This window comes from Eubalaena glacialis, chromosome 10, assembly GCF_028564815.1.
Source record: "Eubalaena glacialis isolate mEubGla1 chromosome 10, mEubGla1.1.hap2.+ XY, whole genome shotgun sequence".
Lineage (NCBI taxonomy): Eukaryota > Metazoa > Chordata > Mammalia > Artiodactyla > Balaenidae > Eubalaena > Eubalaena glacialis.
In genome coordinates this window covers 18,250,425-18,537,176 of record NC_083725.1, presented here as the reverse complement: position 1 = coordinate 18,537,176, position 286,752 = coordinate 18,250,425, and the positions used below count along the sequence as shown (strand labels likewise).

Below are 286,752 nucleotides of genomic sequence, written 5' to 3'. Positions count from 1 at the left end.
GTAGAATAGCTTATGATTTGGACTGCATAATACTTTATTAAGCATTTTCCTGATTGGTAGCCATTTAGATCTTTCCCAATATTTTGCTGCAATGGATACTCCTGTCCTTTTGTGCATATGTATATCTGTTTCTCTAGTATTGATACACAGCAGTATAACTGCTGTTCTATAAGTGAGGGTTTTGCTTATTTTCCTAATTCACCTTTAAAGACAGGCAGCTCTATCACGGCAAAGGTGAGGAAAGCTGACTCTTGCTCATTGCCTAAATGAGAAATTCTAACAGGAAACCTAGAAAGGTGCTTGACGGGCTGTGTGTGTGTGTGTGTGTGAGAGAGACAGACAGACAGACAGAGACAGAGACAGAGAGAGACAGAGAGAGAGAAAGACAGAGAGAGACAGAGACAAAGACAGAAACAGAAACAGAGAGAGGAGAGAGCTTCCTAATAAATGGTTCGCTGGTTCTTTGCATTTTGCTGTGTTTCCACCCAAGACTTCGTCTCCCTTGTTACAGCCCCACTGCACAGACAGGTACAGTGTGCACTATTACCTCATCGTATAGCTGAGAAAACTGAGGCTGAAGATTAAGAGCTGAGGCTTGAGCCATGCCACATGGGTGCTGCCCCACCATCACAGGCACACCCCTGGCCCAGACTCCAAAGCTGCTTGATTTCTCCTCTCTCAGTCCAGGACATCAACATCTCCCTGTGGCGCCTGCCGGAAAAGGTGAAATTGGACAGGAGCATCTTCATGAACCAGGGCGAGTGGGAGCTGCTGGGGGTGCTGACCCAGTTTCAGGAGTTCAGTATAGAAAGCAGCGACTGTTACGCAGAGATGAAGTTCTATGTGAGTCGGACAGGAAGCGGATGTGGGTAAAACAATGAATAAAGTCACACCCAGGTAGACTTCAGGAGGCATAGCCCTTTTCCCAGCTCACACTCTTCCCTCAATGAAGCAGGTGGGGAAACGCAACTGAATTGTCCTTTACTTTTCCTGAACAGCCGCAAGCCTGGATCTGGAGGCGGAATATGGGGTCTGCCCATCTCCTTCTCCGAGCAATCCAGGCTGCAAGCACCACGAAGCAGGGGGGTCTGGGATGGGGTGGTGGTTCCTGGGTGCAGGACCCGTCTGCTCCCGGCTCCCCCAGAGCTCCTCTCTTGGTCCCAGGTGGTCATCCGCCGGCGGCCCCTATTCTATGCGGTCAGCCTGCTGCTGCCCAGTATTTTCCTCATGGTCATGGACATCGTAGGCTTCTACCTGCCCCCGAACAGTGGCGAGAGGGTCTCCTTCAAGATCACGCTCCTTCTGGGCTACTCGGTCTTCCTGATCATTGTGTCTGACACGCTGCCGGCCACGGCCATCGGCACGCCCCTCATCGGTAAGGCCCGCTCCCGGGGAAGAGCTCAGTGCGGCCGAGGAACGGAGGAACTGGCCCTCTCCTACCTCCCGTGTGTGTCCCCCACTCCCGCCCCACCCCGGGGTGCACAGGTGTCTACTTCGTCGTGTGCATGGCTCTTCTGGTGATCAGCTTGGCCGAGACCATCCTCATCGTGCGGCTGGTACACAAGCAGGACCTGCAGCAGCCAGTGCCCGCCTGGCTGCGGCGCCTGGTCCTGGAGAGAGTCGCCCTGCTCCTCTGCCTAGGGGAACAGTCCACTTCCCGGAGGCCCCCAGCCACCTCCCAGGCCGCCAAGACCAATGACTGCTCAGGTGAGAGAGGGAACTTCTGGCCTGGATGCAGGGACATGGGAGGGATTCTCTGGAGGGCTAGCCGGGCCAGAGAGCCTGGGCAGGGCCTGGGAACTGGGTACCATCCGGCACAGAGAACCCACGGTGAACTTCAGCCAAAGGCATCAATCAAACCCTTTCCTAACCTTGGTATTCGCGCATCATGCCAGGTGGGGACAGAGAGGGGTTAGGAGTCCCAGAGGCTGAGCAGGTCAGGAGCTGAGACCTCTGGGCTGAGGGTGGCCTCTCCTGAGATGGATCCCGAGGTAGTGGGGGGGGTCAAATGGATGCCTCTCGGGCACTTATGGGACAGCTAGCCTCATGGGGTTCAGCACTGCACCCGGGTTCCCAACACTCTCTCATTAGAATAAGCCAAAGACCAGGTCCATCAGAATTTCAAACACCTATGAGGCAGAGAGACAGGGCACAGAGGGACACTAAATTCCTCATGCCCCTGAGGAATTTGTCATCCTTGCTGTTGGTGGTGGTGGTGGTTGGTTTGCTGGTTTATTTCTTGAGCACTTACCAGGGGGGTGCAAAGCATTGTCCGTGCATTATCACAGGTGATTCTCATGACACCTCAATAGGATCTTCACTCTAATTTTTCAAACAGCAAACAGAAGCATAGAGAAGCCAAATAGCTTGCCCTAAGTCACAGAGCCAGGACCTGGTGAAACCATAATTTGAACCCAAGTCCACCTGACTCTAAGCTGGTGTTTTAAACTCTCCACCCCACTCCCCTCCTTTGTGTCTTCCTCCTGGCTGGGGCCAGGCCTTTTACAGAAGATGTTTGGTTAATCAAAGACCATCTCATCATGAGCTCGTGCAACAGCCTAATACCTAATTCAACAGCTCACCTGGGGAAGGTAGTGATCCGAAGGTGTATTTTCTGGTCTAGAAGGATTCGAAGTCATGGAGAGGAGGGCAGTGAGGCAATATGATGTAGTGGACAGAGCAGTGGATTTAGAGTCCAGATACCTGGGCCTTGGTGGCCTCCCCTTTAAATGATGCTCCAACTGTGTCACCACGGGCTAGTCACTTAACCTCTCTGAGCTTTAGCACCTTCATATGAAGAGTGTGGTTTGTAATTACACTTACTCTGCCTCTCTATGGGGTTGCTGGGAGGCTCAAATGAAATAATGGATATCAAATTGCTGCGGAAAGCCCACGGGTTAAAAAAATGCATGGGAAGGATAAATATCAAATTCATGATCTTGGTGATGTGGGGAGGGAATGAAGGATGTGACTAAGGAGAGGTATACAGGGATCTTCAACTGTACTGGCTTTTTTTTTTTTTAATGAACCATACTTTATTTTATTTTTAAAATTTATTTATTTTTTTATTTTTGGCCGCGTTGGGTCTTCGTTGTTGCGCGCGGGCTTTCTCTAGTTGTGAGCAGGGGCTACTCTTCATTGTGGTGCGCGGGCTTCTCATTGCGGTGGCTTCTCTTGCTGTGGAGCACGGGCTGTAGGTGTGCGGGCTTCAGTAATTGTGGCACGTGGGCTCAGTAGTTGTGGTGCATGGGTTCAGTAGTTGTGGCTTGTGGGCTCTAGAGCACAGGCTCTGTAGTTGTGGCTCACGGGCTTAGTTGCTCCACGGCATGTGGGATCTTCCCACACCAGGGCTCGAACCTGTGTCCCCTGCATTGGCAGGCGGGTTCTTAACCACTGCGCCACCAGGGAAGTCCCTGTACTGGCTTTCTTTATTTGTTTAAGTTGGATGGTGGGTACACAAATACGTAAGTTATTCTCTATACTTTTTTGGTCTGAGATTATACATAAGAAAAATGTCTGAGGCCTTAGAAACATAAAGGTCAGTGTTCAAGCAAGGCTGCTGGGCCTCCCTCCTTTGCCAATGCTCTGCCCTTCTTCTAGACGTGACAAACCACTGCAACCATCTGGGGGGATCCCGGGACTTGGAGAAGACCCCGAGGGGCAGTGGCAGCCCTCCCCCACCGCCGCGGGAGGCCTCCCTGGCGGTGCGTGGGCTGCTGCAGGAGCTGACCTCCATCCGGCACTTCCTGGAAAAGCGGGAGGAGAGCCGAGAGGTGGCCCGGGACTGGCTGCGCGTGGGCTCCGTGCTGGACAAGCTGCTCTTCCGCATCTACTTGCTGGCGGTGCTGGCCTACAGCGTCACCCTGGTCATGCTCTGGTCCATCTGGCAGTATTCCTGAGTGGGTCCAGCCCAGTAGGGGGTGGGTAATGAGGCTGGTTAGGATGGGGATGGGGGAATTTCAGGGCCCAGGGGATGCCAGGGACGTTCTCAAAACACATAAACAGTTCCATGCCTGTTTCCAATGCCAAGTCTCTCAGCAATCCCCAACCAGGGCCTTAACCCTTCCCCTAAAAACTTGGTGTTTAAGGCTCTTACATCCTCCTCCACTCCCCTACAGGCCCATTATGGCTTTAAAACACACTATCTTAGATCAGAAGAAACCCACGCATGTCCTGACGTCACTCTATCTAAGCATCAAGCCTCAATTTCCCCATTGGCACTCCCCTGAATTGGCACTTTGGAATTCTGCTCACTCCCTCAGCCTTGTTTTGAGATGGAAGGTAAACCAGCTCTCTACCACACGGGCCTGATAACTCTGCATTAGGTTTATCCGACCCTAATGTCTCCCTGTTCGCTTCACCTGTGGCCACTTCCCTGAGCATCCATCCGATGCGGGGGTGGGGTAATAAAATGCTATGAGCCCTAAATTCTCTTCTTGACCATTTGTCAGCAGCTGGGTGGGTGGAAGATGAGGTCTGAAGCTGCTGGTGGAAATGAGGTTGGGGAATTATCTGTGGTTTCAGATGTATGATGCTCTCTGCCCCAAGGAATTAAGAAGGGACTAAATGGTGGCTGTTCTGAAAAAGAAACAATAGGAGGTGGGATTCAAGGTGTCAGGGTCAGGACCATGAACACTTAACAACGCGGAGGTGGGGAGGAGGATGCTCAGTCCTGTGACCTCCTGGAAAGATGCTGGAAGGGTCTGCACAGTCCTGTTATCATTCTGGGCTCACGGTCTCTTGGTGAAGCTGGAAGCCAGCTCTCTCCCTGCAAGAACATTGGCACCACAGCCAGCACCCACTGGTTTGGTGTTTGAAAGCAGACACTGCTAAGTCTTGAGTTTATGTTTCTCCTTTGGGAGCTCAGCAGCCGGCCCCTGGCACATCCACCAGAAAGCAGGACCATGATGGAGGCAGAGGCCGGGGCACGGTCTTTGATCTTGCATCTCAGATCCTGGCCCCTCTCCTACACATCAGGATTTAAGACATGCTAAGGAGCATCCCAACTCTATCACTCCATCCACCTAACAAGCATTCAGAGGAAAGGAATGCCAGAACCACCAAGAATGATGGCTTCATGTTTGCCATGTTTGCTTGAGGCTTTATCTGGTTCTCCCTTTCTCATTCCAGCTTTATGTCTTTCCCTGTCTTGGGGTGCCTGTCTCTTAGGGACTGAATTCTACCAGGCTGAAAGAAAAGGACCCCCCAAAATACCTGGGATGAGTGGTTTCAGGCTGGTGAACTACAAGGGACTCAGTATGGATCACCTGAACCTATACTTTCCCTGATCCCAAACTCTGCAGCTTTAGTTTGTAGACCATCCGGTGAAGCTGGATGGAGGGCAGAACCTTAGGCCCTTGAGAGCTTCATATCTGGAAAAGCCTAGAGGCTGAGGAAGCAGGCTCGTCTGGTTTAGCTTCTCTGAGCTTCTTCTCACCCCAGTTTCCCCAGCATGCCGAAATAACTCATTAAATATTGTCTAACCGGCTGCTGGTTCCTAAATTGACCTGGAATGAGGTTTCATCTGCTACTTCCACCTCAGACATATGTGCTCTTGATATTAGTTAAGGATTTTTGTTTGTTTTGCTGATGGATAGGTATCAGGGTTTCCCAGCAAAAGGCAGGAGACTGTGGGGCTGGAGATTGGCTCCCATTCACAATTGTTGCCTCCTGCTAAGCGCAGATTGGGCTAAAAATGAGGATTGTTCATCCCGACTCTCTCAAGATGGTCCTGGCAGCCCATACTTGGGAGCCTGGTCTTGGGATCAAAGCTGTCCCACTCCACTCTCCACTTGGCCTTGCTGGGCCAGTCATGCTGCTGGGTGATTCTCATGTCTCAGGCCAGAGAGAGAGAGAAAGCTGGACGGTCTGGAACTGTCGATGCACCACTGATCAGTAAGTGGATGGCTATTGACAAAGTGTCCAACCAGAGAGCTAGTAAGATACTAATCAACCTATTGATTCCCCATCTCCCCCTCCCCACTCTTCACCCACAATCAATGGGGTAACAGAGCCCAGCATCGAGGCAGCCAATCAACCACCTCTAGAGTGAGCCACCACATGTAACTTCTTCCGCTCCACTAGCCACAGCCAATCAGCTCATCAATGCAGCATCCAGGGCTGCGCTGTTGAGGGATGGGAAACTGAGGCCCAGGGCCAGAGGATTCCCCGGTGTACTAACTCCTGTCCGTCAGTATTGATCTTGGGCTCCTCCCGAGGACACCTTTACCCTGTCTGGGATATGAGAACACCCAGAAGCTCCCTCTCACCTGTTATCTCTCCCAGAACTTGCCTGCTTCCTTCCTCCTGCCACTTCAGCTCCTTCCCTCTCCTTGTGTCCTAGGCAGAGAGAGAAAACCAGAAACCGCCCATGTCTTTACAAGTGCTTCTGGGAAGCATCCTGGTTCTCTCTATCTCATCTCCACTCCTCTCCTGCAGCCTTCTCCATTCACCTACGAAGAGCCCCAGTTCTCACCTTCTTTCCCATCCACGCAGCTTTCCAAACCTGTCATTTCTACTCAAAAAGACTCCCTTGAAGATCTTGAAAGTGCCCAGCCTGAACCGCCCAGCCCTGTATGGTGCTCCAAGCTGTGGAGTCCACCGCCACCATCCCAGGGAGGCTGCCTCTCCTCCTAGGCAATGGCCATCTGTGCTCAGCGACCCCAGGGCCCCTCACAAGAGTGGACATTCCGCGGCTCTTGGGAGGGTCTAGGGAGAGTAGCTGAGCTCAGAGTCAGGATGTGGGCTTAGGGGAGATTTCACTGAGAGAATAGGAGGGCAAGTTGCCTGGTGGGGTAGGGGGGAGGGCGAGTCGGTGGAGAGGTATGGTTCAACATTCCCCAGCCAGATTCCCCTCCTTCCCTCCCTCACTTCCCTCCAGCCTCTGAATCAATACGTTTTGAATCTAATCTAATAACAGAGATTTAACGAGGGGATAATGCTTGTGGAGCGGTCAGGCGCTTTGTCTCTTCTTTCAAGCGGCAGCTGGGGCCCATTATCCGAGGACAATGCCCCATGCTAATCACTCCCTCTCTCCTCCGAGTGTTGGGGGACGGGTGGTGGGCAAGAGAGGGCAGCTCCTCCCCTGATTGGAGGGGAGAGGAGGGGTGGAAGAGGGGGGGGAATAAGTCGAGAATGGTCTGGCTGGGGTCCCTCTCAATTGTCTTGACCTGACACCAACTCAGTGGCCTTCTCCCCGGACCGCACTGTCCGTCCTGAGCAGTCAGGGCTGGAACCCGAACAGCACACACACACACACACACACACACACACACACACACACACACACACACACCCTATCAGCTGCAGTACCAGGGGTTGGGAGTTGGGTGGGTTTTTTTTTTTTTTCTTCTTCTTTCCTCTAACTTGGTCCTCTATAATTTAAGCTCTCCCATTAAGGCCTGTGATTGGCCAGCCCTGACTGTCACAGTTAGAGAATTAAACCCTGTTTTTAGAGACCAAGAATATCCTTCTCGGAAACAGCAGCCTGCTTCGCATCCTCTCTCTCTCCTATCTGGGACCTTATATCTGGGCTTGACCTGCAGGAGGAGGGGTGGAGGTTAGACTGCAGGAAGAACTTCCTGAGAGCCATATTCCTGACATGAATAAGACTAGGAGTCTGAAAGGGAAGGAATGGAACCTCATTTCCTAGAAGCCTTTAAAGAGAGACTTTTATCTAGGTTGAGAAGCAGCAGAGCAGGGAGAAGATCTGCCTCAATTTCCACTGTCAAAGCTCGAGTTGGGAGGGAGCCAGAGCTAGGACACCAGAAGCATGGCCACTCCCATTCCTTCTGCAATACATTTATTGGGTACAATATGAGAGTGCCATGTGGAGTGGGCCACCCCAGATTTGAATTTTGGTCCCATCACATGCTAGCTGTGAAACCTTGGACAAGCACGTAATTCCTCTGTGCCTCAACCTTCTCATCTGAAAAATGGGCGCACATTAGTACCTGCTCATAGGTGCTGTGGGGCACCACACTCCCAGTATGGGACCAAAGCCCAGGGAAGTCATGAGGCTGGAGTAGAGGGATGTCTAGTGGCTTAGGGGCCCTTCCTTGGTCTGCTCACATCACATTCTGAATGGGTGGGAACATCTCCCTTTTCCTTGTTGTCTCCATTTTAGAGATGGGCAGGGTGAAGTGAGCTGGTCATTCACTATAAGGCCAGCAGGGGATAAAGTTCTGTCCACACCAGGCTGAATTCATATCTCTACGTCCCATACCTTCCTGCCCCTTTTTCTCCTATTACTACCCACTCGGCCTCGCCCCTGTGCATTCCCGGGCTCCTTTGTACAGAGTTCCTCCCTAAAACTACAGCTTTGAGTTCCTCCTCTGGGAAAGCATGTGAATACTGGGCACAACTTGGGGGTATCATCCTCACCCTGGCTGGGTCTCTCCTATTCAATTCTACCTCCTGTGTCCCTATCTGCAAAGAGACCTAAATTCCTGGCAGAGAAGCACATCATGAATATGACATCCAGGACCATGGGAGCCTAGGACTCACTTCCATGTGCCCGGGCGAACCCCCCACTCAAGACTCAGAAAGTAGTACCATCCCGTAAGGCCCGGAATAAGACTTCAAACTTTGGCCAAGGACAGTCACAACCCGGTCCTTCTAAATTCTGTCCACAAGGTGGCAGCAAAGTCCAGCTATTCTATCGAGGGGATTAGGCAACATTTTTTTGCCCCCTTCTCTCCCCCTTTCCCCCCCCAAATGCCCCAACCCTCCTCAGGAGCCTCTGAGTCCCCTTATCTCAAGGTCAGCCCCTTCCTTTTGGCCAGCACTAAGGATCATGTTTCAGACTGCTTGGTGCCCTGTTCTGATGCTCTGGGCGGAGGCTGTACCAATACTGATCCCTGAGCAACGGCCCCTCTTGTTTCTGTGCTCACGCCTGGACCCCACACTAAGCTGCACACTTAGTTTATTTTCCCCTTTCTGCTTATGTGATGAAGATATTGATGCCTGATGGTGAAGGAGCTGTTTTACCCAAAACCCATACACGTAAGTTCCATGGATGACTCTCCGCCTTTCTCTTCTGCCCACGTCTCTAGGGCCCCAACTCCATCCCCCCTCACACTGGCTCTGAGATGGTCCTCAATGGTCCTAGGAAAAGAAGAGTGAGAGTAAGGGGCTGCCCAGAGCAGGAGCGGGGAGGTGTGTAGGGGTGGGCGTGGGGGTCAGTAGTTAGATGAGGAAGGCGGGACCCTGGGAGACACTCGTCCAGTGGCTCTGGGGTAAGGACTGAAGAGATGATAGGTTAATGACATGATATCTTTACCCATCCCAGGGCAACACCCATAACTTTGCTGTTGCCCCATGCTAGCTGTGAGTATTAGTTTTCTGCTGCTGCTGTAACAAATTACCAATTTAAAAACACAAATTTATTATCCTGCAGTTCTGGAGGTCAGAAGTCCAGAATGGATCGGCAGGGCTCTGTTCTTTCTGGAAGCTCTAGGGGAGAGTCTGTTTCCTTGCCTTTCCTAGATTCTAGAGGTTGCCTGTATTCCTTGGCTCATGGCCCCTTTCCCCAGCTTTGAAGCCAGGAGTGTAATATCTTTCAGATCTCTCTGCTTCATCACATCTCCTTCTCTGTCCCTTTTGCCTCCCTCTTTCCCTTATAAAGACCTTTGTGAATACAGTGGACCCACCCAGATGATCCAGAATAAGCCCCCATCTCAAGATCTTTAAATTAATCACAACTGCAAAGACCCTTTTACCTTGTAATGCAACATAATCACAGGTTCTGGCTATTAGGAAGTTGTTGTCTTTGAGGGGGGGCCATCATTCTGCCTACTACCCTGTGAGATCTTGGGCAAAGTTGCTTAGCTTCTCTGTGCCTCAGTTTCCTCAACTGTAAAATAGACACACTAACAATACCTACCTTATGGGATTCTGGGGAGGAGTAAAAGAAGCAATGCAAGTAAAGGGTCCAGCGCAAAGTAAGTGCTTGATAAATTTTAACTACAGTATTCTTATTGCTTTTATGCGTAAATCTAGAAGCTTCCTGCCCAGGCCCTTGCACAGGAAAAATGAGGTGTGGTCCATTTCAGACCTATTTAATTAACACTATATAAGAAATAATACTCTCCATCAGGCAGTGTTCATTTGTGCAATAGCTTTATGGTGATGAGTTTGAGCTATTTTATGACCTTAGGGGAAGGGGATATGAAAGCAATGAATCCAGGACCCCAGCCTGGTAGGAGATATAGGATCAGGCCAAGGCAGCACCTTCCCCAACGCCCACAACTCCCAGAGTTTTCTCATCTTCCTGGGGCTTCTTGAGGCAAGAGGTGTTAAACCCAGAATGGGGTGCAGAATCATCTCCCTCCGAAGACTTCAACAGAGACACCCACCCGCCCCTTCTCCTGATCCACCCTCTTTGAGAAAGCAGTACAGGCAGGGGGATGGATAGAATAAACTCTGGAGGACCTTCCCAGGTTAGGGTCCAGGAAATCCTGCCTTTCCATCTAGGTGACACTTCATCTTGGCCTGAGGCTCCAGCTCTGTGCTCTGTCCTTTTCTCTTTGCTGACATAGCCACCCCCTGCCCTTTTCACCCAAGGACTCATTTTTCTGGTTCTCACTAATGAAACTCAAATCTATCTGCCAGATGGGTTTGTCACTGTGCTTAAAATTCCCACGAAAGGTTCACCCCTCAAAAGTCTTGTGAAGGTGAGCTGCGAGTTTCTCCCATTGCTAACCCCCCATCCCCGCCATTTCTTCACTCTCTCAAGAAGTGTGATGCATTTCTTTATTGTCGGGTGATTTGTTTAGCATTTATCTTGGCTCCCAGCCTGTAAGTTCCCAGAGGCCGGTATTTCTCGTCCTGTTCACCACTCACACTGAACTGGCATGTAGTCCACGCTTGGCATTTAGTGGGCAAATGAGTGGATGAGCTGCGGTGGGGGGAACAGACATCTGCCGTGCAGAATGGAGCTCTGACCTGCAACCCCTTCCCTAATCTACTCTTTACCTCTCCCGCCACTGCCAGTTTGGGTGAGGTGCAGGGAGTAAGGCATAAGAGAGACCCAGGCAGCCTAAAGGGCGTGGGAAAATCTGGGCGGGAGGGTAAGCTTGCGGAGCTGGGTGGAGAATCTGGGGGGAGTGGCCTTAAGGAGGCTGGCCATTGAAGCCCCTGATGTCACTTCTTCGGTGAACCTTCTCAGATCCTTTTTTTTCTTTCTTTTTTTTAAAAAATTTATTTATTTATTTATTTTTGGCTGTGTTGGGTCTTCGTTTCTGTGCGAGGGCTTTCTCCAGTTGCAGCAAGCGGGGGCCACTCTTCATCGCGGTGCGCGGGCCTCTCACCATCGTGGCCTCTCTTGTCGCAGAGCACAGGCTCCAGACGCGCAGGCTCAGTAGTCGTGGCTCACGGGCCCAGTTGCTCCGCGGCATGTGGGATCCTCCCATACCAGGGCTCGAACACGTGTCCCCTGCATTGGCAGGCAGATTCTCAACCATGGCGCCACCGGGGAAGCCCTCAGATCCTTTAAGAGAATGAATCACTTGCCCCCAGAACTTCCACATTGTGCCATAGCTGGTTTGGCGCTGTAGCTGCCAGAATCTGTGAGCTCCCACAGCCGGGACTGCCTGCCTCTTCATCTCCAGGGCCAGACCTGTGCCAGGCTCAGGGTGGAAGCTCAATATTTGAATGAATGAAGGGGGTGGTGGTGTGGATTCTATGTGAGTCCCTTTCTGCTAGGATGATCATGTAATTATCAGCCAGACCAGAGCATTTCTGTCCTGGAGATGGAGGCGCTATTATTAATTACACATGGACTGTCCCTGGCAAGCAGGATGCATGCATGCATCTTACCTCTTTATGGATTCCCTGGGCCCCTTCCATGGCTGAGACCTGACCTGGGCTGGTCGGCTGCGAATGCTTTCACTCCTGCATGTTCCAGACTTGAGCCCTCTTGGGCTGGGGGAGGGGAGGAGAGGCACAGCGCTGCCCTTTGTCCACTCTGGGGTCATGGTTTTCCTCCTGAGGTTTGCCTCAGAGGTTGGAAGGATTTCCTGTGGGGTCACGGGTCAAATGCCGCATGTCCTCAGCAGAGCTATACGGAGTCCTAGCTCAGCCTCTGCCCTCCTGCCCCCAGGAAGAAGGATGGGCTGATTCTGGAGCAGGAAGCCGTGCTGGGCAGGCAGAGGCAGGCCAGGAGGGGCTCCAAGGGTCCCCATCCCCACCATCTGAAGGGCTGAAGGGCAGGTCCTGGGGACTCCCTCTACCCCCAAAGCAGGAGATGCTGCCCAGTGCCTGTATGTGGGGTGGGGTGCAGTGTGGAGGGAGCGCTGCTGGCAGGGGATGTGCCCCATGGGGTCGAAAGTTAGCTAAATGGGGCTGGATTGACAAGGAATCCCGGGGTGAACCACTGCCTTAAAAGTTTACTTTTCGTTAATCATCCCGTTTGTGGAGGAGGAAACCCATATGTCCTCCTGCAGAGTAAAGAAAAAGAGCAATTGTATTGCTGAAGGGGGAAACGGATTTGGGCCTCTCCCTAGCTTCCTGACAGTTCCCTGGGGGTTCCTCAGAGTTTGGGAGTAGAACAGAAATCCCCTGGGGCCAGGCCACATTTAAGCAGTAGCACCCCTAAGGGGCCTGATATAAGGGAGGCGGTGGGAAATGGGGGTGGGTTGAGAGGTCCAAAGCTGAAGGTCTACTGCGGTGCCTGCTGGGGTTTGGGACCAACTTCACCCTCCCCTGCATATACCTGGGCCCCAGCTTCATAGGGTGCCTGCGTCAGGCTGCACAGGTTGTGCACTGTATAAACCCAGGGGCACCATTTACACGGACCCCAGTGTGTACTCTTAGAGCCTCCATCACACCCACGCATACCTCTGTTCCACAGCATATTACATGGAATTGCAACGATCTTCTCCACCATTCTCAGAACCTTAGCCGCCCTCCCCGTCGCCTTCCTAACACAGTGCCTGGAATGTGGAGGTGCTGGGAGGACAGTGGCGACAGTACCGCAGCTGGAAGCACCTGCGAGGCCATCGTGCACGTTCTTCCTGGTTAAGAAGATGCTGTGGCCCAGGGCGGCGAGATGACTTGTCCACAGTCACTCTAGGTCTCTGCGGTAGTGAATGGGAATGTTGGACAGGCCCTCAGGCCCTCAGTACTGGGGACAGGACTGCCTTGCAGGGGTGACAGTGGTCTCTCCTCTGAGACCACTTGGGGACGGGGGCCCAAACCCCTTCTGGCAGGTCACTCCGTCCTGTCCTTGTCCTCTCTCCCTCCCACTTTCCAACGTTGGGTATTTTAAAGGCTATTTTGACTCTCTCCGCTGTAATAAGAAACTAGCAATTAACTATTATAAGGCTGTTTTACAATCATGTGAAAGCCCCTTTTATCCACTTTGCTTTAAATGGTTATATCTTTTATCCCTAGTTTTCAGGAATATAAAACTTTACAGCATTTGCTGCAAACCTTCATACTCGGCTTTGCAGTTTATTGCTCCCTCTGTAGATATATATTTCGCATAAATAAGACTTTCATCTGTACAGTACTGGGCTTGGGCCACTGTGGCTCTCTGCAGTTTCATCAGTGGAACTCAGCCTTGGACACACGATGATTCACACTGAGCCATTGGCCTGGTTGGCCGCCCTCCGTTCCTTGTCCTCTGATGAAGGCTGGACCGGCAGCTCTGCCACAAAGGTCATGGACCCCAGGGAGAGGGAGGATGGGGAATCCCTGAGGGGGCGTTCCCCACTCACTCTGTCCCTGATCTGAGGTTTGGGTCCCCGAAGACACCAGCCAAGAGTGTCCTGGCCTCTCCTGTGCTTGCGCAGGGAAATCTTCCCCGAAAGCAGCCAGGAAGCAGCAGCAATAAGCTTAGCCAGAGCTCCCCAAGGCATGCCTGGAGTAGAGCACAAGCCAAGTTCTTGGACAGCCCTGGCCTTCCTGGGGCGCCAACCTGAAGGGCCTCTCTGAGCAGAGGCTCCATCTAGAAAAGGCACGGTGACAGAGAGGACCACACAGGCGATTCTGTCCCCAGGTGAATTCTCCAACTATGACCTGTTTTTCTATTTTTTAATCTGGAGTGATTAGATTAAGTGCAAAAAAAAAAAAGGGCACCTCTTAGGGTGGCCATGAGAATGCCCTGCCCCTGGACTGCCAACTACGCTGAGGGTGATTGATCAAGGGCTCCAGGTGCTGCTCTGAAAGCAGTGTTGGTGCCAAGGCCACGCCTCCCAAGGGCTGCCCCTGGCCGGGGACTGAGAGTGGCAGGGATGCTAAGAGAGGCCCGTTCCTGGGAGGTGGGGATTCCTCTGATGAACAACGGGCTGGAGGACTCCCCGACAGCCTTGCCAAACCTTTCCTCCACTGCATGGCAGTCCAGGAAGACTCCTTCCCTCATTCCTTTCCTCTCTCCTTCACTCAGACCAGACTTACTTACCGAGCAGTCTGACAGCTCTCCCCGCCATCCCTGTCTCCTTCCCCAGTTCCCCTCACGGGCATTCCCCCTAGTAAAATGCTTGCACATTTAATCCCATATTGGCATCTGATTCTCAGAGGACCTGGACTAACACACCTCTCACTTACATAAGGAGAGAAAGTTGTATACATCAGCGTCGCCACTGGAGATTCTGTGCCTCCCTGTTGTTTACGCAGTAGCTGCTAGAAGGACATGTAGACAGGGAGAAAGGTGTGTGTATGTTTATATGCAATGCTAGAAACTAGTGTTTCTCCAGGTATAGACGTGTAGGTGGGTATAAGTCAATGGCTATAAATATACTTTTTTAAAAGAAGAGTTATTTTAGAGCAGTTTTAGATTCACAGCAAAATGAAGTGGAAGGTACAGAGATTTCCCCTCTACCCCTCTACCCCCCCACACATAACCTTCCCCATCATCAACATCCCCCAACAGAGTGGTACATTTGTTACAGTCGATGAACTTACATTGGCACAGCCCATACCCAGAGCCCATAGTTTGCCTCAGGCTTCACTCTTGGTGTTGTACATTCTAGGGGTTTGGACAGATGTATCCATCACTATAGTGTCCTACAAAGTAGTTTCACTACCCTAAAAATCCTCTGTGTTCTGCCTGTTCATCCCCCCCCCCACCGCCATCCCTCCACAAGCCCTGGCAGCCACTGATCTTTTAATGTGGGAGGGAGCGTGGCCCTGATGACAGCTGATTTTAGACGTCTAGCCTCCAGAACTGTAAGACAAGTTTCTGTTGTTTGAAGCCATCCAATGTGCGCGACTTTGTTATGACAGCCCTAGGAAATGAATATAGGATCCTTTTCACCTATCAACCAACCTTACAGCCCCACCTTGAGACCACTTGTTATGCATAATAACAATTTTTCTTTATCATTCCATCTAGTTGGATAGTGGTTTTTTTGTTTTGTTTTTGGCTTTGTTTTTTTTTAATTTTTTTATTTTTAAAATTTTATTTATTTTTGGCTGCGTTGGGTCTTCGTTGCTGTGCGCGGGCTTTCTCTAGTTGCGGCGAGTGGGGGTTACTCTTCATTGCGGTGTGCGGGCTTCTTATTGCGGTGGTTTCTCTTGTTGCAGAGCACAGGCTCTAGGGTGTGCGGGCTTCAGTAGTTGTGGCACATGGGCTCAGTAGTTATGGCTCACAGGCCTAGTTGCTCCACGGCGAGTAGGATCTTCCCAGACCGGGGATCGAACCCGTGTCCCCTGCACTGGCAGGTGGATTCTTAACCCCTGCGCCACCAGGGAAGTCCCTTGGTTTTGTTTTTTAATTGCAATAGCTTTCAGACTGACAACCGATAGCTCTTTACGTTCCTCAGGCTCCTGTCCTTGGCCTCTTCTCTTCTGATGACGCTCCTTCCTGGGGGTATCTCAGCCACTCTCATAGCTTCAAACATCACTCAGTGGGCCCCTAACTCTTAAGTCTGTATCCCCAAGCCACACTGCACTCCTGAACTACAGATCCAGTATCTATCTAACATCCGCCCTTGGAGCGTCCCCTCAAATTCAAGAGGTCAAATTTCAATTCCTATCAATCCCCTCCTTTAGCTGTACTTTCCATGCTCTCTGTTTCAGTGAATGTCACAACTACCGACTTAGGTGTCCAAGCAAGACACCTGAGCAAGGATGTCACTCCATCATCTTTCCTTCAAGTCTAGAACAACCACAAATTCTATTGATTCTGCTTTCTCTCCCTAATCTCTCTTCTATCCATCTTCTCTTTACCATACCCATTTTCACTGAAAGAATGTAAGTCCACATCATTTTTGCCTGGGATCTTGTACTCTAACCTTGAACAATTCTCCACATTACTGACGATTTAAAATGCATCTCTTAAAGTCTGGTAAAATCATCATCTGGGTCTATAGTTTTCTTTGTGGACAAACTTTTTTTAAATTACAGATTCAGCTTCTTTAATAGATACAGGATTTCAAAATGTTTATTTCTTTTTGTGTCAATTTTGTAAGTGTGTTGCCCTAGGAATTTGTCTATTTCATTTAAAGTTTTGAATTTATTAGAATAAAGTTGTTTGTTATAACATCTTTGTATTAGTTTCCTGGGGCTACTGTACCAAAATCTCACAATATGGGTGGCTTAAAACAAAAGAAATTTACTATCTCACAGTCTGGAGGCTAGAAGTTGGAAATCAAGATGTCACCGGGTCCATGCTGCCTCTGAAACCTGTAGGGGAGAATCCTCCCTTGCCCCTTCCTAACTTGTGGTAGTCATCACCCTTTGATGTCCCTTGGCTTGCCGCTGCATACCCCCAATCTCTGCCTCCATTGTCACATGGCCTTCCCATTCTGTGTATCTGCTTTCTCCTCTTCTTATAAGAACCCCACTCATATTGGAGTAGGACCCACCCTACATATTGGCCCACCCTACTCCAATCTGACCTTAGCTTAACCTGATTACATCTGCAAATACCCTATTTCTAAATAAGGTCACATTCTGAGGCACTGAGAGTTAGGACTTACACATATCTTTTGGGGGGCACAATTCAATCCATAACAATCTCATTATCCTTTTATTATCTTATTATATTTTAATGCACTTGTAAAAATGCTAAAAGCCAAGAAAATCTTATACGAAGAAGAACAAAATTGTAAGATTTCCGTTACTGGTTATCAAGACTTTTCACATAACTACAGTAATCAAGACAGACTGGAATAGGGGCAGCCACAGTACATATACTAATGGAACAAAATAGAAAATCCAGAAGTAAACACAAACATATATGGATACTTGATTTATGACAAAGATGGCACTGTATAGCAATGGTACAAGGATGGTCTTCTTAATATATTGGGTGTCCACATAGGAAAGAAATGAATCTTGACCCCTACTTCGCATCGATCACAAACATCCATTCCGGATGGATGTAGATTTAAATGTGAAAGGGAAAACAGGGACTTCCCTGGCGGTCCAGTGGTTAAAACTCTGTGCTTCCACTGCAGGGGGGAAGGGTTCGATCCCTGGTCAGGGAACTAAGATCCTGCATGTCCATGCTGTGCGGCAAAAAAAAAAAAAAAGTAAAACAAAAAGCTTTAAAAATACAACATAAAATAACTTAATCATCTTGTAGCAGTCAATGATTTTTTAAGCTGGACATAAAAAGCATTAACAATTGTGGTGGTCTGGTACATTGGTGGTCCTCAATGAGCCATACCTGACTGTATTCATGCCTTTGTGTAGACCCTTCCCCTTAAATGTGAGCTGGATTTGTGACTTTATTAATAATCAATAGAATGTGGTTGAAGTGATTTGATGCCCATTCCCAGCCTCAGGAGGAGCTGTCATCCAGAACTCAGCTAAGGATTCAGGACCCTGGAATGAACTATCACCCACTTTCTTCTAGGGCTCTTCACGGTAAATCCGATCACACCTCACATCCCTGCTTATTTTAGGAACCTCTAGAAGTCCAGGCTTCCTAGGTCATCCATTATCAGTGGATCACTGGTCCCCAAACTGCTGGTCGTATCTCCTAAACTAACCCATTTCGTCTCTCCTCTGGAGCTTCCAATCTAGAAGCAGCTGACTCCCTTCCATCTTCACTTCCATCCTCTGAGGACACTATCCTCTTATGTAGTTCTGGGGTGGGGCTCCCAAATTGCATATCTAACAAGTTTCTGGGTGATGTAGATGCTGCTGATCTGACAATCACACCTTGAGAACCACTGCCATGGCCCTTATTATAATTACTACTTTATATACATCCTCAACCCCCCACTCAGCTCCCTGTCTAATACATTGGGTGTCCACATGGGAAAGAAATGAATCTTCACTCACCTGGTGAAGCCACAACCCCAGCTGAGTCCAGCCAGCCACATTCTCTGCTCCCACATCTGAGTAGTTGAATATTCTTGGAGAAAATCAAACTGAGCTGACTGGATTTACTATAAATCCATGGCTTCAAACTATAACGGGCACTGAATGACTGCCCCCTCCACCCACAGCAAGCCTATATTTCTCTTTTAAGTTGGAGTTCTTACTCTCCAAGTAATTATTATATTATTCTGTTTTTTCCCACCAACCTCCCACGCCTATTCCACTCTGCTTCTTGTCGATGACCTCATTCTTTCATTCACTGAGCCATCAGAAAGGAACCCCCTCATCTTCTGACCAGCAAATCCACAGATGGACCATACCTGTACCCAAGTTCTCACAGGTTAAGATGCAGGAAAGGGGGATCATTTCAAAGGCAACCCTATCTCACATGCTCTGAGTCCTGCTCAAGAACTTTTGCTTTTGAGGTTATTTCCCCTTTCCTCTGTATCACCTAGCAACCAGGTCTGCTGGACCATCCTCATGAACAAACATATTTTAGTGTCTCCTATTATTAAGAAAGCACAAAGAAACTTCCCTTGAAACTGTTCCAAAGGGAAACTTCTCAAATAGTTTTTATATTTGCTTTCCCCAATTCCTCACCTTCAATTCTTTTTTAACTTCGTCTGGTTTCAACAGATTACCTTGAATCTGTCCTTGTAGAATTTACCAGTAGCTATATACAAATGGCCAATAAGCACATGAAATAGTCATGAGGGAAATGCAAATCGAAACCACAATGAGATACTATTTCACATCCACTAGGATGGCTAAAATAAAAGACAGACGATAACAAGTGATGGTGAGGATGTGGCAAAATTAGAGCCCTCATACATTGCTGGTGAGGATATAAAATGGAGCCGCCGCTTTGGAAAACAGTTTGGTAATTTCTCAAGATGTTAAACATAGAATGACATGGTTAACATGACCTAGCAATTCCACTCTAGGTATCTACCCAAGAGAAATGAAAATGTATGTCCATAGAAAAGTTAGTACACAATGTTCACAGCAGCATTATTCATAATAGCAAAAAAGTGGAAACAATCCAAACTGTAATCAACTGAGGCATGATCAGTAAAGGTGGTATATCCATACAAGGGAATAATATTCAGTCATAAAAGGAATGAAGTACTGACACGTGCTACAATGGAGGAAACCTGGAAACATTACGCTAAGTGAAAGAAGCCAGAGGCAAAGACCACATATTGTATGATTCCATTTATATGAAATGTCCAGAATAGGCAAATCTATAGTGACATAAAGTAGATTAGTAGCTGCCTGGAGCTGGGATTGGGTAGGGGGTGGGAAGGGGAAAGGGGAGTACTGTTAATAGGTATGATGGAAGTGTTCTAAAATTAGACCGTGGTGGCAGTTGCTCCATTCTGTGAATATACGAAAAATCTGTACCGTATACTTAAAATGGGCCAGTTTTTGTGGCATGTGAATTGTATCTCGATAAACCCGTTGTTTTAAAAAGTCATTAAAAAAACACATCAGCAGCCTTCACATTGCCAATTCCAAAGGCCTCTTCTCCCTATCCCACTCTTCCTACACTTCCCAGCAGCCTAACAGTTGCCCATTCCCTTCTCTCTCTTGCCTTTCCTGACATCACTCCAGATTCTCCCACCTCACTAGCCACACCTGCTCAGTCTCCTTTGCTGGCTCCTCCCCTTCTACCAGCCTCTAAATGCTGGAGGGCCCAAGGCTCTGTGTAGGGCCTTCTTATCACCTCTATCGATACATTATTCCTTTGGGAGTTTATCCAATCCTATCCCATGACTTTACCCTCTCACGCGCTGATGACTCCAAATAAACTAGGACCTCTCCCGATTAGTCTCAGACTTCTCTATCTAACTCTTATTTGATATCTCCCTTTAGTGATCTGAAGTTATCTCAAGCTTAATATGTTGAAATCTGAGCTTTCTAGTCTCAATCTCCCACCCTATCACCAATCCTATTTCTTCCCAGGTTTTCTGGTCCCAGTAAATGGTACCACTACTCACGCAATTGCCCAAGTCAACCTTAATTTACATATTTTCCTTCTGCCCTACACCTGATCATTCAGCATGTCCTATCTTCCCCTTCCAAAATGTACCCCAAGCCCACCCGCTCTTTTTCATCTATTCACCATACAAGCCATCATAATCTTTCAAAGGCAACAGCTTCCTAACTGTTTTCTCTATGTTAATTTATTATGTTACTTTCCCTATTAAGATCCCTCATTGACTTCCCATGACATGCCAAGCCCTGACCTGCCTCAGGGCTTTTGAACATGTTGTCCTTCTGCCTGAAACACTCAACGCTCCATATGGACTGTCCATTCTCTACCTTTCTCTCTCAGTTCATGTCACCTCCTCAGAGAAGCCTTCCCTGCAGACCTACCTGTGTTCTTCCCTCAGCTCAATTATTCTCTATTACTTCATGATGTCTTTTCCTTCAGTGCACTTACCACAACCAGTAATTATCCTCTGTATTTTACTTACACTGGTTAATTAATGCAATAAATATCTGTTGTGTCTCCTCTGTGCCAGGCACTGTAGTAGGTGCTAAGGATAAAGTCGTCATCAAATAGACAGGGTCCAGTCCCAAAGCAGCATACGATTTAGTGGAAGATACAGATATTAATCAAATAATCCTACAAATGACAAAATAACCACAAACTCTGATAAGTGCTTGAATGAAAAACTGTTAGAGGATCAAATTCCTAACATTTATTGGATGCTTATATGCCAGATACAGAACTAAATCACAACCTATCAAAGCAGGGACTTGTTATACCCAGTTGACTCGTGAGGAAACCAAGGCTGAGGGCACATAGGAAACCCAAAGTCACATAACTAGCTGGGGACTGAGCTGAGGCCAAGCGCAGGTGTGTCTCCCTCAGAGCCAGAGCTGTGCGCTGCCATGTCTCATCTTGCTACAGCCTTTTTTGCTTTTTCCCTCCTGCCTTTATGACCGCTTTGGCCACAGTCTCCACCATCATATCTACCCCCTCTGATCATTCTCAAAACTCTGGTGCTTCCTTGGTTTCTGTTCTCAACCTTCTCTTCCCCGGATGTCCCAGCTGGGCTGGAGCTGAAATGTATACATCAGACACGAAGAGTCAGGCAAATTTTGGAAAGCAATCTGGTACTACTTACTTAAATAACAACCTGGTAATTCTGCTCCTGAGATCCCAAAGTAATTCTCCCAGCAGCTCTTGAGGCTCCCTAAACGAGGAGAATCACAACAGCATGATCCATGATGGGGTGAGGCTGGGCACCTGGGTGTCCATCACCAAGTGGGCACATCCGTGTCTGTGGTTGTTGCACGACACGGAGTATTTATTACGCATTCACTAGAAGCAACAGATTCGATGTAAACATGAACAGTGATTAATGGAAAAGGTAAGAAACAGAAATAGATCTATAGCAAAGTATCATTTATATAATGATGCATGTGCATAAAACAAAAATACACATTTTATAAAAATATATAAAAACGAAATGCACTAATTAGACAAAATAGAATGGCTGTTAGAGGGACATAGAAACGGACACAGGAATAAGCAGGGACCATATGTCCTGGTTTGCCTGCAGCTGTCCTGGATTACGGCTGTGACCCCAGCATAACGATTATTAAAATGCCTCTTTTTCTTCTCAAATGTGTTCTTTCTTGTATAATAAACATACAGTCACTCTAGGTATGGAAATAAGAAGAAGAAATAAATAAGAGGGAGAACTTGCACAGATCTGGTGGCCGTAACATGGAATGAGGACTATGGTTACCTCAACCCTCCATACCTAAGATCCAAAGCAAAATCAAAGCGTGAACAACCAAAACAAAGCAAACAAACAAAAAATCTAGACCAAAAAAATACCACCCTAAGATTTGAACAATATTCATGTCCTTGAGCATCTATCTCCATGTACTGATCCATCGGGCTGAGGACCATTGGTGTGTGGGGACAGAGACTCGATCTGCATTTGGTTTCCAGGCTCACAAAGGCACGTCAGGTGCAGTGGGAGGGGTGGAGCGCGAGACTGGGGGTAGCCGGCAGAGGCCAAATCATAAGAACTTCCAGGCCTCCAGGAGAGAATTCACCACAAATGGAGACATCTGGTATGATAAGGGACATCTGCCAAAAGTGCCCAGTGGTCATAGGAGGGCAGTGATCTAGGTACCGATCTAGGTTTTGCAGGGCAGCTGGTACGGACGAACCCCCAGAACCTAGGGGATGGCAGGTATGCACCCCAGGAACAAGGGCTCCAAGGGTGAAACTAAGAATCTCATTGTGAAAGCTGTACGGTCTACGACAGCCTCATTGCCAGAGGGAAGGAGCTCCCCGCTCTGACCTCCCAGCAGGTGGCTGCACACATGTGCACAGCCTACAGCTTCTGCACACCTGGGCAGAGCTCCACGAGGCTGCTGGTGCCAATGAGAGGGGGGGCCCAGTGGATCTCTTGTTCTGCAGAGGTGGCGTCCATGACTGATGACTCAGATGGATTCATGAATGTGAGTAAGACTTTTTAAGATGCCAGGAGTTCTTTGGGAAAACTTTGCAAGGATCTGCAGGTGGGGCTTTGAGCCAATAAAACTGATATTTAACTGTTAATGTGATAGCATTTGTCCCCATAAACTGGTGAAGCTAAGGGACAACAAGATGACACTCTCCCAGTAAAAAGAACCACCTTTCACTTAGTCTCCCCAAACCAAAACCCAGGTGTTATCATGGACCCTCTCCCCCACCTTTCAAGACTGACTGGTCACCAAATCCTGTTCAACTTGTTAACAATTTTCTAATCTGTAATTTCCACTGTTTGCCACTGTTCTCATCCAAGCCACTATCATTTCTCCTTTGTGTGATGGATAATTTTATGTGTCAGTTGACTGGGCCACAGGGTGCCCACACATATGGGCAAACATTATTCTGGGTGCGTCTGTGAGGGTGTTTCTGGATGAGATTAACTTCTGAATTGTTAGACTGAGTAAAGCAGATTGCCCTCCCTGATGGGGGTGGGCCTCATCCAATCTGTTGAAGGTTTGAATAGAACAAAAGGCTGACATTTCTGTGAGTAAGGGGGAATGACTCCTGCCTGATTGCATGAGCTGGGACATTTTTTTTTCTGATCTTCAGACTCAAACTGAAGCATCAGCTATTCCTAGATCTCCAGCCTGCTGGCTTTCCAACTAGAACTACACATCGGCTCTTCTGGGTCTCCAGCTTGGCAAAAAATAAACAAATATATCAATGTCTTTATATACAGAAAAAGAGTGTAAGTCTCTGGAGAACTTGGATTACTGCAGTAGCCCCCTGAACAGTCTCCATGCCACTTTGACCTTCCACACTACTTTCAGAGTGATTTTCCCAAAACATAATCTAAGTACGCCTTTTACATATTTAGCTTTCTTCAATGACTTCCCATTGCCTCCAGGATAAAATTAAACTCTCTAGCATCTATTCAAAATCCTTCCTGATTAATCCCTTCCCTACTTCGCCATACCTTCTCTTACCTCTTTGCCCCAACACACACCCTCCAGCCTCACTGAACTCCTAGTTGACCTTCAAAAGGGCCTTGCCACCTCCTCCCTAGGTCTTTGCTCAACCCGCCCCAAATGCCCCTCCTGCCCTGCAGGCTCACTCATTCTCTAGCTGTGTGGTCTTGGCCAAGCTACTCAACCCCTTAGTGCCTCAGTTTTCCCATCTGTAAAATGGTGATAATAGCAGTACCCAAGTCATTGTTTATTGAGTCGATTAAATGCATCAGTACGTGAACAGTGGCCAGCATTTAGTATGCCGTGAATGGGTGATAGCAATAATTATCATTACTATCATTTTCTAGTGATGAGGTTTCCTCAGTCTAATATTCTCCCTGCTCAGTTGGGTTAAATTGCTCTGAGGCAGGAGCGGTTCTGGATTCCTGTTGGAGGATAGTAGGAGGGAAAGAATAGGCAAAGATGGATGGGTGTCTGGACTATGCACTGATCTCAGGGGTAATGATGCCTGCCCTCACCTTAGGGCCAGGAAGTTTCAGGAGACACAAGATCCTTGGGATTTCAGGCTAGAAATGCCCTGGAGAGATCTCTGTGGCCATCCCTCTGCCTCCAGACAGCTTTTTTGTATTTCCTCTGCTAGGACGAGGCCTCGAAGAGCCAGGTGACAGCGTGTGGCTGCCAAGAAGCTTTATGGTGCCTCATACTAGCTGTGACTTCTATTTCAGGACCCACAAAGGTCAAAGTCAGTCCCTGCCTGCAGGAATGGTGAGATGCGTGCCAGGAGCAGCTGGGTTCCCCAGCCTCATGGGTCCCACTAACCAGGAGGCACGAGCCTTGAATCCATCAAGCACAGGGGTTGACATAAACTCCAGCGCTGAGCCCCAAGGCGCTGCTTTGTACAGAATCCCCAGTGAGCCCCAAATGGAGAGAAATACAGCTTCTCACAGCTCATTCTGGGCCCTGCCTGCCTCTCCCTTCTCCCATCACTCAACCAATGAAGGAGCTGGGCTAACAATTAAATACGGTAGCAATTTAAAACCGCCCTGCGGTGGGGGCCCCTCTGCGAACCCTGCCCACCTGCCCAGGCTGCTGTTTACTCTTGGTGGGCCTGGGCTCCCCCTCCATGGCCTGATACTGGCACTGAAAACTGGCTCATAAAACACCCTGTAAAAGAAGCTCCAGGGGCCAGTGAGCCAGGATCATGACTGGGGCCACGTCCTGTCCTCAGACCTTCTCCCTTTCACGGGAGCTTGCTTTTGCTTTACCCCATTTCCCTGGGAGCCTTGTAGATTTACGGTGGCTGCAGCTGGTCTACTCGACTTCCAGGTATAGAGGTTTCAGGGCATTGATGGAGCTCCCACCCAGACACTGTGCAGAGGGCACCAGCCGAGGTGGACAGGGAAGGAGAGCCTTGGGACCAGAAGCCTTGGGTTTCAATCCCTGGCCTGCGCTTCCTAGCCGCGACCCTGGAAATCAGTGGTCCTCAAACTCTGGTCTCTGAGCAGTAGCATCAGTGTCGCTTAGGAACTTGTCGAAACGCCAGTTATCAGGCCCCACTCCAGACCCACTGAATCGGAGACTTCAGCTGGAGCCCAGACATCTGAGTTTTAACAAGCCCTCCAGGTGACGCCGGTGCTCGCTGAAGCTCCAACCACTATCATTTCCCCTGTCTGAGACTCACTTTCCTCATCTGGAAAATGGGGAGAAGACATCTGTTTTGCAGGGTTGTTGTATTTAATGAGACTGCAGTATGTGACAGAAAGCATCACCTTGTCACACAGAAGGTGCCCGGAGTGCTGCTGCTAGAGGGCTGAGACTGCAGGGTACTTACTCCTCCATGCAGGAAGTAGCCTCTCACTCGGCCGTGGCGCTGAGGGATTCTAAAGCCAGACCTCATCTCACCAACCATCAGAGAGACCGAGTAAGCTACGTGCATTGTCTTGCATACACGTTATCTGTTGTTTTTACCATAGCACTGAAGAGTGGAGCTAGCCATCTTTGTTTTTCTTAGTGAGAAAAACTAAAGCTGAGAGAGGTCACGTAACCTGCCTGAGGGCACATGGGAAGGAGCAGGTCCAGAGTTTTAACCCGGTTCTCTCTATTTCCAATGCTCTTTCCACCATATTGGCCAGATATAAAGGTTTTCCCTGTATTACCACTCATTAATTCATTCAGTTAACATATATTTTTGAGTACCTGCTTTATGTCAAGCACTGTGCCAGCAGTACAGCTGAACGGAATTCCTTCTATTTCTATATAGGCCAACTCTTGCTTATCCTTGCTATTAGGGAAAAAGATGCAAGCTGATCAACAAGTGATTATTTGGGGAGGGTTGAGTCAAATATGGGAACACGACAAATCTGAAAAACATTGTTTCAGGCCCTTAATTCTTTCTTGTTTGTTGCTCCATGCATCTCTCCACCAGGTTGAGAGAAAGATCAGAGTTATCTATGAAGAGAAGGGGGGATCATGAGAAGGTTTTCAAGGGCAAGGATGAGAGGATAATATACAGGGCACACTCCTAGTGTCTGGAGGTGTGTGAGACGTAATTTTATCTAAGTTTATCTAAATATCCCTCAATTAATGGGTGTTCCCAGTCCCTTCCCTTCCCATATCCTGGGAAAGAAAGAAAGAAAGAAAGAAAGGAAAGGAAAGGAAGGAAGGAAGGAAGGAAGGAAGGAAGGAAAGGAAGGAAGAAAGGAAGGAAGGAAGGAAGGAAGGAAGGAAGGAAGGAAGGAAGGAAGGAAAGAAAGAAAGAAAGGAAGGGAAAGGAAAGGAAGGAAGGAAGGAAGGAAAGAAAGAAAGAAAGAAAGATAGGAAGAAAGAAAGAAAGAAAGGAAAGAAAGAAAGAAAGAAAGAAAGAAGGAAAGAAAGAAAGAAAGAAAGAGAAAGAAAGAAAGAAAAAGAAAAACTAGGACTAAGAGTTCCACAAGGGCCATCTATACTGGCCTGGAATCACTGGTCCCTTGGTGGAGACACGTGACAACTTTCCCTACTGGCTGCTGCTAATCCAAGTTTTATGTTCTCTTTCCTCTGGCACAACCCCCTAGGACTGCCCTTGGCCTTCAAGGGACTCTCTTTTTTTTTTTTTTTAACATCTTTATTGGAGTATAATTGCTTTACAATGGTGTGTTAGTTTCTGCTTTATAACAAAGTGAATCAGCTATACATATACATATATCCTCATATCTGCTCCTTCTTGCGTCTCCCTCCCGCGCTCCCTATCCCACCCCTCTAGGTGGTCACAAAGCACCGAGCTGATCTCCCTGTGCTATGCGGCTTCTTCCCACTAGCTATCTACTTAAAACATCCTTTCAAGTGTTTGTTGGCAATCTGTATATCTTCTTTGGAGAAATGTCTATTTAGGTCTTCTGCCCATTTTTTGATTGGGTTGTTTTTTTTGATATTGAGCTGCATGAGCTGCTTGTAAATTTTGGAGATTAATCCTTTGTCAGTTGCTTCATTAGCAAATATTTTCTCCCATTCTGAGGGTTGTCTTTTCATCTTGTTAATGTTTTCGTTTGCTGTGCAAAAGCTTTTAAGTTTCATTAGGTCCCATTTGTTTATTTTTGTTTTTATTTCCATTTCTCTAGGAGGTGGGTCAAAAAGGATCTTGCTGTGTTGTATGTCACAGAGTGTTCTGCCTATGGTTTCCTCTAAGAGTTTTATAGTGTCTGGCCTTACATTTAGGTCTTTAATCCATTTTGAGTTTATTTTTGTGTATGGTGTTAGGGAGTGTTCTAATTTCATTCTTTTACATGTAGCTGTCCAATTTTCCCAGCACTATTTACTGAAGAGGCTGTCTTTTCTCCACTGTATATTCTTGCCTCCTTTATCAAAGATAAGGTGACCATATGTGAGTGGGTTTATCTCTGGGCTTTCTAACCTGTTCCATTGATCTATATTTCTGTTTTTGTGCCAGTACCATACTTTCTTGATTACTGTAGCTTTGTAGTATAGTTTGAAGTCAGGGAGCCTGATTCCTCCAGCTCTGTTTTCCTTTCTCAAGATTGCTTTGGCTATTCGGGGTCTTCTGTGTTTCCATACAAATTGTGAAATTTTTTGTTCTAGTTTTGTGAAAAATGCCATTGGTAGTTTGATAGGGATTGCATTGAATCTGTAGATTGCTTTGGGTAGTATAGTCATTTTTAGAATGTTGATTCTTCCAGTCCAAGAACATGGTATATCTCTCCATCTGTTTGTATCATCTTTAATTTCTTTCATCAGTGTCTTATAGTTTTCTGCATACAGGTCTTTTGTCTCCTTAGGTAGGTTTATTCCTAGATATTTTATTCTTTTTGTTGCAATGGTAAATGGGAGTGTTTCCTTAATTTCTCTTTCAGATTTTTCATCATTAGTGTATAGGAATGCAAGAGATTTCTGTGCATTAATTTTGTATCCTGCTACTTTACCAAATTCATTGATTAGCTCTAGTAGTTTTCTGGTAGCATCTTTAGGATTCTCTACGTATAGTATCATGTCATCTGCAAACAGTGACAGCTTTACTTCTTCTTTTCCTATTTGGATTCCTTTTATTTCTTTTTCTTCTCTGATTGCTGTGGCTAAAACTTCCAAAACTATGTTAAATAATAGTGGTGAGAGTGGACAACCTCTTCAAGGGACTCTTGACACTTAATCAAGAGGAGACAACATGGCAGATTTCTCCCCCATAATGCAACAAAGAACTACAGTAATGGGTCTTTTAGAGAAGACTTCAAATGTGCCATTGTTATGAAAGCAGGCTGGCTTGGCCATGGGCAATTTCACAGGCTTTTGGAGTTGGCCAGAGAAGGGGCCACTGGGAGCCCCATTTGGGTTGCCATTTCACACAGCTGCTCTCTGCTGTGGCTGGCTTCCCTCCATGCCTGAGGAAACCAGGTGGGGAGAACTAATGAACCTCCTGGTGACTGACCACCACCCATCCCTAGGCTGCCTGGCTCCTAAATGAAGAGGGTGAGTTTACTGAGGACCCCAAATGATGGGTAAAAGGATCCTTTCTTTGCTCCATGACAGTAATAAACTTCCCTCAGTCCCTAAATTATATGTTCAAAGGGAGTGGGATTGAGATCCTGGCTGCCATGACTGTGCTCCCATGGAGACACTTAAGGAGAGAGGTCAGCAGAGGGCATTAGTAGAGGAACCTCTCTCCGGAGGATGAAGCTGGGAACCTGACATTAGAAGAAGCCCTCTGCATTTGGCCCCTTAAAAATGCCTACGGTGTAAGCCACAGATCCTGGACACTGAGGAAGCTTCAAAAAGACTGAGGACTGTGGTTGGTTGTGTGGATACTTGTTGCAATGACTGGTCTGTGACTGGAGCACTTGAATCTATTCATTTATTAAGTAACCACTTATGAGGTACCAAATATACGTCCCTAAGATAGTCCATGCCTTTGAGATCTGATGGGGCCACCTTCTAAACTTTCTCCAGGAAGGGGACCTTGAGTTCTTTTGTCTAAACCCATCTCCCTCTCTGGTTCTGCGTGTTTATGCTTCTCCATCTCCAGATCTCACTAGGAAATTGGTGAAATTCCAATAAAGTCTATAGCTTAGCGATCAGTATTGTACCAATGTTAATGTCCTGGTCTTGATAGCTGTGCCATGGTTGTATAAAAGGTTAACATTAGGGGAAGCTGGGTGAGCGGTATGTGGGAAGTCTCTACTGTTTTTTCAACTTTTCTGTAAGTCTATAATTAGTTGGAAATAAGTTAAAAAAAATAAGGAAGTCTCACTAGGAGTTTCATTGACTCTTCCTGACTGCTTCTTTTGCATCTCTCTTTTGACCTCTGTCATTCTCTACCTCTTTCTATAATCCTGTTAATATCTCTTTGCCTTTCCTCTCTGTCCACTTCCCTTTCTCAATCTCTGTCTCTGTCCTTCATTTCTCCTTCCCACAAAAATCTGCTCTCCTCCCCACACGCAAACACCTAATCAGTCACTGAATTCTCTTAATTAAACTTCCTGAATATCCGTCAGCAATTCCCTCCTCTCTCGTGCTGCTTTCAAGGCTCCTGCGTTGTACCACCATCACCCACACCACACAATCACCCCGATTATGCCAGGGACCCCCTTCCTTGGACTCACCACCTCGGGGATGGGCTCCAGCTAGTTCATTGTCCACACTGGGCAGCTCTGATTCACTCTAGCCCCTGATTCACACCATCACCATATCTGCATTGCCTACTGAAAAAAACCCAAGCAAGCGTCGTCATACTCTGGTCCCTATTTCCCCACCAGTGATTTTTGCTGAGACTTTGCTTTGGGACTTTGCTGAGTCGCAAAGCAAAGTCTGACAAGTGTTTCTGCACATGACAGAAAGAACAGTGCTTCTTCCTGAAGACAGCGAAGGAGGGTTATTACATATGAAGTTGAGGTCCTTGGGCTGTGTGCAGAGAGAGGAGGGGAGGGAAGGGGGAGAAGAGAGAGGTGTCCATTTCAGTATCAGCAGAGGACCCTGAAGGAGAGAAGGGAGGCATCTCAAGCCTTCTCAGGATCGTGGTCTTGATGGGCTTGGCTGCTGCTGTGCTGAGATTCCCAGAGGTGCCAGAGCAGCCTGTGTCTTCCAGGTGGATGAAAAAATGGACTGGGGTCCAAGCAAAGACCATGGCCACATCCCTCCACACCGGTATATTGTCCCTTTCATTCACCAGCTTTCAGCAATGCCACCTCCAACCTGTCAATGGAACCAGCTCAATGCAGGTGCTTTAAATGCCCACAGATCCTGTGAATGCAGCACGTGCATATTCCTAGCTTTATAGCGACCTACTCCCTCCTCAAGATTTTATGTTTCAACAGCACCAAACATTTCACAATGTGGTAGCCACTGGGGGCAAACGAGTCAGAGGGTTCAGGGGTTTGTGTCCATCAGTCATTGGTTAAAGGCGACTCCCAGTGGGGTGGGAGTCTGCTACAAAAGGGGGGGCTGCCATATTAGATGGGGGGCCCAGGGAAGACCTCATGGAGAAGATGACATTTGAATCCAATCCTTCAGGAAGTGCAAGCAAACTACCCAGGTGGCCCCAATGTCCATCACAGCGCCTGGCAAGTAGCAGATCCTCCGTATAGTTGGTTGAATAGATGAATGAATGAATGAATGAACAATGAACGATGCTCTGTGTTCCTCTTCACCTGCGTGGGAAGGGTGCCGGGCTCCTGGTCTCTACCCCAAGGTCCAGGTCTGATGTTGCAGCATTCATTTGCAGGCCTCTTCCAGCTTCTCTCCTGCTGACTGCCCAGAGCCGGAAGAGGAATTAGCACCCCAGGCCCCAGAGCATCCTCGTGAGGAAAGCACTTCAAGTGGTGGAGAGTTGCAAACTTGCTGGGTGCGTGTGGGCTGCCTCGGGAGCAACAAATGAGCCTGTGCAGATGGCACTGAGACAAACGGCGCCATCTTTTTACTGTAGCAGTACAGTCGTAATTTTCCAGAGACATTTATTAGGCGACGTCTCCCTTCTGCGGGATTGTGCTGTGGCTGGTGCACAGAGACCGCTGCCAGCCAGGTGGAGTGAGGGACCCAGTAGTGACGGCATGATGTGCACCCGGATCGCTCCCGTTCCTTTCCTCCCATCCTCGCTTCTGACAATTTAAAGGTTAGTTTGATGCTTGAGTAGCTGTGTCTCTCTAGAAATCTGTATTGTTTGCAGGTATTCCCTGCTGTGGCATATCCTAAGAGAACTCCATCAAATAATTATCTTTCCTTTTATTTATTCTCATTTTTTTCACTGGATCTGCATCACTATAACATATTCGATGGTCTCCTCAAAGTAGAAAGCCTTCCCTGTGATTGTAAAGTGTATTTATGTACAGTATTAAATCCACACCTGGCAGCTCTTCCTCTCAGGACTTGCTGGATCTGACCGGGCTCAGGGCCCATGGTGGGTTCCTACCACCTTCTGTTTGGGAGAGGGAGAGCTGGGGTCATTGAGGCCCTGGGCTCTGCCCTCCGGCCCCGGGGGAATGGAGAAGCCAGTCAAGAGCTTATTCCAGTTGCACCCCCTGACCCTGAGGAAGCAGTTCTTCCCTCAGGTTCTGTGGACTCTTTGCCCAGGATCCCCAGGGAGCCCCCTTTGCCACTGGGAGTCTTGGTCCAACTTTCCCCACTTCTCAGAATCTGGAGAAAGTGAGGTTCACTGGGAGACCACGGCACTTGAGAGTCTGGGTCCCACCGCTAGGGCTCAGGGGCCTGCTTGCCTTGGCATTCTCCATGCCTCTCAGGTGTACATTGCTTCTCTAACTTGACTGAAAGCTCCCTGTGGGCAGACACAATATCCTTGTTTTTCCCAAAGCCTCTAGCACAGAGCTGGGTGATCAACTCACAATTAACAGTAAGCACTTATCACTTCCGAGTCCTTTTCTAGGAAGCATTCTCTGATAAGGTCCTTCCTTCCATAAACCCTACACTATCTTAACTTTAATAAACAGCTTTACGATTTTGTAAGAATCTCTCCAACTAGATGGTGAGCTCCTGCAGCATCTTACATTTTCCTCCTCTGGGAACCCTCTGTCCCCTTCATATCCAGTATATGAACACGAATCCTAGATCTTCTTTTGCTCTTGTTTTATCTTCCCAGTGCCCAGAGTACACAACTTGAAGGAAGAAAAAGCAAACTGTTCTAGAAAGAGCACACACTTAGAGTCAAGACACCTGGGTTCTAGTCAGTTTCCATACCGTCCTTCTGAGTAAGAATCACAGAACCTCTCTGGCCTTCATTTTCCTCATCTATAAATACGGAAATACCATCAAATTACAAACACCAAAGATCTGAAGGCCATTGTCATCCCTCTGCCTCCAGATGTGTATCTATCTAACTGGAAAGGCCACCAGATGTGGAAATTCAACAACCTTACCTGTGCCCTTGACCCAGGGGTTGGTTAGCCACCCTGGAGTTAAGATTGCCTTCCTTTTGCTTCTCCATCTTGCTCGCTGTTTAAGCAGAATCTCTGTGTTCTGTCAATTGCTTACCAGGGAGAGCGTATGTATTTCTCCTTCCACAGTCTGGAGCTGAGTGGGGAGGTTAGAGTGAGGGTGAGGAACCGTGCAGGGAAATAGTTTTCTATCCAGTACTGTGTCCAGAACACCTGTGTAACTTTAAACACCTACTCTTAGATCTGCTGGATTAGAGTCTTTGGGGGTGGGGCTCCCCAGTTGATTCTGAAGTTCCATCAGGGTTAGAGAGGGCCTGTGGGAGTCCTGCGACCCTTTCTCAACTCCCCACCCCCAGAGGTAGGGTCTGGGAAAGACTTTAGGGTCTCAGCGTCTATCACCAAGCTCGGGAGGCAGGATTTATAGACAAGGCAGCTGACAGCATCCACTTCAGGGCCACACCCATGGCTGAGCACCACAGACCCGAGACAAGCCAGGGCAGCAGGCAGTGTCCTGCACCAAGAGAAGCGCTGAGCGTGCACTGGTCCTACCCTCTCCAGCGGACCGTGAGGGTCTTAGACCCTGCCAGGGCTGCCTGGGGGACCTGTCACCCACCACACCGACCGCCCGGCTGGTTGGATCGATACACGTGCTTCCTCTTCTGGTCCCCTGTGGAGTTTAGTCCTCTGAGATTCAACTCGTTCAACTTCCTAAGTGTGCGCAGGCTGGCTGCCAAGGTCAGTTTTCTTGCCTTCAAGAAGCTTATTACCACCTACGGTAATGCGTCATCCTCCGTCTCACACCTGATGCCACAGCTCGTAAGGCCCGTGCCGTAAACCCTACTGCTGGGACTCCAGAGTGCACCCAACATCCCAGATGAGGCTGAATCTACCTTAGTCCACAGCAGGAAATGGGCTTTGTCCTAAGCTCCCTGGGAAGGAGCCATATGGCCATATGTGGTCACCCCATCACGGGGTCTCATACCTGAGGCCAGGCCTGCCTCTGCCTCCTACCTGGTTCTAATGACCTTCCAGATTCTTCTGTACATTTTTGGTTTTACCAGCTTCTCCAACCTGAGCTTTTTCCATTGTCTTCTTGATTTATGGGAAGATTCCTTATTTCCAATACCCACTCTCACCTCTCAACCTGCCCCACTTGCCCTCTCTGAATGCAGGAGGGCCTAGCACACAGAGCTGTGCTAGGTTTCCCCTCTCCTTCACAGTACTCTTCTGGAAAGGACATTTCTGAGCTGCTCTCCAAACCACAGCCTGGGCATTGCCATGGAACTTGGGCTGTGGATGGGGTGCCGCAGCCTCAAAGCATTCTCTCCCTCCACGCCTGGCTTGACCTGCTACGGTAGACTCTCTTTCTACGGCTGACCCTTCTCCTCCATCCGGGCCAGGGCTGGTGGGTGGGCGAGGCTATTGCAAGCTCCAAAAGGGGGTGGGATCCTCTCCTCCAGCTCCTCTCCTTGTTGCCGTGTGCCTCTCTCGCCCAGGGACCAGACACCACTGAAAGTTCAGCGGCAGCTGTTTGGCATTTACATTTTCCACAGTGCAAGGTTATTTGACTGCCACGATTTGATCTTCTCTAGTTAATAACCTTGACTTATGGAATAATAACAGCAATGGCAAAGTTCCTTTTTCTGCCAGGTTTCCTGCTGCTGGGAGTGACGGGTGAGCACAGACCCCTCTCTCCAAGACCCTCTGTCATCTTGTCCCACAGGGAAAGGGACCCTGCAGGACTAGAGAAATCCAACACACCGTGCCTGTGCCTAGGTCTCCTATCAGCATCTCTCCCACTTCCTCTCTTTGCAGACCAGGACCCCTGGCTCCGGTCCCTTTCTTCGGGTACCACCCCTTTCCTGCCTCTCACTGTCCTCCATCCAGAGCCACAGGTAGAAGGGGTTGCAATCTTGATCCCTCTCCTCCCTGTGAGTCCTTCCTGGCAAGGGTTAACTGTGTGTATAAAATTGATTGTGATTTTAGTAATTCGGTATAATCACAGTCTACCAGCAGGTTGCTGTTCCAGCAGGAGGGTTTGGAATTATTTTCTGGCGTTTGCAATATAGAACTTAAATTAAGCCTCAGAAGTCAGGGGAGCTCCGCAGCATCCTTAACGTGGTGCTAAATTCTCAGCAGCACAGTCTCTGTATTAAAGCCTTTGCTGGCAATTAGGTTCATTAACTATCACAAAACCTTATTTATTACTCGTCGTGCCATATGGTTTCCCAGCTAAAGAATTGCGCCCGTTCTCCTACAGACCATTTGGCATCATAAAAATGTTAACAAATAATATTATGGCTCTCGGGGGCACAAGGCCTCGCTGGGTTCTGGGTCTGAGCAGCGGGAGAGAATATGAAAACATTTTTCTTCTATGGTGAAATAAAACATTCCTCCAGGAGAGTATTCAAAGAATATAGCACTTGCATAACATAAATGGGAGTTTTATTTACTCCCGTAATGGTTAAGTCAATATTTGCATCAGCTAGGACTTTCACTCATCTTCCTCTCCACTCTCTTTTGGTGTTGTTTTCACTTCCGTGATCCCCCCTCTTCCTTCTCTACTTCCATGGCATGAGGCCAGCTCCAGCCGGCACCACCCAAGGAGAGGGGGTGAGCTGCCCGTGCAGTGAGGGTTGTACTCGGGATTCTCCCATGATTCACCGGCTCTCACGCTCTATCGCAGCTCAGCCACCTGGGTGCAGCTGCCTTCTCTGCTCGAACCCATCTTGGGGCTTCGCCTCCCAGTTCTATCTTCAGCGTGTGTTTTCAGCAGAAATAGGGAAGTGACGCAGGCGCCAGGGTTGGCCCATGATGCAAAGACATTCTGCTGCCCGGGCCTTGCCAGTCCTCCCACAGGGAAGGTGGGCATGGGGGTGGCCAGAGCAGGAAGTGAAACCTCAGGAGGATGGGAGAGATGTGCCTCAGAGGGCCAGTCTGAGAATGTCATCTCGAGAGGGCAAAGCATCCCGCTGTTCTTATCCTCTGGATGAGGGAGTGCCAGGCATATGCCTGGGGGCTACAAGCAAAAATTAAATAGAGGAGGAACTCCCTGCCCATACTTTAGTGTGCAAAAAGCAAGTGCTCTGGCTGTGAGGGGCTCCCGTCTTCCCGGTCACGGTCTTCCTCTGAAATGGGCAGTATCCAATCCGGGTTCCAGAGACAACTTGGAAATTTACTTTCTACCAAGTGGCTCCTTCCACCTGGACATAGACTTTCCTTGGGAAGCAATATAATTTAATGGTTAAAACTATAAACACTGGTTTATAATTTTGAATCCTAGCATTGCCACCTACCAGCTGTGTAACCTTTTATGGCTCAGTGTCTTCATCTGTAAAATGGGTGTTCTATTAGTACCTACCCCCATAGCGTTGTTCCAAAAACTAAATGAGTTGGTCTCTTGAAGGGTCTAGGACGGTAGCTGGCACTACGCAGTGCTATGCAGGGGGCAGCTGTGATTCAGAGCCACTCTCTTGGGTTATCCCTTTCCTTTACTCTGATATTTCCTTTTATCCCTTTGACGTATTTGGGGGAAGGTAACTCCATGACGACATTGCATTATCTGCAAACCTGATTCTGACTCTGAGATCAAGCTATGTGGGCAGGGGCAGTGTCAGGATGACATATGCCCCCGTTCACACACCATTTCCTCTGCTGTGATGACACACTGTCATCTGAGGCTCACAAATGCAATGACCCCCCTGCACACACTACCCAAGTTACCTACCAGCCACAGTGGGCCGTGGCTGATGAGACCTGATTAGAATCTTAGACTGAGAATGTCAGGCCGGATGGGACCTTAGAGCTGACCAGAGAAGGTAATGATGTGGCCACGGCTGTCAGCTAGAAAAGGGCGGAAGCAAGTCCCTAGTCTAAATCCCCACCCCCAGCTCCATTCAGCAGATCAGTGAGGAAGGGAACAGAGTGCAGCAGAGGAGAACTCGAAATTGAACAAATTCCATTAAGTGTCAATTACACGAAAAGCACAGAAAGGATCTGGCCCCTTGCTGGAATCCCTGGATGAAGCTTTGGGATGAGCTGACTGAAGCATGGCAGCGTCAGGAGCGCTGCCTCTCATGCTAAACAGCTGGGTCCCGGGGTCCCTAGAAAGAAACAGGCTAATCCAGGCAAGGACAGTGTCACAGGAAGCCTGCTCCTGTTCTCACGAGTCTGCTTCACAATTTGAGGTGTGGGTGGCTGACTGCCCCACCCTGTCGGCCCAGCTGGTTCCTCGGGAATTCCTCCCTCTGTCCAAAGGCACTTGGTTTCCCTTCCTGCTAGTTTTCTCCTAGTAGTTGCAGTGACTAATTTGTTTCCCCTTTACTTCTCCAAGAGGTGGCCTCCTTAGGGAAACTCTTCTAGGAGGAAGGGTGCAGGGTTTTCAGTTACACAGTGACAATGTGCAAGGACGTGTCTGTATGTGTGCATGTGTGTATATGTGTGCATGGGTGTATGTACGTGTGTATGTGTGCGCATGTATGTGTGGATGTGTGTGTGGATGTGTGAATGTATATGTTTGCATGTGAGTATGTGTGTATATATATGTATGTGTGTATATGTGTATGTATGTATGCGTTATGTGTGCATGTGTATGTATGTGTGTATGTGCGTATATGTGTGTTGTATTGTGTATGTGTGCATGCATGTGTGTATGTGTATATGTGTGTGTGTGTATGTGCATATATGTGTGTTGGGTGTGTGCATGCATGTGCATGTGTATGTGCATGTGTGTGCATATGTGTTTATGTGTATGTGTGCATATGTGTGTGTGTGCACACACACTCCCACATGCACAGAGACAAGCAAGCACTATGCCTCAGTATGGGCACCGCCCAGTGATACATTCTCCCAGGACATGTGATCAGATTTCTAGGGCTCATTTTCCACGTTCCAAGTCCCCCACTTACTGTGTGCCTTTGGGCACGTCTCCCAATACCTCTTTACCTTGTTTTCCTCATTTGTAAATGGGGATAATAAAAGGATTCACCTCAGCACATTGCTGTGATGATTAAACAATACACGTAAAAAGCTTAAAACACGGTGCTGTAATGTGCCCTCAACCAGTGCTATTTATTATGTATTTATATAGCTATTACTATAATCAACACTATGTATGATCATCTACTGGGCAGGGTTCTGTCCATTATATATCTATATGTTATATACATACGTTTTGTCTACGTATTATCTAATTCAGTCTCTTCTTTGTTTTACGGAGGACGTGACTAAGGCTCAGAGGGGAGGTGAGCTGGCGACGGCGAGCACAGCACGTGAGCCCGCATCCTCCACCCATCTGGCGCTTGTTCTAACGTGGCTATTGCCTTTCCTCTGCTGCCTGGAAGGACGGGCATGGGGCGTGCAAGGCTCCACTTCCCTGGAAACTCCATGAGGGCTGAGCCACTCGCAGAGCCTGTCCCACTCCTGAGGGTCATGCTGCCCCCGATGCTGCCCCTGCCCAGCTCCCTGGACAAGTCTGGGAAGGGTGGGTCTCACCAGGGCTGTGCCCTCCAGCCACGCCTACAGGGAGGAGGGGCAGAGCAACAGGAGTAAATTTACCAAAAGCTGAGACTATGAGGAAGAGAAAAGAGTAGAAGTAGAGGATCAGGAGATTGTTTTCAGGAACATTAAACAGAGTCCGGCGAGAAGTGGGTAATTTTAATCCCATGCAGCTGCTGGAAATTAATTTAATTGTGCTGGTGCTGGTTCTTCTCCCTTCCAACCCATTTCATCGAGGGCCTGATGGAGCGCGGAGCGCGGAGCCCGGAGAAATCGGCCCGGCGCGTCCAGGCAGCTGTGGGTACTGCAGCCCCAGGCCGACTTACCTATCCTGCAGTGCTACCAGAGCTGATGGGTAAACTGGCTTTTTTTCATTCGAGATTTATCTCTTCTTGAGAGGGAACAGAGGTGAGACAACAGGAAGAACTTCCTAAGAGCAAAGAGTGTGAACTCTGTGAACACAGAAAAGGCTGTAAACGATCGTCTCCGACTCTCAAGGACAAATTGACAGGACCCTTTGCTTCTTTTTTTTTTTTTTTAATAAATTTATTTATTTATTTTTGGCAGCGCTGGGTCTTCGTTGCTGCGTGCAGGCCTTCTCTAGTTGCGGCGAGCGGGGGCTACTCTTCGTTGGGGTGCGCGGACTTCTCATTGCGGTGGCTTCTCTTGTTGCGGAGCACGGGCTCTAGGCACGTGAGCTCAGTAGTTGTGGCATGTGGGCTCAGTAGTTGTGGCGCACGGGTTTAGTTGCTCCGCGGCATGTGGGATCTTCCCGGACCAGGGCTCGAAGCCTTGTCCCCCGCATTGGCAGGCGGATTCTTAACCACTGCGCCACCAGGGAAGCCCCCCTTTGCTTCTTGAGTCTTTTCCTAGGGTCTGAGTTCCAGCCAGGTCTCTCACCCCATGCAGCCACACGCTCACGCACAGGACCCCCAGGGGTATTTTCAAAGGTCCCAAGTGATTCTACTTTGCAAAGCAAGGGTGAGAACGCGGAGGTTCCAGACAAACCCTGGCTTTCCACTCTGGCCCAGCGTCCTGTCAGTTCCATCGCGTGACCACTAGAGGTCAGCAGGGCTTGGAGGAAGTGGCCGCGGGTGGGCGGCCAAGCCCCGCCCGGCTCTGGGATCTGGGCTCTCTGCGGCGCGGAGGTCCAGCCTTCTCGCCCCCCGCCCCCGCGGCCTGGAGCGGATGGAGGTCCGGCCCCCGGCTAAGACCGGACACCGCGAGGGGGCGGAGGCGGACTGTTGGCTGGATCAGGGCCTGTGAGCCACAGAAAATCAACTTAACTTACAAGATTTTAAAAAAAGTATCCCTGATTAAAAGCTCTCAATCCAGGCCTCCCGCAGCGAGCGCGTCTCGGCACCAGGATTTCTCCACCTGGTCGCCAGCGCGCTCTGATGCAGGTGGGTGCGCGCTGAAGGTGGGCACAACCGTGCCCTGCACACCGAGGGCCTCCGTCAATAAAAAGAGAAATAGTTTGCCTTTTTGGTAGGAGGAGCCAGCGTTTGGATTCCAGAGGTTGTTTATTTTGACTCACTGTTGTTTTTGCTGGAGAAGAGTAAAGCAGAAAGTCCCTTTACTTTGGCTAAGACGTAGTACGCAGAACCGCACAGAGCCCAAATTTCAGATGAGCAAATAGACGTAAACCCGTGGTTCACTCTCATCATGTCCAAGAAGGATAACGTCAAGGGTGGGCAGAAAGGAGGCTTCCCCACATTTCAGTTTAAGAGGAAAGAAAGCCAGGGTAATCCACCTTCTGTCGACAGCATTGGATCTCAAAAATGAAAAATGCAGAGGCGCCCCCATGCTCCGCTTCCAGCTCCCCCTTCCTGTTCCCAGTTCCAGCTCCCAGACGCCCCTTGGCACACTGCACATGCGTGCTCCTAGGCTGCCCACAAGTCGGTGGGGTGATGGCTCTTTACAAAGTCCACCCAGCCCTCGAAACAGAGAGGCAGCCTGACGGCAGAATACGTTCCTAGCACATGGTAGGTGTACGATAAACATTTGTCAAGCCAAAATGTTTGTTGCCAAACTTGTCTTCAGTCTAACTTGCATGGTATTTAAAATCAACCCACAGGGAAAATGTTCTAGATCCTTTTCTGTTCAGCCCTAAAGACCCTCAAATGTTTGGGGGAAATCTGTTAAAGAGTACAGGTTCCTGAGCCTCATGACCCTAAGAAACAATGACTGAGCAGGTTTTGGGGTGGAGTTCAGGGACACGTATTTTTTTGACAAAAACCTCAGGTTTTGAAATTGTCAGGCGGATGAGCCCTTCCCTCCTCCCATCCCCCCAGCTCCTGGCTGGGCTCTTTACCCAACCTTGACTTCAGGCTGGTCCAGGGTGGGTTTTATGCTTCCACAGGGACTTCAGTCTTCCATCCAGCCAGCAGGGGGAGCTGTGGAGTGCCCTCCTCATCAGCAGAGAGGACCTCAGATACTCTTTTTCTCTCCCACCTGGTCTGTTCACTCTCAACAGTGCAGTTTCTTCCTTTTCTCCTCCTATTTTATACGGTCCCTTTCCTTGGATTCCCTTACTAACCCCAGCAGCAGGGGAAGGACAAACATGCCAGGCCCCCATCCCAGTATGGGGTAATGGTGGGGGGTCCTGGAAAACTACACTTGGGGCCTGAACTTGGGGCCCTTGTGGATGTGGTTCTGGGTCTCAACCTGGACCTTAATGGAATGAAAGGATTTAGGGCAGTCAGAGGAGAGAGGAGTCTGAGGGCCTAGAGTTTAACCTGGTCCCGCCTGGCCACTGCCTGGACCTCTACCAAAACCCTCTTCATGACCACTCAAGAGACATGATCAGGATGAGTTCTACAGCCCATTCTCCCTTCTCACAAAAACACTGTCAGAAGGACCACCCTGCAGGGAGCCATCACCATGAGTCCAACTAGGTTAGGGGAAAAAAAGAAACTATAATAAAAACAGCTATAAAAACAGCTACAATATTAGACACTTACTACATTGGACTAGGCACCTTACTATACATTATAGTAAAACTCTTAACAACATTGGAGAGTAGCCACACATATGCAGCACTCTCTCCATGTTACAGATGACACTGAGAGTTTTAATAATTTCCAGGACGCACCTAGTAAGTGGCAGAGACAGGATCTAAACCCAGATGTGTCTGGGCCAGAGCTCCAAAGCTCCACCTCAAAAAAAAATAAAATAAAAAATAAAAAAATCAAGGTAGAGCCTCTGGTTACTCTGCACAGGCTGTTTGTACAGAGGCTTCCAGGCCAAGTGTCCAGGGCCGCCAAAGTTCAGCACCTGCGTGACACCCAAAACCCTGCACTGATGCCTAAACACAAAAGGAAAATGACAAACTTTAAATGTTTAAAAACACTTATTTAAATGACAAAATAACAGTAGGTAACCACAGCTCACATTTCAGGTAGAGTTTTACACAAATGATGTTTATGAGGGCCTATGCACATTCTGATGTCCTAAAGGAGGAGAGCCCAGGGGCTGTCTCCCACACCCCCCAAAACCTTCTCCCCGACCTGCCAGGCCCTACCCATCTCTCAGCACTGTCACCTGCCCAGGCTCCTGGGATAGAAATGGAAGGAACGCAGAGAGGACCAGAGTAGACAGCAGGAGATCCTGCTCTGGGCCATCTCCTGACAACCACTCTGATTTCCGTTTTCCTGCCTGCAGAACGGGGATATATATTTGTCCTGTGTAACTCCCCAATAGTCATCAGGCTCAAATAAAACCATCTTTTGAAAAGCATGAAGTCCCCTAGTCTATCCAAAGAGCCTGGCTTGTAAAGGATGATTTATCTCTCAAAATAGGAGATACAGGTTCACATCAGAGCAAGGAACATATAAATAATTTTCATATGTGAAAAAGAATTCCCAGTGTCTTATGTAATTCTGTTCCATCCCAGATCTATGGGGTCTCAGATTTCATAAAAATAATTACTAACACTTACCTAGCACCTCATATTCCTTAACCCGTTCAGCCATCCTAACCAGCTTATAAAGTAAGGAGGACTAGCTCTCCTTATTTCTCTGTCACAGACGCAATTTAACTGAGATGCAGAGTGGTGAAGTGACCTGTTCAGGGTCTCCCAAATAGTAAGAGCTAAAGGCTGTAGGGCCAACCTAGACACCAGCCCTCCTTACTAGCTGTTTGACCTCAGGCTATTTATGCAACTCTCTGAGCTTCTCATTTGGAAATGGGTGTAATAGTAACCATCTTTAAAATGGGTATATAGCAATCATACCTAGGAGGTTAAATGAGAAAAAGCATTAAAAAATCACTCAGCACAGTTATTATGTAGTTAGTGCTCAGCAAATGTAGGTATCACTGTTATTTATTATTACTATATTTGTTATTATCCAGCCTGCATGGATATCCTTTCTTCTCTAAGCCTCTCCCAAACCAACACATGCATTAACTTTCTTTCCAGGAAAAAATATCTCAGATCTGAGCTACTTGGGCAGACTGGGCCAAAATGTCAGCCTGACTTTGGATTGATTCTCAAGATCATGCAAAGAAGACAGAAAAGTTAGACACAGAGGAGGAAGGAAAACAAATAGATGAAAACTTAGACAATAAGTGGGGGTGGGAGGAGCCAGGCGGAAGGCTGGGCTTTGCAGTGCCCACGTATTAAAGCTGCAAACTAGTTAAACATCCCTGACCCTGGCAGCTTGGGAAGCTGGATGCCAAAGGGCAAAGTCGAAAAATAGGCCCTGGGTGAATGGGGAGGTTCCGGGGTACTTGGGAGCCTGGCTTCATTTCACTGCCAACAACTCGGATCCACATTATCACAGGAAAATATAAAGTTAGTTCAAAGGCTGGAGTCACACTGAGCGCGGCTATGAAGTTAGCACTGCCCAGGCTGAGGGCTGGAGACAGCCTTCCTGGTACAGCCCCTGTTCGAGCAGAGACTGTGGGAAGGGGTCCTGGGAGGCCCTGACCACCTGGCTTGATGGCTCTCAGCCCTCTGCTTCGCACTCACCTCCTAGATCAGGTACCCTCTGGCCACTAGTGGTGAGCTGACTTCACATCAGCTTTGCTCCAAGTCTTTTTTTCTTAAGATTTTTTAAAAAATTATTGAATTTAATTAATTTATTTGGCTGCACTGCGTGGCCTGCGGGATCCTAGTTCCCCAACCAGGGATCGAACCCGTATCCCCTGCAGTGGAAGCGCAGAGTCTTAACCACTGGACCGCCAGGGAAGTCCCTGCTCCAAGTCTTGAGCCATCTTGAATGTAAGAGACCTTGGAGTCAGACTTTGAAGGGTAAATGATGTTGGCCCAGACAGACCGAGCAGGGGTCCCCTGGGCAGAAGGCACAGCCTGTCCAAAGCTGTGGACACATGATAACATTCAGGAGGCAGAATGGTGCCAGCATATAAAGGTCTTAAAGGCCATGCCAAGTAGTTTAAGCCATAAAACAATGTAGGCACGAGAAGAGGCATTGGAGGGTTTGTAGTGGGGGAGTGACAGATCGATGCCTTAGAAAAATCATTCCAGTGGCCAACTGGAGGGGAGGTTGCCAAGTGGTGGCTAGAAGCTAGCTGGCAAAGTGAGCCGGATCCTTCCCAAAGCGCAATCTACCCTCTAGTCATTTTGATGGTATTTCTAGGCAAAGAAGTATCATATGACATGAGAGAAAAGGGCAGAAAACTTAAAGAAAACTCCAGTGAGCAGGGCCAGGACCAGATGAAGCAAGAGGTACACATGGGGTGCAAGATTTAACCAGGCATTTCTCAGAATCATGTCAGAGCCTGGTGAGTGATGCCTCCTTAAACTCTGTACCCGTTCTCCGTGCCTCACCTGCCTCCTCTGGTCCTGGCCCTGCTAAGGAGCTTATTATTACCGGCCCCATCTGTAGGTGGGTGCTCATGATCTCTCCATCGGGGGTGGGTATGGGGAGCCAGCCAGCCTGTGTTCATTTGTAGAAATTGAAATGCAGAGGCAAGAGCACCGGGTGCAGCACCGGGTGCAGACCTGGATCCAAGTCCTGACTCTAGACTTGATCTCCGTCAAGTTGTTGAGTCTTATATGAGCTTGGGTGTCCCCAGTTATGAAATGGCAAAATGGTGTGAAAGTCCTGGGGACAGTGCTGTACACATTCCAGGCGTTCCTGGAATGAATTCCACTCATCCCGCCTTCTCCTTGGCTGGCACAGCCTCAGAGAATGGGGACATCAGGATGCACGAGGAGTTTTCTTTTAGAAGCAGTATCAAAAATAACTGCTGCCCCATCAGCCTTGCTACCTCAGAGCCTGTGGAAGGACAGCGTCCTCTTACTTCCCTGGCTGTTAATGATTTGGGCCTGAATCTCTCACTCTCAAGAACATGTTGCCTGTTTGTTTAAAAAAGTCTTCCTGGGGAGAGGAAAAAAAAAAAAAGCACATTTCTTGTTTTGTTCTTTCACTCTTTGAACAAATATTTATTAGGAGCCTACTGTACCAGCATTGCCCTGGTGCTCTGGATATAGCAACCTGAAAGAGAGTCCAGCCCTCTGCCCTCAGGAAGCTTCCATTAAGTAGAAGGGAGCTCTAGGGAGGCTTGGGAGGGGAGCCAGGAAATAAACAAGCTGTGCTATAAACAAAGGAAACGATTCCGGTAGTAACAAGTGCTGTGGAAACAATAAAGCAGGGCAGAGGGCCCAGGGGCAGGAGGCAGCTCCAGATAAGGCAGTTGTAGGGAGGATTTCTTTGCAGAAGAGCTGTTTGAATTACCTTGGAAACAAGTGTATTGTGTGATGGGAGGAAGGTTTGCAGGGGGGGCGGCAGATGGTGGGGGGGTGTGTGGATGGAGGGGAGACATCAAGTGCAAAGGCCCTGAGGTGGGAACTAGCAACCTTTAGTTATGTCATCTGCTTTGAGTCAGGCGTATATGGTTTGGGCAAGATTTCTGAACAAGAGAGGAACAAATGTGTTTCTAGACCTGATTCGAAGTAGCATATCTGTATCTGTATCTAGGTCTAATTCTCCATCCCCCTCTCTGTACCAAGGACACCTTATTTGGGTCACAGTTGAACCCTCCCTTAACTACAGCTGTCCCCCTCCCCCACTCCTTCCTCTATGACCTGGCTATGGCTTCCTTCCCTTTCTAGAACCACAGACAGCCATCACCTACAGAAGCACCTTACCATTTCCTGCCCAAGCCGAAGCCCAGCTCACCCTCCTCCATTTTGCCTGCTCCTTTGTGGAGGTAGAAAACTCCCCAACACCTGGGTTCCCTCATGCTGGGAATCGAAGTTATGATTAAGAGAGACCTCTTCCCTTAAACACACCCACATCATTCCTTCTCTCAATCAGAAGTTGCTGGCACCGAATTTCTGATATCTGATCGAGTTCACAGAGTATTACCGGATTTCATAGCTCGAGCTGGCAATTTTCATGTTTTCCACAAGGAAACTGAGGCCCCAAGGAGGGGGAAGTAACTTGCTCAAAGTCAGACAATAAGTTAGGGACAGGTCTTAGGGCTCTTCTCAAAGAACTGGGCAAGCACTTTAAATGGTCAGAGACATTTTCCATATAATATCTCTATTCTTACAGAGGGAAATATTGAAGCACAGAGAGGGTAAGTGACTTGCCTAGGGTTACACAGGAAGTGTTTGGCAAAGCTGGTGTTGAATTCAGGTCTTCTGACTTGAAATCATTGTTCTTATAATTTCACCATGCTCTCTTCAATCTGCCTCACCAAAAAAACCAACAAGTAAACATTCCAGAATGTTCCAAAGAAGTATTAGGGGAAAAGAAAATTTACCATCCTTCATGATTACTTTTTTTTTTGTTACTGAGGGCACTCAATCGGCAGTAAACTCAAAAGAAGGAAAATTCTCTTTCTGGGAAGATAGGATATTAAGTCTTAGAAAAGAGTTTCCACACAGTCAAATCTTGGTGCAGTTTATTTGAGGGCTTCTCCTTGAGAGGAGCTCCTATAGAATGGGGCTTTAATAAATCAGAAAAATCCATGTCTTGCAGTAGACTCTGCAGTCAATTTATAGTCTTTCCTGCTTTTCACCAAATTTCTCTTCCTGGTAATATTTTTGGCATTTTAATTTTAGACATGGGTGAGGGATTGGGAGAGGCCTTTTTTTTTTAAACTGAAGTCTAACATATACATCACTAGAATCATATGTGAATCTTAACCTATTTGCTTCTTTCATACAGGTGTAAGAGATGGCTTTGAAAAGACAAGACTGGGCAGGGTACAGACCTCCTCTCCAATCTTACTTGTAGGGAATTGCCTTCTGCTTCCCTAAGCATGGGGTGCAGGCAGAGCGGCGTCCAGGAAAGAGGCAGTTTGGGGAATCCCATAGACCTAGGTTTACATCCCAGCTCTATCCCTTACAAATTGTGGGATCATGGCCAAACTCCTTAACTTCTTTGAAGTTACAGAGACCTTAGGTATCCTCATTATATAGATGAGGAAACCGAGACTTGAGTCAAGAAATCTGCCAAATTTTATATCGCTATGAAATGACAGATCTGGGTTTGAGACCCACATAGTCTGATTCCAAAGCCCAGATGGCGTGGCATGCTGCTTCTCCATAAGATTGTCACCATTCTCCATAAGATTGTTCTCCAAAGCACCACATTCATGGATTGTGCATATAGGAAACATGACTGTCAAATAACATTCAGTTTTAAACTGATATGTCAGAATGGATATATATGTATGTATATGTATGTACACACACACACACAGAGATATAGATAGATAACGTATCTCCAAATGTATATTATGTGCTTTTAACTGGTCACGTTGGGAAAGATGATGTATTTCTTACAACTATATGGCTATTATTGCTGGGTCATGAGCCACAGGAGAATCTCAGTCTCGCTGCCCTCCAATCTCACTAGTTCTGACCTCAAATTTTCTTCTCCAGCTTCATCAGCTTCTTGAGTGTTTTGGAAAATCAAATCTTCACTCTTATGGGCAAGTTATGCCATAACCAAAGACTCAGAAGATTACTGCTATGAATCCCCATGAGGTGGGTACTGTTGTTATTCCCATTTTACAGCTGGGAATAAATGTTATTCCCATTTTACAGCTCAGAAACTGAGAGACTTTGAAGGTAATTTCACAGAATTTCCAAGAATGATTGAATGGCTCCAATGACATTCTCATGATGGCCCCCGAAAGGGCTCTGGTCCCAAGTCCTGGCTCTAACTGACCGCATGGCTTTGGGAACATTGTTCTGCCTCTCTGCTCTGCGTCCTCTCTTGTAAAATGGTGAGATTGGACTAGATGATATTTTCAATCCCTTTCAGGTTTGAGTCTATCGGGCGTTTTGCAGAGGGCAGCCATTATTTGGTTGTCTAAGCCCTAGAACGCTCATCAAAAAGTTAACTGTCTTGCCTTCTAGTCATGCCTAATGCATATGAATGGGCAGGAGGACCTCGTGGATCCTCATTCGGAAATCAATGCAACAGGTCCACCAGACTACCCATTTTTCCTATTAGCCCACTGCCTCATTTCCTCCCTTAACCCTAGAGGACACAGAGTGCGAAAGAAAAAGATCAGGCTGTACCATCTCCTTACAAGCAGCACCTTCACAGTCCTTTAACTGCTTCCTTCAGGGACCTGGGCTCCCATCTCTTGCTTCCTGCAGTGTTACACTAGCTGCGTGAATATCGTTCCCTGAACTCTCTCACAGCTAAGGATGCTCCTTGGTAAAGCTCTTCCCCAGCGTTTCCTCTTCTGCTTCTCCAATGGTTTATGCCGGAAAATTACTCTTCCCTAATTGTTTGTAGGGAATTGTAAAGAAAGTCAGATCGCGGGGAAAGCTTGTTAACAGACCTGTAGTCTTATTCCCCAGCAAGTGGGTGAGGGTCCCTGAGAAACTGACTCCCACCCTACTTTTTTTTTTTTTTAATTATTATTTTTTATTTTTATTTTTGGCTGTGTTGGGTCTTCGTTTCTGTGCGAGGGCTTTCTCTAGTTGCGGCAAGTGGGGGCCACTCTTCATCGCGGTGCGCGGGCCTCTCACTATCGCGGCCTCTCTCATTGCGGAGCACGGCTCCAGATGCGCAGGCTCAGTAGTTGTGGCTCACAGGCTCAGTAGTTGCTCTGCGGCATGTGGGATCTTCCCAGACCAGGGCTTGAACCCGTGTCCTCTGCATTAGCAGGCAGATTCTCAACCACTGTGCCACCAGGGAAGCCCCTACCCCCCTACTTCTAATGGCCTGGTGGTTAGATTGGAAAAGCTCTGTGGTTTACAAATTTGCTCAGTCCACCTCCTTCCCTTCTGGTGATGAAAGACCAAATGACTCTGCCACCAGGAATGGAAATTAACCCAGAGAGGAGCAGTACATGGCAGTGGTTCCAAACGTGGCTTCTGGAGGCTGGGAGCTGGCTGCCTCCTCTTGTTAGCTGTGTGGCCAAAGGGAGGCTGACCTTCTCTCTCCAACTTAGTTTCTTTAGCTGTAAAATGGGAATGACAACAGTACCACCTCACGGGATAATCTGAGGGAGTAAAGGAGATGGCCTGTGTCAGGGGTCAGCGCCCTTGCTTCTTCCCTGTGGTTATTACCTTGCAAGCAGTATTTGATACAAAAATAAATTGAAGGCATGACTTAAATTTGTTTAAGCCTATCAAATACTGTAATATTCATTCTACATAAACTGCAGAGTTTATCATCCTGTTGGCAAGGCCCTCTCCAAGAGACTGGGGGAAGGGGCTTAACAAAATCACAGGAAATGGGAAGGTCAGATTTGGGCTTCATTGGTTACTCTGTTATCTTCGCTCATAAGCAGGTTTTGTGTGGTGCTTGTCTACTCAAATGCCTCCCTCACACCACCCACTTTTATTTTGGGAAAAAAAAGCACTACTACATCACCACCTGCCCCCAGCCCCTGCACCTGTCCTTTTTGAGTCCAGCCTTGCTTATTACACTGTAACCGTCTGAGGGCAGAAATATTTTTTCTTTGACTGCATACTTCACCCAGTAAGGGATCACAGATACACTTGGATTTTGAACAAAGAAGCGATGCAAACACCTCAAGTCTCCGGGGTGGCCTCCTTTCTTCTTAGAGATTTTGCAGAGACTAAATTGTTCAGAAAAGCAAAGCAAGCTGCCCACGTTCGGGGATCTGCCATCCCTGCCAATTCCTGATTAATCAACAAGGAAGAAGGTTCCTTTAAGAAAAAGAAAAGAAATATGAACTGGAAGAGAGAGAGCTTGCTTATCACTTTCCTCCAGCGCTGCCACCCTGTGTGACGCTTGGTCTCCAGGACAATTATGCTAAATAGACGTGGTCTGGGTGAACCAGCTAGCAACTGTCTCGGCAGGTAACAGCTGGATAACTTAGCGTCTAATAAATATATGGCCAAGAGAAAAAAAATCTGAATACCATGGCACCTCTAGAACAACTCTTTTCCAGATTTCCCACATCCCTTCCTATCCCCAGCCAAATGCAACAGACGACACCCTGCCATTTCACCATTTCCGCAGCACAAGAGATTACTCACCCCAGGCTGGTGGACCTGAGCCTCTTTGCAAGGCCAAAGAGAACAACGCAACCCGACTAGGCAGAGGTAGGTGGGTGGGCGTCTGCAGTTGGCACCTGCCTCATCCTGGGCTCCTCCGCAGACCCCCTGGTCTTGCGAGCGCAATCCTAAAGCTTAATAATAATCACAACAGGCAGCCCATCATTGCCTCCCTGTCTGGCTCAGAGGTTTACAACTTAAACTTATGGCAGAGGGAGAAATTGGCTCAATCACTTGGAGTAATGGTACATGGAGAGCCAGTTGGGCATGACTGCTATTTAACTCGAGGAAACTGGGCTGCTGTGCTTAGCGTACGTACACGCTAATAAACACTAATCAACACGTCATGCTCCGAGGTGAAAATTAACACCTCCCCCTGCACTCCCCACTTCGCTCTCCCTTTGCCTTCTTGCCTCATCCTAACCGAATAGATGGGACAAGACTGGGAGAACAGAGCTACAAACAGATGCCCGCAGCTACCGGTATGTCAATAATCACAGGTCATCCTTCATTCTTTTCAAGAGATTTAAAGTTTATTTCTCACAGACCTTATACCAAATATTTATAATAAGGCATTTTGTAAGGGGGAGAGTGAAAAGAAAGAGAACCTGACATCATTGCTAGTAATAGCTAACATTTTCAGAACTTCTATTGTGGCCAGGCACCTCTTGTGCATCTTCTTAGCAACTTTACTGAGGTGGGTACCATTATTGTCCCCAGTTTACAGGTGAGGACATTGCAACTCAGGGAGTTTAAATAACGAACCCCAAATCACCCAGGACCTAGGAAATGGGAGGTGGTATTTGAAAGCAGACCCATGTAAGTAAATCAGAGCCCAAGTTCTCAGCCTTTTTGCTACACTGGGTATTTATTGGACAAAGGAGAAAGTGGAGGAAGACACAATCATTGGCTTTACAGTGTTCTCAGCTAGTCCTAGTTTTATTTCTCAAATGCTTGGATAGGTCCACATTATGATGCCTTCCCATCTGCCCTTCCCCACCAGCCATGCAGCTTTTCCATCACAAATAAGAACTCAACTCTACCACTTGCCAAGTACTGCAGATACAGAGGTAAAGCCCACAATCATCTTTCTCCCCAAACTTACAGTCTAGTGGGAAAGGTAGCTAAAGAAAACTAGGTTCATAGGAAAAAGGGTGAACAAGAAGCTGTTGGGATCTTTCCTAGTTTTCCCCTTGGCCCTGTCCACACAGGATGCTCCGTTCTCAGTGGACCAGCCCTACATGTAATGTAATTGTCAAGAGGACCTGGGGTCAGCCCCTTGTCCCAGACCAGAATCCCAGTTTGGGCGCCATGGCCCTGCTGCTTCTGACAAATGAAACTAAGTGTACTAATTAAGGTAATGCTAGCTACTATAATCAACAAACTCTAAAATATATAATAGCTAAAGACTGGGGTTGCCAGATGGAGTAAAAACAAAGACATCAATTTAAATTTGAATTTCAAATAATTTTAGTATAACTACGTTCTGTGCAATATTTGGGACATACTTACATTAAAATTATTCATTATTTATCTGAAATGCAAATTTAACTGGGTGTCTTGCATTTTATTTGGCAAGCCTACACAAGACATCAAAGGTTTATTTCTTGTTTATATAAAGTCCACAATGGGAGTTCTCAGTAGACAGGTAGCCGCCCTCCAAGTTGTGGTTTAGGGATCCAGGCTCCTTCCATCTTGGCTCCACCATCTTCATCACTCAGCTTTCAAGGTTTCTATAGGCTCGTGGGGTCACGTCACAGAAAGGGAAAGGGCTTGGAGATTCCCACATGGGAATGTTTATGGGGCATTCCCAGTAGTGGCACAATGGACCTCTGATCTCAATCCATTCATTGGCCATAACTCAATCACATGGCCTAGCAGCAGGGTAAGCTGAAAAATGTAATCCGGTGTGTGCTCAGGAAGACATTTGGAGAAGAGCTAGTCAGTCTCTGCCATACTGGATAATACTTCCTGTACTGGTGCCTAATCTCCTGTGCTAGTTCTGGACTCAGTCAGCAGTCCTCCACTCACTGAGGTCCCCAGCAGGAGATCAGATGCTTCCTCTCAGCCCTGGACCGGTTGACTAACAGCCATTTGGGATTGGGAGTACAGGGCCATTGTGAGAGTAATAGGTAGTATGGACTCATATCAATTCATTTCAATTCAATGCAATTTAATAAATATTTATTAGTGCTCCTAGGATATTGAGAAAAGCTTGGTTCTAGGCCGCTGAGGGAGACATAAACTGAACTAGAACCCAGTTATACCCTCAAGGAGCTGTATACAATTAAATGCAAGAGCTATCCTCAACCCTTATCTATATCCCTTTGATTTTTCAAAGGCAGGTGAAAAACCCATAGGGACAAAGAATTCTGCCCTAAATGTTAGGGTACAGAATGGTCCCTCCTCTCCCAAATTCCTCAAACCCTTGGTGTCTATGTGCATTCATTTATTCATGCATGTATGCATTCATTCAATTAGTTCATTCATGAACATTTATTGAGACCTACTCTGCTTGACAGTGTGCTGGCTCTGAGGACTGGGAGTGGGGATACCAAGTTGAACAAGACTGAGACCAAGCCTTCCAGAAACTCAATGGAGGGGGTGGTCAGAATGCACATAACTCAGTCAGATCCATGGCAGATGGTGGTCAACACTATGATAAATGTTTAAACAGTGTGAACGGACTTATGGAGGAGGGAGACATTAATTCTGACTGGAGGGTGGGGTGGAGAAGATTACATCAAAGATCCAACAATGAACTTCCCAAAGAGATGAATGAACCTGCCCTGGCGAGGGAGCCTGAGTCAAAGTGTCTGGCTCAGAGCCCATAGCCATCTTCACCCACAGGGCATCCCCCAGTCTCCCACCCACTCAGCCCTAATGGGAAAAAGGCAGTGAGCTTTCCTCAAGGGAGAACTCCAAGGCAGTCTCTCATTTTATCTTAAAAATTCATACAAATTTTGAACTCCACTCCATAGGATACCAACGTTTGTTTTGCTGTAATAATTTTAACATAATTGGCTTAGATTACCCGTCACTGAGTAAAATCATTTCATCTTGTGGCTTGTGTACCCCCGACATACCACTTTTATTTGAAGAGTACCTTCTCCAGAAATTCCACTTCCGAGAGCGTGGGACTGGAAGTTCAGTTTTCACTTATTTTATCCCTTCTCTTTTCTCCTTGTCAGGATAAAGGAAAGATTCTGCTTTAAGGACTCTGAGACTAGCCATATGCTTTGTGAATATACAACACAGTAACCATAGATGAAGCTTATATTAGATAAACACACTAGTTTTCAGATACTTCTCTCGAGTCAGGTGAGATATATATAGAATGATGCAACTCAGACATGAGTTGTATTTCTGGATGGTGGTGCTTCTGGGGACACCTTCAAGGAGCGTGACCCTCACCCTGCAGCCCCTTCCAGGTTGTGTACATAACCATGGCTGCTTCCTGTTGTAAAACAGCTGCCCTGGATTCAAATCTGCAACATTAAACACCTCACAAGTTAAACAGTTGGCTATTTACACGGCATAAGAAAATGTTACATACTTCCCTTCTTTCTGGCCTCCCCACAAAGAAATACCAAAGTGTTAAAAAAAAAAACCAGAAAAACAAACAAAAAAACCCGTTTCTGATGAGGACTTGGGGGTTAATTTTCAGCGTGGTGCCTGGGGATTTCACTGTGGGACTCCCGTTACTTGCAATGGGAGTCACACTGCTTCATTTCATGCACACTATATGCACCCCTCGACAGCCACAAGATTTGAATTTTGAAACTGAGGCCATCTTTCTCAGAAAAAATCAGATTGCAAGAAAATGCCCAAACTACTCGGTGTTGGTCTGGGGCCTGTGTGTTTGTGCTTGTGTATATCTGAAAGGGAGAAAATGTCTTTCTCTTGAATGCAAATGCCCCTTTCACAGACAACAGCATGAAAACATTATGCCCAACAGCTGACAGCCATGGTTTCTGTGTCTCACCCCAAAGCTTTGTTAGGAACCCCATAAAACCTGGCACATGGTTTGTGACACCAAGTGAAACACTGTGCTTCTCCATAATAACCTGAGCCCTGCTGCCTGTCATTAAGGGACCTCTCTTATTAAGCATCTCTTTTTTAAATGGCTACCATCATCTGGTCCCAGTGTACATTAAATCCCATTATAATTATAAACACACTTCCCCATAACATCCATTGCAGATTTCATCCACACTGCCTACCCCCTCAGGGGATCTTTGCACTAATAACAACTCAGATTTGCTATTTGAGTTGACAACATTAGGTCCCAACACCATTTGCAATATATCGGGGAGAGAGAGAAAGAAGAAAAAGCTTTCTCTTTCTCAATCACAAAGATCTTGGGGTCACAGTGTTCCAAGGCCTCTGGGGCTAAAAGAAATAACCCCTCATCTTCTCCCTTTGAAATGTCACTCTCTGCCTTACAGAGGAGAAGGGCATACTTAGTACCTGGAAGAGATGCCCAGGTGTAAACATCACTAACCAGGTGTCCACGGGGGAAAAGGATGGCAATTACTAATCCAAGAAGCCATATTTTTATTTGGTTTTCTGGGCTTCAACTAACCAGAACCCACACATCACCTGTTTATTTCCCCTTCTGTTTTTTGGAGGCGGCATGAAAGGAAGTGACATGGAAGAATTAAGTTAAAAAAAAAGACAAACCTAAGAAAACTATCAACATATGTACTGAGGGCAAATTTGACTCTGCTTAGGTTTTTTTTTTTTTCTGGCCGAGCCTCGTGGCTTGCAGGATCTTAGTTCCCTCACCAGGGATCCAGGGATCCATTCTAGGCCCCCTGCAGCGGAAGCTTGGAGTCCTAACCACTGGACTGCCAGGGAATTCCCGACTCTGCTTAGTTTTTTACATCATCTGTATCTATCTAGAAGATATCTCAATGATGACCTTGCAACATTATAAGATACTTTGACTCCCAAAATGGACACAATAGGCTTGCTATGTCTTCTCCCCAAGTCACCAGCGGGGTAAAGATCTGAGAGTACATGTGACAACCTGGTGCATCTTCTGGTGGCAACCAGGAGTTCTCCATTGTGGAGGAGACTACTTTTTTTCCATTCAGGGGCTTCTCTGCCTGCATCCCTCCCTCAAAATGCTTCATTCTCCATCACAAGGTTTTGGAGAAATGCACAGTAGCTTCTTCTCCCCCAAAGGTAGGAGTCCTTGATTTCATTTATCATGATAGGAAAGTTTACCTTTCACTTTTAAAACTATTTTCCAACTAAGGAGCTGGAACAAAAGGATTTGGAACATTTTCCTAACCCTCAAGCAGAATACTCAAAACAGCACAGTCACCTTCTTCCTGGGCACCTACTTAATTGGAGTTTTACTGTAATTCAAAACTTCCCTCCTCAACTTTTGCCTGAGGTTTTTTTTTTTTAGGCCACACCACGCGGCTTGCAGGTTCCCCGACCAGGGAGCAAACATGCCCCCCCAACACCGCAGTGGAAGTATGGAGTCCTAACCACTGGGCCACCAGAGGATTCCCTTGCCTGAGATTTTTGAGGAGGAAAGAAAGTGCAGAGATCCGGGCATCTAAGTCTGCTTACCTGGTGGCCTGACTCAATGGAGAACTCTTTGGTTCCCAGCTTGGCTGGCTGCTACAGAGACCTTGGCCTCTGTAGAGTAAGAGGAGAAGGGAAATTAAAAGCCCTTGTTTCCTTTTCTCCATCCCACTGGAGGCTGTATAATCTAGACGTTAAGATCATGAGTTTTGCAGTTGGAATGGTCTGATTTAAAGTCTCAGCTCTGATATTTAATAGCTCTACAGTCTTGGGTAAGGCACTTAACCTCTTTGAGCCCCAGGTTTCCCACCCACAGAAATGGGGGAAAGATGTACCTGCATTATGAGAGTCGTTATGAGGATTAAATAAAACAATATAGGTAATGTGTTAAGATTCACAGTCAGTGCTCAGAACGAGGTATTATCCCCACTGTCTCTTTCCTGTAAGATCGCTTTAGACCTGACATACCCTCCTCTTCCACAACCTGAGTACTGAAGGGTTGCTTCTAGCTGGAGGTATATGAGTAAAGGAGGAGATGAGGGAATAAGAAGATTTAGCAATGGAATTCCACCCAAAGGTCAACTCATCTCTTCTTCTGTCTCCAAGATGACCTCTCTGTAAGACTGAAATCCTATTTTTAGGATCTGTCAAAGCTAATGTCCCAGCTTCTCTTACCACACCCTTCAAGAAAAAAAGTAAAAAACAGAAACAAAAAACCTACTACAAATATATAAACATGAGAGAGAGAGAGCAAAAGAGAGCATTTTTCTGTTGTAATTTTCCATCCTGCGGGTTTTTAGGTGCTGCCGTATGAAATCTCTGAACTGTGGATTCTCATCAGCCTTCCGGGGGCCCAAGGACATAGCTTTTGGTGGGGGAGCTGCAGCCGCCTTATCTGGGCCCAATAAACCTTATCAAACTGCTGTGCAGCCAGCCTTCAGCGCTAAGTGGAAATGCTTGGAGCCCTATGCTGGCATTCAGCCCATAGCCTTGCCTGCCTTCCTCCTTTTTGTTACCTTCTCCACCTCTTAAATTCGGGCATTAATCTCTCTTTAACACTTACGAACAAGGGCTGGGCTTTGTAATGGGCTGAGTTCATGAAGCAAGGGAGTTTTTCACATAGCGTGAATATGGCACGGAGGGGGCGGGGGCGGGGGGGGGCGGTCCAGGGCCATGGAGGGATGGTTCTTTCTTTCCCGTTGTTTCTAGAGAGTCTTCCTTTCTCTGATTTGAGGATTAATAGGAGATCAGCTCAGGGGTTAATTGTGTGCTTTTGCTACTGCACTCAGGAGGGGCCGGTAGGTGGATGTGGACAGCTAGGCAGCAACCTTCAACAGGTACCATCTAGGCAGAAGTGCAACAGTTTAATGATTCTTTCTTCTTTCCATTTCCCTGGTGAGGCTCTAGGACTGTCTTCTCTCCTTATACCTCTCTCCTCTTGCTCTCCTTGCAGACCAGGTCTTTCTTTCTTTTTTTAAAATCGAAGTATAGTTGATTTACAATATTTTATTAGTTTCAGGCGTACAGCGAAGTGATTCAGTTATCCATATATGTGTATTTAGATTTTTCCCATTATAGGTTATTACAAGATATTGACTATAGTCCCCCCTGCTACACAGTAAGTCCTTGCTGTTTATCAGATCAGTTCTTTCTTCTTTTTTATTTATTATTATTATTTTTTTTATTTGGCTGCGCCGCACTGCCCGTGGGATCTTAGTTCCCTGACCAGGGATCGAACCTGCATCTCCTGCATTGGAAGCGCGGAGTCTTAACCACTCAACTACCAGACCAGTTCTTTCTTAACTTTCTTTAAATTCCTTTCCTCTTACAGACTGTAGACCTTAGCTAGAAAACTAGTCCTTTCACAGTTTGTTCTTTATTGTTAATCTAATACTCAGGGACTGGGTGTTCCCAGGCACCTGTTAGACGTTGCTGTATTCTCTTCTATCAGAGGATAACTAACTCCCTTCTTTCACTTTCAAGTGGCTTCTCACGGGTCTTCCTCTCTCCCATGACTCCTGCAGGTCTGAGCACTTTCCCTGCGAGTAGGAGACAGGGGCGATGTTTGCTGGGATGGAATCGCCTGTCTTCGGGACTACCCCATTAGCAGCTCTTGTGAACCGTATCAGTTCTGATGTAAACTCCAGCCAAGTGGCCTTGTGAGGCTGGAAGTGGATTTTTGCCTCTAGTTGGCTTCTGCCACCTTCCATGACCCTTCAGTTCTTGGGACCTGACTCCTGGTCTGGGGCAGTGCCAGAGGCGCGCAGCGGGATGCGATCATACGTGAGTCTTGCGGGAAACCTCTGAACCACGCCGCGTGTCAGGGACTGACGGAGGGGACTCAGGACTCAGTGCCTGAAAACCCACCCGGGTTGCTAAGACTGTAGGACCTCCAGGGCTGACTGTCCGGAGACCCAGGGAGGGCGCTTTCCACCACCCCCCTCACCCCCACGACCCTGGCCATTAGCCGGCGGTCAAAGTTTGTGCCCAGAATAGCGTTTCCCACCTCTTGTCTCCTACCTCTGCCAAGCTCCAGGGAAAGGGCAGAGAAGGGGACTCTCCGAAGCCCGCGGAAGGGCACATTGCTTCTGCTTGCTCTACCCTGGGGTTACTGACCTCAACTCCACTCTCTTAAGTGGATTGGCCGGCTGAGAGGAGGCACTTTTGGGGGCCTGAAGCTTTTTCAAGCTTTCACGCGCCCCCTGAAGACTTTGCCCTGAACTGACTGACCGCAGTTCTCGGGAACTGTTTCCAGCCAGGTTCAGGGGAGGGGGGGGCGGTGGTGCGAAGCCCAGGAAATGCTCAAGACTGAGAGGGAGAAAAGTTTCCCTCGGGACTCGACCTTGGCCTCCAGGGGTCGTGACAGCTAAAATGGGGAGTCTCCCCTCGACCATAGATCCCCGCACACCCGCTGGCACCTGGTTCACCCTGGCCCGCGAACTCTGCACCTGGAGGCTAATCTGGATGCTCAGAAGGCCCGGAGGCACAAAAGGCCTGGGCTTGGGGCCCGGGAAAGCGACCTTCTAAAACCGATGTCGGGGTACAGAGGATGCCGCCCGGAGCCCGGAGAAAAAGTTAAAGGAGAGATGACACGCACTGAATGGGGCAAACATTGGAGCCTGAGACCAAACTCCGCGCCTGGAGCAGCAGGGGAAAAGAAAACCCGTTTCCAGTGGAAATTAAAAACCTGGGGTTGCAGGTGGGGGCTGCTCCTCGCCCCTCACCTCCACTGCCCCCACTAAAGGTTCCGAGTCCCTGGCACTCCTCTCCACGAGCTCCTTCTTTCCTCTCGGCTTGGCCGGTGAGCGGCAGCCGCCAGCGCCCCAGCAGCAGCTAGATGTCAGGCGAAGCCTGGAGCGTGGCGCGCGGGGAAGGGAGGGGAGGGAAAAGGAGGGAAGGGAAGCGGAGGGAAGGGGAGGGGAGGGGTGGGGCGGGGAGCGGGCGCGGGCTCGGCCAGTGCGGGGGGTGGGCGGGCTGAGCCCGGGGACAGCGCGGGAGGGGGGGGAGGGAGGAGGGAAGGGGGGCAGCTGTGGGCAGGGAGCCGGGCTCGGCCGCCAGCACTAAAGATGGAGAGGCGCCGGGGCCTCGCAGGGGAGGGGGCTCGGCGTTGACGTGGGACGCGGCGGAGGCGCCGCAGCCGGTGGTGATTTGCTAACCTCGCAGCACAGAGGAGTTGAGGGCGATGAGAGCGGGTACTGCGAACTGCCGGGCGATGCCGCCGCTGCCGCCGTGATACCGAGAGCAACAGTTCCCCAGCAACACCTCTCCCCGACACAGGCACACACCCCCAAGAGGCACGCACGCACACCCCACGGCGCCCGGCTCGGCAGTGGTGAGTGGGGGGCCGGGGAGGGGCGCACCGCCCAGCGATAGCCGCGCGCCGGGGCGCCCCGGGGCTGGAGAGGTCTGGGGGGCGCGCTCGCTTCGGCCACTCGGCCGCTGGGCTTGTGCCTTATTTTATTCGGCTTGTTCCCTTCCTGCTGCCGCAGCCGTCGCCAGCGGCGGTTGGGGGGTCTGCTAGACGGGGGAGCCCCGGCTGTCAGCTTGGGCGCAGCTGCCTCCCCAGCCCTTCCGCTCCAGGGCACGGTCGGGGTGAGAGGTGGGAGGCAGAGCGGTCTGCGGGGGCTGAGGGCGCAAGCGGAGGGTTGGGAATCAGGAGGCTTTGTACCACCAGGGGCCGGTGGAGGAGCCGGCAGCCGGTGGGTGCTCATATGTATGCCGACCGGTGCGCGGGCGCGAGATAGGGCTGTGGTTTATTTGTGTGTTTATTCGCCCACCGGCTGGGAAGCTAGAATCGGAGGATCCGAGGAGTGGATCTGGGTGCCGAGGGGAGCAGGACTGGGAGTCACTTGGGTTTTGTTTCTCTTTGAAAAACCTGGTGGGCTCTTTTTTCTTGATTGGACTTAATCCCCCCGGTTTTGGAGGGAGGGGCTCCGTAGCGGAGCGCTGGAGTGTCTCCAGCGCTCCGGGCCCTCCTCGGCTCTCGGCTGGACCGGCCGTGGTGCCGGAGCTCGCTGTGCGCTCCCGGCCGCGCTCGATGGGTGCTCGGCTCTGCACCTGATGCGTTCGGGATGGCTTTCCCACCCCGGCGCGCCGGCAGCTCGCTCGTACAGCCCCTGGAACACGCGCTCGAAATGCGCACTATCTCGCCGGCCCGCGGACCCACTGGAACGCACAGACGCGCTCGGCACCGACTCACTCGCTTGTTCCCCGGGACGCTAGCAACGTGCCTGGGCCGGGCGCGCCGGCTACTGGCGCCACCAGCCTGAGGCCGGGGACCTTGCCCGTCGCTCTCGGGGGTCATGGCCCAGGGTCGGAGAGGGAGGGCCCGCAGATCCCTTCTCGCTTTTCCTTCCACAACTCGCTGTCGGGCTTTTGTGCTTCCACTTCTCCGCAAGGCGGGTCCGCCTTCTCGCCGCTCTCGCCCAGGCGTCCGGCCCGCCCGGACTCTAGCCTTTCGTCCGGGTCTCTTTCGCTTTCCCTCTTCCCTAGCCCGGCTCCCTTTCTCTTTGCCGTCTGGCTTTCCCGGAAAAGTTGCTTCCCCAAGTTTGCTGAAGTCGTCTCCAAGTCTCCGTGGGGACGGCTGGGAACTGGGCACGGGGGTGGGGGGCGGGCAGTGTGAGAGCGCGATCGATCCCCGGAGCTCGAGCGGGTTAGCGCCGGCTTTCTCCCGCGCCGCGGGGCTGGGCGCTGCAGCCATTGCCAGCCGGATCGCGGGCGCCGAGCCGCGGGTGGCGGGGACGGCTGACCAGGGCACCCTGATTTCCCTCAGGACCCACGGAGCTTGTTTTTGGGGAGGAATTCGGGTAGCCCAGCTTACATTCTCCCGATTGCTCCCTCCTAGTTCTCTGAAACCCCGAAGTCTGCGGGGAAGCGCATGGTGGCAAGGCGCGGGTGAATGGTCACCAATCCCACCCCCTGCCCCACCCCCACCCCATGGCTTCAGTTCCCACCCCAGGGTGGGAGCAAAAGTGTCTTGATTAGTCGTCCTGTTAACCCTTTCCGAGTAAGCTTTGTGGCTCTGGAGCCAATAGGGTTCCTTTTGGGGGCGGAGGCCAGCAGTGTTCCAGGAGCGAGCAAGAGCCCTTGCTCTGCGTGGCTCCCACTTCATTTCACCGCAATATTGGCCACAGCTAGGCACAGACTGGGAGGGACCTGGGCCTGTGAGGTCTTTCTGACACTCTTTAGACAGGTTTGTGAGTCTCAGAGCCGTGTTACCGATCCCAAACAGCGCTTTGGGAGAGTCCTTTGTCTCCAGCCCTGTTTTCCCTTTATATTCAATGTAACTCACATCATAGATGCTGGTGCCAATATCACTTCTCGCACTTCCAAGCCATTAACAGTATCAATTACTGCTCCGGGTTACAGGACTTGCCCACTCCTGGGAGCCTTTGAGGTACACTTGGAGTTCATGTTCCCAGCATGTGCACTCCTGGCTTTAGGGGTGCATGTTTCCTAGGACCTCTCTGTAAGTCCTTCATGACCTAGCCTACGTATTACAGATCCTCCTGACTACTGGGCACTTGTGGGCAGGGAATAAGTGTGCCATATTATATAAGTGTGCACATGTGTGAACTCTCTCTCCCTCTCTGGCTGGTGCATGCACACACAGTCGAAGATTTTGGATTACATACACAATCACTCTGAGGTACCCATGGGCGGCGGGCAGAAGTGAGCCAAGCTAGTACATGGGCTACGTGTGTGTCTTTCTCTTAGTGCCAAAGGAGGCGGTCAGGGCATGGGTTCATCAGTCCTTTGCAGCTCTGAGAAGAGTGGAAGGACAGAGGTCCAGGAAGGCATTGGCTGAGGGTGAGGAGGTGGGCTGGAGAAGGAGAACTTTGCCCTTAGATTTCTGTGGGCTGCGACTCCAGGCTGCTAGCCCCAGCTAGGCTGGGTTTTGCTCCTGGGGCTACCACAGTGAGGCAGGATTTAGAAAAACTTTGTTTCCAAGATGAGGTTTGCTGCACAGGGTGTTGAGAGTGAAACTGAGTGCTTACACTGACCAGAGAAAGGGGTTAAATTCTTTTTCTTTTAAATTAAGTGCTGGGCAACTTCTCATAATCAGTGTTGGCTTTGCATGGGAGCCCCCCACCCTCAGACTTAAAGAAAGCCCAAGACTCACGAGACTCTATTGTAATTTTCATTTGCCTTCGTCTAACAGATGTCATAGAGCAGCGAGTTAGGCGTGTGCTGTAGCAGAACCCTCTCTTTACCTTCATCATCCCTGGGCCTGTAAAGGCAGACACGTAGATTTCTAGGAAGCCACTTCCCCTCCATTAAGATCTCCAAGACTGTCTTGCTGCAGGTTTGGGGGAGGTGCTATTGTTTGAATTCTTACTTTTAGGGACACTAACTAATCTTCCTTTTGTTCTTGCATCTCTTTTGCCTCTTTCTCCCTTTTTCCCTTTAGCCCTCGACATTGGCCCAGGAAACCCACCCTGCCCTGCCACGCAGAGCCAGGAAGGAAAGAGAGCCTCATGCCTAAGCCTCGGGGAGCACCATGGATCTGACAAAGATGGGCATGATCCAGCTGCAGAACCCCAGCCACCCCACGGGGCTCCTTTGCAAGGCCAACCAGATGCGGCTGGCCGGGACGCTGTGCGATGTGGTCATTATGGTGGACAGCCAGGAGTTCCACGCCCACCGGACTGTGCTGGCCTGCACCAGCAAGATGTTTGAGATCCTCTTCCACCGCAACAGCCAGCACTATACTCTGGACTTCCTCTCTCCGAAGACCTTCCAGCAGATTCTGGAGTATGCGTACACGGCCACGCTGCAAGCCAAGGCGGAGGACCTGGATGACCTGCTGTACGCAGCTGAGATCCTGGAGATCGAGTACCTGGAGGAGCAGTGCCTGAAGATCCTGGAGACCATCCAGGCCTCAGACGACAATGACACGGAGGCAACCATGGCGGATGGCGGGGCCGAGGAGGAAGAGGACCGCAAGGCTCGGTATCTCAAGAACATTTTCATCTCGAAGCATTCCAGCGAGGAGAGTGGGTATGCCCGCGTAGCTGCCCAGAGCCTCCCTGGGCCCATGGTGGACCAGAGCCCTTCCGTCTCCACCTCATTCGGCCTTTCAGCCATGAGTCCCACCAAGGCGGCGGTGGACAGTTTGATGACCATAGGACAGTCCCTCCTGCAGGGGGCTCTTCAGCTGCCTGCCGGGCCTGAGGAGCCGACTCTGGCTGGGGTTGGGCGGCACCCTGCGGTGGCCGAGGTGAAGCCGGAGATGATGCAGGTGGATGAGGTGCCCGGCCAGGACAGCCCTGGGGCAGCCGAGTCTAGCGTCCCAGCTGGGATGGGGGACAAGGTTGAGGAAAGGGGCAAGGAGGGACCCGGGACCCCAACTCGGGGCAGCGTCATCACCAGCGCTAGAGAGCTGCACTATGGACGTGAGGAGAGCGCCGAGCAGCTGCCGCCTCTCACCGAGGTTGGCCAGGGCCCCCCAGGCCGACCGGAGCCCCCCGCGCCCCCAGCTGAGAAACACCTGGGCATCTATTCCGTGCTGCCCAACCACAAGGCCGATGCCGTGTTGAGCATGCCGTCTTCGGTGACCTCGGGCCTGCATGTGCAGCCCACCCTGGCCGTCTCCATGGACTTCAGCACCTACGGGGGTCTGCTGCCCCAGGGCTTCATCCAGAGGGAGCTGTTCAGCAAGCTGGGTGAGCTGGCTGTGGGCATGAAGGCAGAGAGCCGCACTGTCGGGGAGCAGTGCAGCGTCTGCGGGGTGGAGCTTCCTGACAACGAGGCCGTGGAGCAGCACAGGTAAGCCCCTCCGTACCCACCCCCCTGACCCTGAATTTCTGGCCTTGACCCTGCCTTCATACGCAGCTATTCCCGAGTCCTGGGGCCTGGCTCCTCTGTTCTCTTTGCTATTTGCAAAAAACCACCTGTGGAGGGACACTTTTCAGGTGTGGTGAGGGGGCCTCGGGTCTTTCCTAAACACTGGGGAACTTAACGCGCCCAGTTTCTTTTTTAAAAACTACGATTTTATTTCATTTATTTGTTGTTTTGGCCACGCTGTGAGGCTTGCGGGATTTTAGTTCCCCGACCAGGGATTGAACCCCACGCCCTCAGCAGTGGAAGCGCAGAGTCCTAGCCACTGGACCGCCAGGGAATTCCCTGTGCTCAGTTTCTTACTAGGCTCTTTCCTCTCTTTTTTGCATTTGGGCTTCCATTTTGCTTTTCCTGCTGTTGGGTCTGTTCTTCTTTGCCTGGAGTGACTCATCAAGTGGAGGGAGGGAGAAGTGGGGTGCGGAGGAAGGGCCCATGGCCTGGATCTGGCCACGCAGCCAGGTTTCAGGTACCTGAGTTCCCATGTGGTGGTTCCTGCCAAGGCAGCCTGTCTGCAGCTCTGGAGGATGGGAGGGGCTGGAGGCTGCTTAGATCACAAGAGCAGCTGCAGGTTCCAAACGTCATTCCTGGTGAACATTCATCACCAGGAACATTGCTTCCTCTCCCTTCTCATTCTCTGTCCCTGTAAACACATTTCGAGGGAGTTGATTTAAATTCAAGGGGGAAGGATGGGTAGGAGAGACATTGGTTTTGCAGCGTGCGGCCTTACTTTTAATCCCTCCCTACTCACATTGAATTAAATACCACTTTGGGCTAGCATTGGCTTCCCTCTGGCTTCTGTTTCTTTCTCTGTGAAATAACTTTTATGACATGCCTGGTTCAAGTGCTTTTCATGGAGTCACGTTTTTGTTACAGCAGTTTTTCCAGGTGGATGACGTTCTTTTACATAGGAAGGTGCTAAGACCTTTTCCCAGGGTCATATAGATACTGAGGCAGAGCTGGATTCAGATTCAGGTCTTAACCCTCTTGCACTTGGAGGGTTGGAGTCATCAGTCCCGAAGAGGATCGTATCTGCAGAACAGAGGGTTTTGAAAATTGCTCATCAGAAGTGGAGTAAACACAGAGGGAACCTGTAGTGAGTTTGGTGTTCATCTGCATCGGTCGTAAGGATATGCCCATCACATCACCCTGGGTTCCTGGGTCGGGTGAATGGTGTCAAGAAGTCCAGTTTCTCTTGCCATCTGTGATAACATTTCCCTGCACACCCTCTCGCCTGCTGTTTTGCTGATCTTGGGTGGATTCTTCACTTTTGCCCTCTTCTACCCTCCCCCCATTCTTCTGTTGACCATTCAGGAGGGGGTGTGAAGGAGAGGGGGTGGGGGCATGGAGGTGGAGGCATTTGGCGGTCATCTGATTAGCCCAAGCTGAGCTGGAACCTGCTCCAACACCGCTTAATGGGGGGCTCTGAGACTTACCTTGTGGAAAGTGCTGCTGAGCTAAACACAGCCGATCCTTTTCCGGTCGGGTGCAAAAAATAACCGCCACTAAGGTGTGTCTTCGTGATGCTTGTACTGCTCAGAAATAGACCGAGGTTGTGTTTGTTTTTGCTCAAACTTTCCTAAAGAGGAAACCCTCTCTCCAAACTTGACTAGATAGATGATCATCTTCTCCGGATGTGAATTATTTCAGTTATGTGCTATGAGAAATGGGGTACAGTGGAAAGTAATTTTTAAATTTATTTATTTATTTATTTGGCTGTGCTGGGTCTTAGTTGCGGCATGCGGGATCTTTAGTTGCAGCATGCGAACTCTTAGTTGCGGCATGTGGGATCTAGTTCCCTGACCAGGGACTGAACCCAGGCCCCCTGCATTGGGAGCGTGGAGTCTTAGCCACTGGACCACCAGGGAAGTCCCAGGAAAGTAATTTTTTAAATTGAGGTATAATTGACATGTAACAGCTTCACGTATACAATGTAATGATTTGATATTTGTATATTTTATGAAATGATCACTATGATAAGTCGACTTAGTTAAAATCCATCACCATACATAGGAATGTTTTTTCCTTGAGCACTTTTTTAAGATCTACTCTCTTAGCAACTTTCATATATGTAATACAGTATTGTTAACTGTAGTCATCATGTTGTGTGTTATATCCCCAGGGCTTATTTATTTTATAACTGGAAATTTGTACCTTTTGACTACCTTCACCCATTTCTCCCAACCCCTGTTCCCTGGAAAGCGGGTTTTTTTTTCTGGCTTCTTGTTGGGTCTTGCTTCCTTCTTTTTACCTGAGAGGGCTGCAAAAGCTATTACTCTCCCAGGGGTTCCAAGTTCCCATTCTGTGGGACCCTTGTTCCTCTGGGGAGAGGTGGAGGGCTGGCTGTGGTCTACCCCCTCAGAGCATGGGTGGCAGAACTAGCCATATATAGCAGTGAGAGCTTGGCAACGTTATGTAACCTTCTTGAGCCTTGTTTTACTCTCTTTAAAATGGAGGTGGTCTGTAGGGTGGGATGCTGAATTAACGAAGTAACATCCGGAAATCCCTGGAGCTGTGACTGGCACTTAGTAACCAGGAGGGTGAGGAATGGACCCTCAGACACTTCCATGTCGCCTGGGTCTCATCTCTGCATCGCCCCACCTGGCTCTGAGTTCTAGTGTGTAGTGTCCACAGCACTGCCATCGACGGGTTGGGTTGGCTGTGAGGCGGTGCCGAGGATATCCCCGTCCTTGTGAGCTTGTGATGGCAAGCCGCCAGTCCTGGCGTCCTTGGCATCACGCTGTGGGCTGCTGACACGGAGACTGTGCTTTTGACTGAGGGTGGAAAGTAGGCTGCTGCAGCCCGAGAAGCTGGAGCCTGGGGCTGTGCCCTGGATGGAGAGCTGTGAGTTCTCAGGAAGTGTCAAGGGTGGAGAGAATGTTCCCGTGTACACTCCGCCCTCGCTCTGACGGGCAGCCCCTGGCTCCTGATCAGGTGTGCTTTGGGGAGACTTTTCCTCTCTCCCTGTCTCTCAGACCTCCAGGATTAAGGTTTGAGAGACAGGGAGAGACTTCCCTATTTCTTACTGCTCTCTGTTCCTTCCCCCACATCACAAGTCCCAGTGTAGCACACACAAAAAAGGCAAGGCAGAGCAGTCAGAGTGGGAGATCTGATGTCAGGAGGCTGTGGAATTGGCTGTGAATATGACAGTGATGAACATGATGAAATAACAGGCTACACGATTTATTTTATTTTGTTGTTAAGCCAGTAGGCTGGTAGGTAAAGGTTAGGTACTTGCTAGTTATTGTTGTCTTTCTTCTTGGTGGGGGGTAGAAGGGCACGGAGAGGAAGGAAGGGGAGAGTGTTAGGAAGGGATGCAGGAAGGAGGGTTTGATTCTACAACAAACCATCGGGAGCTTTCCTCACGACTTGGTCCCACGCTGGTGAGAGGGGAGCCTGCTGGCCCGACAGATAGTTTGAATGAAACTTTATAAAGCTGTGGTCCCTGCAGTGCATGGTGAGATGTAAAAGCAATGTCAGATGTAGCCATGGATTGATGGAAAGCCCACAGAGATGCTATCTGGGTAAATCAAACAGGGCTTACCTGCCTAAAGGATCCAGAAGGCAGTCAGAACAATCAGAAGACCTGCTAGATGAGCAGATCTATCCAGGCAGATGCAGGAGTAAGTGCTGGACCCTAAAACCTTCCCAGGGGGCCCATGTTACAGAGGGTAATGTCTGAGGGAGGGAGGGTCACATCAGGAAGATTGGACTCTCCTTCCCTAGACTCAGTCTCTGTTCTGTCTCTCTCTCCTTGAAAGGCTGGGCCTGTTCTGCATGTAGCCCTGTCTGGATCTGGTCTAGGGACCAGCTCTACCAGGGCAGGTGCACCTTCTCCTTCTTAGAGTTATATACATGGGATGAGATTACGGGGAACTGTGGTTGACTTAAGTGTCAACACCGCCCTCATGGTCCTCAGTCTCCCCAGGCTCATATAGCCTGGTCTTAATATGTTTCTGAATTTAGTGCTGCAGAATCAGAGTGGGATCTGCTTTCCCGGGAGCCTCTGGATCTTCTACAGACAAGCCCTTGGATCAGCTACAGTGTGTATCCTGCACACACACAGTAGGAACTCTTGCCTGGTTCTTGCAGGGATGCTCAGGAACCACATGGGTGGGCTCAGCCTGCTTCCCCCACTCAGGTGTGCAGCCCTTCTCAGAGGCTTCCCAGGGCCAGCTCTAGGGTGCATGAGCCACATCGCTGAGATGTCAGGGTTCTGCCTGGCCCTTTGCCTTGGCCTCTTTCAGGTGGCCAGCTGCTCGGTGTTCAGTGGTTGACCATGTAGAGGATCAGTAGCCGTTGACCTTGGCTTAGGCCACTTGGGGAATTTAGAAGCTGCCCTGAACTCTTGGTCCTCTCTCATCATTCTGCCAGCTTTAGGCACCTCTGAGGTCAAACGAGATTCTATTTGGAAAAGAGTATGCAGTGAGATAATGATAGCAACAGCAGGAATATTAATAATGCCTCTTATTGGTTGTTCGGCTTTTTCCTTTGCAAAGCGCCTCTAATGATTTTATCTCTCTTAACCTCATAGCCTCCCCTCAGGGGGTGCAGGTCCCTCATTCCATATCTGTGATGATGAAGTCTGAAAAGCTCTGAAAGCTAAAAGGCTCTGTGTAAGTTTGCAGCAAACTCATTTAGTAGCAAAACCTGATCTGAACTGATGTGAGGCTATATTTATCCTGCCTATTTTGAATATTCATATGTTTTGCTGCAAAAATATTAATGTGTTTGATTACAGAGTGCTTCCCTAGACTCCTCTGGGAGTGGTGAACATTATAGGCCCCATAGTTCCTTTCTAAAATCTGAACAGTTTGGATTTCTGAAGCAGCCAGGGGTTTTGGGTAAGGGATGGTCACCGTTATCAGCCCCAACTTACAGATGAGGAAAATGAGCTTTGAGTGAATGACATGCCCAAGGTCACATAGCTATAAATGGCTAGAGCCAGGAGCTCGGCTCACCTTCTAATTCACAGTCCTGGGTGCTCCGCGCCAGGCCATATAAGCACATGGGCATTGCTCTTCTGGGTCAGATCCATCTGACCTAGTCTTTGGGTGCCAACACCATCCCTAAGATACCACCGTTGGAGGCTACAGCTCTGTTCCTTGACGTCAATCCTAAAGGTCAGGTGGAGCCCAACTTCTCTTAATAGCTATTTATGGCTGCTCTGTCATTCACAGATTTGCCCAAATCCTTTCTGAAACCATTTCTATTTCCAGGAAGTATCCTTTTGGGGCGTGATGAATGACTTAAGTTTATAAGCTCTTGGGCTTCTGGAAAGCTAGTCTGTTGGAGAGGTCATTGGTTGTGAAGAGAGGAAGATGGCTTTGTGGTGGTGTGTCCTGCCATTTTGGAGGTGGGGCCTCTACACTCAGCTCTGTATTTTTTGTTTTTAAACTCTCTCACTATTGTCGGTCTCTTTCTCATCCTGAGCTTTAACTTCTTCATTTGTAAAACCAGGCACTTGGATGAGCTATTTCTGGATTGTTGAACTCTTAAAATAGTTCTCCTTTTGCCCCTTCTGCACTCACTTTTATCTTCATGAAGCCCTTTTGGTTAATTGGATTTTGCTCTGGTTTGGCACTCAGCCAGCTAAAATAGGGGGTCAGTTTGATTTGATTTTGTCTGCTCTGACTTCGTTTTTTAATACTTTAACCTGCTTAGGGTTACTGCGTCATCTGGGATGTAGACTGAACTCTTGGAAATTTTGAAGATGAGTTCTTTTATTTTCTTTCTCATGGAAGAAAGTTGCCTGCTCTTTCATCTCGGTGAGAAGTCCCATTTTAATTTGCTGTCACTATTGGTTAGAGCTGCTAATTGCTGGAAGGAGAGGGGAAGAAAGCTTTAGTTCAGCAATACTTTTTCCCTCCTGCTTGTTCTAGGAAAACTATTTATGAATCTTTCAAATAGTGATTATCCTAAACTGTTAAAGTCAAAACTCCATTCACAACTCTGATTTCTTGCTAATTCAGGGGAAAAACATTTCCCGTTATTTTAATTTTTAAAAATTAATGACTTTAAACCAAGTCCAACTGAAAGCCCACGTGTGAGACATAAAAGTCTTGCTAAATGAATACAGGCGTGCCTCAATTTGCCCATTGGAGGGTTCTGGAATTTTCCATGTTAAGTAAAGGTCTTCTTAGTCAAGTTCTGTTTTGGTGGTTTTAGGTGAAAACCCTGACTCGGTGGTAGTTATTTTGTTAGAAAGGAAAATTTATCATGGCATCCCCTCTCCCCCACCTCCAACCCCATGTTTTTCCCATAGTAAATGGGCGTTTTGAGCAAATTAGACTATGTGGGTCAGAATCCCGATTTCACCGCTGACCAGCGGTGTGACTATGGTTACATGACTTAATCTCTCTGTGCCTGTTTGCTCGTCTGTAAAATGGGAATAATAACAGTACCTACTCGCTGGGTTGTTACAGGAATTAATAAGTAAATATTTGTCACGTGCAAGGAAGGATGGCAGAAAGTAAATGTTTGCTATTGTATTTTTGCTGCCACTGTTGGTGTGAAGCTGGCAGTGCAGGGTAAAATTTGTGTTCGTGTTGGTTCAGGTCCTGCTTTCCCCCAGAGGTGTCAGTTTATCCAGCACCTAAGAACCGCTGCCTCTGGCTCCGTGTGTTTGGAGCTGATTCACAGTGAGCACCTGCATTTTCCCCCAAAAGCTGATCTTTTGTAGCACGGTGGCCAGGGTACTCTTTGTCCCATTGACCTGAAGCCTGATGAGTCATTCCAGCCCTCATTTAAATTTATCTAGGCAGCACTCCACCGTCATCAGTTCCAAATGCCGAGGTGGCTCACTGATGCAGTGTCCTATTGCCTGTGCACGTGGTCAGGCCAGGAAATCACTGTGGTCGGGGCAGAGACGGAGAGTACAAACACCTTCTCACCCAGAGAAGTCTGAGCTTGTGGATGCGGCGTGTTCCAGAGCCCCTTTCCTTTCCCACCCCACAGTGCGGGATGCTTCCAAGGGAGGAATCAGCAAACGTCACTTTGAGTGCTTGACACATGTCAGGTTCTGTGCTAAGTGCATTCATAATCAGAAGCTGACTCAAACCCTCCAGCTGCCCTGTAGGGTGGATATTCGTTTCCCATTCCCTGATGGGCAGAGGGAAGCCCGAGAGGTTAATGGACTGGTCCCTGGTAAGTCGGTGAAGGGTGGCACCAGGGTTTGTGCCCAGGTCTTCTGGCTTCATGTTCATGGTTCTTTCCATAATGTCCTGCTTGGATTTTCAGCCCCTGATGGAGTCAAAGGGAAGGAGGGACACAGGAAGGACCAACTCATGTTCCCTGCAGCTGCTGACCAGGAGGCTCATTGCTTGGCCAGTTCTGGCCTCCTGGCTTCCTCCGGTGGCTTGAAGGGAGGGAGGGAAAGTGCAGCTTACCTCGAAGGGTTTGTGTCTTTGGGGGCTGGGGCCACATGGGTCCATCATCTCTTACAGACATACAGAGAGACCAGCTTCCAGTGATAGAGGCCTTTTATGCTGACTCCAAAAACAGAAAAAGGGAGAGAAAAAAAAAAACCCATTTACAAAAATAAAAATTCCATGCCGTTAATTTCATGCCAGCATAATCAGAAATTCCCCTTTCTACTGTTTCCCCTTAAAAGCCCCCGTGTCCTTATTATGCTGGCTCAGTCTGGAAAAACTCTGGTTGGGTTTTGACTACATGAGGCTTATCTCTGCAGCTGCAAAGAGGGGATCCGGTACTTTATCGTCAGCACGGAAACTTCGGCTAAGAACTCGCAGAAACCTGCTTAATTCCATATTCCTAGCTCACTTTCGGTTCTTGTCCTCAAGACCTGATTTTCTTGAGCAGGAAAAGATTGTGTTCAGCTTTGCAGTAGGAAGAATCCAGGTTAGATAAGAGAAGGAACTTCCTGAAACAGTGGGGCCTTACTGGCGAAATTATTAGAAGATGCAGTCACAGAAATTGTGGTGGGAGGAGGAGTTGTGTGCCAGTTGGAAGTGGTGTTTAGAGGTCTCCCCTCTTCAGGGCCATCTAGATCCCCCCAGGTGATAAGTAAGGACATACACACCAGGCATGCTAAGAATGAGACCACACCATCACCCCTGTCTTTGCAGAGGGCAAGGTGTGTAGGGCAGGGGCACAAAGACCGATCTCAGGTAGACTTGGGTTTGAATGCTAGCGCCTGACTGTGAATTTGGGCAGATGGCATCACCTGTCCGAACCGTCAGGCTCCTCTTCAGTGAAGTGAGGTTAGCGCCTTACCTCTCAATGTGATTCAACCATGTTAAATGAGGTACCATGTCACATAAAGCACACAGCAGGGACTCACGTGTGAGGCCGCCTCCCTTGCTTCCCGCTTCTCTTGTGACCCGGCCTGACGAGGGAACCTCTCACTCCCAGCCCCAAGCCACCCTCGCCTGGCATTGGTCTCTAAGTGGATTAGCTGAGCGTTGTGATCTTAATGCCATTAGGCCTGCTGGCACAACTCTCCTTGCCATAGTGAGAAGCAGATGTGGCCGACCGTAATGGCCTTCGGTGATCCATCAGGCCCGGAGCGCTGGGGGAAACATCATGAGTGTTAATTCGGGGGAGTCTTTTATGGTAGCTGGGGGAAGAGTGGAGGGATTGTTTGAAATGTATTTATTTAGGCCGTTCAGCAGGTTAGATGCTGCCGGGGGTCTACCGTAGCTAAAGTCCCCTCCTCCCCCCGCCCTCCTCTTTAAAGAAGGCCCCTTCCCAGCCCTGAAGCCCAGGCCTGATTACTTCCAGAGTTGGAGAGACAACTTAGCAGGCTCTTGTTTCTTGCCGATGTACCTTATTAGTAGCACCTGGCATCATAACCCACTAATGGGAACCAGCGCTCTCCTCCTGCGTGGCCAGTGACAAGTAGCCCTGTCAGCCGGAGCTCGCCATGCGAGGAAGTCCCTATTAGCTTTATGGTCAGGAGAACTTGTCCTGTTCAGGAAATGAATGCTGCCGCTAAAGGTCCACGGCCCTGACCCTGGCAGCATAACCTGTGCGGGCCGGGGAGACCCCGCTCAGGATGCTTGGGATTTCAGCCCCTCTCTGGTTCTTGTCATATGTAAAGAGGGAATCATTGTGGTATGTTGCAGCCTTGAACTTTTGATTTATTCAGCAAGAGCGACTTAACCATTTCCATGCCTGGACGGCTGTGTGGTGACAGAGCTGAGGGTGTGTGCCTAGGTGTCTGGGGCGGAGGACGGAGCCCCTCATGCTGGCCGGCGTTGTCTCTGGGATTCAGGGGAGGATGCTTTGCTTGCTTTTGCCTTCCCGGAGTGTCAGGATGTTCTGGGGGAGGTTGTTGCCTGCAGAACGGTGGGAAGCTGGGCGGCGTCGCGTCTGCAGTGGAAGCTGGGTTTGAATTTATCCTCTGCCCGTTTGGAGCTCTGCCATAGATACCTACCCACCTGCTTCCTCATTGCGAGGAAGTCAATTTCATACTTGCTGCCATGATGTTGTTCATAGGACGGTGCACACGGGACACCCAGGGCCATGCACGTGGCATGGTCTCAGGGCACAGTGTTGGAAAGGATGTGCGTTTCCTTTATTCTCATCATAAAATGGTTTTTTAAATGGAAAAGAATGGCCGAGCACTTTTTTTCCTTTTCACACATCAAGACCATTTTTCCCCCTCATCACAGCCTAGAATCTTTACGGAAAGACTACTTCCTTAGGTGGCTGCTTCTTCTGTATTTTTCAGCCCGTGAGTAATGTTTCTAAATGTGATTTTCATGGAAAATAGCAGCATTTGACCTCATTCTTGAGGGGAACTTTGGCCTGACTTTTTGAGAAGAGACGTTTGTGTGTTGTCTGGCAAACGGATGCGTCACTTTTGCTGCTGTTGCTGCCGCTGCCTTTTTTAAAGGCCCCTGGTGACAAAAGAGTGAACTACACTGAGTGTCGTCAAGAAAGGGTGGGCCTGTGCGGGGAGGGCTTGGACAGGACACCTCCTTCAGGAACTTCAAAACAAAGCTGTCCCTCTGTCTCTGGCATTTATGGCATCGTTGACAGTAGTTCAAGGAGAAATAAAAATAAGTTCCTACCGACTACGGGGATGGGTGCAAAGAGTAAAGGAGAGACGTGGTCAGCGGTGGCGGCAGCTGGACCTGGAGTCTTGGGGAATGGGACCCTGGCTCATCGCTGGGCACATACACACCCTCAGGAGGTACTTCTCACCGCCTCAGCCCTCTCTGCATCCTTTCAAATAAACAGCAGCTCCTGCCCCTCTGCGAGCAGGTGAAAGCTGCTTCGAGGGCGTTCACAGAGTAGGGATTGGAAACGTTCGCTGCAAAAGTGAAATCGTGACAGTTGTCCCCTCGATGCTCTGCTAAATTAAGGATCCGCTAACATTTCTGAGTCTACCTCCCTATATACCCCACCCCCGTCCCCTTGGCAGAAGGGATAAAGACGGTACCTAAAAACAACGTGAAGCCGCTGCTAAATCGAGTGACTCTAAAAACATTTTTCTTCCTTGAAGTTGAGCGTGGAAAACCAGGGCTGGACTCACAAGCACTGCAGACCCGTTTAGGGCCCAGTGCTGGCCCCTTCCTCAATTCCTAGCACAATGGTTTTCATTGCCACCGCTCCCCCTCCTTCCCCCCTTCATAATTATCCACTATTTTACTTTTTGTGTCCTGACAGCTACAGAGTGGGTTTTGTTTTTTGAGCTGAGTAGCTGCTAAATATTCCCCAGCAGCCAGATTCAATGGCTCGAGGGGGGGATAGGCCAAACCTTGGCATCCCCTGTTGCAAAAGTGAAAAATATTTCTGTTTGCAGTTAATTTTAGTGGCAAGCAGATCATGTTAACTGGATGTAATTGCTTCCAGATATGGCGGAGGGTTTTGTGTGTTGAGATGAAGGGTCTGGTAAGTGCTTACTTCCTGTGTAAATTAGCCTATTCCATTCAGGCTTTCATTCTGGCCAGCCCTGGATTCTGTCATTCTCCCATTTTCCCCCTCCCCAGCCCGCAGCCTGGTGTGAGAAGCAGCTTGCTCCGTCCGCCCGTCCGAGTGCAATTCTTTTGTCACTTGGAGCCACTAACCTCTTGGTGCTTGATGTGAATTTGCCCTTAAAATAATGAGAAGGATTTGAAAAGATGCCACCTGGACCCACTTCTTGCTGGGCAAAGGCAGATTTGCAGAGCCCAGGGGCAGCTAGTATCTCCTGGTCACGTGGATGGTGTCTCAGAACCCAGAACTCCTGGTTTTCCTTGGATTTTTTTCCCTGCTGCCCTCTGACCCCTACTCCCACCTTGGAGAATACCTTTTTCTCCCTTTCCGAACAAAGCACATTCCAGTGGGTCTGAATCCCAGAAAAATGAAACGGCTGTTGCGAGGAGGAGAAGCTTGTGGCCATAGAGAGTTCTATTAGTCAGATACGAAGCCACCACTCTTGCAGAGCAGGTTGGACCAACACACACACCTGCCCCTTCCTGCAGAAAGGGAGAGGCAAATCCACCCAGGGAATCTTCTCCAGGTTCCTGTAGGTTTCCAGGGTTGGAACCGAGGAAAAGTGTTAAGATCCGAGTTCTCCTAAATTCCGATTTTGTCCTGTGGCCAGTCCCACATTCTTAGTGCTATTTGCATAAGAGATTGCTGTTTATCTTCCTATATCAACTCCACTGATAACCCCTGTGGTCTGTTTAACAATCTATGAGGAGTAGATGACTTGATAAATGCCAGTTTTTCCAATATGCAAAGATAAACTGTTGGGGTCAGGGTGAGGGGTGGTATTAGGAAGGAGAGACCAGGTGGGGAGCCAGGACCCTCTTTCAGATTGGGGTGGAGATGTGTGAAGGCACCTGATGGCAGAAAACAGGTATCTTGTAAAACACAGCAGCTGCATTTATCACACAGTTTATCAGCTTCCTGCCCTCCCCTACTTTTCTGCCCCTTCGTGTGGACACGCAGCCTTTGTGAACATTTCGCTGAGCGGGCTGTCAATGCCCGTGTTCATACAAGAGGGAGAAGGGTGTAGGCAATCTTTGCCTCTTCAGTTCCTGCTGTTTTCTCCCTTAATCCTCTCCCACTCCCACAAGTTGTTGGCCGATAAATAATGTGTGCTTACTAAAAATACGTAAATCTGAAATCTTAAATGGGTGGACTTTTCCCACCTGCCCTGAATTTGCTTCTTTAAGCAGAGAGCCGGGTTCCGGAAGAAGCTAGGTGAAAAGAAAACTTCTGACCCCATCACCTAGTCAATAAGCTGTCTGAGAATCAAACAAAAGAGTTTGGACTGGCTGCTAAAGCTAGGAACCCAACTGATAGCTTTGTTTTGATGTCCTTGTAATGTTTGCAGATCACGGAGGGTGCTATTTAGAGCAGGGGGTATCTACCAGGACAGACTTACTGGGAAGTTGAAACAGCGAGCACAAAGTCCGGGAGATGCTAAAGATAGTGAAATACAGCCCGGGAATTGGGGAGGGGATGACGGTTCCTCACGCAAGGGAAGAGGCTCTCTGGGACGTTACGGAGGTGGTGTTTTCTAGGGACGGTGTGCAGTGATGGAAGAGTGCAGGCTTCAGAGTGAGGCATCCTGGATGAAAAGCCAGGCCCCAGAATTTACTAACTGGATACCTTGAACAAGTTACTTGGCCTTTCTGAGCCCTCATTTCCTTGTTCTGTTAAAAAAATATGTGGCTAATACCTTTTAGGTGGTTATGTGAATAAAATATGTATAAAGAGGGAATTCCCTGGTGGTGCAGTGGTTGCCACTGGACGCTCTCACTGCTGTGGGCCCGGGGTTCGATCCCTGGTCAGGGAACTAAGATCCCACAAGCCATGCGGTGCGGCCAAAAAAAAAAAAATTATAAAGTGCGTAACACAGTGAAGGCAGTTTGTAAACGGGCACTACTGAGCTTTAGAACCTGCCCTTTTGGCCCAGGGGAGCAACTGTGAAAGGAACCAGTGAAATCTTTTGTTTTGGGCACTGCTAAACTGAGGATGGTACTGACCCTGTGCTAGCAGCCAGCAGGTGAAATAATAGGTGAATAAGTTCAGTGCATTGTGAATATAGAGGTCTCCATTTGTGAAGTGCTACTGCCCTTCTAAAGAAGCCTTCGTATCTAATGAGTGATCACTTAATCCTGTGATGCGGCCACGGCCCCAAGCACTTCAGAAATCTTTCGGAATCCTTTCCAAAGTCTGTGCTACATTCTTTTGCCTTGTCCTTTGGGAGGGTAGATTTGACTTTTGGAAATGGTCAAAATAATTCCGTGACAAATCTGGTGAATATAGTGTGCGATGACACTGGTGACGGTGGGCTGACTCCGAAGGTAGATTTTTGGAAAGAGTGTGTAGAGAGGGCTTGTCAGCTCAGCCCCCGGGGGGTGCATGTTGGCCTTACTTCTTTGGATGGGAGGTGAACAAGGCCAAGGGGCTTGTGATTTCCAACTGCTGTCCCAGAAGGAGTCGTGTCGCTGATCCCCCCACCACCTCCCAGCCCTGGGCCTGGGGCGGACTCCTCTCATTGCTGGTGTGTTCTGCACTTGTGGTTTGGCCTCCTGTGAGTTTGGGCTCCCAAGAGGTACTTCTGGTGTTAAAAAATCTAGACCACCACGAGTCAGTGTTGCTTGCAGTCAGGAAGGATGGATCGAGTTCTGACACATACCCTCCAAGGGGGTAGGCACAGGAGGCTTGGGGGCCTGAATGTGAATCCTGACTTTATCTCTTGGGGAGGCTCTGGCAGGTGAAAGGAGCTTGTGTGTTAAAATCCTGGCCTGGTACCCGGCACATCCTCAGCGTGATTAGTCCCCTTTTCTAACAACCTTACTTGTCCTGAACACCTGGAGGGTGGAGGCAGGAATATTTGTCTTTCCTCTCCGTGGGAACCACCACTGGGCTGTCAGTTGAGCTCAGATTCACCTTGGGATTGTCCAGTCTGGATCTTTGGTGACCTGGCTGAGCAGGGGCCCGGTGCTTAGGCCCTCTCTCCCTCTCTCTCCTCGCTCTCTGCATTATTTATAGTAAACCGTATTAGAACCGAGTGTTAAAGTGGAAGGATGAGTCATTCCATTGAAACCATTGATGACATAAATAAAAGCGAACTGCTTACTATGTGTTTTGCCCAGTATTCAAGGCCAGGTTGTGCTAACTTGAATGCTCCCAAACTGGATCTGTGAAAGTATACACATGTGGGAAAAAATTCAGGCCTAAGCAGAGGGAAGTTAGTTATTGAAAATCCATTTTCGGTATCTGCTTTCTCCCTTCTATTTACTTCCGATCCATATTCAAATCCTGGCTGTCATCCTTCCTAATGAGATGGACTGGCTTATTCACTCCCTGGGGTTTGTTTATTTTGGGAAGGTTGAGGAATAGTGCAAGGGGGGATTCTGCGTGCCCCCCACTTCATCCCTCTTCTCATCACCTGTTGAGGGAAAGCACTCAGAGCTCTCCATCTGCTTTGCAGCTGTGGATTCTCAAGGTGACCAAGAATCATAAACTGTTAGAGCTGGAAGAGTCCATAAAATTGTTTATTTCAACATGCTCATTTAGGGTGGAATAAGTGGAGGTCCAGAGAGGCTCTGTGATTCACCCAAGGTCACACAGCAAATTAGTAAGGACTAGAACACATATCTCTCATTCCCTGCCTACATTCCGTCACAAACCTGCCTGTGACTGCCCAGGTCTGCTCCCCGCTTCCACCAAGGAGGAGATAAGAATAGAGTCTGACTTGAGAGCAGTCTCAAATCTTTGGATATGCTGGGTGGATTTTGGCATGGTGACTGGCCTCGGGGGGTCCTCATTAACCTCTGTACTGCTCAGCTAATACTTAAAATGTATATGTGTATGTTGATACCTATGAGAGAAAGTAGAAAATGGAAAGATTATGTGAGGTATACAGAAAAAACACAAGGCAATTCAGAGATGAAATGCCTTCCACCTGGAGGGATTCATTTTTTAAAATATTTTTTTATCTATCAGTTTTATTTTTTTGGCTGCATTGGGTCTTAGCTGCGGCACTCGGGATCTTCGCTGAGGCATGTGGGATCCTTCGTTGTGGCGGGTAGGCTCCAGAGCGCGCGGGCTCTGTAGTTGCGGCACACGGGCTTACTTGCTGCACGGCGTGTGGGATCTTAGTTCCCGGACCAGGGCTCGAACCCGTGTCCCCTGCATTGGAAGGTGGATTCTTAATGACTGGACCACCAGGGAGGTCCCTCATTTTTAATTTGAAAGAATTTGTTGAACACTTATTGCGTGATGGCCATCAGGTTAGGCCCTGGGAATTCAGTGGGGAGTAAGAGAAACAGAGCCTCTGGCCTTGTGAGGCTTTCTGGATGGGGGAGAGGGAGATTTAGCTAGCGTTCCTATCGTTGCAATTGTGATAAATGCTAGGATCCTGGGTAATATAACTTCCTTTGGCTGGAATGAGGGTGATTAATGTTGGAATGGTAGGTTGGGGTCAGATGGAGATGCCAAAAAATGCCAGACCAGGGGAGGGGACAAGGCAGGGTGGAGGGGTGACGAGAACGTGGGCGGACCTGAGGGCAGATTTTCATGCCGCCACTTGCAAACTCTGATCTTGGCCACATGCCTGAAACACTGTGAACCGTGGTTTCCTCATCCCTACGGTGGGGTTATCATGTGGGATATCACGGGGGCTAGCCTGAGGATTTCAGATAATGCAGTTAACACATTCTGCACGGTGCCTGGAACAAGGTAGTTGCTCAATAAGTATAACTGTTGTTAGTTTGGAGACTTTATCCTGGGGCAGTTGGGAGCCTTCGAAGGCGTTTGAGAAGAAGAGCGACGTGGCCCGAGCTCTCCATGCTGATCGTTTTGTCCACCTGCGTCCTGACAGCCTATATCCTGCTACCCCGGCTCTGTTTCTGCCTTCAAGAATCAGTCTGAAAAAAGAGTTTGTTTAGCGGGTGATCATCAGTCCCTCCTCCTGCGTCTCGTATCCAGCGTCTACCGAGATTTGATGAAATGACAGGAGATGGACCCTTGCCGTCTCGTCTCTGTGGGCAGAGGGCCTGGGACAGGGAGGGGGACTGGGGAGAGGGGACTCCAGCCGTGGGATCAAAGGAAATGACACCACGAAGCTGGCCAGCCAGACTGTTACTGGCTCTCTAACTCTCTTTTAATAGAAACCTGAAGGAAGGTCTGAGCTCAGCCTAACCGTCCGTCGCCCCGCTTGCCTCCCTGATAGCGAGTCGAGGGCCGGTATCTCCCGTGGGCCAGTCTGGGCTGTGGTTGGAGCCCGAGGCAGTGTCTGCAGAGCAACAGCGGCTCGGGGAGATAAGGGCCGCGTTGTGTAAGAGGGGCTCGGTCTGTTGGCCCCGCGGCTCCTGGCCCCTGGTTAACTGCTAACCTCAACGGAGGAGCAGGGCCCTTGCTGGGAAAGGCCGTTCCAGGGCCCCTCGCTGGTTCCACTGATGCCTTTTTGTGGTTGGATAAAGGAAGCTCATGTAGGCCGCCCACAGTGCACACTTGGGCTTGGGCTACGGGTGTTTGGTTGTTTTGTTTTTCTCCTTTGTCTTTCTTAAAAAAGAGAAGCTGAAAGGGGGGCAGTCTCGCTCGGCACCTACCCCCTGTAACCCGAAACAACAAAAAACAAGCAGTTCCTAAACCGGGCGGGAAAGACATCCTCCTTCCCTGCCTGACATCCCCTGGTCCCCAGAGGCCAGCTTGAAGAATTTGGTTTGGGAGACTCTGGGTCTTGAGTAGAAGCCCCTGTCCTGGAACATCAATACCAGCTTTTCTAATATCCCAGTAGCTGGGTCCGGGGAGCTGTGGTAGAAAGTACATTGTGCTTTACTTACCTTCTTCCTTCTGTCTTCCCCAGCCACTTTCAGAATGGATAAGTGAGCCGTAATGCTGTGTCCCCCGCCCTTTAAGGGGCGATGGAACCCAGTACCCTGGTTTCTGGCATTGCCCTGTTGTGATGGGCAGTGGGCTGGAAGGGACTTTTGCGGCCAGCCCCCATTCTGAGGCTCTCATGTGCTCCATGCCGCCTAGCCTCCTCCCAGGAGAGGGATGTTACTGTGCCCTGAGCAGCCAGTTCTGTTTCCAGAGGTTTCTTAACACCCCACCACTACTTCTGCTCTCTGGAGTCACAGAGACTGTGGGCCACAGCCCTTGAGATACTTGTAGGGTAGCTACGTGTCTTCCTTATTTAGGCAGTGGTTTCCCATATACCATGATTTTACTCCCTTTCACCATTCTCATAACCCTCTTTTAGGTACTTCCAGATTTGTAAATTTTACATCACTCCAGACATCAGAGGGATTACATGCAGTGACATAACCAGGTGGGTTTGACCAATATGGGGAAGGACCAGACACTCACCTCCATTGTTTAAGATGTTATACTTCTGCTAATAGCTCGTCTGGTGTCTCCCTTCTGTTCTTTCCATTGGATATCCTGAGGTTATTTCCCTTGCTCTCGGCTGTCTGATTGCTCCCAGAGATTGCAGTGATTTTTTTTTTTTTTTTTTTTTGCAGGGGAGGGAAGTGGGGGGTGATTAAGAATCAGGAGATGGATGGGAGATGATCTCTCTTTGAATATTAGCCTGAATGGATGGTCATTTGCAGGCTTGGTGGTTGCTCCATGCCCACTGCAGGGGTCTGGCTCAGGGATGGTCAGGGGAGGGAAGGTGGTGATTTAAAAGATTCGAGGTGGTGGCTTATATTGATTTTTAGCTTATCTGACCCTTTAGCTAGAGGCTGCTCTTCCCTCAAAGTGTCTAACTAGCTGTGACTTAAAGCAACAGAGAAATGTATATCATCCCTTCCTTTGCATTAATTAGGGCTGGGAAATTCATTATGTAGAGGGATAAGTGCTTCTGAAGAGGGAGGCTTCTAAACCAATTTAGAGATCTGTGGCCAGACTGCATGATTCCCAGGTAGCAGGTCGGGGTGGGGGAGAGTTGATGAGACATGAGTGGTGAAAGGAGTGATGGAGGGTCAGGAAGGCGAGGCACCCAGAGCCCTGTGCAGCCAAGCCCAGATCAGATGCCCTTCTCCAAGAGGGCCCCAAGTTAGCAGTCCTGGGAGCAGGCTTACCGTGGATCTTCTAGGAATGTTGCTTTCTAGGTTTAGAATACAATGTTGAGATTAACTGCTGTTCAGGCACATGGTCTGGTTAACCAAGGGTTAAATCCTACATCCCCTTTAGTCGTAAAGCCAGTTACAAATCTGCCATGGAGCCCTGCCTTCCTGCCTTGGTAGGCCAAGTCTAGAGGACCTACCAGAATGATCGGTGAGTGAAGACCCTACCAGGGTGATTCTGTTCTGAAGCTGTAGAGGCATGGGCAAGTGAACGGAGCGTGTAGTACCCCTCACCCCCCCAGGAATTCTCCAGAGGTTATGTTTTCGATGAAACCTGTGATAACTAGCTTTTTTATTTGCTAGTTTATCCTGGAACGGAGGCCCTGTGGCCCACAATGAACAGTACATTTTTCATCCTGACCCAGGGCGCACACAAACAGAAACCAGAGGTTCAATGGAACTCTATTTATCTGTACTATATGCTGTGGACTCTGATATTTTCTCTTCCATTTTGTCTCTCCTATTTCATTTAAAAATGTTAATCAAGACCCACTAATGGATTGTCATGCATAGTTTAAAGAGCACCCCAATATAGTGAGGATTTAGCCATGGGTATTCAATTCAAAAAACATTTACTGAGCACCTACCATATGCTAGGTGGTTGCTAAATGCTGGGGGGTAGTGCACAGATATTAATAAAGCCCCTTAAGAGCTCACAGTGAAACAAATGATAGCCACACACACACACATATATATATGGCTATGTGTGTGTGTATATCAGACATATGCTCAATTATTATATTAGTGAGGTACTGGGGGAGCACAGGAGAGGAATTGAATGACTCTGAATGAAGCTCCAGGAGGGCGTCATGGAGGTGGTGGCATTTGGCTAGTCCTTGGAGGATGGCAAGGCTTTGGAGAAGTAGAGCTAGGCTCTGTCATTTCTAGTTAGGAGGTGGGAAAAGGTGTGACAGTGTATGAGTTGGGGTGGAGGGCCCGCAGACAGCTCAGTGTACTGGAGTGGGGGATGGGTGTGGGATGGATGGGAGAGCAGGCGGGAAAAATGGATTGAGGCCAGGTCACAGAGTTCTTTGAATGCCGTGCTAGCAATTGTGGACCTTTTCAAGGCTGAGTCGGTTGGAGGTTGGGTAACTGAGATTTCAGTAGAAGACAGACCTGGGAGAGGTGAGGCCACATAGCCACGCTAAGCCCCCTCCGTTGCCATCCAGCCTTCTCTGAGTGGTTGGGGGTGGAGGTGGGAGTGGTGAAGAGCTTTGCAGGCAGCCTGGATGGGATGCTGACTCTTTTTCTGACGTTCTTTCCCATCCTAACTCCTGCCCACGGTCCATGCCTCACTTTGGAGGAGAGAGCTGCCCATGGAGCCCCCTGGCCAGTGACATTGAATGGGCCCCATTGGACCAGGCTCACACCTGTCCTTTCTCACATTCAGGCTCAACCCTTGGCAAACATGACGCAGCAGCGCAAACTCAGCCCTGGGCCTCCCAGAAGTCAGGCCGTTTCCAGGAGAGCAGGGTTTGGAATGAAAGTGCTTTTGTTTTGGGCGTTTTCTACTCCCCCACCCCACCTGGATTGTCCTTCTCTCTCTCCGTGGTCTCCGAGTCGGGCCTCTTTGGGAAGCCTCGTGTCACCGTTTGGCCCTCTGGCTTGCCCCTCATTTGTCTCTGGCAGCGTTTCTAAGTGGGCACCATTTCATGATATGCTCCACTGCCTTCTTATGAGGCTGTCTGGGCTTGTGTTTTGTCTCCCCAACTATGGCACAGGCTCTGTGAGGGCGGCGATCATGGTTTATCCATCCTCTCTCCCTGCACTACCTGACACCTTGCTGAACACACGGCAGGTATCGTAGCTAAGTGAGCACCCGCTCTGGACGAAGCCCTTCCTGTGCATTAGTACGCTTCATCCTCACAGCCACCCACGGGGTGGGTGCTACTGCCAGAATACTTGGGTGCTTAGAGGTTCACTCTTCCTAGCTTTGGACTTCGGATCGTCTGCCCCAGGGTGCTCCTCGGACCATTTCAACCCAGCTTTCATCGGGGTGACTCTGTTGATGCCGTTCTTTCAAAGGTCGCCTGTGACCTCCTAGTTCTCGAAAGCAGTGTACCTTCCTGGACTCTTAACATCGATCCCCCTGCCCACCCCCCTCCATATTTCCTGAAACTCCCTCCCTAGAGGCAGTGTGATCTAGTGCATGGAGTTCTGCAGGATCTGTGCTTGCCTTTTTTTCTTTTTTAATCTTTATTGGTAAAGTTTTTTCATTAAAAATTTTTTAAAAATTGAATTATAGTTGATTTACAGTGTTGTGTTAGTTTCAGGTGTACAGAAAAGTGATTCAGTTTTGTGTGTGTACACATATATATATGTGTGTATATATATATATTCTTTTTCAGAGTCTTTTCCATTATAGGTTATTACAAGTTGTTGAATATAGTTCCCTGTGCTATAAGTATGACCTTGTTGGTTCTCTATTTTATGTATGTTTTGCCTCTTGTTGAGGGGCAAACACTTTGGCTCCCATAGTCTATTTCCTCATCTGCAAAGTGCTGCTAGTTTCTCCTCTTCACAGGAGAGGTGGGGGGCTGTCAGTGTGTGTCTGTGGTCGCTGAATGTGACCCTGTCATCCCACAATGGAGGTGTTTCCTAAGATGATGTCCTTACTGTTTCTCCTCTCTCTCCAGTCTCTTTCTTGGCCATCTCATGGTTTCCGTGATCTCCTCTCTGTGGATGACTTCCAGATCTCTGTCTCTAGTATTTTTGTCTTCCTTGTGTTGCCCACATGCCTTTCTAGCTGCCTGCTGGGTACACCAACCAGTCCTGCCAGAAACTAGAACTTGGTGTGCTTTGGGCTGAGTTCAGCACTGTCCCTCTCGGATCTTCTCCTCTCTGTCCTCAGATTCTGCCAGAGGCTCTGCCCTCTTCTCCAGACCGTGGCATCGTCTGTGGCTCCTACCTTCCCTTTGCCTTCCCCATAGCCCTTTGCCCTTCCAGCCCATCTCCTCACTCTCACTTAACCAGATGGTTATACCAGTCTCCTAACCAGCCTTCCTGCAGTGCCCCCGACTGTGGCTTATCACCACATCCTCCCGAAGCAGAGCTCTGATGGCGTTGCTGCCCTGCTCAGAAACCCACAGTGGCCATTGCCTATTCCGGAGAATCAACTAGAGAATTCTTAGCTGGGTGCTCAGAGCCATCAAGGATCCTAGATTCCACCTACGTTTCTCTGCCTCTTCCCTTTCTCAGCATGTGCCTTACACCCCTCAGGAGCAGGGACCATCTTTTTCATGTCTGTTTCATGTCTTTTAGTCCGTCATCCAGCATATGGCAGCTCAGCACAGTCTGCTGTTGCATCAAACTCTTTCTTTCCTTCACTTGCCATGACTTCTCCACTCATCACAACAGGGCCAGAGCTTTCAAGCTCAAGCACCAGTGCTGTCTCCTCACAGCCTTTCTTGGTGCATCCTCCCCTTGGCTTCCAATGGGAAATAAAATGCCCTCCTTTGAACTCCCATCCAAAGGCGTATAGATAAAACTTGATCTTTATTATTGCCACTTCTGCCGATTTCTTCCCTCAGGCACCTTAAGTTTCTGGGGGTAGGACCTCAGTGCTGTTCAGTTCCATAGCGTCCCTCTCCCACTCCTTCCTCCCCCAGAGCCCTGCGCCGTGCCCTGGACATTGTAGGTGTTCCACGAATCTTGTCGCTTAGTGAATTGGAGGTTGTCTGATGGATGGTGGCATTATTATGAAGCAGAGGTGGGCTGGGCTTTCTGAATATCTGCAATGCGGTACTAAGGGTTGGTTAACCACCAGGGTAAAGCTGGTAGGAAGGGGAATCCAGAAAGCAGGCTCAGGCTCGGGTATTATCAAAGCAGAACCATCTTTGCTTTGGAGCTTTTTCTTTTCTCTTTGCTTTTTTCTGTCCGCCTGCCCCTCCCCCCGCCCCGCTTTTTTGATCAGTGCCAAATTTGTCCTAATTGGCATCTTTATTATGGCAGGAGTAGGCCAGGCAGGAGCGAAGGGCTGGGGGAGTGTGAACGCTGTGTGAAGGGAGGTGGCTGGGGGCTGCACACACAATGCCTTACTGTGCAGGCGCAGGTATTGCCGGGTGACAACTAGCAGGTTCCCTGGGCCAAGGACCACGAGCCCCTGCCACTGGATGCTCCCTCCCCTTTCCTTGCCCTCCAGCACTCCCAGAGGGGACCCACATTCCAATGAGAAGCAGTCCTTGGGGAAAAGGCGTCATGGAGAGCTTTGCTGGGAGGGGCGGCAGGGCTCAGGGGGTGAACATTTGCTGGTTCCGCAGTCGGGGTCTCCCTGTGGGTTAAGGGAACCTTGGAGGGGTGAAGGGAAGGACTCAGAGAAGGACTTCTCATCTGCCCCTGCTCGCCTGGTGAGCGCGGTTGTACCACTGCATTGAATTCCATGCCGTCTCTTCAGTAAGACTGAGGGCTCTTTGAGGGCGGGGACTGTGGCTTGTTCTTTTCTTTACTCCAGTCCCCAACCTGGCACAAGGTGATGACCCATGATGTGTTCAGCGGGTTGAGTTGTAGAGGGCACCTTTGATCCCCAAGACCCAGGGAGGGAATCAGGCCTCTGTGGCTCCTAGAAATCTTCACCTCTCCAGACCAGGCTTGGATGGGGAGAGGCAGAGGCTGCTGAGTTAGCTGGTGAGGAAGCAGAGGGGATGACGATCTAGCTACAGCCCTAAAGTGCCCACTGGGGAATCATCCAAATTTTGCACCTGTGCTTGTCAAAGTGCTGTGTGTTCTCTGCAGGATTCGTGGACGTGGCGCAGGTATGAGCTGGATCCGGAGACGAGAGGGGCAGGGAGGCTGGGTTGCTCCTCCCCTTTTTCCTCCTTTAGACTCAGCAGGTAAATCCCAAGGTGTTTGCAGTGTAAAGGTCCAGGGGTTTTATAGGCACCCGGCTGGCAGGTGCGGGTCTATAGCTCCACTTGGGGCCTCCCTGGGGCAGCCAGCCAGGCTCAGGGCAGGAAATGGCTGATTCTGGGTCACTTGGCTGCTCTTGTTTGCTGCTGAGTTTGTTCCTGTAATCAAGATCTTAGATCTGGAAGGGACACGAGGAGATGATCTAGTTCAGCTCATGGCTTTCGGGCAAGAAAAGTGGTATTAATAGTCTCATGCCCATTTCATGGGCAGGTACCTGAAGGCCCAGAGTTGATGGAGTGGTCTTATAAGTCATTAAACATGGCTGCCTCTGATCTTCTCTCCTGGTCCCTGCCACGACATGCTGTGGACGGTTGGGGGGAGAGGTATCACCTCCCTGGTTTGGTGCATTTTCTGTGGGGTGAGGCCATCCTTGTCACTCAAGGCCTGAGAGGGCCAGGAAGAATGTCCTTGCTTTATTTCTAGGGGCCTGATGCAGAGAGGGTGGCAGGAAGACAGGGTAGCCTCTTGAGCTTTGGGGTTTCTCTGAGTTGAGGCCTTGCCTGGCTGGCCCTGGGAGGCTCTTGGTGGCTTGAGAAGCGAAGTAGGAGGCCTGGCCTAGCCCTCCTCTCCACCGGCCCGCATCACAGAAATGCCTGGACTTTCCGGCGGTGAGAAGGTAGTTTTGGAGAGCCTGTGTGCCTGAGGCCTCGTCTGGGGCTTGTCTGAGGTCTGGGTAAGAACTGTGGCTTAGAGACCCAGCCTTTTTGTCCCTCAATCCTGGGAAACTCGTTTTCAAACTTAAAAAAAGGACTTCATTTTCTTGGATGCTGTGTGGGGTGGCCCTGGCCTGTCATGGACAGAGGTCTGAGACTTCCTCCGCTTTCCTATCCAAGATAGGGGTGTATGCTCTGTGGCTGCCCTGCCCTTTCTCATGAGATAGCTTGTATCCCTACCAGACTCTGAGATTGTTTCTGCTTTCTTCTGCAGGGTTTTATCTCTGTGGGAAATTTAAGCAAAATGTATCTGACCTTGTTGTTTCTGCTTGTTTGTTTTGTCCTCTAAGTTTCAGATTTCACACCCCGCCCCCAAGGTGGAGTTACTGAAAATCACAGTGGGTGTTACAGGGCGGTTAAAGGTCCTTATATCCTCCTATCTGGCTGCGGAGAGGACAGGCAATAGACATTTAATAAAGGACCTTTCACCATATTCTCATGTCTTTCCCCGGCACCCCCTAAGCTTGGTCGAATAGCGGATAGACGTGAATTCTCAACTCCTAGCCTGTGCATGCCAACTTCCGTAAATGCAGTGCTGACTGGCTATGGTCTGAGCAGCTCCAGGGGCGTTTGGCCTCTGTTTTCTCTGTGTATGTGAGTTGGGTTGCTACTTCTGTACTTCTTGGTGCCTTTTTCCTTTTCCCCAGTCTTATCTTTCCTTCTTTCTTTGCTTTATGTTCTTTTGTAAGTATGTAGCTGTACCTAGTGTGATATGGTTCCTTTCTGCTTCTCCAGCTTGCTGAGACAGTGTCCCGTGGCTGCGATCAGGGTGGACTCCAGTCTCTCTGCCAACTCCCCTTCTCCTTGCTTTTGTCCAGTTGGCTGGACAAAGAGAACAAAACCAAATGGCCTCCCCTCCCCCTCTCCTCAACCAGTCACGCCATGGTGTTCTGAGCTGATCTTCCTGCAGCCATTTAAACACGTGCTTAAATGCCTAAAAGTCACTGCGACTGGCCAGGCCCGTGCACCCCTCCTCCCTGACACCCCCAGACCAGCCAGGGCCTCATCCTTCTGTCTTCCTGCCCCATGGTGCCCAGCGGGCGCGGGGTGGTGGGGCAGAGCGGGGCCTCTGAGGCTGTGCTGACCAGCAGCTCTGTTACAGCAGAGGAGCAGGAGGGCTGGGGCCCAGGGCGGGTCAGACAGGCCTCTTTTATTTACAGTACTCTCTTTCACGGCCCCAGTGAAACAGGAGCCCCGAGAGGCTGCAGTGAAAGGGCACTGTGTTTGTGCACTCAGGCCTTCCAGGGCTTGCTACAAAAGGTGGGGACACCCGGAGCACTGAAGGGCTTTTTGTCACCGGCAGTTTGGCCTGGGGTGGCAGAGGGCGAGAGTGCAGGGGTCGCTGCTGGGATTGTGAGCGTGTGCGCGTGTAGACAGCTCTCAGCTGCTCCTTAGAGCTGATTTTGTGGTCTGGGGTTGCGGCCGGGAGGCACTGTGTCTTGATCCTCTCGATTTGTTGTAGCAAAGCATTCCTTTCTCCCTCATGTTTCTCCTGACGGTCCACTCGTCTCACATGAGCTACGGTTCAGGGTGTAAAGCGTAGAGGGGATCCCACTCTCCTCCCCTCACTCTCCTCTCTGAAGAGCAGCTTCATGGGCAGCGATCCACTTCCGCGAGCTCTTGGATCCTTGTAGCTGCCATTTCCTGATTCCTCCTCCCCGCCCCCCCTCCGCCATGTTATCCCTCTGAGCCTTAGTTTGCCCATGTCTAAAATTGGGGCAGTGATAGCATCCACCTAATACATAGGGTTGTTGTATGGACTGCGTCCGATAACTCGTGGGATTGGCTCGCACGGGGTTCTTTCAAACGAACCAGCCACAGTCTCTTTCTGAGTCTGAGGAGCCAAATTGGGGACCCCACTTTGTAATGCCCCCAACATTCCTTCCATCCTCCTTGGCTCTTGGGGTACTTCATACTTGTCCCCCTCTGGTCTGTGTTACGTGATAAAAGGAAGAGAAGTTTTCCAGAAGAACATTCAAAGCATTAAGGTTTGAGATTGTAGAACAGATGAAAACACACATATACCACACCACACCCCAAAATTACCCTTTCAAAGGAGAGAAAAAACCACTAGGGCCTTCCCTGCATTGGTAAATTCTGGAAGCCTGACGGTGCTTTCTTCATTGACCTGCTGTGACTCCAGTGGCTGATTCCAGATGGGTGTGGAAGCCTCCAGTATTTTTGCCTTTGCCCCTTAAGTATATCTTTGAAACTGTATTTCCAGAACCAAAAAATCAGGGCCACAGATTAGCAGTGGCACAGAATGGTTAAATTCAAGCCTGTTCTAGAGCTCCTCAGGCCATTTGGAAGCCCTGGGTGGTCCGTGCGGTGGGGAAGTCGCTGTCCCCCAGCTACAGACGGGCCGTCTTCCTTTCAGCCTTTGTTTTCAGGCACCCCCTTCCTCCTCTAACTTACCACCCCAGCCGCTCCTGAGGGGGCAGCGCCCCCGTGTTCGCGCCCATCTTCCTGAGAGGCAGTTAATAAACAGCCACAAGTAGAAGCAAGAAGACACCTAGAAGGAGGTGAGCGAAAGGCCCGGATAAGCGTGGTGGAGCCTTGGCCTGAAATATAGACTTATAAAGCGCCTCAGAAAATCTCTTTACTGTGCACTCACCCCTCAGGCCATTTCTGTGTCCTGTCCAGCTGGAAGCAGAAAAAGCTTGGAAAGACACAGTGAAGGAAGTTTTCCCATTTAGCCAGCACTGATTTCTCTGCTGCCTAGTTTCTCTGAGGGACTCATCTGTAAGAAAAATGGAGAACCTTATTTCTACCGCTTAACCCATGTCCATTTTCTAGATGGCTTATAGAAAAGGCCTCACACTCGCTCTTTGAGACAGTTCGTCACACACTAGAAATGGTTCTGGATGGTTCTTGTGTTGTCAAGAGACACTTTTTCTTTCTGTCTTTGTGTGTATGGAATAGTGATGACATCATTGGCTTATACTTTGAACCCTTCGCTGGTTAAACTCTTCAATAAAGGCCCTTAAAAAAATACTTGTGGACTTTTCAGTAAAACAAACCTAATTAGTCCACTGATAGTATGAGATGCTTGCTTCATTCACACAAGCCACTCGGAAAGGTTTCCTCTCCTCGTTGGTGAGGGCACAGGGCACCCCATGGATCGCAGTGCCGTGGCTGTTTGGGCACCCGGCTTCTGGGGGTCGGTGGGGAGCTTGGGCGTGCAGACAATGGGAAGGGGCATCCAGAGAGCCATTGCTGCTCACGAAGTTGTGTGTGGGCTCAAGCATGGCTGCTAGTACTCCACATGGTACTCTTCTATGTTAGAAAAGGTCCCCCTTTTCTAATGGATGGAATGGGGTCGGATTTTGCACCTGCTTGCCCCTCATTCGGGTACACAAGGTCCCCGGCCCAAGGGGGCTTCCATGCTTGGAGTGGTCCTGAAATGAAAGCTATTCTAACGAGATGTTTTTGAGTCATCAGCCCATTGAGTGTCAGTGGGCGGGAACAAAGGTTTCCAAAGGCCAAGGCCTCCTGAGGGTTTCACTGATTCCTCAACCAGTCTGGGCGCTCCATCAGCCCAGAGCTGGCCAGGGCCCTACACCCACTGCACCAGGCTGCAGGCCGCTGCGGCTCAACTCCACAGGAGCCAGGGGCCTCTCTGCCTGTTCTGGCATCCTTAAAGCTGCCAGAAACATCAGGTGGAGTTTATGGCATCCTTATAGCATGACTGTCTTTTGTGACCGAGGCCAAGAAAAACAACAGGAAGGGGTAGGAGTGGTGACGCGCATGCACGCAGTCCGCAGTCCCTGGCACTGCCGTGTGTAGGGTTGAGCTTGGAAAAGCACAGCACCTTATGCAACCAGTTTCTTCGACATAGATATGGAGCTGAGAGAGGGAGACCCGTGAACAAGGCAGAATTCAGCCCTTTGCAAGAAGATCCGATTCCCTCACCCCTTTTCCTCATAGTTTTGCTCACCAAGGCTGGATCTTTCAAAACCCACTGCTAGGCATAGACCTGCAGGGGAGTAAACCCTAGGTCCCTTTAGCCTGAGCACCCTTGGGTGTGGTGTTGACAAGACTCTGAAGGGCCCACTGTAAGTAGACCAGGGCCTGAGAATGATTTCCATTTAACTTATTATTATTCTTCCTCCAATAGATTTGAAATCTATTTAAGTTTTCAGGGTCCCATAGCCTTTTAAATGTTTCAAGTATATTCTCTCTGGTAGGTTACCTTTTCTCTCCCTGTAGGCTATAATTAGTGTCCTTTACACAAAATTGGCTTAGAATTGGATTTAGAGAAGATAAGAATCAAATTACCAGTATTTATCTTGTAAATTCCAAAAGATCTACTTAAGACACTGTATTTAAAAAAAAGGAGTTTAAAAGAAAAGTTTATTCTATGAAAAAATAAATTCCTCATAGTCTGAGCATCCCAGGGCCACTTTAATATTAAAACTGCAACTTCCCTTGGAGGAACCTAAAATTGCCTTTTCCCTTGTCTCAGTTTTATCTCCAATTGAGCTGAAATATGTTGCCAGACTTTGGATGGTGGAGAGCTGATGTCGTCTGGGTTTTCATTAAAATTTGGAGGGTTTGGGTTATCTCTGATTCCTGATTTGTGGTAAGACATAAACCTCTAAATATGTCTATCTTAAAAGATATATATGCAATTTTTTATCTTGGCATTTTAAGTTATTAAGCTTTCGGGAGATGGGAAAACAGATCTCTGAGGTCTCCTGCATGTTTGCATGACCTTAAATGTCAGCATGCTAGTTTTCACATGTTGCCTAGTACAGTAAGTCCCTAGCAGGTTTAAATAAGGTCGTATCAAAAAAATATGCCTGGGTTTTTAACACTGTTGGCTCATGAAGGTGCCAGGCAGTAATGGCATATTCAGATCGTTCATTAAACCATTCAGCTGCATTCCCTATACCCTGCAAATCCTTCCTTTATTCAGGCGCACATCTGGTGTTGAACTCAAAACTCTCTCCCCTCAAGCGAGGAAGTGAAGGGTTTCAGCTGCAGCCCCTGGTTTGTGGCCAGGGTCATCCTTCACAGGCGCATCCTTCACAGGCACTTTTGTGACCTTGTAGGCACTCTCTGCATGACCTTCTGCTTCAGCAACATTGTTGACTGCAGTTTTCCAAATTGATTCTGCCTTTTTTTTTTGCTTCTGATGAAGGTGTTGGATGCCAAAGCACAAACAACGGATTCCTTTTAAGGGAACAAAAATGTATTTTGTGAGCAATTCCACTTCTGGGTATGGACCCAAAAGAATGGAAAGCAGGGACTTAGATAACTTGTACACCTGTGTTCATAGCAGCATTATTGACAATAACAAAAAGGTGGAAACAGCCCAAGTGTCCACTGAGAGATGAAGGGATAGATAAACACGTGGTAAATGCACACAGTGGAATATTATTCAGCCTTAAAAAGGAAGTTCTGACACAGACGCTTGCTATAGCATGGATGACCCTTGAAGATGTTATTCTAAGTGAAATAAGCCAGACATAAAAGGTAAGTCTTGTATGGTTCCATTTATGTGAAGTACCTATGCTTATAAGAAGCAAATTCATAGAGACAGCAAGTAGAATAGAGGTTACCAGGGGCTGGAGAGGGGGCGGAATAGGGAGTTAGCGTTTAATGGGGACAGAGTTTCAGTTTGGGATGATGAAAAAGTTCTGTGGATGGATGATGGTGGTGGTTGCATAACAGTGTGAATGCACTTAATGCCACTGACCTGTACACTTAAAAATGGTTAAAATAGTACATTTTTATGTTATGTCTATTTTACCGCAATAAAAAATTATATTAATTGCGATACCTGGCATTTGAGACAGAATTTCTTGGAAAACACTGAGGTTACCATACTGTTAAAAGCCCTTTGCTAAATGTTAAAGAAACAGTTACTGAGATACAGTCTTGGTTATCAGCCACCAATCTAGCACCCTTTAACCATCAGTATTGTTATTAGATGGATAAAATATTTTTATTAGATACTACGTCTCAAGTGGTATGATTATTTGTTGAGGCCCTGTGCTTTTATTACTCATATGATTCTAGAAAAGTCTCCCCTTTTTGGTTCTGAGACTTTCTCTGGTTGACCTCTTCCCAGAGAGAAAGCTGAGGAAAATCTTCCTCTCTGATTTTTTAGCGTACGTCAATAATTTTTTTTAAATGTCTGTGGTTTTACAACACAGGGAGGTTTCAGTGCGGAAGGAAATTCACTCCAGGTTTGCAAAATTTCTGAAAATTGTGGAAGAGGTGTTTTTGCTTTTCGACTTTGTACCCGTGTGGTCAGGTTTTTAGAAGCTTTTTGTTCCCCATCTGCAGTGTGCCTCGACCCCCCGCCACTGGTTGCAGAGATTTTGTGAGCTTCTGAACAGAAACTTTTCAGCTTCTCTTAGCTGGGTTTTTATTTAAATAAAAAATTTAAAACTCCTAAGGAAATTCACAGTGAAGAATCTATGCCCAAATAAGTTAGCGTCTCAAGATGAAAATATCAGTTCTGGAAATGGAAGTTTCCTCTACCCTGTGGTGGCGTTGCAGCCAGCAGCCTCGTTCTGTGCTTCTGACGGTTTAATGGCCAGCATGTGAAGGTACGGGGCTTGCCATATATATAGTACCAGGCGTGTGGGCGCCTTGGCGCTGATCTGAAAAAGCTTAACTTTGGCATTTCTAGGTTTATTTTAAACCTACAACCTTTAACGCCAGACACAGAGCTGCTTTCCCACTTAATGTAACCATACATTGATTGCTTTTAATTAGCATTGGATCTTTTTTGGTGCTTTGCAGCTTGGGATATGTAAAAAGTCTGGCTTAAATTACAAAAAAAAAAAAGCAAACTCCGACATTCTCACAAGGCATGGGAGCTTTTGAAGTCCTCACGCCCCGGGTCCTCTTTATTTTTATCTTGAGTCAGGTGGGCTGAGAAGCAAGTGAAGGGTCCAATATAAGCCATGTAATAGATGGAGGTAATTTCCTTGTACTGTTTTGCCAGAAATTAAATGTCTGTATTTAAATAACAGCGGTGGTGAGCTAGATTTTCATAGCGTAAACAGAGTTGATGAAGATCAGTGGTGCCAGAGTAATGGGTTGTTGGCTAGGACGAGAGGGGTGTGGTCAAGCCTTTTCGTTCAACAGTTTGGAAATGCTAATGATCATTGTGGCTTCCAAGCCAGAATTCTTCATATTCGCTTGCACGTCGCCACCCCTTGTGGGAAGCCTCCATGCCACCGCCGAATTCTCCAGTAAATATTCCAGGCATCCTGGGCCCTGCTCTCCTTCCCCTGCAGTAAATTACATATTAAAGTAGCCTGGTAACTGAGCACTGGTTGCTGTGAGATAAGGGCTGGGAAATCAATATGTTTGCCATGTGGCTGCTTGTTTATGACACCTGCCTCTGGAACAGTTGAGCAATGTTTTGTTTGTTAAGGCTGCATTTCAGAAGCTTGTATCTTCCTAAAACAACCGCGATCTTACTGGGTGGGGGGGGGGGGGGAGAAGTGCTACAACAGATATTGATTTTATTTTTGTAAGTATGGAATTGCCCTTCTAAACAGTGGTCTCATAGCCTGATTTTTTTTTTCCCCTTGAAGAGGGGAGGTAGATACTCTGATCCTCTGAACATGTAGATCATAAATCTATTTTAGAATGTTTATGATGTGGTCAGTTAAAAGAAGGAATGTAGCTTATAATAAGGAAGTGTAGGTGTTGTTTAGATTTATCTCTTCTCCGGGTACCTGGCCCACACCAGTTCCGTTCTCTCCAAACTCGTGATGGTCCCCGATAAATGCTTTTCCAACGACAACAACAAAATGCAACAAGAAACATATTTGTAGCCGACAGTAAATAAGCATTTCAATCTAAGTCTCCAGTGGGATTGTATTTTAACTAATGGATAATACTATTGTTTTGTGACCCAGCCTGCTGGTGAGTTAATGGTTCTTAGAGCTGTGAGTTGTCAACTCAAGTGAGTGAAAGAGTGTGTATGTGTGTGTGTGTGTGAGTGTGTATTGTAGGGTGAGGGGTCTGGGGGGGACAGCTTTGGAGAGAGTAGGGAGGCAGCCTGGATCCTGCACTTGGTCTTCCATTTTGGAAAAGAGCAGCAATGATACAGCTTCTCTCCTTGCCTTAGGGATTCAGGAGTTATAAAATATATTTCAAATACATTCGGTGGCGCAGTGGTTAAGAATCTACCTGCCAATGCAGGGGGCCCAGGTTCGATCCCTGGTCCGGGAAGATCCCACATGCCGCAGAGCAACTAAGCCCGTGCGCCACAACTACTGAGCCTGCGCTTTAGAGCCCACGAGCCACAACTACTGAAGCCTGCGCCCCTGGAGCCCGGGCTCCGCAACAAGAGAAGCCACTGCAATGAGAAGCCCGCATGCAGCAGCGAAGAGTAGCCCCCCGCTCGCTGCAACTAGAGAAAGCCCGCGCGCAGCAACGAAGACCCAGTGCAGCCAAAAATAAATAAATAAATAAATAAATAAATAAATAAATAAATAAAATAAATAAACCCACACACACTCGGATGTGAGGGTGTAAAACGTGTATTGTGTTGGTGCGGCTGGGATGCCAATGGCCCGTGCCCTCTTAGTGTTCCTGCACCTAGGAAGTATTTCACTATCTCCAGCCCAGGTAATGTTCTGTGACTTCAGATGCACTTATACGTAAACAGTCAGTCTGCTTTGTTTTGCCAAAAAGTGAGTTAAAGGTCTAAAAGGGAACACAGCTCCTTATTGAGCACCCCAGAGGCACTGCCGCTGAGCTGCCGCCCTGCACCAGGATCCTGTGCACTGGGGAGATGATCTCTTAATGACACAGAGGTATTCTGAGACCCGACTTTTGTTTGTTCGTGTGTTTTTTAACCCAGATTGTCAGGTCCTCCTTAATCAACAGTGGCAAAATGTCGCTTTCCTTTCTGTTTTCCACGTGATGGTAAGTGGCTTATCCAATCATCTCTCTCTGCTCGTGTTCAGCCCAAGGTGACACTTAAAACTGGATGGAGGGCTTCCCTGGTGGTGCAGTGGTTGAGAATCTGCCTGCCAATGCAGGGGACACGGGTTCGAGCCCTGGTCTGGGAAGATCCCACATGCCGCGGAGCAACTAGGCCCTTGAGCCACAATTACTGAGCCTGCGCGACTGGAGCCTGTGCTCCGCAACAAGAGAAGCCACGATAGTGAGAGGCCCACGCACCGCGATGAAGAGTGGCCCCCGCTTGCCGCAACTAGAGAAAGCCCTCGCACAGAAACGAAGACCCAACACAGCCATAAATAAATAAATAAATAAGTGGATACATGTATTAAAAAAAAAAAAAAAACAAAAAACCTGTTCACAGAACTGTTAAAAAAAAAAAACAAAAAAAAAACCTGGATGGAGGTGACATGGAGGAGGGCTTGGTGAGTTGAGCTGTACGAGCCCAAACCTAGGGACAGCGAAGCTGGACCTGTGCAGCTGATTGAAAGGCCAGTGACCCAGGGATTCACGTCAAAAAACTCTTTCCCCACCACCCCCATACCCTTATTGCCTAATAATATAGTTGGCACGATAGTTGACGTATTCTGAGAAGGCTAATACATATTTGAGATTTATTTAATTTTGGTAGTCCTGTCCTGGCTGGATGACAAAAGTGTTTAAACCAAAACTGATTCTAGCAAGTATTTCATCCTGCTGGTGATGGGTTATGGTCATAGAGCATGTGCGGATTTGGGGCGGGGGGGGGTTGGTGAATTTCTTCTCTTCTCTTGAATTTGCTCAGCCACTGATGGAAAAAGAAGAAACTCAATGAGGACCCTTCTAGTGATTTTAGTTTTCCAGAGATTTTTAATCACCGAGCAGTGCTGAGAACTGAAGCCACTCTGACCTTTCTGACAGACCCTTTTGTGAGATACGGCACATCTAGCTTTATGAAATTACTAACCTTTTATAAGACTGGGATAATTATAAACATAGAGTGAGGCCAGACAACGGCTGTCGGATTTTTCACTTGGAAAGATCAGGTATTTACTGCTTTCACGAAACTTAGTACTGGTTTGGGAATCCAGAAGGACCCTCGGGATGGGGAGAGACCCTAGAGTAGTTCTTAATGAGGAGATAGTCATGTGTCTAGCTTCTCGGGGGATCCAGAGGGACTCTTAAGGCCAGGAACATTGCAAGCTGGGTTGTAGGGGGTTTTGTGAGTGTTTATTTTGGACAGTTACCTCCTGGAAAGGGATTTAGAATATCCACTCTGTTATGACCCAGCCCTCCCTGTATCCTCCAGCTCAGCATTGATGTTCTTTGGGGCCATGGAGGCATGTTTTCCTAGGATCACTTAATTTGTCTACTTAACCAGATCTATTTGAGGGCTTCTACAGAACCTTGTATGACTGAAGAGAGACATGTGATATGGTAGAAAGAGCCCAAATTTTAGAGTCAAGATAGACTTAGATTGAGAGAGAGGTTGGCCACTTTTTAAATTGTGTGTCCTTAGACGCATCACTTACACGTTCCGAGGCTCCTGTAAAATGGGGATGATGTCGCCTAGCTTGTAAGGTTATGGTGAGGATCAAATGGAAAAACACATGTAGTTCTCCTTGTGATTACTGTAGTACCCAATAAATGTTAGTTCCCTTGTCCTCCTTTCTCTCCCTGAGAGCAGAGGACCTGCTTGTATTTCTTTGTTTTTTGTTTTTTTTTTTGGTGGTGTGGCACACAGTGGCGATGCATTCATGTATCTGTGGCTCTGTTTTGTATCCATCCTGGTGGTGATAAAGGAACTGGTGGCATCCCAAATGGGGAGGGAACAGGCAAGCTTTTCCCAGTGGCTTTTCATTTCCTTAGGAAATTGGGGCCTGCTTCAGGGAATAGAAGACCTGGGACAGTCACATTTTCCCTTGCCTTTGGCCTCAGCATCAGGGACCTCTTTGGTTTGGTGGTCTGTGTCCTGCTCTGTTGTGGGTCTTGTCTGGCTTGTTGGGGTTGGCACTGAACACATCACTGGCGGCTGTGTGTCCTCACTCACAGACCTCTGAGCCGTGGGCCTCAGCTGCAGACTTGCGATTTCCCTTTCCAGGAAAAAAAAAAATCCTTAAAAAATGCCTTGGGCAGGCTTTCTTGTTATGGCTGTAAGGGGCTGGTGCGTTGTTGGCAGACAAGTTTGGCTTTGGATCTCCCTGGCGTTTGAGGCTGCTTAATGGCCGTTGCTGACATGCTGTTGCCTTTCTATGCGTGGACTGTCCTTGGGATCCTTGGTGAATGTTTCACTCTGGGACTTTCAGGAGAAAGGTTGGTCATTCGTCATCTTGCTCCTTATCCATCGCAGCTGCAGTAAGAGTGGTTCAAGGGAGAGTGTGGAATCAGTTGTTCAAATTTTTCCTTCTTCTTGGTAAGTCAGGCCCCATCCCCTGTCCCTCCCCCACCCCATCTTTCTGGAAGAGAACCAGTTGGGAAACGCTTGGGCCAGTATTTCTGGGATGATCCTGGCATGTGTAGGAAGAGGGATGCTTTTTGCAGATAGCCCTGGGGTTGGTCCTGTATCCCTGAGGTGTGGTTTAGTAAGAGGTAAACAGTCACTTTAAGTACTTATTGGGTGCCTACAAAATTTTATAGGCAGGAGAGCCTAGGGCAATTCTAGAAAAAAAGGCCAATCCCAGAGCTTTTTGTGCGGCTCCCTTCTTGGGCTTGAAACCTTTGACGCTGCCTGACATTCAGCACAGCGTCCAATGCCAACCAAGTGTCAGGCGGGGACAGTAGAGTCAGCCAAAGCTCGCTGTTTTTGTGTGTCCATATGAACCGAATCTAATCAAATGTAGGTGCCCTTCCAAACTGTTACGTCTTGCCCCTCTCAGCTGCTGGGAACATTAAAAGACCTTATTTGAAGGCAAACATGACTATATCAAGGATGCTGGAACTAGAGGTCTGTAAAATAGCACTTCGTTGCATTGATGATTATTCCTGCTTTATGCCCTAATGCTTTGATTTTTGAGGTTAAAATGTAGGGGCCGAGAGAGACTTGAGGTCATCGAAAGCGGTCTCCTGCCTTTAGGCCGGGCCCTGTGCTGAAGGAGAGAGGGAGAAGTGTGGACCGTGCAGGGAGAAGAATCAGAAAATAACTGGAATTTGGGAGGCAGACCCTCTTCACCCCTCAGCCTGGGTCCAAAGGACCGTTTAACCTAGAGATGAGCGCAGAGGGCAGGGGCTGTACCAGCGCTGCGACACAGCTGATCTGCTTAAATACACTTCTTTTTTTTTTCTTCATTTGTTTTTTACTGTGTACCGTGTGCTAGGACTGAAGAGGTTTTCGTTGTTGTATTTTTGAACTTGGGGACACAGAGGTCTCTGCTTGCATTTGTGTTTTAGTAACCACATGTAACAGCCGGTGGAATCTTTCTTCTCTTTGCTTTCTCTGAACTTTCCAAAGAGTGGGCCCCTATCTCTCAGGGGATTAACTCCTCGTCGGCCATGTGTCGTTGGTGCTCCCCCACCCTGTGTCAGCATCTCAAGCTCTGTACACAGGATGTTTTCTCTAGCGCTTATCAGATGGTTAGGAGATGTGGGGTGGAGATACAGGTAACGTTTAACCCATCTTGGATTCCTTTCACAAGTTGGGGCCCAAGATGAACTCAGCCGCAGAACAGAGGGGGACTTGGCTGGAGTGAATGATGCTGAGCTTTCTATCTCAAAGGGAGGTGTGGGTGCCTGTGGTGTTAAAGCACAGAGGAGCTTCATTTCAGAGGCTTATTTAACACCCCTCCCTGACACCAGTGTGTGGGTTGGAGCCCGAGGAATCAAAGAGAAATCTGACAAACTATTCTTTCTTGTGTGTGGGCTGAATAATTGAATTTGTGGGTTATCCACACCAGTTTCCTCTCCTTTCTCATCCTCCTTCCTTCCTACTCAGACCAGCATTTTGGTCAAGGTGCCCAGTTTGAGCTCATTTGCTGAAGGGGAGCAGGGAAGGGAGCAGAAACCAAAGCAGGCACCTCTGCAACCAGGGAGGCTCTTTTCTACGTGGATGCATTTGGATTATATAGAGGTTGAGATTTTTTTTTTATCTCAGGCTGAACATGCATCGAAAACTGGCACCTAACTATGTTCTCGTTTTCAGCCCCACAAGAGTTCCTACTTTGAAGGCAGAAAGGATGGAAGCAGACTAGGGAGTGGTTTAGCATGGCTCTTTCACAACCTTGCAAGCATGTGCTAGCCTGTAAACATGGCCCGCTAGCTGGTGAAGGACACAGCTGGTGAAAGATACCAACCTTTACCTCCAGCACCTAAGATTGAAGCATTTCTCACTCTTTCTGGGCCTGGCCATCTCTGCGTTGCCTTTTCGTCCCACCTACCCCTTTTTTCCATAGCAGGAAGGGAAAAGAAAGTACCCCAGAATAGCCAGTTGTCGGCACTGTCCCTAGGATGCTCCGTATTACCAGGGCAGAGAGTGAGCGGGGACGGGAGAGTGAATTGGCGCTGTTTTGCGGTGGTTTGCATGCATTTTCCAGAATCTTTCTGGGCATGATTGTCAGATTCAGTGAAGGTGATGGACCTCCTGGAAGCCAAGAAGTAGGCGATCTTGTGGCCTGGGAATCAGGAGGCCTGGAATCTGGGAGCAGCCCATCATGGGATTCAGCCTACCCAGCCTCCAAAATAGAGAACATCCTTTTAGCTTCTGCAGCATGTTTCCACTGGAAAGCCATTCTGTTGAATGCATATTGACTCATTCATGCTTTTCTTCTTGCTGATACAAAAGAGAAAAGTAGTGCCTTTTATTATTGGGACATTCTTTTTTTTTTTTTTTAATTAATAGCTACTCTATTTATTTATTTATTTATTTATTTATAGCTGTGTTGGGTCTTCGTTTCGTGCGAGGGCTTTCTCTAGTTGCGGCAAGCAGGGGCCGCTCTTCATCGTGGTGCGGGGGCCACTCTTCATCGCGGTGCGCGGGCCTCTCACTATCGCGGCCCCTCCCATTGCGGGGCATAGGCTCCAGACGCGCAGGCTCAGCAGTTGTGGCTCACGGGCCCAGTTGCTCCGCGGCATGTGGGATCTTCCCAGACCAGGGCTCGAACCCGTGTCCCCTGCATTAGCAGGCAGATTCTCAACCACTGCGCCACCAGGGAAGCCCCTATTGGGACATTCTTGTTAGAGGCACCAGAGTCATCTCAACCACTCTGAGTAGCAGAATTGAGTTCGTTTGAGCACCAGAAGGGGGTTTACCATTCCTGCTTCCCCTGAGATCTGGGTTGGTCCCTACACTGCAACTGTACTTGCCTTTTCTTGACCCATTTTGCCAGGTAAATTAGCAGTTTTTTCTCATAGCCATCCACCCACCTGGGCAAGACACATTTTTTAAAAAATTAGACCAGTTCGTGTTTGGCACCTGAGAGATAGACATAGCAGTACACCTGATAACTCATCTTAGTTTCTCTTGTGATCTGAATATACTTCTCTGATTCTTGCAGCAAGCCTGTGAGCTGAGGCTGGCCAGACAGCTCCAAACTCTGACTTAATTCTCATGGTTGAAACACGTGGTGTGGCTCTTTTTTGGTGGAGGTGACAAAGAGAGTTGGGGTATCTATTAAGGCTTCCTTGGCGGCAGAGAGATCTGGCCTCTCTCTGGGTTCCCCTGTTTACTAGCTGTGCTTAGATGAGGGTTTTTCCCCCTCTCACTGTTCTTTCCTTCTCCTCTTACCCTAACAGTCTCGTAGGTAAACTTAGAAGGACGACAAAAAACTTCTCAAACTGGCACCGAGGGGGCCATAAAAGAGACATTTGGACAGTGGTGCTGGGGAGACCCTTGTCTTTGCTTCCTGTTAATACAAAGGGATAGGGATAGCCCAGATCACCAGGGGAAGGCGGTTTTTCTTCATTTAGCTTCTAATTGCTTTCTTTCACTTTTATGTATAAAAGATTGTCCATTTACTTAACTCAAGAATGCAATTTCAAAAACACTAATGCTTTACACATGACGGCTTTTAAAGTAAAAGTAGCATTCTAATACTGCGTAATGTTTTCCTCTCCTCTTCCTCCCTTCCCCCCACCTCCCCTCCAGTCCGTATTAACCTTTAATAGCTGAGGGTTGTTAGGAAGAAAATGCTAATCTTGGCCGTGTGTCTGCTTCCACTTCCCACAGAGCAAGTACTCTCAGCAGTGATAGGGCGGCCACCCCTTTCTGGAGCGTTCTGTCTCTTTGATGAAGAGAAGGCAGCTCATGCCTTCCGCCTGGGCTCGTTTCGTGGCTCTATTTACCCTCTTTTGAGGTCACAGGACCCTTACCTCTGTTCCTGACTTAAAAAAAAAAAATTATAGTGGATTATATAGGAAAATGAAAAAGGAAATAAAATCCTAATGCTTCGCTTTGGTTTCTTTTGGACATTTCCGTAGAAGAAGCCTGAGTAAATTGGCCTGAGGGTTAATGATTTCACCATCTTCTCTCCTCTGATTTCTCAGAGAGATCTAGCTCTTTCTCATGCCTTCTTACTCTCTTACCATGCGAATTACCCACGTCTTTCGTCTTTCTCTCTGATCACAGTTTCTCAGAGCCCAGACTTTTCCCCTTCATATCAGCCCTCACAGCCCAGTCCCCACTCGATGGCTGTTTGAAAGCACAGGTGTATCTTCACCAACTGGGCTTGGGGAGGGACAGGAGTATACACGGTGATTCACGCACATCCATACGCCCCTGAGAAAGACAGTCTTACCTGGTACAGCAAACCCAGCCTCGAGGTGGGAGGGATCCTGGTGATCCCTTTGATTTTGTTGGTGAGATAAGGGAGTGGAGCCCTGGAGGGTTCAATGACTTGTCCAAGGTCTCCCTGTCAACGAGGGTCATAGCCTGAATGCGATCTGCTTGCCTGGCTGATGGCTTAGCCTGTGTGCCTACTGCCTTCTTGGATTTTCTCTGCTGCGTTATGATCCAGGTCCTGGAAGGGACCTTTGGCATCATGTGACTCACTCACCTGCCTGGAAGCCTGCCCGGGTTCCCTCCTATTTTGGTTCTGATGATGTCCAGAGAAGAGCTCTCTAGACCTTGTAACAGCACCATAGGTAAAACACTTTGTGTTTAGATCTAATGTAACTTTCTCAGATTAGCCTTGTTTTCTCAGCTCTGGCTTCCCTGGTGATGAAAGGCTTGGTCGTTCAGAGTAAATAAATCCAGCGGTTGCCAAGTATAGCAGCACTTTGCAGAGAGATCCTCTCTCCCATGGTGTCTCTGCTCCAGAACATGATATTTGAGCCTACCAAAGTGAGGGCAGTGCTAGATTTTCCACCCTGGAAGAACAGTTGTATAGCTTTTAGAAGTGACTGGAAGATTGTCTCTTTCCCTGGGGTTGGGTATGTAGCCCTGACTCTTAGCTGTGTAATGTGGATATATACATATGCATCTTGGGAGAACTGTATACTCTTGATTCCAGAATAGGTTGGTCAAACTGACCTTGGAGGTAGATGTTTTTCAAAGAGGAACAGTATGCTGGTCTGAGAGGGCTAGAGCTTGGTGACACTGTGCAGTCCAACTTGTTTTTTTTCCTGTCTTACTTGGGAAGAGAGATTTTCTAATGAACCTGGAGCGAATAGAAGAATTTAGCAGGAGATTTGGGGCTAAGTGTTTTGTTTTTTGTTTTTTAAGTTGGCCTTCCTTGTAATGGGATCCCTTTTCTACCTCCTACCTTTATTATTATTATTATTGGTTTGTACTTAGGAAGCATTCATTGTGGAAGACACAGGGAGGGTTTGAATGCTGCTTGGGAGAGGAGAGGTTGACGGAGAACATACGGCTTTATCATTCATTAATTCTTGGGTTCATTCATTGAGCTATTTAAACCTCTGTGTGTAAGACAGCAGCCCCAGATGGTCTTTGGCTGCCAGCTTTAACTCTGAGCCCCCAGGCCCTGACAAAAGAGGGCACAAAGAACAGCTGAGTGTACAAAATATTCGCAGCCATTAGAAAGTCTGCTCCGGAGCTAGCTACAGCACCTATCATCTCTAGCATCTTAGGAATCTTTTTTTCTTAACTTTTTCCATTTTTTAAAAAAGCCCAGTGTGAATCAGTGAGCCAGCTTTTATTATTGCAGAAGTGGTCACAGTCTGTCTCTGATTTTTAGAGTGGAATTGATGTCCGTGTGTTTATTCACAGATCTCCTCTGTCATAGCTCCCTACCTTCTGTTCTGGAAGGAGTTCGCTGTAACATCATGGTGAAACTTTTTTTTTTTTTTTTAATAGATCTTTATTGGAGTATAATTGCTTCACAATACTTTGTTAGTTTCTGTTGTACACCAGAGTGAATCAGCCATATGCATACATATGTCCCCATATCCCCTCCCTCTTGAGCCTCCCTCCTGTCCTCCCTATCCTACCCCTCTAGGTCATCGCAAAGTACCGAGCTGATCCCCCTGTGCTACGCTGCTGCTTCCCACTAGCTATGTATCTTATATCTGGTAGTGTATATATGTCGATGCTACTCTCAATTCGCACCAGCTTCCCCCTCCCACCCCGTGTCCTCAAGTCCATTCTCTATGTCTACATCTTTATTCCTGCCCTGCAACTAGGTTCATCAGTACCATTTTTTTTGTTTTTTAGATTCCATATATATGCGTTAGAATACGGTATTTGTTTTTCTCTTTCTGACTTACTTTGAGCTCATCTCCCACTTTCCCTCTCCACCCACCCCCTTACCCACTCAACTCGCTACAAGACACCTCAGTGATTAGGAAATTGCCAGTAAGGGTTGAGGAGGGTAGCTGGTGGTGGTGACCGATTTCCTTAGGCATGGGAGAGGTGGCTCCCTTGGGTTGACCACCTAGGGTGCCGCGGGCTCTGAGCTCAGCGTTGGGTACACATTACCTCATTCAGTCCCCACGACAGACCTTTGGCATCCTGGTGTTACAGATGAGAAACCTCATTTGTACACAGGAGATGTTCGAAGAGGTTAGACTATTTAGTCCATGCTTTTAAGTTGGGTGGCTGAAAATCAAACCCAGGTCTGTCTAATTGCTTAGCCTGTGCTCTTAATGCCTTCTTGTATTTTCTCTGTGCACATTGGGATAGGCTGGCTTCCGGGTTGATGGTTAGGTGAGGGCACCCGGCCAGAACTGGCTTCACCAAACTGCGCTTATGCACCTCCTGTGTTTGCTTTTCTGGTGGGTCTGTCCCATTTGGGGTCTGAGGATGGGGCACATGTGTTATCCTATCCCATGACAGGCTTAATTGTGCTGCGACCTGGCACTGTGGGAGGGGAGGTTTGCGGAGGAGCCAGGCAGAGGAAGGGAAGAGTATGGGGCACGTCCCCATCCTTGAGAAACAATGTCTGTTTCTTCTTCTAGTGGAGTTGGCTTTGGCTTTTCATTAGCTCTCCATTTGAATGTGGCAGTTTTCTAAGGAACTTTGTCCCAGTACTGAACTGGCCTTCTGGAAAATGCTGTTTCCCCGGAAATGATGTTGTGGTGACTGCTATTGGTTCTTTGTGCATTGAGGTGGGACATCTTTGGCTGGGCCAGGTCTTTGCTAGACGAAAAATGTCTGCAGCTTCCCTGGCATCCCAGACCCTGAAGCCAGGCCCCACGCCCTGGTGATGCCGCTCACTCTGGGGGAGACCTGGAGGTTGATGGAGTGCCCCAAGGCTGGAGTTGGGAGCACAGAGAGGCCCAGATGTTTCGCATAGTTTTTTCCATTGCCCCCTCAGGAATGTGTTCCCTCAGGACTGGTTATGGCCTGGAAGTGAGCCTAATGTAAACATCCTTGCTGTGGCCAGTCCCCTTAATCGAATAGAATGGTTTGGGGATAAGCGGGCTTGGGGGAGGGAGGAAAGGGAAGGAGGGGAGGGGAGAGATTTAGTGACTGAATTCAGAGACGAGGCTGTCTGTTGGGGGCTGTTCTCCCAGTGGGTTCCAGGCTGATGCAGAGCAGGACCAGCCTTCCTGGAGTTGGTGCAGTGCAGACCTGGCCGCTTCTCTTGGGCAGTGGGAGATGTTGCGGGCAAGCCTGGCAACGGTGGTTTGGTTGAGCAGCTGGGCAGAGCAGTGAGGGGTACAGAGGTGCGCCAGAAGAGCCAGGACTGGGGGCAGGAGCTGGAGGGGGCCACACGAGGACTTCTGGGGAGCCTGCTAATTCAAGTCCTTTAAAAGCCTTCAACATCATATTCAAAATTGTACTCTTTGAAACGCTATGTCTTGAGGGCACTAGACTCCCAGAGAAGGAGTGTGAAAACTGTAGCAGAGTTATGTATGCATGTGTGAGCAGGAGGGTGGTACTTAGGGCTCCTGGCAGGTAGCCTCAGCGTCCCAGAGGGGCTGACCCTCTTTACTGTGCTCGCATCCCCTTTTCCGCTCCCTTTGAGGGGCTCAGGCTTTCTGGGAGATCCTGGTACCTCACCCAGACCTTAAAGCAGAAGACTGGACATAAAGCAGTCCTCTGCAGCAACGCGTTTGCAGAAACCCCCCAACAGCAATAATCTGGGGTCACCAGGGGACGTTACGTGTTAGAAATCTGACCTGGATAGTTTTCTCTTTGGTGGGGGCGTCTAGGCGCGCTCCAGGCAGCATCACAGCAACTGCTCTTGCCTGGCTAGTAAACTTTTAAGGCTTTTGCGTGAGGTTGATTTAAAACAGTTGGCAGAGATGCCAAGACTTGTGTGTTGGTTTCAGTGGTTCGGATTTTAGGAGTAAGAGTCAGGCCACCGGGGAGACCTCAGGATCTGGGAGGCGGTGGGAACCTTTCCCTTCTGACATCTTGGAAACTTGGTGCCTGAGGGTGCCAAGGAGAGGGGAGATGTAAACAAGTTAGTTTGCCTTCGGGATGCAGGATGTAATCTAAACATGATTGAGCTGATTTGATTTTATAGATTGGAATTTCTAAGTGATAGAAACTGATGAGGTTAATGTGAAATATTTACTTAATAAAAAGCCTCATTACCTGATGCTGAAGGGTAGGGGAAAAAGATTCTCGGTAATGCGTCTGATCTTTTGGAAATGAACTTGGGTTAAAGTTTTCTTGGTAAAAACTGAATTCTGTGATCTTGTTTTTACGCATGCTGTGCTTAAATATTAACACCAATTGAGCCAATTGCCTTTTAACTGCCTTTATTTGCTTTCATTAATGGTATAATTTAAAAGCGCAAGAATTTACATAGAACCCGTTGTGCGTGTTGGGGGAGAGGCTATTCATTAATTAATTAATCGTGAGAATGTTATCTTTAAGGGAGGTCATGAAACACGAGCGTGGTTTCTGAAAAGCAATGACATGTTTTTGCTGTTTCTTGGGGACTTGATGTACTTTTGGCCTAGAGATCTGTGTGTGTGTGTGTGTGTGTGTGTGTGTGTGTGTGTGTGTGTGTAATAACTTGGCTGGATCAAGAAACATTTTAATGACTGGACATGTTTGAAGTTAAGTTGAGTGAACCTAATTACACTGTAGTTTCCAGAGAGCTGAAGGCAATACTGTTGGTCTTTAAGCACTAGTTTCAAAATTGAAACCAACCTATATAATTGCCTGTGCTCCTGAAATTGTTTCTCTCCTCCCCTCTCCATCTCTGAACCAACCCCCCCGCCCATTCACTTTCACACCAACAGGGAGAGAGAGAAACTGGCTGGTGCTGCTGTCCACAACATCATTCGTTCGTCCAGTGCATACCACGAACTGCATTGTCCTTCCCTGAAATGACTCTCACTACGTGAAGTTTCCAGAATGATTTCACTGAAATCAGTTGCTTCCTTCTGTACAGATGTTCCTGTGCTTTAGAACCTCCGCCAAGGCAAACATTATGAATGAGACCGAGACCACTGTGTCTTCTGATGGGCTGAAGTTCCCGGGGCGTCACTGTGCCCAAGCTCTTCTGACACCTCTGTTTCGACAGCGCTCAGCCTCTCATTCCCCTTTTCTCTCCCTCTCCTGGTGCTGTCGGTTTGTTGTGGGTGGTTTCCCTAATTAATTTAATCTGTAGTCTAGTTTTTCTGGGTCTACAGATGTCAGAATGCTGAATTTATTTATCTCTAGTGTTTTTGTTGGCTACTGTTGAGACACAGTTTTTCTTCTTCTCTTTACCCTAACTCTCTGTTCTTTTTGGAGGCCTCTAGACCCACTTCCATAAAGAATTTCTGTCTTGTGTGTGCTTGTCAGATATGTTTTCTTCAGTGTAGGGGGAAATATATATTTAAAATATTATAATACATATATATTTAAAAGATCATGTACAAAACCCAAAATAAATAGAGTTTTACCTTTATGTACTTGACTACATCAAAAATTTTAAACATTTTGCATGTTTTTCTGTTGGGTTTTTGTCTTTTCCTTAGATATTTGTTGGTTCTCTTTCCATATAAATCAGAAATACTCATCCTTTATTTGTTGAATGCGAAGGAAATAATTTTTCCAGTTATTCATTTATCCTGTAATTCTGATTATGGTTCCTTTTATCATATACCATTTTTATAATTTATCGAATTGTAAAATGTCACAGTGATGTCTATAGTATGGAGAGTGTAAAGCCTTTAATGGCTGAGGTTTAAAATTTGGATTCGTAGAGTATTCAGATACTGAGAGAGAGAGGGAGGGAGGGAAAGAGGGAAGAAGAAAAGAGAGGATAAAGTTAAAAGGTTGATTTTTTTTTTTCCTATAAAGAAATCCATTGTGATCTGAGGACCCCTTCTCTCTAAGGGGAATACTGTTCTGTTTCCAGATTTCAGCGTGTACTTGCCTCCCAAAGGTTTCCCTATTCTGAAGAGACTCATCCTAAGAGTTGTCTATCCACAGAAGGCAGCTTCACCCCATTCTTTCTCCTAGTCTTCTTTCCTACCTAGTCTTTTTTCTTTTTTTTAATAAATTTATTTATTTTATTTATTTATTTTTGGCTGCGTTGGGTCTTCGTTGCTGCACGCGGGCTTTCTCTAGTTGCGGCGAGCGGGGTCTACTCTTCGTTGTGGTGCACAGGCTTCTCATTATGGTGGCTTCTCTTGTTGCGGAGCACGGGCTCTAGGTGCGCCTGCTTCAGTAGTTGTGGCTCACGGGCTCCAGAGTGCAGGCTCAGTAGTTGTGGCGCACGGGATTAGTTGCTCCGTGGCATGTGGGATCTTCCCGGACCAGGGCTCGAACCCTTGTCCCTTGCATTGGCAGGAGGATTCTTAACCACTGCGCCACCAGGGAAGCCCTCCTACCTAGTCTTTTAAGACCTAGTGGAAATGAAAATTCCATAAAGCCATCTCTGTTTCCATACACTTCATTTTGACCTCTCAAAGGACCTGCTGCTTCCTGGCTTACGGCAGAAATACTTCGGCATACCTAACCTTCCTTTTTAGACTTTGCTTGAGAGCAAAGACCCTCTTGTTCTGTCTTACTCATCTTTGAATTCTGCACCGTCTTCAGCAGTCACTGTACAGTAATTATTTATGAATAAGTAATTTACCGAACAGATCAACTCTCATCCATTCCTTTTTCCTACACACTCTCCTGAGACCAGTATATTCTTCAAAAGAGGCGTCTGGAGCCTCTTTTGAGGAAGTCTAACACTGCATGTATTTTGCATAAATAAGGTGGAGGTATTGACTTGGAAACTGGTTGGAGTTTTGGGAAGAAAATAAGGGAGAGAAGGAGGAATTCCAGAGCTGCTAACATTGTCCTCAGGATATTCCCAATCTAAAACCCATCTAATCATGACCTTTTATTCCCCCAGAGCACCTGACAAGTGTTTTGCTTTGAGTGAGATGATGGAGGACAAATAGAAATGTCATGATCTTTGCCCTTGTGAAGTATTCTCTAGTTTGAGATTTGTTTGGGAAAGGGGGTTACAAAAATGCAGACATTATATAAATGACCCTATGTGTTATCCCTCATTCTGTTTTCGTTTCCCATCCTCTCATTTCCTCTTCCTAAATGAAGCTGGTCGGGGCTTTTCAAAGCCGACTCTATTGAGGTTATTGGGGCAGCCATAGTTAGTTGTCCAGTGCCCAGATAGTCTTCACCTGAAACCTGGCGTTTATTCTTCTATTTGTGTATTCATTTATTCATTCAGTTAGTCGTTCAACAAAAAGTTGTTTAATCGATATCAGATTAGTCTAGTTTTAAGTACATGAAACGACTCAGCTCCCACTCTCTTTCTATTAAAAAGCTGATTTATTAATGGAAGTAGTGGATGGTAGGGATAAAACTGTTACTGAAAAACTCATCCTGGTGGCTGTCTTATAACCTCCAGGTGATTCAGTAGAAATAGTACTATTTCTGGCTCCATGACATACTTTCAGGAAATAAGTAGAAATACTATGGTTCTTCTCTTAAGAGTCTAGAGTAACCTGATATTTTAATTGGAGATGATTTCTGGAGAATGTGTTCCTGATACTTGGCACAATGTTTGTCACAAAGTAGGGGACCAAAAAATGTTTCTTGGAGGACAGATCAGTGGGTGAAGACTGGAGAAGAGAAGAAGTTACTTTGGGATATGGGGATAGGAGGGAAAATCTGATTGGGAATGGACACACAGGGGGCTTCATTGTATATGGGTGGCTTGTTATATCATTCTTTAGACCTTGGAATGTCTGGAACATTAAAAAAATTCTTTCTATTCTCTCATCTGATTGATCTGTGTCTTTGCTGCTAAGTTGCAGCCTTAATGCTATGTTAGGAGCAGGGAGATGATTTAAGCTGTAGTGTTCGTAAAAAAACGTTTGCTTCAGTTCTTATCAGAGTTCTTTCCAGAAACAGAATGTATGTTATTTTACAGAATATACGTTATTTTTCAACACATGGGCTGGAATTCAGGGTGGAAATTAAGATATTCCCTAGAATATTCCGGTCCTGAGCTGAGTTTCATAGAAGTCCTGCTGATGATTCCACATTGATGGGCTACAGGGGCACAGAAATAAAGATCTCAGGAGCACAGATCCATTCATTCATTCATTCATTCTATCCTCCCTCCCTCCCTCCCTTTCCTTCTTTTGTTAAGGGGGAGGTAGGACCAGGCTGTGTAAGGATGGAGTATCGCTGGAAACCTGTAGACCCCTTTAATTTCTGTACCTTCACCTGAGGAGATGAAGCTCTGTATTACTGTCTCTAGGAGAGACCTTCCGGAAGAAGGAACTGTTGCATTTATATGTGGATGTGACCAGAGTGCGGAGAGTGTGCGTCCCCCAGCACAGTTTAAAGTGTTTGGGGTCTGTCACCTCTCCAGAGGTCAAAGGTGAGATAGACTTTTTGTTGGTATTGTTCCCTCCCCCTCTTTTTTACTCCCTTTCCTTGTTATCTCAACTCCCAAACATCAGCTTTGATGTCTATTGTTGGGACTTCAAGAGGACTCTTAGCACATCGGCAGGTGTTGGTTTAGTGAGCAGGCGAGAGTCCCACATTCTTCTCGGGGAGAGGGGTGGGGGGGTGGGTCCCACCGGATCCCACCCATTCCTTCCCATGCCCTTTCCCCGGGGCAGCCCCAGGCCACACTCATCGGAGGTGGAGATGGGAGCAGGGGTCCCCGTTCCTGATGGGGTGGTGGGTGCACACCAGGACTTTCTCCCATTATTTTTAAAGCCTGTCTGAAGGGATCTGTCTTCCTTCAGAGCTGGTTAAGGGAGGTTGTGTAACAGCCGCGTATTAGGGTTTCATTAATCAAAGACACTTCCACTGCCCCTTTACAGAAACACAACTGCTTTGGCTGTCCTCTGCTGACAGGCCGCTAATTTATCTTTCCCGGAGGAAGGGAGGGAGAAGGACAGGGAGGCAGGCGGGGGATGGCCACGCTGCCTCCCAGGGCGCACACGTGTGGTCACATGCTGCCTTTCACATGTGTGTTCAGAGCGGTGGGCCGCAGGCTGCATCCCCTCCCCGCCCTGCCCACGCAACACAGGATCACAGCTACTGGGAATATTCTGGATTACATAGTCTTCTTTCTTTATTTGCCAGGAACATTTTTACTTCCAACTCCCAGGCGGTGTATGTGAGTGTGTGTTTGCTGAAACTGGGGGCAGAAAGACCTAGGAGAAAGAAATGAGTCTGCATGCGTGTGTTTAAGTGTGTTTAATGGACATTCTAGGTGAAGTGAGGGGTGAGAGGGCCGTTAATACCTGGGAGCCACTGACCTGCAATGTACAGTCTTCCATGTCAGCTTTGCTGAACTTCTCCTCGTTCTCAGGTTGGAATCTGACCCTCTGTAACCCACAGCTCAGAAGATGGATTTTTGGATGTTTGGAAACCTCTCAGGGCCTCCTAAGTAGGTGATTGAGCATTGTGTGTGTGTGTGTGTGTGTGTGTGTGTTTAAAGCAGATCTCCACTGGAGAGTAGCTTTGAACTCACTTTATTCAATTCATCAAATATTTACTGAATACCTACTAGATGTGTTTGGCTCTGTTGGAGAGGTAATGGTGAGGCATAAGCCTTTTCCTAGCTGTTAATTCTGGGTTACAACGAGTCCACAAATGGCTGTAATAGAAGATAGAGTAAAACACGTTCTCTAAGACAATTAGGAAATGCATTGGAAGCTCCAAGATGGGCACGGCCCCACCTGACTCATTCTTTCAACACGTATTTATTGAGTTCTGCTACATACCAGATGATGGGGATACAGGAGTCCAAAGACATGGTCCTCGTCTCCGAGAATCTGATCGGTTAGTAGGGGAGGTAAGTACATAGACACACCAATACATAGAGCATAATAAAAGTGGTGATAAAACGAAGAACAAAGTATAGAGGGAATGGAGGCTAACAGTGGTTGTGTTTTGGGAGGGGCTGCAGATAAGACTTGGCGGAGAAGGCGACGTCTGAGCAGGGTTTGGGAAGGCAAGAGGAAGATCGCTAGTTAGGCAAGAGGGAAGGGCATTCCAGGGAGAAGAAACAACACGTGCAAAGGCCCAGGGGAGGAAGGAGCAGAGAACGGCAGGTCACTGGGTCTCACTGGAGCTTGACATGTGTGATGAGGTAGGTAGAGGTGGTGGTCAGAGGTGATGTGGAGTCTGTCAGGAAGGCCTTGCTTGCTCAGCAAGAGGATGTGAACTTTACTCTGCAAGTTTGGGGCAAGGTGTTGAAAGCTTTTAATCAAGAGAGGGAAATAATAGGAAATACATATTAGCAAGAGCCCTCCGAGTGTGGCATTGAGGATGAATATGTGGGCGTTAGCTTGGAGTCAGGGGCACCTCTTGGAAGCCTGGTGAGTGGCTTTGGTGAGAGGTAATGCAGGCTGAACTGTGGCGGCAGCGGGGCAGGTGGAGAGGGAAGGGTGCATGGCCGGGCTAAGATGGATAGGTCTTGCTCATCGGGCAGGATTGTGAGGAGGGCGTTGAGAGAGACCCCTGAGTTTCAGCTTGGATAACTGGTGAATGGTGGGAATATAAAAGAAGTTCTGGGTGGAAAAATAATTAAGTTTATGTTTTGAACATGCCGTTGGAGGAGATCTTGGAAAAACCATGTAGCGGTTGTCTGTGTATTTGCAGTGGGTCTTGAAGGAAAGATATTTTGACAAGCAGAAGTTGTCTGTATATGAATTCATTTGTGTTTATTGACTTGTGATGATGCTTTAGAGTGCATAAGAATCAGAAGTATCTTAATTCCATGGCAGAAAATAGTATTTTTGGAGTCCCCTGAATAATGAGAAACGTTTTCATCAAAGACCTTTATTGGTGTGTGTGCTGACATCTGGAGAGCAGAGATAGATAGATATTTTCCTTAGGTCTGGATTCCAGAGCCATGGGTTCTTCCCTTGCTCCTAATTAATCCTTTGTAGTTAGTGACTGATGAAATCATGGCTCTATGAAATGTTAATCCTTGGCTGTATAGACACAACCAACTTTATCACAGGATCCCAGGTGTGTGTCTGAAATTAGTGGATTGAATCTATTGCATATTTGATGACTTTATAAAATCCACAGGATCTGGAGAAGACAGGCTAGAGTTTTGGGAAGATTTTATTATGATTATTTTGGTAGTCTCGAATAGTTCTCAAATGTATATCATGGAATCTTAGAACTTGGAGACCACACCGTCAACTCCTCTGAGGAATCTTAGGCCCCGAGAGATGCAGTGACCGGAACCTTGGCCTCCTGCTTCATAGTTCATTTCTTCTGTCTCACCCCAAGGAGAACCGGTCAAAGAGAATGTCTGGAGTGAGGAGTTAGGAAGAGAAGAGTGTTTCTAATAAAAGCAGCGTGGGGCGCGTGGCTGTGATGTGTGTTCCAGCTCCTGTGGTTTTACTTGTCTCGGAGTAATGGACTCCGGGTTGGAACAGCAAAAAAGAGGGGAGCACAGATCACTCAGACAGTGACTCCGAGTTCAGTGGACCTTTCATGTTGACCTTTGTGATGAAGGATTCAGGGGGTCATGTATGTGAGTGAATGACTGACAGAGTGTGTGTAAGAGAGAGAGAGAGAGTGTGTGTGTGTGTGTGTGTGTGTACACACAAGTTCACTCTCCACCGCCTTCCCCTCTGGGAAGCCTGGACTTGCCTATAGGACTTCCTAGGAAGGACTCCTCTAGAGACCCGCTAATTCAGCCTCTACCGTGTTTCTGAATGATGCACAAGTGCCTCTCCCCATGAAGCTAGAAAACGAGAACTTTAGCAGTGCTGTGTGCAGGGACGGGGGCATGGGGCCACAGAGGTTTTGCGTTGGACAGTGTGATGGAAGGCTTCTGTCTGGTCCCACCTGGGTGTCTCCAGTGATGGGGGAGTGTGGGTTTCAACAGCAGCCAGAACACCAGCTCTCCTCTCGTGAGTGCTCTGTCATGTCATTCCTTGTGTGGGTGCTTTAAAAACCAGACTTCATTTAATCCTCACAACAGTTTTGCAGTAAGTATCGTTACATCGGAGTACAGATAATAAAGTGAAGCTCAGAGTGGTTACGTGCCTGGCCTGGTGACACACAGCTAGCAGGGGTGGGGCTGGGACCTTGACTGACAGCCCAGCTTCCCCGATGCCACACCTGCTGCTAGTGAGGAAAGCCCTCATCGCCGGGGTTGCTCCCTCTGGGGTGAGAAGCAGCTCTCTTTACGGGAGGTATTTCTCCAAAGAAGGATTACAGAGTCTTCTCTCACGATGACACAAAGGGCAGAGTCCTGTGGACAGAGCTGGAGGGTCTTGTCTGGAGGCAGTGGAATGAGCTGGGTGGCTTCCTGGGGCCTTTCCAGGAGGGAAGTCGCTGAGAGGCCAGCAGAGTCCATCTCTACTTTCCCAGGGACCAGAGAGGCCGTTGGAGCCACCCCCAAGCGCCTCTGTTTCCAAGGTTCTCTCAGGACTCTGGGGGCAGAGCCAGCGCTTGCTAATGAGCAGGTACAAGGTACAGGGCCACAGGTGGGGAGCAGGTGGGGAAGAGGCTGTCCCCTCCCACCAGACTTCCTTAGGGTCCCTACAGCTTCATTCACCTTGAACTCCTTCTCCTTGTCCCCTGTGTCATACTATCTCCTTTGCATCCATCCATTCTGTATCTCATCCTTTACAACTGAATTCTCTTTGTATCTATAAGTTGCTATCCTCTGAAACAGGAGAAACTTTCCCTTCTAATTCGTCCCATTTTCTTCAATTCCTCTCCCTCTTGCTACCCACCACATAGTCACCCCTGGAAACCACTGAGTTTGCATTCCTCTACATGCTTCCTCTGCATCTCTTCGATTGATTGATTGATTGATTGATTGATTGATTTTTGGCTGTGTTGGGTCTTCGTTGCAGTGCGCGGGCTTCTCATTGCAGTGGCTTCTCTTGTTGCGGAGGACGGGCTCTAGGCGCGTGGGCTTCAGTAGTTGTGGCTCACGGGCTCCAGAGCGCAGGCTCAGTAGTTGTGGCGCACGGGCTTAGTTGCTCCTCGGCATGTGGGATCTTCCCGGACCAGGGCTCGAACCCGTGTCGCCTCCACTGGCAGGCAGATTCTTAACCACTGCGCCACCAGGGAAGTCCCTGCATCTCTTTGGATGAGTTATTTCTTCAACTCGATCACAAGCTCTAAAGGGTGGCAGTGTCATGGTAGAAACCAAGTCAGAGCCTTCTCTGGGACCTGAGAACTTCTGTCAGAGTCTGTAGATTATGGTGATGGTGAATGGTCTGGAGTTGGGGTTACGTGTGGGAATTGAACAAGGAAGAGGAAAAAGGGAAGGGCCAGCAGGGGTCCTAGGGTCCCTGTCTCCTCGCCAGCCTTCATCTCTAAATCTTCTGCCCGTCCTTCAGGTCTCTTCTTTCCTTCTCCTGGGAACCCGTGTAACCTCAGCCCCTCCAAGATGGTGCCTCCTCTGCAGGGCCTCATCAGGGAGCCAATCTACACAGTCTAACGGTTGGAGGAAAGCTAGACGGCCTCTCAGGGATGCCCAGTTGCAGTTCTTGTGTCCTGTGACATCCTGCCTGAGGAACCTTAGGATTGTACAGAATCTTAGGTACTAAATGCTTTTCAGATCCCACTTTCCTGGTGAGGAGGCTTTTCCATTGATGCACAGGAAATGTTTAACAACTAATTCTGCAAGATGAAAAATACCTGATTTGTAGCATTTGCTAATTTCTGTGGTAGGAATACTCCCACCCTGGCTGATTTCAGGCTGCCAGTGTGGAGTCACTGAAGGCAGAGTTGGGAAGAGAGACGTAGTGGTGGGAGCTGGCCCCAGAAGACCACAGCTTCTGAATGCATTGATGTACTGGCACCCCTAGTCAGCCTCCAGAATGAACTCTAATCCTTGGTTGGCTGCCAGTAAGATGGGAAAGGTAGTTCCTCACCAAATCAGAACGTGAGATTCATGGCTCTGTTCTTTGTCTTGTCTGTTCCCATGTCTGGTTCTTGATTCTGTCCAGCACCATGGATATTTAGCAAACATACTGTGTACATTACTGCTGTGAGTTGAATCCTTGTGTACGTTATCTCATTTAATCATTACAATAATCCCATGAAATAGGGACTATTATTATCTCCATCTTACAGATGAGGAAACTGAGACATGGAATGGGTAAGTATCTTGCTCAAGGCTATATAGCCTCTAAGTGGTAGAGCCTGAATTTGAAACCAAGACTGTCTGATCCCAGATCCCAAGCCTTCACCCACTATATTATATTTCTAGTTTTATAGCATTTCACAGATGTCTCCGGATTTGGGTCTACTCCCAAGGGAGGCTCCTCGAACACAACCTTAGCTCCTGTTGACAACTCTTTGCTTTGGACTGTCAAGATAGATTCTCAGAGACGTGAGGTGTCATGACCCCGTCTTTGGTCAGTTTGGTTGCAAGTTACTGGCTGTCCTCTAAGACACTTCCTGAGCACCAAGACCACAGATTTCACTGAGGACTGAGATGGCTGCATTCTTCATAGACAGTGGGTTTGCCTGTTCCAAAAATGGTGATTTCTATAGCAACCATTTATTCTAGCAGATGTGTGCCTGGTATGGTTGGCAGAGGGTGGGATCAGAAATGGAAACGGCCTTTTATTCTTCGTTTGCTGAATGCACACCCTGTATGTGAGGCACATAAGAGGGGAAAATATGGCATCCTTAGAGTCTGTATAAGATCTGTGGCTGAGCAAAGAGGCAATTGTTGTTTAGGGCTGATTTTTGTCTGGAGTGTGAGTTGGGCCATATTTGGCTTCTGGTTCTTTAAGGAGCATTTTTTGGGCAGATGTACGTGTTGGTTTCAGTTCAATGGATGTTTGTCACTTTGGTTTCTGTAGAATGTGGACATTTACTTTGGGGGTAGGGCAGTTAAATAAACACGTAGAAGACATTGCCTTGTCTCTTAAAGATCTCAATGTCTAGGTTCATGCTTATTACTTAGGGCTTTTTTTGGTTGTAGGTTAAAAAAAAAAAGATTTGTGCTGGCTTAAAATAAACAAGACTATTTGTTGTCATAATACGGGAGTGTATCATGGCGCCTAAGTATAGGGATACAGTCCACCTTTGAAAGGCAAGTGAATAGAACTGAAAAGTAGCTGTCAGAAACCCAGGCAGTGTTCTCTTTCTCTTTCTCATCCTCAGTTCAGCCTGTGCATCTAATTTCATTTTCATCTCTCTGCAGACCACAGGGTGAGTCTAAAAATGACCACTCCAAGACTCCCAGGTTTACATGTAACAAGACTTAATTGAACTTCTCCTGTCTGTGTCCCAAATTCCAGAGAGGGAATCTGTTGATGCCTCTTGCATAGGCATCTGCCCTTGGCCACTCACTCACTGAAGGCTTTGTGGTGAGTGTCCTGTCTGAGTCTGCTCGGGCCACAATAACAAACTACCACAGACTGGGGGGGGCTTCGACAACAGTTAAGTTTCTCACAGTTCTGGAGGCTAGAAAGTCCAAGATCAAGGTCCAGCCAGCATGGTCAGGTTCTGGCGAAGGCCCTCTTCCTGCCTTTCAGATGGCCCCCTCCTTGCTGTGTCCTCACGTGGCAGAGAGAGAGAGAGGGAGAGGGAGAAGGGGGGAGAGAGAGAGAGAGGGAGGGAGAGAGGAAGGGAGGGAGATGAAGAAGACGAGAGCAAGGGAGCTTTCTCTGTTGTTTCTTCTTCTTATAAGGGCACTAATCCTGTTGGATGAGGACCCCACCTGTATGACCTAATTTAACATTAATTACCTCCTTAAGGCCCTGTCTCTAAACACAGTCAAACTGGGGGCCAGAGCTTCAAATATGAGTTTGGGGGTGGAGGGTATAGTATCCAGTCATGTAGTATAACATGGCTCTCAGAATCTACCCTTGAGCCTTGTGGATTAGAAGGGGGCTTTGTCAGGCCCCTCAGAAAGAGACCACTATAGATGGGAAGGCTGAACATGATGCTAAGACGACCCCACATGCCAGATTAGAATCTGAACCTCTTGTCAATACACTGCATTTGGGGTGGATGGCTCTGTGGTGTATGTATATGCATGCATGGATGTTTGTGTGTGTATATACATATACACACATATACATCTGTATATAAAACTAGACAGGACTCTTTGGAGAAGGAATGAAGGAATGTTTGAGGACGGCCTTGCGTCCCTGTCATCTGTTAACACACTGTGATGAGCTGCTCTCCATATTGGTTTACACATGGAGTTTGAAATTAAGTATAAATTCCCATTTCTCACACTCATGGGTTCTCTGTCCCTCAGAGGGGCTGTCAAGAAAGAGCTGGATTTACAATTTGCCAGTCTATTAGCTCTGTGTTCCAGAGGAATTAAGGCTCTCTTATTGACAATGGCCTTAACATAGAGTTTTTAATAAAATAGGTGCTGTGGGAGCACGCACTCCCGTCACCTGTGGCTAAACAGATGTATGGGTGCCAGACCGGTGCAGGGCGCCTTTTGCAGCATTAGGCTCCCAAGCCAGTGGGATACATGCTTCTACAGAGACCAGATGATGAATATATTTTTAAACTTGGAACCTATGAATCACTTATTATTTCTGAATTAGGAGTCAAAACATATGAATAATCTCAACAGGGTTTCAGCAGATGTATTTTGCCTTTAAGGTCACTTAGCTTTGGGGAGATGGTTGGGGGTGATAGGGAGCAAGGTCCAGCTTGATTCTGTCTGTGACTGTTAGGAATCCATGTCATGTCTGCTCAATTTACCAGTCATGGGGAGTGTTACGCGAGGTACATCGCCACGGGGTCAGGGTAACGCAGGGAAGCAAACAGCCTTCTTTATTTTTTAATACATCAGTGTCACCAGTGCTTACAGCAGAGTTGTGAGTAGGTGGGCTCTGGTAGCCGTGTGTTCACAGCTATGATGATTGAAGAGGCAGCCGCCTGCCACAGAGTTCTCAGGTTTGCCTCAGATGCTTCTCCCACCCTCCCTTCTCTCTGGGCATCTCTCCCCCAACCTCCTACCAAACAAGGTCCGGAACTGAGGTGTTCTGGAATGCCGCCCTGGCTAAGCTCTGGGATTAGGGCCGGTCGTTTGGAAAGGGGGACGGTGGGAGAGGAAAAAATACCCAAACGTTAACCCCTTGAGCCCATAGCACTGAGAGGCCTCACCGTTTCAGCCATGGGCAAATCAGCGTCTCTTGGCCACATCCCTGAAACCTGAGAGTCAAGCACCAGAAGGAGACAGTTAAGCCAAGCCAGGCTGATGAAAATCTCTCTGTCCTTAATGACTCTGCCGGGCACACCTGCTCCAGCCTCTCACTCGCTCTCATTGTCAGATGGACCCAGGTATTGAATGACCACCCAATGCAGAGTGTGGCTCAAGGGGGCCGTGGAGGAGCGGGGTCATGAGCGAGAGGGAGGCCGTCTCTTGTCCTCAGGGAGCTTGCATGTGACTGGGGGCATGTTTAGGCTGACCGAGTGCTCAGGGAACGGCCAAGGGGGGGGAGCAGGAGTCACCAACCCTTAACTGACTATACCCTGCGCCAGGCACGTATCCTAGACCCTCTCCCTCCCCGTCTGCCTGTTTCCCCTTAAAATTTTGTTGGAGTTTAAAAAAAAGACAACGGGAACACACACGCTCATTTTAAAAAATGAAGCAATACAGAGATATATTAAGAGTTAACAACATTGCTTATCCATCCTCCTCTAAGGCAACTAATGTGTATTTTATTTTTATGAAATAATTTTTTGTTTTTTGGCTGCACCGCACGGCGTGCGGGGTCTTAGTTCCCCGACCTGGGGATCAAACCTGTGCCTCCTGCAGTGGAAGTGTGGAATCCTAACCACCAGGGAAGAAATACTTTCAAACTTACAGACAAGTTCCAAGAATAATACAGAGAACTCCCATATCACCTTTACCAATTTGGGGTTTACCAGTTTTTAACTTCTTGCCCCTGGGTTTCTTCCCTGATCTCATGGAACGACGCAGCAACCTTTGGTGGTTGAAGGTAGGTGGGATTACTCTTTTTAGACATGAGGAAGCCACGGCCCAAAGTTGTTGAGCAATGCCCCCAAGGTCGCATAGCTGTCAGATGGTGTGGCCAGGATTCCCACACCATTCCCCCATGACATCACCCGTGTTTTAATTTTGGTCCTTCCTCCTAGGACTTCTTTTTCAGTCAGGGCTGCAGAAAGTGGATCCATTTCCTTCACAAGGAGGAGATGGTAGGAAAGTAGGAGGTGAAAGCCTGCGTCCCTTTGTCCTCCCCCAGACCAGTGACCTCCCCTCCCCCATTCTGGGTTTGGGTGGTAGGAGGGGTCCAGGGCACGTGCTGCTTGCTGCAGGAGTGGCTCCTTGCTTCAGACCCTTTGGCTTCGGACAGCTAGATGAGGTCTTTCAGTGTCAAACCTGATCCGCATCAAGGAAATTCATTCCACAAATGCATTTTTTTCCCATGAAGAGGCAACAGAGAACAGAACGAACAGAGTATCCCTTTTCATGGAGCGACGAATTTGCCATTGCCTTTTGGCTGGACCTGGCTTTACGCAAACTCTTGGGACTGACCGTGTCCTCCTGTGTAAAAGGAGAAGACCGCAGTGCGCTGATGTCCCACCTCCCGTCCCTGCTCCATGTGTCCTCTTGGATGGAAAGTTTGGACAGGCTGAACCCAGAGGTTCTGCCATTTTAAGGATCTTTCTGGCTCTGAACCTTTTGCTTCTGTGAGCTCTTACTGGAATCCCTCCCTTCTGCCCAGGCATGGATGGTGCTTTTATCTAATGCCAGCTCTGCCTCAGCTGGTCTTAAAACAAGGTGAATCCGCTGCTCTGCATTGAAATATCTAGAAGGGAGTCGCAAAACAGGCACCTTGTGACCTTAGTCTCCCTAGTCCATTACCCATGCAGAGTTTTCCTGGCAGCTGCCCCTCTGGCCTCGTTCCTGCCTGTGGGGACAGGTCAGGTTATTGGGGTGGTGGTGGCCCTGGGTAGGTGTGGGCCAGCCGACTCAGTTGAGTCCTTTGGGGTTGGTCCCAGGAAATCTGCCCACGAAGGAGCTGGACAGACAAGGTGGTGAGGCCCTTCACGTCTGATTCGGGGAACTGAGTGTTATTGCTGAGAGTGGCCCTGGCTTTGTCTTTGTCAAGAGTGGGGTTGGGCCCCTGGGCTGCAGTACAGCAGGGGGATGAGAGCTGGGGCGGCAGGCAGACATTCTTGCCTCGTGAGGGAGGGTCTGAAAGCTTATTCTGTGGAGACCCTCACAGACTCGGCTGAAGCTAGAGGCCTAGGTCACATGACCTGGGAGGGAGGCCACTCCTGGCCTGAGGACCCCATGAGCCTCCTGTGCCTGTGAAGGGCCACGCTGGTCTCTCCACTTCCCAATCCACAGCAGAGTTCCTGCTTCACGAAATTATACTTATTTACTTTGCGACCAGCTATGGTGTTCCCCGATGGTTCTGGGTATGAGGGCTTCATCTCCCCCAGCGGGTCATAAGCCTCCTGAAGGCCAAGACCTTGTCCTTTGTTCTTCACCTCGGGCAGAGGCAGGGGGTGCGGGCTCCCGGACCCCACCTTGGGCCCTGCGGTTTGGACTCCCTGCCTCCTGGCTCCGGTTGCACGACGTTTTCTTGCCTGCCCCCTTCCCTGCACCCCTGCCCCTAGGAATCACACACCCTGGTGACCGCAGTGTCTTCCCAGGGTCAGGGCCTTCTCAGGACAAGGGGGATGTTGAGGTGCCCTCCTGGTGCAGCTCCTCTCGTGAGAATCCCTGCGCTGGATGGTTCTTCTCCTCCACTGCAGCCCATAGATCAAGGGGTTCTTGGAGTGCCCCGTTGACCCACCTGTGTTGGAACCCCATGGGGCACGTGTTAAAATCTCTTGGCCCACTGGGATGGGCTGGAATCAGAACCCTGGAGTGGGAGTAGAAATCTGTATTAAATAAGTTCCCCAAATCATTCGGATGTGCACTGAAGTTAGAGAACCATTGTGGTGGTCTGAAGCCCCCATGCCCCACCCCTGTAAACACACACACAGACACAGACAGACAAGCAGACAGACCCTTACACACCCTGTTAAGTGGCTGCTTCTGCTGCTGAGACACCTCTGCTTCCAGGTATGTGGCTGGGTGGGCGGCAGTGCCCCAGTACGGAGTCGGGTAGGTTCTTGATTAGGACCCACGTCAGGGGTTAGAGGAAGGAAGGGTTATAAGGGGGATCTCAGAATGGGGTTCTTTGGGGCTGCTGGGGAGCCAGAAGGGCTCAAGGGGGCGGCTGCTCCATCGCTGCGGAAGCCTGACGCTGCCACCCACGTGGCCAGCCCATGACCACACAGATCTCTGACTCTCTCATCAGGTGTGACGTGTGCCCGCTTGGCAGTCCTGAAGCAGGGTTTGGGAAGGGTTATGTGATTAATCTTGTGCCCTGGAGAATGCAGCTGAGCACGTGTCTTAGAATGGAGTTGCAGAATCCCGGTGCTGTCTCCTCTCGGACGGCTGAAGACTGGGTGCTGAAGGTGGGAAGACCTCCCTCCCTCTCCTTACCTCCCGCCAGTATCACGAGTGATGGGAGGCAAGTTAATAAAGATCCGGCTGGAAGGACGCAGGGCTGGGACTCAAGCCTGCCTGGATCTAAGCCTTTCTTGCTTAGTTTTGATAGGACTTCGGACAATTTCTTTCCCTTTTTGGGAGCTTAATCTCCTGACCCCTTGTATCCTGCCTCATCTGGCACCTTGCTTTTTTAGTTCAGTGTCCATGTCTACAACAAAGAGTGAGAAATTTCTAGAGCTGCATGGCTTCCTTAGGAAGGCTGAGGATCCCGAGGTGTTAGTGATTTGGAGGCACGATGCTCCTGGGAGCTGCAGCGTCAGCTTGCCCTCATGCCTGCCCCATGCCAGCCTGAACAGCCAGAAGCACCTCTTCGGGAGATTTCCTTCCAGGCCGAGGCAGGGCAGTCAGCAACTTAGCCTGCTCTTGCTTTATCAGTGGGCAGCCTGGATGCCCACTGGGCAGACCCCCAGCTGCTTCTGCAGAGGCCACGTGGGCGGTGGCTGAGCCATGGTTCTGGCAAAGGGGGATGCCATCCACGTGGGTGCCGTGCGAAGGGTGAAGATTTCAGCCCCCGGACTCGGGCAGTCCTGGGTTTGAATCTTGACTCTCCACGCTTTTTTAGCTGTAGAGTCTTAGACAGATTACTTAAACATCTGACCCTTAGTTTTCTCGCCTACAAAACGGGAGGCGAATACAGCAACGAGCTGCTAGGGTATGTGATGTTACGAGGATTTGGTGAGGTGGAGCCATGAAACCCTTCTTAGCACCTGGTCCGCGGTCAGCACGAAACGGGGGTGAGCAGCAGTTGTGAGCCTGGGTGTGTTCCCAAGACACTCGTGAGCTTGTAACCTGAAGCTTAGGTCCTCAGAGATAACCAGCATGTGACTTGGGGTCTGGCTGTTGGAACCCTGGGCTGGCTTAGAAGGGGCCTGAGTTGGTGCAGTTTGCCTTCCCCGGAAGTGTGCACCCACCTGTCATCTGCCCCTGATGTGCCATTTGTCCTACCCAGGCTCCCTCCACCGGGGCCCTGGAGCAGCAAGGGGAGGAATGTGGCGACAGGACCCAGGGTGCATCCAGGTGCCAAGAATCTGTCCAGCAGCCTTGACTTTTAGCCTGGAGTCTGGATGGGAGGGGGGGGCGCTGCAGCCCCAAACCCGTTCAGAGCCCCATACTGTTCACTCTGCAGCTCTGGGACCACTTACTTCTCTCTTCTTTACTTCGCTTTGAAAAGAGTCAGCAAAATCCTTGTTTCCATAAGCATTTTTCTGGCTGTAAAAAGCTGAAGCCCAAACCTGTTATTATAGCTGTTCATGCTATTTTAATCTGCTCTGTTTAGAGGTAAGAGGGTAGCAGTGACTCTGCAATTACCGAGTACATTTGATCCACGGCGCAGCTACCGGAGCCGGTGGAGAGCCCTCCGGGTGGGATGGTGCCATGTGTGGCAAATCACTTTCAAATTTACTAAAAATATGCCCCTCTGCAGCCATGCAGATATCATAATTTTCCTCCCTGAGGCTTATTGAAATTCCCGTTCGCTTCCTGCCATCCGCTCGCGCCCAGCACGTGTCCCGTGGCCCTCCTGCCTGTTCCCTTTCATTCTTTGTCTTGGCCCTCTTGGCCAGATTCTGTCTGGTCTCCCTTGCCCTCCACCCCACCCCACCTGCTTTTTCTTCCTCCTTCTTCTTTTCCTGCTCACAAATATTTTATATTCTACTGACTGGCACACTAGTGAAACCATTTGCGTTTGCCATCGTCAGAAGAAAAATACTTAGCATTCTAAATCTATCAACTATTTCAAATTTAAACAAGCCGGCCCGGCGCTGCGCCTCCTCCATACAGTAATTGTTGCATCCCCAGGCTCCCTGTTCTATCTCTGTTCCTATTTCATTCACTTTTCTATTTGCAGCTGGCGCAGCATACGGGCTTCTCCCCCTCCCTGCCTCCTGCAGCCCGCTTTGTAGCCAGTGACCTTGGCTTTCCCGAGGGCTGCACTGTAAATGAAATGTGGCATCGTCACATGCATCTTGATAAAATATATCAGTGGATGAATTGCTTTTCATATTGATTTCCTTGGACAAGCAAGGTGTGTGTAGAAATCATGTGTCTTAGTGAGAGTCCTAGAGAGAGGCAGGATGCCGAAGGAAGGGCAGGCTTTGTTTTTCTCTCACTTAGGAAAAGTTTCTGCTTGTTAGCTTGGGAGAGAGGCCTCTTGGCTCTGTAAGCTCATCCTCTTTGTAGGAGGAAAAAGCAAATGTCGCCAGGGCGTGGCCTGTCACCAGGGAGGGCCGTGCCATCCCAGTGACTGCCTGGGTCTTTGGGGCGAGCGTGCATCTGGATGACCCCAGCTACTTTGTTATTGGAGAGAGCTGAGAAACTGTCTAGCCCTACTGGGGGCCCAGCAGCGTGGAGGGTCGTGGATGGGCCGATGTATTTGTATGTGATCTTTATACCCTCCCCCTGGCCACTTTCTACTTTCACGTGTCAGGTTAGTTGAGATGTGGCACTTTTGAATCCAGGACTGATGCTGTGGCCCAAGGGAGCCATGGGGTTGTGCTTGACCAGGTGTAATCCATATGTGTCAGCATCAGTGCATGGGCGTGCATCAGTGTGTGTGCTTGCACGTACATGCACATAAAGAGCTGTGTGAGCCTTGCGTTTGGGCTGAGCGTGAATGCAGATAGACAGCAGTCTCCAGGCTTGCGGTGGCTGTTATTAGCGAGCTCTGGACAACGGAAAGGACAGTATCCAGCGAGGTGATCAAAACTTCATTTTCTCTCCTCTGCACTTGCCTTCCCAATTCCCTCTCCCAACTGCTCCTAAATAAAATAGATGTGTTCAGCCCTCTCTTCGATCCAAGAAGTGAGCTGATAGTTGAATCTTTTTATGAGGCTAAATAAGCATAGCTTAAGGTGATACTGTGTGTGCATGTGTATGCTCATGTAATAAAACGCAGTTAACTGGAATATTTGGGGATAAAGCTATGGTAATTCATTACATTTTCTGGCTAACTGAGGCTTAACTAGAAAATCCTTTTGGTTATAAGCTCTGCTGAAATGCTTTGCAAACCCAGAGCAGTACATTTTCCTTTGTAAGCACCAGGTAGTAAAGTAATTGAATCCTTCGACATTTCATGATCTTGCAGCATATGAGGGCTAGCTAGTCTTGGTTATCACTTAAGATTGTACGTGTCGTATGGAAGGTGTAGAACTGGTTTGAATTAATGTGTACCCCAAGAAGGTGGTTCTCACCCGGGGACAATTTTGTGTCCCAGGGCACATCCAGCAATGTATGGAGACATTTTTTGTTGTTACACTAAGGGAAGCTGTTACTGGTATGTAGTAGGTAGAAGCCACAGACACTTCTAAGCTCCCTACAACCATCAGGACAATCCCTTTCCCCAACCCCGCCCCACTACAAATAATTATTTGATCTAAAATGTCAATAGTGCTGAGATTGAGAAACGCCAATTTAGGATATATTTTTAAACATTTTTGTCCCCAGATTTTTACTTAATTCTTGCACACAAAATATTTTGTTTTCACGGGTCTGGCTTTTCCAAAGAATCAGGTGCTGGAAGTGTTCTGAGTTATTGAAGCCTCTAATTCATTGACATTTATTGTTCCACAGAACAAATAGGGAAGCCTGCCAGTTTGCAGATAGGCAGGCCTGTCCCCAGATGGCCTGCCAGTGAATGCCCAGATTCATTGAATCATTTAGGACCATTAAAAACCATTAGGGCCACACTAGCTTGAACTAAGCAGAATAAATAATCCCAGAAGGGGCTGTAGTTTACCCTTTTCTCTTTGTCTTTGCAACCCAAACTAAATTCCGAGACTTACCAGAACTTTCTGATGAGACACAGTTTATTCTACTTACTGCAGGTCAGGGACAATCTGGGATTGGCATACTTAAAAGTGCTTCCGGAGTACGTAGACATGTTCGTTGGTTTTGAGTGGCCCTGAGTGAGCCTCTGCAGTGTCTGTCTGGTTTGGGTTTGGTGGGTGTACCCAAGGGCAAATGGGGTGGGGATTTTGCATACTCTGCATCTTTGACTCTCTTTGAAGACATCATTGGAAGTCAGTGGAGTCATATACTAAAAAGTCTTTTAAGCAAAATCTAACTGGTTTGGGGGAGTTAGGAAAATTTTAGGGCCTCTCTTATTAGAGTAAAGGAAAAGCTTTTACTGTGAACTTAATCTCAAATGAAACTTTGGTGTCAAATGTTCTGGAACTATTACGTGTCATTTTATTAACCCATACCCTTTCTGTCTAGAACGCTCTAAGAGTCTAGTTAAATGAAGTCTGTGTGTCTGGTGAATGCGTGTGAGTGGTTGAAGAAAAGATGTTCAATGCTTGGTTTAATGTGCAAATTACCAATCCATGGTGACCTCTGGCAGGGGTTCATTATTTCATATAAACTAAAAAGGAAAAAGCTGTCCCTGCAAGACACAGGGGGCGGAGTCGTGCAGCTGAAGCATGGGGTCATCTCTCAAGTGGAATTTTAGAGATTTGCTTTACAGTGTTCATCAGAAGGGGCGGCTGCAGGGAAAGAGGTCTGGAGGTGGAGTTAGGTGTCCAAGCGTCTTGGCCTGGTAATGCTGCCTTCTGGCTGTGTGACCTTGGACAAGTTGCTTAACCTTCCTGAGGCTCATAAGGACAACAGCACCCATCCTGCCCTGTGCAGACTTATTTGGGGAATCAAGGGATGGGAAAGCACTCTGTAAATTGCAAATAGCTGAGTAAACATCAGGCACTTGGGACATTGTTTCCATCGTTAAGCAAGAGCAATGCCATTTGTAAACCAGGTTTTGAGTACATCCCGAGCATTGTTTGTGAGAGGAGTCCGGGCTTCTCTGCACGCACTCCTAAGGAGGTCGGGTACCACGGATCTCTCCATCTGCTGTTTTCTAGCTGAGATGCTAAATAGAGTCATGGGTGTACCTGGGGTCTTTCTCGTTCCAGTGTGGCCTCTGAAGGGGGCTAGATGTGTCTCCCTTCCTCTCTCTCAGATGGAATTGTATTTATAGCCTGGTATAAATACAATCAGAAGGTTCCTATAAAACTCTGTTATTACTGCAGCACAAAGTTAGACATGCTTGAGGTTTCGGCTTCTTGGCTCTTCCATGTGGCAATGAATATTTTATGGGAAAGGAAATACTTAGTGTCTGACTCTTTTTATAGTGCAGCTACTCACAGGGCTGGTAACCTTCCAGATCTCTCCAAAATCAAAAGCGTTGCCTGTCCATCTCTCTGCTCCTTTCTTCCCCAAATCCATCACTGCTCTGCTTTGCTGAAGTGTCCGTGTTCTCTCGGTGAATGGGTCGATTTACGCAATGTGTGGGGTACACTTTCCGATCCTAATTAATGCCCTAAACCAGAGGAGTTGGCCGCTCACCAGCTCTGCCCCACCCCTCCTGGCACTTCGTGGCTCTGGTCGGCCCTGGGGGAGGTGTGCTGGCGGGTTGCCCTCTGGGCTGTCAACTTGAAGGCCTCCATCTGCATTTCCTTCCATGCTGCCTTTGCCGAGTGCCCGGTAGCCACCAGAGGATGTGGCCAGCCTCTCCAAAGTCTACTCTGATCTTGGAATTCAAAAAGGAATCGGTGAGTTTGAAGTCCAGCAGAACCCAAGAGCTCTTCCCTTTCAAGGCCTGAGCTTGGGGCTGGAGGCCTTACCATGGGCAGCCATCAGGTTGATGAGATTTCCCTCTCAGGTCCTCTTACTGCAGTCCCTTCAGTGACCCCACGTGTAAGGCTGGAAAATGGGGCCTGGGCGATCTTGGCCCTGGCTTGCTAGGTCCAGGCCTTTCAGTAGAGGAAAGGGGTCTCCTGGCAGGTCAGCGTCCATGGAAATTGCTCCTCCGGCAGCCTGAGGCCATCCTGGTACAGGTGATAGCTGGATTGGCCTGATGGTCCTCAGACACGTGTCATGACTACAGCGGCACTGCAGACCAGGTTTATGGCCAGATGACAGTGCCTCAGGTAGATAGCTCATGGGGCCCTTCCCAGAGGCCCTCACAGGCTGGAAAAGTACTTAGGTCTCACGTGGGTGTGGGCAAAACAGCCTGGGTCTTTTGCCAGTGCCCAGGAGGCCCCAGCGTGAAGAGCATGGCGGGGTCAAGTGCAGCTTCTGAGACACAGGAGCAGAGCTGGCTGGGCCTCACCACTGGCTCAGAACAGTTTTTTCGTAGCAAGGGTGGGTCTGTGAAAAATGCTTCACATAATCTGCATAGGGACCCCACACTTCATTTAATGGGGCCCTGGACGTGCGACATTTCACCGTATCCGCCTTCTTCTCTGTGCCTGGTGTTTGTCTTGGCGCCAAAGTAGGTCCAGGGAGAGAGTGATTTGCACACCTCCGGCGACTTTGGTTTGTTCTCCCAACTCTGATTGTGTTACCGCCAAATAGAGCTGTATTTCCTCACTACAGCTTTGTACTGGGTTTTCCTCCGTCCTCTTTTTCCCCTTCATCTTTCCTCTTTTTTGGTCTTTAGACGTTGGTGGCACAGAGTGGGCATGGAGTAGAGGGTTTCTGGGCTTGTAGGCTCACAAGCTCAGCTGTGTCTTCAGTTGTGAAGGTGAAGAAAGGGTTATTGTGGGCTTTCCTGGTGGCGCAGTGGTTAAGAATCCGCCTGCCAATGCAGGGGACACGGGTTTGAGCCCTGGTCCGGGAAGATCCCACATGCCGCGGAGCAACTAAACCCGTGAGCCACAACTACTGAGCCTGCAGACTAGAGCCTGCGAGCCACAACTGCTGAGCCCATGTGCCACAACTACTGAAGCCCGTGCACCTATAGCCCGTGCTTCACAACAAGAGAAGCCACCGCAATGAGAAGTCTATGCACCACAATGAAGAGTAGCCCCTGCTCAACTCAACTAGAGAAAGCCTGCACACAGCAACGAAGACCTAACACAGCCAAAAATAAATAGAATAAATAATAATAAATATAAATATTTAAATATTTAAATAAAATAAAAATAAAAATAAATATTATTAATAATATTAATATTTATTATTAATAAATATTATTAATATTTATAATATTATAATATCATAAATATTATATTATAATATTATATTATTATACTATATTATATTACATTAATATAATATAATTATATTATATTATAAAATAAAATAATATATTATATTATATTAATATAATATTATAATATAATATATTATAATATTATATTATAAATATTATTTATAATATTTATATATTAATAAATATATTAATAATAAATAAATAAATAAATAATAAATAAATAAATATTTTAAAAAATGGGTTATTTCTTATTTTTAATAGTTTGGAGTGGGATCAGCAGATGGCGGTCTGGAGAAACTGAGCACAGCATTTTCCACCTGGGATCAGCTACACAGTGAGGACATTTAACACAAGTCAACATTTAGGGTTCACCAGGTTGATGGGAGGGATGGATATAGGCGAGGCTAGAAGAACTGAAATCCTCAGATGTTCTAAAGGCATCATTATTGGTCTTTACTCATATTTTAACTAGCCCTCCCCACCTGTGAAATAAACAATGAAGGTGGATAAAAGAAATGTAACCAGAGAGAGAATAAAGAGGGAAAACTTTTACTAAGTGTCTGTTGTATAACAGACACTGCCTTGTGCTTTTAAATGAATACCTTTCAGGTTAATTCCAAAGCTAAAATTCAGCAGTTCCCTGGTTCTGGGATCTGGGTAATCCATAGATGGGATCATTGGTCCTGGGATCAGATAACACACCAGTACTGAGCGTCTCATTCCATGTCTAGAGATGTGCCAGATACCATGGAAGATTCAAAGATGCCCATGCTGTAATCCCATCTCTCAGGGGTTAAGGCCACACACCACACACACACATGTATGTACACACATATGTGCATGCACAGAGGTAGACACATGTTAGAGCAGCTCTACATTCCAGTGCTCCAGAAATTCACAGGGCACTGTGTCCTGGGTATCAAGAAGGTGACATGAGGCACTCTTCCTCCTTAGCAAAGCCTTATGGGCTGCCGTGATGGAAAGTGTGGGCACCAGCAGAAGGTTAGGACAGAAAAACTCTCTCCTCAGAATGTATGTTTGGGACTTCCCAGGTGGTCCAGTGGTTAAGACTTTGCCTTCCAATGCAGGGGGTGCAGGTTTGATTCCTGGTCGGGGAGCTAAGATCCCACATGCTTGGGGGCCAAAAAACCAAAACATAAAACAGAAACGATATTGTAAGAAATTCAATAAAGACTTTAAAAATGGTCCACATCAAAAAATCTTTAAAAATCAAAAACAAAGATGTATGGTTAATGAATGTGGTAGGCAGAATAGTGCTTCCGCATCCCCCAAGATGTCCGTGTCCTAATCCCTGGAACCTGTGAAGATGTTACTGGCAGAAGGGAATTAAGATTGTTAATCAACTGACTTTGAGACAGAGAAGTATCTTGGATGATCCAGGTGGGTCCAGTGTAATCACAAAGTTCTTCAGATGTGGAAAAGGGAGATAGAAGAGTCAGTGTCGGAGTCAGAAAAGGAGATGCGAGGATGGAAGCAGAGAACCAGAGAGACGGCTGCCTGGGAGAAACTCTGCCTGGTGTTGCTGGCTTTGAAGATGGAGGAAGGGACCACGGGCCAAGGAATGAGAGCAGCCTCTAGACGCTGAAAAAGGTGAGGGCACAGATTCTTCCCTAGACCCTCCAGAAGGAACACGGGCCTGCCCACACCTTGATTTTAGCCCAATGAGACCCACTTTGAACTTCCTGCCTACAGAACTGTGAGATAATATATTTGTTTTGTTTTAAGCTGTTAACTTGGTGGTGATTTGTTATAGCAGCAAAAGGAAACTAATACAGCGAGGTTGAAGAAATTGGAATGGCTGGTCCTCAGGGGAAAGGGGACCAGTGCTCTTCCTTTTACTGTTCTCAGGAGGTCCTGCAACACGAAGTGATTTTTTTTAATCCCTCCCCAGAAAGCCAGGCAGGACTGACCCTTATCCCTCCCAGCTTCTTGTGCAGCTCCAAGCAAAACAACCCTGCCCTTCCCTGTACCTTACTTCCTTCTGTGGGATGGCTCCTCTCTTCCCTGCAGCGCTGTGAATTCACTTTGTGGGTACAGATTCTCAAAGAGGGACTCTGGCTAAAGATGGAAGAGGATTGCATGGAATTCGGTTGAAGTCTTTCTGCCTTGAGGGACAGGCTTGGACCCTGGCCAGTGTGGTGTCTGGGTTCCGATGTCATTCTCCACCTTCCTTCGCTCAGGTTCTTCTTTTAACTTGTCTTCCTTGTGTGAAAACCTGGGTGAAGTTTTTAAAATAAGTAAGTTCTCCCAGGAAGGACTAAAAATAGCATTAGTTTTCAAGTCTTGGCATTTTATGAAGGTTATTTACCGCTGTTTGGAGGGTAAGGTGCTCTGTGTAGGGCCACCCAAGAGTAGCTGTGGAAATGAGGTCTTGTCCGCATAAAGGAGAGGGCTGTGAGTTCATTGATCACAGATCTGTCCATAGGCTGTCAGAGTCAGGAGGAACATCCTCATTTTACAGATGGGAAGACTGAGGCTTAGGGAGCTTACATGGTCCATGGAAGAGCTTGCAAGTTTGTGACCGTCTGAGAGCTTTTCCCCTTACTAGCTCTGCTAGTATTGCCAGTTTGGGGGCTGTGGGTGAATTGTGGTGGTGACAGAGATCAGTTTTCCAGTGTTGCCCCCAAGAGATGAATGAAACTAATCAGATAGAATATTGCCTGCCAAAGGGTTTGGTTTGGGAGGTTTTACCCTCTATCATGGAACCTGAGAATAATGTCTATTGAGGATGACTTTATCTTGGGTGTTTCAGTTTTATTTTTAAGATTCAGGTGTAGGTTTAAGTGAAGGGCATCATCCTCCTTGAAGGTCGTATCATATCATGCTGTCTCTGGAGTTTATGACTTAGCTCTTTTCGCTGGAAAACGTGTCTGTACTTTCTCTTATTATCCTATTCTTCTGCCTCCCAGATCTCCACAATTGTCCCACGTTCTTTGTGACATTTCTTTTCTGGAAGTCTTTAAAAATATTCTAGGTTTTTTGTCTGTAATGCTTGAGTACATTTATTCCTGGATACAGAGAAGGCCCAAGGACCTCCCAGGCTCTCTAAGTCCTCTGATTCTTAGAAGGTTAAACTATTACGGAAACTGCATCTGTGTCTTCTCTTATTTCCTGCATGCAGGGGTGACCTTTGGGGGTTACATTGTTCAGATCAACCATTATCTCCCATTTGAAGTCTGCTACTCTCATCTCTCTACCAAAAGAGGAACTAAACCTCATTGTCATGGTTAAGGTCATAGCCGACAGCCAGCTAAAGAAGTCAATGCTCCCCACTCACACTGCTCCCCCACTCCCCAGCTCTCCCATCCTCTCTAAGATGCAAGTGTCTTGGGAAAGAAAGGGAGTAGAGGGTAAACAAAAAAGATGAAAAGGCTACCTGTGGTCCTTTCCATCTCTCAGCCTCACTGGAGAAGGAACTTGGCTGGGTATAGTAAAGTGGCATGATGTGGGTGTTCAGATGGCAATTAAGTATTTATTTGACCAGATCCGAGGATTTCCAAGCACCTCCAAATCCTTCCAGCCTGTTTGCAGTGAGAGGCCTGGAGGCTTCCAGCAAGACAATTAGGGCGTGAATTAGATTGTGTCTTCTGGAAGGGAGCTGAAGTTCCTTGCCCACTCTGTTATGGTTTATTTCATTAAGGTTGACCATGTCCTCTCTTTGGGCAGAGAGAATGAAGATGAGTTCCATGGAGAAGACAATGAAGCAATGGCAATGGAGAATGACTCCATCGATGGTAGGGGGCTTTCTGAGACCCTGATGGAGTCTCCCTCCTCCCCCCTAGTGAATGGTGCAGAGTTGGGGGAAGACACTACCTGGCTGTTTTGAGCGCATCACCCCCTTCTGGTGATGAGTGCGGCGAGCTCTGTGCTTTGCACATGAGTGGTGCACAGGGGACCACTCAGGTGAGCGCTGCTCTCCTGGTTGGCTCACACAGAAGGCAGCAAGCAAGGAGTGGCTTGTGGGGCCCTTGGGAGGAGCCTGTCAGGAACCAGGATGAAAGGGTGCCCAGGAACGGTTGACAGGCCCACATACGAGTCCTCTGTTCCCAAGCTGGAAAGAAAAGCAGGTAGCAGGGAGAGGAGGAGGCAATTCTTAGGGTCGGGATGGGGTTTAACCCTGGGAGCTGCCCTTTCAGAGCATGACAGCCCGTGTGACTGAAGAGTGGGTAGGGTTAGTATCCCCAGCTTGACAAACCACAGAATTTGGAGCCAGGAGAGGATGTAAGAGCCAAGGGAGGGATGCCTGGAGGTTTAGAAATGGGTGCGGTATTTCCAGATAACAATAAACCTTAGAGAAGGTGCTCTCTTCAGCTTTGTTGTTTGGAGCCTATATGCAAAACTTGTAGCACCCTTCATCTAGCCTTCAGCCTTGCATCTCCCGTGTGTTGTTAGCTTTTTACATGCTTATGTCTTGTGTTCCCTACTAAGTTTTAAGGTCCTTGAAGGTACAGCCTATGTATTACATTTCTTTGAACCTTTCCACAGGGGCTAACACCATGCCTTGCATTTAGTAGGCAATAACTATCTCAACTTTGAGTGAATGTGACTACCGCTCCCTGTTCCCTTCCTCTTAGGGGAGCTACTTACTCATATTCCCATGGTCTCACTCATCACCTGTCCCCCAGCCAGCTTTCTGTCTCAAAAAGAAGCTGATGCTAGCCTCTTCCTCCTCCAGAGGTGCATTGGTGAGGATTTATAAGATGAAAATCATGGGACGTAAATGGCAGCCTTAGAACAGAGGGGTCCCTGGAACCACACTTCTGAAACCTGATGGAGACCCTTCTCCAGGCTGTCACTGTTGATTCGTGGATTTCCCACCTCATTGGTTAAGCTGATCCTCTGTCCTGAAGGGGAAAGGGGGGCCGCCTGTAATTCCCTGGAATCTCCAGTTATTATTTTTACCGTCCTTCCTTCCTTCCTGCTCCTCGCCAAACTCCTTCATTTGCCAGCTCTGCCAGCGTGTTCAGTGTGATTGTTTCAGCTTTATTTGGAAACTGGAAGCCTCATTTTACTATATTAGTTCCTTAATGATTTTCTAAATGAAACTTGCATACTTCCTCTGCTCCCCCACTTTTCAGATATTAAACAAATATCTCCAAGAGGTTTTCTTTTCTTTTTTTTACCTTTTTTCTCAGAGACCAGCAGCTTGCTCAGCCACATGGTGAGAGATGGGGCGTGTTGTGGGGACATGCCCGCTTGTGCACGTGTGTGTAGTAGGGGATTCTTAGGGAGGGTGTGGTTTCTGCCCAGTGTTTTCTTGTCTTGCTGGCATCCAGCTAGGGAGCAAGACAGAGCACCCTGGCAAGTGACCAAAACAGAGTGTGTGGCAGGAAGGTCCCGTCGCCCTGATATTCCTGTGAGGATCCACTTGTCCATGAAGGGGAGGCTGTGCAGGAGGTCGGAGAGCAAGTGTCTGGCCAGTCTCCAAGGCCAGATGTTCTTTAGTGCCATGTGTAATGATAGGAGGGCTTCTAGGATACATCAGACCTCTGCTGTTGAACCACCATCATCTTGTGTCCCCCCGCTACCCCGTCAGGGACCCGCAATGGCGCCCTCTGTGTCTGCTTTCCAACCTCACCTTGTCCCCCATTAGCTTTCTTATCTAACTTCTCCCGTGCTACTCCATAGCACTCACTCAGCCCCAGCTCGCCTGTCTCCCAGTTGGCTGCCCTTCACTCAGGAATGATGTGATTCTTGTGTCTGCTTTGCCCTCATCTGAAATGCCTCTCCTCTTCTCTGCCTGCTACACCCTTGTTGCCTTCTGGGCGCAGCCTGGAGCCCACTCCTCAGGGGGCCCCTGAGTTTGTGATTCCCACTGACTCTGGGTGTGGTGGTTTCAGTCAGGACCTGACATCTAAGCATGGGAGTAAGAACTGGTTTATATTATTTTGTGTATTGTCTTCTCTCTTCAACTAGACGGCAAGCTTTAGGGAGGCAGGTGGTGTCCTGGGCTTTTGTTGTATCTTTCACTGTGCCAATACCTGATTGATTCTCAACCTATCTGGGCTGGTGAGAGAGAAAGGGGACTTGGATATTTTTGCCCCCCACCATACTGAGTTGGTAACCAGCTCAAGATGACTGAGAGGAAGAAGTGACACAGTGTAGTTCCTCCATTGCATGTTCTGTTTGCCATCTGCATTCTCATCAGTAGATGATGGTCTGTTTGATTGGATGGACATTGGATGGTCTTTGGAAATGTCCTCATTCTCAATACAGAATTAGGGCGCTTCTTTCTGTCCCTCTCCTTCCATGGTCCCTGCCCACACCGAACCTTCTACTCCTAGCCAGCTCTGTTGTTTGTTTCAGGGAGGGTTTTGGTGGCTGGTCAATGACTGCAGTGCTGAGATCAAAGTCAGCCTCTGTCATAGGACTCCGCACAATCCAGCCCTCACTATGACCTCTGCAACCCACTTCTTCACCTGACCCCTCTGGGTAGGCCAGCCAGACTCTCAGAGGCTGGTCCAGCATTGACTTGGCAAGTTTTGGCTCATGTGATGCTTCCATCACATGGAACTTTCTCCCTTATCTGAGGCCTTTCCATTCTTAATATTCCCTAACATGGGTAGATAGAGCTTCAGAGCTTACAAAGGCCCTGAAAGGACCAGCTCTATCTCACCATGCCCTCAAGCCATCTCTAGCCACACCACCCACCTTTTAGCTACTCCTCTTCTGCACACCTGCAACATGGATTATTTGTTGGCATTTTGGCACATAACCACATCTTCCTTTTGGGATTCTTTCTCTGTCTGTTTCTCACCAGCTACGTGATGAACCAACCAGAGGACCAGGGTCTATCTTTCTTCTTCTTCAGCCTTATACGAGCTAACACTTATTTAACACATTATATTCTCAACACCGTGCTGAGTCTTTTACATGCACAGTCTCATTTTTCTATCCTCTGGGGTCATGATGTCATTATCTCACTTGACAGATGAGATAACCGAGACTTAGAGAATCCCAACATCTTAAAGCTAGTAAGTCGTGGACCTGGAATTTACGATGAGGGCTGGTGACAGAGTCTGAGTTTTGTTTTTGTTTTTTGTTTTCTTTTGAATTTACTTTATTTATTTATTTATTTTTGGCTGCGTTGGGTCTTCATTGCCGCGCGCGGGCTTTCTCTAGTTGCGGCGAGCGGGGGCGACTCTTCGTTGCGGTGCGCGGGCTTCTCATTGCGGTGGCTTCTCTTGTTGCGGAGCACAGGCTCTAGGTGCGCGGGCTTCAGTAGTTGTGGCTCACGGGCTCTAGAGCGCAGGCTCAGTAGTTGTGGCGCACGGGCTTAGTTGCTCCATGGCATGTGGGATCTTCCCGGACCAGGGCTCGAACCCGTGTCCCCTGGATTGGCAGGCGGATTCTTAACCACTGCACCACCCGGGAAGTCCCTGAGTTTTTAAACTGTTTGCTCTGCCAACTAGAAATGTATCAGGCTCTGCCACTTACCAACTTGACCTCAGACAAGTTGTTTACTTCCTTATGCCTCAGTTTCCTCCTGGCAAAACAGAAATAAAAATAATACCTGCCCAGTAGAGCTGTTCTGAGAATTGGATGAGACAGTGCATGAAAATGCACAGAATAGTGCCGGGAACATAGTAAGTGTTCAAATATGTCTTGTACACCATTCTTCTAATTCTTCTTCATTATCAGCCTCATCTTAATATTGTTGTTTGCACCACAATATCACCTCCCAGGTCTCAGGTATCATCTTAGCACCTAAGATAAGGTTATGCACGTGGCTTGTGCTCAGAACATGCTTGATTAATGAATGAGAAGGCACTTGGGTTTCCAGAGGTGACTTGGTGGGAAGTACGCGGTATGATGCTGTCTGCGTGGCAGGTACTGATTACAAGGCTGTCTTTGCTAGCGTGCAGCCTTGGCAGGTTGTTGTGGTTGGGGGGGGGTGGGTTGGTGTGGGAGAGAGGTAAGGCATGGTGGGGTGTGATGGACACTGCAGTCGAGAACCTTCCTGTAGCCTAAAACCTTTTTTTCCTTCCCACCCCCTTCCCCAGTAGCTCTGAGCCCTGCCAAGTCTGTGCACGAGCCTTGAAATGACAAAGTACCCTTTAGTTAATTGCACAGCGGATTGCCTAGAGTTAAAAGTTCTGATTTATATGACTATAGCTCTAACTGCTCAATAACACAGGCCTGTAATCTACTTTCATTTCAAACAGAACGGTGATTTATAAGACAGCATGCCGCTTTAGCTCAGAAATGAGGTGTTCAACATATGCTCTGTTGACATAAATTTGGAATTTATCGCTGTTGTCAAAACTGCCTGTTGGACAAAGGTGGGTATTAAGGCAATAAATGGCTCAGAATAGTTCTCTGTCACATTTCCTAACCATTGTATTCAGTCTATTTGAGGGAAAATATATATACTTAAAAGCAATCAAATGTCCAAAATCCATGCATCTTGTTTTGAATGGTGAGAAGGGAGGATGCTGGGAGGATGGCAGGGTGCGGGGGCTTGTAGAGGGGCGGGGGTGGGTCAGGGGTGTTGTCGAGGAGAACAGTTTTCATGAAGTTATGGCCCATTTTTAAAAGATTCCACTTTGCTTCCTCTCCCCCATCCCCATTAGGAGGTGGACTTTCTCATTTACAGAGAAGGGGAGGAAAATGAAAGCTCATTAAATAAAAGTAGTAAAGGACATTTTTATGTGTGGGCTTAAAGGCGGCAATGTCAGGGAGGAGTTAGTGAATGGGACTGGGAGGGAGGAGAGTACAATTTTGCTTATGGGGAAATAAGGCCACCAGCTCGCGTTGGCGTCGGTTTCTCTGCCACCCCGGCGAGCACAGGCTTGCTTCCACCTTCCTTCTGTGGACTCTCAGGCTCCCGTGGGCCACGTGACCTCTTGACTGCCTGATGAGGGTTAAGAAGAGTTGGGTACCAGGCTCTGCACAATATGTTGTATGCATCCCATCCTGGTCCTGCTTATTTATTACCCACAGGATGGCCAAGACGCTTCCACCCGCTCACCCATTCCCCAGAACATGTCCTGAGCATCCATTGATCCAGGCCCTTTGCGAGGCTGCAGACTACAGAGAAGTGAGGCTGAGTCTGTCTTCGGGTAGTTTTCCATGTATTTGGAGAGTCAGGCAAGCAAGCGGATGCAGCCCCAGCGCTATTGGTGCAACAGTAGACGCACACGCAAAGGATGGGATAAAATGGAGGTCTGATCAGCTTTGGGAGTGGAGGGACCATGGAGGCTCCCTAGGGGTGAGGCTAGCTCTCCTGCCTGGTGAAATGTCCCTTTGTGACTATTAGATCCCGCAGGGAGAATACAGAAAAAAAACAAAACAAAACCCTAGTGATAGGCTTTTTAAAAAAAAGATGTGCAGTGTTGTGGTCAGGTGATCGCCAACGTGTGTCAGTATGGGTTTTCTGTGCTGTGTATTATAAAAGTGAGGCCAGGGTCCCTGTGCATCAAGGCTGCCACCTCCATTGTAATGTTCATCAGCTCCACACCGTGGACTGGTCACCGCATCTCCTGAGTGCAGGCAGGTAGCATGGAGGATTTAGCGAATGTGGTCAGAGTCAAGGTTAAGAATCTCTCTCTTTTCTCCATCCTCTGTTTTCGGATAACATAGCTTGTGGTCTGTGGTCCTAAGTGTGTGTCTCTGGGAGATGGAAAGTATGAACATATCCAGAGGGCTGGCTGTGCGGTGGCTGTCAGTTGGGTCCAGAGTCCCAGGTATTATGCATTTCCTGCACGCCTGGCTCGGCAGGCTTACAAGTTAGGAGCTGGAGGAGTGAGCAAGCCGCCTGGTACTTCTCCCTGTGAAAACAAGGCCCAGCAGGGGGAGAGGATGCATATTTGGTGCTTTTATTTTCTTTCTCCTTTTATCTCTATGCCCACACGCTTGGAGCATCTCGGCGTTGATAAATGTGTACTCTCACACACATGCACACCGTCCCCCTTTCTCTTGCCCGCGTGTGTGACACACACATGCACACTCCCCCCTCTACAGTCCTGCGCACACCCGACGTGGACACCGTTGTAAGCCTCCTCTGTGTGGCTCACCCTCCCTTTGCCACCAACCCCTGTCCTTTTCACACAAAGCTCCCCGTTGGGAAAACTCATAATTTTTACACCACACAGCCTTGACTGGCCATTGCTGGAATTACTGTCCCTTTGAAGTGCTTTCTGCTGGGGCATTTACAGGCCGTTTTAATTACCTGCAGCTTGCAAGGGGCCTTGCTCTGTCCCAGCCTTTGTTTGTTTGTTCTTTGCAAGGAGTCTGTGCAGAAAGAATACGCTGCCTTCTTTTACAGAGAAAGAAAAGGGGAGAAAAGGAAGTTTGAGGAGCTCTTCGCAAAGCTTCTTCCCCCAGCTTTGGGACACCCCGCCTCCTCGAACAAGCGCAGGAAGAGAGACCAGACTTGCTCTTGGCTCGCCTGGGCTCTCAGCTCCGTGGGTCCCTCTCCTAGGGTTTGCCTGGGATAGTTTTGTTTGTGTGTGTTGAGTTTAAGTATTATTAAGTGTATTTTCAAACTTCCCGTCATAGACAAGCAGGGCTGTCAAATAAAGCTGCTCTCCCTGCTGAACAAATCAAAGTCAGCTGCAGTTGAGCTGGGATCCTGCTCATATTTTTCCAACTAAATTTGTTTAAGGCATGTGTGTTATTAAATTATTGAGTCTGGACACGGGGGTTGAAATCATATGCGAAGGTAGAACCCACTTTGAGCTGTCTGAGGTTTTATTTTCCTTGTCTTCATTTTTTATTCGATTCTCTCTCTCTAGAATGAACTAAATATAAATAGCCTTCTTTGGGGTTTCTGTTAAACACGAGTGGGGCATGTCATGTCTGCAGATGAAGAGGCTAGCTTACCACAGGAGCCTTGGAAATGTATCCCCTTCTCTGCAGGCTTTTAGAGCAGAAGGGATCTTCATTTATTCATTTAGCCCAAAAATGTACCGAGAAATTGGAAACCTCATACATTGTTGATGGGAATGTAAAATGGTACAGCTGCCTTGGAAAAGAATCTGGCGGGTCCTCAAAAGGTTACACATAGAGGTACCAGCAATTCTACTCCTAGGTGTATACCCAGGAGAATTGAAAGCAGATGTCCCCAGATAAAACTTGTACACACATGTTCATAGCCAAAGCATAATAATACTTCAAAAGGTGGAAGCAACCAAAAGTCTATTGACTGATGAATGGATAAATTATATGTGGTATATATACATACAATGGAATAAAAAGGAATGAAGTACTGATACATGCTGCAAAGTGGATGAACCTTGAAAACATTATGCTAAGTGAAAGAAGCCAGGTACAAAAGTCTTCTTGTATGATTCCATTTCATGAATGTACAGAAGAGGCAAATGCATTGAGAAGATAGATGAATGGTTGCCAGAGACTGGGGGTTAGGAGAATGGGGAATGACTGCTAATAGGTAAGGGGTTTCTTTCTGGGGTGATGGAAATGTTCTGGAATTAGATAATGGTGATGGTTGCACAGCTCTGTGAATACACTAAAAACCATCAAAAGGTACACTCTAAAAGGGTGAATTTTACGGTATGTAGATAATCTCAATAAAGCTGTTATTTTAGAAAATGTTTTGAATGCCTACTCTATACCAGGCACTGTACCAGACTCTGAGGCTACAGCAGATGCCTTCTGCCTTCATGTAGCTTAAAGTGTAGTGGAGATAAAGAATAGTCGCAAAAACCCAATATATACCTGTCCATTGTGTTAATAAGGAAATGGGCTATAAAGGAAATCAATAGAGTATAATGATGGAGAATAATGCTGATGTAGGACCTACCCAGATGGACTGCTGCTCACGTGTAGTCTTACTTTCCCAGAACCGGGCACACAGTAGGTGCTTAACAGATACTAAACAGCAGTAGTGGGCGAGGCTGTGTGCCTTCCCTGCGGTCATCCCGGTAGGAGGTGATGAAGATCCTTTGAGACCCAGCCTGCCGTGGACTCTGGGTGCCGTCATTGGGCTCACCTGTGTTCTTAGTCGCTCCTGTGTTCCTGCTTCTTTCTGATTCGGGTCCTGCGAATCCTGGGTGTACTCTCAGTGTCTCATCTCTTGCTGGTTGTTTTCCGGTGCCTTTAGGGGGAGGCAGTGAGGGGATGTTTTGGGTGGGGTGGGTGTTCTTTCAGGTGGGCAAGTGTGAATGTGGATCTGGAGATGAGAAGTCTGGAGACTTCCGCCTTCTTCACAGGAAGGCAAGTCACTCAGCCTCATCGACAAAATGGGGACTGTACTCCCTTCCCCAGACATAAGACGGTTGAGATGATCCTCAGCAAACCCTTTCAGAGTCAGATGTGATATATCAATGCATTAGCCTTATTATTATAAAACCTTCGTGGACTAGATTTTTTTTTTTTTTTTTTTTTTGCATTTTTCTAGAAGAAAAAAAAGAACCAGCAAAGAAGTGGCTATCTGGTGGGTTTTTGCCTTTTTCCTTTAATAAAATGACAATGACTTTCACAATGTGATTGGATGTCCTTACAGGTGCATCTGTGTATTCTCCTATCTTGTGTTCATAACTGATGTTCAGAATGATGGCTCTAAAGCTCAGAATCCTCATAGAAAAGTAGTTCAATTTTCAGTGTGCTAAAGCAGAAAGAACGAGGCAATATATATTAAGAAGATTTTCAGAAGAGTTTAATTCCACAGGAGCTTTCTTCTCAGGTCCTTAATAAACCTCAGTTATTTTCAGTAGTCTCTGAGGATCCAAGGCTGGTCTGTGGGATTTGAAGGTAGCGTTTTGGCTGCCTGGCTAAAGTGAGAACATGTCAAAATGAGCCTAGATAACTAGGAGACGATGTTTCCTGCCCACACCCAGGCAAAACAGGAAGATTAAGGAGGAATCTATAGCTTTTTGAAAGGGTTTTCCCAGAAATTGGCTATCTGTGCTGGTTGAAAGCCTCATATGGGAGAGAGAGAGAAAGCAAAAATGCTGTTCCTCCGTAACCATAGTTCAATTCCCTTATAGGGCCTTTTAGGATCTGGAGAGAATATTTTGGATTTATTTTTGTTTCCCTTGGGATGACATCATCAAGCATGCATCATGGTGCCCTGTTTGGGGTTTGGAAAAAGCTCTGAGAAGCTATAAATCTTAAGGCATTTTACTCCTTTTCCTCTTCCCTTTTCTAAAAGCACAACTTTTCTGGTTTCTTTAAAAAAAAAAAAAAAAGAAGAAGAAAGAAACTACAAAAGTGTGTATTGATCCCTTTCCCTCAGATCTTAACTGCCCAGGCTGTAATACCTTGCTTACATCTGCCAGGTTTTTGTGCAGTTTTGCAACATCTCCTTAATCCAGTGAGCATAAATAGAACATTTCAATCATATTTGGCTACCAGGAACTTCGCAGATAAGCACGCTAAGACCTTGTTGAAAGAGACAGTATGAGATTGTGTGTGATAAGATCATCCTATAGCCTGGTGCACAAATGAAAAACTTTTGTTCTTGGTGAAATTTGTTGATAGAGATATTTCAAATAAGTGACTTAGGAGAACTGGGTATTTTAAAACAAAGGGCCGGTGACATAAGAGCCCGAAGCCCAGGCCTCCTGGTACTGGGCAGCCACAGAGATCCTTCTCTGAGCAGTTGCTGTGGGGAGATTAGCATGGCCCTTTGTCATTTTTGACGTTGTATTTTAACACTCTCGGGCAGCCTTATCTGAAAGCACTGTACTTGGTGTGGTTATGGGCGCGGGGAATGCCATTGTCCTTCCTCATATTTTCAAGGCTCAGGACAGCTCCTACCACCCTTCAGTCAGCTCCAGGTTGGCCTCCATCCCAGGCCAAGGCAGAATGCACCGCTTTCTTTCTAAGAACCCCAAGGAGGTCTTCTCTTTTGGACAATAGGGACAGCTGTTCTTTTTTTTTTTTTTAATTTATTTTATCGAAGTATAGTTGATTTACAATGTTGTGTTAATTTCTCCCATACAGCAAAGTGACTCAGTTATACATAAATATACATTCTTTTTCATATTCTTTTCCATTATGATGTATCACAGGCTACTGAATATAGTTCTCTGTGCTATACAGTAGGACCTTGTTGTTTATCCATGCTATATGTAATAGTTTGCATCCGCTAATCCCAAACTCCCAATCCTTACCCACCAACCCCCCTCGCCCTTGGCAACCACAAATCTGTTTTCTATGTCTCTGAATCTGTTTCTGTTTTGTAGATAAGTTCATTTGTGTCATATTTTAGATTCCACATATAAGTGATATCATGTGGTATTTGTTTTTCTCTTTCTGACTTACTTCACTTAGTATGATGATCTCTAAGTCCATCCATGTTGCTGCAAATGGCATTATTTCATTCTTTTTTATGTCTGAGTAGTATACCATTGTGTGTGTGTGTGTGTGTGTGTGTGTGTGTATATATATACACACACACACACACACCCCCCCCACATCTTCTTTATCCATTCATCTGTTGATGGACATTTAGGTTGTTTTCATATCTTGGCTATTGTGAATAGTGCTGCTATAAACATTGGGGTGCATGTATCTTTTCAAATTATGGTTTTCTCTGGATATATGCCCAGGAGTGGGATTGCTGGATCATATGGTAATTCTATTTTTAGTTTTCTGAGGAACCTGCATATTGTTCCATAATGGCTGCACCAATTTACATTCCCACTAACAGTGTAGGAGGGTTCCCTTTTCTCCACACCCTCTCCAGCATCTGTTATTTGTAGACTTTTTAATGATGGTCATTCTAACCAGTGTGAGGTGGTACCTCACTGTAGGTTTGATTTGCATTTCTCTAATAATTAGTGATGCTGAGCATCTTTCCATGTGCCTGTTGGCCATCTGTAGGGACAGCTGTTCTCGTACTGGGGGGTGTGTGTGTGGGGGGTGTGTGTGTGGTGTGTGTGTGTGGATGTGTAGAGGCAGTGGGGGAGTTTTCAGCCTCTACATTTTCTCTCCTTGAATTCCCTTTCATGTTTGTTTGTTCATTCATTCAACAAAGAGGCACTGAGTCCCTCCTGTGATCTGGGCTCAATAACAGAGGCTGAGGGGATGGATCTGGCGTGGATTCTTCACGAAGGAGGGTATAGTCTGGCTAGCACAGGCCCCTGTCAACCCCACAGCCTTTCGGTGTCATAAACGTGATTGGAAAGGACCTAGGAAATCATCTAACTCAATTCTTGCATTGTTGCAAAGCTGCAGGGTGAAATCTAGAGAGGGTAAGTGGTTTGACAAGGTCACCTGGATGATTCCTGGCAGAGCTGGGGTGAACACTGAGCTCCCCACCACTAGTCTAGTGTTTCGGTCAGTCAGTATGCCACACTTCTCATCTGCATTCTTGAGAAAACATGCCTCCTTTGGTATTCTCTCTCCTCCCTTTAAAAGGCTCTGAAACAACCAAATGGCCACCATCTTCCATGGCCCACAGGCCTGGATTCCCAGCAAAGGGACACTCGGTGCAGGCCTGCCCCCATTCAGCAGCACGGAAGGTGTTAACTAGCACTCTGTTAGTTCTTGGTTGCCTTTTTTAATCTGTTGTTTGAAATCCTTGCCTTTTATTGGTATATTTACTTTATGACATACATAAAGAGCTGTATTAAAAAATAAATTGTGTTGTAAAAGCATTCGGTAATGTTTATTAATATTGACTAGTCAGAGAGCAACGAACTCTATTGCTAGAAGGATAATTTGCGGTAATACCAGCTAAGCATTCGCAGCTTGTCAAATGACTGTCTAATCTCAACATTTAAAAAAAGTGGGTAAAAGGATAATTTCCCTTATTTATGCCTTGAGAAAATGAACGTGACCCATTTCCTAGCCAATATTAGAACTATTATTTTCTTTTTCTCCCTGGGGGTACCAGACCTTCTCTCTGAATCCAAGCAGTCTCAGGGCTGGATTTCAGTGTCAAGTATCCCTTTTTCTTGGGGTGTTTGGTGGCTGCTTCACTAGCGGTAGCCTCTCATGGGTCTGCTCTGGCTGCCTGCATCTGTGCTGAGGGATTGGGAGGTGGAAATGGAGACTTGGTTCCTGTCCTCTGGGAACTTATAGTTTTGAAGAACTTAAAAAGGGCTTAGTCCAGAATCAGGAACTTGATACTCCAAGTAAGTACATAAGGAGAATGGTACTGGGTGTGATTGTTGACCCACGGGGACTGATATATGTCACTCACCGTTGGCGGCATTAAGAGATGCTCCTTGAGAAGATACCATGTCACCCTTAGAAGGGAGGGAACATTCCCTGAGCATCCCACATGTCCTGTGGATGACCTGCTCTGGCTTAGGGTGGAGGCCTCTAGTGGAACAGGCTCGGTTCAGAGGATTCCTTCGGCCACAAAAAGGCACGTGGAGAAAGTACAGGAGGCTGGACCATGTATGGAAACACCCTGCAGTCTCCCTGGAAGTTGCTTTTGGCGATAAATCCCTGGTAACCTAATGGCTTTTCATTCATCTCTTCCTCTTAAAATTCAAGCCCAGAATGGCATTGACTATTTGGCCTTCCTCTTGTTATTCGAATTGAAGGTAAGTGGACATTGAAGGTACATTGTGAACTTAATGGTCTGGGGAAGAAGAGTGAGCCCATTGCTGAAGTACATAAGCTTTTTCCTCTGTCAGTTCCGTTTCGACTCGGAGAGGTGAGCGAGGCCAGGTGAGGTCCTCTTACCACTGGGTTTAAGGGTTATTTACTGCTTTGAAGACAGAGCATTGTCAGAGCCTGTGAAGGGACCCGCCTCATACAGTGCCCACATGGGGAGACACGGTAGCACGTCAGGGCCAGCGGACAGGTCCTGATCAAGAGTGGGGCAAGAGGTTTGCAGGGGGCTGGGTTCCCATGGTAAGTAGAGGGCCTTGGAGAGTATTGATTCCCATGGGGCAGCAGGCTTTTGAGAAAGTAGGATCATTTAAACCATCGTTGGGAGCTGACTCACAGACTCTCCTGTCTTGTCCTTGTCTGTTCTGAGTACCCCTAGAAGCACTGTATAGGTCAAGTTGACTGTCACGGGATCAGAAAGCAAGCAAAAGATCAAGCATTGGGGTGACTTCTGCATGTGGGGCAGCTCAGACCAAGTAGAGGGGGTGAGTTGGAAGGACCTTCAGAGCTGCTGGAGGTGGAGTGTCGGTGGGAGCAGGGGATAGAGTCACTTAGGGTGAGAACAAAGAACACATTATCTTATAAAGGCCCTTCCTTATAGGATGGCTTCCCCACTGCATCTTTCCTCATGCAAAAGTGGGTAGTTCCCTCCACTCACTTTCCCTCATAACAGATCCTAGTTTTCAGTGCTGGTGTGGTGTGCTCAGCAAAACTCATAGGGCAGGCACTTCCATCTCCCCAGGGGCACAGCGAAGAAGGGCAGCCCTTGGGTTATTGGAACAGAATTCCCTCTCTAGGCTTTCTTACCTATTGGTCTGTTCTCACTGCCATTTGTCTCCAGGCAGAGAACTTGGGAAGAAATGGAACATTGGTGGTGCTGGGTCTTGAACCCCTCTCTCTCAGACAAACAGCGCTGCTGGCCCTTCTAGAATTCTCCCCTTAGTCCTTGGCTGTGTGGGATACAGGAAGGCCTAGCTTCTCCTGCAAGGTGTAGTACAGAGGGCACCCCTTAGGGAATAGCTGTTGTAGTCAGCTGTCCCTGGAGGCTGAGGGTGGGGAGGATGGAGTCTGGCCTGAGTCTCTCACTGCTGCCACTTTTTCTGCTGTTGTCTTCTAGCGGGCTGGGGAGACGAAGACTCATCCCGAGGGTGAGGTTGGTCTGAAGCTCAGGCTTTATGCGGCTATGAGGTTGCCATTGGCCTTCCTTGTGTGGACTTCGGGGGCACAGGATGGGGTTGGAGGCTGCCCATGAAGCTCTTGTGCTTGGACTAGTGTTCAGATGAGAGGAGGATGCCTGGACCCCACCTCAGATCGAGGAATTTCTTTAGCAGCATTGAGCAGTCACTTCTAAACTAGGCCCTATAAATAAAAGGAAAGATAAACACGGCTTCTGCTATTATATAGTTACAGTTTGAAGCAGATGAGTTTTTATGAATTTTCAGACTCACAGCAGCACCTAAGTGGTTTGAACGAGTGTGTAGCTTGCTAGCTTGGTTTTACTAGTGGGAGTTGTGTGGTTGAGAATCAGTGAGAAGGAATGTGTCCTTCCCTCCAGTTACTTGTTAAAAGGTTCGTATTTGCTTACCTCTGATTTCCCATAATGATTCAGTTCTCTTGAGAAAATAGCTAGAAAAACCCATTAGAGCTTAATTTTTTCTTTGTCTTTTTGGACAAAATTGAAAACCCGTTACCTTCAGGATGAGTTTACCCAGTGGGCCAGGTGTGGTCGTAGTTGGGGAGCACCTGAGCCTGCTCCCCAAGAGCGGGTGGTGGGGCCCTGAAGCCTATGGGGAATGGACGTTCCTCTGAGTCCAGCATGGAGTTGCTTGGGCCATCTAGAACTGGGTTACTTTCAAAACAGTGTTCAACACTATTGCTTCTCAGAGAAGAGAGTGTGAAAACCAAGGCAGCATATGTAGAAAGGTGCAAAGATGTCCCCAGCTGTCCTCCTTTCCTGTGTTATCGTGGAGGCTGATGACCTCAGATGACCATGAGTAGTTTGACCTTGTGAAAAGGCGGGGCTGGCCTGGGAAAATACGAGTGTGTGTGGTAAGGAAGAAGGAGGCGGACGGAATTTCCATTTTCATCAGAACGCGTTGCAGCGGCATAGTGTGGCGGCAGAGGTGGTAAGGGTTGGGGTCTAGGGTGACAGACCCTGAGTTCCTGCAGTTTGTACTTTCACTCTGGAAACCAGTTGCGATTCTGTTTCCACATTGGCCATTCCGCAGCCCATGCCATAGAAAGTCTGTTGGGGGGTCCTCGAAGGCACTCAGATTCTTCTCTGCCATTTCCCTTTGCTTTGAATTAGAAGTCTCTACCTCTTCACATCCATCCCTTGGTGTCTGAACAATAATGACAGGGATGGGCGAACCGGCACGGGGCTCAGTTGAGCTCCAGGCCTGTGAGGTGTTCCCTTTTTCTCTTCTGAACTTTGTGTGCTTTGCCCTGGTCCGTCCGCCAGTGAGGCAGGACCTTTGTCCTCGAACTACATGTGGGATCACTTGGATGCCATGCTCGCCTCTGGGAACCCGTGCAGGGCACTGAGTTAGTGGGTCAGGTGCAAGGCAGTCTCCTTACCCCAAGGATTGGGCAGGAGAGGACACCCATGTCTCTGAAGGCTGGAAGATGCACGGCAGCAGAATGTTTCCAAAGAAAGGCTGGTCATGAGTTCTGGAAGTTTCTTTCACTGAAAGATTACAGGTGAGTAAAGGAGGGAACTCAGGTCATCTGGATTAGAAGGTTTTAAAATGAGTAGATATCTGAGAATGTGTGTCAGTTTTTTGCTTGGGCTGTCCTAGCCTGCCTGCCCTGGTGTCATGAGACATCACACAGTGGAACGTGGCTCAGAGAGATAATAGTGCCCCTCAGAGGGACTCCTTGGAGGCTGGGTAAAAGGACATGGGTAAGACTTTGGAATAATAAAGTTTTGACACCATGAGAAACCAGAACCTTAGATATCACCCATCACTTTACAGGTGAAAAATGCAGACAGATCGTGATAGCGTGATTTATCTAAGGTCACAAAGCAAGTTAATGGCCAAGTTAGGACAAAAATCCAGGTCTTCTGGCTGCTCAACTGGCATCCTTCCCCGAATCCTGCTCCCTCTGTAGTAGAGGGCAAGAGTGCATCACCTTACACACCACGCCAATCCAGTTGGTCAAGAAAGCCACTGACACCAGTTGCCAGGCAAATCCATTTGCACCAAACCAAACAAAACAAAACAGTAGGGTTACCCAGAAAGTGTTCATCACGGTGAGAGACTTGATCTGAAGCCGGCAGGGGGAAGAGATGGGAGTCCAAGAGCCGGGGTGAGGATGCTTGTCCTGGTGGTGACTGCTGAAACCTGAAGCCTGGCGACTCCAGTGTCCTTTGGGAAAACAAATCTGAATGGGTGTTTGTCCTCCTCTTCCTCCTGACAGCCACCCCAAAGGTGGGCACCCCTGGAAGCTAAGAAAGCATTAGTGAAGGGACTTCCCTGGTGGTCCAGTGGTTAAGACTCCACGCTCCCAATGCAGGGGCCCCAGGTTTGATCCCTGGTCAGGGAACTAGATCCTGTGTGCCGCAACTAAAAGATCCTGCATGCTGCAACAAAGATCCCACGTGCTGCAGCTAAGACCCAGCTCAGCCAAATAAATAAATAAATATTTAAAAAAAAAGCATTAGTGAAGAAAAAGATGGAGATAAATAAGACTGGAACCCACATGCTGCCATCCACCTGACCTGACCATGAACTTGTGTACGAGGGTCACCTGTGGAACCACTTGTGAATAGAGCTTTTGCTGCTCCATGGAACAGCTCTTAGGAAAGCAAACCTTTGTCACGCCCAGGCAAGTGACAGGCATACTCAGCTACAGTTGTGTGCACATGCATGCGTGCACGCACACACGAACATGCCTGGGTACATATTTTATACCATGCTTTGCCCAGAATGCTATTAGGACATGCCCCAGTGCCCAGCATTGTGAAATACGTTTAGAGTTGAGAATGTTCAGTGAAAATGTTCTGTACCGTTACTATTTCTCAATTGGGATGGATCAGCCTCGGCCGGGAATCAGATAACATGGGGGTGGGGTGCACGACAGTGTCATGGATGAGGGTGTGTGTGCACTTGTGATTGAGAAATCATTTGTTGTCTTTGGCAGAGGGGTAAAGGGAAAGCAAGCAAACACGACTGTGATTGAGAAAGAGTTCTGTGCAGGGGACTGGGCCTGATCATTGTCAGAAGCTGCACACAGTGGGCCCCGTATGCTGTCTTCAAGCCACTAGACTGGCACCCATACTCATCCCGGGGCCCACAGGGTATTGACGCACCTCTGGGTTCTTGTGGGATTTGGAAGGTGCTGGCAGTGGGTGGTGGTTTAGTTCTGTGATCTGGACAGCAGATCCGGGCACCACTGGCTTGAGTGTATAATCCTCCCCTTCCCCACCTGCATTCATCTAACATCAGTACCGGCAGCCCTCCAGCCTTTGACTGTGGTCCTAACACATCAACATCCTGACTGCAATGGGCTGTTGGCTCTAAGGGTGCCCACCTGCCGGCCCTATCGCCCTCAGCTCCTTCCTCAGGGCTGAGGCCCCTGGGGAGGCGGCAGGCAAGGCGCAGAGACAGGGTGGGGTGGATCCTGTGTCTGGCAGAGGCATGTAAAGGCCTGAGAACAGGAGTGTGGGTGGGAGGAAAGGCAGAGTTCTGGGCCAGATGGCCCCCTGGCCAGCCCGCGGCCCAGACTCTCCCAGAACTCCCCCACCAGCCGCCTGCTTCCCTGCCTCTGACCAGCTCTGTTGCTGGCTCCTGACTGAGTGGCGGGGTCTGGTGGGAAAGGCCCCAGGTTGGGAGTTGTGGTCGGAAGAGGGTTGCAGGCTGGGCCTGTGACCAGGGGTTACCAGGGCCTCTGTCTTCCTGGGGTGGTCATGGGTGCCAGGTTCACCTCACAGAATAAATGAGATAACGTACATGGAAGTTCTTTGGAAAGCCGAAACCGACGACTACCACCTTCTGTTTATAGAGTGATGTTATCTGGTTTCTTCAAACCTTTCTTTCTGCCAGGGCTCATCCTCTGGCCAGACGTAGAGGGAAAACACTTTAAAAGCTGGGCCTTTGGGGAAGGTTTTGTGTGTTGGAGAGTGACTGCAATTTTGAGAACCTCTGGATGCCCCGAGAGAGGAGCATCTTTTGTCCATGAAGGCATCAGTTCACTAATAAGCTGCGATGTGCCAGTCACCATGTGGGTGCTGGGGTATGAGAGAGAGCAGGTACGGGGCAGCCCTCCCGGGTCAGTGGTCTCTTGGGGGAGCCAGGTATATGCACAACGCAGCACAGTGAGGGCCGTGCTGTGAGTGAAGTAAGCAGAGGCACCTCTACCTCCACGTATGGTGTGTGATAGTTTGTGAGGATTATGTCTGTCTAACTGGCCTGGTGCTTCCTCTTTCCTCTCTCCACAATTGAATCTGATTTTTCTTCTTGGTCTATGTGCCAGTGGATGAAGAAGTAGGAAGTGCCCTATTCTTCTAGCCCTTGGACAAGACCGGGAATAGGTGCTTCCTTGGCAGCCTTCCATGGGAAAGGGGGCTTCCGGCTGTCATGGATCCAGGGATATGTCTCTGTCAGTGCCCACCTCCAGCTCCCCTGCCCTCCATCTCCCTTCCTCCTGCTCACCTGCCACAGGGATGGCTGCAAAGCCCCCAGGAAGGGGTGGGCCTGCTTTCTGTCCAGCCAGAGCAGCAGCAACCTGTCTTTTCCTTTCCCCTACAGGAAGCTGCACAGTGGGATGAAGACGTACGGGTGTGAGCTCTGCGGAAAGCGGTTCCTGGATAGTTTGCGACTGAGAATGCACTTACTGGCTCATTCAGGTAGGTGAGGATGCCCTGACTGGCCCGTTGGAGCACGGGCACCCACCTCCTGCCCACTTTCACCCCCACTCAGAGCATGGATATCCCCACTGCCAGCCGGGCCTCGGTCCACCTCGTCCCGTGGATGCTCCCTCCAGGCTCCTGGAGCAAAAAGTCCATCCTGACCATGTGACCGTCTGGATGAACCCATCCTCCCGCTCTCCTGGGCTTCCTGGGGCTTCGTTGGTACCCAGTGCCCTGTGTGATCCACCTTCCAAAGTAGACTGCAGTTTCATTAGTAGAACACAGTTGCGGAATTAGGTTCTCTCTGTCTAATGAATCTGACTCTTGGGTTCACTAATTATACAGGAGCCTTTAATTAAATAGATATAGAAAGGTTGGAACACAAAGCTAGTTACAGCGTGCTGTCTTTTGCAAGTTAATTTTATCCAGTTCTAGTGGGGTCGACTCGGCGACTGCTGGTATTTTTGCTCGTGTGTGAGCAAAGCTTCTCTGCCCCGTGAGGCGTGGAGAGGGGAAAAGCACTGACATGCAGCGTGCCCAGGCGTTCTCGGTGGAGGGGAGGATACAGCAGGTCCAGTGCTGCTGTTTCGAGGCCAAGCCGTCGCCTGGGTTCAGTTGGAGAGGCCACCGCACTTCCTTGCCGGGGCCAGTGCTCTTTTCCAATTCCCTTGCCTTTCAACCTTGGAGTCACGTTTTGGGGGAGAAGAGAGGGCTGTCTTCTTATTCGGTCTTGCTGTCTCCTGTCTAGTCCATGGTCAGTGTCTGCTCTTCTTTCCCATCTTGCCTCCAGCAGGTGGCCCTCCAGGCGGTTGGTGGTTCAGGTGTTTGTGAAATGAGCCTGCTTTGGGGTTGGGCAGATCTCCATCTGTGTGACCTCGGGCAGGTTTGTCTTCTGAACCCCCAGTTTCTGTATCTGCAAAGGGCAAGTGTTGCGAACTCACATCAGTTAGGTAACAGAATATATGACGAAGGTGTCTATAGTACACTCCTTACCATACAGTGGCTGCTTCTGCTGCCACCGCCCTCCCTTCCCCCAGTTCTGAAGTTGTCGTTCGGGAGCGTTCCCATCACCGTACTCCCGATGAGGACAGTCTGGCTGCGTATAGTCTGTCCTTGCTGCCTCCATCGCCTTGGTCATGGAAATGCCATTCGGTAGCTCTGTACGCTTCCGCTCGCCACTGCCTCACTGCAGAGCCCCTTTGTCTCTGCGCTGCATGGGGTGCCGTCGCTCTCCCTGGCCTTCATGGCCCTTCGTCAAGTGTCCTAACTCCTTCTCACTTCCCAGTCTTCCCTCTTCCAGATCCAAAGATTGGGCCGCACCTGGCCACTGTCTGTCTCGCTGTACCCCGTGTCTTTGTGTTCTATTTCTCCTCCCAGTGGGGCCTCCCCTCCCCGACACCTGGCCCCTCAGAGCCATCCTCATCCCCCACCTGCCCCACATTGGCCTGGAGTCCTGGGTCCAGGCGTTCCTGCACTTGGCATCTGCTTGGTACCCGTGCACTCTTTTTATTTCTATAACTTGCACCTCCAATCTTCTTGCTCCCCCTCCACCTTTGCAGGTCGTTCAGGGTTTAGTGGGGGGAGTTTCGTGAGCTGTCTGCCCACAGCTCAGCCACCCTCCCCCAGAGCAGAGTGTGGGTCTTCCATTTCATTTGCTCCCTGCTCCAGCCCCCTGTGTGGTCTCTGACTACGTGCCGTTGGACACTTCCACGCGGGTAGTACAGCCTGCGGATAAAGCTTTCTCGCCCTCTCAGTAACTCAGCATGGTAAGCACCCTTTCTCCTTACTGTTTCCTTGAGTCTAGTGCACTAGCCAGACTCGTGTGCTTGTCGGTGTGCTCTGTGTGTGGACCAGCACACTTTCCAGGCTCTGCGGCTCGCTTTCCAGGCTCTGCGGCTTTGTTCACCCCCTTCCCTCTGCGTGGAATAACCCATCCCCAGTCTTCTCAGATCTTCCAAGGTCCCTTCCATGATGCCATCCTCAACTGTTCCTCACCTCCGGCCAGAAGCAATTGAGCCTTCTCCTGGGGTCCATATTTCTTTATCCGAAGCTGTCTTTGGACCCAATCTTTCTTCTCTGTATTATCGTTATTAATGGAATTGCCTGATCTCCTCTTGCTTGGGAATCAGGGTTAGGAATTTGGGCATCTACCTCCTGACCATGTGACCTTGGGCAAGAAATGTAAACCCTCTGAGCCTCCAAACGGAAGGCTCCCATTAGACACTTCGCACTCTGCCCGACACACGATAGGCTCTCAGTAAATGTAACTTCCCTTTCCCTCTGTTCCCCTAATAGACTGGAATAAGCTACTTGGGGACAGGGTCTGTCCCCATTATGTGCAGCACATTACCTGACACATTATTGGAGTCTATAGATATTGGTTGAATGGATGACTGCAGCCTGGGAGGCCGGGCAACTCAAGGAAACTCCAGTCTCCCACCGGGTCTCTCCTGCAATAGGAAGTGTTTAGACTGTGTCCCAGGGGTTCACTGGAGGGCAGCCAGGAGCCCGCTGGCTAAGTGTGAGTTAGCCGAGGTCTCTGTCGTGAAGCCCAACACTTCAGCAGTGTTGGTAGGGCCGGTGGGGTGGCAGAGAGAGGAAGAGCTGCTTACGCACATTCAGGGCGTGCAGGGCCCCCGCTTCCGACAAGATGAGTGACTTCGCGCCACACCATGACCGAGATGCTAGTTCAAGGTCCCACAGTCTTGTATGGATACCCTGGCAGCTTTGGGAGCTGGGGCCTATTTTCTTAACTTTTCCTGTCTGTCCCTGAAGTCCGTGCAAATGATTTGTCCCTCTGAAATTCACTTGCCACTGCCCTTGTAAAAGAGGATTCGGTGATGGGGGAGGTATGATGGGTCACAGCAGGGCCTTAATTCACCCTTGCAGATAGCTCATAGCCTACTTCAACTCTGATATTTCTGTGCTCTGTTTTTTCTTTCTCTGGTCCCATATATCTCTCACCCCTGTGCCAGGATGGCTTGAAAATAAAGCAGCAGCAAGGGCTTCGTGAGGCTAGATCCCAAATTTGTTTGCCCCCCTGTTAAACAGTGAAGGCCCTGAGGCCTCTAGAGAGACCTGACCATGTCAGGGAGGTGGGGTCAGAGGGCTGGGCCGGCGGTGCGAGGTCTTCTCCAGGATTCCAGTAGCAGAAGTTGGGTTTTACCTGTTCCAGTTCCTCCCCCAGTTGCACGATAACAGACCTATGTGAGGTCTTAGAGGAGACATTTGATTAGATGACATGAGATTTTCTTGCTGCTCTGTTTTGAAGGCTCCATGCAGGGAGCCGACAGCCAGGATGGCCCCTGAGGGTCTGTAGTGCAGACCCACCTTACACAAGATCACCAGGGGTTGGAGCAGCAGTGCAGAGCATCACGGAACAAGAGTCGCTCCACAGCCCTGGAGACTGTTTTAAGAAGGGGTCAGGCCGTGGTGAAGGGAGTCTGGGCTCTGGGTCGGGGTCAGGGAGCTCCTGGCTTCCCCTAAATGTTGTCACATTTGTCAATGTTGTCAATGAGCCCAGGAGAGGCTCATTCCTGCTGTCTCTCCTTCTTCGCAGAGCTGCACGGGCTCTGCGTGCTTGCTGCCCTACCCCCTCTTGGTGAGCGTGGCCTGTGTTTGTTATTGTAGTTCTGGCGCTGGGCCAGGCCTGGCTGGGTGCCAGCCTTGTGGGTACAGTGTGTACAGTGAGTGCTGAGCCAAGTTTGTCATCATACACGATTAATTTTTTTTTCTCATCTGGTAGGGGTGGGGTGAAGGAGGAGGCAAGAAGGAGTTTCTCTGATGCTTGAGTACAGGCCTCATTGGATTCTGCGGAGATATTATTTCTCAAAGGATAAAACGCTCTGGCTCACTCTCCCCCCCAGCTTTCCTCTTTCTTGAACTGTCTTCCTCCTCTCCTCCATGTTTCCCTATCCAAGGAAATCGGCCTGTATAAGATCGACACTGTGAGGCCTTATTTTCAGTGACTGGAATACCAAATTTATACTCTTAAATCAGTTTTCATTGTGTTGAAATTGACAATTTGTTTAATTAGAAGTTTGCCCCGTAGGAGGCCCTTCTTAGAGACAATTCTTTCTCTTTCTCTCTCTCTCTTTCTTTTTTCTTTTTTAAGACCCTAAATGGTAGTAGCGAATGTTCAGCTTAATTGAAGTTTTGATTTCGATTTGAATGCGTTAACTAACCAAATGTTTATGAGATATACCTGATGATAACAATAAGTTTAAATTAACTTAACTAACTATAACAATAACCTAACTCACTTGCTAATGAGATTGATCTGGCCAGACCCTGCATTCTCAGAGGTGGTTTGGGGATCAGGAGGGTCTGAGCGTTGAGAAAGAGATTTGGGGTGAGAAAAGTGACCACTTTGCAAAGCTGCCCCTTCTTCTGGAGCATGAATCTTGGGTGGAGGATAGTGCAGGGAGGCGGGGAAGAATCCCAGCCCCTCTGCATCCCCGGATCACTCTGAAGTCTCCTGCCCATCCTTTGCTGCCCCATCCCTTGTGGGAGCATCTGTGGCCCTCTGTCTCTTTGCCACTCCTTGTTCTTACTTAAGAGAACATCCTAGCTATGGATGTCCTCGCAGAAACCACAGACTCGGGCGATGACTCGAGTTGGTCCTGCGATTTGCTCGGGTAAGGTTTCCCATTAGGTAGCGTTTCCCGCAGCTTGGCCTAATGTGCTGGTGGATTATGACTGAGCACACCCAGAACTGCTTGCCCCTATTTTTGCCTTGGCCGCATAGTGTTTAGAGGCTTGCATATTTCTGTGGCCTGCTTCTGTTCTGGGAGTGTCATTCATTTTTCGCGCCAGCAGATGCATCAGGCTCTGTGTACTTAACACTCCAGAACAGGCAGCACCCCTACCCTCCGGGCGCTTATGTCTAGTAGGAGAGATGTTTGACTGTAAAGTTATGATAAAAGAAGGTGGTGTGTGCTGAGCGCCAAGAAAGAGTTCTAGGAGGAATTCAAGGAGGAAGGGGGCTCCTGGGAGAAGGTGGTAGAATGGATTTCTGAGAGCACCTGGTCGGGGCAGCCCACGCCGCCTGGGGTGATGTGCAGTGTAGCTGGGCCTGTAGGCTGGGCGTGGGGGGAGGGGGCAGGGTTTAGAAGGGAGGAGCTGGGCAAGATTGCAAGGTCCTCCAGTAGCAAAATGATTTGCGTTTTACCTAGGGCACTCAAAAGCCGCTGAAAGATTGGATGAGGAAGGGACACTTTCATTCCTCTGGAATAGAAAGGACTGTGGGGCTTTTTGATGCACACTAGGCTGGAGTATAGGGTGCATAAGACTCTTGGGGAAATGGCGTGACTGGCAGTCAGTCCTGGGGCGTGGCTGGAGGGGGCGTGGCCTGTGCCTCTTGCAGTGGTTAGGGGCACACAGCCTGTCTTTGGGGGGGGTCCCATCCTGCATGCTCACTCCTCGTCACCCTTCTCCAGGCACTGTGAGCCATGGCTATTGAAAAACACCCCGATACCAGACTCCTCCCCACACTCAGAGCCACCAGGAAGGAACATGGTCTTTGGCTGACAGATCTTCTGATTCCAGCAGCAGCATGGTGTGGCCAGCGCATATCATCTGGGGCCAGGTCACCGTGTGGCGGGGAAAAGGGCAGGAGAGGTTGGGGTCAGAAACCAGATTGGTTCTCTCAGGCTTTCCCCTGATGGAAGAAACAAAATTTCACGAGATGTCAAAGATCTGTGGGTTGTACTAGTCCCCTTTTTTTTTTCTTTTGGGAACACTAAGCTTTGGGGTTCAGGGTCTTCTTCCCAAAGACAGAGAACTTGTGGGGGAACGAGGTAACTGGATTATGCCCTGTGACTGTGAGGCGGGGATATGAGCTGGTCCCTGTGACGATGATGGAGAGGAATCTCAGGATGCAAAGATGGCTTCTCCTGACCTTGCAGCTTCTTCCTCTCACTCCCCTCTCTCTTCCCAGATCAGGCATCTGCTAAAAGCAAGAGACTGGGGTTATCCAGGCAGCTTGGAACCCAGGGTCCATTTGCTCCCTCTCTGCTCGCTCCGTTCTTCTGGTTGGCTTTCTGCCATCAGGGTAAAACCAGGAGATAACCAAGAAGAAACTTCTCAGGACCTCAACCTCACTCAGCATGCCTGCAGAGCTGGGCACGATGGAGGGTTTGGGTTAAGATAGGATGTGAGTGGCTCAGAGCCTGCCTTCCCCTTGGTCCCCTTGGGTGATGGGGGCACAGGAAGAGGGAAGAGAAGCCACGTTCCCTGGCTCTCTCTCTAGCACGCTCCCCTCTCTCCCTCCCTCCTCTGAACCTGGCCTGCTTCCCGAACTTTTTCCCAGAGTGGTGTCGTCACCGGCCTGCCGGCAGGTCTGGATGTTCTGCCAGCATTCCAGAGAGTTTATGATCGCTTGCAGATGTGCCTCCAAGAACACACTGTACCCAAAGCAGAAATTAACGCAGCCTTGACTGCTGTCCAAGCCCGTACACGGGAGAGACGAGAAAGAAAACAAAAACTGTTTAGTGCTGTTTATAAATTATATACTGGCTGATGAAAAATACATTTCTTCCCCCTCTCCTCCCCGTTCCTCGCCGTCCCCCACCCCCGCCCCTTCTCCCTTTCTGCCTCAAGAGCCTAAACGGAGACCAGAAGAATATGGCTTTGCCTTTTAGCTCCCGTTTTGGCGGAGAACCGAAACCCCGCTGCTGATTCACAGCCAGGGTATTTTTCCCCTTTACCTGATGAAATATACTGGTGTTTCCAGCCCAGATGGGGTGTTTTTGGTTTTGTTTTCTGGGTTGGTTTTTTTTTTTTTTTTTTGGCCAGGGATGTTGTTTACAGCAAGTTACAGGTCCTGTGATGGCATTGGGTGCGATGCTGGCCCCGGGGCAGATAAAGCCCACCCATCTCCCCACCGCAATGCTGCTGGAGGTGTGTGCCTGGGTCTCCCGGCCCTGAAGATGTCACGTTGGGCCAGCTGTACAGAGAAAGTTTGGAAAGTTCATCGCAGGTCATTGTATTAAACAGTGTTTTCACCACTTCTCTCCCACCCCTTCACCTACAGCCCCTGTGTGAAAAGGGGGTTCACATAGCCCTCCCCCCAAATACATGTCTCTCCCTCCATATGGTGCCTTAGCAGGGGTTTGGGAAGCTCGTGCATCTACCCCTCTGGAGCCCAGCCTCTCCCCCTAGGCTTGAGTCCCCCCTCCCAGTTTATTCTATAAATTCGTTTCCACATTATGTCTATCCATTTACATGGCTTTTGTGTTTTTTAATACTGCTAATGTTTATCATTTGCCCAACAGGCTCGACAGATTTTGCTTCCTGTAGAGCATCGAGGCTTTAGAGCCCCCTCGTTGCTAAGTAGCAGTCTCCCTGTACTGTAATGGGCTGATTTTGTATTCCGTTCAGCGCTGTATCTTATTTTTGTATGCAAGACAAAGTGTTTTGATGGAGGACGATTGCGGCAGTGTCTGGAGGCTGTTTGGAGTTTTATGGGCTGTACAGTACACTGTGTGCTCTCCGAACAGAACACAGGCTGTTGAATTTTGGATTGGATTTGTCATTTTTCCCCCCTAAGAGAGGGGCCTGTCAGAACATTAAGGGTGGAGGGAAGAAAGTGGAAATTATGTAATAACCTTCTTTCTCCCTCTGTTTCTCTCTCTCTGATTTTTCTATCCCAAAATAGGGTGGTTTCTCCCCCCCACACTCCCTTTCGTACCATATGATTCTGTCAAGCAAGGTAATGACGTTCCTGTCAGGAAATGAATGGCCCTCGAGAGATGGATGCTGGGACATCCCGTCTGTCTATCTGTTCTCTTGTTCTCTCTTACCCTCTCCCTCGCTCCCACTGTCCTTCTGCATTCTGGGCTGCTTTGCTGGCCCTTATTTTTGTCTGAGGATGGATGGCTAACGAGGTTGCAGGGTAGGATGTTGGTGTGGGATCCACCCGAAGGTGATGACATTTTCTTATTTCCGGGATCTTTTCACCTTCCCGGATGTGCACACTGCCAGGATTCCTAGGTGGTCCTCCCTTGCCCTCTTCTCTCCTCAGCCCTCGTGCCCTTGCTCTCTACCCAGGCTGTGCCTGGGTCCCAGTGTCCAGGGCTGTGCCCGAGAGACCAGCTGCCTCCAGACCATGTAGTGACGGCTCTCTCTGCTGGCTGTTCTTCTCGGCGCTGTCTTCTGAGCTCTCTCTGGTGGCAGGTGTTTATTTTTCAGCTCTGCTTTTCTCCTCGCTTCCATTTTTTCCCCAATCTCCTTTCATCTCACTCCATCTCTTCATCCCTGTCTTTGCATCTGTGTTGGCCTGGGCCTTTTCTCAATGCTCCTGTGCATTTCGTGTCTTCCTTCTTGTGTCTTCATTAGACTTTGTCTCCCTCCGTCTTGGTTGGCCTTCTCTCTCACAGCTCAGAGTTTCTTAGCTTGGAAGTTGGGCGGTGGTTGAGGTGGGGAACAAATTGTTACTCTGTCCCAGAAGGCCTGGGGAAGACTCCAGAGTGCTCCCAGCACTCCTGTCCCTCTCCTCTCAGGGACCAGAGTGGGGCTTCTCTGGCTTGGTTCCTGCTTTTCCTAGGTCCCTGGATGTTTTCTTAAGTTGAGCTGTGCATGGGAAGTGGATGAGCAGGGTTAGGTTTTGCAAGATTCTTATTGGACTTTGCCACTAAAAAGTACACCTTGCTGGCATGGTGCTTTCAGAGGTACCATGCACCTGAGTACAGAGCCCACCAGGCACCTGGGAGAGTGTTCACCCCCACACCGCAATGGCCTGGCATGGTGCCCGGCACATAGAAGGCTTTTGATGAGTGCTTGTTGAATAAGGGAATACCCTGTTACTAAATTCTTTCTACTTCTGGGGAACATCTGGGTTTGGTGGGGCCTGAGGCTTCCACAATTTGTGGTGCCCACTCTCAGAAGAAGATTATGGGAGACTGGTTCAAGATGGTGCGGTAGAAGGACATGCGTTCATTCCCTCGTGCGAGAGCACCAGAATTACAACTAACTGCCGAACAGTCATTGACAGGAAGACACTGGAACTCACCAAAAAAGATACCCTACATCCAAAGACAAAGGAGAAGCCGCAGTGAGATGGTAGGAGGGCGGCAATCACAATAAAATCAAATCCCATAACTGCTGGGTGGGTGACTCACAAACTGGAGAACAATTATACCACAGAAGTCCACCCACTGGAGTGAAGGTTCTGAGCCTTACGTCAGGCTTCCCAACCTGGGGTTCCGGCAACAGGAGGGGGAATTCCCAGAGAATCAGACTTTGAAGGCTAGCGGGATTTGATTGCAGGACTTTGACAGGACTGGGGGAAACAGAGACTCCACTCTTGGAGGGCACACACAAAGTAGTGTGCCCATCATGACCCAGGGGGAAGGAGCAGTGACCCCATAGGAGACTGAACCAGACCTACCTGCTAGTATTGGAGGGTCTCCTGCAGAGGCGGGGGGTGGCTGTGGCTCACCACAGGGACAAGGACACGGGAAGCAGAAGTTCTGGGAAATACTCCTTGGCCTGAGCCCTCCTGGAGTCCACCATTAGCCTCACCAAAGAGCCTCTAGGCTCCAGTGCTGGGTTGCCTCAGGCCAAACAGCCAACAGGGAGGGAACTCAGCCCCACCCATCAGCAGACAAGTGGATTAAAGTTTTACTGAGCTCTGCCCACCAGAGCAACACCCAGCTCTACCTACCACCAGTCCCTCCCATCAGGAAGCTTGCACAAGCCTCTTAGATAGCCTCATCCACCAGAGGCAGACAGCAGAAGCAAGAAGAACTACAATCCTGGAGCCTGTGGAATGAAAACCACATTCACAGAAAGATAGACAAAATGAAAAGTCAGACAACTATGTACCAGATAAGGAACAAGATAAAACCCCATGAAAACAACTAAATGAATTGGAAATGGGCAACCTTCCAGAAAAAGAATTCAGAATAATGATAGTGAAGATGATCCAGGACCTTGGAAAAAGAATGGAGGCAAAGATCGAGAAGATGCAAGAAATGTTTAACAAAGACCCAGAAAAATTAAAGAACAAACAAACAGTGCTTCCCTGGTGGAGCAGTGGTTGGGAATCCCCCTGCCAATGCAGGCGACATGGGTTCGATCCCTGGCCTGGGAAGATCCCACATGCCGCGGAGCAGCTAAGCCCTCACAACTAAGTTGTGAGCCACAACTACTAAGCCTGCGTTCTAGAGCCAGTGTGCCACAACACCTGAAGCCTGCATTCCTAGAGCCCGTGGTCTGCAACAAGAGAAGCCACGACGATGAGAAGCCCGCCCACCGCTCGCTGCAACTAGAGAAAGCTCTCGCACAGAATGAAGACCCAGCACAGCCAAAAATAAAAACAAATAAATAAATAAATTTTAAAAAAAAGAACAAACGAACAGAGATGAACAATACAATAACTGAAATGAAAAATACACTAGAAGGAATCAATAGCAGAATAACTGAGGCAGAAGAACGGATAAGAGACCTGGAAGACAGAATGGTGGAATTCACTGCCGCCAAACAGAATAAAGAAAAAAGAATGAAAAGAAATGAAGACAGCTCAAGAGACCTCTGGGACAACATTAAACGCACCAACATTTGCATCATAGGGGTCCCAGAAGGAGGAGAGAGAGAAAGGTCCTGAGAAAATATTTGAAGAGATTATAGTCGAAAACATCCCTAACATGGGAAAGGAAATAGCCACCCAAGTCCAGGAATCACAGAGAGTCCCAGGCAGGATAAACCCAAGGAGAAACATACCGAGACACATAGTAATCAAATTGACAAAAATTAAAGACAAAGAAAAATTATTAAAAGCAGCAAGGGAAAAATGATGAATAACATACCAGGGAACTCCCATAAGGTTAACAGCTGATTTCTCAGCAGAAACTCTACAAGCCAGAAGGGAGTGGCACGATATATTTAAAGTGATGAAAGGGAAGAACCTACAACCAAGATTACTGTACCCAGCAAGGATCTCATTCAGATTTGACGGAGAAATCAAACCTTTACAGACAAGCAAAAGCTAAGAGAATTCAGCACCATCAAACCAGCTCTACAACAAATGCTAAAGGAACTTCTCTAGGCAGGAAACACAAGAGAAGGAAAAGACCTACAAAAACAAAGCCCAAACAATTAAGAAAATGGTAATAGGAACATACATATTGATAATTACCTTAAATGTGAATGGATTAAATGCTCCAACCAAAAGACATAGGCTTGCTGAATGGATACAAAAACAAGATCCATGTATATGCTGTCTACAAGAGACCCACTTCAGACCTAGGGACACATACAGACTGAAAGTGAGGGTATGGAAAAGGATATTCCATGCAAATGGAAATCAAAAGAAAGCTGGAGTAGCAATACTCATATCACATAAAATAGACTTTAAAATAAAGAATGTTACAAGAGACAAGGAAGGACACTACATAATGATCAAGGAATCAATCCAAGAAGAAGATATAACAATTATAAATATATATGCACCCAACATAGGAGCACCTCAATACATAAGGCAAATACTAACAGTTATGAAAGAGGAAATCGACATTAACACAATAATAGTGGGGGACTTTAACACCTCACTTACACCAAAAGACAGATCATCCAAACAGAAAATTAATAAGGAAACACAAGCTTTAAATGACACAATAGACCAGATAGATTTAATTGATATTTGTTTATTTATTATTTATTTTAAATGTAATTTTATTCATTTTTTAATAAGCAGGTTCTTATTAGTTATCCATTTTATACATATTAGTGTATATATGTCAATCCCAATCTCCCAATTCATCACACCGCCACCCCCCCACCACCACTTTCCCCACTTGGTGTCCATACGTTTGTTCTCTACATCTGTGTCTCTATTTCTTCTCGCAAACTCGTTTGTCTGTACCATTTTTCGAGGTTCCATATATATGCATTAATATACGATATTTGTTTTTCTCTTTCTGACTTACTTCACTCTGTATGACAGTCTCTAGCTCGATCCACTTCTCTACAAATGACCCAATTTTGTTCCTTTCTATGGCTGAGTAATATTCCATTGTATATATGTACCACATCTTCTTTATCCATTCGTCTGTCGATGGGCATTTAGGTTGCTTGCATGACCTGGCTATTGTAAATAGCACTGCAGTGAACATTGGAGTGCATGTGTCTTTTTGAATTATGGTTTTCTCTGGGTATATGCCCAGTAGTGGGATTGCTGGGTATTACGGTAATTCTATTTTTAGTTTTTTAAGGAACCTCCATACTGTTCTCTGTAGTGGCTGCATCAATTTACATTCCCACCAACAGTTTAAGAGGGTTCCCTTTTCTCCACACCCTCTCCAGCATTTATTGTTTGTAGATTTTTTGATGATGGCCATTCTGACAGGTGTGCGGTGATACCTCATTGTAGTTTTCATTTGCATTTCTGTAATGATTAAGGATGTTGAGCATTCTTTCACGTGTTTGTTGGCAATCTGTATGTCTTCTTTGGAGAAATGTCTATTTAGGTCTTCTGCCCATTTTTGGTTTGGGTTGTTATAGGGCATTCCATCCAAAAACAGCATATTACACTTTCTTCTCAAGTGCACACAAAACATTCTCCAGGATAGATCACATCTTGGGTCACAAATCAAGCCTCGGTAAATTTAAGAAAATTGAAATCATATCAAGCATCTTATCCGACCACAACACTATGAGATTAGAAATAAATTACAGGGGAAAAAACTGTAAAAAACACAAACACATGCAGGATAAACAATACATTACTAAATAACCAAAAGATTACTGAAGAAATCAAGGAGGAAATCAAAAAACACCTAGAGACAAATGACAATGAAGACACGACAATCCAAAACCTATGGGATGCAGCAAAAGCAGTTCTAAGAGGGAAGTTTATAGCAATACAATCCTACCTCAATAAACAAGAAAAATCTCAAATAAACAATCTAACCTTACACATAAAGGAACAGAGAAAGAAGAACAAACAAAACCCAGAGTTAGTAGAAGGAAAGAAATCATAAAGATCAGAGCAAAAATAAATGAAATAGAAACAAAACCATAGCAAAGATCAATAAAACTAAAAGCTGGTTCTTTGAGAAGATAAACAAAATTGTTAAACCTTTAGCCAAACTCATCAAGAAAAAGAGGGAGAGGACTCAAATCAATACAATTAGAAATGAAAAAGGAGAAGTTACAGCAGACACTGCAGAAATACAAAGCATCATAAGAGACTACTACAAGCAACTCTATATCAATAAAATGGACAACCTGGAAGAAATGAACAAATTCTTGGAAAGGTATAACCTTCCAAGCCTGAACCAGGAAGAAATAGAAAATATGAACAGACCAATCACAAGTAATGAAATTGAAACTGTGATTAAAAGTCTTCCAACAAACCAAAGCCCAGGACCAGATGGCTTCATAGGTGAATTCTGTCAAACATTTAGAGAAGAGATAACACCCATCCTTCTCAAACTCTTCCAAAAAATTGCAGAGGAAGGAACACTCCCAAACTCATTCTACGAGGCCACCATCACCCTGATACCAAAACCAGACAGAGATACTTCAAAAAAAGAAAATTACGGACCAATATCACTGATGAACATAGATGCAGAAGTCCTCAACAAAATACTAGCAACAGAATCCAACAACACATTAAAAGGATCATACACCATGATGAAGTGGGATTTATTCCAGGGATGCAAGGCTTCTTCAATATATGCAAATCAATCAATGTGATACACCATATTAACAAACTGAACAATAAAAATCATGTGATCATCTCAATAGATGCAGAAAAAGCTTTTGACAAAATTCCGCACCCATTTATGATAAAAACTCTCCAGAAAGTGGGCATAGAGGGAACCAACCTCAACATAATAAAGGCCATATATGACAGACCCACAGCAAACATCATTGTCAATGGTGAAAAACTGAAAGCATTTCCTCTAAGACAAGGATGTCCACTATCACCACTATTATTCAACATAGTTTTGGAAGTCCTAGCCACAGCAATCAGAGAAGAACAAGAAATAAAAGGAATCCAAATTGGAAAAGAAGAAGTAAAACTGTTACTGTTTGCAGATGATATGTTACTATACATAGATAATCCTAAAAATGCCACCAGAAAACTACTAGAGCTAATCAATGAATTTGGTAAAGTTGCAGGATACAAAATTAATGTACAGAAGTCTCTTGCATTCCTATACACTAACAACAAAAGATCAGAAAGAGGAATGAAGGAAACAATCCCATTCACCACTGCAACAAAAAGAATAAAATACCTAGGAATACACCTACCTAAGGAGGTAAAAGACCTGTACTCAGAAAACTAAAAGACACTGATGAAAGAAATCAAAGATGACACAAACAGATGGAGAGATATACCGTGGTCTTGGATTGGAAGACTCAATATTGTGAAAATGCCTATACTACCCAAAGCAATTTACAGATTCAATGCAATCCCTATCAAATTACCAATGGCATTTTTTGCAGAACTAGAACAAAAAAATCTTAAAATTTGTATGGAGACACAAAAGACCCTGAATAGCCAAAGCAAACTTGAGGGAAAAAAACGGAGCTGGAGGAATCAGACTCCCTGACTTCAGACTATGCTACAAAGCTACAGTAATCAAGACAATATGGTACTGGCACAAAAACAGAAATGTAGACCAATGAAACAGGATAGAAAGCCACGCACCTATGGTCAACTAATCTATGACAAAGGAGGCAAGGATATACAATGGAGAAAAGACAGTCTCTTCAATAAGTGGCGCTGGGAAAATTGGACAGCTACATGTAAAAGAATGAAATTAGAACACTCCCTAACACTATACACAAAAATAAACTCAAAATGGATTAAAAACCTAAATGTAAGGCCAGACACTATAAAACTCTTAGGGGAAAACATAGGCAGAACACTCTTTGACATAAATCACAGCAAGATCTTTTTTAACTCACCTCCTAGAGTAATGGAAATAAAAACAAAAATAAACAAATGGGACCTAATGAAACTTAAAAGCTTTTTCACAGCAAAGGAAACTATAAACAAGATGAAAAGACAACCCTCAGAATGGGAGAAAATATTTGCAAATGAATCAACAGACAAAGGATTAATCTCCAAAATATATAAACAGCTCACGTAGCTCAATATTAAAAAAACAAACAACCTAATCAAAAAATGGGCAGAAGACCTAAATAGACATCTCTCCAAAGAAGACATACAGATGGCCAAGAGGCACATGAAAAGCTGCTCAACATCACTAATTATTAAAGAAATGCAAATCAAAACTGCAATGAGGTATCACCTCACACTGGTTAGAATGGGCATCATCAGAAAATCTACAAACAACAAATGCTGGAGAGGATGTGGAGAAAAGGGAACCCTCTTAACACTGTTGGTGGGAATGTAAATTGATACAGCCACTATAGAGAACAGTATGGAGGTTCCTTAAAAAACTAAAAATAGAATTACCATAATACCTAGCAATCCCACTACGGGGCATAAACCCAGAGAAAACCATGATTCAAAAAGACACATGCACCCCAATGTTCATTGCAGCACTATTTACAATAGGCAGGTCATGCAAGCAACCTAAATGCCCATCGACAGATGAATGGATAAAGAAGATGTGGTACTTTTATACAATGGAATATTACTCAGCCATAGAAAGGAACAAAATTGGGTCATTTGTAGAGAAGTGGATGGAGCTAGAGACTGTCATACAGAGTGAAGTAAGTCAGAAAGAGAAAAACAAATATCGTATATTAACGCATATATGTGGAACCTAGAAAAATGGTACAGATGAACTGGTTTGCAGGGCAGAAATAGAGACACAGATGTAGAGAACAAATACATGGACACCAAGGAGGGAAAGCTGGGGGAGTGGGGGGTGGTGGTGGATGAACTGGGAGATTGGGATTGACATATATACACTAATATGCATAAAATAGATAAGTAATAAGAACCTGCTGTATAAAAAAATAAATAAAATTCAAAAACAAAAAAGAAAAAAATAAAAAGATCATGAATATCAAATGTGAGAGCCCCTCCCAGGGAATAGGCCCATGCAGTATCGGGGTGGGGTGGGTGCTGAAGCTTCTGTTCTATGAGCTTCAGGGAGAAGGGTCCTCCATAAACACCATGAAGAGCTGCCAGTTGAGGCCCCCAGAGTTGGAGCCACTGAGTGGGGAAATTCAAGACTAAGGATAAGATGGTGACATCGGCCCTGCTCTGGGGACCCTCAGAGCATGGGGCAGCTGTGTTTGCAGGCCTCAGGTTTGCATTCTACAAGGGTCAGGACAAATCCTCCCGCCTTTGGTAAATTGCCATTGGTCCCATCGGACCTGGTGGACGCCTCTGTATTTCATTCCCTCTTCTCAATGAGCCTGGCTGGGAGCCACAGACCAACCCTAAGTCCCATCTCACCCAGAGACGCCAGGTAGATGAGTACACACGGCAGCATCCTGCCTGCACCCTGGCCTTCAGGGACTCTCAATGAGACAACATGGTAGCCACCCCTTTCCTAGGTGCTCCGTCTGCCTGGGCCGTAGAGTTGTGTCTGACTGGGGCAAAGCTCTTGTCCTCTCACCGTCTGTATGTGTGCGTGTGTGTGTGCGCGTGCGCGCGTGTGTCTTGGAGAGGAACCAGGAAGGTGAGGGGTCCTGGAGGTGATGGGAAGTGCACCTAGAGGTCTAGGGGTCTGTTCTGCTGAGCTTCCAGACTCATCCATTAATTAGGGTCGGGGAGGGGGAAGTAGGATTGGACAGTTTTTTGGCAAGGACACTACTTACTCCTTGGAAGATGTGGGAAAGCTACAGTTATGTTCCCAGTAATGAGGGGCAGCTGTGTGTGTATGTGTGTGCACACGTGAAAAAAAGAGATTGAGAAGAAACGTTTACATGAAATACTCAAAATTGTTCCTTTGCTGTAATGGCTCCGCACAGACCATTACCTTGCAGATTTAAAAACTAAATGAGCTCATCATATCTAGTGACTTCCCCCGACATTCATGCCTGATTGCAAAGCCTGCGTTACCTTTGAATTTCAACTTCATTGTTTGTTATTAATTCTCAGATATGGGTGGTATGTTTCCCTCTCTTGGATTCAACCATGAACATGTTGATTTGGTGTGATGGATGGAAATGTTTCTCAACAGGACCCCACTCAAGAACCTTTTTATTTTAAAAAAATAGCCCCATGAGCTCTAGGATCGAGTCTAGAGTTTCCGAGGAATCCAGTGGGCTGAGGTGGGACATGGGGTTGACTTTGGAGGGGGCAGAAGTCTTGCATTTTTTAATGTAATAATTTGGGTTTCCTATGAATGGTTCTGCGTTCCGTGCAATACTCTGCATTTTCATAACTGTCTCTTCCACTTTGGGCAGAGGAAGGGAGGGAAGAAATAACAGCAGCAGTATTCTGTGGGCAAAGGAAGAAAACAAGAGAATGGGGCAGAGAACAGGCTAAATTTAAAATTGTAATTGGCTGACTTCCACTGGCTTGCGGGTGTTTTAATGACTCATAATAACTTCATTTAAAACCAGCTGAGCAGAAAATAGATTGGAGAGGAGCCTCGGGCCATTATGGATTTGTTTTTTTTGACAAGCTCGGTGTTCGGCAGCCAGGAAGGCTCTCAGAGAGGGCTTGGCTGTGTTCTCTCTCTCTCTCGGGGTTGGTGGTCTGCCCGGAAGAGATTGTATAGAAACCCAGGGCTGCTTTAGTTTCCACCCCCCCCATTTTTTTAACTGATTAAAAATAGACGCCTTGAGGTATTATTTTAGCATCAGTACAATTTTTTTTAACTTTTGATGTGGTAAATGGAACATAAATAAAATTGTTTTTGAAATTACCGAATTAATTAGGTAGTAAAGCCACTACGATGCATACATTTCCCTTGCCGGTTGCCCTGATCCATATTTGGGGGGGCGTTTCCCTTTTTTCTCAATCCCCTCCTCCTCTCCCCCACCAGCTCCACCTTCCCCCCCATGCGGACCCTCCCTTTGAATGGCAGGGTTCTTTTATCATCCCGGCAACAGCTAAATGATTTTTTTTAAAGATCTGTAGGATTTTGACAGTATTGGGTCTGTCCTGCTATCCAGTCAGCTCGAGGAAGCACGAGTTTTGGGAATTGCCAGAAAAGGCTCTAACCTGCCTCTAGCCATTTTAAATAGATCTTGCCTGTTTCCCGTGCTAGGAACGGTGCCAGCCGGGCGAGTGATCCTTTTTCTCTTCTCTTTTTAAAGTCAGCCGGCTCAGCCATGGGCTGCATCTGTCTGGGCAGGACAAGAGGCCACCCCCCCATCTGATTGCCCATAGCCATTTATCTATCCCCCCTTATGGTACCTGTCACCTTCTTTGTGTCATCGCTACTTATTTGCTTGTCCTTTTTCGCCTACTAGACTCTAAGCTTCTTCAGAACATGTGATTTATTTATGTCTCCCATACTACCTAGCAGAGTGACCTGCAAGGTGGTTATAACTCAGTTTTTTGAATAAACTAATGGGTGAGTGGACGAGTGTGTGGTGAGGCGCCTGGTGGGGAACAGCCCCAAAGTGCTGCCCTGCATCCTTCCAGCCCTGGGGGTCAGCCGTCTGGACGAGGAGACAGGAGAGGGGGCAGGACCTCATCGGTGGCGTGCTCGGTGGCATCCCCACAGCCTGACACATAGCAGGCTCTCAGTAAATACTGTTGAAGAAATGAATGGCTCTGGAGGCATGGCTGGGCCAGGGGGAGGAAAGAAAAATCACTACAGTATATGTATTGGATGCCTACTGTGTTCCAGGCATGGTGCTTGGCCTTCTCCATGTCTGAACTCACTTATCGTACGCTGACCTTGGAAGGTAGTTGTACTGATCCCATTTTACTGGTGAGGACGCTAAGGCTTAAAGAATTGAAGTAACTTGTGGAAGGTCGCACAGCCAGGAGTGCCGAAGCTGGATTCCTAGCCAGGGCTCGCTGCCCCTTACTTTTCCAGGATACCACACTGTGGTGCTGGCCCAAAGGCTTGCTTTCCTGTTTGTAAAGATAACCAGTGTCTCAGTGACTGGGGGGCTGAGACAGGGAGAGCCAGTAAGTCTCTGTCCCCAGGGGTCCTGCGGGTGGGATGGGGTCATTGGCTACTGCTCAGGGCCTTGCATCTGGGCCACCAGGAGCAGGTGTGAGGCTTATGAGCCTCTTCCTGCTCTGCCCGAGTCACGTGTGTTCAGTTGTAGCTGCCGTGGTGGCTGTTAGCCCTCCCCATCACCTTGCAGGGCAGTGGGTAGGGTGGTTCTGGGAGCACTGCTGGAGGGTCTGTGGGTATTTGGCCCCCCTACCCAGGTGAGAGCTTGGCTCTGTCATTTGCCCGTTCCTACACCCCACTGCCACGCCACACAGGAGGGGCAGGACCAGGGAGCCGGCACTGGTGCTCTCATCTGCATGGAGACCCAGCTGGGTGCTCTGCTCCTGGGGGGGAGGCTCTCTGCTCAGTGATGCTGAATCAGGAGTGAAAGGGGCAGCTGACCAATGCTGCATCCCCGAAATGTGGGACCTGTGATGACTCGGGGTGTCACTCGCTCCTCAGACTTCAGTTTTGGAGTGAGACGCAGCAGGAAGATCACGGCCTCCCTGATCTTTCGGATTCTGTCCAGTGGATGGAGCTGGACTACTTGGCATGAGACTCATTCCATCTGTTCTGCAGCAACCCCATCTTCACAGCCGGACCATAAACATCAACCAAATGGGAACCAGATGGTGAAGCTTGGGGCAGCAGAGAAACCTCAGTGACTATCCTGGGTCACTAGATGGGACTATCTTTGGGGGTAAAATTGTTCATGAATGAGCTCAGCAGTTAGCTGATGGCCAGTGAGGGCCAGTTGATGCAAAGCCTGGCAGGACAGACAGAGGGGCTGCAGCCAGGGTCCTTACCTTCCAGGGGCTGTCGGTCTGGCTGAGAGGATGATGTGAGCCCCCAGCAAGGCTGGGTGTGCCCCCATCACCACAAGGGGAAAGAGTGAGTGCAGCAGTTTACAGGAGGGAGAAACTCCCAAGGACCAGGGTGATGAGGAATGGCTTCAGGAAGGAGGTTCCTGGGATTTTCATGGGCTGTTTGCTGTAATGTCCACATGGAGCTTTGTGGTGGGCAGTGGATCTGCTTCTCTGGGCAAGAGGAAGCAAGAACTTCTGTGAGCAAGAGCCGGTCGGGCAGGTGTCTCTTCCCTCCCCCTCCTCCCCCTCCTCCTCTTCCTCCCCCTCCTCCCCCTCCTCCTCTTCCTCCCCCTCCTTCTCCTCCTCCTCCTCTGCCCGTAGCTGTCTTGAAGAAGCTTAAAGCCCAGTTTCTCATACTGGAGAATCCTCAGAGTTCTAAGGATGTTATGACCCTCCTTGGGCTGCAGGTTGAGAGAAACACTGCATTAAAAATGAAAAGCTGGCACTTCAGATGGTCCCTCCATTTTGAGGTGTCCACAAAACAAACACAAATGTGAAAGTGGGGTTTCAAGTTGGATGCAGATCCAGAATATACTATATTTCTCATGCAAGACTAGATGAACTCCAGACTATGTCGCGAGCGCCCAGGCTCCACGAAGCCCGGGTTGAGAACACATAGCTTAGAGGGCTGCGCCTCTGAGGTTGAGGACAGAGACTTGGTCGCCCTGGAGGGTATGGAGGAAGGGGGAGGGAATTCTTAGGCTGAGGCCGCCAGGGCCCCGCCCACCTTCTCAGACCACGTGGTGAAGCCCCTGTGTGTGCGGCGTGAAGGCGGAGGTTGGCGCTGCTTCCCTTGGGTCCTCTCCAGGATTCAACCTCACGAAGACATCTCTTCTAGACTTTTCCCTGGTAGTTAACACGCTCCCTCCTCCTCCCGACCAACCATCTTATTTTGATTGGAATTCTTTTGCTTGCCTGAGAAAAGGAAAAAAAAAAAGGAAGTTCTAAACTTTTCATTAGGTAGTTGGGATAAGAAGTCTTCTGGGGTAGTCGGATTAAAGCTCGGTGGCTCCCGCTGACTATTACAAGCTAATGGAGTACCGGGAGCTCATTGGCGGCTGCAATGAGCATTTTGCTGGAGTAATTATACAAGGCCACGGTGGTTTTCAGTAACAAGGTAACTCCAGGTAAGGAGAGAACTCCCTGAAACTTTTGATTTGCTGGAATCCTCTTCGTTTTATTTCTTCATTAAGAGGAGCCCAGGAGAGACAAAGGCCTCGAGAGCAGCTCTTCTGGGAGGCTGCTCTCAGTCGGGGATTTCTGCCTGAACAGCCCCGATTGCCTGGTCCCTTTGTTGGGGCCTGATGAGGACAATCCGGCACGCCTGGGAGAGCCCTGATGGGCCAGGTTTACATGGATTGAGATTTGGGGTCCAGAGTCAGACGCTCTGGACTATAGGATGGGGAGAGATGGGTACAGGCATCGGAAGCCTGGGGACAGCTGACCAGGTGGCAGGGAGACTCACAGGCCAGCATTTTCATGGCTGACGTGTGCGCTGAGAGCAGGCCTGACCGCAGGTAACGAGGCTGGAATCGCACCCTCTGTCTCAACTGGGGTCTGTCCATCCTGGGTGGGTGAGGTGTGGGCCTGCGTAAATACAGTCTTTTAATCCTCTTTTAAAGAGGATTCTTTATGGTGAAACTTTCTTAGACACGCTACCCTCCCTGGTAGCACACCCCCAGCCAGAGTCGTAATCGGGAGGTCGGGGCCTGAGCCTGCCACCCGCAGGTCTGGGCTAAGCGGGCCTGGGAAGGACTTTTCAGCGCCCTTGGCAAGGCCCTGGGGCCTTGCCAAGCCGACCTTGTCCTCTGGGTGGCCCTGCCGGGCCTCTGGCCGGCCGCCCACCTGCATTGAATCATGCCCCTCAGAGGACAGCATGTAACTGTGCTTCCAGATATAGCCCCCGGCCCCCCGGGGGGGCAGGGAGGGTCATTGTCACAGAGCTCTCCGTCTTTCTGACACCGCGTGCCCTGCGTGGCTTTCTTCCCTAACTTCTCAGCCTGGCACAGCCTAGAATTCTGCTCTGTGAGCAAATGTAGAGCTATTTTGTTTAAGAAGTATGTGGTCCGTTTTTTCTCTTCTCCATCTCCCGCTTCAGTTTTCAGGACTCTGCCTTGAGTCTCTGGCCTGGCCCTTCTTCTTCCTCCATCTCACAGTTATAAATTTGTCCCAGTCAGAGGCTGGCTGCATCGAGGCAGGAATGTGTTGTTTGGTTAAATTGTAAAATTAGCTGGGAAACTTAATGAGGCATTCCGCCTCTGCCTTCTGAGGAACAGGAAGTTTATGAAGGTGCCTCGAGCCCCTTGCCTAGGAAGGAAGGAAAGAAAGGGAGGGCGCGGCCCAGGAATGTGGAAGAGCCTTGGCCAGGTGAGTTTGCAGGCCTAGGACCCGACTGTGGCCTGTTTAGCTGGGAAGGGCCTGAGAAGTCATCCCTCAAAGCTTCAGCTTTGGGGCAGCCTCCATCAGCCACCGTGAACCCACAGGGGCTCCCTCCCTCGTGTCCAAGGACCCTGAGGCTGCACAGCTGGCTATGGTTAGCTGTTTTAGTGCCAGATTCCTTTTTTGTGGTTGTGCAAGGCTGAAGAGACAAAGACCAAACGCTTCGTCTTAGAGGGCGCCCACGGCAGAAGGGAGAAGGCCAAAGGCAACAGTTATAAGGGTGGCTGACATTTACTGAGGGCTGACAGGTGCCCGGGACTGTGCCAGACACTTTATTCCATGATCTCACGTGATCCCCACAAGACCCCTATGACGACCCCTATTGTTATGTCCACTTTATGGATGAGGAAACTGAGTTTACTTGCCCAGGATTGCCCAGCAAGGAAGAGGCAGAGTGGGGCTGTAAACGCAGGTCTGCCTGCCTCCAAAGCCCCTGGTCTTAACCTCGGAGGTAAAATTCCAGCTTCCAGTCCTTTCCTGGCTGCCCACTTCTCCCAGCCCCTAGATCACGCGGCACAGACTGCATGCTTGCAAAAGCTCACCCTGAAGTTTTGGAAGAGCTGCCAACAGCCTATATTCTGCACTCACCAAATTCTCAGGTCCTCCAATGACACCAAACAAACCTTGCAGTTTTCAAGCAGCAATTCGATGCCATTTTAGTTGTCAGATGTACTTTAATAAGGCTTAACATGGGAAACCTTTACCCTGCCTGGACTTTTTGCATGAGGTCAGCCAGAAAAGGCAAGGGTTTTTTTTCCTGGGGCGGGGGGCGGGGTTGATGGCTCATGTTAAGAATGGGCATGAAGTGCGACAGGCAACGTTGCTGTTTGGAAAAGTGTGGAGTCTTAAGGCTCCTGAATTTTGAGCCTGGAACTGTCAATGCCGTGGCTGTAATGTAACACCTCAATTATGGTGCAGGGGGTAAGGAAGAAAGACTCTGAAACCTGCAAGCTTCTTTAGATCCACAGCCTGAGCCACAATTAAGGTTTCAGAAACACCAAAGGCAAACCAGTGAGTGTCATTTTTAACCAGTTTGAACATTTTACTACTTCCTAACATCAGAAGCACCCGGGCTGGAGAGCCTGCTTCTTGCCCTCAATAAAGTGATTAAGCTGAATGGGTGTTGGGGGTATTATTAGGCTGAGAAGTGCTAAAAATAGAAATGCTCTGTTTTCTGAAAGCCACAGCAGGCCTGGAGAGACTGGCAGCCTCGAGGTGCCACTGAGGGGCCTGAGGAAGGGGAGGGAGGGTGGCAGTCCCCGGGGCCCCCGGTGGTCTGAGATGGGGTGTGGTGGGTGTTATGATGGGCCTCTTTCCCAGCTGTTCATCAAGAATAGAATGACAGTGGAAGCTGTGGATTGGTTGCTTCTGCCTTGGTTTTGAAGAACACCCCTCCCCCCCCAAGATGTGTGTGTGTGTGTGTGTGTGTGTGTGTGTGTGTGTTAATGAATTTAAAGTAACTGACAATGCTGGAGTCTAGGATGGACACCTTACCCTAAAATTTACACATTCAGCCCTAAACTAATTGGGTTTACCTGCTGCTCTTGGTGGGGGGGATCTAATTCGGGCAGTGAGTAAAGGGCAAATTATAGGGGCACATGCAGACAGAGCTGGGGAAGGGGAGAGACCTCAGAGCCAAGATTGAGCATCTGCTCTGTCGGGCCTGGATTAAGTAGGATGCTCAGGGAAGATGGAAGAAAGGGACTTTTTGTTTAACCAAAGGTCAACCTAGAAAACCTTGTCTATTTCATTCTTTGTAGTTTGCTGTCATTCATCAATGTGAGAGGCCATTTTTCTACTTTAAGTGAATACGGTTGATTGTTTTTTATGATAAAATATCTTGCTGGCTTAGCAGCCAAAAGGAGAATGCCCAGGAAGGGAGCCAATCATGGAAGGATATTCCCAACTGTGGTTTTATTGGAAGTCAGTCTTGAAGATCGGTGGTACCTTTTTCTTCTGTCAAGCCCTGCACATTTTCATATCTTGAACTCATTCCTCCCCCTAACAGCTTTAGGTGGCGGTGGGGGGGGGGGGGCTGGGAACAAGATGTCCATTTTACAGATGGAGAAACAGAGGCCGAGTAGTACATCAGCGTCCACAGCACAGCCAGATCAGTCCAGGCCCTGTCTGATGGACAGCGGTGGCGCATTCCTGGACCAAGAGGGGAGGGTTGTTCTTTAAAGAAGAGGGATGAACCGAGGAGGTGGCCTCAGAGATTGTGGGAAAGATCTCCTACCTTCAGGGATGAGCCAGAGTATGGAGAACAGCAGAGGCCTCGAGCACATTGCCTCTGGGACCTTTTTCTACTCCCCTTAATGTGAACTTCTTACTCTTTAACCTTTTATATAATCAAAGGCCCTGATGGTTAGGTGGGCTTCCCATGCTGTGACCCTGATTGAGTTTGTTTCTCTTTCTTTACACTTACTGGCTATGAGACCTTGGACCAGTGAACTAAGCTTTTCAAACCTGAATTTTCACCTCTATAAAATGGGGATAATCTTAGAATTGATGGCAGAGTTAAGTGGTATGTGGCACATAAAATAGTTAGTATGGTGCTTATTTATTTTGTAATAAATGTTCACTAAGTGTTAGTTATCAGTGTTCTTCTTATTACCGTCAGTGCTGCAGCAGCAGTAGCGTCGTTGTTCCTCATCGCAGGGCAGCCCTTGCGGAACCCCTAGCATCCTGGGAAGGGAAGAGTTAGGGTGCAGTTGCCAAATGCCAGTTCCCATTGTTGGGCACCTTCACGTGCATCATCTCATGTGAACTTCCTAACAAGCTTGTGGCCTCATTTCTGGCTGAGTGATGCCCCCTGCAGTTGTGCGATTTCACAGTCCCCCTTGTAGGATACAAGGGATGTATCATTACCTCTTTAGCAGGTGAGGAAACTGAGGCCCAGAGAGGTTAGACTGCTTCTCCTCTTGATGCAGCTGGTGGGCACCTGAGCTGGAATCTGTCGACATCAAAGCCAGGGATAGACTTGACAATGACTGAATCCTGCCTCTTCCCGACAGCCTGGCCGGATGTCTGTGAGGGCTGTGGCATGGCTTCCTGGTGGGGCTCTCAGGAGAAGAGAAGTTCCTGTCTGCAGGGCTCTTACAGGTCACAGCCAAGGGAATAGTCAACAGACACTTGTATGCAGATCCCTGCCCGCTGGTTGTCACACTGTGACAGCATTTGAAGCCCTCTGAAATGCTTTGTTCCTTGTCACCTGTTGAAATATGATTGCCTAGGGGTATTTTAACTTAAAAACAAAGTACACACACACACACACACACACACACACACGGTTGCAAGTGGAATTGGAGAAAGATGCCAGGCGTTGGGAGAGAGCAGGGGATTCTGAAAGGAGTGGGGATAAAGGAATTCCCTCTATACAGATCCCAAAGAGATCCCAGGGCTGTGAGAGGCCTTGCCATGCTTTTCAGTCAGTGAGAAATGAGGGAGGAAGGATCCTGCGAGGAGAAAGGGAGGGAGGGAGGGCCAGAATGCAGTTAGGGCTGAGCAAGGCTGCCCTCCCTTTTCTCTGAAAGCACCTCAAGGGAAAATTTAATTGGAGGGAGTATCAGGGCATGTTAGGGGACTGGAGTGGTGGTAGACATCAGCTTGTGATTTGTGGGTAGGCAGGGTTTTGATTCTGGCCATCACCCCTGCAGTGGCCTGGTTTTACTTTTCCCCATCATCCAGGCAGTACTCATGACCCTTAACCCTGGGAGGCGGGGGTGCGTCCCCTCCATGCCAGATTTCGGGTGAAGGCCCGTGACAGGGAGCTCTGGAGGTGCTTCAGTAGAAGGAGCAAGGTAATTGAGGTTGAGAGCAGGAGGTGCAAAAAGTGCTTTGAGGCTGCTAGATGCCAGCAGCAAGCCCTCTTTCCATTATGATCCTCTCACCTGAGAATCCCCAAGTGGGGACAAGGGAGGAAGACGATTGTTGGTGACCAAGGGTTGAGGGGATAGCCAGTAAAATCATGGCGGAAATCCCCACTGGGGTTTTTCTGGCCTTTTTACTTAGTTTCTTAACAGAAGCCAAGACTGCAGTGCTACAGGACGAAGCCATGAACACCTGAAAGCTTGGGTGTCCCTGGAACTCAGGGGTCAGCCTCTGCCTCGCTGGCTCAGGCCAGCTCTCTCTGGCTAATGATTCTCTCAGTGTCTGGACTGTCCGTCCCACTTTGCCTGCCTGATAGAGAAAGGTCTTCCCCTGGGGAGGGAACCCCTTGACTGGATCCAGCCCCAGCTTGATCCAGCCACCATCGTCCCACAACCAAGGATTGTAAGCATTTGAGCCCCTTTTTCAGCCGTGCTTAGCCTTCTTTGCCATGTGCTTCCAGCTGCTTCTCCAACAACACCCTGTCATCTTTTCTTCTCCCTTAGGTCTCAACTAAAAACTTGTCATTTATAGATGGGGAAATGAAGTGACTCACCCAAGGCCACACAGCTCAGGCACGGACAGTCAGGGCTCTGGGTCCATTTCTCTCTGTGCTGCTGCAGGAAAGCTGGGTGCCCCTGGGTGCCCCTGGCCAGCAGACCCCTCCTCGAGCCAGCTGTCCACCTGCCTCATCTGGGGGGGGGCCTCTTCTCTCGTCCCAAACAGCTGAAGCCCATGCATTCAAGAGCCCCAGAGAATGCAGTGTCTCACCTTTCTGGGCCATATAATCATTGCAGGTGGGCCATCTCCCAGGAGCTGTGGGGCTGGAGTGTTAGTGGAGTTCCTAAAGGCTCAGGCCAAAGGCTGGTCTCCTGGAGCTCATCAACTTGATGAAGTGAAATTATTCCATAATCATAATAACTATCTAGGCACTTACTGTGTGCCAGGTACTTCATACCGGTTCTTGTTCACACTATCTTAGGAGGACAGATAATCCCATTTTAAGGAGGGAAGTAAGGCCACAAAGTTGATGCCAGGCCCATACCACCAGTGAATGGCAGAACCCCAAAGCCGTGTCTAGCCACTAGCCACTGTAGGGCTTTACCTCGGGGAGATCTCTGAGTTGGCACGGTGTGTCTGGAAGAAAGTCTACTGCATCACAGCAAAGGCTGACATTCCCACGGTAAGAGGTTTTTGTGCCATGGCACTGATTCCCACCATACTTTGATTAGCCAATCATGAAAGTTGCCTGGGCAAGAAAGGGATTAAAGGCAGTGGTAAGGTGAACCCCTAAATCAGCGCTCTTAGATTTCAGGAAGATTTGTATGTTGTTTTCATTGCAACAGATTTACCATCCAACTTGTATTTTATTTAAAATAATTCACCTTAAATAGGTCTGCACTCATCTCAGTAGGAGGACGGTAATGCCCGTCAAAACTTGGCCGTGAGTGTTGGGAGCTGAGGGGAGATGGGCCATTTCCTTGATCTTCTCCCAGTGGAGGGTGATCAGGCCATGTCTTTACTTGTACATTGTTGGTTTGTACGGGGGTGTCTTGGGGGTGCACAACCATCATTGTCATTTGCCTTTCTTTATCTTCCACTCCCCAGAGAAAGTCTGCTGAAGACTTACCCAGAGTGGGAGTCTCTCCCCCTTCCTTTTTTCTCTTTGTGTTTGGTCTGGGGTGGTAAGAATATTTTAAATGTTATGATATGTTTATTGCATGCATTTGACGTCTATGTGGGTCTCAGACATTGACACTGGGGGAGGAAGCAATGGTAATAAAGATGATGTTAGGGACAAGTAGCTTTTACTGAGCAGTTGCTGGATGCCGGACGTGGTGGGAAAGACTTTACATACACTATTTAAATGAATCACCACTCAACCCTGTGAAGTAGATATTCTGTGCCCGGTTTTACAGGTGAAGTAACAGGTCCAGAGAAGATAATTAGTTTACCCAGGGTGGTAGCTAGAAATGGTAGAACCCGGGACTTGAACCTGTGTTTGTTTGTTTCCAGAACGAGGGTTCTTCTCTACTAGGCAGCTGTATATTGAGTGTGTGTGTTCCTGCTGGCCACGGACTGTTTCTAAGCCTATCGGGTTACCTGCTGGTGCTGAAAGTGGCAACAAAGGAGTTTTCTAAGCCTCTCTGGGCTGCGAACTGAGTGGCAGGGATAAGGGACAAGGTGGACCTCTGTTTTCTCTGTGAGATATGAGAGCAGGAACAGTGAAAGCCAAGGGTGCCAGGGTACCCTAGAACCTCCTGGTAGTATGATGTTTATTAGGTAGGCTAAGAAATGGTCTCCCAGACTAGAGATGCCTCAGCCCTTCCTTTTGACCCATTCCGAGATCTCATCTTCTACACAATGGACTTTTAGCCAGATGTGAGGTGTCTGGCACTTACCAGGTCATTGATGGGAGATTGACTTCCAGAGATCGGAAAGCCCGCTGCCCGAAATCCCTGGTCATTCAATGATCTCTGTCGCCCGGCCAGGGAGACTGTCCTGGTGGCTTTCTCAGTCCTACCTTTGATTGAGGCCCTGTGTCATTAGTTCATCCTCCCACCCCCATCCTGTAGTGAGGCCAGGCCCTGAGGACCTTTCTCCTCCTTTGTTGTCACGGAGAACTACCCTTGAACCATATTCTGAGCCGATCAGTAGGGCTGGTTGTTTTCCAGGCAACCCACATCTGCCCACCTGCTTTCCCTCTTCCCTCTCCCCTGAATCTGTGTATCTTACGGAGGTGCTGGTTTTGTATCAGTTTCTGTTTTGTTGATAAAGGTGAAAGAGAGAGAGAAAGAGCATGTTAGAGAGCAGGCCTTCCAGCTCTTCTGAGGGAGTACACATCTCCTTGAGTGAAAGAACACGCAGTGCTGGCCTTTGGAATTGGCAGCCAGTGTACTGTTCTCTGTCAGATAAGAGGTACTGTAAATAAAACTGTACACCATGGCCCGTTGTAAAATGCCCGGCGTCTGTACTCATTGTTCTGACAGCTTATGCTTTTTTTGGGTCTGCTGTTTTGGTACACTCTGTACTTCCTTATGTAAGCAGGCATGCATATCTCATCAGAACAGTCAAGATGTTTATTTTAAAATCTCAAGGAATTAAAAGAAAAAGGACACAGTACTCAACATCAGATGCTGGCAAACGTTAGGTGTTTTTTCAGTGGTTCCTTCCCCCCCCCACTCCCTTCTTGTTAGCACGGGGGTGGGAGAAGTTTTGGAGGGGGAGGGATTTTGCAATTTTTTTCTTCTCTCATTGGCTTCTGCCTTATTTACTTCAGAGAGACTCCAGCCCACATCTGATTGTGTTCAGTATCTTCTCGTCCCCTTCCGAGATGCTCGGGACCCCCCACCCCATTTCTGGGCAGTAAGGCCAGTAGGGAGGAAGGTTCTGTACTCTGCCAAGGGGGAGAAGCCAGAGGTAGTGGCTGAGGAGGAACACAGCTGCGGGGAGCCTGCCTGACATGCTTCCACTGGATTTCAGCTCTGTTGCTGTTGGAATGCTGGGCATTTGATAGAAAGCTTTATGGTTTTGAAAGTGCTTTTCTGGCATGTCTCTCCTTTGATTCCTGCGAGTCAGGGTGATCCTTAGCCCAGAGTGAAGTGGCTCCCACACATGGAGGCCTTACACCGGTTCCAGCCTCCATGTGGGCTATGGCGACTGCCTCCTTTCTTTTCACCCAGACTTAACCTGCTGTGAACCCTCCTCCTTCCTCTGGCCCCCGTTTAACTTTCTGGAGGCATCAGGAAGTCAGGGGGAAAGGGGAGAATTCAGAATGGTCTGGCAGCTCCTGCTTCCCCCGGTGCAGCAGCCCTGGGAGACTGGCAGGGGCGAGAACGTCTGTCTGTCTGTCTTTCCCTTAACACTGACTCTCAGATGAACCCAGTGCCTGGGCTGGGAGTGGGATCACTCAGCAGACCTCTGCCAGCCAGTGAAGGGTCCACTCGGGCTGACCGGAGCCTCCTGAATGTCCTGGAGGAGGGCTTGCTTGTTTGCTGCGGGGCTGTGAGTCCTGGGCGGCTGGGCGAGGAGCAGAGGGCCGACGAAAGGGACATCCTGCTCCAGAGGAAGCAGACAGCTCCACTTTCTAAGCTTTCCTTTCCTTCTCCCCCAAACTGCCTGAGTTCCAGCCAGAGACCATTTCCTTGAGTTTTGAAAACGGGACAGCAGAGAACCCAGGGTGTGTAGAAGGACTCTGCCACCCCCTAGGGGACAGCCTGTCAGTGCCCCCTTCCCAGGCCAGTTCTGTGCCCGGGAACCTACCCGAGGGTTTCTTTGTTTATCGGGCAATCAGTGACCACCAACTGTGTGTCAGGCACAGAGTGGAGAATTGGGAATGGAGAAGAGGACAAGACAGATGCCAGCCCTGCTCTCACGGAGCTTACAGTCTGCTGGGGAGACAGAAAAGAGGAAAGGAGCCCAGAAGGCAGCACAGGACCTGTGAATGGGGCTCCTGGGGCTTGTCAGGTTCGGATGTAAAAGCTGGGGGAGGGGGTGCCGTGGGAGGGAGGAAGAGCTGCCAATACTGACATGCTGGTCTTATGACCCATCTTCCTGCTCCTTCAACAAGACAATCACTCACGTTTAAATTAGCAGGACAAGGGGGGTGTGTGTGTGTGTGTGCGCGCGCGTGCACGCGATTATAGTGAAATATGTCTTTACAAATGTGAGACTCACTTTACACAAGATAAATGGCCTCCAAATAGCTGTACACTGAATTTCAGTAAAAATCAATCATACTTTGCACAAAGGAGTTCTTGAAAGGAGTCCTGGCTCCGAGCCTGGCTGGGTTGATGGTCAGCGCCACTGACCGGTTCTGTGGCTCTGTCCCCATGCATGGCCCCAGCGCTTTCCCCACCTTGTCACGACCCCTTTGGGACTGTCTCTCGCTATTCCCATTTTACAGATGGAGCGACAGCCTCACTGAGGTGAGGCAACTCACTGAGGGGCACAGCTGGTGATTAGCTTGGCTGGGATTTGAACTGGGATCTGTCTTACCCGAATCCTGAGCTCTTAACCACATTCCTCTGGTCCCCCCCGCCGCCCCCGGAAGTATCAAGAACATCAGTAATCTCATAGCCACAGAGTGCCTGGCAATTAACAAGTTTTGTATTTGTTAATATCCACTGTCTCCTTCAATCCTGACAGCCTCCAGTGAGGCACACGGATCCGATCATTCCCATTTCACAGACGGGGACACAGGCGCGTTGAGGTGTGGTGAAGTGTGTGAGGTCCACAGCAGGGAGTGGCTGAGCCAGGCCCGGGACCCAGTTCTCCCCACGTTGGATCTTACCATGACCTCCTCTAGTTCACTCAGATCTGTAATTGCTGGGGAGGATGCGTGGGTCTAGCCCACTTTATCATGGTATGGTTCTGCCTCTTTGCTATTTAATTTCTCTCCCTGCAATCCATACCCCATCTCTCCCTCTCCCCTCTCTTATGCTATACCAACCGGCCAGCCTCCTCGCTCTTCCTTTGCCTGGAACGGGCTTTCTTAGAGAGTGGGCTTACCTTCTCATTCTCCCTTCAGATGTCAGATCATCCCATATAAAATAGCAGCCCCCGCCCTCTCTGTCCCTCTTCACTTATTTCTCTCTTTATCGCTTATTACCACCTATTTTATATTTACCTGACTTTTATTTTTTAAATTAAACAATTTTTTTTGGCCGCACTGTGCAGCATGCGGGATCTTACCCGGACCAGGGATCGAACACCGTGCCCCCTGCAGTGGGAGTGCAGAGTCTTAACCACTGGACCATTAGGGAAGTCCCTTACTTGACTTTTAAAAATGTGCCTTCCCCTCTAGAATATAAGCTCTTTGAGGGCAGGGATTTGTCTCTTTTGTCCATTTGCTGTAAGCCCCCCCTTGGCATCTACTTAACAGACATCCAAAAACATCGTCTTTGTGTAGGAAGGAGATGGGGAGGAATGTCTGTCCCTGAGCCGTGCCCTGGATTTCTCCCCACTCCAGGATGAGCCCCAGGAAATATTGGGGGTGGGGTGGTAAATGCAGCTGATATGTCCGTATGTGCCCATTGTGTTCAACTGGCATGACCTCCTTCCTTCCCCCCCGACCCCCTTGCACTGATGCTTTATAAATATATTAGTGGCTGAATGATGTCACCGTAATGCATTTTGGGAATGGCGGTGTGGTTTATGCACACTTGAGTGGCTCTGAATGCAAACCTGACATCATACCGAAGGCAGCAGCGAACAACATATGCACAGTAAATAGGCCAAGACTGTCTTATTGATTAACAGATGAGGCCTCTATTATTGATCAAAGCTCGGTGAGGAAATTTATCACTTTTAATTTCAGGGCTGCCAAATATTTCTGCCTCTGAGCCAGCCATTACAGAGACAATTTAAAGGCACATGCCTCCTTGCGAGAGGGGGGGTCTCTGCCTCTCTCTGCTTGGCTCTTGTGTCCTGGAACTGCCCGTCCTTGCTGTTGGGCTGGGGGTTTGGGGGGAGTCTGGGTGGGGGTGGGGAGTGCGGAGGCTTCATGAATGGGGGCTGGCGTGGGAGGGGGGTTGTCACCCACAGTCCCTGAAGACAGGGGACTTTCACACACTCATCTCAGTTTTGTGACTTCAGCAAGGCAGGGGTGGAGCGGGGAGGACTTTGAGGGCATCCAGATGTGGTCAGGCCTGGGCCAAGCCGGCAGCCTTGCCGAGATCCTGTGTGCTAATCTGCTTTATCTTCATCTGAGCTTGTATGATGGCATACATCCGGCCCTTGACTGCCTACCTGCACTCCTTCCTTTCTCCCTGCTTCTCAGTCATTAAAGCAGATGCTCCTGCAGCCACATGGATGGCTGTTTTCTAAGAAACCTCCCCCCCCCCAGCCCTTTGAAGCTGTGGCATGAGTAGGTTCCTCACCCAGAGGCAGGGCTCCAGCACCATGGCCATGGCGATGGTGATGGCGAGTCCACGGGGCACCCTCCCCTTTGCAGTTCCTGCTTCCCTCTTCAGGCCCCTCCTCCCCCTTTCTTCTTTAGGGAGCCATGAGAACCGGTGGGATATAGAAATAAAGAAATAAATACAGTTAGAATCCGATCCCTTACAGATCCGCAGAAAATCATTGCTGGCTAATGATTTGGAACTGGGGAAAGTTTCTCACTATGACGGGGCTGCGAGTTCATCCACCCCCAGTCTTCCCACCTCTGCCCTTTGAGGTACTTGCTGCATTTCCATTATAAATGGATGGAAAGTGGCTTGGCTGTCTCTAGTGTGAACACAAGTTGTGACTGCTTTGCCTTCGAGTTCCCTGGCTCTTTCTTTGAAGCTCTAGAAGCTGCTGACAGGTCCTTAGCCCTAGGAAGCCCTGCAGCTTGTAGGGACACCTGGAGGGGATCATGGTATTCTCCCTGCCTTGAGGCGAAATTCAACTCCAGCCGCCTAAGATAAATGACAATATTTATTTTTAAAGCGCTTAAGGAAAAGTGATTTCATATCTTTACTGGGGTACTTTATCACTCATTTATTTAGTTAGTCAACTGATATTTATTGAGCATCTAATAGAGGGTATATCCTGCTCCTCATTAGGAATGTAGACAAGATCAATGCCCTAAATGTTTATTAGTGTTTAAGTCTATACTAGTACAACTTGTATTCTGAGTTCGCGCCCTTAATGTGCTAAATACTCCAAGGCCAAGATTTTAAAACTATTTAAAAAGTAGTGGAACCCTTTTTTTCAAATAGAATTTTACAAAACCTTGATGTATAAAAGCATAAATTGGATTTTAATTTTTTTTATTTGGGGAAAGGGAGTTCAGAGCCCAACTTCATATTCATGAAGCATCCTTGCAGATGGACCCCTAGGGAGGCTGAAGGGTATAGGGATTAAGAGCAAAGGCTCTGAAGTCAGGCTCCCTGGGTTTGAATCCACCTCTGTGGTTACCTACTGTGTGACATTGGGAAAGCTATTTAACCTCTCTGATCTTGAGTGGTCTCATCTGCTAAATGGGTATATTCATACTATGTCCTTTAAAAGGTAGTTAGGATTAAATGAAATGATACATCCTAAATACTTAGCCTCATGCCTGGTATACGCCACAGCCTCAGGAAATCTGAGATGGTTTGAAAACAGCACTAGACTGCTTTCTACTACAAATATGTGGAAGAAGTAGTTCTGTCTCTTACAAGACTCCGATATGAAACTAAAACACAGGTACACTTAAGGAAATGCTCAGACGTGTTGAAAGGAACGCAGTGCAGCTGCAGATTGGAAAGGGTAGAGCAGTGAGGGGCCGGCGTGCTTGGCGCATGCGTACTCCGGTCTTGGAAATAGACTAGGACCGGAGCGGACAGGAAGGAGGCGGGGCGTTGCTCAGGCACAGAGACCCACCGAGGGTTGAGCGGCGCCCACAGGGGGCCAGTGAGGACAGCTCCCAGTGGAGCTGGACAGACAACTGGGTCAGGTTATGGAAGGCCTTGAAGCCAAGTAGAGGAATTTAGAATCAGTGCAAATTGTGAGCCGCTGTATTTTTTTTTTAACTCTTAATTTTATATTGGCGTATAGCCGAGTAACAATGTTGTGATAGTTTCAGGTGCACAGCAAAGTGACTCAGCCATACATGTACATGTATCCATTCTCCCGCAAACTCCCCTCCCATCCAGGCTGCCACATAACATTGAACAGAGTTCCCTGTGCTATACAGTAGGTCCTCATTGGTTATCCTTTTTAAATATAGCAGTGTGTACATGTCAATCCCAAACTCCCTAACTCTCCCTTCCTTCCCCCCTCCCCACCGTCACCATAAGTTCATTCTCTAAGTCTGTGAGTCTGTTTCTGTTTTGTAAATACATTTATTTGTATCATTTCTTTTTAGATTCTGCATATAAGCGATATCGTACGGTATTTCTCTTTCTCTGTCCGACTTACTTCACTCGATATGACAATCTCTAGGTCCATCCTTGTTGCTGCAAATGACATGATTTCATTCTTTTTTATGGCTGAGTAATATTCCATTGTATATATGTACCACATCTTCTTTACCCATTCCTCTGTTGATGGACGTTTAGGTTGCTTCCATGTCTTGAGCCATGGTATCTTTTTGAGCAAGGAAACGTGAGGAATCAAGTGGCCTTCAAGGAACCTGCCTCTGTTGGGTGGATCAGAGGGTGGCTGATGGTGTGGCAGCCCTCCTGAGTCATTGGGTCATTCTGGGCATGACCCAACAGGGGCCTCGGTAGGGGCAGTGGTTATCGACATGCGGTGGAAGAGATGCATCTAGAAGACATTTTGAGGGAAAACTGCCAAGGCTTGTGACAGGCGCCCCCTGGACGAGATAACAGAGCCTTGAAGACTGTTAGCAAGTGGTAGAAAGTCATCTTCACATCGTGACACTGTCGCTTTGAGGCTTGTAAATATGGTTCCAGAAAAGTCGATCAAATTGAATTGCATTGAATTGACTTTGTTTATTCCACAGATATGTACAGTAATATGTTCCCACTGGGTGTCAGGCAGATGCAGCTGCGCATGAGATGACATATTCCCTCCCTCGGGGAGCTGGAAATGGAGCCACAGGCATTTAGTAGACACCCTGGTGAGGCCGTGACCCAGAATGTACAGGGTGCTGTGGGAGCACAGAGAAGGGCTACCTCACCCAGACACGGGGCAAGGGTTTGGGAGCTGAGGCATGAATGATGAAGCGGGGCTAGCCGTACTGTGGGGCTGGGGAGAGGGGCAGGAGTGTCAGAGCCAGAGGAGGTACAGAAGGATGCTTGGAGACCTTGCAGTGAGGAAGCAAAGGGCTGGAGACCAGGGAACAAGGATGAGGAGAGAGCAGGAAAGAGAAGTGCAAGAAGGGCTTTGTGAGTCATCGTGTAGAGTTTGGACTTTATCCTGAAGGCACTGGGAAGTCATTCAGAGGTTTTAAATGGTCAGGTACAGGAGGTGGCCAGGTAGACAGTTTAGTTTTAGACGCACTGAGTTAGGGGTTTATCCAGGTAGTGATATGTCAGCAATTCCTATCTTCCCGTAAAGTATAATCTGGGCAACAGGACACATTACTCCTCATTGGATCATATACTCCTTTCCATCTCTCACCTGGAGCCAGCCCCCCAGAATCCCCCTTCTTCTTGGGCATCTCTCCTGGACCCCATCTCTGTTTGTCTTGGTTTTGCTGGTTCTGTTCCCTCTTCTGTCTGGGAGAGCCCTCGGTGGGGGCATTCGGAGCTCAGTTGGGTGGGTGATCACATCTTGGAGGAGGGTCTGGGCTGGCTGCTGGGACCATGAGTTATTCCTGACTTGGGATCTTCACAGGTGTTAAGCCCCCTCCCGCAGGGTCCACCTGCAAGATTTTGGCCCACGACCCCCTTTCCTAATGCAATATCACTCTTGATAATAAGGTAACTGCCTCCTCTTTCTTTCAGCGGGTGCCAAAGCCTTTGTCTGTGATCAGTGTGGTGCCCAGTTTTCGAAGGAGGATGCCCTGGAGACACACAGGCAGACCCATACTGGTGAGTGACTGATCCCCATCCCCCAGGTCCTCCACAGTGTGACGGCGCATGGACGTGAGTATCTTGTTTCCCCAGGGGAGCTGTGAGTGGGGATGGCTTGTGCCATGCTCAGCTACCCTTGCTTGTGGGGCTGGCTGGGCAGGAATTTATGTGTGTGACTTTGCCCCAGAAGAACAGCTGCCCTGGATTAGGCCAAGACCTCTGTCTCTAATAGGCCACTTAGATCCTGTCTTCATGGAGACTCTAGTACATTCTTGTGGAGGCCTTAGGAAGTCCGTGATGTTATCTAAGCATCCCCTTCCCTTGGTGAAGGGTCAGGAGACCTCCTGCACCCCATCTGACTAACTCTGAAACCGTCATGTAGTGGGCTGGTCCTCCCTCTGCAACAGTCTGGTCATTGCCTGAAAGAAAGCAGTCTGTCCACAGGGATGCGTTTGAACAATATTAACGAACAATGATATTGCTGTGATTTCACGGCATCAGTGTCATCTCATCGTGGTAACTGGCGCCATCATCATCATCATCGTCAATGTGGCTCACACTTACTGAACGTTCACAGTGTGCCAGGCACTGTTCTCGGTGCTTTACCTGATCTCATTTGTCCAGTCTTTCCATAACTTTGTAAGGTAGGAGGCTACTCCCATGTCATAGATGAGGAAACCAAGGTTCAAAGGAAGGAAAGTGACTTGCTGAAGTGAACACTGGGGACAGGAGTGGTATGGCTTAGACTGCCTGGTTTAATCCTGACTCTGCCACTTACTATTTGTGGGACCATGGATCAGTTACTTAAGCTCTCTTAATTTGGGTTTCCTCGTCTGTTAGAAAAGTGGAGTAATAATGGCACTTACCTCATAGCATAGATTTTTGGGGGAGATTAAATAAGATATTTAATTAAATAAGATTAAATAAGATACTTTATTTGAAGTGCTTTGGAGAATGCCTGGCTCATAATAAACATTCAATAAATAGTAGTAGATGCATTTAATTTAATAAATATTTATTCAGTTCCTATAATGTGCTCTGCACTGTTGGGGTCTTTAGATAGCATTCTTCATGGAACTGAGATTCTACAAGGGAGACAGGATACGCAAATAATTGTGCAATATAATGCCAGGTCATAATAAGTGCTAGTAAGAAAAAATATAGCAGGATAGAGAGAAAAGTGGTGTTTTAAATCATATGGTCAGGCTTCTCTGAGAAGGAGACATCTGAGTAGAGTCCTAAAGTTGGGAAGTGAGTCATTCAAAGGTTTCAGGGAGGAAGGTCTGAGCAAAGGGAACAGGCACTTGCAAAAGCCCTGAGGCTGTGTTGAACTTCACAAGTTCAAGGAAGAACATGAAGAGCAGTGTGTGGTAGGGGGTGGGGGTGGTGAGGTGCAGAGAGTGGTGGGAGGTGAGATTGGAAATCAGGTGGGTCTCTCAACCCTGGCAAGGAATTTGGATTTTATTCTGCATGTGCCAAGAGTCCTCGGGAGGGGGATAAAAATATTTGCAAATCATACATCTGATAAGAAACTTTTGGTTTGAAAATGTAAAGAACTCTTAGGACTCAATAATAAAAATACAGATAACCAAAATAAAAAATGTGCTAAGGATCTGAATAGACATTTCTCCAAAAATAGACATATGGTCACTGAGCACATGAAAAGATGTTTGACATCATTAGCCATCAGGGAAATACAAATCAAAATCACAGTGAGATACTACTTGACACCCATCAAGATGTAGCTCTAATAAAATACAGGCAGTAGGAAGTGATGTTGAGAATGTGGGACAACCAGAACCCTCACACACGGCTGGTGGGAGCGTAAAATGCTGCAGCCACTTTGGAAAACAGTCGAGCAGTTCCTCAGAAAGTTAAACAGTTACCGTGTGACCCAGCAATTCCACTCCTACGTGTGTGAAAACATGTATCTACACAAAAACTTTCACATAAGTGTTCATAACAGCAAATTATTTATAATGGCCAAAAAGGTAGAGATAACTCCACGTCCACCTACTGATGAATGGATAAACAAAATGTAATTTATCCATACAATGGAGTATTATTCATCTATAAAAAGGAATGAAGTATTGACACATTCTGTAACATGGATGAATCTTTAAAACATCATGCTCAGTGGAAGAAGCCAGTCACAAAAGGCCATATATTGTATGATTCTGCTTATATGAAACATCCAGAATAGACAAATTATAGAGATAGAAAGTAAATTAGTAAATGCCAGGGGCTGGGAAATTTGGGGGGAAATAGGGAGTGACTGCAAGGTATGGGGTTTCTTTTTGGGGTGATGAAAATGTTCTAAAATCGATTGTGGTGATGGTTATGCATCTCTGAATATATTAAAAACTATTGACTTTATACTTTAAAAGCATGAACTGTGTATTATATGGTATATGAATTATGTCTCAGTAAAGCTGCATATACCTGCACACACAAACATTTATAGAAAAGGGGGACTATAGTCCATTGGAGGGTGTTGAATGGGAGGATGGCACGACTTGATGTATGGGTTTAAAATATCACCCTGGTTCCTGTGTTGAGAACTGACCATAGGAATGTTTCAGTTATCAATTGCTGTAGGAGAAACCACTCCAACAGTAGATTAAAGCCACGATGTGTTATTATCTCAGACAGTTCTGCAGGTGACTGTGCTCAGCTGGGCAGTTTTCACTTGGGGTCTCTCACGTGGTTGCAGTCGGATGGTGTCTGGGACGGGAGGCGTCTGCAGGCTCGATAGGGCTGGGTGTCCACGATGGCTTCCTCGTTCATATATCTGTCTCCTTGTCCACCCCATGGCCTCTCTGTACAACAGAGCAGCCTGGACTTCTCACCTGCCTGCTCAGGGCTCCGAGAGTCAGGAAGCAGAAACTGCCAGCCCTCTTAAAAGCTAGGCTGGAAACACATAGCATCACTTCCGTCATATTTCATTGCTCTCAGCAGGCACAGGACAGCCCCAGATTCAAAGGATGGAAGAGTAGACCCCCCTTCTCAGGGGGGAATGACAGACACGTAGGGGAAGAGGAACTGGGGCAGCCATCTGTGGAGACAAGCCACTAAGCGACCACAGGGACCGCAGGGGAAGAAGGAAGGTCAGTCAACAGCTGCTGCTGTTACAGTTATCGTCAATATCTTCTTGTCCTTCTGCCTCACAAAATCAGCCTCTCTGAGTGACAGACATACGTCCTAGCCCTGGTATCAAGGGCTTTGGGCTGGTGCTGCCCTGGCCTGTGGCACTAGGAGGAGAACTTTCTAGGTGAGCTGTCATTCCAGCCAGTGACCCCCTGGCTTTGTTAAAGAAGGGAACTTTGCAAGATTTTGCCCAGAGTTCCAGAGCTGGTCATCTTCAAAGCCAGGGGAGGACGTAGGTCTCCCAGGCTCCCAGCCAGTTTCTTATTGCTGGACCACATACGTAACCAAGAATCCTAGTCTGAGAATTCCAGCTGGGGGGCTGAGGAGACTGAGATCTGAGCCAGCTTCGCCAAGCAGCTTAATTCTGTCCCTCCAGATTAAATTTGCAGCAGCAGGGAGCAAGCTGCCCTCACAGCCAGGGCCGGGGTGAGAGGCTGAGTCCCCCGCTGGGTGAGCAGATAGGGATATTGTTCACAAGCAGACCCCACACACTTATTGAGCACCTTCTGTGTGCCTGGCACCCACTGGGGATATGGCGGTGAGCAACCCAGATGTGCTCCCTGTATTTCTTTATCAAACAACTTTATTGAGATATAATTTACATCCTGTTCACCTGTTTAAAGTATCCAGTTCAATGGCTTTTGATATATTAGTGTATTTTTAAAACGGTTGTAAAAGATATATACATAAAATCTGCCATTTTAACTATTTTAAAGTGTACAATTCAGAGGAATTAATGATATTCCAACCTGTTTTTAGAGTTTGGTATTGATTCAGCTTTGAAAGTCAGGAGACATCTTAGGACCAATGCCCTTCCAGGATTTATTAAGTCAGTGAGGACTTGAAAGTGATCAACACTTTCCAAAAAAGGATATTAGTTTCAGGTAGGATTGGAAAGAACCTGGAGTTTGAGTCAGAAGCTGAGGAGGGGGCATCTGACTCCACTGTCTAGCAGGTAAATAACCTTGTTCCTCATTCTTTCTGACCTTCAAGTCTCCTCACCTGCAAAGGAGTACAGTGCCCATCCTTCCTGTAGCAGAGGTGGGTCCCAGCTCATTCAGACTTACTTTTGCTTTATCTCCAAGTTGAATCCAAATTGTGGAGGAGAGACCAAGGTGGATGCTTTGAGAAAGGCTCCCTCCCCACCTGGCTGTGAGCGCAAGGCAAGCTCCCTCTGAGTGAGGGACTTTGGCCACTCCCTGGTGTGGGGCAGGGTGCCCTTGACTGGGGAGAGAGGCAGTAGCAGCCTTATCCTCAGCATTGGGTTGGCAACGAGGCAGCTCTTCTGACGCCCGTTTATCATCTATAGTGCTGTTTCCTGCAAAACCCAGGTAGATCCTTAGACTCTTTTAATAATCAATGAAAGCACACAACTTGAAATCTAGTTGCCATCTCTATTCTAAGACAGGGGGCCTCTGAGGAAGAGAGAGGCCTGGTTATGAGGAATGCTGAAAGTGATGCTAATGTTATTGGACTGGGAAAAGCCGGTGGGGTACCAGGTATCGTTGGAGAGCCAGCAGGAGGGCAGAGAGAGAATTCTGTAAAGGAAAAGCAATCGAGACCCTGGGAGAGTAAAGTCATGGTAATGCCACCTTTATATTTCTTTTTTTTTTGGCCACGCCACGTGGCATGTAGGATCTTAGTTCCCCGACCAGGGATCAAACCTGTGCCCCCTGCAGTGGAAGCGTGGAGTCTTAACCGCTGAACCGTCAGGGAAGTCCCCACCTTATATTTCTGATACCTTTGTTTATCAAACACTTTCCTCTGTTATACCCATTTAACAGATGAGGACATGGAGGCCTAGAAGCCCCCCCCTAGGAAGTGAAGAGCTGGAACTTGATCCAACTCTAACTTCAGTGCCCTTTCCACCAGTCCCCAGCTGCCTGCACATTGACTTACTGTTGTCTGTGGGTGTGTGGCTGAACGGTTTAGGGAGAGATCGTGTAGGTCATGGCCCTGTCCTGGGCAGGGCTCTTTTGGATCCCTGTGACCCATTTAACTAAGAATCCTCAACACCCTGATGCCCATGTCCCCCTTGGGAGATAGGATACAATTTCCCTGAAACAGATCAGGTCTGGGAGTTCCATGCCCAATGCCGCCCGCCATGTCGGAATTCACAGAGCTAATGTGTGGCATGGCATCAGGGTGTGATCAGGGTGCCTCACAGGTATTCTTGACACTGAAAAATGAATTTAGTAGAAAGTATTTCCAATTCTGTTTTCGTCAAACAAACGTCATCTTCACGTCTTATCCTTTCGACCCCACTTACCCTGGATTTCTGTCCTGGTGTGTGTGACCCTTCCTTGTGCCCTCCCTCCAGGATCTTTTTTTTTTAATATATAAATTTATTTATTTATTTTTGGCTGCATTGGGTCTTTGCTGCTGAGCGTGGGCTTTTCTCTAGTTGCGGCGAGTGGGGCTACTCTTCGTTGTGGTGCACGGGCTTCTCATCACGGTGGCTTCTCTTGTTGCGGAGCACGGGCTCTAGGCGTGCGGGCTTCAGTAGTTGTGGCTCGCGGGCTCTAGAGCGCAGGCTCAGTAGTTGTGGCGCAAGTGCTTAGTTGCTTCACGGCATGTGGGATCTTCCCGGACCAGGGCTCGAACCCATGTCCCCTGCATTGGCAGGCGGATTCTTAACCACTGCGCCACCAGGGAAGCCCTCCCTCCAGGATCTTGGTGGGCTCCGGCTGGTGCTCAGGGAGGACACACTTATGGTTGGGTTGGGCTTAGGCTTCGTTGTCACACTTCAGTTTTCTGTTTTGCTACAGCGAAGACTTTGAGGAGATAAACAGAGTCGCTTTACACCTTTTATATTATGACAAATACATATTGCCAAACACTGCTGCTTCCAAAATGTTTGGGTTGCAGAGCAGTGAGGAATTAACAGCTCTGCAGCTCCCCAAGATGCTTATACTTCATTTACACATCAGAATTTTTTTACACTGTTCAGTAAAATAAAAAGTGAGAAAACACACATCCACGCACGTGTACACACACACTTCCACTGCACCACTTGGGTTCTATATCAGGAATGTCTTAAATTAGTAAGTAGTTCTTTAAAGTCCAGATAAACTGATAAATACCATTAATGGCTTAATTTATACTCCGGGTTTGAAATCTGACACATGGACACTATCTTGGCTCAGGAAACGCAAGTGGTTTTGTGCCAGAGGTTTTAATGACCGATCAGTAATATAAATTGCTGCATCACTGAACAGAAATAGCTTCTCTGTGTCATTTGATCTGGAAACTTCTCCGGCCAGGCAGCAGTTAATAAATTTAAAAATAATTACCCTCTTCATTCAAAGTCAAACTAATTAGGAGTGGGTTTTACAAATCATAATGTTGTCCAAGCCACTGTACGTCCCCGTTTGGGATTTGAACAGGCCTGGGGGGCAACGGCCGGTATCAGGTGGCATTAATTAGAAGGCAGGGGAGATACCACAGCTGCTGAGCTGAAGGTGAGGGGGTTGGGACAGTCTGCAGTGTGCCCTGTGGGGGAGGGAGTGAGGAGAGCTCAATGGCGCAGCCTTGGGGTTGAGCTGTAGAAACCTACAGCTCTTTTAATCCATATGTAAGGAACTCAGAGCTCCTGCCTCTGTGTGATCTGAGCATGGGGGAGATGAGGCCAATGCTTGTGTTTGGAGGCCAGGCCTGAGACACTATGAGAACCCCAAAAGCAGGAAAGGCAGATGTGCGGTTGGCTACTTGGGGAGGATGGACCTGCCTAAAGGCAGGGGAGTGGCGAGGAGGACCTCTCGAGGGCTTTATTCACTAGGCAAGTTGGGGCCCTGATAGCATGGGTCAGGTTTGTCTTGCAGGCTTCAGGGAAGAGGGATCATTGGAGCCTGAAATCTGAGTGTGACATTCAGGGTATTCGGAGCATAGTGACACCCAGAACTTGGGATCTGGTGTCAGACTGTCTAGATTCAAATCCTAGTCCCATCACTTCCACGTCTTATGAGCTTGGGCAGGTTGCTTAACTTCCCTAAGCCTCCACTTCTCCTTGGTAACATGATGGCCATGATGCTATCGTACAAGGGACATTGTGAGGATTTAATTTGATGATCCATGGAAAGCACTGAGCATAGGCCTTACATGGAGTAAACTCTCAGTAAATGGTGGTGGTGGTTACTAATACTGAACCGTCATGGTCTTCACCAGAGGTCTTTGAGGGTACCCGTTCCCCTGACTAGGTAGGTGAGAGGGGAAGGGCCAGGTTGATGGTAATGGTGGTGGAGGAATGGGAATGGTGTACAGCTGCTTTTCCAAGGTGGTGGGATCTTTGAGGATCCCTGACTTGTCCTCTGGCCAAGAGGACGTTTCCAGCATGCCCGGAGAGCTAACAGCCCCTGGAGCCCTCTAAGTGCAGTGGGGAGAGTTGAGTGCAGAATGAAGTTCTTTATGTTGAACAATCTCACAGAGCAGATTTGGTAGATCTTATTGAAGGCCCTAGCTAGAATGCTCAAAGCTGCCCAGGGGGACCACCCTCTACCAATATCTAAGCAAATGACGTATACAGCTAGGCCAGACAAGCTACAGAGCTGGGATAAGCACGAAGCAGGTGTTCCCCCTTCCAGGAGCAGCAGGGACATGCCCTGTCACATCTTAGAGGATGCCTCGTTGGTTGGTGCCCTTGAAGGCTGAGGAATCTTGAGTCCCCTGCTGGTGTACTGGCCCATGTCTGTTACCATTAGGAACCTGGGTATTCTGGAAATATAAATAAGACCTTCTGTGTGATGCCTCCTTATCCCCTCTTAGTGCCCTGGTAAGGAAAAGAGGCTAAAGTCATTCCTAGGTTTAGGAGTTCTGGGGCTAGGAAGCTTCAGGGAAGCCTTAGAGGCCAGGACACTAGGTTGAACTAGATCACCAGACTTGCCCCAAAGTAATTCCGCTCTCTCCTCCAGCCCCCACCCTGCCCCACCAGGTCAGCCAGGTTTAGTGACTTGGGTTTGCTACAGATCAGAGTAGCCTATGCAGCTGGTTTGTCCCATCATTCCTTCATTCATTTATTCCCTAAGTTTTAAAGTACCTACTATGTGCAATGGGCTTTGTGGACCCAGTGCCTAATGGTGAAGAAAACTTGGTGCCTGCCTTCCTAAAGGCTACAGTGTTGTGGAAGAAATGAACAAGTAGGGCAAATTTGCCTTGGGTACAGATAATATAATAGCTGTACTCAATTGGATACTTCGGAGATATAATTTTATTAAGTCCTCATTACAGTCCTAAAACAGACATTTTTCCTCCCTATTCTTTGCTAGAGAAAACAGAGACAGGTTAAGGACGGCCTGTCCAGGGTGGGTAGAATGTGTGCCTCGGGCTCCTGCACCCCAGAGCCCATGTTTTACTGCTGCCTTCCCTCCCCATGTGGGCCTGGGCATTGAACCTAATGTGCAGCCCGGGGGCTCAGCTCTGCCCGTTCAACAGCCTAGGAAACTAGGGCTCAGAAGCCCATATTTGAAAAAGGGGGTCAGTTAAGAACAAACAAGCCAAACTAGAATTAGGACCCACGAGTTCTTACTTCCAGTCCAAAGTTCTCTCCACTCTGACTGCAAAATAAGGACTTTCTTTCACTGGCCTAGAAAAAATTGCTTCATTTCCACCTTCCTGCGTCACAGAGGAAGCCACTCAAGCAGATGCAAATGCTGGTTCTCATCCTCTCCGTGTCCGCTGCAGGAGGGTCCTGCGGTCCAGGAACAGCTAACATGCCTGGTGGCCAAGGGCAGCCGTGCTGCCGGACCTGCCCACCCCCGATAGCAGGGAGCAGGTGCTGGAGGGCACCCTGCCCCAGGGCCCTCTCCTTTTCAGTGCGAAGGAGGCTAGGAGGCACACTGTTGTGGCTTTGGAAGGAGAAGGCAATGAGAAAACACACACACACACACACACACACACACACTGCAGCTCAGTAACCACCCCCCCTTTGAACGCACAGAGCTATACCCCCGCCTTGGTGGCGTCGGCTGGCTACCTGCTTGCACTGGCCCCTCTCTCCCTCCTGGTACGTTAACGATGCTTGGAAAAAGCTTTGGGGACAGTCTCCAGCCCTGAACTTCAGAGGAGAAAATGAAGTCCTTGTTTGCAGGACTTTCGGTGGTAGATGGGCAGGCAGTTCAGAGACTTGAAAGGGTGAGCAGCATTCCTTCCTCGGGGTGGTGCTGGCCTTGCCCCCCTCCTGTCCCGGGCCTGGCACGAGGGGCGGCACTGGGCACGGAGGAGCCGCGTCAGGGTGGCTGGCCCCTGTCCTCCAGCAGTAGGAAAACCAGCAACTGTTCTGGCTCCTCCTCCCAAGGGCAGCCTCTGGGTGCCCAACCGCAGAGGACGGGGGAGGGCAAGGGAGAAGGGCCAGCGGACAAGAAAGAACTTCATCTACCCAAAACTTGACGTGGAAAAAAGGCAGAGCGAGCCTCACACCCCTGCCCACGCTGGAGGGCACGCGCAGGACAGGGCAGGGGGTCATTGGATGGACACGTGGACTCCACTTAGGTTGGCATGACCTCCCCATTGAAAACATAATAGCTTTCGACTTTTATAAATATCAGGGGTGATTTGTATAGCATTTCACGTGGCGTGCCAGGGAATTGAACCTGAGAAAGCCCGAGCTCGGAACGGCTGCCGAACGTCATGGGCACTTTGGGAGGGAGAGTCATGTGCTGCTGTTTGTACAGTCAATTCACCAGCATAGACTTACTCTTGACCTCATTTCATGCTGTTACTATAATGGCATGTTTGATGCCTAATATAGAGTTTTATTTTCCAAGCCCAGGGCTCTCGGCTCTGTTGGAGCTGCTTGCTGTGGCTTAGGGAAGGACAACCCAGCTGTCACCTGCTGGCCCAGACAAGCCATTCTTCTGCACCGTTCACCCTAGTGGCACCCAGGGTCCCTCTGGGCTCCTTCTGGATGGACCCCCAGTGCTTCTTTTTAATTAATAAATTTTGTTGGTTTTTTTTTTTTTTGAGTGATTTTAGATTTACAGCAAAATTGAGTGGAAAGTAGAGAGAGTCCCATGTATCCTCTGCTCCCCACCCCACCACAACTCCCCCACTGTGAACATCCCCCATCAGAGTGGTGTATTTGTTACAACTGATAAAACTACATTGACACATCATTATCACGCAAAGTTTATGTTAACGGGTCATTCTTGTTGTTGTAAATTCTCTGGGCTTTGATAAATGTATAGTGATGTGCATCCACCATTGTATCATACAGAAGAGTTTCACTGCGCTACAGATCCTCTGTGCTCTGCCCATCTATCACCCCAGTGCTTTTTATGTGAAGCATTGCTGCTTTGAGAGGTTTGGCTCTCTTGGGATTGGAGAGGAAAATTGACCCGAGGTTGATTTGGGGTTAGAAAAGGTTGAAGCTCATTCACTCAATAGACATCTTGCGCATCTGCTTTGTGCTGGACATTGATGCTGGGTCCTGGAATAGGGATACAGCAGTGAACAGGACTGGTCCCCGCCTTCACCAACCTCCCATCGTAGTGGAAATGATGAACGTTATTGTGTGACAGCCGCATGGTATTTGGAAAAACAATAATGAATTAGGAGAAAGGAGAACTGAGTTCTTATCCTGGCTCTGTCACAGGCTTGCTTTATGACATGGGACAAATTGCTTTGTTTCTCTGCCTCTCTCAAATGTGGGGAGTGGGAATTAGGTAAGAAAAATTGCTGTTTGAGGGGTTCCACGGTTCCAAGCACAGCCTGAGATTCCAATCTTGTATGGATGGTCTACATTTTTCTCAACATTAGCACATTTGTAAACTATGATTAATATGATCTTTGGACGTTTACAGTTTCTGTCTCTCACCAGTTAGCAAGCATTTCTTTCATTTTATTTAGATGCTTATTCAATAAAAAATTAAATGTATACTGTGTGTGAAGAAGAGATTAAAGGTGAAGATCTTTTGCCTTTTAAAAACTATTCCAGAAGTTTGAGGGGAATGATAGTGTTTTGATCTTTTTTTAAATCATGATGATATTTTTAATTGAAAATATACAGAAAAATTACAGATTACTAAAAGAAATTCCCATATATATCCTTCACCTAGATTTGCCAATTAACATTTTTCCATATCTGTTTTATTTTTCTCTTTTTCACACACACACACACACACACACACACCCTAAAGAGAAAAATAAAGCAATATCTCTATCATCTTTCTGTCTATCTTTCTATCATGTACATCTAATTTTTTGAACAATGGTGATAAATTATTTAAAATTTTCAGACCAAATGTGATAGTGTTTTGATCTTTGAGGACTATTGTTCAGAACTTGGACTGTGCCGGCACTGGTGCTTTTATACATTATCTGATAGAGCCAGCATCACCCCGCTAAGAGGCAGGTTCACTGCCTGTATCACTGCTGAGGAGTCGCCGGCTCAGAGAGGTTTAAGTAACATGACTCGTTCAGTGGAAGGACTGGGATTCAAGTTCAGGGCCCCCGGTGGTGAGTCTGATGGGACTTTGGGGTCACCTGTCGTCTTCCTGTTCAGAGTTACCCCTTCCCTTTCACGTGGTCCTCATGCCAGATCCCCCATGATCAGCTTCAGCCCCCAACCCTGGGTTCCCACTCACCTCTCCTCCCTCCCATCCCCACCCCCCATCTGTGTCTCCTTTATCTTTTCAACTCCTACCCCTTCCTCTCTGGCTGTGCTCCCTTCTCCCTCATGACACCATGGCTGCCCAATGACAGAAAGGAGTTAATAAAAACCAATGTGTAACTGAAACTTGAAAAGCCATAAATCGCCTTGTTTTTTCTAGGATGTTGGTAGCATTTTGATTTAATAGTTGGACAAACACAAGGGCCTATTTTATTCAGAGTTTACAGGCCTCAAGGCTGTTATTCCTCCAAATTTAATAGCATTGAAATTGCAGGGTTTGCTATAATTTGCCTATCGCTTTCTGCTCCACCATTGATGTTTATTGTCAGCGGGATGGAATCTCAATCCGACTCACTTAGATAACATGTCTGTTAAACATTTAGATAATTGTACCATCATTAACTTGTCACATTATTTTAGAGATTCAAAACAGAAGCAGGGTAAGTAGAGGTACTAAGGGGGGTAGGAGGGAAGGAGGAGGAGGAAGAGAAAATCTCTCCTGAGTTAAACAACCAAGAGATGAGAGAGTTGATTTCACACTCTTGACATTTCATCGGAGGTGTCTGAGTAAGGAGGGGTGTGCTGTAGAGCTGGGCTGGCAACCCAGGGCAGGCCACCCCTGTGACAGCGCCACAGATGCTCAGAGACCCTCGGTGTTTCATGCCCAGCTTTGGCCTTCATGCACCAAAGATCAGTTTTTTTAGCTTCCCTTAGAGATGCTGATTGCAACATTATATGTAATTACAAAGCATTGAGAACAACCTACATGTCCAAAGGTAAGGACTCTGTTAATTATGGTACCTGCATGGAAAGATGTGCACGATGTTTTGTGTGATAAAAGGTGGTTAGGGAAAAAGGCTGTGTAGTGTGATCTTCTTTAATATAAAATACAGAAGCCATCCTGTAAGATTCTATAAGGCTCTATACCTATTAACTGTGATTGTCTTTAGAGAATGGGATTACAGAGCAAAGCAGGTTTTACCTTCTGCTTTATCTATTTCTGAATAATAATAATTAGTATTTATTTTCTTTATTGTTATATAATAATAATTATATTATTTATTGGCATGTATTACTTATATAATTTTTAAAATTAAGGTCACATTATAAATAATAAAAATATTACCTTTGAGCCTCATTCTTTCCATGGAGGAGGATTTCTAAAAATAAAAGGCTACAAGTGCAAGTAAATGGATTTTGAGGAAGATATAGGATGTTAATATCTCAGCTACGCTGGTAGGCGCCTCAGTCTCCCACTGTTAAGACAGGTAACTGCCAGATGGAGAGCTCGGTACCCTGGGAGGCCTGTGCCAGCGCTCACGGGTCACAGCCACTGTCTCTGTTTACAAGGGCCTGGCACAGGAAGTGGGTAGCAGGAGAGATTTTCATCACACCTAAGTGAGGACTGAGGTCACACCTGGAGGGGTGACCCAGGCCAGGGATCAGTAGGAATGAACTCCCATTCCTCAGAGGGGAGATTCTGGGAGCAGCTAAATGTCAACATTAGTGGGCCACTGAGCTTGGCATCCAGAACTGCCCCCCGGAAATTCTATGGTATATGCCCTCTGGTCCCATGGGGGTGACAGGTGTGACCAGTTCCATCCATCTGGCTTTGGACACCATTGGTAGCTCCTGCATCCGCAGGGCGTGCTCTGTGACGGGCAAGAGAACCCACTATTGCCTCTCATGGCTGTGCACACTCAGTGACACTGGAAATAGGGGAAAATGCACAAGTCAAAAAACAAGGGTTACGGGCTTCCCTGGTGGCGCAGTGGTTGAGAGTATGCCTGCCAATGCAGGGGACACGGGTTTGAGCCCTGGTCTGGGAGGATCCCACATGCCACGGAGCAACTGGGCCCGTGAGCCACAACTACTGAGCCTGCGCGTCTGGAGCCTGTGCTCCGCAACAAGAGAGGCCGCGATAGTGAGAGGCCCGCGCACCGCGATGAAGAGTGGCCCCCGCTCGCCGCAACTAGAGAAAGCCCTCGCACAGAAACAAAGACCCAACACAGCTAAAAATGAATAAATAAACTAAAAACAAAAAAAAAAACAAGGGTTACGCGCACTGCAACAAAGAGTAGCCCCTGCTCGCTGCAACTAAAGAAAGCCCACGTGTGGCAACGAAGACCCAACACAGCAATCAATCAATCAGTCAGTCAATAAACAAGGGTTAATGTTTCCCTGATTGTACTGTAAATAATGCAGATATTTGGGGGTGGAAGCGACAATGTAAATATTTTATTGACTGTAGGCTAAATAATGTATATATTTAGAAAAACAGCTTAAATATTTCATATGCTACAGCGCAGATTTTTGCTTAGAGGATGAACAGGGCTGGTGGAGCCCCTGGGGTAAAGATGGCAGCGCCATGGCCCTTGGGGTGCAGGGGCAGAGGAGTTGCAAGAAAAGTACGTGTGTGGGATTGGGGATCAACACGGACCCACAGCTGTCAGTTTCTTGGAACCCAAGTAGTTGAAAGTCTCAGATTTTTCAAACCATCTTTTAAATATCCTGTACTTTTTTTTTTTTTTTTGATATGTGAGGGAGACAAATGACAAGCTAATAATGAGAATTTATCAATACTTTTAAAAAGCAGCTTCCAGCCCAGGAGAATTGAAAACACCCATCCACACAAAAACTTGTACAATGTTCATAGCAGCATTATTTAAAACAGCCAAAAAATAGAAACTGGAACCCAACTGTCCATCAGCTGATGAATGGGTAGGCAAAATGTGGTACATTTGCATGATAGAATATTACCCAGCCATAAAACGGAATGAAGTGCACTTACATGCTACACCATGGATGAATGTTGAAACCGACATGAAAGAAGCCAGGCACAAAAGGCTACATATTGTATGATTCCATTTATGCAAAATGTTCAGAATAGGCAAATCTACAGAAACAGCAGATTAGTAGTTGCTAGAGGCTGAGCGGAGGGGAAAATGGAGCGTGACAACTAATGGGTATGGAGTTTCTTTTTTGGGGTGATGAAAATGTTCTGGAGTTAGTGTTCATGATGGTTGTACAACTTTCTGAGTACATTAAAAAGCATTGGATTGTGTATTTTATAAGGGGGTGTTTCATGCTTTATGAATTATATCTCCACTAAAATGAAAAGCAACTTCCAGGTCTGTTGTTGTGTTTTACAGACTCAGCCCAATCCCCTTTACCTGCTGCATCCCAGGATTTTCTAGATAAGTAGCAGTTTGCAGAATAGTGACCGTTCAGACAATGCAAGAGGCTGTGGTGCCTTTGGAATCATTCTGTTCACAGAAGGCAGCAAGGAGTAGTATGGCTCAGAGATCCCCTCCCCTCCTGCCTCCATTTTCAGAACCGGGAAGGAAGGAAGAAAGAAAGAATCAGGTCAGGACCCTCGACAGGTGAAGGATGTGAATCTGACATCCGTAGTCAGGAGGAGACTGGGAGTTGCCGTGTGTTGCAGATCTCCAGAACAACAGCCAGACCTTCTCATGCCTGGGAGGAGTCACTCTGACCAAAGACAGGACATGGATAACATGGACCCAGGCAGCCTGTTTTAAGAAAAGAATCACACAAGTAATATATGTGCTCCGTAAGGGGAAATTAGAAGATACATGTACACAAAAGAAATGTGTCTCCTGTAGTCCCACCGTCTTTTTCTGTTTTGTTTTAAACAACATTGGGGCAATAATATGCAATGCATGCCATTTTGTAATCCGTTGCTTGCATGCCAACAAACCTGCATCTTGATGATTATTGTAATACTTCTCTAGTATTCTCCCCTACCCCCATGTTTTTCTGTAAGCCCTGATGTGCCTTACTTTGTGCACTGGGATGCCCCCTTTGCCCTCCATGCTTTGGCAGGGGGGATGGGGAGCCAGCCCCCATACATGAAGGAGCTTCCGGGGGCTGCTGGCGGGAGAAGTGTCTAACAAAGATGCAGCACGTTATCACCTCTTACCTATTGCATCTTCTGTCAACAAGATGAACTGGGCTGGCCAGGCACTTCTGCAGCAGCTGTTTACTTGGCCATTCCAGGCAAGCTTGAGATGCTGGGAACATAGCCAGTCCTCACATTTGATCTTCTTAGAAGCTGTTTGCCTTTGGTTTTCTCCAGCCTTGCAAATGGCCAGTCGCCTTGGGCAGGATCTGGGCAGGTAATTTACCTTCTCTACTAACTTAACGGATGGCACTGCCTGGGGGCTGGGCAGACCAAAGAAAATCTAGGCATCGATTTATTTGCCAAGTTAAAGCCCAGAGTGAAGTAGCAAGGTAATTAAGCACCTCCATACGTTAAGTGTCCCAGGCCTAACTAGAGAAGATTTCCTACCAAAGAAGAGCCCCAAACAGGTGTTAGGAAAAAGGCTTTTCTTTTGGCATTTCCTTCTCTGAGCATTAGGAAAAGTTACCTAACGGAGGGATTGCAGGTTTGGGTCAGATGAAATGTTCCCTGCCCCTGCTAGGAGAAGATCCATTACAGATTGGAAATGACTTTGTCTCTAAGTGCCCATTGTCAGATGGGATGCACATTCCCCTCAACCAAACAAATATAAAATGCTTCCAGCCTCAGTCTCGGATTTTCTATTACTGTTTCACAGGACTCCAGAGAGTTTTAAGATAGCAATTTGATTAAGTTTATGGGGAAGATCCCATCAGATAACATTCTTTTTCTGCAGGTGGAGATAATGTGTTCAAGTATTAAGTATGTTTTAAAGGTAATTATCTTTTCCATATTCATTTTAGTTACAGGAATTGAAAAGGGGGAGACTTTGCATCTGAAAGCTGCCCCTTGGGCCCTGGAGTCGCTCTGACTTCTCTCCTCTGGGAAACACACTTGAGGTTTTTGACAAATGAAGGAGCACCAAGTGTTTCTCTGTTTTGAAATGACTTGGGATCCCCTGTCTCCAGAGAGGTTGTCTGGAAGGCGGGGTCTTGGCCACTGCCCTCACCAGGCTCCCTGTCCTGGGATGCTGTCTGGGCTCCCCATCTTGAGCTCCCGGATGTTGGAAGGGGGCCTGGCTGCTGCTCAGAAAGAGGACTTTGCCTCATCCAACCGTGAGTCATAGTGTTACATCCCCACCTTCCAAAATAGAACCTTGGAATCACCATTGACATATATTAGGCCCAGTTTGGGGGTATTCAAATTGGAAGAGGCTAATTCAAGGTCTCGATTCTAACATTTGTAGTCTTCAGAACTGGAGCAAGAGGCATTAAGGAGGGAGATCCTGAGCCTCAGAGAGTTTCAGTGATTTGCTCAGGATCACACAGCAAGTTAGAGAGACATACTGTGGGCTAGAACCCCAGGAATTCTGGTCTTGGACCACTCCTCCTGTCCCCCAGGATATCTCCAACTCTGCCATCTCCAGAAAACAATCCTCTTCCCTTTTCCTGGAAATCTCCAGAGTAGGAGATTCTGTCCACGTGGCCTTCTTTGGTTATCCATTTGTCAGGGTCTGCACTGAGAGCTGCCAGGGCGTCTGAAGGTCTGAGAAGAGCAAGCACAGTGCAGATACTCTGGACTTCCTCAGACCTCACTCGCCTGCCAGCGCTAGTGTTCTAAGAGCTTTTTGCAAAATAGAAAAATCAGACCCGAATCCTACCTTCAGAAAGCTAACCATTGCTAGGGAGGAAAACATAGGTGTATCTTAAAAGGTAATGAGTGATACAAGGCACTTGAATAAGATACATACTGTGGGGATCTGGGGGTGGCGATGGGAGTATCTCTCATCCCTACGTCTACCTGAAATCCTGTCTGCTGCAGCCAGAAACCCGCAGTTCCTGCACACGGTATCCCCCATGTTACACCCCTTCTCTGCCTGATCGCCCAGGAGCATGTGATTAGACTGCAGCTCGCTGGTCTGAAGGCAGCTGACTCTGGGAAAGGACCCCAGGTGATAGGTTTATCATTGAAGACCCGGATGGTGACGTGCAGAGCCCCATTGTCTCCAGATCCCTGACCCAGTTCTGTCAGATAGAGGTGGCAGTGGAGGATAGGTGTGAAGTTGGTGGATCCAGCCTGGGTTTAGGGCTTGACCTCCTGCACTATATCTCAGGGAAGGATGGCTCTGGCATCTGAAATGCACACCCAGTGTTGCCTCTCCCATGCTTATCCTTCAGAAGATCCTCATTGTCTTACACCAGCTACACATGAAAATCATTTGGAGGAGCTTTGTAAAAAAAATAGCAAGTAAGGGCTCCCATCTCAAACCAGCTGAATCAGAATCTCCGGCATGGGGCCCAGGCATGGATGTTTTCTAAAGCTCCCCAGGAGATTCACATGTAAAACCAAGGTTGAGAACTTCTGGATGTGATAAGATCAGACTCCACTGCTTGGCCCAGAAAGTGCCTCCAATCGGTCTCAGGCCATCTCATGCCACCACCTGCACTGTGTTCATCCAGAGTCACTTACAATTTCCCATTCTCTCCTTGCTGGTTTTCTTCTCCATGTATCTTCCCCTAAAATCCCAGACTTTCTTGTGTCTTGTCTGCCTAGACCATTTCTTCTCAGCTCCATTGTTTATGTTACGTAAATGTTTCTGTCTGCCCCCCGTCCCTGCTCCCCACCCCGATTCTTACGTTGAAGGCCTAACCTCCAATGTGATGGTATTTGGAGGCGGAGCCTTGGGCAGGTTTAAATGAGGTCATGAGGATGGAGCCCCCGTAATGGGATTGGTATCCTTATAAGAGGAGGAAGAGACTAGAGCTCTCTCTCTCCTGCTCTGTGAGGACACAGATAGAAGGCGACCACCTGCAAGCCAGGAAGAGCCCTCACCAGAAATCCAGCCATGCCAGCGTGCTGATCTCGGACTTCCAGCTTCCAGAACTATGAGAAACAAATGTCTGTTGGTTAAGCCTCCCAGTCATAGCATTTTGCTATAGCAGCCCGAGCAGACTGAGACAGTGTCCTTCTCTGTCACACCTTTCCTCCAGACAAGCAGTGGAAAGTGTCTCCTTCTTTTCGTCTCCGGCACCATGGACCTACCCCACTTGTAGCATTTGGTCATCTTGCGCCTCCACGTGTTAGGGGCAGGGCGTCTGAACCATCTCTGGGTCCCTGGACGCTCTGACTCAATAAATATTCGTTGTATGGTTAACCAAAAGCAGTGAAAGGAGCTTCCTGGTTAGAAGCAGGCAAGGGGAATCGGTTGTCTGAATTCATGTTTCTGCTCTTCACTTGCCAACTGTATGGCCTTGGACAAGTCACTCAACCTCTGCAGGTCTCAGATTCCTTACCTGAAGAATGAGAACTCCATACTTGCCCCATTTACCTCAACGAGGGGTGTGAGGCCCAGAATGATCTTAGAAAGAAGTGACGTCCTTGTAAGGTGAAAGGCACAATTCACATTTAAGGTACTGTTATAATTGTGACATCTCTTGAGACCCTTGGGGGCTATGGTTTCTGCCCTTCGGATACCCAGTCTGTGCCCGCTGCACCAAATCCTCCCCCCGCGCCAGCTCTTCCTGACCTTTTCCTTCCCTGGCTTCCTCTTTTGCACCTGCCGTGCTCTGCCTTGCACATGCGTGAATACTGTATGAAAGCACTATTATCATATATTTTGAATGACAGAGAAAATAATGAGGGAAGAAGGCTGGTCCATCCAGTGATTAATTATTCAGTGTAACATGATGGGCAGAAGTTAGAGGGAGAGGTATCCTAGGATTTTTTACTAAATATGATCTGAATGGGTCAATGAGACAGATTCCACGTGCAAGCCATCCCAGATCCATAATCTCTAGTGTGGAGAAAGTTCCAGAAGGAACCTTAACTCTGTCATTTCTTCCTCATTCATCCCATGTGATTGGAGCACCAAGCACGGGCATGGGTGCCAGCCTCCGAGGATAGCCCGCCTCGCTTACCCCTCAGGAGCTTGCAGGCAAGAGGAGGGCTGTGACAGGCATGCCCAGGAGCACAGGAGGGCAGGTGTCCAGCTCCGATGAGGGCAGTGGGCAGCGAAGGCTTGGAGGCAGGAGGAGATGCTCAGACTAAGCTTTCTTCTCATCCTGCTTTAGGGTAAATTTCTCTGGTGGGGCTGGCACCTGAGTTGCTCGCCGCGTCTCATAGCATAAACCTTCGTGTGTAGGCTTGCAGATGCAGGCTTTACTAATCCCCTTCCTTTCTTGGTCTCCTGTCTCTGAGGTTGGTGGTGTCTGGCATTTGTGGAGGGAAGAAGGATATAAAAGGGCAAGACAGGAGACCCCGGTGGCTGGATTCAGAGCCGCCGCCTTCCGGGACCCCGCAGAGGCCCCTCTCCCTGGACCCTTCAGCTCGAGAAAGCCATTGTGCTCCGTCCTGGCCTCTGACCCCGAGGCTCTGGGAAGCAGCAGGTTGTTGACACTTGCACGGTCATTTCTTGCAGGGCCATTGCTTCCCTTGGGAGCTCCCCTCTCTGCCTTAGGGTGGTGACTGCTCCCCCAGCCGGGAAGGGGGCAGTGAAGGAGGAGGGAAATGAGCTCCCAGTCAGAGTGGGAGGAACAGAGGGGACACCTCCACAGCAGCCGCCACTTCCAGGCAGCCCCCCAGGTTGCGTCCACGTACGTTCCTCTCTCACCTGCCAGTTCAGTGGTACCCCCTCCCTGGGGGGGGGCAGCTTCGAGGAAATGCATCCAGGAGACATGTTTCTGGCCCGAATTCCTTCTGGCCTTTTGTTGTGGGTCTCTGGTTTGTTGGGGAGCCCCGTATTTCTTCATGGAGGGTGCCTGTCTGTATGTCTCCTTGCGGTCACAGCAACAAAGACTATTTCTAGCCCTGGTGTTGCTGCTTATTAGAAGCAAGACTCTGGGCAAGTCGCTTGCCCTTTTAGACGTTCAGCTTCTGCACTGGTAAGAAGGGGTCCAAAAAACCCACTTACCAACAGGGCTGCTGTGAACCTCAGTGAAATAATATGAATGGAGTGCTCGGTTCCCTGTGAAGCAAATGTCTGGTGGCTTGTTACGGTTTCTCTCAGAACCAGAGTTTGCTGGCAGTTTGCGTGTGTGATTCTCACAGTTTTTCTCCCCCTCTTCTTTCTTGGGTGTCTCAGGAAGCATTCAGAAGAGGGTGGAGCTGGACAGAGGGATGGTTACGTTTTTTAAGTGCCACTTTGCATTCCTTTCACCTCAGTCTTAATAATAAATAACTCTGACCGAGCGACCAGAACCTGGGATGTTCTGTCCAAATAAATGCAAGAATGTCTCCAACAACCAGGCGTCCCCATTCGGTGGGCTTGCTCAGGAGCATTTCTCCAACCATGAGAAAAGCCCTCTTGCTAAGCTACAGAAAAATCTCCCCGGTGCTTTAATTCTGGAAGAAGCGGATTAGTGTGGCCATATTTAACCTTTGACCCTGACACAAAAGCATTATCAAAATTAGTCACCAAGAGGCTCTGTCTTCCTTTCCCTGCCCCCCACCTCCCTGTTTGCCGGGGCTGGTTTAGGACCTTGGTAAACCCCTCTGAGCAAGAGCAAAGGTTCAGAAGACCATTGTTGCCTTAGAGACATCCGGGCCTGGCGCTGGCTGTCCAAGCTCGTGGGGTCCAAGGTGAGCTAAAGAGCAGAGCTGAGAATCTTGCACTACAGTGGGGGTCAGAATTTATGAGCTGGATTGAAAAACTCTTTCTCCTCTGGAACCAGTTCTCGGCTACCTTGGAAATTGAACACCATTCAGATGATCTATTGATTTTTAGACCCACATTCGTCAGAACTTTTTCAATGCCTCTTTCCACCCAGCTGCTGTATGATCTCGAAGTACTGGTTGATCTAAAGGCTTGATTTCCAACATTTCCCCCTTCCAGGCAGAAATCCATGGACTTGGAGGTTGGAGCAGAGCGGATATCTTGACCTGAGTCATTTCTCTGGGTGTAAATCCCTCCCTGTCATTTAGTCACTAAATGGGCAATTTATTTGAACTCTGAGCTCCACTTCCTCGTCTATAAAACGGGCACATTCATGACAGTGCCTACCTCCTAGAGTTATTTTTGAGGATAGATAATAGGATACACGTGAAGAGCCTAGAATGGTGTATGGCACCTCAGTGCACTCACTGAGTGTTTACAGATATTAGCTACTGCTATTCCTGTTGTCATCAGTATTATTACTGATTCTTCATCACTTCCCCAGGCCCTGCATGGCTCCTGCCACACACACCCATCCCTCCCAGTCCCCAGCACACTGGGGTTTGATGGGTGACCTGCCCCATTTGTGGCTCCTCTAACCTAGCTTCCTTTGCAGTTATTTTCCGAGTCCCCTCTCAGATGGGGGGGGTGGGTGAGGACCGGCTTCATTTCTTACCAGAAGTCCAACTTTCAGTGGGGGATTGGGAGGGAAAAGCGCTTTATAAGCTTGCGATGAAAGCTGTAAAACGAGATGGTCAAGGATCTGGCCGGGCCTGGTTCAGGATTATGGCCGGCCCCTGGAATGCAGAGGGGGCCTCTTGTAAGAAGCCAGTGTCTATTTACAGTGTATCTCTCATAAACCCCGGCGCTGGGGCGAGGGCAGGGGGACTCGCCCTCCTGGCATGTGATTGATTATCTGGTATTTATGCCATTGAGGACTTGTCAGCGGTTTGGGGTCAAAGGGTCATCTCATGTGTCTTGCCGCCAATCCACCTCCTTTTGTACAGTGCGGACTGGGGGAGCCGTGCACAAAACAGCTTTTTCTTTGCCTTGGGAAAAGGGGGAGGGGGTGGGGGGGAGTGTCAATGAAATTTTTTTTCAACCTTTTCTGAATAGTGTCTTTTTAATTCTAAAGAACTTTTAATTAAAAGTAGCAGGAAAATTCATCTTGAGAAGGTTTAACTTACCTTAACAGACACTTTTGTGTCCTGAGAAGCTGGGAGTGACTTTGGAAAAAAAAAAAAGAAAGAAAGAAAGAAAGAAAGGAAAGGGTTTTGTTGTGTCTCTCCCCCTCCCCAGACACGTTCAAGGATCACTGGAGTTTCCTTGCACTCCCTGCCTAAGTGTGGCCCCAGCTTGGGCAAGCAGGAAGGAAAGAGGTGGTCCTTCAACTGTAGCATAGCTGTAAAAACCTAGAAAGGGACTTCAGTCCCTCTGCTGCCATGTTCCCCTGTTTTAGGTGAGGAAACGGAGCCTCAGCAGGTGGAAAGACTTACTCAGAGTCACGTAGCTGGTTGGTTGCAGGGTCAGGTACTGGGCTCCGTTCTCCTGGCCCTCCTTCTGCTACTCCTTGTAGCACGTGGAGTTGCTTCTCGAAGTTTCGGATGCCAAGTAAAGATAACGTGATGTTACTCTTGTTGCTTTTATTATTTATCTGTTTGTTTGGCCACACCATGTGGCTTGCGGGATCTTAGTTCCCCGACCAGGGATCGAACCCGGGCCCCCGAAAGTGTAAGCGTGGAGTCCTAACCACTGGACCGCCAGGGAATTCTCTGTTGTTGCTTTTAAGTCCTAGATATTTGAGACTTGGGGGCCACTCCTAGGTTCCTTGGGCTGGAGGGACGGCCCTGCCTCTGAATAGACAGTGTGTGCTCACATGGCACAGAAGAGTGACTCCGTGGCCCCCTTCCTGAAAATCTACAGAGAGAGGGGCTCTGTGTCCTCTGCTTGGTAGAAAATAGCAGCATCCCTCCCCTGAATCCTTGTCACCCTGATGGTCTGGAGGTCCTTCTGAACAGTTAGTTTCCCCCCGAGCTGAGCTCAGGAGTGGCCTGAGTGGAGTGTCTCTCTCCGTCCACCCGTGGTGAGAGGGGCCACCCAGAGCTGGGACAGGCCAGGACACCTCGTTGTATGTACAGCGCTGCTCTGCTGTGGCCTCCCTGCCGCAGGGGAGCGGTTAACCCTCGAAGTCTTACCTAGGCGACTTACCTGGTGATGCCCCAGGACAGCGAAGAGAGACGTTACTGGGACACCCTGCGTGTGCCTCTCAGCTCATCGAACAATGCTGGAAAGCCAGGCAGAGAAGTCATTTGCCTAGAGTAGTTATTTGTGGGAGTCACATGAAACTCCTGTCGCCATATTCCTGATTTTGTCCTTCTCACGCCCACTTTAAAAAATACAGTACAAAGAATTGTCTTCTCAGGAGTTGCTTTAGAAATCCCAATTCCTTTCTATGCCCTTCTTTCCTATTCCAGTTAAATTAGTGAATGCTAATTTGGGCTGGTGGGGCACCACTGTGAGGAAGATACTAAAATGGTTTGAGACCCGGTTCTTGTTCGTGAGAGGAGAAACCAGCATTTACAGAATTCTTATAGAATTTGCTGAGTGCCAGGCACTGTGCTAATGCTTAACTTCGATCATTTTGTTTAGTCCTTGTATCCACTTTTCAGGGTGAACATTCTTGTTTCCAGATGAGGAAGACATGAACAACTTTCCCTGGGGTATATATCTGATAACCATTATAGCTAAAACTGATTGAACATTTGCTTTATGCCGGGTAGTTCTAAATACTTTAAACATATGATCTTCTTCGATCTGTGTGAAACCGCTGTGAAGTAGGTACTGGTATCATCCTGGTTTTACAGAGTCTGAAACAGGAACCGAGGAGTTAGGTAACCTGCCCTAGGTTACACAGCAGTAGTAAGTGGCCAAGCTGGATTTGAGCCCCAGCGATTGGCTACAGAGTTCATCCTTAAACTGCGTTACCACTCTGATTCTTTAGGTCTCAGAGCTGGGCTGGAACCCAGGGTTTCAGATGCCAGCGCTCATGTTGTTGTTTTTTTCCCACTATCCTAACATAAATTTGCTGGGCGACACTATATATAGACATATATAAATCAACCAGAGACCAGCAGAAGGTCACTGTGTAATCAGTTGCCAGCCTGGGTGGTGCATGGCGAGGAATTTAGAGAAGGATTATGTTAACGAGGACATCACCGAGTCTCCTCTCTGGGCTCCCATAGTAAGGGCACTGTGCCTTATTCATCGCTCCATTGCCAGACCTAACCCAGGGCTGGTACACATTAGCTCTTCTGTAAATGCTGATTGAATTACCAGGAAAGACTGAGTAGGGGAGGTGGGGTTGAAATGAATTTGTTTTAGGAAAATGATGTTGATAACTATCTCCCTTTCATTGCGTGCTGACCAGGTACCAGCGACTCTGCTAGGTATATTATTTATTTATTTTTTTAAAAATTTATTTATTATTATTATTTTTTTGGCTGTGTTGCGTCTTCGTTTCTGTGCGAGGGCTTTCTCCAGTTGCGGCAAGCGGGTGCCACTCTTCATCGCGGTGCGCGGGCCTCTCACTGTCGCGGCCTCTCCCGTTGCGGAGCACAGGCTCCAGACGCGCAGGCTCAGTAGTTGTGGTCACGGGCTTAATCGCTCCGTGGCATGTGGGATCTTCCCAGACCAGGGCTTGAACCCGTGTCCCCTGCATTGGCAGGCAGATTCCCAACCACTGCGCCACCAGGGAAGCCCCCTAGGTATATTATTTATGCTGCGCTTTAACCCTTACAACAGCTCTCTGGCTATTATTATCCCCAGAGTGAACTGAGGCTGAACAGAGGCTCTGTATCTTGACTGAGAATTCAAAGCCTTTTCTCCCCAGGATTTCAAAATCCATTTCCTTTCCCAAGGCCAAGAAAAAGTTACGAGCAAAGGGGAAGAAAGCAGAAGTGAGCGAGGAAGACTGCAGAGAGACTGCTCAGTTGGCACTGGGGACCTGGAACGCCAGCGGGGGAGAGCATGTCCTCTTTTTTTCTGCTCGTGGTTGGGAGTTGCCTCTTTGATACAAGCATATCTAGATCTATGAAGTTTAACTGTGTCCAGTTAATTGAATTTATAATTCAGCACCCAAATGCTGAAAAGAATTGTCTTTTATGTTCCTTAATGAGTGCTATAAAAACAAGTGGTGCATCTAATTTTATGAATGATCCTTTATGACTTACCTGATAACTAGTAGTTGTTCAACACAAAGGACTCATAACTCAGTCCGGCCTAAGATGACTGCCTGCAGTAAAAGAACTTGTTTTAAAGTTGCCATCTTGTTCCTCTTGAGTGGCCTTGGAATTCAGCTGTTCCCTCGTCCACTATCTCCTCTGGTAGAGGATGGGGCTCAGGTTCCTCATTCTGGGGGACTGTGGAGAAGGGTTACCTGGCCTGCCAGCCCGAGATGACCGAAAACTCTCACCTCTCCGAGTTGGGGAGGGAAGGGGAAGGGAAAAACATGACGGCCCATCCCAATCTCTCTCTACTGGCAGATATTGAGTCCACTTAGTTGCTGCCAGCTGTGCTGAGGAAGAGAACAGAAACATAAAGAAAGAGGTACAAGGGCTGTAAAAAAGAATTTCTTTTATCTTCACCCTACAACAAAGACAATGAGCCTCGAAAAAAAATAAGGAGAAGAAACTTCGGTTAGACGCTGGTGAGAACTTCCTGAATTGAAAAGATGTTCTCAAAAGAGACTGCGGCATCTCCATCTCTAGAGTGTGCACACATACATGTGCTGTTCGTTTTTTATAGTTTCTCAACATTTTTTATTTTTTAGAAGTTGAATTTAAATGATTTTGTGATTACACACCTTAAGAGTAATAGATGTTGGCCATAAAATTCAAGCATCATCCATGAATAGAATTGAAGAAAGGTTGGCTACTCCCATCTGGTAAGTCAGAGGCAGGGGGCTGGACTCAGTGGCCAGTACCCTGCCCATGGTGCTAACCCAGAACAGGAAGGGCTTTGGGAGTGAAGCCCTTGAACAGAGCAGCCAGGGCGGGGGTGTGGGTACGTCATGAAGGAAGGCCAAGATAAGGGTGTGGTTTCCATTGCTTATCACCTTTCCCACTTTATCTCAAGTAAGAACAAGGTAAGAACAGGCCCTGCAGCCCTGAGTGAACCTTTTCATGCGGCTGCTGAGCTGGGAAGAGGACACTCCTCCCTCTCTCCCCACACCCCTGTCCCTTGTACACACTGCACCTGTAAAGGCTGCAGCTTTAGTATGTTGGGTGGGGGGACAAATGCAAAAGAAGTCCCTGATCTGGATGCTGATGACTTGCTAGCAGAGCTGAGGATGGAGTGGGGACATTTGTTGCCATGATTTGAGTCTTACCTCAGCTGGCCTTGTGCCCAGGCTGTCTGGTGGGCCTTCCTTCCTCTTGTCCCCGCCTTCCCTCCCTTGCCCCACCCTCACCAGGCTGATGAATTGCTCTTGGAGTCAGTAGTGGCTCTGACTTGGCTGTTACCTTTGGTCTGAAGGAGTCTGGGCGAAAGGATAGGGAGAACTATTGCTCCAGCCCCACATTTGGAGACTGATGAACTTTGGCAGGGGAATGCCCACCCAGCTGGTCTGGAAGAACCTGTTTGGGCCCCAGAGAAACCTGACAAAACTGGGTGCTATCAGCCTAAAAACATGTACACTGAAGGCAGCCTAGAGCACACACGTTCCCTCCGCTTATGAGGAGTCGGAGATGAAGGATGTGTGAAGCATCACTGCCCCTTCCCTGTACCAAATCCAGATTCTCACTGAGCTGGCATGTCACTAAAGGACCGCCCACCCCCGACCCCGCGCCCGCCCCGCTCCTAGGATTTTCAGAAGCAAAACAGCTGGCCATTCATTCATTCAGCATTCATTGAGTGCCTACTATGTGCTAAATGCTGGGGATACAAGGATCGGTAACTCCTGGTGTCTTGATTCAGTGAACTCAGAGGTGGGAAGACAGACACGTAAGCAGGTAATCATAACAGACAATGCTGGGTGCAGTGATGGAGACATTTGTACAGAGGGTACTGTGGGCACCCAGAGGAAGGGTGCACCGTAGATACCAAGGGGACAGATAAGACTTCCTGGAGAAGAAGAAATCATAAGGTTTAAAGAAGAAGTAGAAATTAGCCAAGATGAAGGGAGAGCTGGACAGAAGAAACAGAGCCACGCGTGCTTGGAAACGGTGGTGGTATGGCCTAAGCATCACATCTGAGACAGACGGGGCAGGTGAGGTTGGAGGGAAAGGCAGACCCAGACCACGGAGGTCTTGCTAGACTGTCTTAAGGAGCCTTGATTTTATCTTTAGGTGATGGAGGGTCCTGGGAAGCCTTTAAAAGGAAGTTACAAGATCAGATCAGTTTCCAGTAGGCCACTTTGGCAGTTGTGTGGGGGAAGCTCTCGGGGAGACGGGCTGTGTTCAGGAGGCTCTCGCGGGAATCCCGGTGGGGATGCTGGTGGCTGGGACGAGGCAGTGCCTTTCTGGGAGGACAAGGAGGGGACACGTATGGGAAGGTCTTAGGTACTCAACATTCGCCAGATTGGGATGCGGGAGCGGCGGACAAGAAGCCTCTGGGATGGCACCCAGGCATCTAGGCTGGGTGACGGAGTGGGTGATGGTGCTGACAACTGAGACAGAGATCCAGGAAGGGGGGCAGGATTGGGAGCAGAAGGTATGGGTTTCGGGCTTGGACACGTTGAGTAGAAGTGCCTGTGGAATATCCTGGGGGCACTTGGATTTATGGATTTTGCGCTCAGAACAGAAGTCTGGCTGGAGGCGTGGTTAGTAGCTTCTGAGGGTCACTGAGACTAGGAGAGGAGAGTTCCCAGGGACAGACTGGGGGGAGGGGGCATCATGAGCTGAACACCGTGAGGGCAAAAGGCCCCGTTTAGCTGAGGAGGGCCTCAGCCCCCGTCAGCCTCAGGCTTCGCAGGAAGAAGCACGGGCCCGGGGCTGCAGAGGGCTGTGTCTGGAGGGCCCTCCAGGTGTGGCCTCTGCGGGGATTCCCACAGACGAGAGGTGAGGAGGAGCTCCAGGGGCCCCGCACCTGGCATTCTCGAACCCCAGGGAGCTCCCTTGACCAGTGCCTTGGCCTGGGGCGGGAGAGAAGAGGCCGTCAGGCTGAAGGAATAATCTCAGAACTGCTGGGGCCTTAAGGGGTGACAGGTCTCCCCTCCTGCTCCCGGGGGTGGGACGTTCAGTCCTCGTGCAGTTCTGGAAGGTTCTCAGACCAGGCCTTGCCCTGCTGCACAGCCCTTCCTGGAAGTCTCGTCCGGGTGAACCCTTAGAGCTGGTCCCGCTGCCCCACGCCCCATCCCTTTGCATGTGGGTCTCTTTTCTGAGGTTTATGATGCTTGGTTGTGTCTCATTTTCTAGAGGGAATATAAGCACCCTGACTTCCTTCCAGAGGAAGCCAAGAACATGGCCCCATTTGGGTCTGACCTTCCCTAAAACCCCGACCTCCACTTTCCCTCTCCCACACCGATCCCTGAATGAACATTTCACTGGTGATGGGGGTCCCACTTTCCCTTGACGCCCTCCTCTGGTGGCTTGGCATCTTGGGACCAGCTGCCAGAGTGATTGACATAAAGCCAATCTATAAATAAAGTCTTTTTCTTTTCTCATAAAGACTTTGAGGTTGAGTTTGCCTTCAAGGTCAAGATCAGACCTTTCTAAATAAACACATATCAAAGGATCATTAGCAAAGCAGCACTGTTAAATTGAGATATTAACTTCTGTCAACTGCTTGCTTCTTTTTTGTTCTGTAACTCATGACTGCAGTAGGTTTTTATTATTTTGTCCTTAGGCAGTAGCATCTGGCTTCTGTAGAGACTGTAAAAATTAAAAAGCAACACAAATCATTGCGAGAGAAAAGCAGTAAATCCAATGATAAGAATTTAAAATTAAAATGTTTCAGTGCTTTTATATTCTGCAAAACATGAAATGAATGAGTTTGCTGCCTGTTGCCATAAACCTAACCCAGCTAATTGTCTGCTTGAGTTTTTTCCTGTCTCCTTTGCTCATCACCATCAATTCCGCCTTGGCACGAAGCGAGACATAAACTGAAAGCTGTGTGTCTGTGTGTGTGTGTGTGTGTGTGTGTATGGAGTGGTAGCGTTGGGGCAAAGTGACAGAATGCACTGAGACCCGCCTCATCTGAATGGCAGAGACAAGAATGGGGGTTGTGTGTAGTGGCAACTGGGGTGGGGAAGGAGGATTGGAGATTTGCATGTCCCCATGGACCAGAATTCTCTTTTTAATTCACTGTCTCTAGTTAAGCACTAAAAACAAAACAACAAAACCACCATGACAGAACCCACAAGTCACAAACATCAACAGCGTCTTGTAGCATCCAAGTGAAATTCTATTGATAAAAAGGAATTTATTTCCTGAGCAGGTATATGATGTTGGATTAGGGGTCTGAACAGGTGCTGGCTCCTTCCCATCCCAGAGAAACCCAGGCCCTCCCTTGGGTAGAGTGCTGGGAGGTGGGATGAGGCTGCATTTGAAACTCTTTAAAATTCAGCCCGAAGATTCAGGGTTTCTGTGTTGGGGGTCATTCATTCTTACTGCAAAATCGAGCTGTGACACTGGACCTCGCTATTGCTAGGCCATAAGGGAGATCAAAATAGAAGATTGTTTTTCTTCCCTGCTCTGGAGGAAATGTAGCTTAACACCATAATGGAAAAAAATATATGTATAACTGAGTCACTTTGCTGTACAGCAGAAATTAACACAACGTTGTAAATCAACTGTACTTCAATAAAATTTTAAAAAAAGAAAAGAAAAAATAGATACGATGCTTCCTATGTTAAACAGCTAGAGGACAGTTTAAGGCAGATGTGGGTAAGGATGTGACGGTGTTGGACAAGCCACACATCCAAGCGCTGGGGAGCATGTGGGTTCTCAGAACAGAGTGGGGCCAGTTCCAGGAGAGCTTTTAGGACATGAGCTGCTAATGGACATGAGAGCTAATTCTCAAGTCCATCTGGCTTGGGGCCTGGGAGCCCTGGGCAGCCTGGGGTGAGCATTGTTGGGGGAGTTTATCCCCATGTCCAAACAGGGCACTGGGGGCCAGGAGAGTTGCAGGGGGGAGCTTTTCATCCAGCCTGTCCCAGTTTGACTGCTGGACCCACAGGCACGAGGGCGGAGCTCTTTGTCCTGGACGAACTTCTCCAGCCTAGGGAGAGGTGAGAAAAGAGAGCCAGTCCTTGGCCTCCGTCAAAGGGAATGAAGGAAAGTGTGAAGATTAGGGGATGGAGAGGTCGAGTTAAGAGGGTATGACTAATACGGCTGGTCATTCAGATAGGAGAGCACATTGTTCTCCGAGCCCAGATGGTCCTTGGAATAAATCGGCTCAAGCAGAAGCAGACTTCCAGGACAAGACGTTGGAGCAACTGCTTGCCTGCAGTTCTACAGCGACATAACCCAGGCCCCGGCCCGGAATAGCAGGCATTCATATCTCTGATGTGGGTGTGGGAATAGGGGGCGTGTGTGTGTATATGAAAATATGTCATTTTATAGCCTCTTAAAGAAGGGTGTATGAGTCCATGTTGTGAGGGGCAGACGCTGGGAGACTTCACATGGAGCCTGATTCCTTCTCGACCTTACATTCCAATCTTGAGAGTTTTATCAGTCGTAACGCTAGTTTGTCTCCTTCTGTAGACAGGAGGCTTTCCGAGGGCAGGGACCGTATCTGTCTGATTCTTCAGCATCTCCCCAAGACCCATATAGCACAGCAGCTGGTTCCTACAAGGTGCCTAATAAATATAAACACGAGGAAAGTTCTAGCAACATTCTTATTTTTCTCTATTGCCTCGTGGTAGCCACCCATTAATTAATTAAACTAATAATTAATTAGTACATGAGTCAATCAGCCCATCAGTAATCCTGGTGGTCCTCACATGGTTCTCATCTGGGGACAGTTATGAGGACTGAATGAGATGGGGCAGGGACACCCACCAGAGAGAGCTGTCACTTAGAAGGTTTGGGGTGGTGCAGGACTTTCTGTCATAAACATTTTCCAGGTAGATGTCTCCCGAGTTTCCCACATTGACAATTTGCAGGCATACATGGACATAGAATATACGTAAGCATCACGATCCTTGGTGGCAGCTTTTCCAGCCTGGAGGCCCACATGCAACAGAAGAATCAACCCGCTCTCCTTCTTGCCCTAGAATCTCCATCCAAAGGCTGCACTGCTTCCTCTCCCTTCACAGACTCCATTTAGGCTCCTTAGGATTTAGGGGAGAGAACAAACACGCAGCAAAATCACTCAGTAAATAGGAATAATCCAGCAGATACTCCCTAGAGAGTTTTGTTTCTATGAAGATGTTAATTAATATGAACACTCTTTTCTCGCATTCAGAGGCAGCCCTTCTGTGCAGATGGTACATGACTGCCCATCCAGCCCTGAGTACATTGTCTCGTTGGGGTCTTCATCTTTTGGAGAATGAACTTTTTGGGGGGAATCATGCCAAATTCTGCCCGTTCAGAGATGAAAGAAGTTGCTTCGTCTGAAGTTAAGCCCATCATAAAAAATCACAGTAGAAATAGAAAAAGACACATTGGCCCTGGATGCAGTTGAGTTAGAAAATGTTGCAAGGAGTCCACATGTGTCCCCCACCCTCCTCTCAGGCCGTCCTGGTTGTCCACCACTCTCACTGCATTTCAGAAGACCCAAAGCTCATAAGCTGCCCAGGTGTCAGAGTTGGAAGACTTGGGGGCTGTTTCTGTCCCATCCATATCTGAGGTTTGTACAGTCCTTATGGCCATCTCCTGAGTGCTTCGTTCTCCAGGCCCCTCAGATCAAGAGGTGGCCATTAGCTTTCTCTGTGCTAGTATTACTAACAAACTATGGTCTTATCTCAATAGGGCATTGTTTCCAAAAAACAACTGACATGAGGAGGAGGAAGGAAGGAGGAGGGAGAGGGGGTGGGATGTATGGCCCAGGGAGCGTTTGGAGAATGGAGGGGCCAGGGAGGAATAAGAAATTGGTAAGTGCCCCGAGGAGACTCATGCTATGCGAAGGAGTGGGTGTGACCATAAGAAAGATGTCCATCCGGGGTTGTAGTTGACGTTCCCTGCGTGGAGAACACTCATGGAACCAGACAGTCCTGCGTGAGCAGTGGTAGGGAACCCTTCTTGATGTCAGCATCTTTGGAAAGATAAGGGCTTTCTTGCTGGTCTTTGCCACTGATCCCAGAGGCTTCAATAACTCCACGGTGCTTCCATCTGGGCTCAAATGGGAACATTTTGACAATTCCTCACTCCTTTCAATGACCTTTGCCAGAATCCTGCACACCCACGATTACTCTAACCTGAACGAACAGAAAGCATCAGTATTTGCTAATTCTCAAAGGCCCCTAGCACTAGCCTAAAAAATCATAGCTTCCCACCACCCACCCAAAAAAGTTCGGAAAGGCGCATAACGATGATGGAGTAAACACTGCTTTCTCACTGCCAAGGGTGCTGAGGGGTGCGGCGGGAAAGTAGGTGTGGGCAAGGTGTCCGGAAAAACGAAGGGATCTGAATGGATGTGGCCAGGGCCAGGGCCTCTTTGCCTGGGACCTGGTATATCCCGTGGGCTACCTGTGTTGTCACATTTGCCTACAAGGACACCTGGTACTACACTTACTACTGGTAGGTCATCCCTAGAGCCACAAGAGCCTGGGTCTTTGGCCAGGTCAGAGAGCAAAGCCGGACTCAAATCTGACAAAAGCCTGTTGAACTCTTTAAGAAAAATCAATCTTGATTTTCCTAGCAGGATGGTATTGAAGGTCACAATTTATGTGTGCGGTAGTGACACGACTTTTGGCATTTCCATTAGCAGCTCTGCTTTAAGGGTTTTCCATCTGCTGTAGAGATCAGATCTCAGAATAGTATAATGTACATCATCACCATCTGAAGAGGGATGAAAGCCCACCAAGAGTGTGATTTGGGACAGCTCATTGCCCAGGTGTAGAGGGCTCTATCCTGTGGGCAGCTCAGAGCAGGTCCTGCAGGGAGAGCTGAGGGCCTGCTCTGGTCTTAGAGGAGATAGAGGTAGGAAGCAGATACCAGGGACATCTGTAGCCTTGGGACCATGTTCTGCCAGCGACCAGGAGGAGTTGCCAGTTTTAACTTCAGGTTCCAAACGGTGGGTGCTTGTTGGCTGCCAGCTTACAGCTTTGGCCAGGGGGTAATATCTGGTAACTCCATTCTGCAGCCCTTTTATTCAAAGATCTAGATCCTCCATTGATGTGAATGACTCTCCATCGTGAAGAGATGTCTGCACTGGGTACCACATGGATGAGTACTTCCAGGTTGGGAGGAGAAACCAAGCCCAGGGAGCCCATGCCCGGTTCTAAAGCACATGGATACGAATGCACACCTAACAGTCAGACAAGTTAAAGGTATAGGAACATACAGGCCCAGAAGCCTGCAACTCACGGGGAATCTGGGCTGGTGGCGAGGTGGCTGGAGAGGGTAAGGAGGCATGTTTACTTGAAGTTGATAAGAGTCAAATATTAATGGTTTGGGCTTTAGAAATCATAACTTGCCAAAGACTGTGGTCCAAACTCACAGAGATATTAATAGGTTAAATTTTTATGTACTCATTTGTTTATCCATTCAGTAAATATTTATTGAACACGCATTGTGTACCTAGTAGTACATTAGGCTCTGGGAATACAGTGGTAAGCAAAACAGAATTCCTGTCCTCATGGGGCTCATGTCTTAAAGGGAGAGAGATAAGTAAGCAAGTCATATATAGGATAAATATTGTTATAGTGGAGGCATAAGATGTTATAAGAGCACACATGTAGGCCTCCAACTTGGATGGGGAATTGGGGAGGCTTCTTGGAGGTGGTGTCATCTGAAATATGAGAAGTTATTAAGCAAAGAAAATGGGGTACTGGGGGAGGAAGGGAAGAATGCCAGGCTGAGGTCAATGTGGGTCAATGCCCATGCTGGGAGAGAATAAGGCAGATTCATGGAACTGAAAATGGGAGAGGGAAAGAGGGCTGAGACCTGAGACTGGAGAGAGGGATGGGCATTACATGTGAAAGACCCCTAAAAACCACTTTAAGTAGCTCTGCCTTTTTCCTGAGAGTGATGGGGAGCCATTAAAAGGTCTTAGTCAGGAAAGTGACATCAAATTACGTTTTAGAAAAACGACCTGGACTACACAGTTGTGAATAGATTGGAGGGGTTTAAACTGAAGGCGGGGAGATTAGTTAGGACAGTATTGCCATCATCTAGGCAAGAAATTATGGTAACTTGAACCAGCGTTGTTGCAGTGGGGCTGGATAAGAAATGGAAAAAATTTAAGATATTTAGGAGGCTGGAGAACTTTTTTTTTTTTTTTTTTTTTTTTAATTTATTTTTTGCTGTGTTGGGTCTTGCGGTGAGCGGGGGCCACTCTTCATCGCGGTGCGCGGGCCTCTCACTGTCGCGGCCTCTCTTGTTACGCAGCACGGGCTCCAGACGCGCAGCCTCAGTAGCTGTGGCTCACAGGCTTAGTTGCTCCGCAGCATGTGGGATCCTCCCAGACCAGGGCTCGAACCCATGTCCCCTGCACAGGCAGGCAGACTCTCAACCACTGCGCCACCAGGGAAGCCCTGGAGAACTTTGATAATTGATCTGTTGTGGGAGGTGAGAGAGAAAGGAAATCAAGGATGATGGCCCCTTTTCTTGTTTGGGGCCCAGTGGGTGACAGTGGAGCTCTTTACTGAAATGGGGATCACAGGAGGAGAAGCAGAGCTTTATTGTTGCTGTTGTTAAGAGGATGAACAGTTTTGGTATCACAGTAGTAGGGCCTGTGTGACATCCAGTGGGGACCTATCCAAGAGGCATTTGGATACACGGCTATGTCTGGAATTCGGGAAAGAGAGAGATTTGCTGGCCATGTAAATGTTGGAGTCATCAGCATCTAAATGATCCTTGAAGCCCTGAAAGTGGGTGAGTTTACAAAACAGGAGTGGAGAGCAAGAGAGGAGAGCTTGGAACAGAATCCAGAGGAACTCCAACACACTTTGCCCTCCAGGACAATCCCAACGCATCACGGAGATTCAAAAGGAGTTTCTGGAAGAAATAGGATGGAGACCAGGAGAAGTGTGGTGTCATGGAGCTAAAGGAAGAGGTTTCAAAAAGGAAAAAGTAGTCATCAATCTTAATGCTGCTGTTAAGTCCCCTGAGAGGAAGACTAGAAACATCTGTTGGATTTAGTGGCCTGGGGGTCATCGGTTATCAGAGGCGAACAGTTTTGGTGCTCATGGAATGATGGAAGCAGGGATGAGACATGGTGGGTTGAGGAGTGAATGAGCACGTGGGAAGTAGAGGCAGTGTGTGTAGGCAGCTCTAGGGGTGGAGGAGGCCAGGAGTCAGACTGACCCAAGTTTAGCACTTGGCAGGGGTGGTACAATGGAAGGATAATGGGCAAGGGAGTTCAGGAATTGGCCAGGAGGCAGCTGGGAGTTGAACCATGGGCCTTGAAGTATGGGCTGATGGAGAAAGAAGCAAGGAAAGGAAGGACATGCTGGGAGCGGTTAGGGATCAGAGAATGGTTCTGGTGAGAGTAACTGGTGGGAGAACTGGGAGGGTGGGAAGGAGGTTTCAATTGAATACTTTAGAGGAATAGCTCTTACTGGTGATGAAGGGCCTGGAGTGTTCTCTATCAGCATCTCCTGGAGTGGGCCTGCTCATTTCAGGGTATCTAAGTTCAAACACCACGACCCACTTATTTACATACCTGTCTCTCTATGGCCCTCAACCAGGCCCCTGGGTCCCTGTTCTAATCAGCTACCATTTCTCCACTCCCTACCATCTGGCACTGTGGTAGACACTTTCATATATTATCTCAAATCCTCCCAGCGACCTTGCGTGGTGGGTGTTACGACTCTAATAAAGATAAAGAAGCCAAGGCCCAGAGATATTAGGAAATTTGCATATGATTCTCTAGCTAGGAAGTAAATGGCAGAGCCAGGTTCTGTCTGACTTCAAAGTCCAGGCTTCTTGCTGTCCACTTCTTAGTCTGTAAGCTTCATAGGGGCAAGAAGTGTCTTCTTAACATTGAAGCCTTGTTATTTGATGCCTATGCAGAATTAGAACGCAAACACTGGGTGCGTGAGTGCACGAGAAAATGAGTGAATGGTGCTAAAAGTGACACTCCAGTGCTGTCTCCCAAGGGGAATAAAAGTGCCGCCACCCAAAGAGAGAAATGAAGATAATTGGAAAGAGAATGGATGGGAAGATTTGGCAATCAAGTGGCACTAGTGTTGGGTAAATAGAACAGAGGTGTCTTCTCGGGCTCTTTGTGACCAAGGTGCTGGGCACCTGACTGTGGCCTGAGAGAGTCGGCCATCGGCTTTCCCATCTGCTCTGGGGCCAAGCTCACGCTCCAGTCCTGGCCCAGAAACTCCAGAGGAGGAACTGAAAGGGGAGGCACCTAGGAAACAACCCACACAGGAGAAAGGAGAACCCCCAACCACTCCGTGACATTTCACTTTGTGAAAATTTCACTTTTTAGCATGTGAGGCTGCGGTTTCTCTCCAGACCTTCCTTCAGGGTGTCAAGGGACGTGTGTGTGTGTGTGTGTGTGTGCGCGCGCGTGTGGGGATCGGCGGGGGAGGACCAGATTGCCCATCAGTTGTCTGAAGAGCATGCACGCTACCTAAGCCGGGCTTGAGGCCCGGCTTGTGTTTGCTGGATGGCTACCCCATCTCCTTTCCCGGGGAAAGATTTAGTGAGTCAGGTACACAGCCTGCTTGGAAGGAGGGGAGTTCCAGGTTTGGGGGAAGTGGGAAAGGCTAGTGGACAATGTGTTTTGGTTTTTGTGCTTGACCGCAAATTTCTCTCCCACCCTCCCTGAATAGCAAAAAGGACAATCTCCTCCTTCTGGGCTTTGAAAGCCATTCCATGCTGCCTGATACTCCATGAAAGACTCTTCCCTGGGCCTCCGGGCCTCCCTCTTGTTGCCTGTCTGTTCAGCAAGTCTATACATTCACCATCCTCCCTCTCCCAGTGTCATCACCAGCCCGTTTCTTCTCCGTGTGGCAGTGCCTGAGGTCCAGAGGAAAGTCGTGGGGCCCGAGGGCAGTGGCCCATCACCCTCAGTATCCACATCAGGCATGCCCCTGCCGCAGCCCATCCCCCACCTGTGCACACGCACCACCTGCTATCTACTTCCGAGGGCTGCGCTCTGGAGGGCAAAGTGTGGGCAATAGGTAGGGAAGGTGGTAAGCAGATGGAGCCCCATGGGGCCTGTAGGAGCTTTAAAGGATCACAGAGCCTATCCTCTTTATGTCACAGATGAGATTGAGGGCCAGAGAGAGAAAATTCATTTGTTTAATCCTTCATCTGCCCATGCATCCTTCCCTCCATCCAGTAAAGATTCATCACACACCTGTCAGGTCCAAGAGACACAGCAGTGTATAAGAGAAATGAGGTCCCTGCTCTCGAGCAGCTTTTGTTCTGATGGGGAGAGGGAGATGGTAAACCTTGAACTTGAAGCAACTCCACCAAGGCTAGTTGGCGGCCACAGAACTGAGCAGTGAGCCTGGACCTCCTGCAGTGCCCTTTCCAGGACCCGTGCAGGATGACTCCCTGCTTCCTCGGAGCCTGAGCTTCAGTTCTCCTTCAAACAGCAGAGAGAAACATTTAGAAGGAATGAAACTGGATTTTAGCCTCTGTACTTCTGGGCAGCAGAGGGATTGTAGAAGTACGAGTAACTTACGACCAGCTGAGACTAAGGATTCTTTTTGTTATTTGGGTAAAATATATATAACATAGAATTTGCCTTTTTAACCATTTTTAAGAGTACAGTTCAGTGGCATTAAGTGCGATCACATTGTTGTGCAACTGTCACCACCATCCTCCCACAGAACTTTTTCATCTTCCCAAACTGAAACTCTGTCCGCATTGAACAATAACTCCGCCTCCCTCCCCTGAGCCCCTAGACCAGGAATTCTTAACATTTTGTGCCATGGGCCCCTTGGGAAATCTGGTGAAACCTAGGAACCCCTCCTCAGAATAATGTCTTTAGAGGCATAAGGTGAAGTATATAAGATTACAAATGGAAATTTTAAATACAGATAGCAAAATATTTTTAAACCGTTTGCAATACAGTATATGTGTGATTCTTTGTTACCCTATTGACAGGCTCAAGCAGTGGTCAGCTACCTACAGTTTGCATAAATATTTCGAGGTGACTGCAGCATTTCTTCCAATGTGGTATGAAAATGTCTAGCTGCCTGTGGATGACCAAGTCACAGGTGCAGCTCATGTGACTGCTTTGTTGCTTTCATTCCCCATTGAAGGAACTGCTAAATTTCAGTTAGAGGCTGGTAAAAATAAAGATGTAATATTTTTACCCTCCAAGTTTACCAACCTCCTGAATTCTATCCCTGGATTGCTTGGGGGTTTCATGGCCTCAAGGTGAAGAGGCCCTGCCAAGACAGGTTGCCCTACCTTTTCTGCCTAGAAGGGCAGTGCCCGGGACCAGGGGCGTGCTCATGAGTAGGACATGGTGACAGAAACCCTCCCTGTGTACGGGGCTTTGCGGGAGGGAAGGCAGGAGCATCACGGGAACCCAGCCAGTGTGGGGGGGTGGGGTGGGGAAGGTGCCCCCATTCTCCCCAAGCTGCCAGCCTGCTGTCTGAGGTGGGCGGGGCTGGTGCCCCCTGGAAGTGTGCCTTCTGGCAGCTTCCCCGCCCCCCTTCCACCCCTTGTCCGAAGGTTCAATGCAGAAGGGAGCCATATGGTCCTTTGTGGACACATTTTCCCTAGTACAGTATCTTCCCGGTGTGAATGCAGGGCCTGGCTCCCCAGTGTCAGCTGTCTGTCCCCTCCCCCGCTGCCCCATTCCCCGAAGCCAGCCCAGAGCATAGCAGGCTGTCAGGGGCAAGCTTACCGAGTTGGGGAGCCCTGCAGAGTCGGGGGCGAGTGAGGAGTCTTTTAGTAACACCCACCCACACACACTCACACAGAAACTGTTGAAGTGAAGTCAAATGTCTCAAAGTCGGATCCCTTTTTAGTATGAATTTGCTGTGTCTCATTCTGAGCACTAATTCCAATTTAATTGCAAGTGGCCTGAAGCCTCTTCAATAGGAGTAACAAATGGTTTGATTTTGTAAACTTCATCAGACTGCATTTTAAATGCGACACAGTAGCCCAACTCGAATGCCAATGAAGCACTGGAGTAGCTCTCTGTTTACTAATTATCCGTTTTTACTCCAAGCCACGCTGGCTGGCTTGTCTGATTAAATCGGATTTGTGGGATAGAGAACAGCTAGCAGAGTTTTCTCTATAGTAAATGAGATTGAAACTATGGGCCGCCTGGCTGCACACTGTAAATTATATTTCCTTTTAAAGGGGACGTGTCTCTTTTATTTCTGTGTTGCCCCTCCTGCATATTAAACTTAGGGCACAGAAATGTACCCGGCTCCTTCTAAATCCAGCCTCCTCTCGCCCTCCACCTGGTAGCCAGCTCACTTCTGTTGCTTTCCATCTTCCTCTCCGAAGGACTGAAAAGGAAATTGGTGGCTACAGCCCATATTCCCCACGCCACACTCCTTTTCTTTTTTAATCCTTGCTTTTCTCCCCTTTATCCTGGGGGTGAGTTTTCATTATTCTAAAAGGTCCCTGTGATGATATGGGTTCTTAGAATCCATTTTAAGTTGGCTAACACAGAGTTCTAGCAATAAAATTTGCTGAGACCCAACATGGAGTGGGGTTTAGCCTTTCAGAAAGACATGAATATTGGCGGTATTGGCTGGGTGGGTTAGGGTGGGCAATGAAAGAGTCAGTTTCTGGAGACTTAAAATTTGTTCTTTGGTCCACCCTGGAATGAAATCCTTTCCTCTCACCAGAGTGAAATTCAGATCACCTGGTTCCTACCTGTGGTCCAGCAGAGAAGGCCATGGCTCAGGTACTGGAGGGGTGGACCAGCGCCCACTGTGAAGCCCAGGTTGGGGCATCTGGTGTGTCCTCTACCCATTCCCTGGGGTCTGGAGTCTGGGGTCTTGCCTAGAACTCCTGGGCTCTCTTAATTGTTTATTCCTCTGTCCCCAGAAAAGCCACCTCCACCCTTCATCCTTCCTGTACTAAACACACATACACACACACACACACACACACACACAGAGTACATAAACCAAATGCAAGGCAGCCCTGAATAAGGTGTAATCAGGCTGTGCTTACACTCTGCCGTTGCTAAGACTTTAACTCCACGAGCTTGACCTGCCTGCCCAGCCCTCACTCTTGGTGTCTATCTTTGTGCCTGGAGCTTTTTATATTTTAATTTGCTTCTGAACGTCCTGCAGAATCCATGGTGTGCGGACTTTTCCCTCTTTGGCCATTGTGTGCGGTACAGTACGGGTAGGCCTGGAGGTGCCTCACATAGCCTGGTTACCGTGGGAATGAATGGCCACCACACTCTCAGGCTCACAGCCCTCCTTTTAATTGTTGACAGTAAAAAGCATTTAAATGCTGCTTAATTTGTAATCATCTTCTGGCGGGGGGGGGGGGGGGGGTGGGGGTGGGTAAGGGGGGCGTGGGGGGGAAGGAGAGGAACCGTTAAAATGTCAGTAAAATGAATATATCCTCTCTCATTTTTTGGCTTGTTTTTGTTTATTTATATGGGGTAGTTTTTCTTTTCAGTGCCCAGTGTTTGTCTGATATTTAAATGGCTCTGAGACAATAGGTATTTCATTTTATTTTGAATTTCTGTCTCCCCCAGCCCCTGTTCCCCTCCCCACCCCATCCTGTCTCTGGGTCTTTGTCTTGCAAAGGTCTGCCTGTCTCCTTGTCTGTGCCTTCTCTTCTAGGTGGGCCTCCTCCTGCCTCCTCCTCCTCATCTCTGAAATACATTGGGGTTTACAGGACATTTTAGATAGGACCCCAGCTGAGTTGCTATCTTTTTTCCAGTGATCCCTCTCCTGGGCTCCAGTTCCTGCCCAGGCATCTCAGGATGCCTTTGGGGATGCCTGGATCTAGGGAGATGAACTCTCTATTGACAATGTCTTGTACACTTAAAGAAGACGAGAGAGGGAGAGGCCTGGTAATAAGTTATTGTACAATAAGGAAATTGGGTCTCATCTTCAGGCGGAACCTCAGTGCCCTCTCGTGATGCTTTGGACACACTACTTAAAATTGAAGTGCCTACTGTGTGTTGGGCAACGTGCTAAGGAAATGAGGCCACTGGATTCAGGGGGTCTGGTTCTCTGACCCATCATCTTGGTTGTTTTTTTCTGTCATCCTGGTGCTGGGGGCAGGGGAGAGAGAACCCCTGCTCCCCTCTCCCCACCCCATCACCTGGCCCTTGCCCAGCACAGAGAGGCAGGCAGGTACCCTCAGACCCAGTGACTCAAGAATTGCCCTTCTAGGACTTCTCTGGTGGTGCAGTGGTTAAGAATCCGCCTGCCAATGCAGGGGACACGGGTTCGAGCCCTGGTCCGGGAGATCCCCATCAGATCCACTTCAACTGGGAGCAACTAAGCCCATGCGCCACAACTACTGAGCCTGTGCTCTAGAGTCTGCGAGCCACAACTACTGAGCCCATGTGCCACAACTACTGAAGCCCGCGCACCTGGAACCTGTGATCCGCAACAAGAGAAGCCACCGCGATGAGAAGCCTGCACACCGCAACGAAGAGTAGCCCCTGCTCGCCACAACTAGAGAAAGCCCACGTGCAGCAACGAAGACCCAACGCGGCCAAAAATAAGTAAATAAAATAAAATTAAAAAAAAAAAAGAATTGCCCTTCTGGGTGTATGGCCAGTTCTAGGAGGTACTAGCCGGTAACTGGTGGCCCCTTGAGAGAAAGGACCTAGCAGGTTCTCTCGAGTCTTGCTTTCCTTATCTTTCTAAACACCCCGTCTCTCAGGGCTGCCTGAGGGTTCAGAGGAAGAGACCTGGATAGCCCAAAGCAAATGATCAGTCAAGCTTAGATCTCTTCTGTCTGTCTCCTGGGACTGTCCCTCTGTGAGCCAAAGACTGGTTCCCAGTGGAGCCCTGAGATTCTCTTTAACTAAAAGAAGGCTATCAAGTGAGATTTTGAAGGAGAAATGCCTGAAGTGCATATCAGTGGGAGAAAGACCTTTCAGTCTTCCAGCATCCTCTTCAAATAGGCCTAGAATTATCGACTGTTAGAATGGGGGGAACCTTTTAAGATCATTTACTTCCACCTTCATTTTTCTGATGAGGATACTGAGGCCCAGAGAAGTCCAGTAACCTACCTGAGAGTGCACAGCAAGTTAGCCACTGAGCCAGGACTTGAGGACAGGCCTTCCAGCTGAAGACTCCAGTGCTTTCTACTCTTCCCGTCCTCTTCAACTGGGAGCCAATAGTGAGAAGTCACAGGAAAGGGTAGGGCAAGAGGACAACGGCGGGACGATTACCCTGGCCTGTCCTTTCACACACCATAGTGACTTCCCATCACACATTTCAGGGCTTCTTTCCCAGAAGTCTCAGGACCAGCTTCTTACAGGCCAGCTCTCATGCAGCCTTGCAGAGAGCTGCAGGCTTCCCGCAGTGGTTATAGGCCAAGGGCACAGAGCTGAACACATGCCAGGGAGGCTGGATTGAGGAAGGAACCCATTGTAGTTCTGTGTTGATTTGCAGCCACCTACCCCCAAAGGAAGAAAGCTGGGAGCCCTTTGGTTTCAGGAACCCTCGGGGTAGACAGGTGCCTGCCTCTCTCTTTTGAGCTTTAGTCCTACAGAACAAGCAATGTAGAGAAACTGAGGAACTCAGTCCTTCTCTGCCTCTTGGCAGGAGAAACTGGGTAACGGTCCTTCCAAGGCAGCAAGAGGCCCACCGGCCCACCACCACCCGCTCCTCTCCCAGGCGGCCCCATCTCAAAGGTCCCATCTCCCACTGCCAGAGTGGGCAGTACCTGAGAGCCCTTCCCATTTCAGACCCCCAGGCCTGGGCCGGGCAGGCTCTGCAGAGCTGGGCTAGGTTAAGGGACTGCGGGCCGCCCCTCTCCACTCAGGGCTGTTGAAGTTGGTCCAATTTTTCAATCGTGGGCCAATTAGTTTCACAAATGGGGGCCCCCGTGGTGCCAGGGCACATTTGTTCCGGGCCTGCGCACTGGCCGGACCCCATTGTCCTGCCTCCCACCCCCGTGTGGGCCCATTGTCCTCGCCCCCAGCGGGTGCTGCTTATGGCTGATTTATACAGGCAGGCGTCCTGCGGGCTCTGGGCCGCACTGCCACAGCTGGCGGAGGTGCTTAAGGCCTTGGACCCTGTGACCTTTGCCCCAGTCCTGCTGTCATTTTGAAAGTTACAGACCAGAGGGCTGCATACCTCTCCGGATTTACTCTCCACCCCAAACCCCCCACTACACGCACACACCGTCTCCCTTCCCTTTTTCCTCCCTCTGCTCTTGTGGTGGACGTTTGGATTCATTCTGGAATGGCTGGAAGGGTCCGGGAGCTGGGCTGGGAAGGGGCTGTGGTGTGGGTGGGAGACTCCAGGGGAGGCAACGAGTCTCTTCTGACGTGGAGGCTACTGCTACTTCCTCCAGGGGGGCTCTGCATCCTCGATTCCTTAGTTCCCTCTCTGATGCCAGGGATCCGGGACTTGGTTGGACATCTTGCCATTGAGTTTGCCCTTGACACCATCCCACCAGGGGACCCGTGCACCCCAGACAGGGTGGCCCAGCGTGAGGTAGATGGAACGGGAGGCCGTCGTGTAACCAGGCAGCAAAGCACAGATCCAGCCCCATCTTAACCCGTTAACCCTCTCTTGCAAACCAAACTCAACTTTCTTCTTCCTTTTTACCTCTTTTCCTTTCTTTTCCACCCCTGCTCTTGTCCCCTTCCCCCAGTTTCTCCCCCTCTTTGGCTCGTTTGTTGGAGTGATTGACAAAATTAGTACATCCATTCAGGTTACTTTTATTGTGCAGGTCTCAATAAATCCCCCGTGTCCGGGGTGCACCTTAATGAGCTAGTGAGCTGACAAATTTGTTTACTGTAGCTGGAGGTGCCGAGTAATGAAATGCACTTGTGTCTGCAGCTCACTGCTAAACAAATACACAGTTTCTGGGAGCCAGCATTGCTAGCTGCTGCCGCCTGAGGCTGTGGCCACATTCCCCAAGAGACTGAGAGGGGTGGGTGAGCAAGTGTGTGTGTGTGTGTGTGTGCGTGCACGTGCACACACGCGCGTATACATGCACAGGTGTGTGCTCTGAGACATGTAATCACTCACCCATCCATGGCTTAGTTTTAAAACAAATTTGAATCAGCTGTTCCAGCTCCTCCCCATTTGGTTGTTCATTGAGAACTCTCTGCTCCCTGGACTACTGATATAAAACCCTAACATTCCCCCTTTCCCTTGTGGAAATGGAAGGTTATATTGATATATGGGTGCCTTCCAAGATTCTAAGCAGATAAGAAAGAAAGGAAAAAGGGGTAGGGAGGCCTGGATAAGGAGACTGGAATTGACAAGACTGAAATTGACAAGAAGGCTAGATGCTAAGGTTTTTAGCTCCTGGCTTGGTTTGGGAAGACATAACTGAGCAGATGATTAAAAGTGCTCCAGCAGTAGGTGACTATATGTAGGAGATAAGCACTGGAGCACAGACTTGTGGCTAATTTGGTTTGAGGCAAGCCTTGCAAAGATGTTTTCTCAGCCTTCTCTACCCTTCCTGGGAGAGAGGCTGTAGGCAGTAAACTGTGGGACTTGTCTACCACTCTCCAGCAGCTGTCATTCCCAGGGTGGGGTGCGGAGTCAGTGGGCTGACATTTTCCCGGGCTGGGTAGACTGGGCCCTCTTTGTGCATGTAGCTAGCCTTCTGAGGAAGGCTGGGAGTTCAGGACTCATCCCGAATGATGCTGCAACTTATGCCCAGGAGGAGAGCTAGAGAGGGATCGTTTGACGCTTTCTTCAGTAGATCCCTTGAAAAGGAGCCAAGCCCTAAGTGATGGCACAGGAGGCATCAAAAGGGGGGCACCCCTGCCAGTGTCATGAGCTGAGCTTTTGCTTCCTTTCGTCTGCTCCCTGTCCTGTCCCCCCTTCCCCACCACCTCCAGTCTCTTGAGATGCAGACAGAGCCTTCCTGCCTTCGGTGTGAGTCAGCCCTGGGCTGCTTTGTCTCTGTCTGTCTTTTCCTCCTGCACAGTGGATGATGCAGCTCTGCCACTTTTTTAGCAATGACCTGGGGGGAAGGAAGAGAAAGACGGGGAAGAGGAAGAGGTGGCAGTTTCTGTGACAGTTTTGGTGTGTGGTTACAAGGCTTCACAGGACTGGAAATGGTGTCTTAGGAAAGAGTAATCCTGAGGGTCGGAGGAAATAGAAAGGCATGTCTGAGGATTTGGAGGCGGGAGGTGGTTCCAGTGTAAGTCAAGGTTTTCACACCTCCTAAGTTTGCTATTTTCTTCCTCTGGGGAGAAGAAGTTGCCGGGGGGCGGGGAAGCAGCTCTTCCTTTCTTGGGTGAGGTTGGGTGGAATTGGACATGAGAAGCCCATCCTTGGTCCATGTGCAAGGACACACTTACACACACGCACACACATGTAACAGTCACGGCTGGCTTACCAAAAAAAAAAAAAGCCCGAGTATATTTAGATACCTCTGCTCTTTTGATTAAGAAACTGCTTATATCTAGGGATAATAAGAACCTTGCTCCAAGAAGGTGTAGCACCTGAACATCTTCTCCGGCTGTGTACCCCTCTGATCCTGTTCCTTCCCTTCTATTAAAGAGCTCATTGGTATGGAAATGGCACAGGTGTAAACATGAAGGTTTTTGTGTCTCGTAATTTCAGACCCAGTCATCACCTGGGTGAAATAAATACCCTGGGTTTGTGTCACCCCTCCTGCCTCCTGTTCCACCCTAGCCTTGGCTTTCTCCCATTTTTTGGCTAAAATTAAACTTGTTTTAAATTGGGAATCTGTGAGTCGTACGTGCCCTGCAGCCAAGATTGGCTGTGCTGCCCTTGGGGGTGGAAGGTGGGTGTGGTGGGGTCACCATCTCCAGATAGAATTGATGGAAGTGAGGGTACAGATATTTGCATGGCCCTTCCGCACGTTACCTAGGACCTCTCTCCATCAACCCTGCCATACCCACTCCCTCTTTCTAGTGCAAATTCCCTTCAGGCAGACAGCCTTGGGGTCCAGCCTAACCCTGAGCCCCATTCATTCTTCAGAAGAGCAGAGGAAGTGGTGTTCTTTGACCTGATGAATTATTTCTTTGGGCCAAGGCGAATTGATGTATCTGATTTACATTGAAATTTACAGATTGATTGAAAACAATACACTTGTAGGGTTTACATACTCAATAACGTTTGCCAGTTGCCTCCTAACAGCCCTATGAAGTTGATATTGGAAAGGGCAGCTTAGTCATGAATACTATTTCCTAGATGAAGAAATGAGGCCAAGGGCAGCAGCTATCTGGCTCAGAGTCACAGAGCTGGGAAGGGCTGCACCCGTGGGCTAGAACCAGGGTCTTCTGTTTCACTGCATGGTGTGGTAAAACTGGTCCTTCTTCTGTGGGCTGGGTCTCCGCTTCTGAGCAACAGAGCTCAGAATGGAGCCAGAACTGGGGAGTCCTGTTCAGCCCACCAGACAGACAAGAGAGGCCCCAAAGAGATCAGCTGTCTGGGGGTTACTGGGCATTACTAATTTCCAAGGAGAGCCTTGTTGGAAGCTCCCGGTAATGGCTGCATTTGGTCTGGGCTTCCCCCAGCTCTAGCCATCCATCGCTCTGTACCATGACTTTCCCTGCCCTGTTTCCCCCCTTTGTCCTTTGTGATTGTCCCATAGCTCCTTATTTATTCTTGAATGCAACATGCAGTTATTGATCACCTACTATATGCCAGGCCCTGTGCTTTATCTTGGGGGGATATAACAATGAAGAAGATAGTCCCTGTTTGGGAGGGCTTACCATCTACTAGACAGAGCTGAATGTCAAAAATGAGTACAACAAAGGGTTTAATAATCGTGCTGGAATCATGAGGGCTCAGAGGAAGAAGGTGTTCTTGGCACTGAGTCCTAAATGGTGTCACTCATCCAAGATGCCTTCTCTAGGGTCAGTTCCCTGGAAGAAGCAGCCCAGAGTCGAGAAAACAACTTAGGCTTGTGTATTGTGCAGGGCGGCCATGATCTGTATCCAGGTTGTTCACTGCAGGAGGATGCCCAGCCGAGGGAGAAATGGAGGCTGGAGCCCAGCTGTCTTTGCTTGCAGAGCTGTGTGCCCAGGCGAGGATCTGTGCCTGCCCAGAGGAAGAGGCATGATTTTCTAATTCAGACAAAGGCATCGTCTGGGCTGGTATTGGCTTTGCTACTGCTTCATAGCTAAAAAGCTTTTTCACTTGGGTATCTCATTGGATGCTCTCAACAACCACAAGCAATGTGGCAAACGACGGGCAAACTCTGGTCCAGAGAAGTTCAGCAACTTGCTCCGGGTCACAAGGCAAGTAAGTGGCAGAGCTAGGACCCATGTGCTTCTTTGGTCTCCCTTGTGGCATGCTGACGATCTGATTTCTGAATGTCTTTTGCAACCAGTGGAGGCTCCTTCCCTCTCCCCAGTGGTGTCAGGCATGAGGTCTCCCCACAGCAGAGGAAGGAGCAGTGAGCATCTCAGGGGCTCAGGCGTCGAAGGGAGCAGAGTGCTGGCGCTGCCAGACCCCCTTGCCTCGCCGAACGTCTCACTGCGCTAATGAATTGCTAATACAATTTTCTAGATAATTTTATTTCCATAGTCCCACATTTTAATGTGTTTCCAAAAGCTAGCATTTATTTGCTTAATCTCCCAGTGTAATAGAATCTGCCCTGACTCATCATACATGCGAACAATCAGCTAGGCAGAAACTGCGGCAAATTGTTTAATAACTCAGATCTCGTCTCTAGATTTTTAACTTGCATGCACCAATAGCTTTTCTTGCGTCTCCCCCCGCTCTTGCCTTTTTCCTTTAAAAATATTTTTCCATCTTCTCAGCTGCTGGTCTCCAAACAGAAGAATGGAGAGTGGATGTGGGGTCTCAGAGACCCCGTCTCTTCATCTCTGAGCCTGGGGCAGTGTCTCGATGGCCAGGGAGAGCCCCTGTGCCCTGTGGGATGTCCCAGGAAGGGGAGAGAGACCACTGTAGAGACACTGTAGCATTTCCTTTCCAGGTGGTCACTGCATAACTTTAAACTTGTCACCAAGGTACAGAGCTGGCGTCCAGGACTTCAAATGCATCCCGATTCCTGACTCGAGCCCAGGCTGAGGGTCCTGTCCTGCCACTGCCCTGGATTCCACTTCTCCAGTCCTCCTCCGGTCCTCCCAGCCCCTACCCTAGACTGGTCCCCACTCTCCTCCAGTGGTAGCACAGAAGCCGTCATCTCTCTCCCTGCTTTCAGCCACTTGCCACTGCTGTTGGTGCCCTTGCAGCCCCCAGGGGCATTGCCCTCACATACTGGTTGGATCATGCTAGCACCCGCCCCCCTCTTTTCGTGGCACCGCATTGCCTGTGGAATGAAATCTAATCTGTCCCACCAGGTGATACGGCCCTCTGCCATCCAAACCCCCATAACCTTCCCTGCTCATCTTCATCCTCAGGGTCTGTCCTCTGCCTCTGCCTGCTCTGAAATTTGCTTGCGGTGTTTCTAGCCTGGCTCCTGTGCCCCACTCTGGTCCTTGGCTTCTCAGTCCACTTCATTTCTTAAAACCTAACTCAGAATCTCTGAAGCCCTCTTGGCATCAGCCTGTCTTATCCTCTGGCTGGTCGTTGGCTTGTCTGTGTCCCGCACTAATCTGGGACCCTATTTCTCTGGTTGATCTCAGCATCCCTCTTGTCACCTAGCACAGTGCCTACACTAGGTGATATTCACCGAGTCAGCTGAATGGACACGAAATGGGTTCAGGCATTCCTGAGAAGAAGGGACCATATAGTGGGGCAGCCTTGGGGCCCTGGGAAGATGGGGAGGGGTGAGGTTGCAGGGTTCTCAGTCTGCCCTGCAGTGGTACTGACCCTCAGAGCTCCTCCGGGCCTGGCTTTTTTAAAAGAACGTATATGCAATTTCCTTTTTCTTCCTTCCTTCCTTCCTTCCTTCCTTCCTTCCTTCCTTCCTTCCTTTCTTCCTTCCTTCCTTCCTTCCTTCCTTCCTTCCTTCCTTTCTTCCCTTCCTTCCTTCCTTCCATCCTTCCTTCCTTCTTTCTTTCTTTCCTTCTTTCTTTCTTTCCTTCCTTCCCTCCTTCCCTCCTTTCCTTCCTTCTTTCCTTCTTTCCTTCCTTCCCTCCTTCCCTCCTTTCCTTCCTTCTTTCCTTCTTTCCTCCTTTCCTTCTTTCTCTCTTTCTTCCTTCCCTTCCCTTCCCTTTCCTCCTTCTTTCTTCCCTTCCTTCCCTCCTTCCCTCCTTTCCTTCTTTCTTCCTTCCTTCCTTCTTTCTTTCTTTCTTCTTCCCTTCCTTCCTTCCTTCTTCCTTTCTTTCTTCCTTCCTTCCTTCCTTCTTCCTTCCTTCCTTCCTTTCTTTCTTTCTTCTTCCCTTCCTTCCTTCTTCCTTTCTTCCTTCCTTCTTCCTTCCTTCCTTTCTTTCTTTCTTCTTTCCTTCTTTCCTTCCTTCCTTCCTTCTTCCTTCCTTCCTTTCTTTCTTTCTTTCTCTCTCTCTCTCTTTCTTTCTCCCCTTCCCTTCCCTTCCCTCCTTCTTTCTTTCCTCCTTCCCTCCTTTCCTTCCTTCCTTCCTTCTTCCTTCCTTCCTTCTTCCTTCCTTCCTCCTTCCTTCCTTCTTCCTTTCTTCTTCCTTTCTTCCTTCCTTCCTTCCTCCTTCCTTCCTTCCTTCCTTCTTTCTTTCTTTCTTTCTTTCTTTCTTTCCTCCTTCTTCCCTTCCTTCCTTCCTTCTTTCTTTCTCTCCTCCCTCCCTCCTTCCCTCCCTCCCTCCCTCCCTTCCATCCTTCCCACAAGGTATGTGGGAATCTTAGTTCCCCAACCAGGGATTGAACCCGCGTCCCCTGCATTGGAAGCATGGAATCCTAACCACTGGACCACCAGGGAAGTCCCTGGGCCTGGCTTTTTAGGCTCGGGTGTCCTACTGGGAATGTCATTCATGTTCCCTCTGATGCAGACTCCTTCCACACTTAGGATTTCGGGGGATGCATAAGGGGAAACCTGGGCTCTTAAAGGGCATGGTTTGCCCAGGAAACCTGCTCCGTCTTACTGATAAAAGGCAGATGTTTGATGTCTGGCTTCATCGGGGCTCTCTGTGGGGTGAGGTTAGGGCCAGAGAGGGGACTGGTGCTGGGGGCCCTCAGGATGAAGCAGCCACGACATGCCGTGTCACAGGACATGTTGCAGACGGACTCCATTCTGGGGCATGCTGGCCAGGCCACACTGGGCTTTGAGGACTCACTGTCAGCCGTCGTTTGCTTCTGCTGGGCAGACCACTCCCATCAGTGTGCCCCCTCAGTCAAGTGGAGCCAGCACCCCAGTACCTTGCAGAGGTCTTGCTGGCTCCCAGTGCAGTAGGAAGGCTTCAGAGAGCTTTACCTTGTGACTCGGCTTCCACTGCACGCCTCCTGGCCCAGGTTCTCCAACTGTTGCTAGGGTGGGCCCTGCATGCACTGGGGCTCCTGAACCAGCTGGGTTGGAGCTGCCTCGCTGGTGTTATTATTGTGCCTCTTCCCAGAGAAGCCCGTGCAGGCAGGTGGCAGGTCCAGAGGTAGACATGAGCCCAGCTCTGTGGTTTCTGAAATCAGACATACTGAAGCATTTAACAATCCCAGCTCTGCTTCTTTCTAACTGTGTGACCTTAGACAAGTTACTTAATCACTCTGTTTTCCCATTTGTAAAAAGAGGCACGAGAATCCTGCCTTGCACGTCTTAAATGAGATGACAACATAGATAAAGCACCTAGCACACGGCCTGTAGTAGTTCCCCTTCCCCTCTGCTCTTTGAGTGCAGGAGCAAATCTGTGCCCTTGCTGGTATTCCACCTCCCCTGCTCACCCTTCCCTGGACGTGGATGCAGGCGACATCTGTCTGCAGGTGGGATGAGCGTAGCTGAAGGTGCTGTGAGGGGTGGGGGGCTGGGGGGAATGAGAGGCCGTCTTTGCCTTCCCGCCAGTCCATTGCAAACCCAGCCATGAATGGGACTGAGTTGCCCAGAACGGGCCTTCCATTTGCTGTCTCTGTTGATGGACCCCGGAGGCCACAGGCTCTCCTGCTGTCCTTCTTGTCACCCTCTTTCCACCGGGAGCTCCCTGATGCCACACTGAGCAGCCCACGACTTGCCACAGCCAAAGCTCTGCTGCACCTTCCACTCTGGGCTGCCAGGCGCTGGGCCTGACCCCCTTTCCTGCTTGTGTACTTGACACGGGGGAGGCAGCGCTGGGCTGACCACAGGTGATAATGCCCAGATGCCGGCAAAGAGAGGCGAGCAGATGGGGAGCTTCCCGGGGCAGGGAGCTGACGTGCTTAGGAAAATGGAATCCAAAACGGTGGGCAAGGAGCTACTGGTGAGGACTTGGAAGGTTTAGATGCTTCCTCCTGTGGTGCTGAACCCCGCAAGGCCATGGTCCCAGAGCAGCCTCAGGAAGGGAGTTGATAACAGACAGAAAATGGCAGCCTGTCTTTGTAGGGTACCATGGGGTACCCACCCGTGCTTCTGATTGGCGCAGGGAACGACCAGACAGAGTTAAATGAAAATCTCATGTCCCTCATTAGCTTAAAATCCCTTGACAGTTGCCCGTTGGTCTTGGGATGAAGCCTAAAGATCTTAACATGGTTTCCAAGACCCCATGCGAGCTGGCCCTGCCTACTTCTTTGACCTCCGCTCTACTTTCTTTCTGCCTCCTCAGGTGACCTGTCCTGTCTTATCCTCTGACCCATCACGTTTCTCTCCAGTTCACAGATACTATTCCATCTTCTTGGAATGCTCTCCTCATGGCCCAGTATGATGGGTAACATCTATGATGAGGGCAGGCACTTTGTACGGTTTTCCGTGGCTACAACCCCAGGGCCAAAAAAGAGAGTCCTCCTTATAGAAGATACTAAAATAATATTTGTTGAATGAATGGACCCTTAAGATGTACGCATTAATGAATGGAGACGTGGTTAAGAGAATCAGGTCTGTAGCTCGCATTAGGAGCGGATCAAATCCAGGTAGCCTGGATTTGAATCCCAGCCCTGTTTGCTTGTGAACTCTGTGCTACTTCGGACAAGTGACTCAATCTCTCTGTGCCTCCTTCTCCTTATCTGAAGGGTGAGGATGCAGAGCCCGCCTTTTGGAGATGGGATTTTTAAGTTAGTTACACTTGAATGACGGCTGGCATGTATCATCTCCATTACTGTGATTCCTCACAGAGGCCGGCCTGATGCCCCACCTCCTGTGCCAGGCTCTGAAAGTCCCTTTGATAGATGCCTTCTCGGTACCCTGCCTTTGACACAGACCTCCATACGATTACAGACTCATTTGCTGCTCTGATGTGTTTGATTAATGTCTTTCTCCCACTAGACTTTAGGTTCCATGAGGGCAGGAAGTAAGTGGATTCTGTCCACCGTTGGAGGCGCACACCGGGGGCTCCAGCAGCATCGCGTGGCCTGCACCACCTCTGGGTTTGCCACCGTGGGTGGGGCCCGGGGGTGCTGGCCTGACGCTGGCTCTGGCTCCAGCCTAGCTGGGTGAAGAAGGCCTGTGTCCAGCCCTGAGGCTTTCCCCCGCTGTGTCCTGCAGGCACGGACATGGCTGTCTTCTGCCTGCTGTGCGGGAAGCGTTTCCAGGCCCAGAGTGCGCTCCAGCAGCACATGGAGGTCCACGCGGGCGTGCGCAGCTACATCTGCAGCGAGTGCAACCGTACCTTCCCCAGCCACACAGCCCTCAAACGCCACCTGCGCTCACACACAGGTAGGCCAGGCCGGGGACGGGCAGGGCAGGGTCTCTGGGAACCACTGTCTGCGTTTCCCTCCAAACACATCAGGCGGAGGTGCCCTCAGCCCTCCTCTGCTCAAGCGTCGGGCATGCAGGGGCCTCCGAGGTGCAGGTCAACGTGGACGGTTCTTATCCTGTCCCACCCTGGGCACCTTTGGTTCTCAATCTCTGTGTGCCCAACAGAGAGGGTACTCATTAGAAATGCAGGCTCCTGGGTCCCATCTTCAGAAACTTCCATTCAGTGGGTACAGGTGGGATCCAAGACTCAACATTATTAGTAAATATTCCCCAGGGATTCTGATGCAGGTGGACCCAAGACGAATTTTGAGAAAAACTTGCCTTCTTGGTCTCTGTCTCTGCCTTTCCCCCTCCCACTGCTGGCCCACTCCACACACACACACAGTGTGCACACACACTCCTGAGGTCAGCCTTGGGCGCTCAAGGGAACGTGGCAGAAGTGGTCCTGCTTATTCCACAGTAACAGAAGCACGTGTTCTATACTTGGGCCTTAGCCCTGTTTAGGGGAGACAGTGAGGTCGTATAAACAGTGAGCCATGAAACATCTGTGCTTAGCCAGTTGCAGATGCTGGGGGAGGAGAGTAGTTGTGAGTCAAGGGGTCTGGGATGGGATACTTGGTCCTGAGAGCCAAGAGGCATTTGCTTCCTTGCAGCAGCCCCTGACCCTCTAGCAAGGTCATGGGTGACTTGAAAGCCTTCCTTTCTCTGGCTGTACCTAGATAAAAGGATTGCCTGTTTCTGAGTCTGCATGCGTCTTTGCTTGTGTGTGTTCTGTCCTGCTTTTGGGGTGAGAGGTGGGTGATGGAGCCAGGGAGACAGAGAGGCAGACTCTCGTTCTGAGTACGTAACAGGGTATGTTCTCATGTCTGCTGGAGAGGGTATAAAAAACTCTGTGTGCCTCATGACAGAATTGGCAGGACCCTTTCCTCATTCTTGGGCCTTATCATGCTCTGGGATTAAATGGAAGGCTCTGCTGAATACGGGAGGGGCTTTGTTTATCACAGACCGAGCTGGCCTGGCCTGCCAGCAGTAGGCATCCTCGCCAAGGACCCTGCCTGGACTCTTGCTTCTGGATGCTGTTCCATTCAGGGGAGCGTATTGCCTTAGCATCACCAGATTTGCTTAGAACTTTTTAGATTTGCTGGCTTCGGACAAGGGGAGGTCTCAGAGGGGAAGGCCCGACAAGAAGGGCAGAGGAGGAAGGGATGCTGACAAGGGCTTTCTCTGTAGTGACCGCACAAGCATCCCCTGCAGGTATTGGGTTGGCCAAAAAGTTCACTCGGGTTTTTCGTACGATGTTACAGAAAAACCCAAACGAACTTTCTGGCCAACCCAATATATGCACCTTCCTGTCAACACCTCCCCCACTGGGCCCCCAAGTTCAACCTTATCAAAGATGGCCAGTTACCTTTCAGCCACTTCTGGGCTTCTGCTGCTGGGTCCCATCAGTTGGATTCATGTGACTGGAACCATCCCGGTCCTGCTAAGTCCACCCAGGGTACGCCCTGCCCTGCCCACACTAGCTCCTAAGAGCTCAGATATCAAAATGCCCCTGGCCCCTGTGTCAATCATGGCTCAGACCCATGGGGAGGGACTATTTCCAGACATCGCTTAGGAGAAGTACTTGCTTTTAACCTAGGAAACGTGGAGCATGTGTGCTGCCTACACCAACACCCATCGATTTCACACCCTGCACAGGCTGAGCACACCCCGCACGACGCCTCATTAATAGTCCCTTGTTCTTGGCCCATTTGCTGCTGCGGCCGGGTGTTCAGCATCAGCAGCTGTGTTGGGTAGGTTAGTCCAGCCGCGCTCTTGGCATTGATGGATCCCTGATTCACACGGCTCATCGTATAATAAACTCTCCGCTGTGTTGAGTGGGGGAGCTGAGGAGCCCACAGGATGGGGCTGGAGTGGGGACGATGACGCTGGGCTTGGCCAGTGCCAGGGAAGCCACCAGGTGAGGACAGACCGCTGGGGTCACAGGTGCGCTGGGCAAGCCGGAGGGGGGCTCTCATTAGTCTCGTTTGTCCTGTACTTAATGTCAAGCTCATTAAAGAGGCTACAGAGTTAATCAACATGCCACAAATTGGATTTTGAGTTCTGCAGCCAGTTTTGTGTACATTATAGCAACGCTGACACGATTAACTCTCAGGGTGAGGCTTTTAGGCCAGGTGCTTGCCATGTTTCAAAATCCCTGTGTGTGTGTGTGTGTGTGTGTGTGTGTGTGTGTGTGTGTGTGTGTTGGTGTCTTTTTTTTTCCCCCCTAACTTTTTATTCCTTTCCCTGGGCTGGCTCGAGAGATTTCATATTTAAACTCATGTAACATGTGATCCACTTCATAATTAAATTCATAAAAATCTGATCAAACCAACCTGTCTGCCTTAACCTTTTGTTTTTTAAACTCATAGGGCCCCCCTCTGGAGGGGAAAGGCACAGACAGACAGCGGTGCCCACCCCCCAACCCACCGTGTGGCTGCCGATATACGTTTTCATTACCGGCTCCGCTGAAGTCTCACGTGGCCCTTGCTTTATTTATTTATTTATATCTTAACGAGGATACTGAATTCTCGATTAAAGTTGTAATCGTTGCCGATCCAGTAAGGAGGGGGAGTCGGATGTCAGACGGGGCTGTGTGTGCAGACGTCTACACGCAGAGAGGGTGGCACGCGGGCCCAGGCATGCACAGACCAACCCTCACTCTGTTAGACACACAGCTAATTAGGAGCAGGGTCTGCATGGGCCTCTCCTTCCCTGGGGTTGGATGGGGCTGGCGGCTGGGGACCGGCCAGTCTGCACAGCCCCAGCAGCGAGGGCGCGGGCAGGTGCCAGGAACTCTGGAATCTGCTCATCCCCAGATCTGCACGTGGAGGCTCTCCTCGGAGCCCGGGGCAGGGCCCCCTAGAGTGGCTCTGCTTTTGGAGCTTCTTCCATCCTACCCCTCCGATGGAAGCGCTCCCACCCACCCGTCTACACCCTCGGAGCATCTTGCAAACCTTCCACCCGTGAGAGAGCCCGCCAGGGAGCAGACCGCAACATCCTTTCCCCACAGAGCCTTAAAAACCCTTCAGAGCCATCAGAAGAGATGAGAATGCATGTGGGTGCAGGGCCTTGCGTTCGAGAAGGGGGAGGTTTGGTTAGTGGCCTGAGGAGGGGAGAGAGAGAAGAGAGTAAAATATCATTTTAAAGAGGAAGTGAAGGCGCAGGCATGCAAGTCTATAACGAGAAGGACAATTTATGCCCAGGCACGAGCGCAGTTTGACATGGGGATAATGAAAAAACGTAGGTCATTGTGGATGACTTAAACCTTCAGCAGCTGAAGAAAATGTATGAAATGCAGAGGACATTACACGGTTGGCAGCCCCGCACATCTGCAGAGGGACAAGTGAAATACAGTGGGCCATTCTTTACCATAAACTATGGCTGTTGGAGATGCAGCCCAGAGAAATTGTAATTACAGTGACAAGACGAATCAGCGATATTTAAATATTCATGAACGAAGTCTGGGGTGATCAATCTATCTTTATTGTCTGTGCCTTCACTCCTGTAATAAATAAGTAGCTGAAGTCCTCACCTTTCAGCCCCACAAAGCCCCCACTTTGGCTACAAAGGGAAAGATGGTTAATCCCCACACCCCAGCCTCAGAAAGGAGGCTGCCGGGCATGGATTCCAGGCCGGAGAAAGGCAGTTCTCCCCAAGTTTCATATACTGACATTTCCCGAGCGTCTGCTTAGGGTTTACTCTGTGTTGCGTGCTGAGGCTGCAGGGATGAACAGAGTTCCCGTCTTGCCCTCACGGTGCTTCTAGTCTGCGGGCACGGTGGGTGCCACAGCAGATGCAACACAGCATGTCAGTTAGCAGTCTGGTAAGTATCCAGTGGCCAGATTCTGGCACCAGATCTGCATCCCAACGCAGCTCCTTATTAGCTCTTTGACCTTAGGGACCATGTTTAAGCATCTCTAAACATCTCATTTTTCTTTCCTGTAAAATGAGAACGATACTGTCTTTCTTGTAAGGTTGTTGTGATGATTACGTGATATGATTGATCCGTGTGAAGTTCTTAACACAGTAGTGAGCACTCAACAAATGTGGGCCATTTTAATTAAAAAGTGCCATAAAAATTGTACTACTACTACTACTAAAAGGACAAAATGCTGGACATTTCTTCTCTCTGGGGACAGAGGAGAAAGTGACTCAATTTGCCTGAGCAGGGGGCAGGGGCGGGGGGGGGGCCGGTAGCGCTAAAGGGAAACTTCCAAACCATGGTGACACGTGAGCTGGACTTTGCTGGGTGACTAGGAGTTCGCCAAGGAGAGAAGAGGAAATCACGCAGAAAAAACGGTTGCATAAGCCTGTGGAGGAGGGAAAGAGCGGAAGGAATTTGGGGGACAGTGAGAACACTGGAGGGATTTTTTTGAGGGTAGGGGAGTCAGGCTGGAATGGCTTTTGCCCCTGACCTAGAGGAAAGGAAGCTGGGGGAAGGGTCTCGAAGCCCCTGGGTCTGCTCTGCCCTCAGGGAGACCTGCTTTCTGGTGGCTCTGTTCATCCCTGAACCAAACGGGCTCTCTTTTCCCGAGACTGGCCCTTGAGGCGTGGATGGCCACTGGGCCACAGTAGAGTATGGACACGTGTGCACAGGGTTGCTCCCTGTCGATGCTAAGGGGCTGGCAGGGGTGGAGGGTCCCTCAGTCATCTCTGGAGGTGGTGACAATAGGCAGTCTCATCCTCCCGGTGCACTGAACCTGCCCTACTGTCCCCTAGAGAGGGGGCCGGGGGGAGGCGGGGGCCTGATCCAGCCCCTTGTCCCCACAGGTGACCACCCGTACGAGTGTGAGTTCTGTGGCAGCTGCTTCCGGGATGAGAGCACGCTCAAGAGCCACAAGCGCATCCACACGGGCGAGAAACCCTATGAGTGCAATGGCTGCGGCAAGAAGTTCAGCCTCAAGCACCAGCTGGAGACACACTATCGAGTGCATACAGGTACTGAGGACACACAGCTGGCTCCGGGGCGGGGGGTGGGCAGGGGCAGGTGGGTCCGCAGAGAAGCCCGGGTGCCCATGGTCCCAGGCTGAACCAAAGAGTGGAACCGCTTCTGTTAAGGGTTAGTACGGTGACCTGAGTGCCACTTCCTCCCTGCAAGGGCGAGGCGGACTTTGCTAATCAATCACAGCACTCTTTCCGGGAGCCCAGACTAGCCTTCCAAGCGGCCACACCAAGAGCTCACAGAGGATATCCATTCCTGAATCCTGAATTGGGGGTCGGTTGGCCTGATTAGCTGAAAGTGAAGGCTAAGGTGATTTCACGTGACTTGAGGGTTACAGTAAGAACTAGGCGACATTAAGTTAGGTTATGATGAGGGTTGGGAAAAATTGTACGTTAGATTGAGTTTGGTTCAACGATTAGAGAAGCAGTTGGATTTACTAACCCCTCTACATGTATAATATTTTACCATTTCAAAGGGCCTTCATGTTCCTTTTTACATAAAAGTAATGTGAGCAACTGTTTTCTTGGGGCCTGAGGACAGAACAGGTGGAAGTGGTCCCGATATCCAGAGTTGTCAGAGTCGGGGGCAGTGGGTGCTGGAGCCGGCCCGAGCCTGCCTGGGAAAGCCATTGTGCACATCTCTTTCCAGCCCCATATTCTGTGTTCTCACCTTGGTTGCTTAAAATTGGCTACAGTGGGAGGGTTCACAACATGGCCATCAGCAAATGCTACAGAACCAGGGCTTTTTGGAGAGCCAGTTGTTAAACATTTACAGCACACTGCCAGTTGGGGGGTAGATATTCAGAAGGACTTCCTGTGAAAATGAGACATAGTGGAAGGTAGTGGAATGTGGCAAAGTAGGAGGGCTCCCCTGATCAGGGGGAACAGCTGCCTGAGCAGAGGAATGGGGAGAGGTGATCAGACAGGTCCTGCTGGCCCAGGGGAGAGAGTGTGTTTTCCCGGGAGGGGAGGTGGGCAGGGGCAGCGGTAAGTAGAGGATACATGCTGTCATGGCTCTGCTTTGGGCCACAAGGAGAGGATGGGGTGCTTGTTGCTGACAAGTAGAGTGACCCCCAGGATTTCCTGGAGCCCCTTGTCGGAGATGTGACCTGCCGGGTGTATCATTAAGTGCGCTGGCGCTGACTTATCGTAAATAGCTGGTCGATAGTTAGATCACTTTGGCTGTTCATTACTTCATTATTTGCAGGGGCCTCTGCACGGAGGAGTATCGATAGCGAGATGGCTGGCCAGTTAATTACTGTATCAGAGCAAGGTTCCCTCACATCCTCTGCTCAGCTCCAGGGGGCTGTAACAGAGGGTGGGCGGGTCGCAGCTTGGGCGTGGCCGTGCCCTCCCAGGCCCTCTCTGTCCCTCCCCCATTCTGGCCCCAGAGGGGAAGGCAGGGTCCAGGGCAGGCTCTAGAGCCTTAGAGGAGTAGCCATTCCCAGGTGTAGCATGTTTGCAGGATGGGGTCCCCTCAGTTTTACCCCACCTCTGTTCCCCACCATCTGTAGCCCTGTAAGGACTCCATCCCCTTGCTCCCCTGGAAGGAACTGTGTGCTGAAGAGCCATCTCTAAGCATTTGAGAGGCCTCGCGGGCCCTTTTCTAGACCTCCCTTTCCTTCCTTAGGAAGGGGAGAGTCCGTGCCCCCGAGAGAGTTAAGAATAAGTCCAGGGGCTGGAGCTGGCCCACATCATGGCCACTAGCAATGTGTGGCTATTTACGTTAGTTACAGTGAACAAGATTAAGAATGTAATCCGTTGGACACTAACACACCATTGTAAATCAACTATACTTCAATTAAAAAAAAAAAAAAAGAATGTAGTTCCCAGTCGCGCTCAGGAGCCAGATGTGACTCGCGGCTGCCACACCGGCTGGTGCATCCATTGCCGTGGAGAGAGCTGCCCTAGGGGGATGGGAGTCTCCAGCAAGCCCGAGGCGGCGCTGAGGGTGCAGAACATCCTGGGGCGGCTCTCACAGCGCCCTCCCTCTGTCCTGGCCTTCTCCTGCCCTCCCCCCACAGGTGAGAAGCCCTTTGAGTGTAAGCTGTGCCACCAGCGTTCCCGGGACTACTCGGCCATGATCAAGCACCTGCGAACGCACAACGGCGCCTCGCCTTACCAGTGCACCATCTGCACGGAGTACTGCCCCAGTCTGTCCTCCATGCAGAAGCACATGAAGGGCCACAAGCCCGAGGAGATCCCGCCCGACTGGAGGATAGAGAAGACGTACCTCTACCTGTGCTACGTGTGAGGCGGCTGCAGCGGGGGAGCGGGGAGCAAGAGGAGAGGGAGCGGGATGAAGTCCAGGAGGACTGTGCAAAAAAAACACAACAAAAAACAAACAAACAAACAAAAACAGAAAAAAGAGAGAGAAGGGAAAAGGAAACCTGGGAGCTGTCGGGCTCTGGGTTCTCTCTGGGGCTCCAGGTGACCTGGATGCCTGGCTGAGCCCCTCCCCTCGGGCCCTCCATCCCTCCTTTCCTGGCTGGAGCTCGGCCTGCTCTTCTTGGATGGGGGTGGAGGGGCCTTTTGTTCAGCTCTGATGGTGGGATGTTCTTCTCTTCCCTCCGCCCAGATCCTCCTTTGGTGTCCGGAAATGGAGACGAGGAAGGGGGGAGGGCTCCTCCAGTCAGAGCCAAACCACCTCTGCCTGCCGTGCTCTCACTGACCCCTCGGGAGATGGGGGCTGAGGGATGGGTGGGCTGGGGGTGCAGAAGGGGGGCCTGCAGATGCTGGGGCTGGGCGGGGTCACTGGCTGACACAGACGACAGCAGCTCTAGCTTGCTGGGGGCAGACTGGGGCAGGGAGGGGTTCTCCTGCCCTTCCCATCGCTCAGTTCGTCTGTTGCTTTCTTCCGCTCCGCCATACCTGGGTGCCCCCTCATGGTCTTCAGGAGCCTCAGGGCTCTTAGCCCCTCCCCCAGCTCCTGGCTGCCCGGCTCCCCTTGACTTCTGTCCTCTGAGTCCCCCATGGATCTGGGTGTCTCCCTCCTCCTCCAGCTCCCTGTTGGGGAAGCTGCGTCTGACTCCAGAGCCCCTACTTGCACCCTTAGCTTTCTGAGAACGCAGACGAAGTAAATGGAATGGCCCATCCCAGTCTAGCCCTGTCCTAAGCCAGATTCCTGCTCAGCTGCTTTTGCTTCCCAAATGGAAAAAGGAAACAACTAAATACACACTATCCCACCAAACAAACACACACAAACACAAACCCCCTACGGCCCTCCTTCAGCCCCTACGAGGAGGAATCCATCAAAGGGCTCATTGCCCATGGAGGGACGTGGATATCCCTCTCCAGAGGTACCCTACACCTGGAGGGGGGACCCCTGCCCCGGGAGGGTGTCGGTGAGTCGTGCTGGGGACCCTTTGAACACACGAGACCCCAGACCTGGTGAGCTCCGTGGGAGAACCCAGGTCCAAAGGGCGGTACAGAACTCCTGGCTCCCAGGGCCCCCCCAGTCCACAGGGAGGAGGTGGAGGAGGAAGAGGTGAGAGCGCTTTGCCTTGTGTTACGTTTTGCTTCTTTTCTGTGTCCTCTGTTCACCTGTTAGCACATTGTACTTGAATTACCTCAGTTTTTTGTGACCTCATGAGCTTTTTTGACCCCTGCCTGTATCTCTTTTTTGGTTGGGGGTTGGAACGATGGGGAGAGCGTTCTTTTCTGTTTCTTGTGTAAGTTAATGGCTAGTTTAATAGGCTTCAGCTGGCCAAGGCCCTCCCCGTGTCCCCTAGCGATGAGCCTCCCAGCTGGAGGGAGCCGTGCGGAAGGAGCTGAGTACTCAGGATCTGAATGGGAGGCCCCGGGCAGAAGGTGGGTGCCTGCCGGGGACGGGGTGCCGGGGGCACGGCAGAATCACAGCCGGCTTGGCCCAGGCGTGATGTCATCCTGCCTGAAGCCCTCTGGAGAGAATCCCACCTTTCTTACAGTTTGCTGGGTCATCCGGGTCTGGGCGCCTGTGTTCTTCAGATCCCTGCAAAGGCGCGACCCCACCTCTGTGTGCATTATCATTGCCAAAACTGGTCTCTCTTCAGGGCTGGCTGGGGACAAGCCAGCCTGTGTGTTGTTGCGATGGGGCGGGGGTGTTGTTTTTCTAAAAGCTACCTCTTATGTTTGTCCAGTCCTTTCGTTCCCTTCATGCCTCCCATCCTGCTGCTCTGCTTCCCCCCACTTCTCCCAGCCTCCCCTCCCCGAATTTTTGGAAAGCACATTTGCAATATTTGTGTTCGCTTTGGGACGGTCTTCCCGTTTCATCTCATGCTTTATTTGTAAGAGTTGTGGGTTGTTTTTTTTTTTTTTTTTTTCTCTTTCCTTTCTCTCTCTGAGAAAGTTGTGGCTGCGTTTTTATCTTAGGTTTTAAAAAGTGGTTTAGGGAAGCGGTTTTGGGGAGAAGGGTTGTGAGGCATACAGGGAAGTCGGAGGGATGGGTGCTGCTGTGACCACCCCCCTGTCCCTCGGCCCCATCCCTCCTGCCCTCCCCTGTAATCTCGCCCACCAAATCTGAAGGCCTTAAAAGTTGTGTGTTGGGGGGATATAGACTGGGGGGGGGCTGTGTCACTAGACCGTTGATTGGGGATGATAATGTAGGGAGGATGCTATTTCGCAACTATAATAATGACTTAGTGCTTTGGAAAGGAAAAAAAAAAAGTTAAACTTGAAATATGTAACTAGAGCAGTTGTCATGTTTATAATGTGAAAAGAGTGGAATCATTGGGAGAGGGGCAGTCTGGAAGAAATCTTTGTGCACTATTGCCGCCTCCCCCAATCTGGGAAGAAGAGGGGGCAGGCTGGCCCTCAGGGGATCTGTAAATCCCAGAAAACAGTATTGGAACAGCAAGATGTCATTCAACTTTGGTGGGGAAGGAAAAAAAAAAAATCAAACTATTCCATAGACCTAGCTGACCCCTCTCCGTCTCCCCTACCCTTCCCACACAGCCGGGTCTCCTCCGCTGTTCGTAAAAGCTGAGAGGGTTGAGCTAATATTTACAAATTGTAATATTTTTGTAATATTTGTTAGTTCCTTCATCAGTTCTACCGGACCTTGCCCTTTCCTTTCGTAATGTGAATAGGAAAAAAAAAAAAAAGACAAAAAAAAATTCACCACCACCACCAACAGAATATCCCTTTGTACGTGCGTGTGTGTGCGTGGGCTTGCTGTGTGCGGTTGTGTGTTAAATCATGCAGTATTGTTGTAATCTGGTGTTGCAGCGTTGGATGGTACCTAATCAGCCCCTGCCTGCCCCCACCATCCCGGAGGGATGGATCCTGGTCGAGAGGTAGGGAGAGAGGGTCGGGGCATGGGGTCTCTGAAGGATGCTGAGTGGGGAGACCTCTGTACCGGGCTCTCCCCTCCTCTCCCATGAAGCCGCGGACACCCTGAAGAGACTCCCAACATGTCTCTTTCCCAACTTCCTGCTCACAAAGACAAAAGAATTCTGACCTTGCCAAGGTGGCCAGGCCTAATGGCCAAGGTGAGGGTCAGAAATTATCTGGAGGCTTTAGATGTGTCTGCACAAAGAGGGCTAAGGAGACGAGGAGGGTGGAGACTGCCCTCTCCCCAGGTGAGATCCCTCTTCTTTGCCATCTGGCCCCTTGGTCACCCTGCTGCCTTTGGCTGTGGTACTGCTGACAACCCTACTTGCTACTGCCTTATCCAGCACAGTGAGCTTTCTCCAGCCTGGAAAGTCCAAGTGGATTAATAGTTCCTTTCCTATGTTCAGCTCCTATAAGCGTGTCCCTTAATGCTCTTGGTGACATTTCCACCTCACTCATGTGCTCTTTCCCTATTCACTCCTTCACTCATTCAAAGCATTAAAATCCTATGTGTATATAGGATAGACAAATATATAGAGAGATATATATATAGCAAGAGAGATATAAAATAGTACATATCATTGCTGCTTTGGGCTGCTTTGGAGGAGGCCACGAATACGGGGAAGGGAGATCTGGGATATAGGGGTGGGAAGGGAGGCTGGGGGACCCAGTGATTCCGTACAATCCAGGGATGCAACGCGGGCTTGTTTAATCTTTGTGCCTGAACAGTTTTTCCATGTTTAGAAAAGAAAAAAAGAAAAAAAAGAAAACCTGCTGCAATTTTTCACAAGTGTCTGGTACCCTTCCGGATGCTATTGGTACAACTGGCTGCTGGGGTGTTGAGGCCTTGGAGGGACGGGGCCCTTTGGCTCATCTCCTTACAGGGGAGTGACCAGTGGCGGGGGCAGCCTTCTGACTCTGGGGGGACTGGGGGAGATTTGTGGCCAATTCCCTGCAAGCCCAACGAGGGTGAAAGCTGGGGGCATGGGACATCGGACAGAAAAGGGGGGAAAGATCGGACTGTGTTCGTTCTTCCTAGGGCTACGTTAAATCTTTTTTCCCCTCCCATCTTGTTTCCTCCTTCCTGGAGCTTCGTGGCGGCACTTACCTGGATATTTCAGTAGGAGGGAAGAAGGCCAGACTATCCCTACACAGTGGGACTGATGGGTGGAGGAGAAAGGCACAGCCGACCAGGAGGAGTGCAAGACAGACCAGGGGAGTTGGGTCAGGGGAAAAGGGCTGGGGAGAGGGGGTTCAGGCCTGTTAGCCTGAAGCCCCGCCTCCCTGAGTCCTTGGCATCCCACTTTGCAGACAGGGTACCAGCCTCCTGGTGTGTGTCATAGGAGTTGTTCACATAGTGTTATGCATGATCTTTGTAAGGTTAAGAGGCCGTGGTGGTGCACCATGACATCCGACCCATATATATAAAGATAAATATATATATATATGTATGTAAATTATAGCACTGAGGGCCCTGCCGCCCTGCTGGACCAAGCAAAACTAAGCCTTTTGGTTTGGGTATTATGTTTTGTTTTGTTATCTGTTTGTTTTCATGGCTTGTCTTCTGTCGTGACAGCACAAGTGCCAGTCCAATTGCTCTGTATTACAGAATAGTGTTTTTAATTAATTGATGTTCTAGTTCATGTCTACCTCAGCACCTCCTCTTAGCCTAATTTTAGGAGGTTGCCCAATTTTGTTTCTTCAATTTTACTGGTTACTTTTTGTACAAATCTCTCTCTCTCTCTCTCTCTCTTCTCTTTCTCTCCCCTCTTCTCTCTCCCTCCCTCCCTCCCTCCTCCCTTACCTCCCCTCTCACTTCTGTTTGTTTCATTCTCTCTTTCACTCTCCCCTTCTTCTTGCCCCCTCTGGCCCCAGCCCAGCCCTGCGACCCTGCATTGTGCTTGCCGGCCCTATCTGTCCTAGCCCCGAAGCAGTTCACCCGAACTTGTGCGGTCCTGGTTGCAGCTTTCCGCATCTGCCTTCGTTTCGTGTAGATTGATGCGTTTCTTTGTAATTTCAGTGTTTCTGACAAGGTTTAAAAAGAAAAAGAAAAAAAAAATATGAATTTACTGCTGCAGGTTTTTTTCTCTCTCCATGTGTCACTAAGTGAAGTTTGTGCCTTCTATAGCAAAGAGAATATTTTTTACATCCTACTAACAGTAGATTTTTTTGTAGTGAACATTTTTTGTATTTTTATTTATAAGTCTCATAAGAAAAATAGCAATGTTCAGTTGTATACCTTGAATCTGCAGTTAGAAGAGAATAAAGTTAATTCAGTTGTCTCTGGCTTGAAGTGTCCCCCCTTTTTAAAAAGTGCTTTGCCCCTTCTGCCTTTTCTTGGGTGGGGAGGATCCGAGATTTCTGTCTGGGGATGGGAAAGAGAATACATTACACCCCAGCCTCACTTATGTGGCACTTTTATGCCACATTTGTGAGGTGCATACCCACCTTCATGACATATTTATCGAATAAGTTTTAGTTTAAACAATAGCGTTAAATACACAAATAGCATTTGATCCTTGGTACAATGAATGTATGAAGCAGGCACTTGTCCATTTATCCCTTCAACATGGGCATTCATCCATGAACTTGCACAGTTACCGTTGTCTTAAGCCTTGGGAATACAGCGGGAATAGAGCAGACAACTCCCTGCCCTCAGGAGCTGACATTCTAAGCCACTGGGTTGGAATGTTTGCTTAGGTTATAACGTGTTCCGATCACACAGCTGGCAGAGTCAGAACCTGCATCTAGATCTCTTGATTCCAAATCAGGTTCATTCTTTCCTGACTCCAGAGGCAGGGGGCTCCTGTCTGGTCTTTATTATACAGATATTTTCTTCTTCCTCGCAGCCAAGTGAGTTTCATCAATTTCTCACCAAGAAGCTGCCACCCAGTTAAAGGTCCTCGGGTCTGGCAGCTGGCCCGAGTGGAGAAAGGAGATGGAGCTGGGGGTGCAAGCCCAGCATCACCGCTCGCAGAATAAAGCATTTGCACAAAATGTGATGGGCTCGACTCCTCCCGCCTCGCCGTCTCAGGGCCCAGCCTGCTTCTCTGGGTGTGTCTGCTTTCCTCTCCCTGGGGATGGGAGCATTGCCCTGCTGGTAAATGTAGCCGGAAAGCCAATTCCACCCAATCTCAGACACGCTGGATCAACACCTCTGCCCGAGGCCGTCCGACCTGCCCAGCGCTGACCAGAATAATCAAAATAATGCGTCTTGTCACCAAGACTTAGGAACACAGCAGGGAGTGTGGCGACGGCCCCTCCAGGGTGTGAAACCATTGCCAGGCCTCAGGGGCCAGCCTGGCCTCCAGCATCATCCAGGAGTCACTGGGAACCATCCTCCATGTGATACCCTCCGGGCACCAGCCTGCAGGGAGGCCCAATTCCCTGCCTAACCTGCCCGCTCTGGGTGCTGACTGGAAGAGGGGCCTTTCAGCCCCTGTGCTCTGGGACCCTGGGCTGGGGTCTGTGTGACCCTAGGGTTGTGAGCTGCAAACCACCTGGAGCTACACTTGCCTCCCTGGATGGATGACAGTCCCTCTGCTGGGTGGCTGCTCTGTCCCGCTGTACTTTCTTCTCTCCCCTCCTCTCCTGGTCTCTGTGCTCTGCTCTGTCATTTTTCCTTCGCCTCATCTCTCTCTGTTCCTCTCACCCAATCTTTCTCCCTTCTCTCCACTCCTCTCCCCTTCTCTCTCTCTCTCATTTCTCTTGGGGTTTTCTTTTGGCCTTTGCGTCTCTCCAGTATTCTTTTCCTCTCCCCACATTTCTCATCTTGGAAAACAATCCTTTGCCCAAAATATATTTGGTTTGATTTTGAGCCTCTGCCCCATTCATCCAAGCCATCCATCCAGCCCTTTCTTCTCCGGGTCCCCGCTCGTTCCCCACGCCTCTTCCCAGTCCCCTACATCCCCTCCTCCCCCTCAGGCCTCAGCTTTCTCCTGACAGATGGGAGGGCAGTGAGCACTCCCTCTTTAAAACAACATTTAATCGCCGTTTTCTGTTCTTGGACATCAAAGCTGGGGCTTAGGCGCTGTGCTGGGGTCGCAGTGCGCGGTCTCTGAGGGAGAGGAGGTGAGTGAATAGGGGCCGGGCTGAATGGGCTTTGTGTGGCCGCTGGGGTCCGCCTGCTTTACATGCTCTTTGACCCAGATATGATCTCATGGAGAGAAAGGGGCCCTGGCCAGGCCAGCCTGAGAACGCTCCCTGGCCTGACTCAATCCCCCAGCCCGCCCCCTGCCCACCCCCCGCCAGCCCAGGCGCAGCTGCCCTCTGCCCCAGTCCTCAGAGATGGGCAGCCTCCTCCAGGACTGGACTTGCCAAGAGGGCGCTCTGCTGGGGTCCGAGGAGGGGCCAGGCCGCCGAGGGAGGGGCTGCATCCCTCTTGGATGCGTCTCCAGGGACTTAGGTGGGATCCCACCCAGCCCCACACCGAGGCACAGCGTCCCTTCCTGGCCGAGGCTCCTGGGGTTCTGGCGGGCACTGGGGTCACACGTACCAGTCTTAACAGCTCTCCTTCCAGCCGCTCTGAGGGGCCCCCCTCCCACCAGAGGTGGGAGAGCCCAGGGGCAGAGCCAGCAGAGACTCGTTAAAGACTCCAGCAAGTTGCGGCAGGTGAGCAGACAGAGATGTCCAGCTGAGTCCAAGGCCACAGCCTTCTCCATCCAGCTCAACACTGCCAGGGCTCCCCACCTGGCTGCCCCAGAGCCCCTCACCGTCCGCCCCACCAGGAAGGGGAGAGAACAGAGAGGTACTGACCCCAGGTCCTCTCCCTCCCTCTGTCCACCCTCTGCTTTGCGGCTGCCAGAGGGATTTCCCAGAAATGCAAATAGCATCATGTCACTCCTTTGATTAAAGTCCCTCATTACTCTTCAGATGGAATTCAGACTCCTGAACAAGGCTTACAAGACCCTCCATGATAAAAACCCCTGCCCACCACCCCAGCCTCATCTCAGGATCACCGCCCCCTGCAAGTGTCCCCAGACACCCCCCACCCTGTGCTCCTGACCGCAGATGGTTTCCGGAAGACGCCGAGCTCGTCCCCTGTGGGCCTTTGCGTGTGTTGTTTCCTCTTCTAGGAACTGCATCACCGTTACACACTCACCTCCCTTTGGTCTCAGCTTCTCATTGTTCAGGTCTCAGCGCAAACCCTAGTCTCTCAGGAAAGCTTCCCCTGGTCGCCCTGAGGCTGAATTCGGTGCCCCTCTGGTCCCATTGTCCTAGTGCGCTGTGATCACCCACTTTCTTAACTGTCACCATTAACCCAACGTTAAGTTCCCTGAGAGCAGGAATTGTGTGTTGTGTATCTTCATATTCCCAGAGCCTAGCGCTGTCTGGCACACAGTCGGCACCCAATAAATCTTTGTTGAATAAACAGACGGGAGAAAGACGGGGAGAAGGAGGGAAGGAGAGGCAGTTATCATCAGGGGTTGAGGTCGGAGTTGCCAGGGACGGTGGAACTGGGTAAGTAGGTGCACATCACCTGCCACCCAGGCACATCCACGCGTGCGTGTCCCTGGCTGCATACAGACCTCAGCAGAGGCGGCCCTGCCTCCCCTCACACGTGCCCATGTCAGTTCATAGAGATGCCTGAAGTGTGATTGTCATGTGCAAAGGGAGGAGCCAGCCCAGGATCGCGGCGCATCTCAGGCAGGGAGCCGCCTGGGCATTGCTCTGTGTGCATGGGTGTGTGTGTGTGTGTGTGCACGTGTACATGCGTGTGTAGACACCTGGTCCCGGGCCATGATGGGGGGGGCCAGCCCCCAACTCTCTCTGTGGCTCTGGACCCCGCCATCCCCACCCACAGCCCTCGCCCCTCGTGGGCTGGCAGGAGGGGGGGGGCTCCTCTCTGGGCTATGTTTTCTGCTCCCCCGGGGGCGTCTCAGTGAAAGTGAACTCGCTCATTTAAACCTGACTCCGCAGCCCTGCAGCCCCCTGCAGCGCTAATTACCCTGTAGTTCTAAACTGATTGCTGTACACTAAGCTTGAGCCCTCCTTTACTTATTTACTGACTGCATTAATAGCAAAGCTGCTGCTTTCTGCTACTCATGACTGTACCGGCTGGCTGCACCCGGCGTTCTTCTGCCTCTCCCCAGGGGCCGGGTACAGACATGCAGCCTGGCACCCAGCCCCCAAGTCTGTCCCTTCATGGAGCCCCCCGGGCTGGACAACAATGAGAAAGTCATGGCCTTCGCCCTACATACTCCCTGACCCAAGGGAGAGGCTCCTTCTTTGGTTCTGATTCTTCAATAGGGCAGGAGCACTCGACAACCCTCCACGCACCCCCAGAGGGATCTGCTATCTGGGGGACTCTTGGAAGCCTCCCTTCTGTCTTCACAGCTCCTGTGAGGTGCTGAGCACTGGCCACATTTTACAGATGGGTAAACTGAGCCTGTGACTCTAAGCCGTCGGTGGTGAACGTGGGGCTTGAAGCCAAGACTTCTCATTCCATCAGCTCTGTGCTTTCCTCTCCACCAGGCCGCCTGTCCAGGAGATGTCCTCCCCTGTGTGTCCCAACCCACCCAGGTTTGAGAATTTCCTTTCAGGTGTATGTTCTCACAGCTTCCACTACTTGTAATGAGGCGGGAAGTCCTGTGTTGAATCAAAGCCTCTATCTCCCGGCTTTTTCTGCCTCGTTCACATTCCTGCCCAGAATTTGCTGGAAACTTGGGCACGAGAGCCTTTCCTTCACTCTCAGTAGCCTTTCCCAGGGCAGACCTAAGTCCATCCTCGGCCACAGGCCCACCCCCTCCACCACTCACACCTGGGCAGGTCTGGAGAGCGGGGCCAGCTGCAGGCTTCTGCAGGGTAGTGTCACCATGCTGCCTGGCACTGTCTGCTTCTCTGAGTGCCCTCAAGTCCCATGAGGCAGAGCTGGGCCCTGGCCTTGGGGCCTGGCAGCATTCTGAAGCCCAGATGGGCCCCATCAGGGTGCAGCATATGGACCCGTGGAATCAAGGATCCAGCTCTGCTCTGATTGACAGTGTGATGGCTGCTGTGCTGGGCACCCCCTAAGGAACAGGGGCAGCTGAGTTCTGGCTGAAAGAACCTGATGTCGAGAGTCAAGAGAACCTGAGTCTGAGGCCAGTCTGCCATTCACACTGTGACCTTGACTGTCACACAAAACTGCTCTGAGGTCCTTTTTCCTCAACTGTAAAATGGGGTACGGTAATGTCTGCCCTGTCTACCTTCAGGACATTGTCAGCTGAAGCAGGCATGTGAATCAGCTTTCTAAACGCCACAGTGCTATAAAAATGAAAGCAATAAATTGGCGGGGTAGGCGGACAGGCTCAGAGCTGGCCTGAAATGGGGGGCCGGTGGCCTAGACATTCATTTCCAGGGCTGGAGGGAGCCCTCATAACCAGGACCCAGGAGCCTCTGCTGGCATCACTGGGACTCTGTCACCACCTAGTGGACACTAGCTGCAGGTGCCTCTACTGCTCTGGCAGGTCTGGAAAGGCGCTGGGAAAGCACATCCCCTTGTAAGGGACTTTGGTTCCTTTGGGGTCCCTGCTATACCAGGTCGGGCTGCGTAAGGGGAAAATGTGGTCCAGATTTACGCCGGAAAAGAACCACCTTAAACTACTTGGGAGAAAGTTCACTTGCACTTTCCAGACGTTCTTCTGAGTCGACGTTTCTATCCTGACCCTTTTTCTCCCAGCTGTGCCCCTACTGACCAACTGGCCTTGTCAAATCCTGCTCCTCCCATCCCAAAAGGCTGGATGGGACGATGCTGTCAGCCAGCCCAAACCCCAGGGATCCACGGGGCCTCGTCTTGCACTGAGGGAAGATCAGCCTCGGGGAAATCCAGCTCCTCAAAAGCTTTGCTACTGGGAGAGAGGCAGGCAGGCCAAGGGAGGGGTACACAGGAGCTCAGGGGGCCGCAGCTCCATCACTGAGGGCCTGAGAGGTGACAGCAGGAGGCGGGGGCAATGGGACCAACTCTTACTTCCTGAGAACCTTCAGAGAGCCTAGGAAAGCCATAACGGAAGGCTGCTAAAGTCAGCTCCTGTCTCTAACTAGAACTTCCCTTTTAATACAGCAGGTGAGCCCATGCCTGTCCCCAGACCCTCCACAGAATTCTCCAGGAGGCAGTGGACTCTCCCATGCCTGTCCCCAAACCCTCCACAGAATTCTCCAGGAGGCAGTGGACTCTCCCATGCCTTGGACATTTGGGTCTACAAATGATTTGATTGGAAGTGGTCTTAGGCCGGGTCATTTTGTCTCTCTCCACGCCTCTTGGCACCTCTGGCCATCTCAAATGGATTCAACTGAATGGTTTGGAAGACCCTTCCCAACCCTAAACTTCTAAGATTCTATGACTCTTGCCAACTGGAAAGATCCTCAGAGCAAAGGATACCTCTGGCTCCACGTCACCTGTTAGCACTTGTTTAAGAAGCAGCATTTCACTTGCGTTTCTCCCTCCACCTGGATCAGTGTGAGGGCCAGCTTAGAGTGAGATTCTAGTGACACTAGGTGGTCAGAAGGGGGAAATGCATGCATGATGGTTGGTCTGACGGGCAGAGAAAGGAAAAGGCTTTTCCTAATAAATCCCCATCTGGGAAGGGAGGGAGCCACAAAGTGATGGGAGTAGGGGTAGGGGTGGGGATTGGACCATGCAAGTTTAATTTGATTGATATCCACCTTATTCTCAGAAATCTCTTGCCATTTAGCCTTCTTCCTTAACACTGGTTATCCCAAGCCCTGGCACTTGACCTTTCCCTTAATTCCCCAGAGCACAGCTGAGACCAGCCTGGAACATTTAAATTAGATTACTCGGAAGTCTCAAGGACAACGAAAGAAAATAAGCACCAAGAACAACACAACATTAGCCCAGATCTCTGCCTGCCTGCCTGCCTGCCTTCATGAGACCAGGCCATCTTTAATCCCTACGACCAAGAAGCCCAATAAAGTGAGACCCAGAGTGACGCGTCTAATGGATTCTCTGTCCATCCTCCTATCGAAGGTCAACTGCTCCTCCTGGCCTCTGGGTCTCATCCTCCCTATCTTTCCAAACTCTTTGCTTCCATACTTTTCTCTCTTCGGCATCCATTTCTCCCTTTCAACCAAATTATTCCCATCAGCTTTACAAATACCTGCCATTTTAACAAACTTTCCCTGACCCAACGTCCCTCTTTAGTTAACACCCAAATCCTCCTTCTTTGAACAGCAAAATTCTAGAGAGAGCCGTCTATACACACTGTCTTCTTTCATTTTTCTTACAACCTTTTCTGATCTGGGTTTTATCTCTTCTACTCCATTGAAATTGTCCTATCAAGGTCATCAATGGCTCCATCTTCCAAAATATTGATACCATGGCTACTTTGCTGTCTTCACTTTGCTTGATCTCTCTCAGCAGCTTTCTAGATCCCTGGCTCCTTTTGGAGACGCTTACTCTCCTGGTTTTACCCCCTACCCTAAGGGCTGCTACTTCTCAGTCTCATTGGCTGGCTCCTTCATCTTCCTCTACTGAACTTTGGATATTATATTAGACTATCTCCGAATGCTTCCCTGATCCTCTGAACTTAACTATGTACTTCTCCCTGTGGTGTCTACTTCTGTCACTTTTATACGTGCTAATGACTCCCAAATTTTTCTCTCTCGTCTTGAGTTTTCCACTGAGTTCCAGACTCAGCTGCTTAGCTGACACATACATTTTAATGTCGAGCAGGCGTCTCAAACTTACCACGCCTTTTTCAGAAGCCCTGACCACACATAGCCATGCTTGTCTCTTCCATTGGGTGTGCAGGATAATGCTAGCTGCTATAACAAACAGATCCAAAGTACACAATGCCTCAAATATAATAGAAGTTTATTTCTCACTCCTTCAGCTATCCAAGGTAGATGTTTTCGGTTGACAGGTGGCTCTTCTCTACATCCTGTGGTTCTGCCATCCCTGGAGGCCCTGTCATCCTCTTCATCTTCCAGAAGAAGGGGAGACAGAGTTTGAAGGGGACATGCCTGCTTTTTAAAAACCTTGGCCCAGTAATGATATGTATCTCTCCTGCTTTCGTTCCCTTGGATTGTACTCCATCACATGGCCACATCTAACTACAAGGGGGACACGAAAATGTCTTCCAGCTACGTTCAGAGGAAGGAGAGGTTGAGTGTTGGTGAAGAACTAGCGATTTCTGCCACAGTCCGTCCTTCTGGTCACCAAATATCTGTTTACACTCTTCTTCCCACACTTGGAACATTCTCACTCCCAAAGAGAAATAATCCCAAATTCCATCCTGTCATTGTATCTGTTTCAAAATTTGTGGGTCTCTGCGTGATGCGCAGTCCTCACCATCGGCTCTTTGAACGAAAAGCAAGTTATCTGTATCCCACCCCCATCCACGGGTATACAGCTAAAATAAATGACAGCAGTCCATGCTGGGCAGCGTGGAAACATTTAGTAAAACCACTTTCTGCAGTAATCAGTTTTCTGCCCTTTCTTGGTATAAATTAAGGTTATATTTCTCTCGCAGTTAGGCGTGGCCAGGTGACTCATTTCTAACAATCATGTGAGCAGGGGTCATTTCTATTATTGTTGGGAAGAGGTTTGTAAAAGGCAGTATCCCCTGCATCACTTTCCTAAGGCTATCATGACAAGTTGCCACAACTTGAGGGCTTCAACCAACAGAAACATGTTTTGTCACAGGTGTAGAAGCCAGAAATCCAAAACCAAGGTGTCAGTAGGGCCACATTCCCTCTGAAGACTCTAGGGCAGGATTTTTTTCTTGTCTCTTTTAGCCCCTGGGGCTCCTGGCATTCCCTGGCTTGTGGCAGCATCCCTGCCTCTGTCTTTACCTGGCCTTCTTCCCTGTGTGTCTCTGTGTATTGTTTCTGTCTCTTTTAAGGACATTCTCATTGGATTTCGGGTCCTCCCTAATCCACTATGAGCTCATCTCAATCCTTACCTTAACCACATCTGCAAAGACCCCATTTCCAAGTAAGGTCATGTGCTGAGGTTACAGTGGACATGAATTTGGGGAAGACACCATCCAATCCACTACAGCCTCCTTTACAATAAAAATCGCCTTTTACCATGGGAAGAATGGGACACATCCAAGTCCGTAGTCCACAGGGACGGTGGACCCCTTGTACACAGATACTCATGAAGACCCCCTGCCCTGGCAGTTCTGAATCTCCGGTCTGGGAGGAATCCCCTTGTCCATTGTTGTCTGAAACCCCTGGCTCCAGCCTCTTGGAAATCATTTCTTGACTGTTATGTGTCCTGGCCCATCTGAAGTGGGTTCTGGGAGGTGGGCCTCCCTCAGGACAGCACAGCTTTCACCACCAGCCTGATTCCTACTTGTACAAGTTCGGGGGCTGAGTGTGATTTTAAGCTCCAACCTTCCAAGGCCTTTACTGGAACAGGTTCATAGGTTTTTTTTGGCAATTCAATTTCTTAAAAAACAACCTTTAGGTCTATTTGCTTCCAAGCCATTCCTCATGCTGGTAACCACACCCAAAATTCTTTCCTACACATAGTTGTCAAAACTGCTTTTATCATTGGTATTATTATTAGTAATTTTTCTTCTTCCTCAAATCCAAGCCTCCTTGTCAACTTCCTAGTGGCTACCTTGGGGCCATCTGAAAGAGCTGGCTTGGGTGGAATCATAACACTCTTAATTTGATGTTTGCCACGGAAATGAATCCCTTTGTAAGAGAATTTTTAATAATGAGTCTTTATTTCTTGAAGCCTTTTCCAGTCTTATTTTCTGTAATTATTCAATACATAGGGCATAGCAACAGTCAACTTACCTACATCCAAAAAAAAAAAAAAAAAAACAAACACACAAATGTCTGGATACACCCTATTTTCTTTTATTTCCTCTTGGCAACTTGCCATTTTTTTCCTGAACTCATCTCAATAATATCTTGCTACAAATGCTGGAGTATAACCTACATACACTACCATTCTGGTCCTTTCCCCAAAGTTTCTCTTAGAGCTGTAGGCTCAGTATATATTTGGTCTGTCTTTCAAGTTATCACAAGCAAGACTTTTCCTAATTGTATTATTCCTGCCTACCATGGGACTACACCTTTCTAGCCAGCTATACCTCTCTCCTTGCTGGCCACTGTCTACTTCCCTGACCCACCTTCTCCCACTTTCCTTTACTAGTGTATCCAGCCTCACGGCCTTCTATCTCTTCCCAGACAGAACAGGTTTTTGCATATGCTGTTCCCTCTGCCTAAATCTTTGCTTGGCTGCCTCCTTCACTTATAATTCAGGTCCTGGCTCAAATATTGCCTCTTAGTGGGGTCTTCCCAGACTGTCCCATTTAAGTTTGTTTCTTCATAGCATTGACCGCCGTCTGATATTATCTTCTTTACCTGTTTACTTATCATGGTCCAGGCCCCACTCTCCTTGCACGTGGGCTATGTGAGAACCAGGATCCTGTTGGCCGTGTTTGCCACTTCATCATTAGTGTTAAGAACTGTGCTTGCCACACAACTGTTATGACAACAAATGCCAATATTAATATACTACTGTGTGCCAGACACTGTTTTATCTCTTTGTTGAAAACTTCTTAATGAAAAATTTCAAAGATACACAAAAGTAGAATAATATGATGAACCTCATAAAGCCCATCACCCAGATTCAACATTGTCAAGATTTGGCCACACTTGCTTCTTCTTTCTTTCCTTCTTTCTCCTTCTTTCACTTCTCTTTCCTTTTCTTTGTTTCTGTTGAAGTATTCTACAGAAAATCTCAGGCATCATGTCATTTCCCTTCTCTGCCCCACTACATCCTTTAGTGTCTACTTTTTTAAAAAGTGAATTTTCTTGATAAATAACAAGGTCCTACTGTATGGCACAGAGAACTATATTCAATATCCTGTAATAAACCATAATGGAAGACAATATGAAAAAGAATATGTATATATATATGTATGACTGAATCACTTTGCTGTATACCAGACAGCAAACATTGTGAATCAACTATACTTCAGTTTTAAAAAAAGGAATTTTTCTTATGTAACTTCAATGCCATTTGTATGCTTTAAAAAATTAGAAATGATTTCTTAGTATCATCACTCAGTCCATATTCATATTTCCCTGATTGCCTCAAAAATAACTTTTAAATGTTGATCTGTTTGAATTAAGAGCCAAACTAGGTCCAAACATTGCATCAGTTTGTTATTTCTCTTAAATCTCCTTCCCACCTGCCCTGCTGCTGACCTGTTGAAGAAAGGGGTGATTATTATTAACTTTTCAGTTATGAGATGATGAGGGCCCAAAATGGGGCTGGATGATAGGGATGAAAAGGAGGAAATGTTCTGAAGAGACTTTGTGGAGTAGGGTCGTCTGGTCAACCCTACTCTAGGTCCATAGAGTGGTGATACCACTGCCCGCTCGGAAGCACTCAGGAGCTATGAGAGTAACAATTGCCTTGCTCCCTCTTACAGGGTCCCTGGTGTAATGGCTGAAAGGAACCCTCAGATCAGCTAATTGTGTATCATGTTTTAGTCCCTTGCCCAGCCTCTCCCACCTGGACAGAACATCTGTACAATTCTCCCACTTCTTCACAAAATTCCCTCTTTATCTTGCAGCCTCTGAAGCTTGTCAGTCACTGTACTTGCTGTGGTTCCCACACCAGCTGTGCACCAAAACTCATGGAGTTTTTTCTGCTTATTTAAAAATACACTCAAATATCTGGTTACCTATCCCAGACCTTCTGAATGAGAAGCTGTAGGTGTGGTACCTGGGAATATGTATTTTCAAACCACTCTCTGGATGATGATGATGCTAATTTCAACAGCCAGATCATCTCAGAGTCTGTTTCCATTGATAGCTTTTATTTTTATGGGTAATATTTTCCTGCTTTTTGGCCAATGTAGTGATTTTTTTGTTGTAGGCTAGATATTGTGGGTGATCTATCTGAAGGAGTCTGGATTATGTTGTTTTCCTTTAAAGAGTGTTGTGTTTTGTTTTGGCGGGTAATTAACTTATCAGAGGCTTTCCCTGCCCCGTCAAGGCTTGGTTTTAGGCTTTGTTAGGGTGAGTCTAAAGTAGCCTTTATTTTAGGGCATAATCCTTCTTCCCAAAGCAGAACTTTCTAGTGTCTCAGCTGAATACTGAGACAGTACATCCTGTAACAAGAAGATCTCTCCACTCTGGCTTGAACACTGACTTGCAGCGTCATGTGATCTCTAATATTTCCATTCTGCTCTCAACTCTGTAGCAGCCAGTTTCTTACAAATTCTCACCCTGTGCATATGCAGCCTGTTTGTTGACCAAAAACTGACAGGGAACCCTTGTTATGGGTTAAATTGTGTTCCCCCAAAAGACACGTTGACGTCTGAACCCCTAACACTTCATAATGTGACCTTTATTTGGCAATAGGGTCTTCATAAAGGTAATTAAGTTAAAATGAGGTCATCAGAGTGAGGTCATCTATCAGATCCAATAGAAGTGGTGTCCTTTATAAAAAAAAGACATTGAACACAGAGACATATGCACAAAGAGAAAGCCATGTGAAGATGAAGGGAGAGATCAAGGTGATACATCTTCAAGCCAATGAATGTCAAAGATTGACAGTAAACCACCGGACACCAGTGGGGAGGCATGGAACACATTCTCCCTCACAGCTCTCAGAAGAAACCAACCCCACTAACACCTTGATTTCAGACTTCCAGCCTCCAGAATTATGAGAGAATAAATTTTTGTTGTTTAAGCCACCCAGTTAGTGGTACTTTGTTATGACAGCCCTAGCAAATGAATACAAGCCCACATAGACTTTTGGAGCCCCCTCTATATGACTTCCTCCTCCTTGGCAGCCAGCCCCACAAGTTCCATTTGCTCTAATAGCACAGCTCTAAACTCCGATTTCGCTTTCTCAGCTCAGCAGGACTGTTGGACTCTTCCTGGTTTCCAGCTTCTTGTGCTCACTTTATGTGTTTTCCTTCTCTGAGGGCTTGCAGCTGTGTACTATCTATTGTCCAAAGCCTTAAAACAGTTGTGTCATTTTGTCTAGTTTTGTAGCTGTTTATGGTGAAAGGCAACTCCAGTATTTGTTACTGGCCAGAAGTGAAATTTCTTTTCTTTTCTTTTCTTTTCTTTTAATTTTTATTTATTTATTTGGTTGCACCAGGTCTTAGTTGCGGCAGGCGGGCTCCTTAGTTGCAGTTCCAGGGCTCCTTTAGTTGCGGCTCGCTGGCTCCTTAGTTGCAGCATGTGGGCTTCTTAGTTGTGGCTCGCCAGCTCCTTAGTTGCGGCACAGGGGCTCCTTAGTTGTGGCATGAGAACTCTTTGTTGCGGCATGCATGTGGGATCTAGTTCCCTGACCAGGGATTGAACCTGGGCCCCCCCTGCATTGGGAACATGGAGTCTTATCCACTGCAGCACCAGGGAAGTCCCCAGAAGTGAAATTTCTGTTCTAAGTTCTTCGAATCAACTCTTTTAATCTTCTCAACAACTCCATGAGGTAAGTTACTGTCTTCATGAGTTCCAGATTAAAAAAACAGAGGCAAAAAAGAAAAAAAAGATTAAATAACTTGTCCAAGGATACATCTTATAAATGGTGGAGCTAGATTTTGAGTCTAGACAGTTTAGCTGCAGAGTCTATGCTCTTAAACATTAACCTATTATCTGACATAATAGGTGTTCAATGAATGCATTTTCAGTAAGTGAATATATGGCTGTTTCTTCTAACTTTTACCATTTAGCCTTCTGTTCCACCTGCTTAGGAAAATTCCAACATTAAATCAACCCACTATCTTCACTTTTCCTGCACCCAGACTTTTAAGCACTCTGGAGAAAACCACCTTCTGGGAAGAATGAACTACCCAGTTATCCAGGCCTTTGAAAATACCTAATAATTCTGTATGTCTCTAGTCTTTGCCCTCCATTTGCTGTTGGTTCTCACCTCAAATTTCAAATATCTGTACCTCCATACTTGTTATTTTCAGAAAAAAATACAATTTCCAGCCGTGAACTCTTAGTTTCTTGCTCATTCCTATCAGTCTGACTTGTATTGGCACCCATCCTTGCCTTTCCTCTACTGTCAAAATATTTAGCATTTCTATTTCTATCTAAGGCTCATCCACTTTTAGCTGCTGCCCACCGTCTTTCTTCCCTTTCACAGCCAAGCTTTTGAAGTGTTGTTTAAATCCTGTCTGCATTTCTTCATCTCCCTTTCACCGAGCTCAATCTGGCTTCTGTACTTATTACTTCATTCATTTATTAATGTTAGCTTTTATTTTTATCAATTTCATCCTTTTGCTTTCTTTAAATGTATTGATTCTTTTTTTTAATTAATTTATTTTATTTTTATTTATTTACTTTTGGCTGTGTTGGGTCTTCGTTGTGGCGCGCGGGCTTCTCATTGCAGTGGCTTCTCTTGTTACGGAGCTCGGGCTCTAGGTGCGCAGGCTTCAGTAGTTGTGGCTTGTGGGCTCTATAGCACAGACTCAGTAGTTGTGGCGCATGGGCTTATTTGCTCCGCGGCATGTGGGATCTTCCCGGACTAGAGCTTGAACCTGTATCCCCTGCATTGGCGGGCGGATTCTTAACCACTGTGCCACCAGGGAAGCCCCATATTGATTCTTTTTTAATTCCTTAGTTTAAATGCTTAATTCATTATTTGTTCTATCAATATAAATATTTAAGATCATGAAGCTTCCCCTGCTTTATCTGTGTCTTATAGATTCTTATCTGCAGAATTCCTTTCTATATAGTTTTTTTACTTTTTTCTTTTTTTCTACAGAGTTTAAAATTTTTGTTTTGGTTTTCTCATAAATCCAAAAGTGTGTCTCAGAAAATTTAAAAATTTTCTGTATGGTAGAGTCTCTTGTTTTCTGGTTTTGTAATTAGTATCTATTTTATGGCATTTTGAACAGAGTATATTATTTTATATTATTTCTACTTTGGGGAAATTTCTCTGTGGTTTTATATAGAGTCAATTTTTGAATATTCCATGGAAAACTTAAAAAAAAAAGATTTACCTTCTGTTTTCAGATTACAGAGTTCAACATATCAAAAAAAACAAATTTGTATTATTAATTATATTTTTATTTCTCCTCTATCCTTATTTATTTAGGAAACCGTGAACATAGGAAACTGTGCCCGTTCTGTGAGTATGGGCTAGAAAGTGTTGAGACTTGTCCTTATTCTCAACACGGTGCAGGAGAAGGAGAGATGTGATGGTTTCACAGCCCAGAACATCCCGAGGAGCAGAAGAGTGATTTCCCTTGCTCCTGAGTGGAGAATGGAAATGGGGCAGAGAGAGAGATACAGGCATGGAGGTTGAGAAAAGGGGATGTTGCAACCTTTGTTAATCAGTGATCTGGGACCAGATTATACAGTGTAATCTCAGTGGGTGCCAGGAGCATGGACAAAAATAAGTGCCAGCCCCTGTGCCTGGCACCAAGTAAGTTCCCCACTCCCACCCCTGGTGAAGTAAGGCTCTAGGTGATTGAAATAAAATGTCTACCACCCATTTCCATGGGACTTGAGGAAGAAATTCAGTTCAGTCATAGAACAATTTTGCACACTCATCCCACAACATCTGTAGCTCCAGCTGAGATCTCTCTATGAGTTCCAGACTCCTATCCAGGTTATATTAGATTTTTCTGTTTCAAGTTGAGCATGCTCAAAATGAAACCCATCTCCTAGCATCTTCTCACCCTCCTCACTCCTCAACTAAAACCCATTCTTCTTCTTGTCTTCCCTGTTTTACTAAATATTATCAACATTCGTTCAGTTGTCTAGGACAGAAACCAGGGTGTTGTGTTGGGGGGTGTAGTTCAGAAAATGGTAAAAATTAAAAGCCAACTAAGGCATCTCCATCCTATTATCACTCATCTATACTGGCGCTTCACTGGCGATTTAGTTTAAAAATTAGGCATGCTTTTTAAATGGTTTGAAAAATCACTGTAGAAGAGGATGCAGTAAATGGAGCAAAAGAGACTAGAAACCCTTCCGTACAAGCCAAAGCCACTGAAAAGCCTGGGGGCTGGGGTAGGGAATTGGAGAGGTGAGTGTGACAGAGGTGAGTGGCCAAAGGGAGGCAGGTTCAGGAAACTACCTTCATTGGCTGTTTTGGTCTTCATCCCAGTGTGTGTTCTGGGGGGATGGGGAAGGACGAAGCCTGAGCCCCATCAAGAAGGGCCCAAGGGGACTTCCCTGGTGGCGCAGTAGATAAGAATCCGCCTGCCAATGCAGGGGACACAGGTTCGAGCCCTGGTCTGGGAAGATCCCACATGCCGCGGAGCAACTAAGCCCGTGCACCACAACTACTGAGCTTGCGCTCTAGAGCCCGCGAGCCACAACTACTGAGCCCGCGAGCCACAACTACTGAAGCCCACGTGCCTAGAGCCCGTGCTCCGCAACAAGAGAAGCCACCGCGATAAGAAGCCTGCGCACCACAACGAAGAGTAGCCCCCGCTCGCCGCAACTAGAGAAAGCCTGCGCGCAACAACGAAGACCCAACGCAGACGTAAATAAATAAATAAATAAATAAATAAATAAATAAATAAATAAATTTATGGGGAAAAAACAAAAAAAAGAAGGGCCCAGGGAATCAGATTGCCTGCTGCTCCTTCCTGGACGAAGCTTACTGCTCTCCATGGCCCTTCAGGAATCCAAGGAGCCTGATGTCTATCAGGAGAAATTTGAACCCACGTCCTACCTGGACTACGTCAAGATGAACCAGGATCCTTTGGGTGATGAAGTCCTCCATTTCCTGCTAAAACACTACAATGTCACTTTTAAACCAGGTGCAGGTCTCCTTCACCTCTGAGGGGAGAGATGGGGGAGTGTGGGAGGAGGGGTGGCCATGCAACTTTTAAATCAGATGCTGGTCTTCTTTAATCGTAGGGCAGGCTTAGGGTGAGTCTGGGGAGGGGTGGCCAGACCATGAGCAGCAACTTTGGATCTTCAGAGTATGTGGAACTCCCCTACGGGAAGACTTTAGATACACTTGATGTATGTATGGTACATGGTGGGATGCCCTCAAAGTTTGTGAGGTCAGACTTTCTCCTCCCATAAAGTCTAAGAGCTGCGGTCTCTGATGGTCCTGAGTGGGCCTGTCTTCTCCCTATCACTGGCTAAAGAAACTACAAGGGCATCAGAAAGTGTAGAAAACCTTGCTCCAAATTCAGCATTACCACTCTTCTGCCTGCTTACCATGGTAGCCCATGAAAACAGGTGCTAGGCCAGCTGGACCACTAAAATCAAATAATGGGTATTTTTTCATCATTCACATGAGAATAAAACATAACCTGATAGCCAGAATTTTCCCAATTAAAATTTTCTGCCATCAAATTTTCTTAAGCCTTTGATGCCTGCTTCAATTTATTTGCTACTGTACCCTACGAATACAACAACAAACAGACAAACAAAATGTAGCAGCGGAACCCAGGAGCAAGTGAGCAGGCAAAGTTTAGCAGTCGGCCAGGACCCCTGGGTCCAGCTCGTTTTCTCTCCTCTCAGCCTTGTTGTTTATCTTGGAAGCCCCTTGCCAGGGTCCAAATGCTACTGGTATTTTGTGTCAACACAATCTCTCGTGGCTGAAGAGAAGCAAGACAGGAAGGGGAGACCAAGGGCTCTGTCAGCAGGCCCTGAATTCTCCTTTTAGTCCCCATACTGCCAAGCGAGTTTCTGGAATACAGTTGGTGCTCAATAAATGTTTGCTGATTGATCTTTGGAATGTTACAGATGGTCTCAGTGGGGCTATAGGGCACGTCAACAAAGAGTGCTTGGAATAGGGAAACCAGTATACTCAGGAATGTGACTAGATTTCTTCTCTGGACACTTCTTTACAGTGGTAAATTGGCAGGTGAAATGTCAAAGCTGGTTCTCTAACACCCAGCCACCAAACAAACTCCCCTGCTCCTAAAAACACTCCCCTCCTACCAAAACTCTCCATGCTCAGTGAGCTGGGGCAGTTAGTGCAGGTAAAGTTCCCAGTCCTGGAGTTTACATTCCCAGATGGTCGACTCCCTGTAGCCTCTCCCAATGGGACAAGGAAAGTGGAGCCTTTTGGGAAATGTGGGCCTCAGAGCCCTGCCTTGGTACTGATGATTCAGAACATTCCTGTTCTAAAACAGGTGGGCTGGAAGGAAAACTCCTGATTGACCTCAGCTCTGGGCCCACCATCTACCAGCTCCTCTCTGCCTGCGAGTCTTTCAAAGAGATCATTGCCATCAACTACCCAGACAAAAACTGCCAGGAGGTGGCGAAGTGGCTAAAGAAGATGCCAGGGGCGTTTGACTGGTCTCGGTGGTGAAATATGTGTGTGAGCTTGAGGGGAACAGGTAAGGGGGTTATTGTTTGTTTTTGAGTCTCCGTGATACCAGGAACTTCACTTAGCTCCCGAATCAAGAATTTTCCATGGGGCTCATGTAGAAATGACAAGGCAGATGGAGACAAAGAAGGAAGGAAGTCAGTGGGACCCCAAGAAGAAAGGAGGAAGAGTGAGATATGAATCCTATAGAGACCAAAAGAGGGAACAGAAAGAGCTGGCTAGAGACAAACCTGGAGCTGGAAGAAACATCATTAAGGTCCACATGGAATGCCAAGGTCTGAGCCCAAGCAAATGGAGAACCCGCTGGGCTGCCTCCATTCTGATTGGCTGGTGCCCCTGTTGTTCCAGTTACAAGCCCCAGGGGGCTCTAAACTTGTGGAATCTTTTTGTGGATCCCAGGAGATAGGGGTTAGAATTAAGACAATCTTGCACTGCAAGTGGAACAGAATTTACTTACCTTGTGTATTTTCATTCAATTTCAGGGCATCAGGATGGTCCACCATAGCCCTTCCACTCCCCAAATAGCACCCTCCCTAGTTAGGTAAGATAGTTGAGGTTGTACGTTAGATTCTTATTCCTTTTGCTTAAGACTATAGCTTTTTTTTTTTTTTTTGCTTTTTAAAAATTGAGGTATAGTTAATTTACAATGTTGTGTTAGTTTCAAATGTAGAGCAAAGTGATTCAGTTATACATATATATATTCTCTTTCAGATCTTTTCCATTACAGGTTATTATAAGATATTGAGTATAGTTCCCTGTGCTATAAGTAGGTCCTTGTTGTTTACCTATTTTATATATAGTAGTGTGTATATGTTAAGACTATGACTTTTTAAAAAATACAGAGCAGGAAAGAGTAAGCCTTCAAGTACTAGTCCTTATTCATACAATAATACGAATGCAGCCCGCATCCTGAGAACAAGTATAGGTAAGAAGGAAATGTATGAGGTGACGAGGAGGTTGAGTGGAGTGGCCAGGGGACAAAGGGAGGGAAAGGTAATGGAGAAACTGGGGGCCCCAACAAAGTGCCCGAAGCTCACTATGTAGTTTTGCTCAGCTGATTCCAGGCAGACTTTCCGTTTCTGGAGGCACTTGTCTGGGTCGTGTTAAACACAGACTAGCAGAAAGAGAATGGGCTAACTGCCAGGGGTGCACTGCCGACAGAGGGCCTGCAGGTAGACAGAGCGCTGACTGCAGGGTCGGCAGGTCCTGGGCTTGACTTTGTCCACAGCTGGTTCAGGACCAGGTCTCTCTCTGGAACTCAGTTTCTTCATCTGTAAAACCGGCGACCTGCTGTTCTGGGAGCCTGTGCGCCAAGCAGAGAATGGCCGGGAGTGATGTGCGCGGTCTACGCGATAAGCATGACCCAGCTGGCCCCTCTTTCCTTTTCCCTCCACTCCAGAGACAGATGGGCCGAGAAAGAGGAACGTTTAAGGAGAGCCATCCGCCAGGTGCTCAAGTGTGACATCCTGAAAGAACGGCCCCTGGAACCTGCGGTCCTGCCCCTGGCTGACTGCATTTCCTCCCTGTGCCTCGAGGCTGCCTGCCCCACCCTGCAGGCCTGCCTGGACGCACACCCTGCGCCACCTCAGGACCCTGCCCCGGCCCAGGGGCCATCTGGTGCTGAGCGGGGACTTTGAGGCCAGCTTCTTCATGGTGGGGTCAAGAGGTTCTCCGCACTGCCCCTGGACGAGAAATTCCTGCGGGAGGCCCTGCAGGAGACCGACTTCATCACTGAGAAGCTGGAGGAGTTTCCGCAGGCCACTGAGACCCGCTTGGATGACTGCTCTGACCACACAAGGTTCTTCCTGGTGGCCCGGAGAAGGGACCGAGGCAGCGACTTGGAGGAATGGGCAGCAAGCAGGGCAGGGCTCCATCCATCACTCTGCCACCTCATTCACGTTCCTCTCCATTTAGTTAGCTTTACTTAGAACCCTTACCAGCAAATGATTGCCAGGTAAATAGGGATGCTTATCTGAAACAGAGAGGTTCATAATATGCTTCACTAATGGCCCAGGGTTGGGAAAAAGAATTGCACCAGAGAAATAAAGCTGTGCCTCCTTCGTGTTGAGGGCTCTTCAGGGTTGCGTGGAATGAAGGAGAAGAGTCCCTTCCCGCTCCCCTATTTTAGGCAGTTCAGACGACACAACTTCGGAGCTCACTCCCCACCTCCATCCTCATCCCTGCTAATACTGCACCCCGACCCCATGAAATGGAAAGCACACGCATGGATTTTGACACTTGGCTCTCTGGCTTACTTGCTCTTGTGACTTTAGGTGGGCACCTGGTAACTCAGAGCCTCAGTTTTCTTATCTCTGAAATGGAAATCATCACACCCTTCCCCAGGGTTATTGTGACACCCCAAAGATATAACATGAATACACTTGGTAAATAACCACGTGAGCAACTTCGTGTGTTTTTTAAGTTTGGCTGACCTTATAGATGCATATCATAAGCAGTTCTAAAAAGAGCAAGAGAAGTTGTTTTCCTTCTTTGTCCAGTGAAACCCACCTAACCCAGTTGGGGGCAGGAATGGGACACTTGGAAAAGACTTTTTGAAAGAAGTAGCAAGCAAATCAGTGAGATCTAAAGGGTGACCAAGAGTAAGCCAGGTGAAGGAATCGGGGGTGGAGGGCAGGAACTTCTAGTACAGGTACTGAGACCCAGAGGGGAGATAACATACTGTGTTTGGTGAACTTTAAGAAAAACTGAAGACATTTGGGTACCAAGATTGCGGCCCTATCCCTCTAGGGCACTGCTAATACATCAGGCACCTGGCATGGTAGAACAGGCCAGCGCTTCAAGGGGGCAGAGGAGTGTCAAATCAGCGACCGTGGGTGGCGTTGGAGGTGGCCACGCAAGCAATTTAGTCATTCAACAAATATTTGTTGAATGCCTGCGTCAAGCTGGACACTGTGAGGAGTGTCAGAACCTTTGCCCAGGGTTGGTCTTCACACTAAACATGATTGCAACATCTAAGCCCTTGATCACATTCTACACCATGTGTGTATCTGGGTATATTCTTGCGTGTGTATGTGGGCATGTGCACACGTGTGTGTGTATGTGTGTGTGTGTGTGTGTTTATGCTGAGGATGGTAGTAGAGATGGGTCAGTTCTATCCCTGGTGCCACCACATGAGTTATAGGTGAGGCTGACTCCCAAAGGCTGAGGTCAGATCAAGATTAGCTACCAGGACTTGCTTGCAGTAGATGGACCCTGAGGCTGAGTGCTAACACTCCATCCCAAGAGAGCTCCAAGGATACACTGGCATGTGCGGCCAGAAAGCTGGGCTGGGCTGGGAAAGCATAAGGCAAAGAGCAAGGTGGGAGGGCATATGTGGAGGGTGCCCAGGGCGGGAGCTCTTGGCGGGATTGAGGTGCCCAGTTTCTGCCTTCCTGCAGGAAGTGTGGACGTGCACCTGGGGAAGTTTCTTCCGGGGTCCTAGTGTTAGTTACACGAGTTTTCACATTGGGAGCTATTGGCTTCTTGACATGACATTCAAGTTATCGTGTATGCTTTATGGGCTGCCTCTGAGTGGGCATTTGAGTGTTTAGCTTCATGGCAGATGAGAGATACCAATGTGTGTGAGCCGTGGCTGGTGACCGGAGAAGATTTACAATTTGCTGAGATAACGGGCAGCACACTTCCATTAAGTTCTACAGTGAGGCAGAATTAGCTCGGGAGGGGGACGATGGTGGGAAGCACAGAAGAGGGAGGGATTAGTTCCTGTTCAGGAACTGAGGAAGGTTTCATGGAGGAAGTGGCAGCCAAGATGCCTTTTAAAGGAGGATGATGGTTGGAAAAGCATTCCCCCAGGAGGAAAGAGTACTGTTACAAAACATGGCCTTGGGAAGATGCTGAGTGAATGATGTGATGTTTCCATTGCCTAGAGTGTGGGCTCCCTATGCGAGAGCGGAGGGAGGTGAGGCCAGGAGGGCAGCTCGGGGCACTGGGCTCTGTGAGCCTCTCCAGTGGTCATCAGAGTTCATCAATAAATATTTGTTTAGCATCTGCCACCTGCCAGGCACTGAGAATGCAAGAACAAATATGATACAATTCTTGCCGGGCTCACAGACAGTTATGACAGCCGTTATAGGAAGTGAGGGAACACAGAAGGAAATGGCCTAATTTGGGAGAGGTCAGGGAGGCATCACAAAGAGGTAATGTTTAAAGTGAGCCTTGAACTAACGGTAAATACCAGGTTGCCAGGCAGACAGTGAGGTGGAGGTGGGGGTGGGATGGGGTGATGAAGGCGTTTCAGGAGGAGGAAGCAGCTTGGCCCAGATGGGAGCCGTGGGTGGACATTGGGCATGTGTGGGGAACTTCGGTCGGGAAACACGTGCTAAGTGGCTGCTCCCTGCGGGGCCTGTTCTGTATTCTGGGGATGCAATGAATGAGTCCAATAAGGCCCTGCCCTCATTCTACTTGGGAGGGGCAGGGAAGGCAGGCAATAATAGAGTAGACCAAAACAAGAGTGTGAGAAGCCCCAAGAAGGAAACAACCAGGGCGATGCTGTGGAGAGTAATGGGCAGAGGGGGTGGGAGGAGATGCCTGGGATGAGCAGACCTAACTGGGGCCCCGCACAGCCAATGGTGTGAGAGCAGGAGCTCCTGGGGCAGGGTGCCAAGCCCAGCAACCCCACTTCTTTATGACGGAGCTCCCCAAAACTAGGGCGGAGAAGGTCTCTGGAAGCAAAACCAACAGGCAGACTGAAACTGCCAGCCTGCCTGTTGGGTATCTTGTCTGCAGCCCTCCCACAGAGAAGCCCCCTTTATGTATGTATGTATGTATGTATGTATGTATGTTTTTATTTATTTATTAAAAGATAAATCAAACATCTTTATTTAGTGTTTTAGGCATTCAGTTGGTTTTATTTTATTTATTTATTTTTTTAAAGTTCTTTTTAAAAATTTATTTATTTATTTATTTTTGACTGTGTTGGGTCCTCGTTTCTGTGCGAGGGCTTTCTCTAGTTGTGGCAAGCGTGGGCCACTCTTCATCGCGGTGCGCGGGCCTCTCACTATCGCGGCCTCTCTTGTTGCGGAGCACAGGCTCCAGACGCGCAGGCTCAGTAGTTGTGGCTCACGGGCCCAGCTGCTCCGCGGCATGTGGGATCTTCCCAGACCAGGGCTCGAACCCGTGTCCTCTGCACTGGCAGGCAGATTCTCAACCACTGCGCCACCAGGGAAGCCCGGTTTTATTTTTTTTCCCTAGTACAAACAATGTTTCAAGGAATTAGTCTCCATTCTATTTTCCCACATATAGATGCTTTAATATTACAAGGTAGATTTCTAAAAAATGGCCTTTGAGTCAAGAGACAATTTAAAAATTAATCTATGTTTCCATACTACCCATAATTTTTTTTTTTTTTGGCCGCGCGTTATGTGGGATCTTAGCTCCCCCGACCGGGGATCGAACCCGTGCCCCCTGCAGTGGAAGGACAGCGTCCTAACCACTGGACCACCAGGGAATTCCCACTACCCATAAAATTTTTTTTTAAAACATTTTTTAAAAAAATTAATAGCTACTTTATTTATTTATTTATTTATTTATTTTGGCTGTGTTGGGTCTTCGTTTCGTCCGAGGGCTTTCTCTAGTTGCGGCAAGCGGGGGCCACTCTTCATCGCGGTGCGGGGTCCGCTCTTCATCGCGGTGCGCGGGCCTTTCACTATCGCGGCCCCTCCCGTTGCGGGGCACAGGCTCCAGACAAGCAGGCTCAGTAGTTGTGGCTCACGGGCCCAGTTGCTCCGTGGCATGTGGGATCTTCCCAGACCAGGGCTCGAACCCGTGTCCCCTGCATTAGCAGGCAGATTCTCAGCCACTGCGCCACCAGGGAAGCCCTACCCATAAAATTTAAAGCAATTTGTTGCTCCACTGCTAATTTCATTGTATAGAAATAAAACTTTGTACAATCTGTTCCTTGCATAGTATTGCCCAAGGCAATGATTCACTACATTTAAGGACATCGATTTCTGTGTCATTTAAGGACATCGATTTCTGTGTCGTTGGTATCAAGCAGAGGGATGCCATTGCAAAGGATGCTGTAGGACAGTCTTTCTTTTATTCCCAGGGATTGAGGACCTATAGGAGCTCTTTGGCACATTTTCAGAGAGTTTCTAAACATCATGAAATGATGTTTATGATTGTGAAATAAAGTTCATATTTTATGGTGAGACAAGAAAAGTTTAAATGCAAACAATTCTCGTCTGCACTTTGGCCTCCCCTCTCCCCCCACTGTGCGTGGTGTATCTGCATTACCCATCGACCAACCCTCCCCCATCAGCAGGAATAACTGCTCAGCCATAAAGAGCAACATTCTCCCAGCACCAACAAGACAACTCAAATCATAACATTCCTTCTTGATCTCGTAAGGGGTCACATGACCTACCACGATGACCCTTAGATCTGGATTATGTAAACTCAATAATACTTCATTTGTTGGACAGCCCTCTGTCTCAAAAACTTATATAATTGTGCCTTGAGTTCTAACGGGCCGAACAGTTCTCAGAGCTTTCTGAGATGCTCTTCCGGGGTTATAATCCTCAAATTTGGCTCAAATAAAATTTTCCATTTCTTTTTTTAAAAAATTTATTTATTTAATTTATTTATTTTTGGCTGCGTTGAGACTTCATTGCTGTACGTGGGCTTTCTCTAGTTGCGGCGAGCGGGGGCTACTCTTTGTTGCAGTGCATGGGCTTATTGCGGTGGAGAAGCCCGCTTTATTAATTAATTAATTAATTAATTTATGGCAGTTTAGGATTAAGTTTCCCTTGTCCTTCACTCTGTGGACACAAGGGGGCAGCCAAGCCTTGAGCTTGGCAGGCTGCAGGGCCAAGGGGGCAGGAGGACTCTCGTCTCTCAATTTTTTTTCTTTTTCAATCTTTATTTTTGGCTGCGCTGCATGGCTTCTGGGATCTTAGTTCCCCGACCAGGGATCAAACCCACGCCCTCGGCAGTGAAAGTGCGGAGTCCTAACCACTGGACCACCAGGGAATCCCCTCTTCCCTCCATCTTGCTTGTCCACGGACTGCTCATCGTCTGAGGCCCGCTCTCCCATCCAACCTGACCTCTGAATGCGGGAACCAGGAAGAGGAGGGCCACTGCCAGGACAGAGTCCTGATCTCCACTGACCTTCACTTAACCACATATAATTTGCACAGGTCCTGCCCCATCCACAATAGAGGCTAAGGCCCAGGAAAGCTAACTCAGATCTGCCCTCTCCAGGGCCCGGCTAGAGACTGGCCCATAAGCAGCCTGGACACGCAGACCAAGGGAGAGACACCCCAGCTGACCTCTGGAAGGGCATCCTTCTGGGACCTCTCTGCTGTAATGAAAACCTCCCCAAAGCCCATGAAGCTGGGGCAGGAAGGCCAAGTACCGTGGACAGGACATAGTAAGCCCATCAGATCCATCCAACAGCTGTTATGCATGTGTTAAGGTCCCGAGCTAGTGCTAGGAGTACAAAGGGGAATTGGATTCAGATTCTTCCCAGAAGTTCACAATCAGGTAGGCAAATGGCCATTGCAATGTAGTGTGGTAAGTTCAGTGAGAGTTGTGCAAGGCTCAGAAGTGCATTCACGTAGATGTGGGCGTGGGGTGGAGCGAGGTCAGAGAAGGCTTCCTGGAAGTAATGCCCAGGTTAAGGCTTAAGGATAAGATGGTTTAACCAAGCAAAGGTAGAGAGGGCTTTTCAGGCAAGGGAAAAGTGTAAGGAAGAGATTGAAGAAACAACTTGGGAGAGAGGTTCAAAGAAACTCTAATGTGTCTGAGAAAGTTCCACCCTAATACCCTTTAATGCTGCAACCATCTTATCAGGCTCAGGCTCTGTGATCTGGCTCTTGCCCACCTCTCCTGCCGGTTGAAACGGTTTCCTGAGCAGTTCTGTACATTTGCGTAGGAGCTTTGGAGAACTGAGTTTTTCTAGGCCAGAGCCTACAGGATTAGGGGGAAATGGATGCTGGAAGGGAGACTTGGAGGCTGGGTAATTAGCCTCTGGGTGAGCCTTTCCCTCTGGGGACCTTCCACATCCCTGTCCTTAACAAGTGACCTCCTTGCAAATTGGGGACTGATGGGGAAACTGACAAAGGAAATAGTGACAGAGTGCTTTCAAGAGGAATCCAGAGGTTAAGACTGTAAACAAACAACAAACACAATCTAAAAAATAAAAACCGTAAGACTAAAAATTGATTGACTAGGTCACATAAAAATTAGATTCCTGACTGGTGAAAGACCCCCATAGCCAAAGTGATCAGGCAGACAGATTGGTAGAATTATTGGCAATGATAAAACCAATGCGGGGGCTTCCCTGGTGGCACAGTGGTTAAGAATCCGCCTGCCAATGCAGGAGACATGGGTTTGAGCCCTGGTCTGGGAAGATCCCACATGTCACAGAGCAACTAAGCCTGTGAGCCACAACTACTGAGCCTGCAGACTACAGCCTGTGAGCCACAACTACTGAGCCCATGTGCCACAACTACTGAAACCCGTGCACCTAAAGCCCATGCTCCGCAACAAGAGAAGCCACTGCAGTGAGAAGCCCGAGCACTGCAACGAAGAGTAGCCCCCGCTCACCGCAACTAGAGAAAGCCCGCGCACAGCAACGAAGACCCAATGCAGCCAAAAATAAATAAATAAATTTATTTTTAAAATAAAAAAACTCCTTTAAAACAAACAAGCAAACAAACAAACAAACAAACAAAAATCAATGGGGAGGGACTTCCCTGGTGGTCCAGTGGTAAAGAATCCACCTTCCAATGCAGGGGTCCTGGGTTCGATCCCTGGTCAGGGAACTAAGATCCCACATGCCGTGGGGCAACTAAGCCTGCACGCCACAACTACTGAGCTTGCGCGCCTCAACGAGAGAGCCCGCGTACCACAAACCATGCACCCTGGAGCCCTCGCGCCACAACTAGAGAGAGAAAACCTGCACGCCATAACTAGAGAAAAGCCCGTGCACTGCAACTAGAGAGAAATCCGTGTGCTGCCATGAAGACCCAATGCAGCCAGAAAAAAAAAAAGAAAGAAAATAAATAAATATATTTTAAAAATCCCAACAGGGAATCGATACCTTCTAGAATACACAATGAATACACAAATGAATAACAATGACAGGAGGAAGTCTGAAAAAAGAAAAAAAAAGGAACAAGGATATGATGAGGAAATTTATAGAAAGGGAAACCCCAAAAGTCACAAACATCTTGGGGCAGAGATTGTCTAATTCTTCACCAATTTCCATATCCTCTTTTCTTTGGCACACAGGGGCACCAGGCATTTCTCTGGCCCAAGGAATGTGACTGCATCTGTGCGTGGCACTACAAACTTCCCGTGCCATTCTCTGAGGGCTCTCTCTTCCCTCCCCTGCTGGCTGGATGCAGAGAATCCAGCAGAGGACCCTGAGGCCCTAAGAAATGACAGAGCTACACAGTAGAAGCCTGACCATCTGGAGTAGTAGTCCGCCCTTGACCCCCACTACACTGAAATGTGATGTGAACCAAAACTAAACATTTGTTTTGTTAAGCCACTGAGATTTGGGGTTTGTTATATCACTTAGCTTACTCACTGATACGCCTATTTAGATGTGCTCAAGCTCACCAGAGAAAGGCAAAATTAAAAAAGGTGTATGTACCACTTCACTTGTTCCTATGAGACTGGCAAAAATTGGTAAAGTAGATCATTCCAAGAAGTGTGCTAGGGCTTGAAGCTGCGCATGTGCATATGGTAACCCAGGAACTCCCCCGCACTGCTGGTAGGGAGGTAGACTGGTGAAGCCTTGCTGGGGGCAATCGGGTGGTTCTTAGTAAAATTAAATATGTGGCTATCTTGTGGCTCAGCATTTCTACTCCTGGGGATATATCCTGTGAAAAGGCTCACACGGGTCTATATAGAGGAGACATAGATATCTACAGAATGTTGTGCTGGGGAGTTAGGGGCAATTTGGGTGTCCATCACTGGGGGAATAGATAATAAGCGAAGGGGATGCAAGTCATGGAGGGTGCAGTGGTCAGAAGTAATGGACCCTATGGGCACATAGCAATGAGAATGGGCCTTCAAAGCATAGTGGAAATGGTGTATATAAAAATAGATGCATATGGCACTGTTTACAATAGCCAAGACATGGAAACAACCTAAATGTCCATCGACAGATGAATGGATAAAGAAGATGTGGTACATATAAACAACGGAATATTACTCAGCCATTAAAAAGAATGAAATAATGCCATTTGCAGCAACATGGATGGACCTAGAGATTATCATGCTAAGTGAAGTAAGTCAGGCAGAGAAAGACAAATATCATATGATAAAACTTGCACGTGGAATCTAAAAAAAAAGATACGAATGTACTTATTTACAAAACAGACTCACAGACTTAGAGAACGAACTTATGGTTACCAGTGGGGAAGGGGAAGGGGGAGGGATAGATTGGGATTTGGGATTGACAGGTACACAATGCTATATTTAAAATAGATAACCAACAAAGACATGTGTATACATGTGTATGTATAACTGAATCACTTTGCTGTACACCTGAAACTAACACAACATTGTTAATCAGCTATGCTCCAATATAAAATAAAAATCAAAAAAATGCATATGGAACAACAGTACATATTTTACAAAAATACACATAAAGAATATACATTAAACACCTGGGAATGCTTGCCTATGGGGAGAATGAGAGTGGAAAATGGGAGGGAAAAAAGAAAATAGAATTGAATGTGTGAATTCATTTGCACTACACAGATTCTTCCTTTCAAAAGCTTTCTGACAAGAGATTGAAGACTGACAATCACGGCTTTTGACTTCTGAGGCTTGGTTTCCTTTACGAAATCTGATTTCCATGAGGTTATTACACGTCTCTTCAAGTTTTTAAAAAGCCCACGTTCAGGCTTCACTGTACTTTTTTCCAATTTCACAAGCATTCTCTTTTAATCTCCTGACCTCTTGCTTTTTAAAAAACTAAACAATAAAGAGGAACAGAATTACAAGATCCAATCTTAGTCCAAAGAGCTCTTACTCAGAACATAAAACGATTTGCTTTTTACATATGTAATAAACAGAGGGAGAAAAGAATGAAATACATTGTGCTCATATTTGTATAGCATTATTAGTGACAGGACGGGTGTCCTAAATATATATATATTATAACATTACAGTAATTAGTAGGAAACAAGAAAAAGATCAGTGGAAGAGAGAAGATAGCCCTAATCAGGTCTTAGTAAGTATCGTAAGGAAGCATGTGCCAAAGGAGCATCACGCCGAGGAGGAAAGGAAACAAAGCAAAAGAATCCAAAGAACGCAGACGCCACTAAAGTTGTCAGCTTTTGCCAGGTGGGTGTCGTGGGAGCTCCACCCTGATTTCCAGCCTCACTGCACTTCGATCGGCATGACATCTGCTGGGCGCACGCTGATCTCCAGCAAGCTGGCCCCCTGATACAGCAAAGCCACTGGTCCTGGGCTCTGCCAGAAGCCCCAAATGCCATCTCTCTGCAGTTCACAAGCCGTGTAATGGGGATGGGTAGGGGCTGGACGCCTCTTGGCTGGATGATGAAGTTGGCTGAGGCTGAATCTCAGGAATCTTGTTCTTTTCTGAGCAGCCCTCCCTGCCCCGTCTCCAATATCTTTTGTCTCCCCTCACTCTCCTTCCTGTAGCCAAGCAGCTCGCCACTCACATCTTCCTCTCCTTCCCCTCCTTGACATCCTTCGCAAAGCCTTCTGCAAGCTGGGCAATGGATTCAGTGGCCAGTTTAAAATTTGGACACTCATGAGTATAGATAACCAGAGAGATAACTGGGTAACCAGAGTTTCTAACCGAATCAGTGTCTGTGGCTGTGGGTTTTCAACTCAAAGCTCTGTGGGAGGATGCGGTGTTAGAGCCACAGGAAACGAAATGCAGCTCTCTACACTCACACTGTCCCTCTCGTGGTCTGAGGGAACAGCCTCTTTTCTTCCCCACAGGTAGGAGGACTCTCAACAAAAGAAGGAAGTCGAGAGGTGGTGGGCTTTAAGAAAAACCTCCCGGGGGCTTCCCTGGTGGTGCAGTGGTTGAGAATCTGCCTGCCAATGCAGGGGACACAGGTTCGAGCCCTGGTCCGGGAAGATCCCACATACCGCGGAGCAACTAAGCCCGTGCGCCACAACTACTGAGCCTGCGCTCTAGAGCCTACGAGCCACAACTACTGAGCCCACGTGCCACAACTACTGAAGCCTGCATGCCTAGAGCCCATGCTCCACAACAAGAGAGGCCACCGCAGTGAGAAGCTCGCACACCGCAACGAAGAGCAGCCCCCGCTCACTGCAACTAGAGAAAGCTTGCACACAGCAGTAAAGACCCAACGCAGCCAAAACTAAATAAATTAATAAATAAATTATTTAAAAAAAGAAAAACCTCCCGGGATTTCCCTGGTGGTCCAGTGGGTAAGACTCCACGCTCCCAATGCAGGGGGCCCAGGTTCAATCCCTAGTCCGGGAACTAAGATCCCGCATGCATGCCAAAACTGAAGATCCCTCATGCCTCAACTAAAGATCCCACATGCCACAACTAAAGATCCTGCACACCGCAACGAAGATCCCGTGTGCCGCAACTAAGACCTGGTGCAGCCAAAATAAATAAATAAATAAGTAAATAAATAGAAAAAGAATAACCTCCCCATGTTCCTGTAATTGAGGCTCCCATTAATCATCCCTGGCCTCACCGTATGTATTCATTAGAATCTCAAGCAGGCCCTGTGGGACCAAATTAAATTTGATGAGTTATCATTCTGCTTGTAATTTTATTTCTTATTAATTACCAAGCACATGAAAGGCTCCCAAGTTGCTGGTTCCTCTGACGGCAAGAGTTGCTTCATTCGGCTCTGCCTGGGATTCTGACCTGGGAGCTCACACCCGGCCTCAGGTCCGGTTTAGCAAAGAACCAGGAAGAGGCTCAGTAGACATGCTTCTCTGCCACATAAGCGAGACCTGTCCCCCACTGCAGCAGGCAGAGGTGATGGGAGCAGGCTCCTAATTGCTGCGGCATACCTGGGCTTCCACTGCTTTCTTGGATATAAGCAGAAGCCATGAAGTGTAAAAGGAGAGATCACTGCTGACTGGGGTCTGAATCATCTCTGGAGCATCCTGGGCCTCTGATCTAAAGTAAGCCTTGATGTCTGAAGCACAGAAGGACTTCTTCCAGAATTGGAAAGAGAAGCTTGGGGGGAAACTTGAGTGGCAGTTTCTGCAATGTTCCCCGCCATTCTTGCCCTATTTTGTTGCGATAGTCGTTTATCCTTTAGTGCCCTTGAGTGATTTAACCCCATTGGATTAAATTGAGTAAAAAGAGACTCGCTGAGGCCTGCCTCACAGAGGAAACTTGGGAAAACCTATATGATCAAGTACGCTTGATCTCTAAATCTGTGCTTGTTTTGAAAGTGACTCTGCATCTAGATGTGCAGGATGTGTTTTAAAATCGTGAGATACAGCACACATAGAAAAATGTTCATAAAATATTTACATACGGTGTAACGATTAGTATAAAATGAACACCAGGTGACCACCCCCAAGTCAAGAAACAGAACACTACAGAATCTTCTTCCACCTGAGCACAGCCCCTTTCTTTCCCTCCAGAGACAACCATTATCTTGGC

At 48.5% G+C, this 286,752-nt stretch overlaps 2 protein-coding genes, 1 long non-coding RNA gene and 1 pseudogene across 3 annotated transcripts in view; 3 read left to right on the top strand and 1 right to left on the bottom strand.

Moving 5' to 3' along the window:
* The window catches only part of HTR3A (5-hydroxytryptamine receptor 3A), a 12,708-nt gene extending 8,809 nt beyond the window's left edge, over positions 1-3,899 (top strand). Inside the window, exons 6-9 of the mRNA XM_061202526.1 lie at positions 683-843; positions 1,165-1,375; positions 1,486-1,707; positions 3,601-3,899. Coding sequence (XP_061058509.1) covers positions 683-843; positions 1,165-1,375; positions 1,486-1,707; positions 3,601-3,899 — 893 coding nt within the window. The remainder of the gene's footprint in view (positions 1-682; positions 844-1,164; positions 1,376-1,485; positions 1,708-3,600) is intronic.
* A 53,424-nt stretch (positions 3,900-57,323) lies between these two features.
* ZBTB16 (zinc finger and BTB domain containing 16) lies at positions 57,324-250,306 on the top strand. Its single transcript, XM_061203867.1, has 8 exons — positions 57,324-57,393; positions 58,774-58,942; positions 62,021-63,378; positions 152,638-152,735; positions 189,348-189,434; positions 242,396-242,566; positions 247,421-247,588; positions 249,616-250,306. The coding sequence occupies exons 3-8, from the start codon at positions 62,111-62,113 to the stop codon at positions 249,843-249,845; spliced, it is 2,022 nt and encodes a 673-aa protein (XP_061059850.1). The 5' UTR covers positions 57,324-57,393; positions 58,774-58,942; positions 62,021-62,110; the 3' UTR covers positions 249,846-250,306.
* LOC133099352 (uncharacterized) lies at positions 158,439-162,265 on the bottom strand. Its single transcript, XR_009702316.1, has 2 exons — positions 162,127-162,265; positions 158,439-158,685 (listed from the first exon to the last, which is right to left on the bottom strand). It is a non-coding gene; the product is annotated as an uncharacterized LOC133099352 (long non-coding RNA).
* A 21,148-nt stretch (positions 250,307-271,454) lies between the features above and the next one.
* Positions 271,455-276,576, top strand: LOC133099793 (nicotinamide N-methyltransferase-like; annotated as a pseudogene).
* The last annotated feature ends 10,176 nt before the right edge of the window (positions 276,577-286,752 follow it).

Coding starts and splice junctions, on each gene's coding strand:
- ZBTB16 (XM_061203867.1), top strand. CDS start 62,111: ATGGATCTGACAAAGATGGGCATGATCCAGCTGCAGAACCCCAGCCAC. Junction 152,736..189,347: donor GCACTTACTGGCTCATTCAG/GTAGGTGAGGAT, acceptor TCTTTCTTTCAG/CGGGTGCCAAAGCCTTTGTC. Junction 189,435..242,395: donor ACACAGGCAGACCCATACTG/GTGAGTGACTGA, acceptor TGTGTCCTGCAG/GCACGGACATGGCTGTCTTC.